We start from the raw sequence: 226,718 nt of genomic DNA, 5'->3' as shown, positions 1-226,718 counted from the left end.
GAGAGTGCCCAGAATAGTGGGGACCAACAGCACCGGCCCCTGTGTGGCGCAGGGCTGCTCCCCCAGGCCACGGTCATGCCCAGCTGTCTGCTGGGGATGGGGGCTGCTGCACAGAAGCTGTCCAGAGAAGGGGTCTTGCTGCCAGCACTGGAAGCGCAAGGAACCCCACAGAGACGAACAGGTGGGGGTGGGGCCACCTCCTTCACATCACCAGCTGGCCAGGGTGGAATGGACACCCACCTTGCTCTACAGACAGGGAGGCAAGACTCCCTGTTGCTCAGCTGCCATTTGGTTCACAAACCTGTCCTGTTCTCCTCTGAGTTCTAATGGGAGACCTGCATCCTTCAGACACCGTGGAAAACAGAATGGAAACGCCAGGTCCTCATAGCCTCCGCCCCCACATGAGGACGCCAGCGTCTCCACATTTTGTAGAGCTGGCCTCTTGCCAGTTCCTGGTCACACATGCCAAGAGTTTCACTCTCCCCAGTGCTGCTTCAGGGAAAGAAATATTATGATACGGATGCAACCTCCACCAGGTGGGGGAAGCAGACCTCAGTATGCAGTCTGGTCGCTGAGGAAAGGATGTCCTTACACGAGGACTTTGGAGAGATCAGTGTGAAGCATGAGGGAGGTGGGGTCCCCATTGCTTTGGCTCAGGTGCCCTCACTTATTTTCCTGAGGTCCTGAGAGCTGCACTGTCCTTTCTGATCACAGTGCGAAGTTCTTTCAGAACATCCCAGCTTGTTAAATATTCATTCCTGGTCAGCCTTCATGGACCATAGCAGTCTATCTGAAGCGTTTAAAATAGGTCATTGGGCTAATCTCTAGAGTCTCTTTGTGGGGAATAGAATTTGCTCAGCTGAGTTGTAAACAAATCAATGCATCAATCAGACCCATCATGCTGATGCTCATAGGCCCTTCTGTTCGTATGAAGAACTGCAGACCCCTAGTACCGGTTTTTCCTCTGATATTTCTTTTGGGTCGGTTTCCCAGAAGTGGACCTGAGACAAGGACTCATGGAAATTCATCCTTGGCCTAGCGTGATACAAGCAGCCTGGTTGTGACTCATGTGACAATCCCAGCCCAGCCAGTGGACTGGCTGCCCTTTCACAACTCACCTGTTACCTCAACACCACTCACTGAATGTCATTGCCTCAATCAGGAATTTTATGGAGGCATCCGGATAGCTCAGCAGGTTAGAGCGCGGTGCTCTTAACAACAAGGTTGCCAGTTCAATCCCCACATGGCCCACTGTGAGCTGCGTTCTCCACAACTAAATTGAAACAAACAACTACTTGACTTGGAGCTGATGGGTCCTGGAAAAACACACTTAAATAAATATAAGTTAAAAAAAAGAATTTCATGAAAAGCTGCAAACTCTTGGCTGGTCTTGCTAGTCTTTATCAAAGGTGATGTCTCCCTTTCCCCAAACCAAGTCATACACCAGTCATACACTCAGTTCATGACCTAACAGGGACCATGTTTTCCCCATGGGTGAAGATTCTGCTCAGTGTCCAGGCAAATTCCACAACCTGACTGGGATGTGAAACTGTAAAATGGCCCGCAGATTAAATCCAGGCAGAGTCCTCTGGCACCAGGCACCTGGACTGGGCTCCACCTATTTGGGGTCACTGACCCACTTGTAGGAGGTCCCCTCCTGGACCAAGGAGAATTCTGGGCCGGCTTGCCAGAAGCATTTCCACTTTTGACCTTGGCTAATGTAGGCCAAGTGGAACCAAGCAGCATCAACACACAGCTGATCTCATTGGCAAACTTCTGTTGTGTGGGGGAAGAAAACCTTTCCCTCTACCCTCTTAAGTTTTTTTCCTGGAGGCTTGCAAATTAAACTGATGAAAGACATTTTTAACAGCAGGCATTATCAATTTTTAATTTTGTTAATTAAATGTATTAATTTTTAATTTTATGTGCTCAGGACATTACAGAAAGAAGCGAACACCAAAAGTAATGGTGAGTTTGGAGAGCTTGTATACATAGTAATAAAGAGAAGGGAGAGTGACAATGGACACGTGCGGGAGAGCAAATTAATTTTACGAAAGATAAACGGGCTCTCAGGAGAATAGACAGGAGAGATAACAGTTTGTGACAAAGTCTGTCTGGGAGTAGTGCCTACTTCTCTTTTCTGAGAAGAGAAAATCAGAGTTGATATCAGGAAAAGATTCGTGACATTTTCCTTCTGAGAGGCTCTGCCTTTAGGGACATAAGGGGTTTCAGGAACTCAAATGCCTTCAGTTCAAAACTATTCTTATGCCAAAGTGACATATTTTGGGGAGGCATATCCTGGTCCTTTTCAGTTGTTCCCCCCACGCCAACCCCCAGATTTTGCTAACCATCCAATTTTTTCTTCAACGTCAGGCATTTTTGGCGTGAATGATATCCCTGTGTGATAGCCCCAGTGTCCTAGAGTTGGGGCAGTTGGGTGGGAAATGACATCCCATCTTATTCACCAATAAGAGTTTCACAGAAATTATAGAAGCTCCAGAAATGAGTTCCTGGGATTGGCATGTAAACAGCCCCCTCTAGAGGCCACCACCAGCTTAGACAGGGCTGTGGTAATTTAAGGACCCTGGGGGAAAACTCACACTGTCAAAGACTGCAAGGCTGCAAAGGACTCAGGGCAGGTGTTTGATCAGCAAGCAGCTTAACATGTCAATGAGGTGAGGAAAAAAGGCTTGGCAACCTTCCCTTGTCACACCTGGCGCCAGGGTGAGCTCAGCTTTCTGTAGTCACAGCTAATCTTTGTGTTTTGGAAAAAACATCAGACCTGAAGGTAAAAAAATGCAATATTATTATTATGCCAATTGAACTTAACTGAGGTATAGTTTAGTTACAGGGATCTTCACTTATCCTAAGTGTAGTTTGATGTGTAATTTAGGCAGGAACATATGTCACCTATACCCGCATCAAGATCTAGAACATTCCTGCATCCCAGAAAGTTGCCTCCATTCCCCAGACAACCACTGTCCTGATTTCTGTCACCACAGAAGTTATGCTGCTCCGGAAATTCATTTAGCTGGGGCCACACAGGGGATTTCCTCAGCATCTGCTAAAGAACTGATGTTGCAAACGGAAGACAAAGTGAGGTTAAAAAGTTCATGTTGAGAGAAATTTTAAACATTTTCCCCCCTTGAAACATAAACACCTTTATTGATAGATGCATTGCTGTCTTCCCTGGCTGGACATGCAAGTGTGAGATGTTTAAACAATAAATAAAGATCATGTAAGTTATACCTTGAAAGTAATTTGATTACCTTGACCACCCACGGACCCTAACAATGGTGGTGTGAGATAGCATGATGGTCACCAGCTTTGTGTTTCATCCTGGCTTTGACTTGAAAAGACAATCTTGGTCATGAGGAAGACGTTCTCTGATCCAAATGATCTGCTCAACCTTTTCCAAGGCTCTGGCACTTCAAAGAGAGGACAATGGTAGTCCCCTTCTCTAACCACAGCTGATTTTTAAAAAGTGCATACTTACTTACAAATTAAAAATCATTTCAAATTTAGGAAAGCTTTCAGTTTAAAATATAATCAAGAATAGGGCATATTAAAATTGAACATTTTTTCCTCACATTTCAGAATATTTCCTTACATATTGCTAAGAAGAATACATCCCAAAGATTTTTTTTTTTAATTTTTTTATTCATCTCTGTAGCAATAAGGCACATACAACATGATGCAACATTGGGGTCAAACATCATGTTTTAATTACTGCAAAGATTTGCATTTTTGTACCAAGTTGACATGGCTAAAGCTTTCTGAATTCTCTCTCTCTGTTTTTTTAAACAAAAACTCTACAAGTAGGTGAACTACTAATAATCTGACTCATATTTTTGCAAACATCATTTGTGAAAACCTTTTTATTGTGAAATGTAATGCATTTTCAAAAGAGTGCACGCCAGGCAAATGGATAATTTAACAAGTTATTATAAAGCCAACACATAGCACTGCTAGGACCTAAGAAGTCCCCTCCCACCCACCCTCTTGCAACCTTAAAACCCATCTGGACTCAGTCCTTTCTTTCCCCAGTGTAGCCTGTCGCTTAAATTTTATGGTTATGACTTTCTCACCTTGTTTATAGTTTGAAAACATGAGCATGCAGTCTAAATAAATTGATTCTTGCCTCTTAAAAAATGTATATAAGTGAAATGATTCTGCATGTATTCTTTTGTGTCTAGTTTATTTCAATTATTCCATGTAGCTGAATGTATTCATTTTTATAACTGTGTATATCACATTGTATGAATATACCATCGGGTTGACTAGAGTTGTTTTCAGTTTTGGGCTATTACCAAAAAAATGGTGCTGTGAATGTGTCTGGCTATATATGTGTATTTATTTCATTAGGGTATAGTAGTGGAATTTGCAAGCTGTAGTTTTTGTATATGTTCAGACTCACTTAAAAATGTTAAACTCTTTCTCAAAGTTGTTGCATGAATTTACACCCCCACCCACCATGAGGTAGCTCCCGTCGCCTTGTGTCTTTGCTTACTCGCCTGAATTTTAGTTCCCAATATGTGGGGTCTGTATTGCTATCGCATTGTGGTTGTGATTTAATTTCCATTTCCCTATTTACTAATAAGGCTGGACAACTTTTCAAAATTCATTTAGCCAAGTATAGGCCAGTTTTCAACTTGGCTGCCTGACTTTCAATGATTTCTAGGAATTCTTTATAAATTCTTTATATAAGCCTTGTATCAGTTGCATGTATTACAAACATCTCCTTTGTGACTTGCCTTTTCACTCTCTTAATGGATGGTGTCTTTGAACAGTTCTTTATTTTAATATAACCCAATGTATAATTCTCTTCCTTTATTGTTATGTGACCTACGAGGTATGACAATTAAGTTCGCAAACTTTGTTGCAACAATGTTGCTAACCGTTTTTCATATCAGAGGGATAATTCATTATGAATTTGTACCAGCTGGACAAACAGTTAACCAAGTTTACTATTTGGAAGCACTGAAAATGCTCCGTGCATAAATTAGATGACCTGAACTTTTCACCAACAATTCATGGCTCTTGCATCACGACAATGCACAAGCTCACACCGCACTGTCTGTGAGGGAGTTTTTAGCCAGTAAACAAATAACTGTATTGGAAAACCCTCCTTACTCACTTGATCTGGCCCCAATGACTTCTTTCTTTACCCAAAGATAAAGGAAATATATTTTGTTTAAAAGAATTTATTAAGGAAGGGGAACAGGACTTTATTGGGGAACAGTGTGTACTTCCAGGACTTTTTTCCAAGTCAAGTTATTGTCCTTTCAATCTTTGTTGTGGAGGACGCAGCTCAGCTCCAGGTCCAGTTGCTGTTGCTAGTTGCAGGAGGCGCAGCCCACCATCCCTTGCGGGAGTTGAACCAGCAACCTTGTGGTTGAGAGCCCACTGGCCCATGTGGCAGCCTTCGGAGTTAGGAGCATGGAGCTCCAACCACCTGAGCCACTGGGCCGGCCCCAGAGAAAGGAAATATTGAAAGGAACACATTTTGATGACATTCAGGGCATCAAGGGTAATACGACGACAGCTCTGATGGCCATTCCAGAAAAAGAGTTCCAAAACTGCTTTGAAGGGTGGACTAGGCGCTGGCGTCGGTGCATAGCTTCCCAAGGGGAGTATTTCGAAGGTGACCATAGTGATATTCAGCAATGAGGTATGTAGCGCTTTTTCTAGGATGACTTTACAAACTTAATTGTCAGACCTTGTATTTCAGAAATCCTTACCACAAAGTTATAAAAGTATTACCCTACATCACTTTCTACAATGCTATTGTTTCATCTTTTTAAAAAAGTTTTTATTGAGGGATATTGGGGAACACACACCTGAAGAACAAGTGTGTTTCTCCCGGGCCCATCAACTCCACGTCGTTGTCCTTCAATCTAGTTGCAGGGGGTGCAGCTCCCTGGCCCATGTGGGAATTGAACCGGCGACCCTGTTGTTCAGAGCTCGTGCTCTAACCAACTGAGCCATCTGGCCGTCCGTTTTATCTTTTGTATTTAGGTCTGCAGTCCTCCCCACATTGGTTTGTGTATGGTGTCAGGCAGGGGTGACCTTTCATAGTTTTTCTATAGTGATATCTGGTTGTCCCAGAATCATTTATTGACCAGATTGTCTGCTCTCCACTGCTCTGCACTACTTCCTCTATTGTAAATCAACCCTCTAGATGTGAATATAGTCCATCTTGGCTCCTGATCTATCTATTTGTCTGTCCTTTAGCCCCTTTCTAAATGACTATAGCTGTTTGAGAAGTCCTGATAGTTACATTATATGGCAAAGGGGCTTTGCATATGGGATGAAGTTAAGGATACTGAGATGGGGGAATTATCCTGGATTCCCCAGGGGGCCCAGTGTCATCACAAGGGTCCTTGTAAGAGGGAGGCAGGAGGGTCAGTCAGAGAAAAAGATGTGACCATGGAAGCAGAAGTCAAACCAAGGAAAGCAACCACCTCTAGAAGGTGGAAAAATCAGGAAATGGTTCTCCCTGGAGCCTCCAGAAGGCACCAGCCCTGCCCACACCTGGGTTTTAGCCCAATGAGACCCATTTCAGACTCCTGACCTCCAAAACAGTGCAATAATACATCTATGCTGTTTTTTTTGTTTTGTTTTGTTTTAGATTTTATTGGGGAAGGGGAACAGGACTTTATTGGGGAACAGTGTGTACTTCCAGGACTTTTTTTCCAAGTCAAGTTGTTGTCCTTTCAGTCCTGGTTGTGGAGGTCGCAGCTCAGCTCCAGGTCCAGTTGCCATTGCTAGTTGCAGGGGGCGAAGCCCACCATCCCTTGCGGGAGTCGAACCGGCAACCTTGTGGTTGAGAGGACGCATTCCAACCAACTGAGCCATCTGGGAGCTCAGCGGCAGCTCAGCTCAAGGTGCCATGTTCAATTTTAGTTGCAGGGGGCAGAGCCCACCATCCCTTGCGGGAGTCAATGTCGTGCGGGGGGCCTGCGGGGTCTCTGCTCCCGCTCCCCACATAAGAACGCAGGACATGGTGAGGCCAAAAAGGAACACCCATGGAGCCATAGGTATGGAAGTCATACCACTATACTCTCGCTGGCGGCTGTGTTGGAGAAACAGGAAACAGGAGCCACACAATTCTCAACCCTCACTGCGCCGCTTGCAGGCTCAGCCACCATCTTCTTGCTAGCCCCCATTTGCTGTTAGCACAGCCACAGCAGTTATATTAGTGGCCAATGGCTCACTGGTTACACCTGACGGCCAACTAGCCACAACTGATGACCATCCCATCACAGTTGATGGCCATTTACTACCTGAGCCAGCAGCTTTCCATGTGAGGCCGAGAGCCTGGAAACTGCACTCCTGTGGTAGTTCAGCTCAAGGTGCCGTATTCAATCTTAGTTGCAGGGGGTGGAGGCCACCATCCCTTGTGGGACTCGAGGAGTTGAACCGGCAACCTTGTGGTTGAGAGCCCACTGGCCCATGTGGGAATCGAACCAGCAGCCTTTGGAGTTAGGAGCATGGAGTTCTAACCCCCTGAGCCACCGGGCCAGACCACATCTATGCTGCTTTAAGCCTCTACATTTGTGAAAATTTGTTGCAACAGCTTTAGGAAACTAATACACACCTCCAGAAATTTGTCTCCTGTCCCTTCCCAGTCAGCCCCTCCCTGCCTGCTCTTAGAGTGAAGTGTCTAAATCTGTAGGTGGTTTTGCTCTGTGCTCATAGATAACTGAAACTACTCACCAGGCAACTGTTTATATACGTAATCATACAGCCTCAGAGCTTATTATAAGGGAGGTGAACACTAAGTCACTTTCTTGTCTGTTGTTAGCAACAGGTGTTCAAAGGTGGCCACCAGGGCCAATTGCATCAATTACATGCCTTTAGCCATGAGTAACAGAAAACCTGACTCTACTTGCTTAACTCCATAAAGATGTTTATTAGCTCAGAGAACAAACAGCCCCAAGCCATGTGTGGGGGCGGAGCCCCAGAGAGTAGTTTCCAGGCTCTCGGCCTCACATAGACAGGTGCTGGCTCAGGTAGTAAATGGCCAACTGTGATTGCATGGCCATCAGCTGTGGCTAGTTGGCCGTCAGCTGTAACCAGTGAGCCATTGGCCACTAATATAACTGCTGTGGCTACGCTGGGAGAGAAGGAAGAGAAAGAGAAGAAGGATGGGGCTAGCAAGGAGATGGCGGCTGGGCTGGCAAGCGTGGATGGCGGTTTGCGGACAGTGTGTATCCAGCCTCCAGTGAGAGTATAGTGCCGCCAGAGAGAATAAAGTGGTATGACTCCCCTACCTATGGCTCCGTGGGTGTTCCTTTTTGGCCTCACCATATCCTGCGTTCTTGTATGGGGAGCGGGAGCAGAGACCCTGCAGGCCACCCTGCATGACACCATGGCAGCCTCTAGGCTCAGGACGATCAAGACAATCAATGTCATTCCAGACCCAGATCCCTTCCCTTTCCCTTCTCTGCCATTCAGGGGATCATTCTGCAGAAACCTTTCCTGGACTCCCCCATCATGCAGACTTGTCCTCTCACCTCATTGGCCAGGATTGGTCACATGCCCGGTCTGAACCCAGCAGCTGGCCCATCATTGATGCCGCGAGAGCTGCATCTTAGATCTTATTTTCCAACTAGTAGTTATTTTAGATACTGTTGATATGACTATTATGGTCTGGACTTAAATTTTATGTTGACAGATAAAACAAATGAGAAATTACACAAGTTATAACCAGGATCTTCAGAAACTTAATGTGGTTCACCAGATGATGAAAGAAAATGGTAAAATAATTTACCCTGCAAACCTTTTCTGTATAGGGCCACAGAGTAAGTTTTTTGGTTTTGACGGCTATATCGTCTCTGAAGCAACTACTCAGATTTGCCTCGGAAGCTGGAAAGCAGCGTAGACAACATGCAAATGATTGGGCATAGCGGCATGTCAATAAAACTTTCTTTAAATCGACAGGTGGTGGGCCGGGTCAGGCATAGTTACCGAGGACACCTGTTAAGGAGTAGTGTTAGAGATGAACTGGAAACAACACTATGAACTCACAATCTCTAAAACTTACCATTTCTATCTAACCACTGAAGTAGCCTTTAATCAGTTTTCCACCAAAAATTTATGTGCAATATTATGTCCAATATCCAAAATGTAGTCATCAGTACGCTCCCCCACCCCAAGGAATGAGGGCTCTTTGGAGACTAGCTGGTTTTGTGTTTCAGGGCAAAGAAGGTACAAGGGATGGAATCTCTCATCAGCAGGCAAGGGTGCTTCTCCACGTCCCGGGGGTTGTAGGAATAAGCAGAAGCCCAGCTAAAGGTATTCTTCATCAATAATGATTACAGGGAATTAAAATGACCGGAGTCTGAATGCCATGAATCCATTATCCTCAAAAGGCAAGAATCGGGATGTTCATTCTCTCTCTTTTTTATTTAATTGGGGGATATTGGGGGAACAGTGTGTTTTTCCAGGACCCATCAGATCCAAGTCAAGTTTGTTTTTTTTTTTTTTCTCAATCTAGTTGTGGAGGGTGCAGCTCATTGGCCCAGGTGGGAATCGAACCGGCGAACTGGGTGTTATGAGCACTGCGCTCTAACCAACTGAGCCAACCGGCCACCCCAGGATGTTCATTCTTTATTGAGTCACTAGTATTATATCCACACATGATTTTATTCAGATGAACCATTTTTCAGCATCAGCCACATAAAAAGGCTGATATCGTTTTACCAAGTGATACGTATTCAAGTGATCCCAACTATATGAAAAGACTCTACTCTTCGTAAAACACGAAGCAAAACAAAACAAAACACACACACACACACACACACACACACACACACAAGAGACAAAGAATACACTGAAGTGTTAACACTAGTTGTTTATGGATAGCAGGATGACACACAATATTAATTTGCTTTCCTGTGTTTCTCTGGCATTTCCAAGTTCCTGCCTTTATTTTTCATGCACCTATTGTGTGACCGGCTGGAAAGAGTTGAACCAGGATCCCTAGGGCTGTGTCCTGGACCTGGCCCCAAGCCCTGCCCTGTATACCTGTTGAGTCTTGGATGAAAAGAGCATCCCGCCCCATTCAGCCACAACTTCCCAGGGCCTCAGTTTGACCCCTCTGTACAGTGGGGTCTCCTCCACTGGGCAGGCAGACCACCAGGGCTGGGGGCTAAGGGCTGGGGTCCAGGGTCTCAGGTGTGGGGTTTGGACTCTGGGGTCCAAGGCCCAGGACTCAAGGTCTGGGGTGGGATCTGAATTTGGGATTTGGGAATCTGGGTCAGAGATTGGGCTGTGGGGTCCAGGGAACTGGGTTCAGTGTTTGGGGTTGGGGTCTAATGTGTGAAGTCTGGAGTCTGGTGTCTGGAGTTTGGAATCTGGAGCCGGGGCTCTGAGGCCTGAGGTCTGGAATGTAGGATCTGATGTCTGGGTTATGGAGGCTGGGGTGCAGACTGAGACCTGAGGTTTGGGGCCCCTGGGTCTGAGGATCTAGGATCTGGGTCTGGTGATCCGGGATCTAAGGTCCAGTGTCTGGAGCCTAGGTCTGAAGTACCGGGTCTGGGATCTGGGATCTGATGTCTGGGGCCTGCGTTTGAGGATTTAGGATCTGGGGCCAAGGTCTGAGGTCCCGGACCTGGGGTCCAGGATTCGGGATCCGAGGTTTGGAGTCTCTAAAGTCCGTGGTCTGAAGTAGGAGATCTAGCATGTTGGGTCCCAGGTCTGAAGTCTGAGGTCTGTGATCTGGGGCCCGGGGTCTATGGTCTGCCCCGCGCCCTTTCCCTCCTTCCTTTTTGCATCCTCCCTCCCTCTCTCCTCTCCTGCCCCGCAGCCCCTAGTTCCGTCCTCCCCGTTTCCCTCCCCTGTCCCCGCTCCTCGTCCTCCGGGATCCCCTCCCGTTTCTCCGCATGCCCGTCCTCTCACCCCTCCCTCCTCCCTCGTCCCTCCCCTTCCCTCCCTGTCAGCCCCGCCCGCTCCGACAGCCCCGCCCGCCCCGCGGCGCCGCACCGACAAGATGGCGGCGGGTGGGAGCGGCGGCCGCGCATCGTGCCCGCCGGCGGTCGGTGCGGGCGCGGGGGGCGGCCCGGGTCCCAGTGCCAACGCCGCCCCCGCCCCCAGCAATGCGGCTGCGGCCGCCGGCCCGGTCCCCGCCACCCCCGGGACGTCCTCTCCGGGCTCAGGGCCCGGCGCACAGGCCGCACCGGGAGGGGAGCGGGCGGCCGAGGAGCCGGGGGCGGCGGCGCTGCTGCGCGAGCCCGTGTACAACTGGCAGGCCACCAAGCCCACGGTGCAGGAGCGCTTCGCCTTCCTCTTCAACAACGAGGTGCTGTGCGACGTGCACTTCCTGGTGGGCAAGGGGCTCGGCGCGCAGCGCATCCCGGCGCACAGGTGGGCCGCGCCCGCTCCCGGGCCCCCGGGCTCCGGGACCCCATCCCCCGGACCCGCCATCCCTAGACCCTCTTCCCTGGGACCCCGCCATCCTGGTACCCGCCATCCCCGTTATCTGCAGCCCTCGGACCCTCCAGTACCCCAGGGCGCCCCCTTCCCCAGGCCCCATTATCCCCGTGCCCTGTGGTTCTGCTGGAGCTCCATCCGTCCCGCAGCCCCCAGATACTAGACATTCCCCAGCCCCTGGACCCCCGCCCGTCCACCGCCATCGGACACTCTCCACCCTGCCACTCTTGCCAGAATCTCCAGGCCCTGCGAACCCCACCAGTTTTCTCCACCCTGGGCCTTGCCATGCTGCCCCAGTGACCTCCTCCACTAAGTAACCCATGCTGTCCAGGCGTGCATGACCCCCACATCCCCACCAGACTCCTGCCTCACAAACCCAGGACTCCCCAGACTCCCAAACCACATAGCCCCCAGCCCCCTGACTCCCCAGCCCCCTGAACCCGCAGCCCACTGACCCTCCTCCAGCCTTCTCACCCTCCTGCCCCTCCCCCAGTCCTTGACACTCCCCAGTCCCTTCACCCCCTAACCCTCAGGCGTCCCCTCCGGGAAAGGGGGCACTGTTGCTCCAGGCCCCATCCCTCTGCCAGTTTCTAGGGTGCAGCCCCAGACTCCTGGGCTGGGTGAGCTGTTGTCAGACACCGGCCTGCCCACTCCCTGACCCTGCTCCCGGTTGCATCCCAGGGACGTTGGTGGGGAAGGCTCGCTGGGGGCTCCACCCTGGAAGGGGGGGGGTCTTGGCTCTGCTTGGAGTGTCCCCCAACCTGCTGTGAGGGTCGTCCCACCTCTCTGGCATGTGGCCTTTAACCTGTGTGGTTGACAGTCTTTGTGTCTTTTTCTTGGTTATTTATGTACAATTGAGTCTGGCTTCCTGTCCTCAGAAGGTTCCAGGCTTGTGGTTGGGTTCCCAGGACCTCCCCTGACTCGTCCCTCCCTGGTGTGTGTGCAGCCCTGTCCCGTCACCCATGGGGGCCACCTTCCTAAGCTTGGAGTAGGGGCTGGTCTGTTTGCCACCTAGTAGTCCCTCCTGAGCCACCGGCCTCCCTCACCTCTCCCATTCTTAAACGGTGCTCAGTCCAGTCTGGGCTCTCCTGCCCACCCGACCCCTGACTGGAACCCTCACTGGGCAGGTGGATATGGCTGGAAACCCCACCCAGTGAGGGAACGTCAGGTTTTCTACTTGAGGGGAGCAAGGGAGTTGGTGGGGGCCTCCCTGGATGCCGGCTGACCTTGAGATACATACTCGATCATGCTTCAAGGTCCATTGGCTGGTGGCAAAGTGGGGATAAGAAAGGTAGATATGAACACCCCCGGAGAGAAGCAGAAGAGGGGCCTGGCTCTGGTGAGAGGTGGAGGTTACGTGAGGAAGGATGGGTGTGACATTTAGTGAGAATTTCTGAGTGCAGGAGGGAGACAGGGCCCGGGGTAATGGCAGGGCTGACCTGCTCCAGACGGACACCTCTGAGCAAGTGGCGCTGAGCAAAGCAGGGGAAGGGGAGGGGAGCACAGGAATGTGAGGCCTGGAGAGCAGAGGGGTGGGCAAGCGGGAGCCACAGCAAGGCCAGAGCAGAGGGGGCACAGTGACCTCTTCTGCTTTGAAGGCTGGAATGAGACACCATGGGAGATGATGGGCTTAGTGGGGGCAGCAGAACTGGGAAGCAGAGGGTTCAGCTTCTCTGGGGATGGTACTTCTCTGTGATGTGAGGAGGTAGCTTGGCAGGTGAGGGTAAATGGGACCAAGCGGAAGTTCCTGGACTCCTGGCTTGAGCATCCCAGGGGAGGACAGGCATGGAAGTACATGTTGTATGGGGAGGGGCTGAGACACCCCAGAGAGATGACTGGAAACAGTATGACCAGAGGGATGGGTGACGGGTCTGCAGCACGTGGGGGTCCGTACTGATGGGAGTGTGTGGTGTAGCCTGGGGGCAGCGTGTGGACAAAAGGGTGCTTAGGAATGGCAGCCAGGAGCCACCCCGAAATGGGGTATGGGGTGCAGGCTCTTCATGCCTGCACCCCAACGTTCACCATCAGACTGGCCCACCTCTGGACCTGTTACTTTCTTGTGCTTGTAACTTCATAAGTCCCATGTCTCCTGATGGCGCTCTGTCTGGTTCCCTTGGCACACCTCGCAGGTCCCTGCACCCATCAGTTGTCTCCCTGTGTGCTTAATGTCCAGAGGGTGTCTGGGGCCAGGCCAATGGCACTTTTCTTGTCCCATTCCCCTGGTGTTGATTCCCTACTCTGGATCCCCTAATAGAAGGTTCAAATTCTTTTTATTTTTAGCCTTTGGGTTATTATTTCATATGAATTGTGAAAAATTTACCTGCAATGGTAATTTATATTATATTATATTATATTATATTATATTATATTATATTATATTATATTATATTTATTATATTATGTTATATTGTATTGTATTGTATTGTATTAGACCCGACCTTATAGTAAAATAAGACCGGATCTTATATTAATTTTTGCTCCAAAAGATGCATTAGAGCTGATTGTCTGGTGAGGTCTTATTTTCGGGGAAACATGGTATGTGTGACACCCCTGGCTGGACCTTGTTCCCACCCCCTTCTGGGGGGCTGGATTTGAGGACTCCATGTAAAGAGTAGGATGGAAAGTAGCCCCCTTCTCAGCCAGGTGGTCAAGGTCAATCTCAGGGTGATGTGTGTATGTCGGGGACCTCTGACGGGAAGGTATCTCACCTGGTGTCCTCTTCCCCAAAATCTATAACCCTGGTGTGTAGTGGGTTGAATGGTGTCCCCCCAAAGATACTAGACTGGTGCACAAGTAATTGCAGTTTTTGCAGTTATTTTTAACCTTTTAAACCGCAATTACTTGTGCACCAACCTATATGTTTCCATCCTAATCCCCAGAACCTGTGATTGGCACTTTATTTGGGAAAAGGGACTTTGCAGCTGTGATTAAGTTAAGGGTCTCAAGATGAGATCATTCTGGATTATCCAGGTAGGCCCTAAACCCAATGACAACTGTCCTCATGAGAGACACACAGAGGAGAGACAGAGAAGATGGCCATGTGATGACGGAGGCAGAGATGGGGTGATGTGGTCCCCAGCTCAGGGATGCTGGAGCCCCCAGCAGCTGGAAGACACGGGAAAGACCCTCAAGTGAGAGCGTGGCCCTGCAACACCTTGCGTTTGGTTGTCTGGCCTCCTGCATGTAAGAAGATAGATTTCCGTTGTTTCAAGTCACCTGGTTTGCCAACACTTTGGATAGCAGCCCCAGGAGACCAGTTTGTCCTGTTAATCACGAGAAAATCCCCAACAAACACGGACCGGAGACCTGCTGGACCCTGGCCAGTGCTCTTAAGACTGCCCAGGACAGGACAATCAGAGAAAGGTGGAGAAGCTGTCGCAGCCCAAGATGCCTAAGGGACGATGAGATGCCACGTGGGGTCCTGGATGGGGCCCTGGGGCAGAAAGGACATTTGGGCCAGAATGGTTACATGAGAACAACGCCTGAGGTTGATTGAAAAGCAGAGTGAGATTGAGGCTTGTGCTGATTTCAAGGTGTGGTCTGGAGCCACAGCTCCCAGGGCCAGGCTTGGGGTGCTCACTGCTGGGGCTCAGAGTGACCCGTGAACTTGGTGCAGGGTGAAGTGGGGCATGGGACCCCAGAACACAGGTTGGCACTTTTGACAGTGAAAGGGGCTGTCCCTGGCTAAGCTCCCATCCCAGTTCCTGCTCTGCTTAGCTTTGCAGTCCCCACTTTTCTTTTTTCTTCACACCTTTTCCTTCTAACTTCTAACGCTCGATGTTGATATTATGTTGTCATTGGCTTTGCCTGTCTCATTCTGTCCTGCACACCAAATGCCCAGGAGAATGCCCGGTATACAGCGGGTGTTCAGTAAATACACGTCGGCCAGCATGCTGGGATCTAACGTGTGTCTTCTTTCTCAGGTTCGCTCTGAGCAAACAGCGAATGTCTTTGTGGCATTTTCATGGGTGTACAAATCGGGTGGCCCCATACAATTAACATCTCAGATGACTGTCTTCACTGTCTCATGGAAAATGTCGCCAGGCTGAGAGTCTAGAATGTGGAGTAGTCTGTGTTTGGGGTCTCTTCTGTGGCATTGACCTGTTTGTGTGTTTTTAGGCCGGTGACATCTTTTTATTATGACGGTGGCTCTGTGGTGTGTTTTGAGAATTGCTGAGGAAGTTGCTCCCAATTTTATTCTGCTTCAAGACTTTTTCAGCTGGTCTAACACATTGAGTCTTCCAGAATCACCCATCCGTCTGCGCCTCCACCCAACAGCCATTGAAACATGGTGCGAACAGAAAAACATCTCTTTCCCTGTGGAATTTACATTCTAGCACAGCAGCACCAAGCATATGTAAAGAGCCACATAATAAATATTTTCTTTGTTCCAAATGCTTAATTCTGTCTTGCAGTGCAAAAAACAGTGACATAAATGAACAAGTATGGCTGTGTTCTAATAAAACTTTATTTACAAAAGCAAGTGGTGGACTCGATTGGGTCCCAGGGCTGAGTTTGCTACTCTGCTCCCTCTAGTGGTTCCTTATGATCTTTAGCATCAATTTGTTCCGCGTTAACGGAATTTAGTGGGGAATTGGTCTTCCCAAAGGTGCCTGGTTGAGGAGAAATGGCAATTTAGAATATATCTGGGAACATGAGATCTCTATCCACTTATGTATTCAGGGCATTTTTCAGCATCCTTACAAAAGCTTTGTAGTTTTCTTCATTGTGTAGCTCTTGCACGTTTATTGCTGAGTTTTTGCTCAGGTTTTTTTTGTTTTTCTCTGCTGCATTTTTCTAGCTGGGAAGCTATAGATTTGGGGGCATATTTATTTTTATGTTATTTGAACGATTTCTTTCTGAACAGTTAGTATTCATAATTGTTCATCTCATCTGTTTGGCCCCATGCAGTAGACTTTTCTGTGAAGATGGGAATGTTCTAGATCTATGCTGTCCACTACTAGTCACATGTGGCTACAGAGCACTTAATAAGTAGCCGTCACAACCGAGGACTTGAACCTTTTATTTACTTGAATTTTAATTTAGACTTAAATAGCCGTGTGTGGCCAGTAGCAACCATCTTGGACAGTGCAAGCTTGGAATTTTTTTTTTTTTTTAAGGAGGGCACAGCTCACAGTGGCCCATGTGGGGATTGAACCGGCAACCTTGGTGTTGAGAGCTTGTGCTCTAACCAACTGAGCCATCCAGCCACCGCTTCGGCAGCTCAGCAGCAGTTCGTTTTCTTCAATCTAGTTGTGGAGGGCGCAGCTCCCTGGCCCATGTGGGAATCGAACCAGCAACCCTGTTGTTCAGAGCTTGCGCTCTAACCATCTGGTCGACCCAACAGCATAAGTCTTACATGTGACATGGTGAGAAACTGTCCCCCAGACTCCTGTGGAGCCTCAGCCCTCGTAGATGAGTTGAACTGCTCCCCTTTCTCTTATTTCCCAGAGGAATGTGGATGCAGTGGTGTTATTTCTACCGAAAAGTAGGTCAGAACCCCCTGTGGGGCCACCCGGGGCTGGGCTTCTCTTTGGCGGAAGATTTTAACGTTTGAGTTCATTTTCTTGCCTTGTTATGTATTTGTTTAGATTTTCTGTTTCTTCATCAGTTGCTTTGGGCAGCTTGTGTCGTTCTAAGAATAGTCTGTTTCATCTAATTGTCTTAATTTGTCGGCATGAAGTTGTCTTATGACTTTTTATCTTCTTTAGAGTCTGCAGTGAAGTTCCCTCTTTACTGATTTTGCTAACTGCTGTCTTTTCTCTCTTTTCTTGGTTGGTCTGGCTGAAGTTTTAGCCACTGATTTTTTTCCCCCCCAAAGAGTAGCTATTTTGGTTTCATTGGTTTTCTGTTTCCCCATTCCTAATTTCCTTAATTCCTGCTCCTACTTTTATTATTTCCGTCTTTCTTTGGGTTTGATTTCCCATTCATTTTCTAGACTCTCGAGGTAGAAGCTAACCTTGTTGACTTTGGGTCTTTATTTAATAAGTACGAGGTATTTACCCCTGAGCACTGTTGGCTGCCTCCCTCACATTTGGATGTGTCTTATCTTCATTTTCTAATGTCCCTGTGTTCCTTCTGTGACCCTTGGGTTACTTGGAAGTGTGTCATTCCATTTCCAAATGTTTGCTGATTTCTTTTCACATTTTGATCATTGGTATCATGCTGCTGTGCACACGCGTGTTCACGTTTTGTGTGGACGTGTGTTTCTGTGGGGCAGACACCTAGGCGTGCAATTGCTGGGTCAGATGGCCGCTCATGGCTGACTGTCTGCGGTACCACCAGCCTTCCGTGGTGGCTCCCACAGCCACAAACGAGGGTTCTGGTTTCTCCATGTCCTCATCAGCTCTTGTTATTGTCCTTATTTTTAATTCTAGCTATCCTAGTGGGTGAGGTGGTGCCTCGCTGTGGTTTTGATTTGCATTTATTGTTATGTTTTTGGAGAAGGAGGGTAGAAGACACATGACGGGGAGGCCCTCAGTGTGGGGCTGGGGCCTGTGGTTGGCCGGAGGCAGGAACAAGCAAGGAGCCGAGGGAGCAGACTTTCTGGCCAGAACATGAAGGCCCTGAGGGGCCAGGTGGGCAGGGCCTGCATGGAAGAGCTTCGGGGACAGGACATAACCGCCTTGAAGCCCGCGGTCTTTCCAGGACCTGGGATCTGTCCTCACATCTGCCGCCAAGGGCGTGTGAGGCCCCTGACAGTCCAGTGTAGGGCGTCTCTGCACAAACACAGGCCAGGCCCAGATGAGTGGGCAAACCACAGGGATTGGTGCTCTCAGCCCTGGGGCCAGGAGCCCATGCCCAAGGGGTCACAGGGCCGCGCTCCCTCCCAAGGACCCCAGGGGAGGGGCCTTCCTGCCCATTCCCGCCTCTAGGGACTCCAGCAAGCCTGGGCTTGTGGCCTCACCATCCCAGTCTCTGTGTCCATCGTCACGTGGCCTCTCCCTGTGTGTCTGTGCCCACATTCCCCTCATAAGGTCGCTAGTCATTGGATCAGGGCCACCCCACTCCAGTGTGACCGCATCCTAACTACGCCTACAAAGACCCGATTTCCAGATGAGGCTCCCTTCTGACTTTCCGTACGTGTACATTTTAGGGCACACTTCATCCCACTACACTTGGTTTCCCATGTGGCCCTGAGAGTGGGGCCAAGTCGTAGGCCAGGCTGTAGACCAGAAAAAGGCCTGGAAGGGCCAGGGGACAAGTGTCTCATGATGGGGGAGGACGTGGGGACTGGGGAGAGACAGGGCTTCTCCCTGGGGAAAGTGAGGGGAGGCCCAGCCTGGGGTTTGCTGGGAGCTGTGGGAAGGGCGCCCGAGGCACTGGGCAGAGGCCGGGAGGTGCGGGGTGGGGCTGGCTCTGTGCCACCTGCCGGTGTCTGCTGACTCTGGAGGTTCCCAAGTAGGTGGCTGCTCAGAGCTGCGTTTGTCACAGTGGTGATCCCAGGAGGGGTTTGGTACAGGGGCCTCGCAGACCCGGGGACGGATGCTGTACAGCAGACGGCTGCGGAGCTGTGGCCCCTGAGTCCTCTGCCTCCCTGGGGGCCTGGAGGGCCGCATGGACCGCAGAGTTGGTGGCCCCATCCTGAGTGCAGACGCCATGGAGTCCCCCTACAATCCTACCGGCCCCCATGGGCAGGGCCAACAGGAGGGTTCACAGCTGGCTGGAGGGAAGGCTGGGGGCTCCTCACCCACTGGGCCTTCCTGCCCCTCAAGTTGAAGAAAACATGGGCAGGTGGCCCCGAGTGGGTGAGTCATTCCTGGCAGAACCCACAGGTCTCCTCACGGCCACTGCCTCCTAATGTTCCCCTGTGCTCATGCCGTTCCCTTACCTTCAACACCCTTCCCCGCAGACTCGGCCTGCCTCAGACTTCCCTGTCAGACCTCCCCTGCCCCTTGCTCCCCTCACAGCCCTGCATTCTCCTTCCTACCCCACTGTCAGGCTGTCTGTGCTCTTGACCTCTGTCTGCTCCCCTCCAAGAAGGTGGGGGCCCCAGTGCCCCAAGCCTGAGCACAGGGCAGGTGTTGTAGAGCCAGCATGTGAGTGAATGAGTGAGTGAGTGAGTGAGTGAGTGAGTGGGTGGATGGATGGATGAACGGAGATGCTCTGGGCACGGTGTGGGAGGGGGGCAGCTGGCAGAGAAGCTGCTGCTGCAGTGCCTCCCAGGCTTTCCGGTGGGGGAATTTCCATTGGGGACACTCACTTTACACATATTCCTCCCCCTCCCCACAGCCCCATGCTCGGGTGAGGGGACAGGCAGGGCCACGCAGAAGGTAACCAGGTTTTCTCTTCTGCCAGGTTTGTGTTGGCTGTGGGCAGCGCTGTCTTCGACGCCATGTTCAATGGGGGCATGGCCACCACGTCCACCGAGATCGAGCTGCCCGATGTGGAGCCAGCCGCCTTCCTGGCACTGCTCAAGTAAGACCTTCTGGGGCCTCACCACCGAGGGGCGGGATGGACGCCGGATGGTTACACATCGGAAAACAGATGGGACTTGGAGAAAATAGTGACCCTGGTGACATTGCCTCCAGAGCCCTGGCTCCCTGGAAGTTTCTAGAACTTGCTTCCACAGTGTGTGGGGGGGTGTCTCTGGGAGCCCCCACCCAATTTTAATTTTTGTGGTTTTAATAGAGATGTACTTCATATACCATGCAATTTAGTCAGTTAAAGTGTACAATTTAATAGTTATTAGTATATTCATAGATATGTTCAACCACTGCCTCTATCTAATTCCAGAAGCTTCCATCACCCCAGAAAGGAGACTCCGTCCCCATCAGCAGTCACTCCCATCCCCCTCCCCAGCTTCGGACTACCACTAACCCCTTTGTGTGTCTGTGGATGTGCCTGTTTTGGATATTTCACGTAAATGGAATCACACGCCATGTGGACTTTTATGTCCGGCTTGTCTCACTAAGCGTCATTTTCAAGGTCATTCACGTTGTATGTCGTGTGTATGTGAACCCTTCATTTTGATCCTTTGTAGTCGATAGAGTTAAAGAAGTAGCATAAAGGAAGGATTTTATATGCCGCCTTTATTTTTTCCCTTTAAGTTTCAGAATTTTTTCTCAAGTACAATGAACGCCTGGGGATGGGGGTTGTCACACAGTTGTAGGAAATGGAGCCAACTTGGATGAGAGGGGAGGAGAGGCAAAGCTTGGGTGGCGACCGCAGGCAGTGGCTTCAGGTACAGGCCGAGGTCCTGGCTGCCCAGCGGGGTGAGCTCTCGAGAATGTCCGTACCATCTCCTTGCCCAGCTGGCTCCCAGGAACGCTGGGTGTAAATTGTCATAGGTAACTTTAAAGATTATCCCAAACAGTGAAAACATCTTTCTTTAAAAACTTTTATTTATTTAAGTGTGTTTTTCCAGGACCCATCAGCTCCAAGTCAAGGAGTTGTTTCAGTCTAGTTGTGGAGGGCGCAGCTCACAGTGGCCCATGTGGGGATCGAACCGGCAACCTTGCTGTTAAGAGCACCGTGCTCTAACCAACTGAGCTAACCGGCCACCCCGAAAACATCTTTTTCAATGCAGTTTATTTTTTTCCTCCCGGTGATCAAAATGGCACAGGCTCTCACACACACAAAGTTGATACGGAGAAGCATAAAGAACAAAGTGGGCTAACCCTGTGCCCCCCTCTCAGACAGCCAGGACACCACCTTGCTGGCCCCTCCTGGCTCATGTTCCGTGTGTGTAATGTGTCACAGCCGCCCTTCCACCCCCCTGTGTCCTTACCCCCTTTTCTCTCTGGTGTCCACAGTGCGTTGTTGGGTATAATTTTGTTCTAGTTGGTTCCGTCTGTGGATGCCCCGTAACCCTTGACTCTCTGTTGAGTCCTGTGGCTGTCCCCAGTGTCCTCCAGGTCACAACAGCACTCTGAGGAACAAGCTCCTTTATCCGTCTCTATGCACCTTCTCAAATGGTTCCCTCTGCCCAGGCCCAGATGGTGGGTGGATGCTTCTCTGCTGGGCAGCTGGTGGGCTCTGTCTCCACTATGGCCATTGTGACTACAGAAGCAGTCAGGATAGTTCGTAAACTATGGGTGGAGCTGTGTGCCAATAAAACTTTATTTACAAAAACAGGTGACGAAGACCAGCCAGGTGGCTCAGGCGGTTAGAGCTCCGTGCTCCTAACTCCGAAGGTTGCTGGTTCGATTCCCACATGGGCCAGTGGGCTCTCAACCACAAGGTTGCCGGTTCAACTCCTCGAGTCCCACAAGGGATGGTGGGCTCCGCCCCCTGCAACTAAGATTGAACACGGCACCTTGAGCTGAGCTGCCTCCCGGATGGCTCAGTTGGTTGGAGCGAGGGGAGCATGGGCTGTCAACCACAAGGTTGCCAGTTCGATTCCGCCAGTCCCGCAAGGGATGGTGGGCAGCGCCCCCTGCAACTAAAATTGAACATGGCACCTTGAGCTGAGCTGCTGCTGAGCTCCCTGGTGGCTCAGTTGGTTGGATGCGTCCTCTCAACCACAAGGTTGCCGGTTCGACTCCCGCAAGGGATGGTGGGCTGTGCCCCCTGCAACTAGAAAATGGCAACTGGACCTGGAGCTGAGCTGCACCCTCCACAACTAAGACTGAAAGAACAACAACTTGACTTGGAAAAAAAGGCCTGGAAGTACACACTGTTCCCCAATAAAGTCCTGTTGCCATTCCCCAATAAAAAATCTTTAAAAAAAAAAACAGGTGACGAAATCACAAGTAGATGTCACTTCACACTAGAATGGCAATTATAATTTTTTTTTTAAAAAGAAAAATGACAAGAGTTGGCAAAGACATAGAGAAATTGGGACCTTTGTGCATGGCTGGGGGGATGTGAAATGGGGTGGCCGCTGTGGGAAATGGGATGGCGGTTCCTGAAGTATTTAAACACAGTCACCATATGACCCAGCAGTCCTTCTGCTGTGTGTACACACGAAGCACTGAGAGCAGGGACTCGAACAGATACCTGCAAACCCGTGTCCACAGCGGCACGACTCACAGTGGCCAAAAGGCAGACAGAGACAGATGCATGATCAACAAGGGTGGGCCGGCCACACACTGGAATATTACTCGACCTTGGAAATAAAGGACATTCTGATACGCTACAGCGTGGACGGACCCAGAGGACATGATGCTCAGTGACATCAGCCAGACACAGGAGGATAAATTCTGTGTGATTCCCCTTATGTGAGGTCCCCAGAGGAGTCAGATTCATAGAGACAGGAAGTAGGTGGTGGTGAGGGGCTGGGGGAGCGGAGGGGAGTGAGTGTTTAATGGGGACAGGGTGTCAGTTTGGGGAGATGGAAAGTTCTGGAGATGGATGGTGGGGATGGCTGCATGACAGTGTGAATGTGCTTAATGCCACTGAGCTGTGCACTTAAAACTGGCTAAGATGGTAAAGTTCATGTTATGTGTATTTTACCATAATTTAAAAAAATAAAATGATATCAATTTAAAAAATCAAAAACAGGTGGCAAGCTGCAGTTTGCCAAACCTTGCCTTAGGTTAGACTTTGTCTCTGCCTTTTGATAAATACGCTGATGTGCCCTCCTGAGAAGGTTGACACTGTCACCCTTCATGTGTGACACCGGTCCCTTTGCATGTAATCGGGCCTGTCCCCATTACAGGGTCCCCCCTTGCGCTGCTGACATTAGGATGGGTCACGGTGGGGTGTCCAGCAGGGTTCAAGTGTCTCTCTGGCCTTAGGGACTCCAGCTACTGGGCTGTATTTGGGCTCCTGGCGCACGCTGGGGCCTGGACTCAGGACTGGATGCCCCCTTCCTGGCCTGTTCGGTTCTGCACCCCCATCCGCCATGCAAAAGGTCTCTGATATCTCCATGGCCTCACCATTTTTTTTTATGACCCCCAACTTCTGACCCACATTTAGAATCCAGCGATGGCAGTGGTCAGTGTCCATGAGTGTTCCGTGATTCAGGCTGGCACTTCCAGTCCCGTGATTTGCCCAAATCTCATTGAGCTTTGCCGTCAGGCCTGCTGTGCAGGTCCAGAGGTGTAGAAATGTCCCGTCTCCCCAGCAAACCCATGATGGCCTTCAGCCTTCGTGCCTGGGAAAGGAGAAGGCCTATGCAGTAGATGTGTTTCCCGTGTTGGAAAGTGGGTGGTTTAGCCTCATGGGTTTTCACTGGTAATGGCCTTTGCTGGGTCCTGTCTGCAGGTCAGAGGACAACAGGCATTGGTTTTGGAAGGTTCCTCAGGCTGGCCCATGGGGTGGGGGCTGGTGTGAGTTCCTACTGGGGGTCTGATGGTCCCAGTAGAGCCGCAGCAGGCTGGGTGGCCCTTGCCTCATGGCCGCTGGCCTCCCCACCGCCCCCTCCAGGTTCCTCTACTCGGATGAGGTTCAGATCGGGCCCGAGACGGTCATGACCACGCTGTACACCGCCAAGAAGTACGCGGTGCCCGCGCTCGAGGCCCACTGTGTGGAGTTCCTGAAGAAGAACCTGCGTGCGGACAATGCGTTCATGCTGCTGACACAGGTGTGGGGACGGCAAGGATGTGGGGGACTGGGTGCGGGAGTGGCACATGGTGGGGGTGGGGGACACCGGGTGGAGGCTCCAGTGGGCAGGGCAGGTAAAGGCAGGGCTGGGCAGACAAGTGAAGACGCAGGTGTGCAGGCGCTAGTGAGCGAGGGAGGCGGGAGCAGGTGCATGGGGGGAATTTCTTGAGTTTTTGACTCCCCTTAAACTTTGTGCCGGGGAGAGTGCTCCCCATCCCTGTGCCCGCCCCGCCATGGTAGCCCCCCTGAGTTTTCTGGGTGAGTTTCTAGGCCTCCTTGGCACCTAGTCGCTGGCTCAGGTGTGGGGAGAAAGGTTTGTCTTTGTTTCTTTGAGAGGGTCCCTTTCAGGCTCTATGTGGTCAGCCGGGTTGTGGTGGGGCTGGTGGGGCTGTGATGACTGGGAGGCTGGGAAGATACCTGGGCACAAATAGGCATGGGGGGGGGGCGCCCTCTCCTGGATGGGTCACAGCTACCCCCAGACGGGTTGGATTTGCAAACCCTTTGCTGGGATGGCACCTGGGCCTCAGGCCCTGACCCGCCAGTTACTGAATTGCTCTGAAGGGCCAGAGCTGCCCCCAGCCATCTGCTGAGAGCTGTGGTCATGTGGGGTGTCCTAGCCAGGCCCTGGGCACAGTGGAGGCCAAGGGGTTATGGGTCTCGCCTACCTCCAGCTACTGGGCAGAATGAATGAGAATCTTCTCCCCTCCCTGGCTCCCGCTTCGTGTGTGGGTTCCCAATGTAGCAATCTCAGGACACAGGTTTCCGTGTCCCACTGGTCATTTATGGTCCTCTCCCCAGGGGCTCCTGCCTGAGCCGAGGGTGTGGTGCTCCTCCCTGGGGGTTGGCCCTGTCTGCTGTCCCCGCCTCCAGCCCTGACCCGTGAGGTGGCCCGGCTTTAGAGGTGCCTGCTGGAGCCTGTCCTTCATTCACCAGACCCCAGCCCTGTCTCTGAACTTGGGGAAAATCTCACTGGCCCCTGGGGCTGACACTTTGCAGGCTCTGAGACTTGAAATTTGTGACAAGTTTTGAACCAGGGGATGCGTGTTGGGTCCTGTCTCGGGGCTTGATGATGACGCACTGTCCCTTGCAGGCCCGGCTTTTTGATGAACCACAGCTTGCCAGCCTGTGCCTGGAGAACATTGACAAAAACACGGCCGACGCCATCACCGCAGAGGGCTTCACAGATATCGACCTGGGTAAGGCTGGTGGGGTGCCTGGGGGGGGGGGTCACCTCGTGTCGTGGGACCCCGCCATCCTCAAGCAGGGTGGGCACCCTCCTCCTGCACAGGCAGTGATCTGTGTTTTCGGCCTTGCTGGCCACAGGGCTTCTGCCAGGTACACCCCACTGTGCAGCCGTTGGTGACAGGACGGTGGACGGGTGTGGCCACGAGCTGGTGAACCTCATTCGCCAGCACAGGCAGAGACCGTGCATGGGGTGCCGACAGCCCCTGGCTGAGACCACAGTGTCCACGTTGACGCAGCTTCCCTGTCCTCTGCAGACACACTGGTGGCCGTCCTAGAGCGGGACACGCTGGGCATCCGCGAGGTGCGCCTGTTCAATGCCGTTGTCCGCTGGTCCGAGGCTGAGTGTCAGCGGCAGCAGCTGCAGGTGACGCCCGAGAACAAGCGGAAGGTCCTGGGCAAGGCGCTGGCCCTCATCCGCTTCCCGCTGATGACCATCGAGGAGTTTGCTGCAGGTAACGGTCGGGGGGGCCGCAGGGCCTCTCTGGAGGAGTGTGATGCCCGGGGACCCTGTGTGTGACTCAGTCACGTGTCCCACTGGGTCTGGCGCTGGCCATGTGTTGGCCTGAGAGCCCCTGCCAGGAACACAAGTATGCTCCTCTCTACTGATGACACTCGCCATATTGACAGGAAGCTCGGACTGTGCACAAAGGTATAAAGATGGAACTACCCACAGATGTCATCTGTGCGTCCCGCATCTCGTTTCCTCCGTGTGTCCCATGTCCACATGCATGTGTATGATTGTACTCGCCACTGAGGGTCCCTGTCCTGGGCTCACATCCTGGGGGTTGGCTCCGGCTTCAGTGCCCTTGACGAGCCTGTGAAGGGGTGTGAAGGGGCTGGCATTGTGGGGACCCTGCTGCAGGGCCTGGGGTCCAGGCTGTGCCTCCTGCCCCATGTGGACGCCCAAGTCCTGGGGCCATTTGGGCAGCAGTGGCCGACTTGGAACCCTTTCCCCTGGGGCTGCGCTGCCTCCTCGGCCCGGGAGTCAGATAGGCCCGGAAGGTTCTGGGTAGGGCTCTGGGCACACCCGCTGTCCTGTCTGTCCTGGGTTCATGCTGTCCTGCTCTTGCCTGGGCTCAGGGTCACCATATTTAACAACAATAGCAAACAAATAATTGAGCATAAATGTCTCCCGCGCACCAGCTGGGACAGACTTACCCTGCAGATGTCCTGTTGATCTGCAAGTCAGATTGGACCAGCTCTCCTGCGTTTCTCTGACAGCCCAGTGTTACATCAGTGCTGAGGGGACGCCTCAGAGAATGTCTGCGTCCTAGGAGTCATGGGGCTGCCTCACTCTGTGTGGGGACTTCCTGGGCACTGTGGGGTTTGAGCGGCATCAATGCCCCCCCATGCCAGGAACATGCCAGTTGTGACAACCAGAGATGTCCCCAGACATGGCCCAGGGTCCCCTGGGGGGCCAGGATCCCCTGGGGGAGACCCCTCGGTACAGCATTGGACTGTCCTGTGCTAAGACATCTGCAGGAGCCTTGTTGGGCCCTCCCTCTCCAGCCTGGCTTTCACCCCCAGAATGGTTCTCCTCAAGGTTCCCCAGCCCACCTGGCTACCCAGCCCCCACAGAGCCTCAGGGCCCTGTGACACAGCTCATCCGGCCCACCTTCTGGAAGCACCAGTCCCTCACACTCCTCCCCCCAGCTGGAAAGCTCCCAGAAGGACAGTGTGTATGTCCTTCTGGGCCTGTCCCTGTGTGGTGGGTCCCGTGGGGCTTTGGTCCTTGGTCACTCTGCTTCGGGGGATTCCCTGACTTATGTTTCATTTCAAAGTACAGTAGAAGTTTGACACCACCACCACCCCGAAACCCCCACCCTGCTCTGTGCATCACTGTTGAGGTCTGATGTATTTTTTTTTCTCCATTTTCTATGCAGAGATTAAAAACGACAATGGTCAACATTCTGCATTCAATTTTGTATCTTCCTTATTCACTGAATCCTTACCCGCCTCTTGTCCCGTTGTGAGGGCCTTTGTTGATGTGTCGCGCTGGGGCGGCCATGAGTGACGCTGTGGCCCTCTGCGGAAATGGGTTTGCAGTTGGGGAATGAGTCGTTCTTGTGAAGTGTGAGGCCTGTGTCCTGTGTTCTGTCCCCTGGGGGTTTGTGTAAGCATCCTAGGCTCCCGCTTCTGCCCGTGGCCAGCAGCCCCCAGCCCCGCCGGTCCTCTCGTGTGGCCTTCATTATTGCTGTCACATCTCTTCATGTGGGTCCCCTTCACTGACTGTCTTGGCCTGTTCCCCCTTGCTAAGTCAGTGCTGCCTGGCCAAGAGCTCCCTGGCCACTTCTAGCTGGGAGTCATCCCATGGCTGCTGATGGCCACATGCTCTGTCAAGTAGGGGTAGACCTGAGGGGTGGTCCCCAGGGCAGCCCAGGAGACCTTGGGCACAATGGGGTATTTTACCCAATGAGTCAGTGAATCAGCGTCAGCCCCACGCCTGTGTGGGACTCCTCTCCGATGGTCGGGTAGAAGGGCTGCCTGGATCCCTCGCGTTTTGCAGAAAATCCGTTTTCATCTCAGAGATGCTGCAAACTCCAGATGCCCGTGCATTCTGGCGTCTTCTGTGCCGGGCGTTCATCCCTGCCTCCCCCCCCCTCAGCTCAGGCCAGACCCTGCCCGGGCCGACCCACCCATCCTATGCCCGCAGGGCCCGCGCAGTCGGGCATCCTCGTGGACCGGGAGGTGGTCAGCCTCTTCCTGCACTTCACCGTGAACCCAAAGCCTCGAGTGGACTTCATCGACCGGCCGCGCTGCTGCCTCCGCGGCAAGGAGTGCAGCATCAACCGCTTTCAGCAGGTGGAGAGTCGCTGGGGCTACAGCGGCACGAGTGACCGCATCAGGTGGGCACTGGGACAGGCCGGGCGCCAGAGAGGGTGGTGCTGGGGGAGGGGAGCGCTGGGTTATCGGGAGTGAGGCATAGGCCTGGAAGGGGGCTTCCTGCTGCCAGCCCCACCCTGGGGGTTCTCCAGACCCCAGCACAGGGAAGGGTAGAAGCCCGTGGGGCTTCCTCGCCCATGTTCTCTCGGCGGGTTGCGGTCTTCCGGAGTTCAGCACCTTGCTCCTGTCCATAAGGTTCTCGGTCAACAAACGCATCTTCGTGGTTGGCTTCGGGCTGTACGGCTCCATCCACGGGCCCACGGATTACCAAGTGAACATCCAGGTGCACTCCTACCCTCGTCCTGCCCCCGCCCCACCCTCAGACTCAGTCCGTTCCCACCCGAGCCCCTCCATCCTGTGTCCTGCCTCCCCATTCTGCCCCGCCCCCCTAGTTTCCCCCTCAGATTGCCCCCTCCTCTTCTAGGATCTGCTCCGTGTCACACCCCGTAGTGGAGAGAATGTTCTGGAGTCCATGGGGAGTATGCCTCTCACCCCATGGGCCTCCTTTGTGGGTCACAGGCTGGACGGTGCACTGCCAGCTCTGGGGTGGGGCTCAGCCGAGTCAGGCCTCTGTAGTGCCCCGCGGGTGGCGGCAGGGCGCCCGGAGGCCTCAGGTGAGCGAGCCTGGCTCCTGCCTCACAGATCATCCACACAGACAGCAACACAGTCCTAGGCCAGAACGACACGGGCTTCAGCTGCGACGGCTCCGCCAGCACCTTCCGGGTCATGTTCAAGGAGCCGGTGGAAGTGTTGCCTAACGTCAACTACACGGCCTGCGCCACACTCAAGGTGTGCCTGGTCCCAACCCCGACCCTGAAGTAAACTCTGATCCCTAAACCATACCCAGAACCCCAACTCTATTCGATGAATCCTACCCAGGACCCCGACCCTGACATCTGACCCCGACTGATTGCTGAACCTCAACTCTATTCAGTGAAACCTATGCAGGCCCCTGACTCTGATCCCTGAACCTAGGGTTTCCAGGTGGGAATTCCCGCCCATTCTCAGGAAATTTTTTTCGTTTTCCCATTCCCAAATCCCGAGAAAAGTTGGTCAGGAAATCGGGAAAATCGACTCCTTGAACCCAGTAATACCCACAATGGGAAATGTACTACACACAATGTATCTCTTAGACATTTTTCCTATTTATCGCTAGGGTTTCCGGGTGGGAATTCCCGCCCTTTCTCGGGAATTTTTTTTTGCTTTTCCATTCCTGAATCCCGAGAAAAGTTGGCTGGGAAATTGGGAGAATTGGCTCTGTGAACCCAGGTGGTTGGTAGTATCAGCCGTCACTTTGTGGAGACAATTCATCGTGGAGAACAGAAAACAGTTTATAGCTTGGGATTTGGGAACGGGAAAGCGAACGAAACTCCTGAGAACAGGCGGGAATTCCCACCTGAAAACCCTACCTGAACCCACCCAGGACCCGACCCTGACTCTGATCCCTGATCCCTCTCCAGGACCCAGACTTGAACCCCAACCCACATTCCCTCACTCACCGGCAATGGTGTGGGGCAGGGAGGGGATGGCCATCTGCTGTGGGTGTGGAGGGTCTGCCACCTGCGGTTCCCCACAGCAGACGCCTTTGGCTGGGGTTCTGCTGCCCTCCACCCAGTTGGGGTCCCGGTCCCGGGGTGTCCTGATCACATTGTGGCCCCAACCCCACAGGGCCCAGACTCCCACTACGGCACCAAAGGCCTGCGTAAGGTGACCCATGAGTCGCCCACGACGGGGGCCAAGACGTGCTTCACCTTCTGCTACGCAGCAGGGAACAACAATGGGACGTCTGTGGAGGACGGCCAGATCCCAGAAGTGATCTTCTACACTTAGGTGCGCCGGCCCCAGCGTGGCTGTGAGGACAGCGGCCCAGACACCTGAGACAAGTAGGCTGCCCCAGGTCTCACGCCAGCCCACCGGGCCCCAGGCAGTGTCCACTCCCACCACGTTTCCAGGCATCTGCACCAGGGCGAGCATGGGTGCCTGTTCAGAGGAGCTGGGAAGTGGCTGGGCAGGTGGGGCTGTGTGACAGTCCCTCAGGACTGGGGGCAGGGCTGGCCTGACCCTGCCTGAGCTGAGGCCTCAGCCAGGTCCCTGGGCCACCTGACCAGCTGCCTGATGGTGGGTCATGTGGGCCATTGTCTCGTTTGTGTAACTGCACATGGCAGTGCATCTCGGCTTTCCATTTCTCCGGCAGGAGCGGGTGTGGGAGACACCCCTAGTGTGTTGGTTGGGGTCTTGTGTTCCTTTCATTCTGGTCTGTTCACTGGGGACGCACAGGCCACCCTGACTCTGGCCACAGGATGCAGGCCTGAGCCCTGCGCAGTAGGACTGATGGGGGGCTTGCACCCCCTCGAGGTCCTGCAGGCTGGCTCCCGCCAGGCCCCACTCAGCCTCTCTGGACAGGACCCTCCTGGCCCACAGCTAAGGGCATAGGCCTCAGCCCGTCTGCCTGCGAGGGGTGACGCTGTGGGCCAGCCATGGTGGCCACATCCCCGCTGGCCCATGGGGTCTGGAGGGCACTACCCACCTGTACATACTGTACCCCACCCGTCCCAGAGGTGCTGGAGGGTGCAGCCCCTCCCCTGACCCCCTGGTCCTTCCCATGTGTTTCTGCCCCAGTGATTCCTTTTGGAACCTGTGTCGTCCCCGAAGCCATGTGTGGCCTCACACCACACCCCAAAATGTTTTTTTTTTTAATAAAGGAAAACATACCTAACCTGACTTGGGTGCTTCTTCCCGTCAGAGCCGGCAGGACCCTGGCAGCTCTGGGACCTGGGCCTGTCCTCTCCACAGCTGTTTCCAGCACTGTATGAGGGGAGACTGGCACCCCTGCCTCCATCTGGAATTGCTGTCTCCCAACCCAGGCTCCCACCTGGAGGCATCCACAGTGCACTGGGGACTCTAGGGAGGCTGGGGACCCGCCGTGCCCCTGCAGTGCAGCAGAGGGGGACCTGGGTGGGTGGGCAGCATGGCCACGGCCACCCGCAGAGGAGGCCACACTGTGGGGTTGTGCCCAGACAGGTTGTGCCCCTTGGAGCCTGCTAGCACTTTCTGGAGTGTCAGCACGGACCCCATGCAATGAGCTGTGTAGGGACCTTGTAGGCTCCGCCCTCTGGAGTTGGGGCTGCACCTGGTCTGTATAGGCACCCAGAAGAGCTCAGCTGGGTCCCCAGGCCGCACCTGTGCAGGGGTGGGTAACCTGACCTGGGCCCCTGCTGGTCACTGCTAGTTGTCATGACAATGTCCAGCATCCTGTTAAAAATTACAAAGCATGCTGAGAAATAGAACTACAAAGCAAGGGAAAAAACAGAAAACAGAAACACCCACACATAGGTCAGAAATTGGGAGTTTATATGTTCAAGGCAGTGGAGGAAATGAAGAACAGAATCGATGCATTAATGGAGAATTTCAAGAGTTGGAATGTATCTGTTTGACCTTCTACCACTGAAAAACACAGTATCTGTGATGAGGTGCTCACAGCAGACAGGATTAGTGAACCAGGAAACAGCAGTGAAAAATACCCAAGGTCAAGCACAAGTAAGAAGAATGGACAACAGAGCAAAGCACAGGAGATGGGGACATGAAGGTCCCAGCACCTGTCAGTGGGTCCCAGAAGAGGGTGGGAGAGTGGGGCCCAGGCTGTACATGAAAAGGTGGCTAAGAATGTTCCAGAATTAAACCATCAATCCACGTGTTTACAAATCCCAGTGACCCAAAGTGGGATTATAAACAAACAACAACAAAAGACAAATTCAAACTGCTAAAACCCAAAGGAAAAAAATCTTAAAAGCAGCCAGGAGAAAGTATAGTCATCTCCCTTATCTGTGGGGGACAGGTCCCAAGATCCCCTGTGGATGTCTGTACCAAACCCCATATATAGTGTGTTTTTTTCCTACACATACAAACCTATGATGAAGTTTAATCATAAATTAGGCACAGTACGAGATTAAGACAGAACAATTGTAACAATTGTAAGTGATGTGACTGTGGCTCTATTAAGTAAGGGTGACGTGAACACAAGTAGTGCGACAGACGCTGCTCCTGAGTAACTAACGGGTGAGGTGCGTCACAGCGCGGAGACGTGGGACAAAGGGGTGATGCATGTCCAAGGCAGGCGGAGCACGACAGCGAGATTTCATCACGATACTCAAAAAGGTGTGCAAATTCAAATTTATGGATTATTTCTGGAATTTTCCATTTAGTATTTTTGGACCACAGGTAACTGAAACCGTGGATAAGGGGGGACTACTGTACTACCAGACTAGAATCCTATGCCCTTCAAAAATGAAAGTAAAGACAAAAGATGGATAGAGTCAAAAGAAAAGGAACAGCAAGATGGTAGACAAACTCAACTGTATCGGTAATCACATTAACTATAAGATTTAAACACTCCCCTTAAAGGATAAAGATTGTCAGACTGGATACGAAAACAAAACAAAACTATTTGCTAATGACAAGTCTCACTTTAGTTATAAAGATGATGAAAGTTACATTGTACAAACACTAAGCAAAAGCAAGTCCACGTGCCTGTATCAGAAGTAGCAGACTTTAAGACAGTAAGTAGTTAGTAAAAGTTAAGGACATTTCACAATGATAAAAGGGGCAATTCGCCAGGAGGACATAATACCGCAGCCCTCAATATTTATGCACCATAACACAGGTTCAAAATATTTCAATCAAGAGATCACAGAACAAAAAATGAGCACTTGGCGAGTCTGTAATCAGAGTTGGAGTTAATACCCGTCTCTAAGTGACTGAACAAGCAGACAAAAATCAGGACGTGTCTTTACCATTTGCACACGAACAACAGATCTGACCTAATCGACAAACACACAGGACAGTACACCCAACAATGGCACAACACGTTACTTTCAAGTGCACATCAAACAATGGTCCAAACAGGTTATGTTCTGTATCATAATGCAATTCTAAACAAATATAATTTCTGACTACAGTGGGACCAAACTGGAAATCAACCACAGGAAAACAACAACGAAAACCCCTAAATGTCTGGTAATCAAGAGACACTTTTACATAAACAGAGTAAAAAAGAAACTGTATGGAAATTAGGAAATACTTGGAACTGAGTGATACTGCAATTATAATTCACCAAAATTTGAGGATCCTGCTAAAGCAGAATTGGGGGAAAATTTACACTTTATGTATAGATTGGAAAAGCAGAAAGGTTTAAAACTTTAACTAAGACCAGTGCCAGGAATGCAAAGGGAACACCAGCAAAGGTCCTACAGATATCGAAGAGATGGTAAGGGGCTGGATTTCCGGTTAGCAGTAGACTGTCACGGTCGACCATGACTTCAGCTGGTGAAAAATAAACGCTAGAAAAAGAACACATTCACTGCAGAAATAGGAAAACAGTGTGGAAGTTCCTCAAAAAATTTAACCTAGAACTACCACACGACTCAGCAATTGCACAGCTGGGTGTATCTCTAAGGAAATGGAATCAGTAACTCAAATATTCAGTAACTCCCATGTTCAATGCCGCACGATTAACAGCAGCTGGGACACAGAAACCACCTCAGTGTCCTAGATGGAGGAGAGGACACTAACGGTGATACACACATTTTACATAGACACATACAGTCATACATGTGTATGTATAAACAGAATGATTCAGCCTTAAAAGAGGAGGTCCGGCCATTTGCGACACCCTGGATGACCCTGGATGACCCTGTGCTGAGTGGGGTAAGAATGATCTCACTTACAGGAGGATTTAAAACTGAAGTTGAGCTCATAGAACCAGAGCCGAGAGTGGTGATCGCAGGGCAGTGGTGGGGAAATGGGGGGTTTTGGCCAAAGGGTACACGCTTGGTTCTCAGTCCTGGGGATCTCACGTACAGCATGGTGTCCCTGAAAGGCGCTAAGAGAGTAGATCTTCATTCTCACCACACATACACAAAGGTAACTAACAGAGTGGGGCACTGGAGGTGTCAGTTACCCCATGGTGGCGACCATTTCACAACGTATATGGATATTAGCTCATCACCTTGTATATCCTAAATGTAAAAATCACATATAATTGTAAATACTTCAAAGGGATGGGGTGCTAAGAAATCCAGAGGGACTGAAGTCCAGGGAGAAGAGAGCCCCTCCCGGGGAGCAGAGGCTGCGGAGCGTCCCCCCAGCAGCATCTGAGCTGGGCGCGCTGGGGGCAGGGCATTCTCTAGGGAGAAGCTGCTGAAAGGCTGGTGCCGTGTGGGCCAGTAGAATGGGCCAGGACCTGGAGGAGCTTGGAAAGATCGGCAGATTCTCCCCATGGGACTCTGCTTGGTGCTTGGGTGGTAAGGTGGGGGTGGGGGTGAAAGGTGGACTGAAATCTCCTGCAGCCTTTCCACTCATAGAAAATCATAGAAATCAAAGTCCTGCTAGAACGTGGCGCTGGCGAAAAAAATAAGACAGGTCAAGACACAAACTTCAAGACATCCGAACAAGGGGTGAATGACGCTAACCCAAGTGGGAAGCCAGCCCAGCCCTGAGAGCCCAGCCCACTCGGCCAAGCTGCCTGGTAAAGGAAGGGGTGTGTGGGGAGAAATGCACCTGGCTTATCCTTTCACAGTGTTCAGAATAAAATAAAAATGACGAAGACATTGAGGAGGAAGACATTACCCATAAACGAGAGGGAAAACAGCCCACAGAGGCAGACCTGCAGTGGACCTGGATGTTGAAATCAGAGGTCAAGGATAGTAACGTCGCTTATGAATCTGTGAGAGAACAGAGGAAAATGGGGTGGGGCAATGGCAGATTTCAACTGAGAAATAGGAACTCCACAAAGAGAAACAGAAACCGTAGAACTGAAAAAATCTGAACATATTTTACTGAATAGCTTACGGGCAGACAAAACACACAATAGGAAAAGTACAGATGTGCCTTGACTGATTATGATGGGACTGTGTCCCCATAAACACACTGTAAGCTGAAAATACCGTAAGTGGAAAATACATTTGATACACTAACCTACTGCGTATCACAGCGGAGCCTGCAGCCCGGCCCCCGGTTAGCGTGCCAGGACATCACATTAGCCCGCAGTTGGGCAAAACGATCTCACTGTCACTGCCCAGCATCGCGAGAGTATCGTAGGGCAAATCGCTGGCGCGGGAAAAGGTCAAAACTCAAAGTATGGTTTCTACTCAATGCATATCGCTTTCGCACCATCGTGAAGTCGAACCATCATGAAGTTGGGGACTGTCTGTATATCCAGTCATTTTGATTTAAAAAAAAATAGAAAAGGGGGAAAATAGAAAAAAACAGCACAGAGTATCAGAGATCTGTGGAATCATATAAGATTGTTCTACATATTAGGTAACCGGGGTTCTGGGGAAAAAAGACAGAAAATGGGCAAAAGAACTACTGGAAGAGGTAACAGCAGGAATTTTCCAAAATTGATGAAAGATACCAACCCACAGATCTAAGAAGCTCAGTGAATGTCCAGTAGGACAATACAAAGATAACAAATACATCGTCAAATAACTTCAAAAAAAAAGATAAAGAACGTTCTTAAAAGCAGCCAGAAAAAAGGGAACATTACTTTAAAGGGAATACTGCCAACAACTCAGCTTTCATCAGAAACAACAGAATGATGTCTTTTAAATGACAAAACTCCCAGAAAAACCCAAACCCAAACCACCTGCCAGCTGAGAATTCCACTCCCAGTGAAAACACATTTCATTAATGCAGGTGGAATAAAGCCATTTCAGGCAACCAAAAGCTGAATAGTCAGAGGTCCTCTGGACGCATGTTTGCATTTTAACCAGCTGACTGCCGGTTGGACCTGCAGGAAGGTCTGCCGAGCCACTGTCACCTTGCTTTGGAGTGTCAGCTTCGAAAAGTCTGGCGACAAATTCTCTTCCCTCTGTACATTGTTTTGTCTACTCTGGTGGCCACGAGGATTGTCATCTGTAAAAATAGAATCCTTTTACTAGGCTGTGTCTTTTCGTGATGGCTTTAATTCCCCCGGTGTCTCTTCAACACAGATGCAGGCTCTTTTCTTTGCCTGGAAGGTTTCTTTGAACAAGGTTTAAACATTAGGTGTGGATTTCTTCTTCAAGAACTCGGCCAGTCCCGCCTCTCCGCCGCCTGCCGACGCCCTGCGTGGTCAGCCCGTCTTCCGCCTCCTGTGCTGGGTCAGGGCCTATCCTCAGACCTTGCACTGTAGTCTTCATTTCTAAAATCGCTTGTTTACTCACATTTCCTTCTTGAATTCAAGCTGCTGTTTTCGGTTGTCTCTTGCCCATTTCTGTTCTTAGTTTTTGAATGTCTAATCCAAGATGGTTTTCACACCTTCAAGTGCTGTTGGGGCCAAGTCTTGCTGTCTTGCTGAGCTTGGCGGGTTTCCTGTCCCCAGGTAGAGAAGTCTGGATTTGCCCTGGTGTCTTCCTCTACTGACAAGGACACCAATCCCATCACAGGGTCCCACCCTATGACCTCATGGAACCCTGTCACCTCCCAAAGACCCCCCCTCCTCCCACCCTCACCCCCGCCCTGGGGTTAGGGAGACCACATTCAGTCCACTGAGGGGATGGGACTTCCCGTCTGCTCCTCTCCCAGCTACCTCCAGCCACCTCCCAGTTGGTGCTGTTTGGTGCACTCAGGACACAGCATCCTGACGCAGCTGGTGCCTGGTGCCTCCCAGGGGGCGAGAGGACGAGCCATTAGCACTCCAAAGGCAGTGTCGTCAGCAGGTGACCCGCTGCGGTTCAGCTGCGCTTCAGTTCCCGTGTTTGTGACCTCTCCCCTTCTCATCATCAGGTTGATGGTGGTTTTTCCTACTAACACCCCAATAACATGACCAAGCCCAGCTCTCACACTCTTAAGTAGCTCTGTTACTTTGTTTCTGAGCTTCCATTTCTCTCTGGCTACCACTCCCTCCCCCATTTATCACCACCTCCTAGCCTGTCCCTTGCCAGGGACGTGGGCATCTGAGCTGCTGCCCTGCTCAGCCAAGCCTCTGGGAAAAACTGAGACACCACACTTAGAACTGATTTCATTTTCTTTTATTTTTTTAAAAAAGCCCCTAAGTTCTATGGCTTCCAAGAAGCATCAGAGAAACGGAAGTGCCATTTCTGTACACTTTATAAAGCAAGACCTAGACGCACACGCTGCCGCCGGCACTCCAGCTGCTCCGCGGGCAGCACGGTGGCCTCCAGGGGACCCCGAGGACCACCCCACCCCCGACCCCAGGGACTGCAGCTGCGGGCTGGGATGGGGCTTTAAGGCGCTTGTCTCCCACCGCTCCGCAGCACTGAGTGCGGGCATGAGAAGCCCCCGCCGAGTGCCCATGCGGATGGCTGCCCCCGGGCTCCAGGAGCAGGTGTGGCAGAATACCTGTGGGCCACACCATCCCCCAAGCTTTGGTGCAGCATTTTGTTTGGGGCACTGCCCCCAGCCCAACCTTCCCCTTTGGTTTGGGGAGGCCCAGGGCGGGCACACCCTCGCAGCAACGCCCCACAGTGCCCTCGAGAAAACGGCCTTTGGATCGAGGGAGACAAGCTGGACTTTATGACACTGACGGCGCGGGGGGCCAGGGCCTCCAGGTCACACTACTCACTTCAGCAGACACGGCGGGAGGGGCGCAGGGCAGGTGGCCGCTGTTTTTCTTTTCCTTGTTTTAAATAGTTAATGCTCTTGGAGGGGAGGACTAGACACAGGTGTAGAAATTTCGGCCAAAGTCTTATGTGAAGGGGGTGACCCACGTGGGGGCGGGCGGCCCGGTAGCTCGGAGCCCGGTCTGAGTCTTGCCCGTGGGCAGCTGGCGCACCAGCTCCCCCAAGGGCTGCAGCGGGAGGCGCAGAGCGCCACCGCCAGGGTCACTTGTGTCTCTGCAGCGATTTCCTCTTTCTCCTCTTGAAGAAACAACAGCACCTGGGAGGCGAGAGGGGTGTAGAGCATGAAAAGGGAGCCAGATGGGTCCAAGGCATTCCAGCCCCCGGTTGTTACCCTAGCCTTACTTGGTGTCGTCGGCCACCTCCACTTCTGCGGGAGCTGTGATGGGGGCATTGGAGTGACCAGCGGTGGGGTCATCTGCATTCAGCTCCCCGTTGGTGGAGTTCAGCGCCTGGGTGGGTGGGTGGGGGGCGGAGGCAATAGGGGAGTCACGTGGGCAGTGATCACCACGCCCCACCCCACCCCGCCCGCCCCGGGTTGTTGGGGTCCTTGGCCCCGCCCTCACCTGGTTTTTGCTGTACAACTGGGCTTTGTCCCGAGGCTGAGTTTGCGAGGGCAGGTCGGCGTGGACGGTGCCAATGGGCGTGGGCTGCAGGGCGGCAGGCCGCGACGCTGAGGTAGGGAGCCACTCCACCCCCACAAACCAAGGTCCCACCTGAATCCGCACCAAGGCTCCCAGTACCTGGGTTCCCCGCCACGTCCTGGGCCCCGCCCTCGCCCCCAGGACCCGCCCCCACGTACCAGGGGCTTCCCGGCCCAGTCGTACTCGTAATCGAACACGAAGCCGCTGCGGTCGAAGAGGTCAGTGAAGAGCTTACGCAGGTAGTCGTAATCGGGCTTCTCGAAGAAGTCCAGGCGCCGCACATAGCGCAGGTACGTGGCCATCTCCTCTGCAGAGAGCCGGCAGGGCGGGCGTGTGGACATGGGGGGCGGCCATGGGACACCCGGAGCGGGGGCAAGGAGGCAGCCCTCCCTCACCTGGGAAGCTCTCGCAGAGCACCTCGATAGGTGTGGCCCGCTTGGTATCCCCGATCTTCTGGTAGCGCTCCTTGAGCGTATCCGCCTGCGGGGACAGCCGTTAGCTGGCGTCGCTGCTCACCAGCCCACCCACCCACGCCGCAAGCCCCGGCCCACCTTGAGCCCCTGCCAGGGCAGGCTGCCACGCAGGAAATACATGAACATGTGGCCCAGCGCCTCCAGGTCATCGCGGCGGCTCTGCTCTGCGGGGGGGGGGGGGGGGGAACAGCAGGTCAGCGCGGCCCGCGCGCCCCCACGCCCGGCCCGCGCGCCGCTCACCCTTGCCCAGGTGTGTGTTGATGCTCATGTAGCGCGCCGTGCCCGTCAGGCTCTTGTGCTCGCGGTATGGGATGTGCTTCTTGGTCTCGGGGTCGATGTACTCCTTGGCCAGGCCGAAGTCGATGATGTGGATGGCGTGCTGCCGCTTGCTGCCTGGGCGCCCCACCAAGAAGTTCTCGGGTTTCACGTCGCGGTAGATGAGGCTCTTGGTGTGCACGTACTCCATGCGCGTGATCTGGGGGCGGGCCGCAGTGTGGCCACCTGCTCAGGCCCCGCCCAGCCCCCACTGCCCACCGCCAGCCTGGCCACGGGCCCCGCCCCCCGCCCAGGCTGCCCCTCCCCGGGGTCCCGGGCCGCACCAGCTGGATGGCGATCATGAGCACCGTCTTGAGCGTGAACGTGCGGTCGCACAGGTCGAACAGGTCCTCCAGGCTGGGCCCCAGCAGCTCCAGCACCATGGCGTTGTACTTCCCGCATGGGCCAAAATAGTAGACCTGCGGGACGCCCTCTGGGGGCCGAGCACACACACATACGTACAGAGTACGGAGGCCTGCAGCCGGCACCCACTGCCCTACCGCCCCACTGGGCCCTGCTGGGTACCTGCGGTGCTGAGCTGCTTGTAGAAGCGGTACTCCAGGTGCAGCTGCGGCGCCCGAGACTTGATGGGCTCCTGAAGGCCAAGGCGGACCAAGTGGCGAGTTACCTGGGGTGTGGTTCACCCCTCATCCTGCCCCACACCCCACCAGGATGGGCCTCACATGGGGACAGTCTCTGCTGTTGCGGGGAAGGGCTCATACTCACCAATTTGATAGCTACGTATTCATTTGTATAGAGATTCTTTCCTGTGGAGGAGAAGGGAGTCAGGCCGTTAGGGCCACCCGCCCCCCACTCACCCCCACCTCAACAGGCAGGACACCCTGAGTGACCCACTGACTCCAAGGGGCACCTCCTGTTTCCCAGCAGCTCCCACTGAGCTTGGCCGTCCTCCCAGACCCTAGAAGTGAGAAGGGTGCCCACATGGTGCCTGCACTAGCTGTAGGGTCCCCATCTGCCCTGCACCCGCACCTCCCGAGCTCTGACTCGCCTCCCTCTCAGCGCTCTAAGACCCCAGCCCCAGCTCACCCAGGCACCCCCCATTCCCACCTCTGCCCACTCATGGGGGCCATCCCCAAATCCTCACCTGTATAACCCACTTCAGTTCTCCCATCTACAACAGTGAAAATGGAACAAAGGCCCCGCGACCAACAGCCCTTCTCAGAACCTGCTGCAGCAAACGGGAGCTAGCCCGACCCCTAAGCAGCTAGGCCCTAGTAGTGTGCTCAATGCCTCCTAGTGGGACCAGCAGACAGGAGGTGGCAACTAGTGTGGACCAGCCCATGGCCCCCCTCCCATTCTCATCCAGCAGGTCCCTTGCACCGATGGACGCCCCCCAGCCTCCCTTCCCCACCCCCTCCCATGGTAATCCCAGCACCTTCCTCCCCATCCCCACAATGACTATGAAGTAAGAACCCCTGGCCAGAAGCCTGGGGGGTTTGTCATGGCATGCAAAGGGCTCCCCCAGGTATCCTGTATCTTCCTCCTGGAAGCCCACCCTGGTCGGGCAGAGGGTTTGTGCAGCCTTTCGGCTCCCATGCTGGACCCCATGGCAAAGTCAGGTACGACCCTGCCTGCCCATGGCCTGTCCAGGGCCACCTTGCCCGGGCAGCAGGGCCTGGCAGGCCTCCCAGGTGAGAAAGAGCCCACCCACCAGGTCTTCTAGGTGCCCACAGAGAAAACCAAGTGCCCAACCTCACGGAGCTGCACAAACACTAGTTCCAAAACCTGATGAAGTCCAGTTTTTTACCTGTTATTCCCTAATGCTGGCAGAGTCCCACATGGTCCAGCCACCACTGCTGGGTCACCTGCCACACAAACAAGGAGCCGCCCCAGCCCCTCGTGTGCATTTGCGAGTTCCTGTGCACAGTGCCATGTACACTCGCACTACCGTCCCTGGTCCAGCGGCCTCTCCCAGCGCTGTCCTGTCCTAACTTTGTTATGGGACCGCCTTTGCCAGGTCCTGACCATCACAAACACAAGCCCACATCGTGTGCCCGCACCTCTAGGCCGCAGCTGGACAGCCTGGTCCAGCCCCACTCATATGGCAGCAGACACCACTATGTCTGACCCTACAGGCTGAGGCCAGGGTCCCCCACTGCACATCTGCCCCACTGGCCCCAGTCACTGCCTCACCCCAGTGCACGCCCAGGTGCCCAGATCACTAGGGCACCCAGAGGTCGGGGTGTCTTCTGCTGCGCCGTGGCAATTCTTGGGCCCCGGTTTCCACAGCGGTTGAGTCAGCTTGTCAATTTCCCCTGCGCTCTGCGGTGTCCTGGCATCTGTAGCAGAACCGGAGGAGGCGACATCTCACATTGAACAGTCCCATCCAGCCCTGGGAATTAACTTCTCCCAGCCATGTGGCTCTCAGGGTTGAGGGCTTGTGCAGCCTTTGTTAGATTTATTCTGGAGGCATGCATGGGCTTTGGCATTCTTAGATTGGCACTGTTTTTACACCTTTATTATCCAATTGTTTGTTGCTTGAGTACAGAAATACAGCCAGTCTCAGTGCTGGTAGGACCAGCAGCCTTGCCAAACTCATTCTCCTCTGCTTACTTACTAAAATTATTCTGGCTTTTGCATGGGTATGATCGGGGACTGGTCAGTGGCGTTTCTTCTTTTCCAATCTCTTTGCCCTTTATTTCCATTTCTTGCCATTGTCCGTAAGGTGTGAGTGGAGGTGTCTAGTCATTATGATAACCCAAGGCTTTTCAGAGACACAGTTAATAGGGAAAGAAAGCCCCCTTCTAGTCCTGATTCCTGGGTTTTGATAAAAAATAGGTGTGCCTCTTGTGTTTTCACCCTACCATTTTATTATAGAAGTCTTAAGTACACAGAAAAACAGAAGAACCGTGCAGTGAACAGCCATATTCTTACTGCCTAGATTATACAGTGAAGAATTCGATACCTGTTCTATTGCACATCTATCACCCATGAATCTCTGACTTTAGATAAATGTCAAAGTTGCAGACATGAGTCCCTGACCCATAAATCTCCAGCATGCAGGCCAAGTTCAATGTGTACTTCTAGTTCTCGTTTGTCCCATGGGAGATGAAATGCACACGTCTGAAGTGTGCCACCTGAGGAGCTGTGGTCAGGGCGTGATCCTATGCAATCCCCACCCTTAGCAAAACCGGAGACCATATCCACTGCTCATGCCCCTTCCTGGTCCCCTGACCTGCATCGAGGTGGGATCATCTGGCATGTTCTCTCCCCCTGGCTCCTTTCACACAGCATGATGTGTTCAAGATTCTTGTATTGAGGTGTGTCCGTGGTTGCTGCTGACAGCTGAGTGGCACCCTACCCCAGCGTGGGGACATAGTTACCACGGGGAATGCCTGGGTGGTTTCTGTCTTCTGTCGCAGGCAGAGCTATAGGGGGTGTTGTCTACGGGCCTTCTGCAGGCAGGCTGGTTGCTTCTCCAGCAGGTTTGCTGGCTCCTCTGCAAATGTGGGGCATAACTCGGTGGGTGCCTTCTGTGTTCTCAGCCATTTGTCTCTCTGCTCAGATCTCGTGCCCACTTTTAAGTGGGGTCTGTCCTTTCATTACTGAGTTGTCATCCTTTCATGTATCCTGGACATCAGCACTCTGTCAAATGGTGCTCTGAAAACACTTCCTCCCGTCTCTGGCTTGCCCATTCCCACTCTTAACGATGTTTGCCACAAGCAGAGGTTTTAAATGTTGATGAAGTCTAACTCATCCCCTATGGCACTTGGTCATATTTTATTCTGTTACTTGTTGAGGAAACCTCATTTTTTGACTGCATGTTGAGTTCTGGGAGAGGCCAAGTCCTTGGGGTCCAGCCTGAGATTCAGATGAGTATGTGTATCAGCGTGTGTGTGCGTGTGCATGTGTGCCTCTTAGGCATCCGGAGTCTGCACGTACAGACTCCCGGGGCAGTGCAGGGCTCTGGGCTCCGAGAGTCTCATGACGCTCACATTAGCAGTTTCAGTCGTGCACGCAGAAGGCGAGTCCACAGGCTTGGCAGAGAACCACTCCTAAGGGGCTGTGAGCAGGAGGAAGATTCCAGGGGCCACAGAGATGGGACGACGCTGGAGCTGCAGCTGTGCAGAGCAGGGAGGCCTCCTTCCTGTTCTCCTCCGATGTTAGGCTGAGAACCCAGAAAGCCCACACGTGGGGAGAGAAGTGACCCCAGCCCTTGAATAATGTCTGCTCTCAGCCTGCCCCAATGAAACCAAAACCAGTCCTTGACGGAGTCAAGATAAGTCATCAGGACAAACCTCAATCCAGACTTAAAAGTCTGTGACATGTGGCACCACAATGTCCAACATACAATAAAACATTGCTAGACACATGAACAAGGAGGAGAATAGGACTGTAACAAGGAAAAATAAAGTCAAAGGCACCACAGATGTTGGCATTTCTAACAGCTACAAGTATGTTCAAAGATTTCAACACAAAGGGCAAAATGGATGAATAGATGGGAAATCTCAAGAAATAGGGGAGTCAGGGCTGCCGGGTAGCTCAGGTGATTAGAGCAGGAGCTCTGAACGACAGGGTTGCTGGTTCAATTCCCGCTTGGGATGGTGGGCTGCGCCCTCTGCAACTAAAGATTGAAAATGGCAACTGGACTTGGAGCTGAGCTGCGCCCTCCACAACTAGATTGAAGGAGAACGACGGAGCTGATGGGCCCTGGAGAAGCACACTGTTCCCCAATATTTCCCAATAACATAAAAATAAAATAAAACACTGGGTATGAAATGAAAAATTCACTGGATAACTCCAACAATAGATTGGACACTGCAGAAAAAAAGGTGAACTTACAACAGGATAATAAAAACTGTCCAGACAGAAGCAAAAAGAAAAAGGCTGAAGTAAATGGAAAAGAGCTTGAGCAAATCTGTGGGACAGCAATAAACATACATAACATCCGTGTGATTGGAGTCTGAGAATAAGAAGACAGTAAACTGAGGCAGAAAAAACATTTGAAAAAATGGCTGAGGTTTTTCCAAATTTAATAAGAAAGTGTAACATACAGATCCAAGAAGCTCAAAGAACCCCAAGTAGGATAAATACAAAGAAAACCACACCTAAACAATGGAGAATGAAAATCTGAAACCAAAGAAAATCTTCGAAACAACCAGAGAAAAAGACTCATTACATACAGGGGAACAATGTTCAACATTAGTCATCAAGGAAATGCAGTTAAAACCCACAGTGAGACACCATTTCACGCCCACTAACACGGTCAACCTGGAAAAGCCTGACAACCCCAGGTTGGTGAACATGTGGGATGCCCAGAACACTCAGACGCTGCCCAAAGGGGTTTAAAGCGTACAGCTGTCTGGAAATCAGGCTGGTGGTCCTACCAAGACTAACCTCCCCCGTGACCCAGCACTTTAACGAAAACACTTGTACATAAGACTGGGGAAAAATATGCGCAGGGCAGCTTTATTCACAATAGCCAACACCTGGGCAGAGCCAAATGTCCTTGTGCAGAAGAGATGAACAAACCAGGGCGCAGTCACACATGACAACATGGAGACTCTCAAAAACAGAACAAAAGAAGCCATGTGGAAAGAAACTCGTATCTTGATTTTGTTAAGCCAAAAGCTGCTACCCAGCACGACCCCTCCACACACCCTCTCCTCTGTGCAGACCTGTACTGTTTAGGCTGGTGCTCCCGACGCCCCAGGACAGCACCCATGATACCATCTGAGTCCCCAAAGCTGTACAGGCCGCCCCCAGGCTGCAGGTCAGGACCGGGCCTGGGGGCATGTGCATGTGTCTGCAGGCCTATGTGTGCCTGCGTGTGTGCTCACACACATGGATACCCTAACAGGGCAGCAGGGTGGCTCCATCCAAGGGAAGCTGAAGAGTTGGCTGCCATGCTGCTCGGGGCCCGGCTGTGGGGACCGGGCAGGGAAGGTGCCAGTTTGTCCCATGCCCACTGAATCTCAGTGACTGATGTGACGGCTCCGCCCACCAGCAGAAAGAGTTGGGCCCCCAACCCGACAGTTCGTGGATTCAGAAACCCCAAACCTGGAGTTGCCCAGAGCTCCCAAAAGCTAAGTGCTGAGCAAGTAGCTGAGCTTGCAAGTGCTCCTGGACCCACCAGCTTAGAACTGGCAGTTTCTGTGTCAGCCCTCCTGTGTGTGGTCCTGGACGCCCCCCAACATGGCTGCTCCTCAGACACACAGGAGTGAGGTTGGGGGTCCACCCCTCGTGCACAACCTCCTCCTCAGGGAGCAGCAATTCACACACTTACCTGTGTCCCAGGCCTGATAATCGGGGGCCGCAATCCCCTCGGCGGCCTTCCCCCTCCCCCACCCCCCAAATGCAAATGAGTGGGGCTCACCTAGCCGCAGCTCCCCGAAGTTGCCACAGCCTATCTTCTTCCCGACCCGGAAGTTGGGGCCCACCATCAGGACCCCCGAGCTGGTCCCTGTGCTCCGGACGCTGTGGCTGGTCCGGCCACCGGTCTTGGACATTCTCCGGCCCTCCTCTGACTCCCCTTTCCCTCCTTTCTTGTCAAAATCCATAAGTTTGTGGTACCCTGGCCTCTCCACGGTGACTCCGCTGCCGTGCAAATCCCGGGTCTGTGGAGACCTGAGCTTGCGGGCGGCTCTTCGGGGCTAGTACACCATGGCGCCCGGCAGACTCCTGGCTAGTGAGACGCGGGCGCTTGTGAGGGCCAGGCCTCAGCTCTCATCTCGGTGGCCTCGGGGTCTCGCACAGGGAAAGGACACATTCTGCTGACAGGTCCCGTTGCCTCAAATCTCGTGGCTCCCAGCTGGGGGGGAAACAAAAGCACAGGTTAGAAGGCCGAGACCCACTCAACCACCTGGCCGCCCATGACATAGCCCAGAGAAGCGAGGATAGCCCGGTAGGGTGGCATTAAGTGACAGGGCTGGTGTGGCAGGATGGTATTCTAGAAAGATCTCTGAAGATGTAAGTGCGACCTGGCTTTCCATGGGACAGAGGCCGCGGTGAATTCCCATGTCAAAGTGGTGAGATGCCCCCCCACAACACAGCTCAAGGACGGTTATGCCGGAAGGGTGATGGCCAGTCAAATGACAGAGGCCCCAGAACCAGGTGGGGAGCCCCAACCTGGGTGCAGAGAAGAGTGGGAGCCACCTATCCCACGGCCCTTTCCCCTAAGCCAGAGGGGTCACTCCTCTGAAGAGGGAAGAGAACAGATGGCCGAGTGGGGAGACAGGCCCCCACTGACCGAGGGCCTAGCCAGCTGCAGACGGACTTGTAATGACTCAGACATGGTGACACCTGGAGGCCTTGGGGGGAGAACTCGGGGGGATTCAACCCCTGACCCAGGGTTCCCCCCACCCTGAGGCAAGGCAGGGCCCTGGGGATGACAAGAGGACACATGACTAGGGGTCTCTGAGAACCAGGCCAAAGACAGAGCCTGCTGTCGGACAAACCCGTGGCTCTGCTTCTGGGAACCGGCTCCGAGCCTGTCAGATGAGGTGGAGACCCCACTGAGGGAGACCCTGGCCACTTGCTCATGGAGAGTGAAACCACACGATGGCAGGGACCCAGGGGTGTGCACACGCCCTCCTGTGCTTGCACACCCACATGTATGCACACCCCTACATATGCACATACCTCCACGCTCACATGCGCACACACCCACACGTGTCCTCACCCTCCCACGCCCACACGCACACATGTTCTCACCCTCCCATGCCCGGCAGTCCTCTCCAGAGGGGCCGTGTGTATAAACCAGGCACCAAGAGAGGTCTAACATCCAAGTGACGCTGGAGCCGAGGCACAGCCAATGTGGAGGGGCTGTGGCCCCATGTAGCATAGAGGGTCCATGTACGTCGGCACCACCTGGCCCGAGCAGGCGGCAAGGAGATGGCAGCCAGCTGGGAAACTGGAGATTCTGGCGCACTTGCTGCGCCCCACCCCACCCCCTGGGCCCTCAGCCCACATGTCCCCAGCACGATCCCAGTGACCCCAACTGTAGTACGTGCACCCGGGCCCCCTGCAGGCCCCTTACACAGGGCAGGTGTGTGGACACCTGTGGTTCACTGCCTGCAGGGGACAGCGGGCACTGGGAAGCATATAAGAAAGCTGACCCCCTCCCCAAGGACACCAGCCCCTGCTCACCCCACAAATAAGAGCAGCCACCCTGGCCCAGCGGGAGGCACAGACCCGCCAACACTCTGGAAGGCGCTGCCCACCACCCACGCCACACGGGGGGCGCGTGCTGGGCTCTCTCCCGATGCTGAGCCAGACGGGACCTGCAGGGGCATAGCAAGAGCAGATCACGCACTGGCCTTGACCTTCGGAAAGAGGGCCCCAGGCAGGGCTAAGACCATAGCCGAATGCCCACCCAGACCAGGAGGCCAGCAGGGGCGCAGCCCAGCACACCTGGGTGAAAGCTCCCCGAGGCCTCTGAGGCCCAGGCCCAGGAGCTAAAAGTAATTATCATGGGGGAGGGAGCCTCCCATCCCTCACTTGGCTTCCACCCCACCAACAACACCTCCAATTCCATCCCTGGAGCCTCCCTGATGCAGGGTAGGCCCTCCAGGGCCATGGGCTCTGCATGGACCCTCATGGCCAAGTTTCATTCCGCACTGACATGGCTCCCAGGGGTTGGCGCCTGGAACCTGCCATCCTGCCCAGGTTCACACTTAGTGGGTCTCACAGAGTCTGCTTCCACGTCAGGGCCGTGCTCCTCTGCCAGCACCCCTCTCAGGTGAGTTACCTGCCCTGTTCTTTTCGGGGTCCTCCATCTTGTCAGGGCTGGGGGCCCGCTCCCCTGGTGGAGGCCCGAGGTACCCCTCTGACCATCTCCACTCAGTGATGTCACAGTCCCTGGTGACATCACCAGCACCACCCAGGCCCATAGCCTGCCAAGTCTGGGGCAGGTGGCCTCCCTCCCTGGGCGTGGCCCCTCGCAAGCCACCTGGCTCCACAGCGGATGGTGACCCCATTGCAGGTGCCGCCTTGGAAGTACCCGGACTCAGGTGATCCCAGCTACAGCCCCTTCTAGGCAACTATGGATACGTGTCTTTCCATCCCCCCCCCCCGAAGTGGGAGCCCACCTCTGCCTGGGAATCGGTGACACACGGAGGTAGGGCCTCCTCCCCAGGATTCTTCCGGGCCCAGAAACAAGGCGTCCCCAGGAGCCCCCATGTGCCACGTCCTGGCATCTGCACGCTGCTCCCCCAGAGGGACCTGGACCCTGGGGCCACAGCTGTGAAGTCCAAGGGCACTTGCAAGGTCATGTCATGGCAGAGAAGTGGTGCCCCAGGATGACTGCACAAGAGTCTGCCTGCTCAGCACCCGGTAGAGGTCAGTGACAAAACGGATTAAGCAGAAATGATCATAATACACCGAGTTACAGATGAGGGAGAGGAAGTAGCACCCCCCCACCCCCCGGAGGTGGGGGGAACCTCCACCAGCGGGCAGCACGGAGCCAAATGTGCCAAGGTGGTGGCCCGAAGTCACTTGTCAGTGATCTGGGGTGCGGGTACCAGCCAGCACCGCCCCAGAAGGCGTGCCCAGAGTTCTGACTGGGACCAGCCGGGAGGAAGGAGGCTGGTCTGTGAGATGGGACAGTTGTCACGTGCCTGTCACAGAAGGAGCCAAAGGGTGGACTAGATGCGCTGAGGCTCTTGGGAGAGGGCTGGAGATTCATAGGTGACAGTCACAGGTGGCAGGTTACTCTCACAGTTCAGGAAAAGCAAGCGTGGCCACAGTTTGCAGTGAGCCCATGAGGACAGAGGGTACTCAGGTACTTTCCTTGCAAGCTTTCAAGAGATTTGAAACGTTTTCAAAATTAAGACAAAAAGACAAGGTTGCTGCTACAAGTTCCACAGCCTCAGACCACAGCACCCAAACGCCAAGCGACAGTCTGGGTAGTAAAAGCGCATCTTTTAAATACTAAGGACAGAGGAGTGGCCCTGGTGTGTGGCAGTGTTGCCTGCAGGCGCAGCGGTGACCTGGCCACAGAGAAGCTGCTGCAATGTTACACTGAGTCCATGGGAGAGGCCTCAGCTTGTGGAACAAATGCTGGTAACTTGGCGCGGCCCACGGGAGTCACTGTACTCTTTCCACATTTGGGCAAATTCGAAAATCGCTCCCTGGAGAGCTGAAAGGAAAATGAGGGAGCCTGGGGGGGGGGGGGGCAGGGAACCCAGGCTCCTGCCCTGGGAGACAGGGCTCGATGACAGGTTCTGGTGTCACCGCCTGGGTGACTGGTATGCATAGTCCTGGAAAGAGCACATCTGGAACCTTCCATCACCTCAGAGCACATTCCTGACAGTGCCAGCCTCTCCCCACAGCCTCCACAGACACCCCTTAAACCCTCCTTCTCAGCTTCACACTGAGCTAACTGCCCGTCGAGGGGCAGGGTGTCCCACAGCACATGCCGGCCCCTGCGGGCCCCTCTCCCTGGCCTGCCAGGCCCGTCCCGGCCGGCCTGCTGTCCGATGCAGCTGCACTTCCAGCCCTGCAGCTGTCTGGGTGTGGGCTAAGACGTGTCCCCGACAAGACACATCCGAACCCCTGGCGTCTGAGCGTGTGACCTTATTTACAAGTCAGGGTGGGCCCTCATCTGTGACAATGGAGGCAGACAGGAGAGATGCGGCCACAAGCCAAGGAACTCCGGCAGCCACAGGAAGCTGGAGGAGCCATGGCAAGAAGCGCGGCCCTCAACACCTTGATCTCGGACTTCTTCCTCCAGACCTGGGAGAGAAGGGGGCAGAAAGGGATTCCCAGTGGGGATGCCTGACCAGCACCCCGGCCAGGAGACGAGGGTCAACATCAGCCGTGAGGACCCATGGGACAGCAGGGACCCTGCCGTCACGGACGAGCAGGGCACGTTTCTCAGTGCAGTCATGGAGAAACACCTAAAACCCCAAAGTGGGGATGTCCTGCAGGAGACGATGGTTCAGAGCATCCACACAGGAGAGGTACGGATCCCGTCTCAACAGGAGGCACAAAGGGGACGTAACGACAGAGTGCCACGTGGAATTCTGATGGGGACCTGGGACAGAGAGAAGCCGTCAGGGGAAACTGAGGAAATCCGAGTAAATATGGACTTTGGTTATTAATGGTATCTCAGTCCTGGCTCGTCAGTTGTGACAAAGGTACTGCACTGAAGAAAGTGTGAACAGGGAGATGGGGTGGGGGACACGGGGTCTGCACCATCGCAGTAATTCTGTGCATCTAAAACAAAGTTTATTTAAAAAATCCCAGGGGTGGCCGGTTAGCTCAGTTGCTTAGAGCGTGGTGATAATAACACCAAGGTTGCTGATTCGATCCCCGCACGGGCCACTGTGAGCTGCGCCCCCTTTAAAACAAAACAAAACAAACACCTAAACCTCCATCGCCTAGTGGCCTCCCTACCCACTACAGTGGCATGCCCCTCCCTCAGGCATACGCACATGGTGCCCACTCAGGCTCCTTACTCAAACGTCACAAGACTGCCCTTCCAGCCCCTCACACCCCCCCAGCCCTGCACCCCGCTGCCGTGAAGCAGCATGTATGTGGTCACGGGACGCCTGCCCCAAACTTGAGCTCAAGGACACAGAGGCTTTTGGTACAGGTACCAGGCAGCAACTCAGAGACTGGTGAACACCTGATGTGAAGCAGACCAACAAATCCAAGAGAAAGCGGGCAAATCCGCAGGCGATGCAGCCAGCCTCCCGGAGGCACATCACTGCAACACGACAAGCAGATGAAAGCAGCACAGATGCTCAGACTTCTCTGCCCGTTGGGGCTACAGCAGGAGTAACATTCAGTATGGGTGAGAGCGTGAGGAAGGGGGACTTGGGTTTAAAGGGAAATACTGTCGGTCAGGTAAATGCGGCTCTCCATCCAGGCCACACCACCCAGAGAAATGGTGCAGGACTCGCGACAGCTATGTGGGTGCTGCCCTCTCAGCTTGTGCACAGAAAGGAAGTGGCAGATGGTGCAGCCCCACAAATCCATCCCCACAGGTGGGTGGGCCCCGGAAGTGATCTCTGGGGCTGGGGTTCGGCGCAGGCCCCTCCCTCCACCTTTCCCCCACCCGAATCCCCTTTCCTCCCTCCTAGTGAGCACCTGCAAACCTCACATGCAAACAATGCTTTTGCATTTCCTAAACTCAGAGCTGGGGAAAAGGCAGATGAGGAAGGCGCTCTTGGCAGCCGCCCGCCCCCCCCACTCAGAGCTGTCAGGGCCAGGTGGGTGTGAGCAGATGGGAGGCTCAGGGTGTGCAGGGTTGGAGATCTCACGGCCGGAAGTTCCGCTGGGACCTATGTGGGAGGAAATGAAAGGGCCCCCAAGGCACCTGAAAACCAGCCAGAATGCACAGAACGAGACAATGCCTAGCTCCCCGGTTTTACTGGGGTGGACCCTACGTCACCTCCAGGGGCCAGGCCTGCCCAGGGGACCTGACCATCTGCAGGAGGAGGAGGGGGGCAGGGCAGGCCAGCTTCCACCCTTCAGTCCAGACTCGTCCCCCAGAACTGGGCACACTGGACCGAGGACCAGGCCAGGAAGGCTGCCCACTGAGTCGACCCGTGACACTGGGGCAGCCGCCTTACTGGGAGGCCCAGCCCATGCTTAGCACGCAGGCCTGAGGGCCCCCCTCCCAGATACCCAACCCCTTTTCCCAGAGAAGAATTCTCACCCAGAGTTCTGGAAACATGGCTTCAGGACTGGACTGGGACCTGGTTGGAGGCCGACAGGCAGGAGGGGCACAGCCTGGGACGGAGGCGGCCCAGGGCCACTCCCCGGAACACGCAGGACCACTGTGTGCCATGTCCCACTTATAAACACACTCGTGTTTTCAGGTGTCTGGAAGGATCTCCAGTATGAATGCTACCCACCTCTTGGGTGTTGAGTGGTTTTTCAAAAGCATTCATTACACTTTGCTGTAATTTTCATTTTCTTCAATGTGCATGCTTTACTTTTTGCTACTTAAAAATAAGAACAGGATGTGGGTTTTGTGGTCTCGTTCACCGGGGGCACCAGGTCCTGTGGGCCTTGGTCCTGTCGGTCAAAGACACCGGATACACTTCTCAGGAGAGCGGTCAAGGGCACTGGGCCCCAAAACTCACCATGACCAAAGGCAGGCATGAGTCTGTGAAAGTCTTGAAGTGCAAGATCCAGCCCAGGGCCACCTCAGTGGCTGTGCACCAGCACTGGCTTTCTGGAAAGTGCAGGGTGGCGGGCAGGCAGGCTGCCAGAATCCTGTCTAGGTTCCCAGACTCTGAGGAGGCAGAGATGCCACCATAAAGGGTCAGAGCCCAGCCCAGGACAGGAGAACTGACCCTTGCCCACAGCGGTGGGATGTAAAATCGGGCAGCCACCATGAGAAACAGTCAGCCGTTCCTCAAAAAGTTCAACACGGAGACGCCAACGGCCCAGCAAACCAGCTGCTCAGTGCACACCCACGAGAATGGAAGACAGACCTCCACACAGCACTGCACGGTACTCACACAGCCCAACTCATGGCGGCCAAAAGGTGGACAAACCCAAAGGTCCCACAGCTGATGACAGATAAACACAGTGTGGCCCAGCCACACACAGAAGTGTCACCCGGCCGTGAAAAGGAGGGAGGCGCTGACACTCGCCACAGTGTGGATGGACCTTGAATACACGGTGCTCATGAGAGAAGCTGGACACACAGTGTGTGATTCCACTTATGGGAAATGTCCAGAACAGGCGCGTCCACAGACAGGAAGTGGGTTAGTGATGGTCATGGGTTGGAGGAGGCATGGGGGTGACTGCTAAGGGGGATGGGGTATCTTTTGGGGTGATGGTATATTCTGGAACTAGACAGAGGTGCTGGTTGCTAAACATTGTGAATATAGTAAAAAATCACTGAGGTGTCCATTTCAATGAATTTTATGGTCTGTGAATTACATGTCAACTACAAAGGGAGCATGTGGCGTGCCAATAAAGCTGGTGCCAAGGCGCTGAGAGCACGCGGCTCTAGAGGCTGGAGGCCTTGAGAGCAGGGCTCACCCCTGTGCAGATCGAAGTGCAACCAGCTCGCAGGACAGCTGCCAGAGCCACACCTCCTGCCCTTGGGCCCGTGTTGAACCAGCTTCTGTCACAGAGGAATCGAGGTGTGTGCCCACAGAGGAAGTAACAGACACAGAAACTGGCGAGATAGTGGGGGGGAAGAGGAGGGGCTGACTCTTGGCTGCCTGAGAAGATGACACTAGCCTGCCAGCCTCAGCCCTTTCAGAGGCCCTGGGAGAGACCCAAGCAGACGCAGAGGCCCCCCACAACCACCCAGGACAGGCCAGCCCCCAGGACCTGGGACACTGAGTTCACATAGCACCTTCAAGGTTCCTGAACCTGATGGCTCCCACACACCTGTGCACAAATGGGGTTCATGCATCAGGAGGCTCAGGGAGCCAGTCCCCCAGGGCCACACTAGAGGCTCAGGTAGCACTTAAAGACCTGAAGACCCCAGAGCTGCCCAGCCCTCTCTCTGGCTCATCCTGATGAGGAGGCAGCACCCCTCTTTGGTCTCTGAGATCAGCCCTAGGGTAGAACAGCCCCGTGCCCAGAAGGCTGCATCAAAATCACTGCAAACCCAGATTCCTGGCCTGCCAAGATGCTGCTGCCGGGGACTGGGCAGGGCCTGGGCACCTATGCCCAGTGAACACCAGCAGCTGGGCTGGGAGCCACCACTCAGTCGTGAAGGTTCCATTTTCCACCTGGCCGACCAGCCGCCTGCCCCAAACCAAACTCCCCGAGCCTGGCACAGCCAGGGTGCCCATGCCAGCCCAGGCACAAAAACGCAGGTGCCCCGTTAATACTGAAGCCCAGATAAGCAACTTTTAGAGTAAGTGTACCCCATGCAGTATTCGGGACATACTTATACCAAGCAATTTTGGGTTGTTTGTCTGAAACTAAATTTAGCTGGGCGCCTGCATTTTTATCTGCTCGTCTGGCCGCACCTACATGAAGCTGCCCTCCCCTGGGCACCCTTGAGCTGCCTATGCGGGCACGCACGACCCAGAGCAGCTGGCAGACCTCCCAGGACTCGCTGGTCCCAAAGGCGCTGTTTTCTACTCAAAAATGTGTATTTCTTAAAACTAAGCATTTCCAATGAAAATGTAGGGTCCAAATGAACCCTGAGCGTAAAATGCATACCCAAAGAAGAAATAATAAGCTGTCTCTCACCCATCACATGTCTAAATGATATTCTGGACATACCGAGTTGAACAACGTATATTAGAATGATTTTCATCTGTTTTTTTGTTTTTTTAACTAGGCTACTGGCATACTGTCCCTCCAAAGCACTCGTCACTGCCCATTTGTGACTACTGTGACTGTATCACACAGGGAAGCCGAGGCCCGGTGCTGAGAGGCGCCTTGCATCCCATCAATGTCCCGGGAGGCCTGAAGGCTGGAGGCCCCTGGCCACCCTGCACCCTGCACCCAGCTCCCTGCCCTGCCTGCTTAGCCCTGGGTTTTCTTGGCCCAGAAAGGATGGATATGCCAAGACAGGGACCGACTCCACAACCACAATGATGAGGGGCCCCACTGCTCCTGAGGTGGCCTGGGATCCAAGAGGGGCGGCAAAGTTAACCATGGGACAAGGTATGACTGGGTGTCTCTGGGAGAGAGGCCACTGTCCCTAAGGTCAGCCTCTCAGGGACCTTGCTCAGACCCACCAGTAAACCTGCACGGACACAAGGGGCTCTACAGCTGTCTGGGACACCTCTCAGCTGACTTGCTTCCCAAATTACTGGCTGGCGTGCTGGCTCCCCCAAAACTGGAAGGAGCACATAGGAAGGCTTTTAGTTTAAAAAAAAACAAAAAAAACTTACCTGCTTCCTCTTGCAACCCAGAGATAATTACTATGTAATTAGAAGAGTCAGATGGAACCAGAACCGGCAATTCAAAGAAGTCAGTCTGCACAGGGTTTTGTCGTCACCGTGAAGGGACGCCCAGAGCCAGGTAATGAAATGCCCGTCCCATCCACTTCAGAGAAATGAAAGGAATCAGAAGCAGACAAGAAGACGCTTTACAAGGGCAGACTGACAATGGTGCATGGAAAAACCAAACCCATGCGTGACCACCACTGCAGAGCCCCAGGGGTTTCCCCCATCCTGGGGTGGAGGGTCCAACCAGCTCCTTCCAGATCTCCCTCCAGCTGCCGAGAGCAGCAGACACAACTGGCCCCCAAAACTGGCATCTAACCCACCCCCAGTGCCTCTAGCAGCCCTCCCATTCGGTTCCTTGAAGGCAGGGCAACAAACACCTGCAGTCCTGGAGACTTCTGGGGGTGCTGCACCAGCCCTGCCCACCGCCCTCCCCTCGCTCTGCAGAACCCAGAGTGGTTCCTTTCTCAGGGCACAATTTAGTACGAAAAACAGAAACCAACTACTGGCAACAACGGCAAACTTCCCCCTTTCAAACCTGTGGGCCTGCTCACAATCTGTTCTTCTCACAAAGACTCCATTCCCCAGTGGCGGCCACCCCTTCCCTAATCAGAGGAGTGCTCCCCATGCGCGGCAGGCGGTTTGCCCCCAGATCGGAGCCTTTGTGCTTCCCCACTCACCTCACACCCATGAGCTACCGGAGGCCCTGGGGGGGCTGGCAAACGCCAACTGAGCCTGTCTGTGTCCCCAGGGACAGGGATGGAGGACCCAGGAAGCTGGAGCCCCACCCCCAGAGTTCCAGACACTGGCCAGGCCTGGGTTCCCCTGTGAAAGGCACTGGGGAGAAAATGCCAGACTCCACCTACAATCACAGAATCCTCCAGGGCCATTTCCTGCAAACAACGCGGGAATAGCCCAGCTGCCCAGAGCCTGCCCAGGATGACAGCTTGGACATCACCGTGAGGCTTTCTCTTAGGTCCCCAGCCCGTAACGTGAAAGCTTCCCTAGGAAGAAAGTTGGAGCAGAAGGGGCAGGGAAAGCGCCGTTCCAGGCAGGGCAGGGATCAGCGGTGGGATGAGTGTGGCCACCAAGGAGGCACAGACCTCTCACCACCCCCTCCCTGATCTGAAGTGTTTCCGGAAAACAAAGCCAGTGGTGAGGGCGGAAGGGGGAGGGCGCAGCAAGGCTGAGCCTGAGCAGCACCCCGCAACAGGTCACCCCGGTCGAGACCGTTCTTTGCTGCACAACCGTTCCCCACCCCAAGGCTCCAGCTCTTGCCACAAGACCTTCAGGACAGCGGGGTGGGGGGAAATGTGTGCATCCAAGGGAGAGAGCTGGAGTGGTCACAGGGAGTGGGCAGTGATGGGGGCAGGTGAGGTGGGGCTAAGTGGGCAGTGAGAGAGCAGGGTCTGGAGTGCGGGATCAGTGGGAGCAGCTGGGCCTGGTGTGAGGAGACAGTGGGGGGAAACGGGGTCTGGACTGTGGGGATAAGCGGGAGGCAGAAGTGGCAAGGCCTGAGTTTGGGGGTCACTGAAGGGGCAAGGTCTGGAGTGAAGGGAGTAAGGGGTGAGGGGCTGGGGCTAGAGTATGGGAGTCAGTGGGCTGTAGGAGCAGAGGGGTTGGAGTGTGGGAGTCACGGGGCTGTTGGGGCAACGGGATCGGAGTGTGGAGTCAGTGGAGGTGGGGGTTAGCAGTAGGGTTCGGAGTGCGGGGTTCTGCGGGTTGTACGGGCAAAGGAAGCTGGGGTAAGGGGGTCCAGAGTGCGGGTTGTAAGGGTAGTGGGGTCGAAGGTGCGGGGGTCGGCGGGGTGCTGAGGTACTGTAGGGGCGGCGGGGTACCGGAGTCCGCGGAGGTGGGGCCGCAGGGCCGGGCGCGTGGCCGCGGCAGCCGGCGAGGGCGCGCGCGTCGTTACCTCTCGGCCTCCGCCGTGGCCGTGGCCGTGGCCCCGCGGCCGGCCGGCCGGCCTGGCTCCCTCAGCAGCGCGGCGCGGTCCCCCACTGCGGGTCCCGCTCTCGCTCCGGCTCCGGCGCCCGCTCGAGCCTCCGCTGCCGCGCCGCCGGCCTCCGCATGTTGGGCGCGGGCCGTCCCCGCCGCGCGGGCGCCCGGCTTGCCCGTCTCGTAGCGTCGCCGAGGCCCGCGCTTACGCCGCCAGCGTCGTGGGGAGGACCCGGCGCTCACTGCGCAGCCGCCGCCTCCTCCGCCGCCGCAGGGCGCGCGCCGACGTCACAGCGCGGGGGGAGGGGCCCGGCGGCGCGCCCGCTGCTTTGCGGCAGCGGGTGGCGCCGCGCTACGACCGCTGTGCTTTGCGGCCGCCTTGGGGTAGTCAGGCTGCTGCCCGCGGAGCCAGCGAAAGCACACGGGTGCCGGGACGCGCGGGCGCGCGGAGGGAGACGGGCCGCGTCCACCCTTCGGGGGGACGGTGCTCTCGCCACCCGCTCGGGCCCGCCCCGCCGTTGCCATGGCGACGCGTGACCGGCCGCACTTCTCTTTCGTCACGGTCTCGCCACCTGACGTCACAGCCGGGCGGCGCCGCGGGGTGTGGTCGGCGCCGAGATGGGTCGACTTTGAGGGCTGGTGGCTGGGGACTGGTCGGGTGGGGCCGGGATGTGAAAACAGTCTAGGGTGATGGGCAATCGGTGTGGATGGTCTTCGCAGTGTCCTAATAAGTGGTGACGTCAGTGAGGAATAACGGAGGGATCAGCACCGGGCTGCCTCCGCCGTGGGTCACCCAAGGCAGCTGGCTTGGCTGGGGTGCTGCTGGGCCGCCCGGCGGAGCACAGGCCCTGTACGCAGCTGGCACTCGATAACATCCACCGCCACCGCCTACGGCCTAGACCGAGAGGAGGCGTGGGGAGGGGTGACTGACCAAGGCCCCGCGGTGAGGCCCTGCTCCACCCTCGACAGGACCTGGAGAAACGGTGCCTGCCCTCCCGCATGCCCGGCGTGCCTCTTGGGGGTATTTTAACGTTAGAGGATACTCATCCATTCAAGTATTAAGTACCTGCCAGCGGCTCTCAGAACAGAATGTGAGCTGTATTCTTGGCGTCACTTTCCAGGGAGTCCTCAGTCCTGGGGAGGAAGAGGAGACAGGACATTAAATAAGTAGATACAGTGGTTTCAGAAGGTGTCAAGGCAGCGCGGAGCCGTGACCGAGAGCCACACCCTACAGGCTAAAGCTAGGTGTGACCAGATGAGAAGAAGATTCCATGGTCTCTGATTACTTACTGTCCTGCTGACCAGTAACCAGATGGGGAAGACAATTAAACTGGAATGGGACCGTGGAATGACAATGGTTTGGGGCAAAGCCAGGCCCTTGCAGAGGCAGGCATTAGGGCTTATTCTGCCCCAGTCCTTCTCCTTCAGTCCCACTTGCAATGTTGCAGTCTCCAGGAAACCCCAGCCATGTCCCGTACTGTCCTTTCTCGTTGCTTCTTGATCCTCTCCAACCTGAGCCTTACCATAAAGGAGTGTGTTTGTTTAAAATCAAGCTCCTCTGCCAGCCACGCCAGGTCAGGACCAGGTCTGCTTTGCTCACTGCTTTGCCTGTACATACACTAGGCACTCAGTCTGTGTAGCAAATGAATGAATGAAAGAACAAATGAACTCCATGGTCCTCCCAGATTCTGGATAACTTAGGGTTTCATTTCCTCATATTTCCAAGCCCTATCTCTCCTCTTCTTTCCCTTTCTTGACATTCAGGAACATCTGCTTTTAAGCAATTCAGCTCCCAGGGGGGCAAAGGGTCTATCCTCCAGTGGTATTTGAGCCCTAAGCCCCAGCTCCATCCTTGCCCCTGTAAAAGGCAGGGAGGCTTGTGCAGCTGAAAGAACACAGGAAGTGAGGCCAAGGCAGGGGTTGTGCCCGTCAGAAGCTGTGTAACTCTGAGTAGATCATTGAGCCTCTCTGGTCCTCCACAACTTCATCTGTATGTTAGGACTAACGATAGCCCCCTCATGGCGGGAATCTATGAGTTAATGAATAAAGAACTGTCAGCATAGGACCTTCTGCCTCAAACGAACATATTTCTTTCTAATCACTTGGGATCTTTGAAAAAGCAAACCGCCTTTCCAGCTTTCTCATTTTTAACCTGCATCAAATGTTCTCCACATGTTCCTGCATCCTTTGGCTTTGATCATGGGGACACCATTTGGGAAAGCTGGAGTGGGAAACCCCCTTTGGGGCTCTTGTTAAAATAATAAGAACACTGTAAAGAGGATGAGCTGGTCTCCCCGCCACCCCCCAGAAAGTCAATATCCTGGCCTCCCAATAAATCCTAAACAGCTGTGGATTTCGGGGAGGAGATGGCAGGAAGCATCCCTTCTGCCTCTTTACCCTTACAAGAGGCAGATCCATCAGTCTCCCCCTGCTTGGACAGACCCCAGGAGAGGCCCAGGGCTGTGTCCTTGTGTCCAGCACCGGCCCAGGCACAAGCAGGTGTCCTGGTTCCGTTTTGTCCAATTGAATGGAATGAGTGTTCCCTGCCGTCAGGCCCCTCCCCACACGGGTCAGGGACTCATTTGGACATGCACATTCCTATTTTGCAGCTATAGATGGAAACAGGTTTAAGAGGCAAAGGGATTTGCCCATCGTACCTTGGCTTCAAACCTGCAATGTTGCTGCCTTCCACAGGTGGGTACTGCTGGCTCCAACTATTCTGAGGGGCAGCCTGGGACCCCCCCCACACACACAGCCCAATCCCAGTGGCTGTAGTTTAAGAGGGTGTTCCACCCAAGGCACGGCCTGATGCCATATGCTCACGACTGATTGGGACAAGTCAAAGTTCTCTCTCTCCACTGTGAGCAATGGAGGGGAAACGGAGGCCAGAAGACACATGAGAGAGGTGGTGAGGGGCAGCCATGAAGAAACTGAGGCCTGGAGGATGCAGAAGCTCCTGGGGTGAACTGTCCACCTTATGGGTCTCCCCATCCTCTGAGAACAGCCCCCAGCACTCCGGTCTGTACCATGTGACCACCCAGCCATCTCTGATTGGCCCAGAGTGAGCCAATCAGGTCCTCGTCTGAGATTGCTGAGCAGGAGGAAGCATCCTACCTGACTTGTTACCAGATAGTGACCTTCTGCCATGTGTGGCTTCTCAGGCATCTACTTTCCCCATTGTTGTGATACAGTGTAGGGGACCCCAGTTTGCCCAGGTCTCCTGGGACTGTCAGTGCTAAAACCCAAAACTCCCAGCAAACCAGGATGACTCAGTACCTGAGCGTGGCATACAGTGTCCTGCCTGTCACCAGGAGTTACAAGGAGCTCCTTCACCCCACTCCCAGAGGACCAAGGTTTGGAAAAGGTAGAGGGTTGAATAACATCCCCCCAAACTCATGTCCACCCAGAACCTCAGAATGGGAAATAGGGTCTCTGCAGATGTAATTAGTTAAGATAAAGTCATACTAGATTAGGGTAGGCCCTGAATCCAATGACTGGTGTCCTTATAAGAAGAGAGACATGCATATAACTATGCAAGGGTGTTTATTAAAAGGACATAAAACTATAGAAAAAGAGAGAGACTCAGAGACAGAGGTAGAGAGAGAAGATGTCCATAAAACGAGAGGGAGAGATTGGGGTAATGCAGCCACAAGCCCAAGGACACTGGAGCCCCCAGAGGCTGGAAGAAGCAGGAAGGAGGGAGTGGGGAACTGAGACGCCTTGACCTCAGATTTCTGAGCTCCAGATGTGCAAGGATAAATTGTTTTGAGCCACCCAGTTTGTAGTGCTTTGTTATGGTGGTCCCAGGAAAATCATACAGGTGTGGACCCGGATTTGGTCAATGTTATGGGTTGCATTGCGTCCCCCAAAAACATACGTTGAAATACTTACCCCCGGTACTTGTGAATGGGACCTTATTTGGAAATAGAGTCCTTGCAGATGTAATTAAGTTAAAATGAGGTCACACCAGAGGGGGGGTGGCTCTAACGCAATGACTGGTGTCCTTATATGAAAAGGGAAATCTGAACACAAGTGCTCAGGGACAGGCCACGTGACGACACAAAGATTGAAGTGATTCATCTACAATCCAGGAATGACGAGGCCCACTGGAGCCACCAGAAGCTGGGAGACAGGCCTGGAACATTCTTGTTCACGGCCTCAGAAGGACCCAGCCCTGCCAACACCTTGATCTCAGACTTCCGGACTCCAGCACTGAGAGGAAATAAATCTCTGCTGTTTTAATACTCCCTGTTTGTGGTCATTTGTTACAGCAGCCCCAGGAGACTAGAACAGCATCAAACAGTCCTGTTTGGGGTTTGGAAACTGGAGCGTGGGATGGAAAGAGCCAGCTCACAGCTGCTACACCCGATGAGGCTGTGGGTCCCGCCTGCTCACCACACAGACGCTCGAGACGTTCCACCTCGCATCTCTTGGTTCACACAGCCAACTTCACTTCTGCCAGCGTCCGATTCAGGGTCCACAGACATCTAAGTTCCCATAAGTAAATTCACTCTGAAAAATGAATTCCTGGTTCCCTTGAAGTGCCGAAATTGGTTTCTAGTGCTTGAGGTGAGGTGCCTGGCTGACATGATGGGTAAACAGAAGCCATGAGGTAGTGAGACATATTCTGGGTCGTGGGGGAAGGAATTGGTGGGTGGTGGCTAGAGTCATAGGAGCAGAGATAAAGACTGACTGGGTGACAAGACGACCCATCTGTGAGTTTCCCAGGGCAGCTGTAACAAAGTACCACAGGCTGAGACAGAAATGAAGACTCTCACAGTCCTGGAGGCCAGAAGCCCAAGATCAGCATGTGCTCCCTCTGAAGGTGCTGGGGGACGGTCTGTTCCAGGCCTTTCTCCGCGCTTCTGGTGGCTCCTTGGCTTGTGGCAGCATCACTCCAGTCTTCCCATGGCGTCTCTGTGTGCAGTCAGTGTCCACATGTCCCCTTTTATACGGACACCAGCCACAGTGCATGACCCATCCTGTTAGTGTCATCTCAACAAATCCCACATGCAATGACCCTGTCTCCAAAGATGTGACATTCTGAGGGACTGTGGTTAGGGACTTCAACATACAGACTTTTTGTTATAATTCGACTTAAAACACAAATACATATACCCATGTAGACACGCAAACACGTGAATGCACCTCACACACACAGCCACACACATGCACACATATATGAACATGCACAGATGTACACATACCAGCTCCCACCTGAGGGCAGAGTCAATGCCCCCCAGCCTGGCTGTGTGGGAATTGGAGGATAAATGCCCCCCCTAGATCCCCTGCCTGTGGACGGAAGACAAGGTCTCAGTACCTCCCAAAGGGTCCAGAGGGACTGGGCCCAAACTGCCCACGGCTGCGACCTGCTCACTTATGCCTCCCAGATAAACTTCTTGCCCTCAATCTCTGTCTTGGGGCCAAAATATCATGTTGCAACCGAGTGAGTGCAGCAGCCAGTGGGGGATCTAGCTGTTGCCCTCTGTAAGCCAGACATTAAAGAGATTTGTAAAATGAAAATAATGCCACACATCCTTTTTTAAAACGAGGGCTTTTTAAAAAATGTTAAAATACAATGAATTTATTTTTAAAGGACATTAAGAAACGTTTTTAAATTTTCTGTCTTCAACCCTAATATAATACATATCTTTATTTAGCTGGGAGAGGCAGGGAGGACCCTCCCCTAGAGCTCTCACCTTGTGACACCTGGACCGAGGACACCAGTCTCCAGTCCTTGTCGTTAATGCTGCCTGGTCTGCGGGCCTCTTGTTACGTGGCCCGGGCTCTAATTCACACCCCACTGTGTGCGCCATGGATGTTCCTTCTGCCCCTGGCCCTGGGGAGGCTATGGGTCTGGGCTGATGGAGGCAGAGCATTGAAAACTGAGTGACCATCAGGACTGATGCTTTTCTATGTAACTAGTACATGATCCTTCAATCAGATTTATATATATATATATATATATATATATATATATATATATATATATATATATATATATATAATTGTATATATATAATTATTTATATATATATATATATATATATATATATACACACACACACACACACACACACACACACACACACACACACATATCAATTTTTCCAATTCAGTTACTGCTGTTGACTTCCTCTAAGAACAGCTTTGCCAGGTCAAATCTTGCAGCTAAAGCAGAGGTCTCACCTGGAGTGATCCTGCCCCTTAGACACCGGGTGATGTCTGGGCATCTGTGGTTGTCATGACTAGGATGATCCTGGCAGCAGTGGGTGGGGCCAGGGATGCTGCTCAACACCCCACAGTGCCCAGGGCGGATCCCCACAGTGACCCAGCCCATGTCTGCAGTGCCGAGATGGGGACTCGTGCTAAAGGAAGGTTTGCAAGAAGCTGGCAACTAGCAATTCACTTCTAGTAGCAGGACCACCAGCCTCCTGTCACTAGGGGTGACCTGTTCCTGCACCAGGCCATGGTCAGCGCCTCCCTCTGGATCCTGCTGAGAAGTCCTCTCAGCCTATGCCTCCCCCAGGCATCCCCAAGTGCCCTCCTCTCTTACCTGAGGCCCCCTTGGACTTTGCACCCACTGCACCATCAACGTGGCTCTCGGCCCATCCCAGGGACACTGTCCGCCGTGGCCAAGTCCCTTCGTGAGACCTCAGCAGGGCCTGGTCAGCAGATGCTTCAATCCTTCTGCTTTCCTCTTGCTCTGAAGCCCATGGTGCCCCTGCAGGGGCCGAGTGGTGGCCCCAGAGACATGTCCACATCCTGGAGCTTGCGTATGGGACCTTATTTGGAAACAGGGTCTTTGCAGATGTGATTAAGAATCTCAAGATAGGGCCGGCCCGGTGGCTCAGGTGGTTAGAGCTCCATGCTCCTAACTCCGAAGGCTGCTGGTTCGATTCCCACATGGGCCAGTGGGCTCTCAACCACAAGGTTGCCAGTTCAATTCCTCGAGTCCCGCAAGGGATGGTGGGCAGCGCCCCCTGCAATTAAAATTGAACACGGAACCTTGAGCTGAGCTGCCGCTGAGCTCCCGGATGGCTCAGTTGGTTGGAGCACATCCTCTCAACTACAAGGTTTCCAGTTGGACTCCCGCAAGGGATGGTGGGCTGTGCCCCCCGCAACTAGAAATGGCAACTGGACCTGGAGCTGAGCTGCGCCCTCCACAACTAAGATTGAAAGGACAACTTGACTTGGAAAAAAGGCCTGGAAGTACACACTGTTCCCCAATTAAGTCCTGTTCCCCTTCCCCAATAAAATCTTTAAAAAAAAAAAAAAAAAGAATCTCAAGATATCTTGGATTAGTGTGGCCCCAAATCCAATGATGGTGCCCTTGTAAGAGACAGAATAGGAGGCAGAGAAGGCTGTGTGAAGATGGTGGCAGAGACGAGGGATGTGGCCACAAGTCCAATGACACTGGAGCCCCCAGAAGCTTGGAGATGCAGGAAGGACCCTCCCCTGAAGCCTCTGGAGGGTGTGGGGCCCTGCAACACCTTGGGTTTGGACTTCTGGATTCCAGAATGTGAGGATAAATCCCTCCAGTTTAAGTCTCCCAGTCTGTGGTCCTCTGTCACAGCTGCCCCAGCCAACAGCCCCCTTCTCAACTCCATCCTCGTTCTTCTCCCTCGTCCTGTGTCCTTACATGCCACTTTTGAGCTGATGACCCACAGATTGGTTTTTCCAGGCCTAGGTGTCAGCTATGTCCTTGGCCCCCCACTTTGCCAGTTCCTTCCTTTCCTGCTGTCCCATCACCAAGCCCAGCTCGGGACGCCTGCTATCCGTCCTCGAGGCATATCCATCCTGTGTCCCTACAGCTCACTGCTCTTGATCTCCGTCTCTCCACTTCTCTGATATTTGCTGTTACTCCTATGTTCTCCCAACCTTTGGTGGCACTGGCATCCTCGGTGGCCTTGGCTTGTAGACACATCACCCCAGTCTCTGCCCCCACCTTCACATGGGGCTTCCCTGTGTGTCTGTGCCCAATGTCCCCTTCATATAAGGACACCAGTCATGTTGGATTAGGGCCACCCCACTCACCCTAATTACATCTACAAAAACCCCATTTCCTAAATAAGGTCCCGTTCTGAGACCAGGGTGGGGGCGGCGGTCAGGACTTCTACATGTGAATCTGGAGGGTACAGTGCCTGGTTTCTCTCTGCAGGTCTGGTTTCCTTCCCATGGTGGCAAAATGTCCTGTGGAGTAACAGATTGCCACCTCCCTCCTGTGTCTGTGTGTGGGGTCCAACCTCTGCCACCGACTTTCCCCGGGAGCCCTGGGGTGTGTGGTTCTCCAGCTGGGCCGTTCTCTGTAAGACAGTCATCGCTAGTCCAGCTATGCTCACCGTTACTTTTCATTTATGGCAAGCAAACTGTTTTTTCATTTTCTGCTAATTTCCTTTTTCAAATGAAAATTGTTTAATGTGAAGAAAAGTTGATTTAAAAGAAAAACCTGAAGGAAACTGCACTGCTGTGGTGTGTGGACGTGGCATGAGGACAGGGCCACCCAGGGTGCACAGACAGGGGCCGCGCCCGTGGGACTGGGGTGGCCCATCAGTGAAACCTGCCACCCCAATGACAGGACCCAGGTTCAGGTGCACAAGTTGGTCCTGGTCTTATTCTGCTGGAGGCCATATGCACTGGGGGTACTTCATGGGGGGAAGGCCCAAGTGGGGAAACACCCACACACACACACACACATACATGCCACAAACAGCCCCTGGGAGGCTTGGTCTGCTGAATAAAGGATGTGTTTACTTCCAGAATATTTTCACGTAACAAAAACCACTACAACGTAACAAAGGTGCCAAGTACAGCAAGGCAGAGGGGGTGCTGTGGGCAAGTCCAGGCGTTCGTCCTGCACCTGGTTAACTGGCTCTGTCACCATTGGTATCAGTCATGACAAGATCCAGCCCAAGGTTAGTGCAGCACGGGCCTCTGGCAATCACAGGAGGCTGGCTTGGGGGCGTTACGGGGGACCAGGAGACTCCAGGCTTGCGTTTTCCATCCAGGAGGCCTTGTCCTTTGGAGACCCAGGCCCGGGTGCTTCCTCAGGGACCATGGCCACCTTTGGACACCACGTGGCATTCAGCACAAGAAACCAAAGCAAGCGTGGGTGTGAAAGCATGTTCCGGCCATGCCGGGCTTCTGAAAAGGCTGGCAGCCCAGCAGGGTGCCAGGGTCGGGTCACTCTCCTGCCCCGGGAGCGGGTAGCCAGGAGCCGAGGGGCAGTGTTCCTGGAAGCCTGGCCATGAGGGCTGATAGGCCACCAGGACATCTTTCTTGGACCATATAAGCGCAAAGGTGCTGTAGAGATGCCCACGTGACATCTGGTGTCCCCATCTCAAAAGGAGCTAGAAGAATCGGGGTAAGACAAGTGACAGGGTTTGGATTCCTCAGTAAGGCACAGAGACTTGTCATGTCTTGTTTCCTCCCAAAGGCCATTCTGAGAAACATGGTCTCCTGTTTCCACATCCAGAAGAGGGCCGTGTGGATCACAGCCCGAGCAGCCCAGCACTCAGGCCTTGGGGTGGCAGTGACCACAGGCCCACATGCACTCTGCTGAGATACTTGTTTTCTTGTTTGCACAATGTGGGGAAGAGGCCAAACACCCCACCAAAGGATTCTGTCCCAGGTTTCAGAGTCCTGGCCAGGTTCCCGGCATGGGCGTAACCAGCCAGGTGCAAGTTTGAACACCCGTTACGAGGGGAGAGTAACCGTGGGCAGGAAGGTTGGAGGTGAGCTGGCTAATGACCCTGCACATGGCTGAGGACCCAGTGCGGAGTGACTGGAGCAGACGGACAAGGAGAAGCTGAGATCATGACACTGAGGCAGTGAGTTGGCCTCTGGCCGTCCCCATGGACTCATCCATGAGCCCCTGGCTGCAGGTGGGGGGACTTAAGAGGACCAAAATATTGAGGACTCGACCATACATCAAGTTCCTGCGCTGCCAGCAGGGGACGGGAACTTGGTGCTGAGAAGGGCCCCCTCTTCCTGGGCACTGGGAGGGGCAGGATGGGGTGAACGTGAGAAGCTCTTCTCAGCATCATCAGCCCTGGGAGGGAGGGCTGCCGGCCTGTTTCTGACTTCCAGGGGAGACCAGGAGTCAGCCCTCTGATACCCCGAGGGGAGAGAATGTGGCTGTTGCAGTGGACGTCATGGTGACCAAACATTTTTAGGAGTAAGAGGGGTATCCTTCTACCAGACGGCAGGGGCTGGCCTGCTTCTGGGCATTGCTTGCAAGGAGCTCCACTTTTGGACGTGAGATGAGCATGGGCATGGGTTCCCCAAGAGTCGCAGAGGTCTGGGGTCATAGCTGGGGGAGCTCCTGGTGGCCACTAACATGGGCTGCCTCCTGGCTGGGGTGAGGGGCCTACCCGCCACCTGGGAGGGACAGGGGACAGATGCTTAGAGCCTCAGTGGACCCAGCGGGGCTGCAGGAGTGGATGGGGAGGAGGAGGTGGGCCGGTAGGGGTAGGCAGGTGGCAGGGCCGGTCAGCTCCCTCTAAGGCCACTGGCTGCCACTGGCCGGGTAGCTGGGTACAGTGGGGTACTCGGGCAGGCTGTTCCCTGAGAAGTTGTTGAATTGGGCCTCCCGAGATGGAGGGTTCTTCCAAGTGCCTGTGCTCCACTCTGTCTGTGCCTTCTGGAAGCTTCCACCAGTTCCCCGGTAGATCCTGTGTACCTGCAGGGCCGAGGGAGAGAGCAGAGAACAGACATCAGTGCATCTGTGAGTGACAGAGAGGCCACTCATGGTTAAGGTGAATTACAAAAGCCACAGAATGGTCGTTGTGGAAACATTAGAAAACACAGAAGCCAAGATGGTGGCCTTACAAAGCTGCACCCCGGGCCGCAGGCCCTGGTGGCTCTCAGTGCCGACCTCCGCTGCCCTAAGCAGCCCACTAGTGCGTGTCCTGGAAAGGGGCTCACACTGCCGCAGGTTAGGGTTCTGCTTCTCCCTGCAGACAGCCCCCACCAACACCTACCACCTCACAGGCAGCTCTGGGCACTCTCGAGCAGTGCCTGGCATGGAGACACCCGCCGGGAACTTATATGACGATGACTAAAACGGCCTCCCAGCAGGGGACCATCAGGCCCTGGCCCCTGCATGTGGCACACAGCCATCCTTGAGTGCTAGCGATGGTCTCCGCAGCAGAGCGCCCTGGGGATGGACCACCCACTCCCTCCCCATCATCCAGAAGGGCTGTGCCTCTGGGAACACTGGGCTATACTATTTCTAGAAATCCTGGCAAATTCAATACTGACAAAATGGCACTTTGTTTTAGCTCAAAGCTCTTGATTACTAGTGAAATTGAACAGTTGCGTTTTCCGAAGGAATGTCTTTCTTCTTCTGTACAACTATAATCCCAACAAATCTCCAAACCTGAGGTGGCCCTGTGGACCCTGACAGAGGGGTCATCTGTCCCTTTGTTTTGGGGGCACTCACTCCATTGTGAGCCCACAAAACCCCTCTCTCCTATGCCTGTGGGTGTTCAAGGCTTGTAGTTCTCGTTCTATGACGTTCGCCACTGAGTGGAAGCTGCTGGTGGACGCACAGTCAGCTCGCCCGTGGACTTTGCCCTGGAATTTCACGGACACTGACCATGGGATCTCCAAGTATGTTCATGGTTTCTGTTGATCTTTCCCTTCAGACTGTCCACACAGCTGAAAGGATGTTGGGGTGCAGATATGGGGGAGCCAAGCATTCCTTTGTCCTCACTGACTGCCAAGTACACTGACTGAATCCAGCCTCAACGCAGGCTGGAACAGCTAGAACCACATGGCAAGGAGGCTGGGAGGGACCCCAAACCCAGCTCTAAAAATCCTGGCCACCCTGCAGCCCAGTGCAGCTGGCTGCCCTGAGCAGCGCACTTGCATGTACAGCCAAGATGGCCCTCTCTCGGCGGGTGGGAGGGGCGTGTGCGCTGCCAGCCTCGTCGTCTCCCTTGGCCTTCACGTGGCTCTGGGATAGCCCACACATGGCCGATGCCTCTGGGACTACGGGGCAGATGTTTCTCGCTGGAAGTCCCCACACATCTGGAGTGGTGCCATACAGGGGAGCTTTCTGTGACGGTGCAGACAGTCGATGTAAAGCCACCAGCCCCCACGGCCACTGAGCACTTAATATTTCGTTTAATTTTACTTAATTTAACTGCAAATGGCAAGATGTGGCCAATGATGCCCAAATCAGGCGGCGTGGGCGACACTTTTGGACGTGTGTGTGCTGAGGGCTCTGGTAGACAGCAACCCCCAAGGCAGGCGCAATTATTGGCGGCCCACACTGAGCCATGTCCCCAAGGCCTTCCTCTTTGGAAGGCTGCCGTGCATGGGACAGGCAGGGTCTTGCCCGGAGCAGTCGAGGGTCTAGACTGTGAGAGGGTCTTCCTTGCTAATGGTGATCACGTCATTTCCCAGACACTCAGTCTCTTGTTCCTGAAACGGGGATAAGGCGAGTCCCCAGGGCCAGGAGGGTCAAGTGACAGGACACATGGGAAGAAGCTGGATGTCTTGGGACCCAGAGGACTTACCTTCATGATCACAATGGCCATCATGGCGGATGACATGGTGAACATGATGGCCGGAAGCAGCATGACCACGGCGGCCCCGACACTCTCCTTGAAGAACCCAATCGCTGCCAGCCAACCACTGCAAGGGGCAAGAGAGAGTGTGGGTGCCAGTACATCTGCCAGACAAGGGACCACTATCCTTCACATGTAAAGAGCTCCCAAAAACCAATGAGAAAAAGATAAACGACCCAGAGATGTGGACAATTCGTACAAGGACTTCCAAAGTAACAATAAACTCACAAAATGATGCTCAAACCCACCAACGAAGACATGTAAGTGACAACAAGGATCGTGCCCGCCAACGTCGTGTGTGAGGGAAGGGACACACGAACACACTCTCTTAGTACTGGTGTACACCCTTTTTGGAGCGAAATGGCAAAATCTATACAAAGCCTTAAATGTCCCGCCTCCTACCCCAACGATTCTACGTCTAAAACTTGTTTGGAATCACGAAAAGCTGGGTGTGCCCTCCCTGTGCCCTGACTGGGAATGACGCTGGGAAGTCATGCTACAGCCACATAACACAATACTAAGGAGAGATTAAAAAATAAGAGGGAGGACAGGAAGTTGAAGCTCAGTCAGCACAGCAGGGTCCTAGGAAACCGGTGCATCATCGGCCTGCGCAAGGAAGCATATCCGTCCACTCATCCATGATTGCTTCTTGGAGGCGGAGGCAGGAAACATGGTATTTTTGAGAATTATTTTTTCTTAATAAGTAATAAAACCACATGGCTCAAGAGTCAGGAAACTTAATATTCAATAAACAATCTCTCTCCTGCCGACCCCCTCCCTGGCCCAAAGAGAACCAATGTGATATGTCTGTTATGGAGCCTTCCATAGAGAGCTTAGAAAAACGTGTGTGTGCACCCAGGGACATGTGAACAAAGTACCCATCCCCGCTCTGTGAAACAAGGGGAAATTCTATGCACACTGCTTTGCACTGAGGGGTGTGAGCAAAGACGGGCAGCGGAGAGCTCGGGTGGGCACTGAGTGGAATGGACAGACAGCTGGGGCTTGGCCAGGTGGGGCGGTGCCCTCAGACTCCTGGGAGGGGAGGAGGAGCTGGCTCTCCTGGGGGATCGTCACTTTGGGGACAAGTGATCTCCCACCAGAACTGGGGCCCCAGAACAAGGGACAGCTAGTCTCTGGGGAGGGTGTATGTACCACAGTGGGAACGTAGAACAGGGAGCCCCTCAGCACCAGTCTCCCAGACCTGCCCAGGCGTGAGCTAGCAGCCACCTCTTCCCAGAGAACAAGCTCATTTACAACCCAGGATGACGTCACTCAGAGCAGCGGTTAATAAACTGGCCTTGATCAGTGACAAATGGGTGAGTGAGCCTGCTGCACCCCAACTGTATCTAGAAAGGCCAAGGTGTGCAGTGCGGGGAGCAGGGAGAATGGATAGAGGCCTGGTGGCGGAGGGCAGGGCTAGGGTGGGGACAATGGGGTGCCAGGTGCTCCCCCAGAGCCACTCAGCCAGGAGCTCGAGCAGCTAGAAGCAGGGGGAGGGGGACAGAACTTGCAAAAGGACAGCAGAGGGACACAGCCTGAAAAATCTATGGGCAAGTTAAAGTAGTTACCATGTCACCCAGCAATGCCACCACTGCTGTGTACACCCAAAAAAAATGAATATACACACTCACATAGAAATGTGTAGAAATTTCACAGCAGCACTAACAGCAGCAAAAAAGTACAAACGACCCAAGTGTCCATCAGCGGGCGATGGACAAGCACAGTGTGTTCCGTCAACACACGGGAGTGTCACTCGGTCATGAAAAGGAGACGCTGACACTCACCACACGTGGATGGACCTTCAACACACGGTGCTCATGAGAGAAGCCAGACACACAAGGACTCACAGTGTGTGATTCCACTTATGGGAAATGTCCAGAACAGGCGTGTCCACAGACAGGACGTGGATTCGTGGTTGTCAGGGGTTGGGGAGGGGGATGGGTAGATGACTGCTGATGGGGATAAGGTTTCCTTTTGTGGTGATGGAATGTTCTAGAACTAGACAGAGGTACTGGTTGCACAACCTGTGGGGGTACTAAAAATACTGAATTGTACACTTCAAGGGTGAATTTCTGGTCTGTGGAGCGTATCTCAATAAAGCTATTACTGGAAAAACCCCAACATGGGACACCCCACAGGACGGTTGAGCCCACAGATCAGGGAGAGCTGGAGAGACACCAACCCACTGAAACAGGCACTGCTCGCCTGGGTCTGATGTGAACACACTGCTAAAATGACATTAAATTAATGCCACACAGAATCCTGAGCAGAAAAAGGTATTCGTGGAAACGCAGAAGTGCAAATAGAGCCTGTCGTCCAGCTGTCAGGCTGAGGGGTGAGACAAGCACTTGGTCCCGTCTCTATACCCTCCGTAAACCTCAAAATCCCCAAGGTTAAAAGGTGACTTCAAAAGGAACAAGAAATGTGAGACAGCATGAGCACTTCTGAGCACCTGAGAGTATGAAGGGCCAACTGTGGGTGTCGTAGGGGTGAGATCACATCACAGTTACATACACATATCATATGGTCACATGTTCTAAGCGTCCTTTTTCTTTATAGATTCACAGGGCAGTGTTTGCTGAGGAGACCAGACATCTGGTGTGCAGGGAGTGACAGGTCCCCAGGTCACAGGATGGCTGGAGCGGGTGACCGTGACAGGGGCGCTCCTGAGAGCATCTCCTCTGCTTGGAGACGAGCCTGACGGTCTCCACAGCAAACTGTTCCTACTGGTCCTTGCTCCTGCCCCACAGGCAGCCCCACAGGAGCCTGTGGTCTGCCTGCCCCCTGGTGGTGAGCTGTGGGACTGCCAGTCACGTTGGGCCAGGAGGGCAAGACCCAGGAAGGGGGCAAGTGCAGGCTAGCAGAGCTGTGGCTGGTTGGGGGTCTCCACATTGAGCCCCGAGGAGGCCAAGGGGCTGAGCACAGTGTCCTCAATGCCCCTGTGCAGAGCCCAGAGGTCTGAGTGCAGGAACAATCAAAGACACCGGAGCCAGGAGGGGCTGCTGGCCACACACTCGAGGGAGTGACAGGGCCTTGGACACCAGTCTTGCACCGCGTCCGTAGCCTCGTCTGTGGGTGGGAGTCAACACGTGGAGGTGCCCAGGCCCCACCTGCACAAGCAGCATCCGTGTCTTATCTCTCGCTTCCTCCTCCTAATCGCACAGAAAAGGGAAACACCAACAGGCCCTTCCCTGAGGTCCCCTGCTGCTTAGCACCCGTCCCCTGCCTTGTTCAGCCCCCAAGGAAGTTGTTCCCATCTGCCCAGTGTGGAAACCAAGGCGGTGGAGGCACCAGGCAGAAAAGAGCTTGAACAGAGGCCTGAGGCCAAGACCTCGGAAAGGCTGGCTTGCAAGGCTGGCCCTCGTGATGTCTGGAAGTGCACTTGGGGGGCTCCTACCACCCTCACTGACAGGGGGGCTCCCTGGCCCTAAACGGTGTGTGCAAACACGTGGTTCACACTGACCACCCACTCTTCCTGGAGTCTGGGATCTCGCACATGCCAGGCCCCTGGTGAGAACCGTGGGCGCTGCCTGGGTCCCTGGGAGCCCCCTGCGGACCGTACCTCACACACACCGTCATGTCTCGTTTTGGGGGAATTAACCAAATTCTGTGGTTATCCACCAGGAGAGCTTGCGTGGTCTCTGGGCCTCACCCCACGTGCCTTTTCCCTCAGCTCATCTTGCTCTGTCCTAATTCTGTAGAAACTCCAGCCGTGAGGACAACCACTGCTGAGTCCTGGGGTCCTCCTCGTGAATATAAGCACCCGGGGGTGGTCTTAGGGACCCTGAGACAATACCTAACCAATCCTCCAGACCCAGGTCTGGGAGGTCATCAGCCAAGAAGAAACCCAGTACTCAGGGTCTAGGCAGAGCTCATGTGCTCAGCATGGGGGAGGGAGCAGTGTCAGGAAGACTCAGGCAGACGCATTCTGGAAATGAACTTGGGTGAAAAGCAGATGATTTCGAGAGTCCATGCAGAGAAGGGCAGAAGACGTAGCAGGAAAAGAACCATAAGGGAGGAGCTGAGGGGAGAGGCTGAAGAGGCCATGGAAACCCACACAGCCTCAAGGAACAAAAGAGTGTGTGTGGCTTCCCACTGCTGAGGACAGACCATGGTGGCGCTGCCAGTGGCCAAAGGAAAGAGTGACAGGGAGGAAACCCACGGAAATCACGGCAAGAGGGTGCCTCAAACCAAGACCCAGAAAACACCACAAGTGGAGCGAGAGGACCAGAGGACATGATACAAGGGAAGGTCCCTGAATCGGGGGCTCTGACTGCACAGACAGAATGACTCCCAATGTCCTAAGAAAACGCAACAAAGCACGCTGGGACAATCCTGAGCTGCACGCACACGAAGATCCAGCCAGATGTTCCTGCCCAACGCTGGATGCCAGACACCACCTGTGGTTGCTAAGCAACAGTCCTGATGGTGCCCCCGTCCCAGTCCTCGGGCCTGCGAACGTGTCACCTCACGTGGCTGAGGGACTTTGCACGTGGATTAAGTCAGGGCCCCCGAGATGGGGACGACCCTGGATTCCAGGGGGCCCAGTGTCATCACCGGGTCCTCATAAGAGGGACGCAGGAGGCTCAGAGTCAGAGACATGGAAGAGGCTGCACTGCTGGCTGTGATGATGGAGGAGGGGCCACGAGCCAGGGACGCGGTGCCTCTAGAAGCTGGAACAGGCCGGAAACGGTTCTCCCGGGGCCTCTGGAAGGACCGGCTCTGCCCGCACCTGGGTTTAGCCCCGAGAGGCCTGTGTGGACTCCAGACCCAAAAATTGGAGAGGAGAAATGTGTTTCACTTTAAGTCACTGAATTTGGAGTGCTTTGTTACCGCAGCCATGGAAACCTCATGATACCCCACCAAGCAAACAGGACACCAGCTCTCTCTTAATGGTGCTGGCTCACACCTCCCGGGCTCCTGTGACCAGTGTGGCCACGGACCACACATTCACCAGCAGAGTGCCACACACGCCCAGGCATGTCCTCAAAGTGTTTACGGGAGCAGGAAGCCAACTTCTGCTCTCCTTCAGTCGTCAGGAGCTGGGGTCTGTGTTACAGCGCTCAGCCCACACCGACCAACACACATAACTACTCACGTGTATAGTCAATGCGTCACCAACTTACCAGGCGCCCCATCCCGAGAAGCCGATGGCCTGGATGACGGTCAGGACAAACTGGGCTCCGAAGATGAAGAAAAACGTCATGAAATTAAAGGAGCTGTCGGCCCTGGAGAAGGAAACGCCTGTTAACGCTGGCCCTGGCCACTCAGGCATCATGACCCAGAGGAAGACCTGAGGCAGGGGCAGCAGGACAGGGAAATCCCCTTCCTCAGGTGTGTCCACGCGCACAAATTACTGCATGCACTCACACAGAATCTGACCACGTGGTCAGATTCTCAGGGGCCTAAACACGGTCCCTCTGAGAAGATGCTGCACCCCAAGGAAGTCCAGAGGGTCCTCACCCAGGCTGTTTCCAGTTCGATGAAAGAGGAGGGGGCAGGGAAGCATTTGGTCATGCGGGACTGCTCCCTGGCGGTCCCCGTGGCCTGCTGTGTACAGTGCTCCTGTGCGAGGCTGCTCCAGGCAGCCTGCCCTCCAGTGATGGCCCCTTTTAGCTTCAGCAAATATGAGTGGGTGTCAGGTTCTTGTCCCCTCAGGGACCCTTTCTGACTCATGAGAGTCTGGGGTTTAGGGACCATTTGAGGCAAATGGTGCAGCCTGAGTAGTAGGGGCTGGCGGGGGGCAAATGTCCACAGCAGCAGGATTCACGAAGGCCAAAGATAGGAACAGCCGCCATCCACACACGGGAGTGTCACTCAGCCGTGAAAAGGAGGGAGGTGTGACACTCCCCACAACGTGGATGGACCTTGAACACATGGGGCTCATGAGAGAAGCCAGACACACACGGCCACACAGTGTGTGATTCCACTTACATGAAATGTTCGAAAGAGGCACATCCACAGACAGGAAGTGGGTTCATGGTTGATGGGGGCTGGGGGAGACTGCTGATGGGGATGGGGCTTCTTTTGGGATGGTGAAAATGTTTTGGAATTATAGGTGACGGTTGTATAACAGTCTAGAAACAATGAATTGTGAGGTTGATGAATTGTGTGGAATGGAAAGTATAACTCAATAGTTATTAAAAGACACAACACAATAGGCAGCAGTGGGCCAGTCTGCAGACCCTGACACAAGCTGTCATCCAAACTGGAGAGGAGAGTGGGATGCTTTCTAACATCTGGGCCAGGGTAACAGGGGCAGACCAGGCACAGGTCCTGGGTGTGGGGATCGGCACACAGCCGAGCTCTGCATCTGGGCAGTGTCCGGCTTATCAGTTTGAGTACACTTTCCACCATCAGACTCGCCCTGACGCCCCACAAGGCACTGACCATGCCTCCACTTACCGGAAGGCCTTATAGGCAGGCCGGAACCAGCACACGTAGCCGCAGGGGGAGAAGAGCAACAGCCACACCAGGGCCAGGCCGAAGTTGGATCCTGAGCCACCGCCGATCCACCAGGCCAGGCAGGCGACGAGGTTGACCCCCAGGGTGGCACAGTAGACTGTGGATGGGAGGCAAGGAGGCTAAGCCGGGTCGGCAGGGCACGGGCACTGGGACACCTCTGCCTCACTGCGCAGGCGCCATGGGCCAGAGGGCTCAGGTGACACAGGTTCCCACAGAGCCAGCCCACCTACTCCGCCCCCCACACCATGCCACCTCCAGGACCAATTTTATCAGGGAGAAGATTTGTAGATTACAGAAGCCTCAAGCTCCCACAGACCAAGGACTGGGAGCTTTGTGGCCAGGGCTGGCCCGGGCCTGGGTCTCTGCGGGGGTGCAGAGAGGCCCCCCCACCCCTGGCCCACAGCACCCCGCCACTCACACAGCCACAGTCGGTAAATCCTCTTCACTAGGACCTGGTGCTCAATGGGGATCTCATCTGAGAAGTTCTGATAGAAACAGGGCTTCAGCGGGATGAAGCTGGGCAGCGGCGGGAAGTTGTTCTCCTTCTCTGCAAGGATAGAGCACAGGGGCTAAGCCAGCTGGGGCCCCTCAGCAAGGGCTCTAGAGACGCACGACCTGTCCCGGGACATGTTGCCTCATGTGGCCGAGGGACTTTGCAGGTGGGATTAAGTCAGGGCCCCCGAGATGGGGATGACCCTGGATTCCAGGGGGCCCAGTGTCATCACCGGGTCCTCATAAGAGGGACGCAGGAGGCTCAGAGTCAGAGACATGGAAGAGGCTGCACTGCTGGCTGTGATGATGGAGGAGGGGCCACGAGCCAGGGACGCGGTGCCTCTAGAAGCTGGAACAGACCGGAAACGGTTCTCCCGGGGCCTCTGGAAGGACCAACCCTGCCCGCACCTGGGTTTAGCCCCGAGAGGCCCGTGTGGGACTCCTGACTCCAGGACTCTATGATGATAATTTCTCTTTAAGTCACTACATTTGTCATGATTTCTTGGAACCATCACAGGAAACACACAGATTCAGTGGCACAGCCCAGATGCTGTTAACACCTATGTCTTCAGGGAGGGTTCTGGCACTTAGAATGTGTGAGTTTCCTGGGGCTGCTGTAACAAATGGTTTAAAACAACAGAGATTTATTCTTTCACAATCTGGAGGCCAGAGGCCTGAGATCAAGATGTCACAGGCCCCGCTCCCTCCCAAGTCCGTAGGGGAGGGTCCTTCCTGCCTCTTCCGGCTTCTGGGGGCTCTAAGAGTCCCTGGGGTGGTGACGTCACCCCCGTGTCTGCCTCCATGGTCACGTGGCCTCTCCCTGTGTATCTGTCCAAATTTCCAAATTTCCCTCTTCCTAGAAGGACACCTGCCACTGGATTAAAAACACCCTATTCCAGAGTGACCGCATTTTAATACACCTATAAAGACCCTATTTGCAAATGAGGTCCCATTCCCAGTTACCGGGGCTCGGGACTTGAACATGTCTTTCTGGGACCACAATTTGACCAACAGCAGTGTGACATCAGTGCTGCCCTGTCACCTTTCAGGTACCTTCATGCACCCGTGCTGCTGCAGGGCAGCTTCCTGAGCACCTGCCAGGGTGACAACGGACAACACAGATGGAGGGAGCCCTGTCCTCAGACTGCTGTCCCAGCCAGAGAAGGGAGAGCACCGACAAGCACCATGACAAACGGTGTACTGAAACATGCCAAGTGCTGTAAAGAACCACTGGAGCAGCTGGGGGCCACCAGGGATGATGCTGGGGCTTGGTTAGCTGTGACTTCAGAGAGCACGGTCAGCGCGGGCCTCACTCAAAGGGTGGCATTTGAACGAAAACTTGAAGAGGTGAAGACGGGAGTGCAGCGGATTCTGGGGGAGGTGCTGCCAGCGCAAAGACCCTAGGGTGAGTGCCTGCCCATCTAGGAGCAAGGAGCTCAGGGGCTGAAGGACAGAGCAGGTGGGTCAGCGACACCTTGCTGACCACTGAGCAGCCTCAGGCATTACCGAGTGACAAGGGGGAGGGAGAGTCCTGAGCTTGCTGGCTGGATGTCTCGGTGATGAGACCATGAGAGGTGGGGCTTCTGGCCTCCTGCCCTCCCAGTGAGCAGGCCTTCAGGGGGTCTCCTAGCATGGACACAGCCTGCTACACTCTGCTCTGCTCACACCCCCCCCCACTATGGTCTGTCCAAGCCATGAAAATGGCCCCCACCCAGCCCCCATCCTCCAGTCCTGCGGGCCCCCTGGCCATCAGCATTCCTCTCCTGGCCTGACTGAGGTCTGACCCCCACGTTTCTCACCACCCACAGAGAGTCCAGCCGTCAGTCCGCAAGCACTGGCAGAGCCAGGAAGGAGGCAGAAAACCACCTGCCAAATTGCCAATTGCAAATTACTGCGTGGCTCCTCGAAAGCTTGTATTCTTCTCTAAACATTCTGCGCAGACTTGGGGCCTGGGGGCCTAGGTTCAAATCCCAGCTCTGCCACCAGCGGGATGACCAAGGGCCGCCTCACTGCACTGGCATGCCCTCTCCCATTTCCAAGCAGGACGAGGCAGGCCACTCTGGGTGCTCGCTGCAGCTTCCGAGGGAATGAAGGTGCCGTCTCACATGCAGGCATGAAGCCAGGTGCTCGGCACCTGGCGTGCGCTCGCTCACGGTGCCCACAACAGAGCACAGGCAGAGTGCCGGCTGGGCCTCACACCTGCTGTGACAACTCATGGGCAGTGCAGTGCCTCCCTGTTGTCCACTTGGTGCTGGAGGGCGACCCCAACACCCTTCATGGGAAGAGGAACATGAGGTGTGTGCCAAGAGGGGCTGCAGGGGCTACACCCACCCGGGGACACTGCCCAGAGGGACACAGACACAGGAACCCACTGCAGGGCCCTGGGCAAGACTCACCTGACATTTCCGCTGTGACAACCCGGTGGGGCTGAAGCCTGCAGCCACCTGGAGGGGAAACAGCCACAGTCAGGGAGTGCCCATGGCTGCAGAGTGACCCTGAGCCCAGCTGCAGGCCCAGTTGGCTACTGCAGGTGGAATCCTAACTGCCAGATTGTCCACAGGGGTGTCTGGGCTCTCACCTGAAAGCCTACCCCAAATGGGTGACCGCAGCTGTTACCTCACCTAAGAGCCCCCTGGGCAGCTTCTGCAATGGCCGAAGGAGAAGGGTCAGACTGCAGCACCCTGCCGCCCACAACCCAGCCTGAAGCCAGGCTGCTTCTAAAATCCTGGTGACCACCCCACTGCCCTCCCGCCTCCTCGTCCTCCCCAACCTTTATCCACAGATGGCTGAGCACCCGCCTTCCGAGTCACCAAGCCTAGGTTCACGTTCACTGCTGTGTCACCTTAGACAAATCACACCACCTCTCTGGTCTGTAGTTTTCACCCTGTGAGCCTTAGAGAGCCAAGGACCCCACTGCAACCCAAGTGAAACTCCTGGAGACGCACCTGACACTCAGCAGCCCTACTTAGGAGTCACGTGAGCTTGTGTCACAGAACAGCCCCACATTCCAAGCCACCACCAATGTGTACAACTAAGCAGAATGGTTGGATCCAAAAGGGCTCTGCTGCTAGACAGTGCCACCCTCAGAAAGGGGCCCAACCGGCCTATACGACACAGCTGGGCCTAAACCATCCCAGCACCTGGCACTGGAGCGGGCAGAGAGCTGTGCCTGGGGCCAGGCACTGGGGACAAGTTTCTCACCTACAGTCAAGGTGAGACAGTTCCAGTGACATGGAGTTCCCAGGTCCCCAACCCCCAGATCCCTGGCTGTCCCTCCCTGCAGACATGGTGGCCTCATACACCCCCTGTATCTGTCCACTGCCCCGCCTGCCCTGTCTCCACAAGCTGGGGACATCCCCCAGCCTGGGGTTCAAGGGTAGTTTTGGGGCGGGGATGTCCCAGGCCCCTGCAGTGCCCACATGGTCAGACAGAGCATGTCTGCTGGATGAACAAATGGCCCACTCCAAGTCCCGTACAAACACACTGGTTTTAGTGCTAACTGCTCTATGACTGACACCCGCTGGTTCCCTTTGGGGAGGACCCTTTGGCCACCTGGAAAGGACAGGAAATGGGACAGTCCCAAAGGAGCTGTTCAGTCAGCTGAGTCGACACACCCTGGCTGGCCACACCCTTGCAGACCCAGGACACAGACAGCGTTCTGCCCACGCTCAGCTCAGAAGTCCCCCTCCCCCTGTGTACACCCAGGCCCTCGGCGGAAATGTCCCCACAACTGTCAACAGACACTGACCTGGTTTTGGGTTGTGTTTATTTTCACAGGTCAAACCTGAGACAAAGGGGACACAATCCTAGCGGACCCACGGGCTCAGGGTGGAGGTGGCCAGAGAAGCAAGGCCCAAATGCGCATCAATGAGGCTCAGCTGGACCCCCATTATGCTCCAGCCCAGGGAAAAGCTCAGTTTAGCAGAAACGTGGCCCCATGTGCTGGCAGAAACGGCGGGGTGAGGCTCCAGGCCTGGGAGGCATTGAGTGTCCCTGAAACCCACAGACAGGATTGCAGCCCCTGGACGACAATAAGGGAGCCAGGGCCCACGTGGATCCAAGAGGAGGCTGAGGCTGGCAGAGCAGAGGACGGTTTGGAGCTGGTGGGCATAAGCCTATGTGTCGGGGTCCAGACGACGGCACTGGCCCTCCAGCACGCCGTGGAACACCCGGAAGCGGTGGTTGAGGTCGGACCGGGTGTGGAGGCGAAAACGGGTGCCCAGGCCACCGTCGGGGGAGGGCGCCCCATAGAAGACACGCTGCATGCGGGAGTGCACTAGGGCCATGGCACACATGGCACAGGGCTCACGGGTGACGTAGAGGTCATAACCGGTGCACACGTAGGGGAGGCCATCTTCACCATCTTCATCCGCTTCCGTGTCCATGTCCCCATCCAGCTTGTGCACAGGGCCCATCCGGACGCCCAGGGGGGTGGTGGCCGGGGCGAAGGAGCAGGCGGGGTGGGGCCTGAGGTCGTAGGTGCCGCGGCCCTGGCCTTGAGCTACGAGGTCGATGCACACCATGGTGGCATGCAGCAGGGGGCTGGCCGTGCCGCTGCAGTCATGGCCTGTGGCCAGCACGCAGCCCGAGGCCGGGTCCACCACCACAGCCCCCACGGCCCTCAGGCCCCTGGCAGCTGCCTGCTGCGCTGCCCACACAGCCCGCTCCATGTGGCCCTGCATCACAGCCCGCTCTTGAGCTGAGAAGAGCTGCCCGGCTAGGGCACGGGTCACATGCTTGTCCTCGTGAAAGGACGTGGGCCAGTGGGTGCGTGCCTCCTCGAACTGGCCCCTGGTCAGGGGCGGCCGGGCGGGCACAAGCACCAGGAAGGGCTGCCCCAGTCCGTGGGGGTCCACGGCTGGCTGCGGGAGGAGCTCGGCCAGCGATCGCATGCCTGGGGCCCGTCCTGCTAGGCACAGCAGCATCTCCAGCACGTGTGGGTGGCTGGCATCGCGGCTTGGCCGCACCCTCTTGAGGTGAGGCTGGGCGGTCAGCGGGTGGACAGCCGACACCTCCTTGAGGAGGCGCGAGGTCTGGCGCTTGTCAAGGATGGGCGCGGCGTAGGCCAGCACCAGCTCCACACCCCCAGACTGCTGCTCAGACAGGACCGGGAGGGCTTGCCACGGCAGGGGCTCTGGCTCCGAGCTGCCAACCTTCTCATCCCTATGGTGCTCCACGCCGCTGGGAGGGTCCGTCCTAGGCATGGCTCCGACTGTGGGAGACAGATCGGAGCAGAGCGTCATCTGTCAGCCGCAGGACACCCAGGGAGCTGAGGAGTCCATCCCAGGAGCGTTCCGAATCTGAGGGCTCATCTGAGAGCTCCAGCCCAAGCACCGTGCATCACCGGTCATGCTCTCACTCACATCCTACCAACTCTTGGTTTGCACAGAATTTAAACCACCATTGATTCCCCGCCCCACCTGCCCTCTTTCTTTGAGATATACCATAAGTGAAAATGCGCACTGGATCTCTGAGACTTAAAATGAAAGAACACAAACTGTCTCAAAAATTTTGCTTATACTGACTGCGTGTTAAAGTGATAACACGGCATTTTTTAGGTTAACTAAACACATTAAAATGAACTTCACCTATTTCTCTGTACTTTCTAAAAATGTGGCTTCTAAAAGACTTAACATTAAGTATGTGCCTCATGGGGCAGCCGGTTGGCGCAGTTGGTTAGGGCACAGTGCTCATAACACCCAGGACGCCGGGTTGACTCCCACGTGGACCAGTGAGCTGCTCCCTCCACAAATAGATTGAAGACAACGACTTGACTTGGAGCTGATGGGTCCTGGAAAAACACATTGTTCCCCAATAAATTAAAAAAAAAAAAAAAAAAGGATGTGCCTTATATTACATTTCTATTGGTCAAGACTGCCGTCGATAATGTTAGAGATAAACTACAGAAAATCTCAATAGGATTTCCGAGGATCTCAGGTGCCACTACCCACCCAGAACACACTGCCCCACCGGCGACTTGGAGTGGTCAGAACAGCTGAAATCACTGTGGGCTTTTACTGCTTGTGATATGGCCTCCACTCACTCCTCAGGTCCACGGGCCCTCGTTTATTTATCAGCCAAGACCTTCAGAGAGAATGTGAGGTCCTCGCCCACCATGATGTGTCCTGAGCTCACAATGCAAGTTTGGCAAACATACTGAACCCGGCGCCAGAGGCAGCCAGGAGAAGTGGAACGCGTAGAGGGAGCTCCTAGTGTGCCCATGATGCCTGTGATGGGCAGGGCACACAGGAGTCCATGGTGCCGACTGAACCTGCTCCCGGCACACACCATGCCCAGGATCCCACAGCCTGCATGGCCTGCCCCAGGCCACAAAAGCTCCCACTGTCTGCAAGGCGAAAGACAGACACAGTCTCATTTGTCCCTCCAAGAGTGCAACCTCTGTCTGATCAAAACAAAACAAGCCACAGATAAAGGAGGCTGCCTTTGGGACACTGCTAGCTGGGCCGCCAACTCCTAGAGAGGATGGATAAAAATCACAAGACAGTCACCATCTGACCCAGCAATTCCACTCCACTCCTCAGTATATGCCTAGAAAACTGAAACCCCACATCCACATAGAAACCTGCACACAAGTGTTCACAGCAGTAGGATTTTCAACAGCCCAAAGGTGGGACCAACCCAAGTGTCCATCAGCAAGTGATGGACACAAACAATGAGATCCATCCACAAGGGAATATTCTTCAATCTTAAAAAGGAGTAAAGTGCTGATACAACATGGATGAACCCTGAAAACATGACACTCAGTGAGAGAAGCCAGACACAAAAGACCCAGTGTGTGATTCCATTTATATGAAATGTCCAGAACAAGCAAATCCAGAGAGACAGAAAATAGGTTAGTGGTTGCCAGGGGCTGGGGGAAGGGGATGTGTGACTCCTAATGAGGACAGGTTTCTTTTTCGGGTGATGGAATGTTCTGGAGTTAGATAATGATAACTGTTCCATAACCTTATAACTATACTAAAAAACACTAAAATGTATGCTTTAAACGAGTGGACTACATGGTATATGAACTGTATCTCAGTAAAGATGCTATGAAAGAAAAATGGAGAGAGGAAAGGACATCTGGCAGTCGCTAGATCAGCAGACCCTAAACCAGGCCCAGCGCCTTGGATGACAGCTGCCATTACTGCAAGACCATGTGTCCTAACGCTCCACAAATGGGCTCCCCTTCTCCTCCCAACAACAGGGGAGGGAGATCCTAGGACTGTCCCCTTTCTATTGGACAAGAGGCTCCCTGAGGTGACAAGGGCATGTGGCTGGTGCTCATCGGCACCTGGACTCTGCCTTCTGAGCCCATCTGCAAGGTGGGTGTCCTGAGTCCACAGATGAGAAATAACCAGGTTCCACAGAGGGTGACCCGCCCAAGCCCCCGACCCCAACGCCCCCAAAGGAAGACCCAGTCCACCTGCGAACAGAATCTGTGCATAAACATTTTACTTAAATGCATCTGGGGAGCTGAAGCGTGGCTGGAGGCAGCTGCTGACGCCAGGTTCCTCTTTTTGTCCTCAAAGGACCAAAGCAACCTCCAGCTCCCGGTGACCTGACTGCCCCCATGACCCTTCCCCTGAGCTCTCCGCGAGTCCCGCCCAGCTCAGTCCCTTCCCTTGGTACGTCCATTTCCCTCTGCCCGTCCAGTCTCCAGGGGGCAGCCACAGCTTCCGTAGAAAACCCGTCACATTTATAGTTGTGGTGCATCTGCCCTGAGTGCCAACTGTCCAGAGTCAGAGAGGCTCAACTGCATCAGCAGCCCCTGGACGAACCCCTAACTACAAGTCCTCTCAGCAAGCTTAGGACCACCCACCACCCATAGCACCCCACCAGAAAACACGTGTGTGCTGGAACTCCTGGGGATACTGGGTGGCAGCACCCAGAGGGCAGTGGGCCTGGGGTCACAGCAGGAATGGACTCTGGCTCTGGGAGGAACAAAGGAAATGGTGCTTATTCAGTGAGGTGAATCAGGCTCTGCAGGCAACCACGTAAACCTCAGGAAGGAGACCTTATCTTCTCCCTGGATTAGGAAGGCCAGAGCCTGGACCCAGCTGTGTCTTGGCCCCACCCTGGCCGTTTCCTGACTGGTGAGACCTCAGGCATCTGTCCTAACCCCCCACTTCACCCTCTGTGAAATGGGAATCCATCACCATCAGACAGGGCTGTCCTCAGCAGAAAGTGAGAAAATCCATGAAAGGCCTAGGAGCGAGGCCCTGTACTGTCCTGGGCAGTAAACAACCTGACAGCTCCTCAGGGGCCCAGGGCAGCAGATTCCAGGAGGGCTCCTCGGAGGTGGTGACCCATAGCTGGGCCTGGAAGGTGGGCAAAGCAAGGTAGGGAGGCCTGAGCAGAAGGAACAGCCAGTGCTGGAGTCTCAGATGTGCCGAGTTTCTAATGCAGTTTCCAGGACTCAGACCCACTGAAAGGAGAGGGGGCTGCAATCTGCATCTCTAACAAGCTCCCCTATGGCCTGCAGTCGACATATAACATATGAGACATCCCATTAAATTCAAATTCCAAGTGAACGGATTTTTTACTGTGTGTCCCACGCAATCTTTGGGACACATTAATACTAAAAAATTACTCGTTGTCTGCATAGAATTAGAATTTAACAGGGCGTCCTGCATGTTTACTTGCTGAACCCGGCACCGTACAAGTGGGCCTTCTGTGCATAAAAGTTCGAGAACCTCGGGCTTGTGGGGTGTGACAGAGGCTCCTTATCCTGGAGCTGGATAAGAAAAGGCCTTGAAAACTCCCACATCCCACAAGTATCAGGAATGATCATCAATGTTTAGGACGTATAGAAACATTGGGGACCTTCCGCGCGCGGGAAGCTAATAAACAGGCACCCCGCGAGGCAGGGAGCTGGCCCAATGACTAGACTGCAGGGCGCGCCGGAAGCAGCTGGACACACAGAATCTCCAAGCCGAGCCTTTGGGACGCAAGCGTAGCAGGGCTCTGGAGCGGGAAACGGGGTCTTGAGGCCCGGACGTTACGCGCGCACGCGCACACGCGACTCTCCCCCGGCCCACCCGAGGCGTGCGCGAGCCTGGCCCGGCTGCCCCCTCGCCCCTTGCGCGCGGCCGGTGCCCCCCAAAGCCGAGATCCCCGTCGCCGACCCCGGCCGCCATCCGAGGGAGCCTGGGCCACAAGAGCCCGAGACCACGGGGCCGCGCGCTTACCTGAGGAGACGGGCACGAGCCCTGCGCTTCACAGTCTTAGCAACCGGCCCGCCCCGCCTTACCCTGGCGCTGCGGTGCACGACGGGAGCGTAGTTACAGGGGCGGGGTCTGCACGGGGAGGAGGCGAGGCCGGGACTACAATCCCCACAAGGCCAAGGCCACAGCCGCCTCGCTCCGCATCTCTCCACTTGGGTGCTCCGGGAGCACGGGTTGAGCGCTGAGTTAAGGTTCGACACCCAACAGGAGGGGCAGGGAAAGTCGACTTTTTGGGAAATCAACAGAATGGGGAGACTGAGGCAGAGAGGCACACGACACCCGCTGCAGTCAGTCACCGAGGCCAGTTTGTTGTTGCCACATAGTTTCGGAGGGGCTGTCCCCACCGTATGGGGTCAGCTTCCAATTCTGGTCTGGGGCCCTGGCTGACTCCTGGCTTCAGTTTTCCCATCTGTACAGTAGGCAAAAGGAACCTCTTGACGCTCCTGGGCAAAACATGCTAATATTACGGGGAGATCCAGTTATTCATTGTTTAAACAGGTTTAACCTAGTGGTTCTCAATCAGGGGCAATTTGTCCGCACAAAGCCAAAGGGGCACAAGCCGATGTCTGGGGACGTTTGTGGCTGTTGCGACTGGGGGAGTGGGTGGTGCACCTGGCATCAAATGGCATCAAAACCTGGTGGCCAAGGAATGCTGCTCAGCACCCAACAATGCACAGGACGTGCCCCAGACAGAACCAGCCCCAAATGTCCACAGGGTTGGAAATCCCTGGTTTAACCCCATTGCTAAGTAAGGAGAAAAATTCAGGTCTAAAAGGACCTCTGTTCGCTGATTATTAAAAAAGAAAAAAAAATTGATGATGGTCTTTGGCATACCTGTTGTGTCTGCTCGCTCGTGGGCCGTGAAAGAATTCACGAGTCATAGAAATATAGAAGATGTATTAAAGTACAAGGAAGGTCGGTTGGGTAGAGTCTGCTGGAAACTACTGCATCTTTGTTTGGTCTCAAGTTTTATGTTTTCCTGTAGTTGGGGGTGGGAGAAGTTGCAGTAAAACTGGTTATGGCAACCTTTGCATAGGTTATGTAGATTTCAGTTGGAGCCAGGACCGGATCCCATACAGATGGCAAAACTTCTCCCAAGTCACAGGGCCAGCACTGGGCCTAAGTAAATAGAAACATTGAAACTGCATAGTAAATGTATATGAAGCAGAATCATTAAGAGGCAAAGAAAAGAAATCTTTCAAGAAGTTCCAAGCTAAATTACACTTATTAATTTGAATTATACCGGAGATCCAAATCTCAAAAATAGAAGATTTAGTGCCACCATTACAATCCCCTGTCTTAACAATGTCACTAAAAACGATGCCTAGATTTTCTGCATATAAAAAATGAATCCCCCCAAAAAAAAAAAAAAAAAAAATGAATCCCTTCAATGCAATTTTCAGCCTGTTTTTAATTTCTCAAAATGCAAAAAAGACATGGGTAAGGATATAAAATGGTGCAGCTGCCATTGAAAACAGTTTGATGGGTCTTCAAAAATACATATAGAATTACCCTGTGACCTAGCAAGTCCATTCTTAGGTATATATTCAAGAAAATTGAAAGCGAGCACTAAGGCAGATATTTGTACACCTATGTTCATAGCATTATCCACAACAGTCAAAGGGTGGAAGCAGCTCAAATATCCATGAACAAATGAGTGGATATACCCAATGTGGTCCATCCATACACTGAAATACTATACAGCATTGATCCCTGATCAGGAAGCAGTGAAGGAACCACCTGAGCTTATGTTTCCAGGACACAGATTGGGGTGGGAATGGAAGTGGATTAGCATCCCCTAAAGTGGAAGCCCTGCTATAGGTCAGTGCCCTGTAGTAGCATTTGCATTCTGCCCCCTCAGCACCCAACTCCCCTTCTGGATCTGGCACCCCAGTTTTTTTGTGGGAGATTGTCCTTTCCCCACACTCAAGTCTATCACTGCAGTTCCAAGACCCCACTGCTGACTCAGCCCCCATCAATCAGAGCATTTCCCTACCCCTAGCTACAGTGATTAGTTCAGGAATAGTCATGTGACTCAAGTGGGACCAATGAGAGTCATCCCTGGGACTTTGAAATATAAGCAGAGTTGATCTCTTGCTTTAGGGTGTAAGCCTGGAGCTGCCAAAAATTATTTTAGCCATCCCAAAGTGAAGCTTGTATGAGAATGAAGCCAAAACAGAAGAGAGCAGATCCCAGAGAGAGAGATTGGTTCATGCCTTGACAATATTGTTTAAGCACCTGGATCCAGACATGACTGACTCAGGAGGCCTTTCAGCTTTCCTGTGTTTTTTGGCTTTGTTTTTTTGCTTTTCTTTTTTTGACTTAAGCTAATTTGAGTCATGATTTCAGTCCTTTATACACCAAGAGCTCTGACTGATAGGATCCCTTTTGTTTTCACTCCAACACCGTTCACAAGTGTGACCTTCAAAATTCATGGCAACAGGCTCATGACCAGCGCTAAAAGGTTGGAAAAAACGTGGAATTAGTTCCCCAGTTGTAAGCTTAATGGCAGTGGAAAGCGCCCTGGCATCAGTTAGAAACCTGGGTCAACTGCTGACCGGCTGTGTGGCCATAAGCTCATCCACATCTGCAAGACCATCGAGAAATGAGTCCGAGGAGGGGCCACGTTGTGCAGCCTGTGTTTATCCGGCTCATCATCCTGTTGACATTCTGAGGTTGCTACATGCAGTTGTATGGGCCCCAGGTGTTTCCCGCTTTTGCGGCAATCCTCAGACCAAGCTCTTCCTGGAAATGGGGTGAGTTGGGGCAGGACTTCCTTCAACTGCCCAGGAAGGCCGATCAAAGCCCACTGGACCCTGATAAGGAGGGGAGAGTACCATCTCCTGTTTCCCAGAGGTTTACTGCCCCCAACAGATCTCTTGATAAATTAATTCCTTCCTACCTACCCAAACTCTTAGAAGGCTCCATGACCCCATCACACACACACACACACACACACACACACAAATGATCAGCTGCCAACGATTGGTCACTGCCTCTGGTCAGAAAACAGTTTCTGAAAAGCAAGCTCAAGTGTTCCCAAATTCTAAAACTCGACCTCTTTTCTCACAGCCCTTTAACCCTTAGTCTGCACACAATAATAACCCACTTGGTTCTCTGCTTTCCCAAGTCCCAGAAGCTGACACTAATGAAATGATAATGTAATATAATAATAACCATTATTACTAATTAATAAGGGTTAATATTTATTGAGTGCTTATTTGAAACCAGACACTGTTCTGGTTCTACACATCTTATATTATCTCATTTAATCCTTACTACAACTCTCTAGGACAGTACAAGTGCTGAAGAGTTGAAATGACCTCTTCATGTGTTACAGGGCTGGAAATGCACCCCAAGAGGCACACAGTTCCAACTGATTCTCCCCGGAGCCCTGACCACATGGAACTGGAGTGTTAGGGGGAACCCCCATTTCAAATATTCCTGTTCTCTGGCCGGCCCAGTGGCTCAGGTGGTTGGAGCGCCGTGCTCCTAATGCCGAGGTCACTGGTTCGATTCCTACATGGGCCAGTGAGCTGCGCTCTCTATAGCTAAGATTGTGAACAACATCTCTCGCTGGAGTTCGGCTGCCGTGAAAAGCCGGAGATTGGTGTGGGCTGCCTTTGGCTAGCGTGGGCTATCGAGGGCTACCGTGTGCTGCCATGAGCAGCCGGTGGCCTGCAGCCAGCGTGAGTGGCCAGCAGGCAGCCAGCAAGAGCTGCCATAAGCTGCTGTGAGCGGCCAACCAACGACTGGCGACCGATTGCCTCAGTCGGGGGAGCGCAAGGCTCATAATACCAGCATGAGCCAGGGAGCTGTGACACAACTAGACTGAGAACTAGCAGCTTGAACCAGAATGGGGGGTGGGGGGAGGCAGAAGAAGGGGGGAAAAATGTTCCTGTTCTCTCCTGGACCACTCCTTTATTTTATTGTCTTCCCAATACTTATTATCTGGTGACATGTCATTTATCTAGAACGTCAGTTCAACGAGGGCTGGAAATGTTGTTCACTGCGGATCCCTACTGCCTAGCTCAGAGTGAGCACTCAAAGCACGTGAACAGACAATGTGTTGTTTTAGCAAGACAAGTGGAACTGCCCTCACATCCTCGCCCCACCCCTTCTTCACGACTATCCAAATATGAAGCGGTCGCTGTCGCCACCTACCGATCAAAGGCGGCATGGCCAAAACCGTGGCTTCAGGCAGGATAAGTGGGGACGGTTATTTGAGTGCTTCCCAAAACCGCCACAGCCACCGCCATTCCAGCGCCTGGCTCCAGGGATGCTGCTCAAAGACCTCCCCCACATACATACACAATTCCCAGGAGGCCCCCACAACAAAGAATCATCCACCCAAATGTCAATAGTGCCAAGGCTGAGAAATCCTGCCCTGGAGCCAGGGGAATATACTGATCATAGTGGGGGACCTTGGGCAACGGTCTTGTTGGATCAGATGGTGACTCTGTGTTTAACCTTTTGAGGAGCTGCCACGCCATTTTCCACGTTTTCCATGGCAGCTGCCCTGTTTTACATTCCCACTTACCACGTGCGAGGTTTCTGGTGTCTCCACACCTTCCCCAATGCTTGTTATTGTCTATCTTTTTGAGTATGGCTGTCCTAGCAGGTGTGAAGTGCCCATCTCACTGTGGTTCAGGTTCACATTTCCCTGATGGCTCAGATGTTGAGGACACCATCATTATTTCATGCTTACTACGTGCCAAGTAAGATAAAATAGAGATCAGATCATTTCCAATGGAGTAACTTCTCTATAGAGAGCTGAACACAGGTGTTGCCATCATGGTAAATGGAGTGGTCAGGGAAGGCATCTCTGCAGAGAGGACACTTTCCCTGAGCCCTGAATGATGAGACGTTTTCTGTGGGAAGAGTATTCCAGGCAGAGGGAACAGCCCACATAAAGATCCTGAGTCAGGCCCTGGCTACGCCTGTTCAAACTGGGAATACTACAGGGTGAAGTTTGGTGAGCACAGGGGCGCGTGAAAGAGATGAAGCCAAAGAGCTCAGCCACTTGGCAAACCATTTGGCAGTTTCAACTAATGGTCATTATATTTTTTCCCCCCCTTCTTCTGCCTCCCCCCCACACACACTCTGGTTCAAGCTGTTGTTTCTCAGTCTAGTTGTGTAGGACACAGCTACCCGGCCCCTGCTGGTATTATGAGCCTTGCGCTCCCCCCGGCTGAGGCAGTCGGTGGCCAGTCGTCAGTCAGCCGCTCACAGCAGCTCTTGGCAGCTCATGCCTGCTGCCGGCCACTCATGCTGGCCACCGGCCGCTCATGGCGGCACACAGTAGCCCGTAGCAGCACTCGACAGCCAGCGGTAGCCCACGGCGACTCATGCCAGCCCAGCTTCAGGGAGAGCTGTTGGTCACAATCTTAGTTGTAGAGGGTGCAGCTCACTGGCCCATGTGGGAATTGAACTGGTGACCTCAGTGTTAGGAGCACAGTGTTCCAATCACCTGAGCCACTGGCCCGGCCCAGTCATTGTATTCTATGATGCAGGAAATCAACTCCTCAAAGGATATTATGGATTGGATTGTGTCCCCCAAAAGTCATACATTGAAACCCTAACCTCTAGGACCTCAGGATGTGACTGTATTGGGAGATGGGGCCTTTAAAGAGGTGATTAAGGTGATATTAGGTCATTGAGGCAGGTCCTAATACAATATGACAGTGTCCTTATAGGAAGAGATTAGAACACAGACTTGTACAGAAGGAAGACCATATGAAGACACAGGGAAAAGGCTGTGTCTACACGCCAAAGAGAGAGGACTCAGGAGAAATGAGCCCTGCTGACACCTTGATCTTGGATTCCAGCCTCCAGAACTGGGAGAAAACTAATGACTATTGTTTAAGCCACCTCATCTGTCCTACTGTGTTATGGCAGTTTCAGCAAAATAATACAGCGCCCAATAAAATGAGTGTTTATGTCCAGTAAAAGAATTGCATGAATGTTCACAGCAACTTTGTTCATAATAGCCTCAAACTGAAAACGACCCAAGTATTCATCTGCAGGAGAATGTGTCAAGAAAAGTGGTATGGTTATACAATGGACTACTATGCAGCAATGAAAAAGGTGAATGACCGCTACACACAACCCCAGGGCTGAATCACACAGGCTCAATGTAGAGTGGAAGTAGCTAACACAAAAGAGAATGCTCTGCATAACTTTATTTACAGAAATTACGAAACTTGGCAAAATGAATCAACTGTAATAGAAGTCAACTAGTGGTGACCTCTGGGAAGACCAGGAGGGAGCCTCCAGGGCAGGGGTGTGGGGATTGGAAGTGGGTGGCAGTGCACAGGCTGATATATATATATTTTTTTGTTCAGAGCAAAACTGAACAGAAAGTACAGAGATTTCCTATATACCCCTTGCCCCAACATATGCACAGCCTCCCCCACTATTAATGACCCCCACCACAGTGGGACATTTGTTACAAGGATGAACCTACACTGACACGTCATCATCGTCCAATGTCCACAGTGGACATTAAGGTTCACTGTTGGTGTTGTACATTCTATGGGTTTGGACAAATATGTAATGACATGTGTCCACCATTAGTGTCATACAGAATATTTTCACTGCCCTAAGTATCCCCTGTGCTCCACCCATTCATCCCTCCTCCCTAACCCCCTTGTCTTTTTATCGTATCCAATGTTTTACCTATATGTGTGCAGTTTAATTAAGCTGTACAGTTAGAATCTGTGCACAGTACAGTCTGTAAGTTATAGCTTCATTTTTAAAAACAATATTGCTGGCTGTGTCTGTGAGGGGGTTTCTGATTAGCACTTGAATCAGTGGACTCAGTAAGCAGATGGCCCTCCCCAAACTGGGTGGCTATCACCCAGTCCTTGTGGACCTGAATAGAAGAAAAGACAAAGGAAGGGATAATGTGTCCCTTTGGCCTGACCAATCAAGCTGGGCCGTTCACTGTCTCCTACCCTTGCACTGGGCTCACACCTCCCACTCTTCTGGGTCTGCAGCTGGCAGATGGTAGGTCATGGCACTTCTCAGCTACCAGAGTCACGTGAGTCAATACCTCATATTAAATCTGTATCTATGAAATGTGATAAAAAAATATAGTGAATGTTTACCACGTATAATGTGCTCCATGTATAATGCGCACCCACGTTTTTGGCCCACACTTTCAGGGGGAAAAGACTTTCGTTTCAATTTTTTTTTTTTAAAGATTTTATTGGGGAAGGGGAACAGGACTTTATTGGGGGACAGTGTGTACTTCCAGGCCTTTTTTCCAAGTCAAGTTGTTGTCCTTTCAATCTTAGTTGTGGAGGGTGCCGTTCAGCTTCAAGTTGTTGTCTTTTCAGTCTTAGTTGTGGAGGGCGCAGCTCAGCTCCAGGTCCAGTTGCCATTTTCTAGTTGCAGGGGGCGCAGCCCACCATCCCTTGCGGGAGTCCAACCGGCAACCTTGTGGATGAGAGGACGCGCTTCAACCAACTGAGCCATCCGGGAGCTCAGCGGCAGCTCAGCTCAAGGTGCCGTGTTCAATCTTAGTTGCAGGGGGCACTGCCCACCATCCCTTGTGGGAGTCGAGGAATTGAACTGGCAACCTTGTGGTTGAGAGCCCACTGGCCCATGTGGGAATCGAACCGGCAGCCTTCGGAGTTAGGAGCATGGAGCTCTAACCGCCTGAGCCACCGGGCCGGCCCTCGTTTCAATTTTTTTAGTTAAAATTTTTATTTGTTTACATTTAGATACTTGTTTTTTGTATTATAAAGGAATTTTAGCATTTATTTTTCAACATATTACGGAAAAAGAAATTTTATGTAACAAATAATTACAAAACACAAAAACAGATACAAGGTACAAGAAATTTTATGTACCAGTAACAAATTTACAATATTATGCATCATAGAAGGCCAAGAACTCTTCATTGTTACAAATTCGTTGTAAGTTCAACAAAACAGATGATCCTATTCCAGGGTATTATTTTGCATACGGATATCGTTATTGATTTCTAGAGTTACACTTATAACTCAAAGCATAAATAAAAGAATTAAAACATTTATATAAGTACAGAATTAGTACTACCCATATATAATGTGAATCCTTATTTTTCCCTCACAAATTTGGGCAAAAAAAGTACACGCTATACATGGCAAAATACGGTAAATTAAAAAAAAATGTATTACAGTAAAAGACCCATTGCCATTAACCCCCCTCAAAATACTCCCCTTTCTGCAAACACACTTATCCCATCATTCTTGCCACTTTCTGAAGCAGTTCTGGGAGTCCTCTTTTATGAGTGTCTTTAGTTGCGCTGTCATGGCTGCCTTGATGTCCTGAATGAATTCAAAAAGTTTACCTTTGATGGTCATTTTGACTTTGGGGAAGAGCTGGAAGCCAGCCGGTGCCAGATCCAATAAATAAGGTGGATGAGGACACACTGTGATGTTTTTATTTGGCAGAAATTGCCATATACTAGAAGGAATGCGTGACACGGAGCCTCTCCGTTGTGATAAAAAAAGATGGTGAATGTTGCTGCCAAGTGCCATCCAAGGGAAAGACAGAGATCTTCAATATAGCAGTGGAGCTTCGAACCTCAGTAACAGTGTGTGACAAGTTTCAACTTGTTTGGTGCAGTTAGGTGTGAGCTACGGTTGAGAGGTGTGTTTTAAAGTGTGCCGTAAATCATCCAGCGTCATGAAGTTCCATGTCACACATCGCTTCTGGTATATATATTTTTTTCTTTAAAGTAACCTTTTTAAAAATTTTATTGGGTAACAGTGTGTATTTTCCAGGCCCCATCAGCTCCAAGTCAAGTTGTCCTTCAATCTAGTTGTGGAGGGCTCATCCCACCATCCCAGGCAAGAATCGAACCAGCAGCCTTAGTTGTTAAGAGCACTGCACTCTAACCAACTAAGCCATCCAGCCGCCCACTGGTGGCTCAGCTCAAGTTGTTGTCTTCAATCTAGTTGTGGAGGGCGCAGCTCACTGGTCCATGTGGGAATCGAACTGGCAACCTTGTTAAGAGCACCCGCTCTAACCATCAGAGCTAACCGGCCGCCCCAAGAAAGGTAAACATTTTCAATCCATTCAGGACATTGAGGCAGCCATGACAGCACATCTAATGACACTTACAAAACAGGACTTCCAGAACTGCTTCAGAAAGTGGCAAGAATGACGGGATAAGTGTGTTTGAAGTGAGAGGGAGTATTTTGAGGGGGATTAATGGCAATATGTCTTTTACTATAATAATTTTTCTTTTATTTAAACATTCACTGTATTGTTTGATCACACCTCATGTGTATCTCTATTTCTATTCTTATATGTCCTATGGGTTCTGTTTCTCTGGAGAACGCTGTCTAACACAAGCTTCCAGGGTGCCCCGTTCTTTGTTTTAAAATCTGATTCTTGGGGAGTACAGGTGGGGCAGTGGGTGCTGGGTCTGGTGATGTAGACCAAAGCCCAGGGGCTGGGTTCGGGGAAGGGGCTTCCTCAGGAAAGCCCCTGTGCCTCCTGGCATTGGCTCACTCCTGTCCAACCTCCCCTCTCTACCCCCCAACCCCCACCCAATCAGTTGGGCTACTGGTGCTATTTTAGGATCCCACCACTTCCTTCCTGGCCTGTGTCAGGAGCCCACTTCCTGACTGGGTCTCACTCTCTCCCCTCGTGGTGGCGCAAAGACAACTCACAAGTTCGGGTGTTTCTCCACCAGCCCCAGGGTCCCAGACTCTGAACTTGGGCTTCCCTGTCCTTTCTTCAAACCATAACTGGTCACATACTGTGTTTCTCTGAAAATAACACCGAGTCTTATATTAATTTTCACTCCAAAAGACACATTAGGGCTTATGTTCAGGGAATGTCATCCTGAAAAATCATGCTAGGGCCTATTTTCCGGTTAGGTCTTATTTTCGGGGAAACAGTAATTTGCAGATCCCAATTCGAAATGAAAATACAGGGCCCCTTGTTAAAAAATTATTAGGAATTTCAAAACAGCAGCCACAGGGCAGTAATCATGGGTGGAGCCCTTCTGAGCTAGGGGACCTGGGTGACTGCACAGGTCTCAACCCATGAAGCTGGCACTGCTCCAAACACCTGGGGCTCTCCCTTGGCCCCATGGTTTCATAAACTCTTATTTATTTTGATATGGTGAAATAATGCATAACATAAACTTTACCATTATAACCATTTTTAAGTGCACAGCTCAGTGGCATTGAGCACATTCACACTTCTGTGCAGCTGTCCCCACCATCCATCTCCAGAATTTTCCATCTCCCCAAACTGACACTCTGTCCCCATTAAACCCTTACTCCCTCCCCCGACCCCCAGCCCCTGGCCCCCACCATCTACTTCCTCTCTCTATCTGACTCCTCTGGGGACCTCCTGTGAGTGGGATCACACAGTGTTTGCCCTTCTGTGTCTGGTTTATTTCACTGAGCATCATGTCCTCCAGGTTTGTCCAGTTGTAGCAGGTGTCAGAATGTTTGTCCTTTTTAAGGATGAGTACTATTCCAGTGTGTGGATGAACCAGATCTTGTTTATCCATTCATCCAGCCATGGATACACCATTTGGTTATTGTGAATCATGCTGCTGTGAACATTCATGTAGTGGTCTCTGTTTGAGTCCCTGCTTTCATTTTTTTGGGTACCAACCAAGGTGCATTTTTAACAGCCAGTCTTTACTTGGCCATCTAGCTTTATTTCAGTCTTTTCCTGATCCTAGCAGTGCAACACATCCTTTGCCAAGCAAAACCAAAACAAACTCAGAAGACGTCAAAGCATGAAGAAGAGAGAAAAAATCACCCATTCCCTCATCTCCCCCTACCCCCACATCACCCTCTGTTCTCATTGTGGCATGTTTTTCTTAGAGGGGGGCCTATGGCTGCTTTGTTTCCTGTACACAGCTGGGTGGACCTTCTCATTAGAAGGTTTGCTTCCAGGCATCTTCCCGAAGGTCTCTGCCTGAGAGTGTTAAATGCCTCATGTGCCGTTTCCATTCTGGCCACAGCCAGAACCAACCTTCGTGTCCAGCAAGTGGGGACTGAGTACACCAGCAGTTGGCCACCCCTGGGGGTTGTGTTAGAGCATCGCAGATAGGCCAAGGCAGAAGTGACCATCTGCATGCTGTTTATGGAAAGCTATGAAAGTTTTTTAAAAAGTTTAAAGCTGGGAGGTACACACAAATGCTGGGTTTCTCAGCACTGAGTAGGAGGGGAAGAGGCCTTTTATGCTCAGACTTTTAGATCCTTTGAATTTGTTTTTTTCTTTTTTACTTGTTTTTTGTTTGTTTGTTTATTTCTAGACCCATTGAGTTTTGAATGGTGTGTGAGGGCACTGCCTCTCCTTGCCATTGCAGTACCCTCCGGTCACCCACACATCTCTGCCATTCATCAGGTCCATAATTCTGCTACCGTGTTTTCCCCAAAATAAGACCTAACCAGAAAATAAGCCCTAGCATGATTTTTCAGGATGACATCCCTTGAACATAAACTGTAACACATTTTTTGGAGCAAAATTAATATAAGACCCAGTCTTATTTTTGGGGAAACATGATAGCTGGCTCTGAACCCATACGTCTGGAAAGACCTGGATATACAGCAGCAGCCTGTCCCCAAGAGCTTGAAGGATGTGAGCCCTGGGAAGGCTTTGTCCCACTCAGGCCCACCCTTCCTGAGGGTCGTGGAGCTGGTGGAGTGGGAATCAGATGAGGTGGGCTCCCCTTCACCAGCAGCTCAGACTTCCGGGGCAGCTACCTGGATGAGGAGGATGGAGGGTGCCTCGGCCACTTCAGTTCTCAGGGTGCAGCTCCACTCTGCAGGCCCAGGTAGGACCCAATCTCAAGACCTGCCTCCTGTTGTTTCAGCTGCAGCTCAGATCTTTCCAGAAGGGAGGAGAGGGATCCAACCTGTAGGCTGTCGACTCCCTATGTGTGACACCCACTATCGAAATGATTGTGTATTCAGTTTAATTATCCTTTATTTCTATGTTGAAAGAAAACTTAACAAAGAGAAAAAACAACAGCAATAACATATCTATGGAGCAAGTAACTCATACACATAACACTCTGCTTTTCGTACAGAACTAGCTGATGTACAAGTATCGCCCTGTAAATACTCCCTTTGCATTCTGTGTCACACGTGTGTGTGGTGGTTCCTTTTCCAGAAACCTTTTCTTACCTGGCAGTTGTTTTGTTTTTTGGGTTGTTTTTAACTGAGGAAGAACACACTCGTCTGTCAGAGGGAACACCGCAGATGCCCTTTGCCGGTTTCCGGAGCTCTGGGTGGGGCCTATCCTCTCCCTCCCACCGCCACGTCCACCAGGCTCAGGGGCTGGAGAGGCGGCTTGTTCTTGCTCAAGGTCAGGAGTCACAAATGAAATTTTTTTTTTTCAATTAAGGGAAAAAACAGCAGTACCTTTGTACCTGCCAGGAGCGGCTGCATCACCACCTGTTCTCTCCTTTGCTGCTAATAAACAATATGACTTTCTCTACTACTCGAGAACTATTTTTATGTAATTAATGTACGCTTTCTTGTTTATAAATGCCTGATTTAAAAAGAAAAAAAAAAAGAACCCGTGAGGAACATTTAAATAACGACAGGATCCGCTCCTGCACTTGCACAACCTTACCTCACTCGCCTCACCCTAGTCCAGGCCCTGGAATGAGTAAAAGAACTAATGAATGAAGAGCAGACTGCGTCTGAAAACCAACGCTAGAACCCAGAGCCGGGACCACGCCCACCCCGCGAGGAACCGCCCACAACAGTCTGGCCCCGCCCGACTGTATCAGCCACACCCACCACAGCCCCGCCTCTTCCGATCCGCGAGCCAGCCCCGCTCCCAATCCCGGACCACCCGCCAACCACAACTCAGCCGGGCCAGCCCACGCTCAACCCGCCCCCAAGCCATGCCCCGCCCCTAAGCCCGGCCCTGCCTCATCAGCAATCCAACTCCGCCCCCAGAATCCTGGTCCGGGCCCCCAGTCACTAGCGGTGCGGGAGCCAGGACCCCGGCCCCTTCGGCTTCCGCGCGCGCCTGACGTCACTTCCGGGGCGGTGGCGGGAGAGAGGCTCACTTCCGCTAGCGGGGGAGCGCCAGCTGCGGCGCAGGAGGCCGGGTTGCGGCTCGGGGGCCCTGACGGACGCACGGGCGGGCGGCCGGAAGCCATGGAGCGCGGCCCCGCGGCCGGGGTGCGCAAGCTGAGGCGGTGAGTGCCGGACAGGAGCGGGCACGGCGGCGCGGGTTGACCTGAGTGCCTCCGTCGCCGTTTAGGGAGCCGGGCCGGGCCGTGAGGCCGGGGCAGCCAGGTCGAACGCCCCCGAAATCCCGTACTCCCGGGGCGTTCATGTTCCGGGCCGGTGGGCTCCCCCAGACCAGGGGCAGGAACCGCGCGAGCCAGCATCTCCGACTCTAGCAGTGCCCTGTGTCCCCTCCATTTAGCCTTCCGACGAGGGGTGGGTGACAACCCACCCGGGACGCTACCTGCTCCTTCCGGGAGTGCGCCGTCCGAGCCGCGGACTCTGCCCCTACCCCTGAATCGGCCCCCCAGCCCAATACTCGGCCCTGCCCCAGCAGCCCGAATCCGAGCACTGCATTCTGAACGTTTCCCAGCCGCCTCTGCCCATTCGCAGGCTGTCCGGCCCAGGACTCCTCCAGGGCTCCCGGTTTGAAGTCCAATTTCTGCAGCAGGGCTCACGGGCGTGACCCGATCGCGGCTCCCTCTGCGAGTCCTCTGTATGCTTCTTCCTCCCGGTGTCCTCTCTAACCGGTACCCGCAGTTCCTGGAACGGGCTGTCACTTCTGGGGTTTTGCCCATGCTCTCCCTTCTGCTCTGTCCCTTGTCACCTGGCCATTTTCTCTGCACCTTTCAGACTGCACCTTTTTCCAGGCAGCTTTCTCACCCTGACTGGCTGGGTGAGGTGCCCTCACGGTCCTTCGTATTTAGGTCGTCCTACAGTATTGCAATTGCTTGTTTCCTCGTTAGTCCTCAGAACACCCGCCAGTCCGCACAGGGCCTGGCAGCAGGGTGCCCAGTATGTGCTTGTGGGCAGAATTGCTGGGGCTCTGGGTGTGTATCCAGTGAGAGAGGCACGTGGATGTGCACTGCCCAGTTTGAGGCCTGGCTCTTGGGGCACACACAGTGACACCCATAAATAACATGCGGGAGGTCACAGGTGCTGGTGTCCCGAGAAGAGACTTTCCGCCTTCTCTGTCAAACCTGGCAGACTCTGTAGCCTTTCCTTTTCTTCTTTGACCCTTGTTTTTTGCCCATTCGTTAAGCCGGTGTTTATTGAGCAAAGCCAGATACCGTGTTTACGGAATAAGACAGGGTCTTATATTAATTTTTGCTCCAAAAGACGCATTAGAGCTGATTGTTCAGCTAGGTCTTATTTTCGGGAAACACGGTAACGGCCCTGCCATCATGGAGTTTCTCTTTAGTTGGAACCTGGAACCATGAGAGCATGGTGGGCCTGGGGGTGGGGGGACCTGACCTGGCTTGGAAAGGCTCTCTGAGGGCATTGGAGATGAGATCTGAACGGTGAACAGGACAAGGGCAAGGCCTGTCTAGTGAAATTGGGGAGGGGTCCCCAGGAGGGGAACTATCTGGGTTCTGGCTCTGAGGCAGGAGTGGGCAGTGTGGCTTGTTTCGGGAGAGTGAGGGGGCGTGGGGTACCAGATGAGTGAAGCTGGGGAGGCTGCCCCAGCCAACTGCCAACCTGGCAGGCTGTGACAAGGGATTTGATCTCTATCCTGAAAATAGTGGGAGGCCACTGGGACACCCCAAAAGGGAGGTGGCGTGATCAGATTTGTGTTGTGAAAAGATCCTTCAGCTGCTGGCGGGGAAATGGCCTGGAGCGAGGTGATAGTGGCCGAGTGGGGACCAGCAAGGAAGGAGACTGCAGAAGCAGTGCAGGTGAAAGGTGACAGGCGCGGACCAGGTGGCAGTTAAAGGAGAGAGAGGAAGAGGCAGCAGTCTCTGCTGATGGGTGGGTCTGAGGTGGGGGGAGGAGTCAAGGACAACATCAGGATTTCTGGCTTGGTCATGGGGCTTGGCCACCTCGGTGTGCCCTTCGTCCTCTAGGTGGCTGGGGGCCTCCTACCCTGCGCGCTGTCTCTCAGCCAGGCCTTCCTGTCAAAACCAGCCTTCATTGTGTCCCCAAACACCAGACCCTCCAGTACCCCCGTGCACCAGCGGAGTGTCACCTGTTGGGGCTGGACCCCTTTGAGAATATGTAGGTTGACATTTGGGGATAATTCTCTCCTGTGAACTGTGGGGTGTTGAACACCATCCGTGGTCTCCACCCTCTCGATGCCAGGAGCTCCCTTCCCCAATCCTCACAACCGAAAATACCTCCAGTTGTTGGCAAGTGTCCCCGGGGGACAAACTCATTGTATCTGAGAACCAGTGTTCTCCCCTCTGTAAAATACTTGCACATAAAGTATGTGTCCTGCTTGGGAGTTCGGGGACTCCTGGAAGCCATCCATGTCTGTCCCTCCCAACCTTGGCTTTGGCAGCTTTCACATTCCCCCCATGTGCCCCTAATCCAGGTGACTGTGGGATGTGGCTCTCTCCAGCCCTCGGTCACAGGTCACAGTTCCAGTCACGAGTCCAGAGGGAGCAGATATATTTCTGGGCCTCAGACTGCTCTGACCTGTTCTGAAGCTGAATGTTCCTGGCCCAGTGGTTTTCAGACGCTGTGGCCCCAAAACTCAACGTACCAAGGTGCTTTACTGCTAGAATCGAGTGGTGTGTGTCTCCCCCTTGGTCCAGTCTGTAGGGAACGTGTAGTAAGTGGGCAGGTTTTCTCAAACCTCAGTTCTCTTAGTTTCTTCGTTGGCAGCTCTGTATACGACTGTAGTTGCTTTAGCACTTTAGCTGTAGTCTATGTCATACAGCGTTTCACGATGCTCTGAAGGAAGAACGTTTGAGCTCCTACTCTGAGCCATGCCCCACCCACCCCTTACTCTCATCTTGTTTACTCCCTCCCCCTTGAGGTGAGTGGTATCTGCATGGATGGATGAGGAAACTGAGGCCCCAGCAGGGTAAGCGACTTGCCCAAGGTCTCAGACCCCTAAGTTGGCAGAGCTGGAGGATCGCCTGTGACACCTCCCCCTCCAAGCAGCCTGGCCCCCAGCACAGGGGAGAGCCATTGTCTAGCCCATAGGCCTCTAAGCCTGAGATGTATCCTGCTTTTGTTCCCAGAGCCTTTGTTTGTTTTCCTCTGCCTGGGCTCCTCTGTCTCTGGACATCACAGCCCTGTCATGGTTCTGGCCCCTGGGAGCGTGCCCTTGGTTCCCTCCAGTCAGCAGTCTGTCCTTACCTCGGTTGTTCTATGTTACTTGGGGTTGTAGGATGGATCCTTGAAGGACAGCACAGAGATGGGCTGGCAGGAGAGTTTGGGCCCACCCTGTGGACACCGGCATGGGGGAGTGATAGTGTTTCCCTGAGCCCGGAGCAGGGGCCATGTGGGGGAGAGTGGGTGGGCCAGGGGTCTGTTCTACCAGCACAGCTGGCAGGCCATGCTCAGGGTGATGAATGGATTTAAGTGACTGCATGCTGAGGAAGGGCGATAGCAGGCAGGGCCAGGTCAGCTTTGGGTCCCACAGAGGTCACTTGGGAGGTGCTTGGTCCCCTCAGAGGGCAGGCTGGGTTTGCAGGTCCATGGGGGTGGAGGGTGGAGCAGTCTGAGCAGGAAAGGGTGCAGGGGGCCATGGGGAAGGCCAAGAGGCTCAGTACAGGCAAGACTGGGTCCCGGGCTCCGGTGGTGTTTGGGGACCCACATCTTGCTGTTCTCTGCAGGGCTTTTCGGTGCGCCACATGGAGACGTGCGGTGGCAAGGCTCCCAAGGGCTCGGCTTGGACCACGATGGGGCTGGGCAGCAGCCTCCTAACGGGGCTCTCATCTGGGGTGGTGGCTGGGGGTCGCCCTCCCCCCCGCCCGTGTCTTGGAGCACCCCTCCCCCTCCCTTGCCGAGCGACGCCCACCCTGGTGCCCAGTGCCCGCCATGAACGGCCTGTCAGTGACCGAGCTCTGCTGTCTATTCTGCTGCCCACCCTGTCCCGGCCGCATTGCCGCCAAGCTCGCCTTCTTGCCGCCAGAGCCCACCTACTCGCTGGTGCCCGAGCCCGAGGCGGGGCCTGGCGGGGCTGGGGCTGCCCCCTCAGGGACCCTGCGGGCCTCTGTGGGCACCCCCGGGCGCTGGAAGCTCCACCTGATGGAGCGCGCTGACTTCCAGTACAGCCAGCGCGAGCTGGACACCGTGGAGGTCTTCCTGACCAAGAGCAGCCGGGGCAACCGCATTGCCTGTATGTACGTACGCTGCGTGCCAGGAGCCAGGTGAGCCTCTCAGATGTGACCCGGACCCACCCTGGTGGGGGGGAGGGCCCTGGGAGTGCCAGAGCTGGGTGAAGACCACCGGGTGGTGCCGGTGTCTGGGGAGGCTTCTTGACAAGGGGTGGCAGACCAGAACCACCAAGGGCTGGCCTCGCTCTGCCCACAGCTGCTGCCCAGCTGCTCTGGGCCCTTTCATGTGCAGCTGTAAGGGGCCCTCTCAGCATCCCATATTGAAGACGAGGACCCCAACACTCAGGGAAGTGGCTTTGAGGGGCTGTGTCACACCACCTGCTCGACAAGGAGCCACCTGCTTCAGGGTCTCTCCGGTGTTCAGTGCCCAGTGAGGTCTTCACACCTGAGGCCAGCCAGTGGCTCAGGCCTAGTCTGGCTCCCTGTTAACAGGCGCCTCAGGACCTGCAAGCAGAGTTCTTCCCTGAGCCTAGGGGTGGGGCAGAGGCGCGGCCTTCCAAGTGCTTCTGTCTCCAGGTCTAAGTCCAAAGGGCAAGCTCTGACTTTTCCTCTGGGCTGGCCTGGGCTGGGGGTGGGGTGGTGCTGGAGGCAGAAGACCAGGAATCCACCAGCCTGGTGCCTGCTGTTAGCATGTCCTGTGCAGGTCCTGTTAGCGGTAGCCTGGCAGAGCCACCATGGGATGCAAAGGCTGAAATCAGTGTCATGGTCATTTCTTGCAGGAGAGGGGGAGACCTGCACCACTGTGATCACGGGTTGGCTTTATTTGCTTGTGAGGCAGGTGCCAGCTGTCAGAAAGAGAGGAGACAAACAGCCCTGCCAGCCTAGAAGCCACTGTCTCATTCCCCAGGAAGGCTCTGAGTAGTGGGCCTGTGTGCCTGCCATCCTCAGGCTGCCGGAGCCTCTCCAAAGGGAATGCCTCGGAGGAGAGGGTTCCACCCTGTGCTGAGAATGTGACCCATGGTCCCAACGGCCCCCTTCATAGAGGGGAAGCCTGAGGCTCCGCGGGCGTTTCCCTGCCCGAGATCACACAGGCTGAAGGAGCTAGGCCACTTGGCTGCACAGGCCGCCTGCCAGTCCTGTACTGGGTGGGGCGTGAGTAGCCCCTCCCTACCTTGCCCCTGACCTGTGCCTCCTGCCCCCAGGTACACAGTCCTCTTCTCCCACGGCAACGCCGTGGACCTGGGCCAGATGAGCAGCTTCTACATTGGCCTGGGCTCACGGATCAACTGCAACATCTTCTCCTACGACTACTCGGGCTACGGCGTCAGCTCGGGCAGGCCCTCTGAGAAGAACCTCTACGCTGACATTGACGCCGCCTGGCAGGCCCTGCGCACCCGGTGAGCTGTGTGCCAGGGGAACAGTCAGCTGAGAGCGTCCCCTCCAAGGGGACCAGAGCCCCTGAAACTGGGTGGGTTGGAAGGTGCCCACCAAAAACTCGGGCTGGCCTACCTATGGAGGGACGAAGTGCCCACTAGATCCCAGTGGGTGGCCCTGCGGGAGAGGGAGCCGTCAGCAGCCACACTAGGCCAGAAGGTGAGGCCTGACCCATGTTCCCTCAGCAGGGAGACTGTGGTGGGCAGTCTCCAAACCTCCTGGGGCTGTGGCAGGCATAGGATGGGGCTATCTTCAGGGGAATGGACACTTTTCTGGGAAGCAGCAGTGGGCAGAGGACCTGGGCCTAGGAGGGGGCTGTAAGGCTTGTATGAATGGACTTTGGGAGCCCCAAAGCCGAGGAAGCACTTGGGGTGCAGGGCAGGACTGAGTTGCTATATGTGGTTCTGGGGGTGGGCTCATGAGGCACTTGTGGCTGTGGAACTTGGCCTCATCCTGGGGGGACTGGGCGAGGGTGGAGTTCCTCTGGGTCTAGAGGATTCTGGAGGGTTGTGTTGGGCAGCTTGGTGCCCAGCACAGCTCTGGTGGCTGATGGGAGGTCAGCAAGCAGAGGACACACCCACACCTCCCTGGACTCACACCGTTCTGGTCATCCACATCCGGGGAAGGTGACTCCCACCCTAATGCTCACTACCGAAGCACATTTGCTCGGTCTCTGAACCAGCGTTTGCAGTGTGCGGCCCTGCACGCGCACTGCTCTAGAAGTGACCCCAGCCCTCCTGGAGGTAGTGCCCTGCCTGCTGTCTGTTGGGGGCTGCGCCACCTCAGCCCTGCCTAGCTGATCTGCCTGACCCATTCCTTCAGAGACCAAAGTCAGCCTGCCCTGGGGAGATGGGGCCCTGGTTGCCACAGTGATGCACTAGGCAGTCCCTGCAGCAGGTCCTGGGAATGGGGTCCCCTGGCACCACCCTGGCACCAGGGACCCATCTGGGTAGTGTGGTGTAGGTATGTGCTTGCCATCGGCTGCCTCAACCCTTCCTGCCATCCCTGTTGGCCGGTGTCACTGGCAGAATCATACCCCACTGTGGGATGAGAGCTCTGGGTTCTGTCCATCATCCATCTGTCCTGCTGCTAGCATTGACTTCCAGAGACCTGATCCCTCAGCCCCAGCAACTGAGAGGCAGCAGGAGGATGGGATGCTTGGGCCCAAGTACCCGGGGCTTGGGAGGCCTGGAGAAGAGCTGCTCGCTCCATCTGGCACCTGTCGCGTTTATCCAGGTGGAGATTTCCAGGGGCTGCCTGCAGTCCCTGCCTGGAGCTGGGTGACAGGGCTGAGCTGGTGCTTAGCACAGAGGTGGCCGTGGCAGCCTGGGAGCAGTGGTCAGGGTGGTAGGCACAAGGCCAGGTGGCATCCCTGAGGCCTGGGGGCAGGCAGGGGTTAACCTGGAGTGCTGTCAGGCCAGGGACAGGTGGGGATGCCCGTGGATGGACAGGGAGTTGGAGTCTGGCTCCCCAGGTAAGATGCACATCTGCCTTGGCCCCATCCACCAGGAAGAGGGGTGGCCTTTTGGGATCGAGGTATGCTGGAGGAGAGCCTTGGAGGCCTTCTGCATGGGGAGGTGGTGAGTGGGTCGCTGTGCTGGTGAGAACAGGCATGGTGGAGCTGGCTCAGGATGCTAGGGGAGGTGGCAGGGCGGGTGAAGGGGCTGGAGCCTGGAGGTGGGTGTTGGTACTGAGGAGGGAGGCCTAGGACCTGGCTACTGTGTAGGGAAGGTGAATAGAAAAGGATGTGGTGCCCAGCCACCTCCCCGCAGCAGCCACCACTCTCTCACCTGTTGTACTAAGCACCAACTGGGCATGGGGGATACAGCTGCCTTTGATTCCCCACAACGAGGGGGGTAGGTGAGAGGCTCAGGGACGAATACAGGCCCCCTGTCACTGCGACCAAGAAGGAATATCTAATCTGGAACAGCAGGGACAGGAAAACCCCAAGCAGATTTTGGGTGTGGCCCTGGTCAAGTATGTGTAGGGTTGGGGGCAAGTGGGGCGACCAGGAGGAGCAGGAGAGGCGCCTAGGCTATCCTGCAGGCAGGAGCCACTGTGGGGCCCTCATTAGGTGCACTCCTTACGCATGACCGGGTAGATCGTGTTGGAGAAACTAAGGGTAGAGCCGGGTGAGCTGGGGCTGTGGCCTGGCCAGCTGTCCTCACACCTGCCAGTCCTTGGCTGCCTACTACGTGAACCTGCGTTGGGGGAGGGCAAGGGAGGATCCCTCGACAGGCCCTATTTCCTGGAGGCTCTGTGCAGAGAACCAGGGAGGAGGGCAGGCGGTGGGAGGGGCATGTGCATGCTGTGGCTGCGGCTGACCCTGCCCCGCCGCCAGGTACGGCATCAGCCCGGACAGCATCGTCCTGTACGGGCAGAGCATCGGCACGGTGCCCACCGTGGACCTGGCCTCGCGCTACGAGTGTGCCGCCGTGGTGCTGCACTCCCCGCTCACCTCTGGCATGCGTGTCGCCTTCCCCGACACCAAGAAGACCTACTGCTTTGACGCGTTCCCCAAGTGAGCGCCGGGCGGGCCCGGGGGGGCGGGGCCTCGGCGGGGGAGGGCGCGGAGGCCTGACGCACCCCGCCCCGCAGCATCGAGAAGGTGTCCAAGATCACGTCGCCGGTGCTCATCATCCACGGCACGGAGGATGAAGTGATCGACTTCTCGCACGGGCTGGCACTCTACGAGCGCTGTCCCAAGGCCGTGGAGCCGCTGTGGGTAGAGGGGGCCGGGCACAACGACATTGAGCTCTACAGCCAGTACCTGGAGCGCCTGCGCCGCTTCATCTCCCAGGAGCTGCCCAGCCAGCGCGCCTAGCCTAGCGGACAAGCTGCACCCGGAGCCGCGCCTGGAGGGACCTGAGCAATAAGGCGGCTCCTGGAGTCGCCCCGGGCCGCGCAGGCCCAACTGCTGCATGTGAACCACCCCAGGCCCCCAGGCGGGCCAGGGGACGGGAACTGCCCTGGCTCAGGGGCTGTGGACAATGTACAAGCAAGCGACAGAGCCACGCTCTCCTTTCCTTTTGGAAGCAAAACAAAACAAAAAAACGGTGAAAACAAATTAAAGATTTAAAGTTTTAGGGTTCCTCTTGCTTCTCTTGCATTCGTTGTCCGTGTGTTTGTTCCCCTGGGCTCAGTGAGTTACAGAGGATAGATACTGGGCTTGCCTCCAAACCTCCAGGAAAGTTCAGCACAAATGCAGATATCATCTAACTCTCCCTGCAGAAGAGGGGGTGGGGTTCAGGAGTGCTCCTTGAGACTAGTTGCCTGGGTGGCGATGGGGGTAGGGGGCTGGATGGGCAGCATTCCAACCCAGGACCCCCCCTGCCTAGCTTGGGCACGCCTCCAGGGAAGGTGGGCTCCCTGTCTTGTAAACAACCCCGGGGGATGGCTGCAGTGGGTTTGTGCTCTGCCTGCTCTGGGGCTGCAGGAGGCACCCTTCCGCTCCCATGATCGATAAGGGCGCTGCGCAATCGCTCCCGTGGTAGAAAAGGACACTGCAATCGTAGGCCTGCCCTTACTGTCCCGCCTGCTCTCGCCCGCCTTGCACAGAATGCTAAGACAGTCCACCGGGATCCTGAGCGCCTGGACCAGGCCTCTTCTTTCGCAAATGGGGAGGCTGAGGTCCGGGCTGAGGGCAATGGCAGGTCCGAAGGGCCTGTGGGCTCTCCCCAGGAAAAGGAGCCACCGTGGGACTCGGCTCCCGCAACACGCCGCGGGATCTCGTGTTCGTCCGGGTTGCCCTTGAGGGCCCGGGTCTCTGAACACCAACTGAGGCCCGGCTCACCACCAGGCCTAGAGTGCCCCCTGTGACCTCCAGGGACAGAGCCCTAGAGCGGGGAACACCTCGGATACGGTTGGCCTGTCGTCCACCGGGGTCGGGTGGCGGCTCAACCTGTGTCGCGGGGTCGGACGGTGGCCGGGCCCAGACCCGGAGCGGCTTGCTTCCCAGGTCCGAGGCCTCTGGCGGGGGTGCCTGGGCCCCTTTAAGGAGGGGCGGTGCTTCAGTCGGGGCGGGGACGCCGCCGAGGGGGCGCGGCCTTCGGGAGATCGCGTCACCTGCGAAGCTGGGGCGGAAGTGGTGGCGGCGGACCGTGGAGGAGACTGCGGCGTCGCCGGTAAGTGGCGGCGGCTCGGGCTGCGTCCTGCCGGTCCCTGCCCTTCCCGCCGCTTCCGACGGTTCCCCTCCGTCCCCAAGCGCCTCGACGTCCCCATATGCAGAATGAGCTGCCGCGGGGTAGGGCCGCACACAGTCCAGCAATCTCCGCCGGTTTCAGTGTTGACACCACGCAGGATCAGGTGGCGGTGGGTCGCTCCCCGTCAATCCGGCCGGATTAGGCCGCCGAGTACTTTGCTCCCCAGTTTCTTGTTACTCACAATTGGGAATTGCCAGTCCGATGCTCAGGGACCTTAGAACGGACCGCCAGGCGCTTAAAGAGTGGTACTGTTCTTACTGACGGGAGGTAACTCAACGGGAGGTCACGCTAGAGACGCTCCTCCTACCGACCCCTCCCACTGCCGTTCATCCAGACTTGGCCGAGTATTCTGGCCTCTTTGGGGTAACCCAGCCCTTGAGCCTATGGAGTCCCGTCCGGCCCATCTGTCACACAGGAAAGTCCCCTGGCCTGGGAGTGGGCGGGGAAGGTGCTGGTGCCTTCGTCCCTCCCGAGTCCCACGGGCCACTCTTGCTGATAATCTAGGGTCATTTTTATACTACACGATGTTTAGACGCAAAACTGAATGTGAAATGTGTACTCACTAGAGCAGAGAACATTTGTGGTTCTAGCTTTCGGTTACCCTTCTCACCACAGGACTTTTGCACAGACTGGCCTTTGTGTCTGACATGCCCTCACTACATCCTGGTCTTGTGCAGAGCTCCTCAGCATTGCTAACGTTTTTTAACAGGTCTGACTTCCTCTCATTCTCTTGCTGCAGTATTTCTTCCCTGAAACACCACTCCCCAACCCCCACTGACCCCTCAGCCCTGTACTCTGACCACTGGTGATGTACTTGTCACAGCATGTTTTCACCTCATCAGAATGTAAGTTTACTGAGAGCCAGGGCCCTGCAAAACAGCAAGTTTAAAGCAACTGCTTACAACTGAACAAAAATGTTTTCAGGTACACAGTAAAAAATTCAGACTATGAAAGGGTGTCTGGTGAAAACTCAGTGTCCTTCCCACTTCTGACCTCCAAGACCCTGATCCCTCTCCCCTGGGGCAGAGATAAACCAGTTTCTCGTGTATCAACAATCTTCATGTATACCTAATGTGTTTGTACAGGATGTCGCTCACTGTGCATGTGATCCCTCTTGGAGGTGCTTGCTAAGTTCCAACAGATTGGATTCATTCGTGTTAATGGTTGTACCATATTTTATTAGTACTATAATTTATCTGTACTGTTGACTGTTGTTTGACATTTAGGTTATTTCATCTTTTGTAACAAGGAATGTTGACTATCCTTGTACAAATGTCTCTAGCCAAGTAGGGATACTTCTGTTGGCTGAATTCCTTAGTGCAGAAGTGCTGGGTCAAAAGGCTTTCCACGGATCTCTGACTGGGTACATGATCTCTTGACAGGTAGTACCACATTGCCCCCTGCCCAACAAAGGAAGGGGCTGGTGTCCCCCATTGGCTTGATCTTGCAGAGATGGTAGGCATAAAATAGTTTTATTGTAGCTTTGTGTTTCCTAGAAGTATAATGGTTTTGTCAGATTTACTTTTTTATGTCGGTCATTTCTACCACTAATACAATCATTTTGAAACTGGAAAGATCTATATTTATTATAAATATGCATATATTTAAAAGCTGTTTGTATTTCATATTCTTTGCCCATTTTTCTATTGGATTGTTGGTGTTATTTTCTAGGTGCACTTTGCATGTTATGGAAATTAGCCCATTGTCTGTTAACTCTTTTTTCCGATCTGTCATTTGTCTTTGACTCAATTGTGTTCTTTTTCTCTTTCAAATTTTACTTTTGCCAGGCATTTAAAGTTATTAGTTTTTTCATGTGTGGCTTCTGCATTGTCATGCTGAGAAATATTTTCTCTGCTTCAAGATTATATTTGATATTTTCTTCTGGAAATATAGTGGTTTTTAAAATATATATATTTACATTTTTGGTGTAATTCTAGAAAGCACTTCTGGGAAGGACTAAGGTAGGAACCCAAACTCCTTTTTTCCAAATTGTTTGCCCCAACTCCATTTCCTGGCAGTCGTCTTTCCGCACTGGAGTGCTGTCTTTGTCGCATGACTACCTGGCCTGCATCATCCGTTAGCCTGAGCCCCACTGTCTTCATCACTGAGGTCCAGAGACCATCTCCCCTCCTCCATGTTCCTTTTCCTTGTCAACCTCAGGCAGACTTATCCACTTCTCTTACCCTGGACTTTTTTTACAGAAAGTGGGCTTGCTTAGATTTATAGAGTAACTCGAGAGAAAACTGCTATCTTATGATGAAGAGTTGATGCCTTGCACATATTCCACACAATGCCAGTTCCACAAGACACTCTGTGATAGGAAGGGTTCTGAAAACTTAAGGGAGTGCATCCTACCCCAAATATTCACAGTGCATGGTGTTGACCTTGGTGAAACAGTGGCTTTTCTCAAGTTGATATGAACAGCGCCCTTTTTTCAGTAGCACTTACACCCCTGCTTTTACCTCTGCCAGCCCATTGCACATAAGGAATAAACTGAGGCAGGACCTTGTGGACCACAGCTCCTTGGGCTGACCTGGCCTGTGGGCTCTGCCTGTCTGCAGGGACTCGTCTCTCCACATGGAGTGCCTGTGAGGGTCTTGCCCCGGTCCTCTTCTGTGGACTTGGGGAACCACACACACACAGAGACAGTGCTGGGGAAGCCAGTGGTACATTCCAGGATGCACCCCCCCTTCCCTTCCATTTGGTATGGTCCATGGGCCAGGCTACCTGGGAGAAGGGCCAACTTTCAGTTCTCCATTTTGTGAGTTTTCCTGGACACGTGTATTCATACCCAGCAGCAGCGTTCTCTTGCTGCCCAATAGGCGCCTGAGCATGTCCCCCCAACCCGGCAGGGCAGCACACAGCAACCCAGAACCTTCAGTCCTGTCTGACATACTTCAGATGAGGCCTCCAGTGGGTGCCACCCTTCAGGGGCCCAAGCACCCTGATCTAAGGTGTGGGTGCCCCCACAAGGCAGCACTTGTCTGCTTCACAGTCGGGGTGCAGGGCTGACCTGTTGGCTGTGGGATCCATCAGAGAGCGGTACTGGCCCCCCTTACATTTCAGAGCTCCTGCCATGTTCCAGGTCGATCTTCATGACAACCCTGGACCCCTGGGGTCACTGTCCCCACCCCCCCCCCCAGGCCCCTAGTTAACAGGTGAGACAGCTCAGGCCAAGCTGCCCCCAGAGAGCAAGCCCTGGGACCCCGTGTTTGTCCATAGCATGTGCAAGTGGCACTCGGAGGGGAAGGGGCCTGGCTGAGGTCACTGCTGAGAGCAGCTAAAGTGGGTGTTGTCTGAAGCCCAGCGTACTTAGCAGAGCACCCCCCCCACACCTGTGTCAGCGGAGGGCATCCTGAAGAGGGCTTTCCTCCTCCAGCAGGTGGGCACCAGAGGAGCATGGATGGGCCTGTCAGAGGTGGCCTGAGACCAAGTCCATGGGTATCCCTGAGATCTGGGCAGTTGAAACCCCCTTCATGCCGCTGTGAGCCACTGCTTTCAGGGTCCCAGGCCAGCCGAGGAGTGAGGATGAGCAGGAGCTTGGGGGCAGGGGTGTCCCCACATGAAAGGAAGTTGGATCCTGCCCTCTCCTGTCTCCTGGAGAAGAAATGGGGACCCTGGCTCTGTCCCCAGCAGCTCTGAGCAGGGGGCTGTCACATTTTGTGCGGTGTGCCAGCAGTGGCCTTGCTGTCTTCCAAGTAGAGGACAGCCACATGCCCACCTTTGGGCTAGGCTGGCCTGGAGCCAGCTGTGCCCGGGCATGTCCATTTTCTTACCCTGCACTCTTGGCTGCTCCTGTGTGTGAGGGACCCCCAGACCCTGGTCGTCTCACACACGTTAGAAATAAACATGGGTGCCTTACGGAAGAGTGCATTAACTTCTAAAATACTCCATCACCAAAGTTGGACATCCTGCTGGAGCAAGGGGCGGCGGCGGCTTTGTATTTGCTCCAGAGCAGTGAGCAGGACCAACTGAGAGGTCAAGGTTGCGCCTGTCAGTGCCCGATGCCAGGCAGGTGGCAGAATCAGGTGCGTGCTGCACAGCGTGCCCCTTAGGAGCTGGTCCACCACCTCCTAAACCCCAACTCCCCTCTTGCTCCTCCTGAGCAGGTCCCTGCAGGTCCTTCCAGAGGTAACCACTATTGGACAGGCTGCAGATAGAAGCGAAAACACAGAAATCACAACATGAACAGGGCACATATCTCCTCTGGAGCTGGAGCTGACCTCCCACCTGACCGCATGTCTTGGTTCTCCCACAGCATGTTCTCCGTAACTCAGTAACTGACATTGAGGTTCCTTCTTTCTTTTTTCCCATTACAAACAATGCAACTACACATGCTTCCTTCCTTATGAATATTTTTTGGGTACCTTTTTTGGAGTGGAATTGCTGTGTCAAAGGGCACAACATTTAGTTTTGTTAAGCTACGTGCAGGGCAGTGAGATCATGCGTGGGGCCTCTGATGTGAGCTAATGTTGATGCGTTCATTATTATTAAATGACACCCACGTTTGTTTTAAAATGTTCATCTTGGAATCATTTGGCGTTTACAGAAAAGTTGCAAAGACAGTACAGTGAGTTCCAGTTTACCCTTCACTCAGTGCCCCTCGTTAACATTGTGTCAAAGCCAAGAAATTAACTTGTGTGCGTTGCCACTAACTACATGCTAGGCTGTACTCCAGTCTCATCAGGTTTTCCACTGATGCCCTTTCCTGTCCCAGGATCCAACCCAGGCCCCCTTGTGGCGTTTAGTCATCACTTAGTCTCTTACAATCTAATACAATCTAATGGTACTTCTTCAGTCCTGGTTTTCATGACCTTGATAGTTTGGGGGACATTTTGTGAAATGTCCCCTAATTTGGCCTGTTTGCTCATGATCAGACCAAGGTTGTAGGTTTTGGGGAAGAGCATACCGAGGTGAGGTGCTCTTCTGGCCACATCCCATCAGGGCTCCCTGACATGCACACATCACCCTGAGGTTGACATCACCCTGAGGTTGACCTTGACCACCTGGCTGAGGTGGGGTCTACAGAGTGTCCCTATGGCAGGTTATTGTCCTCTCCTTTCCCTGTCTTGTTCTTTGGAAGCGAGTCGCTGAGCCCAGCCCACATTAAAGGGTAGTTAGAAAATAATTTTTCATCCAGAAAAATATAAAAAAGGATACATGACCCATAATTGCATTGTCTAGATACCTGTTGACATTTAAAGGAAATAAAAGTAAAAACTACACATAGGTAGAAAAAAATTTTGACTTGAACAGAAAGTACTACTAAAACTATTAAATACTAAAGGCTTCACTTAAAAATAAGGTAGGGCCATTCCAGCCTGTCTACACACACACACACACACACACACACACACACACACAACCTTGGAGCCTTAATTCTGACCTGACCTATCATACACCTTCCCTGCGGGCCAGTGGGTCCCATGGTGCACCCCACTTTATGTAACCTGCCTTTCACCTGCACTCCAGGAAACTGCATGCCTTCTACTTCCACAACTGGCTACATCTGCCCCTCAGCTCAGCTCCGTGGGCCCAGCGGCCAGGTGACAGGCCCCTCTTGAGCTCCTTGGTGCTGTCAGTGAAGGGTAGAGATGGGCCCCCATTTACAGGTGAGGGAACTGAGGACTGGAGAAAGAAAGGACAGACACCGGGTGTGTCCAGCCTGGACCAAGCTCAGGCCGCCTCCATTTGTGTTTTTCCCACTCACTGCCTCTTAGTGCTGCATAGGCTGGCCGCTCCTCAGCCCTCTCCCAGCCTGTGAAATAGGAGTGACAACTCCTGAAGGATCATAGAACAGTGACTAGGCACAAGACCACACTGAGCATGAGGTCAGAGAGGTCATTGGGTTCTGAGGGTTATGTCTATGGTCACCCAGGTGTTCCTGGGGCGTGGGTGTGAAGAAAAACCCCAGGAGAGGAGTGTGGGTCCCCAAATGAAGGCTTCTGCATGCGGAAGGACCAGCGTGGCCTGTAGACAAAGGCCATAGGCCCAAGACCCTGATTATTGCTGGGAGTGGTGCACACCTGAGGCCCCAAGAGAATGTTTTGTCTTGGCCCACTCAGCCTGCCAGGCACAACCAGGACGGCAGCCTGGACCCCTGCTTTGCCACGACTCATCCCCTTCTGCCTGTGGGAAGAGGGCACCTCCTCAGTCATTGCCCGTTATCCCTGACATGCTGGCTGGGGGTTCTCACACTTCAGGCCCCAAGTGGGAGCTGCCCCCACTTCCTCCACCTGTCAGGTCTGTGCCCGCCCTTCTGTGCCACTGTCTGACTCACAGATGCTTTGCCCTAGACCACGAGCTCCTGGAGGGCAGCCACTGAGCGGCTCGCTCTAGTCCTAAACATGGATGGAAGGAATGGGTTCCCGCCTCTTTCTCATCCTGCTGTTTGCCTATGTGCCTGGGAGGAGAGCCCTTGAGGTAGGTACCTCCTGACACTTCTGGACTTAGAGGGGTTGGGCTGTGGGGATCGGGCAACACCTGTGGGTGCGGGATCCAAGGCCCCTGAGGACTCAAATGGGGTGGGTGGGGGCCTGCCCAGGTGATCTACCGCCTAGATCTTCAAAGGCACAGGGGAACTCAGGCCAGTAGGAATGCTGGCTGCCCGTGCCATTGAGTGGCACCTGGATAGTGGCTGTCCAGATTGCGCTCAGCTGTCAAAGGGAGCCTGAAGTCAGTACTCCCTTCTCCTCCTTCCGTGGAGGCTGCCAGAGGGGACTGGCACAAGCTGGCACCACCAAGGAAAGTAGGACCTAGGGGACCAAGGGGGCTGAGGGGACAGTGACCAACCTGGGGGCAAAGGGGCCAAGCCTGCTCCGGTCAATTAGCAGGGGTTGCAGGTGGAGTAAGGATAGGGATGGGGCCGGGAACAGGGTCACAGCCCCTGTCCACACCCAGCTCAGAGCCAGTGACCAAGCAAGCAAGCATTAGAGACTGGGACCCGGGCTGGGAGGCCTTCAGGCCCAAGCAGGTCTGCCCTCTGGAGGTCACTGGGGTCACTGCACGGCCCCTACCGACGGCCTAGGAAGGGGCTAGGGCGTGACTACAAGGGAGAGGGCCGTGCTGTCGTCCCCTTCCGCACACCCACTACTTTGGGCCTGAGGGTTTGGCGGACCCCGGCTATCTGCGTCTACCGTGTCCTTGCCGCTATTAAACAACTTGGCCTGCACGTCCTCGGGGGGGCTTGGAGAGACCCCACTTACATGGTCCGAACCCCCAAGATCCCTGCCCAGCGCCGGGGAGTGATGCCCCCGACTCACGTATTCCAACAAGGCCAGGACGCTCTGCCTCGCAAGGGAGTCCCTAGCCCAGCCTTCTGAGAGCCTGATGGGTTCCTTTTTCCGACCCCCCCCCTACCCTGGCCCTCCCCGAGCGGACACCGATCCTCCCCAACCTTAGGTGCGCACGAGTGACTCCCGAAAGGGACGCAAAAAGAGGAACGAACGTAGGTTCTCTCGACCCGGCGGGGCGAGGCGCCTCATCCCTCCCGGTGCCTCGGCCGGGTAGGCCCCACGGGGCTCCCGGAGCGGCGAGGAGCACGCCCCACAGAAGAGGGTGAGGGGACGCAGAAGCACACGGTCCCGCAGGAACCTAGGCCGGGGAGGAGGAGAGGGGGAAGGGTCGCGCACGTGGCCGGGGGGCGGGGCTGACCGCATCCGCACCCCCCGGCCACGTGGGGTGCGGAACCCTTCCCCATCGCAAACGGGGGCGCGCGGGGGTCCGAGACGAAGCTCCCAGGGAAGGGGCGGGCTCCCGCCGGCCGCGCGCCCCGGCGTGGGGTGGGCGCGCCCGTGAGGGGCGGGACGCGCGCAGATAAGGGGTGCGGCGGCAGGGGGTGGGGCCGTCACCGCCCGGAGAGGGCGGAGCGTGCCGGGAGGAGGCGGGGTGCGTGCCGAGGAGGGAGAGCCGTTTCAGGGAGAGGGCGGAGCTTCACGGCACACAGAGGGGTTCTCAGAGAAGGGGACTGGGAGACGTGCCGCAGGAGCAGGGGTCTCGCTGGGAGGGGCGGGTTCCCGGCGCCCCGCGTGGGGAAGGCGCGCTCAGGGCAGGAGGGGACGCGCCGGGGGCGGCTCCTCCCACCCGGGCCCCGCCCCCGGCTACCGCGACCGGGTTGCGGCGAGGTGGAGGGCGCGCCGGGCGGGGGGCGTGGCCGCGGCGCCCCGAGGGGGCGTCCTCCGGGCGGGGCGCGCCGTGGCCGCCCCCGCGGGCTCCGGTGCGTCAGGGCGCGTCAGGCGGGGCGGGGCGGGTCGAGCGCGGGCGGCGGCGGCGCGCGCCGGCCTCCTCCTCCTCCTCCTCCGCCTCCCGCACTCAAGCAGCCGCCGCCGGCCGGACGGGCACTGCTCCCGCCGCCTCCGCTCCGTCAGCTCTGTCTGCGCCGCGCGCCCTTGCCCGGTATGTCGGCGGCTGTGGCGTGCGTGGATTACTTCGCCGCCAACGTGCTCATGGCCATCTCCTCGGGCGCCGTGGTGCACCGCGGGCGGCCGGGCCCCGAGGGCGCGGGCCCTGCCGCCGGCCTGGAAATGCGCGCGCCGCGCCGAGAGGCCTCCCCGCCTGGGCCATCGGGGCCGCCTCCGCCACCTCCTGGGGTCGCCCCCGGCTCCGCCGCCGCCGCACCCCACCTGCTGGCTGCCAGTATCCTGGCCGACCTGCGCGGCGGGCCCGCCGCTGCCCCGGGGGACGCCTCACCCGCCTCCTCCTCATCGGCCGCTTCGTCCCCGTCCTCTGGCCGCGCCTCCGGCGCCGCGCCCGCGGCCTCCAAGAGCCACCGCTGTCCCTTCCCGGGCTGCGCCAAAGCGTACTACAAGTCCTCGCACCTCAAATCGCACCTGCGAACGCACACAGGTGAGTCCGGCCGTGCTCCGGGCCCGCGCGTGGGCGGCCTCTCGTGTCCCCACCCCCGCAGGGACCCCGAAACTGCGTGGCGCGTGGGGAGGGGGGCGCGCCGGAGCCACCGCCGCTGCGCCGGCCGCGGGGGGGTGAGGTCTCGGTGGGTGGGGCGCGCGCAGGGGGCGTGGCGGCCACGCGGTCGGGCGGCGCGCCGAGGGCGGGCGCGGCGGCAGTGGCTGGGGCTGGGGCTTGGGCTCGCGGTTCCGCGGGGTCCGCGGGTGGGATCCGGGCTCCCCGGCAGCCCCTGCTCCCCGTGGCCTCATTCTCTTTTACTTTCTGTTGCGTTCGGATCTGGGTGGTGGGCACCGTGATTGGATCATCCAGCTCTGAGGTTCTCGTTCTTTCTTTTGCTTTGCCTCAGTTTCCTTTTCTGTAGAGAGAGGAGGAGCCGCGTCGCCGCCTCGGGTAGTCTCGTGGATTCACCCCAGAGGGCGGCGGAGAGCTTGGCGCAGGGCCAGCGTGGGGGGTGTCCGACACGTTTCCTCTGTGTTTTAATAAGGCGGAGGGCGGGGCTGGGAGTTCGGATTGGGGCCTGAGTCTGGGGAAGAGGGATTTGAGAGGGAGTCAGGTACTCACCATGTTTGCAGCGTGTTGGTTGCCTTCACTTGCTGCGGGAGCCCTGAAGGTGCGCCGGGTTGAGGGGGAGGGTTCTGTGACAGTCACCTCTCACAACCCAGCTGTGGGTGGGGTGGGGCAGCTAGGGGAACCGGGAGGCAGGAGGGCGCGGGTCACCCTTTCACTCTGTCACCCCTACGCTTGTTTCCCTGTGGGTCTTATAGGTTTCCATCCTTCACCCTGAAAATGGTCTGGGGCACAGGAGACCGCACTTTGGCGGCCAGCCTGGGTTTGAGTGTTGGAAGTGTTGATCCCTTCCGCGGGTGGGCATCTGGGAGCAGGCTGTGAGGGTGCCCTTGGATTTGGTGCTTTGTCTCTGCCACTTTTTGGTGTGTGACCTACTTGCTCCAGGTCTGTATTCTCATCTGTATAAAAGGTGCACAAACGGCTGCTTTTCTCTGAGGGTCACTGGGTGTCACATTGGGCAACAGGAGCTAGGTGGACATGCTCCTACTGTGGGAACACGTGGAGAGGGTGCAAGAAAGCAAGTTGGCCTCAGTGCTGTGGCAGACACCTCAAATGCGGCAGCTCTCCTCCCCTCTCTACACTCTTCCTACTTCTCGCTCAGTCACTGACCCTGGGGCCTGGCGGTTTCGCCCACCTGTGTGCACTGCCACCACAGGACTTCGGGTAGGGTTTACATTTTTTTCCAAGGAGCCACCATCCTTCTCTGTGTGGTCACTGAATATGATCTCCTCTTAAAGGTAGTGGGGTCCTCGTGTCTGTGGCAGAGACATTTGGGAGTCCATGAAGACGGCCTGGTGCCCCTGTGGAGGGCAGAGGGGAGGCTCCTCCCCGGGCGGTGGGTTGTGTGGCTCATTTGGGGTGAGTGTGCCCATCTGAACAGCATGGAGGGTAGGAGTTGGAGATTCTCGACAGAGGGGACAGAGAGACCCCGTTTCATTCCTCTGCCCCTCCGCCAGTCCAACCTCTGGCCTGAGATGTCTGTTCTCTGCATGGTGTGGCTCCTGAGAGCCTTTGGGAGGACCCCCCGTGCCCTGGCTTGGTTTTCTTCAGACCCTGTTAGACTTCCCTGGTGGAGTGAAGCCAGGCTTCCTCCCACCAAGGGACACTTCTTTCGGGTGTCCTAGGATCCTTCAGAGCCTTGGTAGCCCCCCCACCCCGGGCAGTTGTGGTCACAGCCTCCCCCAAGGCTGTGGACTCCTTGTTGGGGCCAGTACATCAGTATTGCCATCCCATTTTTAATGAGAACTAAGGCCCAGGAGGCCAAGTCAGTGTGTCCAGGGGAAAGTGCAGATTGTGGGAGGGCAGGGTGCCATCCCTGCTGCGTCCTGCACCCGTGGGAGCTGTGACTCTGGATATCCTGTCTTTATAACACTGCTGCAGAGACCTGGTGGGCACAGCTCCCGGACCCACTGGCAGGTACCTATGATAACCACAGCTGCTTCCCAAGGGTTTTGGACACGTGTGTGCTTAATGATTGCTTGTGCAATGTCTCCCCGACCCCCAGGTCCACCAAGGCCTGCCTGGGGTCTGTGTAAAGGCCTTTTGCTTTTTCTGACCCCCAGGGGACGGGACAGCTGCTGTTAAGCTCTTTTTGGGGGTGGGAAAGTCATGCTTGCCCTGGGTGTCCCAAGGGTAGGGGCAGATCTGACAAGAAGCATAATTAGATGCTAGCTGAGGGCCCTTGGGAGGCAGTCCTGTCCCCACCTCCACCCTCCACCCCCCACCCCCGCTTGAGGACTATTCTCTCTGCAAAGGCAATGCCAATCCTGACCTAGGCTTGTTTGACAGATGTGTAGACTGAGGCACTGGAGTCAAGCATGGTGCCCTATCATCCCTGCTCCTTGGGTGCAGTGGGGTGGGGAGGCTGGAAGGGGCCATGGGATCCTTTAACAGGACCACTCAGCTGCACAGGGAGCAGGGAGGGCTGTCCTGTGATCCCCCTTGCCCTGCTTGCAGCCCCTGGCCCAGCGAAGATCTCTCCTGCATGAGGTGGGCAAGGACTTTGGAAGCTGAAAGAAATGTTGATGCCGTTGCCGTGGATACAAGGGAGCGCAGGGAGATGGGGCGGGGGCGGGAGGAGAGGCTGGCTGTCGACTTGCTCTCCCAGCCTCACTCATCTCTAGATGGCTCCCCCGCCTGCGCCCCCAGTGCCCAGCTCGCACTCAGCCATGTGCGCCTTGAGGGGCCTCAGTTCTCCAGACCCCCACCTGCTCGATGCCAGGGGCTCCCTTCTGTTTTGACAGCATAGCTGTCCCCTGACATTGCCCAGTGTCCCCTAGAGGGCTGGAGGATCACCCTTACTTGAGACCCTGTGTTTTACTCTAAAACCTTGTCTACTTAAGTCCGAGAAATACTAGTTGAGCACCTACTGTGTGCTCAACTGTGGGGATGGCCCAACTCTGTCCCCTGGGACCCTGGAACCTTGCGGGCAGGGGGTTGATGGAGGAAAAGGCTTCCTGGAAGAGGCCTCTTAGTAGAGATCTGAAGCCCAGGGGTCCGGTGAGGCGGGGAGGGGTGTGTCCCTGGAGAGGGAACAGCACCTTGGCTGCAGGGGGTGTGGCCCTGGGGCATGGATTTTAAGGTGAGGTGGGGAGGGGGCAGAGGCGATGAAGGGTTCCATTTAATCCCAAGGGCACGGTAGGGAGCAGGCTGGGAGACAGGCCAGGCTTTGCAGAGGCAAAGCGGTTTATGGAGAAGAGATTAGGGGTTGGAGAGAGGTGGGAGGCAGAAGCCTCAGAACGTGGGATGGAGGAGGCTAGAGTGACCCCCAGTTTTCTGATCCAGCAGCCCAAGGGGCAGGGTGGTGGTGATAGTCTGATGAAGAGGCCCCCAGAAGGAGAGGCAGATGGGAAAACAGGTCTGGAGGGGAAGTAGCTACCCACCCCAATCAGAGTTGAGAACTCTCTTAGTGTCAGGTGGGGCTCAAGAGACAGGTGTGGAGGGGATCAGGGGGACATTGCCATGCTCAAGGTGTGCCAGGTTGCTCAGGGACTGCTTCCCCACCTAGCTGCCTCTTCCTGTGGGTAGGATAGGGAGAGCAGCTGGAACTGGCTGCAAGTGCCTGTGCCCTACCTGGGGGGAAGGGCCCCCCAACATTGTAGGGGCTGATAACCACCCGCCACCCAGGCTCCCTGATAAAGGTAGCCCAGATGGCCCGGCAGTGGGCAAATGATACGGGGTGAGGAGCCAGCCTCCCAGGAAGGGAGGGGGCTGGGTGGGCCATCCTCGCTCAGTGCTGTTTCCAAAACATCAAGTCTCTGGAACACGTGTGTCTGGGGGCCTGTGGGAGCTGTGCCCCCTCACCCCAGGCCCTAAGAGTCCCACCCCCACCCCTCCTTCATGGCAAAGATGTTAGTCTGGGTGGGAAGTGAGCTGGGGCAGCCTGGGTCCTCCAGGAGGGAGGACGGAAGAGGGAGCGGCTGCAGATGGCTATCCTTTTAAATAAATGGGGGTAATCATAGCTCCTACCTGTGTGTGTTGGGGGGGGCATGCATAAAGAAGATAGCTGCTGCTGAGCCAGAAACCTGAGCTTCAGTCTCTGGGCCTGTAGACTCTTTCCAGAGATGTGTCAAGCATCCAAGGCATGCCAGGTGGGTGCCCTCAGCTTCACAGTCAGGTGGGGGGGAGGGCAGTGGCACACTCAGGAGATGCTGAGCACTGGGGTGCAAACCCCAGGATGGGGGCCAGTGGAGGGTGGGGACACCAGCAGTGTAAGGAGACCACTCTGAGGAGTGATACTAAACAGAGAAGGGACAGAGGTGACCAGGGAGAGGTTCCAGGCAGCAGGTATGTGAGTGGCTGGTGGGGCTGAAGAGAAGCCTGGGGGTGGGTGGGAGAACGAGCGGTCAAGGTTAAGACTCCAGCTTTGACTCTGAGCCAGGGGCAGCTCTGGGAGGGTGTGGAGCAGAGCGAAGACTGGGCAGCCCAGGCACCAGCTGATGGACAACTACTGGACCAGTTCAAGTATGAGCTGGGGACTGGAGCCAGAGTAGGGTCTGGAGATATTTTAAAGGGGGACGTTGACTAGATTTGCTGCCAGGTACCATGTGGGGAGGTGAGGGATTGAGATGGCCCTGGGGAGATGCCTGCCTAAATTTTTGGTGGCAACAGCAGAGTGGTTGAAAGGGGAAGCCTACAGGAAGAGTGGGGGAACAGGGAGGGTGGTGGGTGGTAAGCCTTGGGTTTTTGGGGAGCAGATCCCAGCGGGTATTTAAAATCACAGAGCAGATGACCCTCCCACACTCTGGCCTTTGTAAAGCTATCAGGGTGGCCAACAACAGGGGACCCCCCCCCCTTGCCCTGCCCTCCAGACCTAACCATCTATATGCTTCCTGTTGTGTCTTCAAAACTCTTTTGAGTTCTTTACCACCTGCTCAGGGACCATCTCCTTTGGGAAGCCCCCTGAACCCTGGCGCCCCACCCCCCAAGTCTGCAGCCCTAGCCTTCTTCAGCTCTCCTGGGATGGTCCCTTACCTGTGCCCCTCCCCCACCCAAGCAGTCCACCGGGTAGGTGGGCATTTGTGCAAGGGCGTGCTGCCTGCCATACTTCCCTCCCTACTGCTAGAGATAACCTCAGAAGGTCATGGTGAAGCTTAGCTGTCAGACCCACGGCCCTTGGCCCCTGCTCCAGCCCAGGGAGGTGGGGCACTCTTCCCTGTGAAGGCCAAGCAGGCTAGGCCTGGCCTGGCACACGGTACAGGCTCGCCTCTACGAGGTCTCCTGGCCTCCATTTTTTGACCGTGCGTGGTGCCATGCCCGTTGTCCCGAGTTAGCCCCGGCCCAGCCCAAGTCACAGGGTCAAGTCCACCGCGGCCCCGCCCACCGCGCCGCCCACCGCGTGCACCCCAGCGCCGGTTCCAGCCTAGTCGGCTGGCCTGGAGCAGCCGGATGGTTGCATCTGGGGCCCGGGCATGCCCTGAGCCCCCAAATATTACCCCCCTCCTGGCCAGTCAGTGGACTGTGAGAGGGTGGCAGGTCCTGGCATCTTGTAGGCACTTGCCCAACGTTGTGGGGGCTGAAGTCTGCGCACATGGGTACCCACCACCCACATGCGCTCCCCTAGCCACAGTGTGGGGAGGGGCTGATAGGCGTTCCTGACGGCAAGTTGACCCCAGCCCCAACGGGAGCAGGACCACGTGAGCAGGGCGGGCTGAGGCTGCGGATGTGTGTGTGTGTGTGTGTGTGTGTGTGTGTGTGTGTGTTCCCCCCCCCCCGCTAGCTACGTGCGGCAGCTGTGTTCCCGGCTGCGTGTGTCCTGCCCCAGCGGACGCAGGCGCCGCTCTTGTAACCTGCTCGTTTCAAAGTGTAACTGCGGGGCGGAGGGGGAGGGGCGGGAAATAGCCCCGCCACCCTAAATAGGGAAGTAAGCCAACTGCGGGGCACACTAACAGCGGGATGCCCCCCTCCCTTCTGCTCTCCTTCTTGCGCCTGCAAGATGGCGACACGATTGCATGCCCCCTTGGGGGGAGGGGGCGTTGCTGTCCTAGGTCCCGGGTCTGGTCGAAAGCCATAATCATACTCCCTTCCCCCAGACTGCGGCCTTCAGGAGCTGTCAGATCCCAAGTGGTCGCTGTCGGGGTGGGGTTGGAGTCCCTTCTGGAGTTGTTTCGAACCCCCTGATTATGGAGAGGACATCCTTGTGGTGACCACTCCCCCAACTGCTGCTGACCCTGCCTTCTGGATTGTTCGGGGGAGGCATGGGGCGTGAAGGGTGCAGCCTCAGGGATTGAGGGCTGCCTGTGGTCTTGGGGACAGTTGCTCTCCGCACAGCAGCATAGTTGTGGCCTGTAACCCCCTGGGGAAGGTGGCACCAGTGTGCTCCTTCCCGGACACTTGGGCTCACAGCCTCCTGGGCCTGTCCGCCCCCAGCTATGAGCATGACTGACAGGTGCCCCACAAGAAACCTGGGGGGTTGTTGGGTTTTGACCTCTGACTGGCAAGGAGGGTGGGAGAGAGCAGGTTTTCACTCAGCTCTTCCCTGGGCTTGGGTGAGGGCTGAGTCCCTCTGGAGTCTACTGGCGCCTACATCTTCCCCCCTTCCCCCCAGGCGTTCTCCCTAGGGCAATTCTTCAGCTTTCAGAGCAGAAATGTCACCGGGTCACCCTGAGAATCCAGGCCCTGTTCCCCCCATGGCTGCGGGTCTGTCCCATGGCCACTCCCACTGGCTCTTGGTCACCTCTGCACCTCCCACTATGGGTCCTTTTTTGGGGGTCTTATCTGACCGCTTATTGAGGGCCCCCGTCTGTCTGTCTCGTCCACTACCTGCCCCCGTACCGGTGGGCGTGTTCCTTGAAACAGGGCCTGTCCCTGTCACTAAAGTGTTCCGGAGTGGGCCTCCCAGTGTGTAACCCATGAGGAGACACACTGACCCCGGTGTGGGCCCCTACCCCCTCCGTCCGTCTCCCTTTCTACGGGGCTCCATCCAGTGCCACGAGGGGCATTGCACACGCGCGTGGGTGACCCAGCACGCGTGTCCACATTCTATCCACGCACTTCAAAACCCCTGGGCAACCTGAGGAACAACGCCCGGGGATTCTACGGTCCCAGGTACCTGGGGCGGGGTCCGCCAACGCACAAGCTCCGGATGCCTGGCCCCTTTGGCCTGGGCATGGCGAGGGTCTCGGGTGGACCAAATCTAACGGTGGAGCCCTTGGCGCTTGTAAGAACCTGGGGGTCGGGCGGCACACCGCACGGTTCTGGGCAGAGACCCCATACAGGGTGGGGAGTAGTAGGGATGGGGGTGCAGGGATGGCGGAAGCTCGCGGGACAGGATGGGCGAGGCCGGTCTGGGCAATGGGAGGGGTCTGCAAAGGAAGTTGCAGGGTGGCGGCCTTGAGCGGGAGGGGGGGCGAGGGCGGGGCAGTTCCTTCTATTCTGCGGGGGCGGGGCGAGTCCAGTGGCAGAAGCCTCTGCGCCCCGCCCCTTCCCGGAGGTGTTGCGTTTTTCCCACGCCGGATTGGGCCAGTGGGGCCATGCTATACCTGATTCTGCGGGGCTGCAGGTGGCTCGGGCGGTCTTTCACATGTCTCTCTGCTTATAGAGGGGCCACAGGGGTCAGCAGGGAGGGCTGGAGCACGAGAAACTGCCCAGATTGTGCCCTCCACTTTGCGCCCCAGGTGGTCATTTCCAAAAGGAAAGGGTTTAACGGGTCTCAGATAGGCCCCGAATACCCTAAAGGAGGAGTGGAAAGGAGTATTTTGAGGGTGGGGACGGCATGGTCCATGGTCCATTTGCAGGAGGAGAAGCCCCTCCAAAAACCCAGCGTGCACATCTGTGTGGCGAATACTCTAGGAGACCCTCGTCACTGGGGTAGTGCCTTCCAGGTGGGCGTGTATGGGGTGGCCGCTTGGTAGAACCCAGCCTTTGTTGATTATACTTTAACCAACAAAAAGTGCTCACTGTTATGTAATTAATACAAGTTCCTAGGAAATCAAGGGCGATATTCATTAGGGATTCCTGAAATGAGCAGGGGTTTGTTTATTTTTGTGCATGTACATGTTTTAAGTTCACATGCAGAATCCAGTCTCTAGAACGAGGGTTGTGTGTGTGTGAGACAAGTGCTTGGGATGCATTGGGATCTAATGGGACACCCCCTCTCCTTGTCCCCCAACCTCCGCCCCACTGACCACTGCTGTCTCTCCTCTGCCTCCTCCATCCAGGTGAGCGCCCCTTTGCCTGCGACTGGCCAGGCTGCGACAAGAAGTTTGCACGCTCCGACGAGTTGGCCCGCCACCACCGGACGCACACGGGGGAGAAGCGCTTTCCCTGCCCGCTCTGCTCCAAGCGCTTCACCCGCAGCGACCACCTGACCAAGCACGCACGCCGCCACCCTGGCTTCCGCCCGGAACTGCTGCGGCGCCCTGGCACTCGCAGCACCTCGCCCAGCGACTCACTGCCCTGCAGCCTGGCTGGCAGCCCAGCGCCCAGCCCTGCGCCCAGCCCGGCCCCCACTGGCCTGTAGGGCCCAGTCCAGCCCCGCTCGTAGCACCAGCAACAGGCCTGCTGCTGTCCAGGCCCCAGGGCAGGCACAGACTAACGCCCCTTCCAGCATTCCTCTGAGGGCACTAAGATGCCCCTGCCCCCTCAAGAAAGCAAGGAGGGGGTCTGAGACTGGACTGGGGTCACCTGGAGTTGGCCCTTGGGAGGGGTGGCTGGGGCCCGTGTCTGTAAATAGCCATGATTGGTAACTCTTCCCATCTGTTAAACTGGGACTCCAGGTGGGTCGCCTGCAGGTGTTCTCCCCCATTTGCCACTTCCTTGCTTTGGGGGTGTGTGTGGGCCTTGGTAGGGGCAGCCCGGGAAAGGCACCCCCTCCCCAGTGCTTGAACTCGGCCTCCAGGCCTCTCTCTCTAGGTTGGGATGAAGTGTACAAAGAGCCATAGAGGAACCAGGGGTGCCTGAGGGCCCACTGTCCCCATTCCCACCTGCCCTGGCCCCTTACCCCACCGAAAGCCATTGGAGATGTTCAGGGAAACGGGGTGTGGCCCAGCCGCCCCCATTCGGGTACTCGATCTCAGGTGTCCGTGGGTTCTGCCCCACTGCCCGCCCACGGAGGGACTCCTAGGCCCCACAGCCGTGGGGGCAGGAGGGGAGTGGGAGGGTGTCCGTAAGGTCTGGGTTTTTGCTTCTGAGATGGGGGAGGGAGGGAGAGGAACTAGGGTTCTTCCAAAGAGCGTTTGACTCACTTTGGGGGAGGGGTGCGATATTGGGATGGAATGAATGCTGGCTTATTTATTTTCCTGTCTCTGCTGGCTGGGGGACCGCGCTGCCCACTTGGGTGGGTGTGTGAGTGAGAAAGATGGTGCAGGGAGGCTGGCGCCAGACCTACTGCAGGGCTAGGGTCCCTGACTTCTGTCTTTCCGCGGCATCACGTGACAATCATTCCCTTCCCTTAGGGACCAGACAGCCACTGGGCGAAATACACCTCTCTGCAGCCTGCACCGGGAGGTGTGAGCCCTGGCTCCATCCTGCCCCTGGCTCTGCATGCCCCCCTGGGCGGTCCGGACCAGCGATTGACGTCCTGCACACGCAGACCAGAGGCAGGAGGACTGGCCTCGACCTCTGGGGAATAGCTCGTTTTTTTTGGACCGGGTAGAATATTTTTTCAGGCGCCAATCCCTTTCTTGATACGGGCCTGTGGTGGTCCGTTGTCCTCGGGGTGTGGGTCCACATGATCCGAATTTAGGGTAGGGAGTGAGTGCGAATTTAGGGTGGGGAGTGAATGCCATGCCCTCTCCTGGTGGAGTCCGTTGGATTTCATTTTGGACAGAAACTCAGGACCCCTGCCCTGAAGTGGGAGGGGACCCAGGCTCCGTGCCCTGAGACCCTAAAGGGCCTATTCCACCACCATTGGCTGCAGGTTTGTGGCATCCCCGTGTATTCCAGAGCCTCCCGATTGGGGGCTGGGTGGCTCGGGGGGTGGTGTAGTGGACTCAGACCCCAACCCAGCCTGGCAGGATCCAGGGACAGGTGCCTGGGGTCCTGGGGAGGGGTGGGAAACCCTTTTGGAGCTGGGCTGGGGAGGGTCCTTGGGTCCCATCCCTGAGCCGGTTTTTGCAGGCCGGGTCCATCTGCCGTCAATCTTTCCTCTCAGAGGTGGTGAGGTGCCTTGTCTGTGGGGGCAGAAGGGGGCGGGCCCGTTCATCTGTGTCAGTGTGGACATCTTGGTCGTCACAGGCCTGGCGGGTGCCTGTCGGTAGGAGGTGGTGTGCTGGGCCCAGGGCTCAGGCGGCTGAGAACCCTGTCTGGCTCCTCTCCAGGGGCCTGGAGAGACCCAAACCCTTATGTCCCAAGGGGCCGGTGGTTAATTGGGACCTGGTTCCAGCCACTTACCTGTCACCTTTTAAGGGTAGGGCCCCTAAGGACTTGTGCTTTGGGGAGGTGTCCTCCCCCCAGCCTTGCCTGGCCTCATCCTTGTATTTAATTAAACAAGCCCTTTTTTAACCCCCATTCAGTGCCCGTATGGTTTTTCCCATCGCCGGCCCCCAGCGGGTGGGTCCTCTGAGCCCTTCTGCCCTGCTTACCAATGTGGCTCCAAGGCCACCAACCTGGGAAAACAGGCAGTGAGCTAGTGAATGCACGGACCTGGTGGGGTTCTTGGCAAGTTCACAGTGGCTGGGACCCAAAATACAGCCCCCTGCAGCAGCGCCCGTTGCCGCCCTGTGTCACCTACGCCTCACGCAGCTGCGCCCCCGCTCACCTTCCCGCTCCGTTACCCGGCAACCGAGGCCGAGGTGCAGTGACTTGACGCCCGGGGGCGTCCGCATCCTGCCCCTTTCCGGCCTGGGGGGGGGGTGCTGGGGGATCCCGCGCCCCTGAGGCCGCGGGCGCGACAGGGCTTCTCCCCGAAGGGACCCCCCCCGACGGCCCCCGCCCCGCCATCAGTACCCCAATAGGCTCCTCTGCCCAGTAATACGGCCGTTCCTGTATTGTACGCTTCCTCTGTGCCAGCTCCCAATTGGGATGAGGGCTGGTGTGGGGGAGGGGCCCCTTGGGTAGCGGGATTAGCATCCTCATGAGCATTGAGAAGCTGGTGCGAATTTTGAACCCCTTCATAGGAAAAATGAACCCGATTCCAGCGATCTCCATAGCCCCAAAGTAGGTGGGGATGAGGTAGGGGGAAGGCAGATCCACCCGGGGCGCTTCTCTGCTTCCCGCCCCCGGGAAGGCGGCGGCCCTGCCATCTGGGGGCCGTCCCTGGTATTGCACCGCCGGCTCCAGCCCAACCCTCCCCAAAGTCCTGCACTGTGGCCGCCAAGGTCGCCCCCAACCTGAGCACCGGTCCTCACCTTTATTCGAGGACGGCCTTCCTCTTGCACCTCCCTCGCTCCTGCTTCACCCATGTTGTTTTTCTATTGCATTCTGCCCTGCAAGCTTGTAGACATCGCTCCCTGGACCCATGTGGCGTCTGTCCCTTTGTGGCAGTTCCTGGAATGCGGGGTCCAAGTGCGCTGCCTCTCCCCTCAGTTTCTCTTGGGCACTCTCCATGTGCCCTGGGAATAGCTCAAAGATGTCCCTTCCTGTCTCCTGGATGCTCCGTTGGGATGCGGCCTCCGAGACCCCTGACTTTCCCATCATCTTGCTGTGCTCCTTGCATACTCAGGCCCCCCTGTGTGCCTACCACACCTCCTGGTCCATCGCCAGTCCTACCTTGCCTTCAACTCCAGACCCAGATGTTCCCAGCCCACCCACAGGCTTCCCTTCCCCATCGCCACCTCAGTCACTGGCTGCTCCATCTTTCCAAGTGGGCGGGCCAGAATCCTTGGGGTGACTCTTGACCTTGACTCTTTGTTTCACCACCCACATCCAGTCTATCTGGAAATCTCGCCGAAGCCGTACCTTTAAAACATATCCAGAATCCTCCCACTTCTCCTCGTTCCTCTGCCTCCACCCAGGTCCAGCCCCCATCATCGTCCACCTGGACCAGTTTAGTCCCCTCTGCTCTGGTCCTGGGCTCCCACCCTCACTCCCACAGTGTGTCCTCCCCGCAGCTGCCACCAGAGGGTGCATATGAGCGCCTGAGTCAGGTCCTGCCCTTGCCCTTCCCCAGTTTGTACTACCCGCAGCAGCCACCCGAGGGCGCGTGTGAGCACCCGAGTGAGGCCCCGCCCATCTGCCCACAGTCCTCCAAGGCTCCCACCTCCTCGGGTTTTTACGTGACATCTCAGGTTATAAACATGGGCAACAAACACATTTACATCATTTAAAAGAAAATTTAATGTACTTTTTGTCTTTTAATATTTTTTGCATTCTTATATTTTTTGCTTTTTAATGTATTTTTTCACATTTACATCATTAAAAAAACTTACAGACATAAACCTGCTATTCAAACAAATATACCTACACGCATGCTCATAGCAGCACAATTCACAATAGACAAAAATGGAAACAACCCAAACGTCAGGCATCTAATGAATGCATGAACAAAATACAGCTGAGTGTAGCACCTATGGCAGGGCCTGGCATAGAGCAGGCATTCAGTACCGTTTCCCAGAAGATAAAACCTAACCGGAAAAAAAAGCCCTAGCATGATTTTTCAGGATGACATCCCCTCAACATAAGCCCTAACGCGTCTTTTGGAGCAAACCTTAATATAATAATATAAGACCTGGTCTTATTTTCGGGGAAACAAGGTAGGTATTTGGTGGACAAAAGAGTGAATGAGAACAGGACTCCTCCTGTGGACCTGGGGATTAGACTGTTGACACGAATCCAGGTGGGAGAAATTAAGCAGTTATTGAAAGCCAACTGTATACCAGGGCAGAGGCGAGTTTTTGAGTCAATGGGTAACTCAGATGTTGGGGTTGCCGGGTACGGGTACAGGACTCGTCTCGTCCAGGAGAGGGCGCTTTAAGAGCAACATGCTAATGATGCAAATGAGCCACGACTGGGCCTTGTGGAGTCTTTTTTGTTGTCAGGCGCGCTGTGGACAGCCCAGGTGCCGCAGCGTTTGGCGGTTCAAGATGGCGCTGCCGCCCTCGCGGAGGACCTGGAAGTGGCGCCGGCGAGGCTCCCGGATGCCTCAGGTAGGACAGTCTGCACCCTCCACCATTCTTCTCGCGGTTGCCTGTCCCGGCCCATGGGCTCGCGATCCGCTTCGGTCCCTCGAGAGCATGCGTTTCTGATCAGGCGCGCTGCGGACAGCCGCTCCCGGGGTTCTTTGCGAAGGCGTCCGGGGGGCCTCCGGGGACCTCTGAGCAAGATGGCGGCGGCGGGGTCCGTGAGGCGCGGGCGGCGGCGACCGAGGCGCCAGTGAGGGGCCCGGGGGCCCGGGCAGCTCCGGGCCTGGGCCTCGCTGCGGGACGGACCATGCTACGTTCCACTGGTTTCTTCCGGGCCATCGACTGCCCCTATTGGTCTGGGGCGCCCGGGGGTCCTTGCCGGCGGCCCTACTGCCACTTCCGGCACCGCGGGGCCCGGGGCCCGGGCGCACCCGGTGGCGGCGGAGCGGCACTCCCCGCAGCAGGTAATGCCCGCCCGCTTGCCTTCCCCGGGCTCGGCTCCTGGCCCGGGCCTCGACTCCACCACCGGGGCTTCGCCGGCCCCCCGTTCCCGGCCCAGCCCCCCCTCCCCACATGCTCGCGGGCAACGTCCCCCAGCCGGGGACGGGACCACCCACCTCGGGGCCCGGTGCAAGTCTCAGAACCTCCGTTTCCACGAGTGTAAAATGTAAACAAAAGAACATGCCCTCCTAGAGCTGTTGCGAGGGTGGAGTGAGATAACGCAAGCCAACCGCGGGTGACACTGGTTGGCAGGCCCACGACTCTTTCTGCCCTTATTCGCGCCCGAGCTCCTGGGGAGGTGAAACCATTCGCGCTGCCTCCCCGGACCCCAAGTCCTTGCGGCAGCTCTTGTTCATTTCCGCGCTATTTTCCCGTCTGCGCTTTACTTAGGAGTCCCTACTGTGTGTCAAGCTGAATGTCGGACGTGACCGCACAGGGTGTAAGTTAAACCCACTTGACAGGGATGGGAGAGACATAGGCTTCCAAGGAATGCCCTGCTTTGGGTTGAGCAGAGAACGTTAATGGATCGCACATCACATCATCGTGGTGATTGTCAGTGTCACAGCAGAGTTTGGTGAGAGCTGCGAGGGATCGGGCAGGGCTTCTTGTAGGAGGTGTGAGATTTGAGCTGAGACAGTGAGAACGGGGCAAGGGGGGCATGACAAGGAAAGGCTTGGAGGGAGGATTAAGTGTGGCGTCATTCCTTCCCAGGGAAGTTCAGGCTCCCACTGGTGACCTCCGTCTTTCAGAACCGGCTCTCCCTTTCCATCAGACCCAGATCTCATTCTGTCTCAGTTTCAAATATTCTCTTTTTCTCCATAAAACAACGATTCTCATCTTAGAACCTTCACACCTAAAAAGAGGAGCACCCTTGCTAGAATTAGATAATGGGCCTATTTTCCCATTTCGGCGGGGGGGGGGGGGGGGGGACAACAAGGTAGAATGTTCTCAGGTTTACCTTACAAATTTACTTAGACCTTGGGCACCTGCAGCTGGTGGGAATCAAGCAGTCTGTCTGGGTCCACACCTGTGCAGGGTGGGGCATTCAGAGCTGCTAGCATAGATGGTAACTTACCCCCAGCTTTGGCGGAGGCTGGGAAGTTAGCAGAGAACAGTGCATATGGGAGGTGGTGACACCCAGCTCATGGGGTTTGTTTTTATCCTGTTAAAAGCTCTGTGTCTTGACTCCATTTATTTACTTACTGGCTTTGTATGCAGTGTTCTGCAGAGCTTCGCTTCCGGGTTTTTCACTACTGGGACAAACAGGGCAGGACCACTTTCTTTACCACTGACATTCTGACTTGCCTCCCCGTCTGTTCCCAACTCTGTAGCATTGATTTCTCCCCTCAAGTCTTCCATGCCAAGTCAGTCTTCTGATTTCTTTCTACATCACAAATGGCCAGTTCATTTCCCAAAGGATCATCTTTGGGAGCTCATTTGGTGATGCAGTGCTGTCTGCCCTACTTTCCCAGGGGGAAAAAAAATGCAACTGACTACCCCTTACCCTGCTACTTCTGCAATTTCCTTTTGTAGGTGAGAATGAGCAGACCTCTTTCCATCTGTGGGGCATGGCAGGAAGGCCTCTGATCGAGGCTTGTGATAGAAGATCTGCTAGAACGCCACCTCCCCCTGCAATGGGGCAGTCAAATCGCAGCTCAGCCTCTTTCTTGCTGTGGGTCCTCTCTGACCCTCTGTTTCCTCCTCTGTGGCATGCTCATGTAACCGCTCTCTGAGGATGCCAGGGGAGAGTATGTGTCTAGACCTCCCCCTTCCTTTCAGCTCCCCCTGCTCCAGATTTTTTAAAGCCCAGTTTCCTGTCTGGCTTGAAGAGGCTATAACAATCCAGGTTTCAGCCAATCCACTTGTGACCAGATGTGCATGGCCCAGACAGAGGCTCTGGCAGGGGTGGTCTGGGCCACGTTTTGTTTTCAAGCAGCTGACAGGGTTGCCAAGGTCCTGGGTGGGAGCCGCCTGCAGATGGAATGCCAGGGTCCCTGTGTGGCCCAGCACCTCTGGCCTTGGGCCAGTGGCCGCCTGAGCCTTTCAGCAGTCGGAGGCCCATGAGGGGGCTGGGCAAGGATCCTGTTCCTTCTAGCCCTTCAGATCCAGCCCGGCACGCCCCCTCCTCCCCCCTCCCCCCTGCCCCGTGTGCCTCCACACTTGGGTGTGGTAGAGCCCGGCTATGGGAGCACTTGGTCTGGTAAAACTCTGTGTTTCCTTCTAATGGTAGGGATGATTGTCCCCACCTTACAAATGAGGAAATAGGCCCAGAAATGGGAAGCCACTAGCCTGTGTGTGGATGGCTGGTAAGTGGGGGACATGGGGTTGAATCCAGGCGGCCAGGCCTTGCCCTGCTCATCAATTGCGGGTCCTCCACACATGGGGCACTCTTTGTGTGTTGGGCTCAGCGCTCTGCCCTGGGGCTGGCAGGTAGCAGTGAGACCTGGGAAAGTCAGAATCACAGAACCAGAGCTCTGAAACCTGAGGACAGACCTGAGGGAAGGCCTGGCTCACAATGGAAGACAGGGGGCCCCAGCTGGGTAACTGTGTCAGTGGCAGCAGCAGCTCCCTGGGAAGCCCTCTCCCCCAGGCTTCAGATTAGTCTCCCAGTGGTCTGGCATCCTTAGAACATTCCCTGCTTCCCCAAGGAAGGGAGGATGGAGTCAGAGAAACTAGTGCCTCCCAGCAGAAGGTCAGTATTTTATTTCTCCATAAGCTGACTTGGAACAGAAGTGTGCAGCTGCTGAAACAGGCAGGCCCCTGGCCTCACTGCCCCTCAGCCGCTTCCCTGGGGCTGGTGTTGGTGGATTTCATGTGGGCGACTTCTCACCGCTCTGTGAGAGTCTCCAGAGACAGGACAAAATGTGCTTTCCTGGAAAGTGAACTGCTGTGGTCGGCTCCCCCCTTCCAAGGAAAGAGCTGATGCTGAGAGCAGTATTGCCTTTATGTCTGGAGGCCTGGCCAGGGTGAGAGGACTGCAGAGTGTTGCCAGCTGGCGGTCACTGTGGCCTTGGGCTGGGCAGTGGCACCTCCCACCTTGTGTAGGGTGAGAGCTGGTCATGGGCTGTTTCTTTTCTTGTTGAGGCCACTTTTTAAGCATCACTTCCCTGCCCCTCCCAGGAAACTGTGTGACCAGGTGTGGCTCTAGGGAGCAGGGGTCACCAGTCTCAGGGGATTGAAGCTTGGGACCTCCCGGAGGAGGAGCCTTCACTCCTGCAGGCACCTGGTGGGTGGTTGGTTCTATTGCTTTGTTCTGGGTTTTTCTGTAAAGGTGGGATTAGCTTACAGGTGCTGGGGCTTGTCAAAGCAGTCGTTTCTTTGTCAGTGTGGGCAGCGCTGAGTTTACCTCTCATACAAGCTATCACTGGTGGAAAAACCTGGGTTTCTGTTTGTGGTTCAGCCCTGCACAAACCTCCTCCATTCAAAGCACTGTTTTTCCGGACTGAGACTAATGTCCATTTTTAAAGCATTGGAGAATCTGGAAAGTCAAAAGGAACGTGTTTTGTACATGGCCTGAGTCCCACATATGCCATCTTGCTTTGCTTCCTCCCAGCCTTAAAAACAGAAAGCTTCGTGTGTTTTCACCAAAGTTGTGATCCTGCCACGCTGATTAAGTTGGATTCTGTTTTCCGTGAGGAAAGGCCATCGCTAGTCTGGTTCCCACCCCTGGCAGCTCCTCCAGACGGCCTGGGAGCTTTAAAACCTGCCTTCTCGCCCAGATCCAGGCTTGGGTATTTTAGGATTCTTTGCTTACTGTCGATCAGTAGAGCGATGGGTCTCACTCTGGGCCCAGGCTTCAATGGGCAGCCTTAGCCTTGGTGCAGGCTCGTTGGAAATGGGAGGTGAGTGGGTGGGATGCACGGAAGGGCCTGGGGAGGTGGCTGCTCGGAGGGATGTGGACGTGTCATGCAGAGTGTGCACGTTAGCTGTGCAGCAGCTTCTCACCTGGACGAGTCGGCCCCCCCCCCCCAGGGGACACTGGGCCATGTCTGTGCATGTCACAACTGGGGGTACTCCTGGTATTGAGTGAGTGGGGAGTCAGGGAGGCTGCTCGACACCCCACAGTGCCTGGGACGGCCCCTTCCGCTAACACAGATTTATCCCATCCCAATATCAATGGTGCCGACATGATCAGCGCCCCAGTGCTGACCTGTTGTGTATTTTGGAATGGGATAGGCAGGCTGGTTGAGGCCCACAGGGAAGAGACAGACCGTGAAAAGCATTGCTTCCCCCAGCTCCTTAGGCCCAGAGGCCAGAGACACAGGAACCCAAGCACCGATATGGGCCAGCTGCGAGGGATCAGGGTACCCTGTGAGGGGGCTTGGATGTGGCACCCCAAGTCCTTGCAGGGCTCCAGAGAAGAGGTGGGGTGCCCAGCAGGCTTTCAGCTCCTGTGATGGAGTGGAGCCCCAAGTGAAGGCCTTTTGGCTTTTCTTTCTGTTGTGCCAAGAGCCTGGCTTGGGAGGAGATGGCCCAGCCTCCAGCTCGTCAGTATTAATCAGCTTCAGTTATCTCTTCTGCAAAATTGGCCTCAACAAACAGTGCTGCCCCCTCCATCTGAGACGCTGTGTTGCAGAAATGCTGCTTCTTGCTTTGCTGTCCTCCACCCCCCCACCCCCCACGCCATCGGAATCTCCTTTACAAAATAATTTCCAGCAGATGGTTTGTAAGCTGAGTGGTGGGTATCCAGGAGTTGGGTTTGTTATTTTTTGAGCTGTCCGCTTGTGGCAGGTGGACTGGCTGGTGTGATCTGATTCATAACAGAGAAGAATAGAGAAGGAAGTGGAAAGTGTGGAAAGAGCACAGGTTAGGGCCGGTCAGGGCACACTCGGCCCGACTTACCGTGGAGGCGTGTCCTGGCCACCGTCCTCCTTGATGGCTGGGTCCTCAGGCGTCCTGTGGTGGTCAGCCTGTGCCGTTTGAGGAAGCAGGCGTGTGTGCTGGCACTTTGGGGGCACTGGGTTTTCTGGAGACAGCTGGGTGGCAGGCAGGATTGAAGGCCAAGGGGCGTTGCAGGGTGAGCACCCTCCTGCCTGCTGCTTTAGTTTGCGGAGGGAGCGGGACAAGAAGCCAGAGGGGCCCGAATCTGGGTTCTTTGGCAGGGAACTGGCCATTCCACAAGCGTTGGTACAACCCGGCCTCCATGTCATCTATAAAATCAGGAGCCGACCCTGGGTCCCTCCAAGGGCCCTGCTGGGTGTATTTATTCAGTACCTAACTGTGGACCAGGCAGGGGGGCCCTGGAAACAAAGGACGGGTGTCTAACATTAGAGACACGGGCCGGGGTCCATGAGAGGGCAGTTGGCTTATAGTTAGTCAAGTGTGTGTCCTCCAGCAGGCGTTACTGAGCTGGGCTTTGAAGGATGAGTAGGAGTTTTACCTGGTGGCTAGAAGCAGGTTGGGAGGCCAGCAGCAATTCCAGGATCCTGGGCAGGGAAAGCAGCGAAAGGCCTGGAATGTTGTGCTCTGGTTTGGAGGGGCAGAGGAGGGGGAAGGAGAGTCTGCCCCTAACATTACTGCCATTCCCAGCGGGACTGGCAGGTGTCCCCATTGTCACACTGACTTATTACTTGTCCTTCTCTAGCACAGGCCCCAAGAGTGCTGCCGCGGTCCAGCTAGTCCGCCCCAAAGACGGGGAGATGGGGGGACTCAGAGCCAGTTAACTTTCTCATGTGGCTGCTGAGAGCTGTCTGTCCTGCAGGGACTCTCTTCTGATCACCACAGAGGCCTGTGTCCGCGGAGTGGATGTGCTCCAGGCATTGAGGGGCCCGTGGCACTCGGTCGGTATTTCATTCATTTATTCATTCACTCATTCACCCCACAGACCTTTGCAGACATTTGCACTAGCCAGCTGAGGTACAGAGAGGAGCCTGGGGTCAGCGTGTTGAGCTGCTAGACGGGAGGGGGAGGAGTAGGCAGGGCCGGGAAGGTGATGGGTGTCACGAGGGCTGTGGACCGCATTCACTCCAGGCACATTCTGGTGGCGCTTGGCCCTGTGTGTCCTAGAAGTGAGATCCATCCCTGCCCAGTTGACGGTCACACATCACAGTCACTTGTCCGGAGAGACCACTGTCCCCTCCTCTGGCAGTGGCCCAGAGGGCCCTCACAGAGCAGGGGTGTGTTTCTGGAGCCAGCCGTCCATCACTCTCCCTGGCACCTGCCTGAGGAGTCAGATAATAAAAGCCACTGTGCTCACGTGTGACCCCAGTGTGTGGACTCTTTCTTAGGGGATGCAACCGGCTCCCCCTCACCTTGGCCCCACGTCCCAGGAACGCTGTGAGAGCAGCAGCCTTCCGTCCCCTTTGGCCGGGACCGCACCCCCACCTGACTTCACTTGGAACGTCAGCAGGTGCTCCGAGTTGCTAGGCCTCTGGGCTGGGGGTGTCTCGGGGGAACCTGCACGGTGGAGGAAGTGATCTTAGAAACACCCACTGGAAACCCATGTGTTTGGGGAGTTGGCAATGCACCAGGGCCATAAAGAGTGGGAGCACTGTTTTGAAGATTTCTTCAGTGGGCCCAGGGAAGCGATTCATGTTGTCACGGGCTGTGAGGATGGAGAGGTGCCAAGGACAGGCCTTCAGCCCAGCCCTGGGGCTCTGTCTCTGCGCGTTATACCATCCTGTGTGTTACTGTGGATTTTGAAGCATAGCCTGTCATTACAATCCTGGCTGCTTGGCTCCAGAGAGCAGGGTGGTCCCACAGTCTGTGTGACGACCTGCACCAGGGTGGCTCTGGGGACGTGGAGGGAACAGGCTTGATGGTGGCCCCAGGTCTGGCCGGGGGTCCTCTTGTCCTTCCCCTGGAGCTGGCTGCGTGGTGCCACCTGAGCTGAGGCCCTGTCCTTGTGCTGCTTCTGGGGTGGCAGCTATAGAGGTGAGGGAAAGCCCTGGGGCTATGAGGGGAGGCTTTCAGGGGTCTGAGCCTCGAACCAGTGTCCCGGGCTCTCCAGTGACGTCACCCACCCTACAGGCAGGGGTGGACCCTGCTCCTGTAGGCTCAGCCCAGCCTCAGCGGTGGCTTATCTCAGATGGCCTTCATGTACACCTGGGAGTACGTTCCTGGGGTCTGCCCTGTTCCCTCCGGGGCGTCAGGTGCCCTGGGCAGTGTGGGGCTCTCGGTCAGATGAGTGAGTGGCCAGGTGCCTTCACCCCTGGGCTTCAGGCTTCTGGCCTGTCTGGTGGGGCACCCCGATGTCCAGAACTGGGGTGGAGGGAGGCTGCCAGGAGCAGAGAAGCTGGGCCAGGGTGGAAGGTGTAGCAGCCGGCCCCTTTGAGGACCTGAGGGGCTACTGTGCCCTCCATTGGGGATAGCCTTCGGGGGCACTGTCTGCTAGATCCCACTTCTCAGAAAAGTCCAAAGTGTGGGGTGCTCTTAACTCTGAGCCCCCGGCCTGCCACTCTGCATTCCTGCTGAGCTGGGCTGGCTGGCCAGTGACCCAAGCCTGTTACACCACTTTGGGCTTAGGGAATGTCCTCGGTCTCCTGGCTCCACCTTAAGGGCTCTGCCACCCAGGGTGGGTCTAGTCTCTCTGCCATGACTAGCCCTTGTGTCCCCGCTTATCTCCTATTTGGCAGGGACTGTGTCTCCTCCTTGGTGTTCTGCCACCCCACTGAGGATGGGGGGTCAGCAGGCTGTGACCGCCATCTGGCTTGGTGAAGGAATCCCTGCTGACGTCTTATCAGCCAAGAAGCTGGGGCGGGACCCCTGTGCAGTCCTGGGCTTATCTTCAGACCTTGGGCAGACTGAGGAGAGGAGGGGTGGGTGATGAAGGCCTTCAGAAGCCAGAGACAGTTAGGTCGCATCCTCTCTGAGTGGCGTCGTCATGCTCCATGTCTTGTCATTGATTCCACGTGCAGCAGTTAGGGAAGGGTGCGGGCGTTTTCTGGAGTGGAGGGTGTGTGGGAGCAGATGCTAGGCCTGGAGGGGTTGGCGGTGGCTGCCAGGACCTGTTGAAGGCCTCCCGCCTGTCTTGTTTGTGATTCGGCCTGGTGGGGGTTGGGGCTCTGTAGCACCAGTCCATACCAGTTTCCCACCCAGGGTCCCCCAGCCCAGGAAGCTGGGAGAAGCAGCCCTGGTCTCCATTGTGCTGGACGTCTGTCCCAGATGCTGATGATCAGAGTCCCTGGGGCAAGGTCCCTGGGGGAGCCACCTGTGTCCCTGCAGCCAGGCCAGGTCCTGGTGGGTGTGTGGTGCTGGGTGCACAGCACTGGCACGGATGGCCAGGGGAAGGTGTTCTGTGGGGGCTGTCTTACCCTCCACCCTGGCGAGGGACCTCCCCAAGGGACATCCCTCAAGTGACCGCCAGATAGCCCTGGAGCTGGGTAGCAGCCGGGCCCTCACTTGCCCTGGAGTGGGGTACAGGGACCAGGCCCAGGGGTCTGACTTCTCCTAAGAGTGTAAGTCTCACAGCCGGGCCTTTTGAGGGCTTTGCTAGTCATTCCCAGATCACCGCCTTTTCCAAAAAAACAGCTTAATTAATCTTGTTTACCACAGGCATGCTTACTTGGTGCGAACCCCCAAAGGAAGCACGTTTACTTTCACCCAAATTAATCCCCAGTAATTGGAGGACACCTTCCAAGGTGCTGATGGCCCTCCCAACCTCAAGGGTCACCCATATCTCGAGGGTCACCCGTCAGTTGCCTTCTGACACCTCCACCAGTAGGCGGGCAAGGCCCCCAGGACACCAGGCAGCTTGCAGACATTTTCTTGGCAGCTTCTCCAGCTCCGATGATCCCTGACCGCAGGGGACCTGGCCCTCTGAGGCAGGGGGCTAGACGGCAGGAACCAGTACCTTCTATGCTTGTGTCCCCCCTATCCCCCCATCAGGTAACCTTGGGGGGCTGGGTGCCATCTGCTTCAGGGACCGAGCTCTGGGCCTGTTCGCTCACCTCTGAGCTCTGGGCCTGTTCGCTCACCTCTAAGCCTCAGGCTGCAGCAGAGCCCCCTGCAGCTGTAAGCGCAAAACTCTCAAACCTGTCTGGAGATCCTTGGGCTGGTGAGGGAGCCTCAGGTACCAGTGAGGAAACCGAGGCCCCAGAGGGGCAGGATCAGGACCTTGACTCAGGCCTGCTTGGGGTGGTTTCCTTTGTTTTGGGGAAGGCAGCTTCCACCTGGGTGCTCTGGTCAGGAGCCATGCCCCTTCAGAGTGAGCAGCTCAGACCCCCAGTGTACAAATTAGTTCCTGGGCTGCCGGGAGGCTGGTGGTGGTACAGCTGGCATGATGGCCCTGAGGAAACAAACATGCCAGTACAAGATCCCAGTGACAAGGCCAGAGCTCAGGCTCTGGTCCCCCAGGCAGCCTCGGGCCTTTGCAGGGCACAGTGCTGCCTCTTCCAAAGCACAAGCTCCTTGAGGAAACCCCTTCCTTTCAAATCCGAAATCCCTAGAACTCTGCACTCTGACCTCCTGACCTTGAAAAGGGGTGAGGTCTCTGGGTTGATTTGCATGTGGCCTGTGGCCCTTTTTGGGCTGTGCCTGGGTCCTGACCCCCCATCCATTGATCCTGATCAGCTCCACCTACCTGCCCTTGGGGCGGGCCTTCACACTAGGTGGGCCTTTGCTCCCATCCCCCGCTGGGAGGGCTGGGAGGGGCGTGAGAAACCTTGGCCCCCACCACGGAGGTGCAGGAGTAGGGTAGACTGGAGGCCCCCCCCACCCACCAGTGGACATGCACAGTAGGTGACCCCGGCTCATGGCTGATGGCCTGGGCTCCACTCTGCTGGCAGCCAGGACTTCCAGGGCATGAGGAGAGGGCATTGGCTCCTAGCTGTTCACACACTGGGTGCCAGGCTGGGGATGGGTCTGCCATTGGTGCCCTGTGACCCATCCTGGGTCAGGGTGGCCTGGGAGGGCAGTCTTGATCCTGTTGGGGTCTCTAGCCTTCCCTCAGGACTCACATCACCTTGTCCCTCACCAGGGCAGAGGGGCTGTGAGTCCTGACCCCAGGTCCGCGAGCCCCACATCCGTAGCTCTGACATGGGGGGCATGAAGTGACTGCTCCCAGTGTGAACACCCCAACTAGGACAGCCCCTGACACCTGTCCTGCTGCTGGCACTGGGTTCTGTGGTATTTTACCTCCCGTCTCCCATGCTCAGTCCTGGCATGTCTTTCGTGGTCTGAAGCGTAGATACATGCTTCTCTTCTCCTTTCCAGATAGAATTTCAAAAACACGAACGACACGCCTACAATGACCCTGTCTCTCCCTGGCCACCCCCCACACCCCCGGCGGCCCAGGCCCAGCCACTGCCCTCTGCAAAGCTGTCACCTGCAGGCTTCTCCCTAAACGAGTTCCCTGGGACTGCTGTATTTGCACCAGGTCACCACACACTGGAGGCCCCATTCCACACTAGGCGTCATGGCTTAAGTCCAGGTGTAAGCAAGGCTGGCTCCTGGGCGAGTCGCTGTCATTCTCTACCTGCAGGGACCAACTAACTCTATTGGCCTTTTCTTCAGAGATCCTGCAGGATTGTGTCTGATAGAATTTCTAGTGATGAGAATTCTTTAAATTCTGGAGTATTTATGGTAGATTGGTATATGTGAATATGGAATGTTACTCGTTTCTCAGAGTGTCACTATTTGCTCACGTTTTATTGAGAATGTCTGCACTTCATAAGTGAGTCTCCTTGACATTCTTGCTGAGCCCGGTGCCATGGGCTGTGCTGACCTCTAGAACATGCCCTAGAACCAGGAGTAGGGTAGACTGCAGGGGACAGACAATCACACGAATTATCTCTCCCCCTACCACGGGGGCAGAGCTGGGGCCCTACAGATGGATGCAGGCATTTATGACTATTTCTGACTATTGGACGTTTTTTGAACATACACTACCTTTTCGTTTTTTTCACACCCACGGGATCATACCATAGATTGCCTTCTGCCTCTTGTTTTCCATTAAAAGTGTGTGGGTATCTTTCTACTCAGTGCTACTTAGCGGTGGACACTTAAGGGGTGTCTGTTTTCTCACTGGTACAGGCACAGCCTGGCGGACTTGCCTGAGGGCGGCGTGTGGGACAGCCCTGCACACATCAGACCCTGCTGGGTGGGCTGTCTGCTCCCCTCCCAGCCCCAGCCCTGAACTCGGGGAGCTCCACACACACTCCCGTCCCACCCCATCAAGTGTCTCTGTGCCTGAGTGTCAAGCCCCCCGCACCGTGCCATCCTCCCAGCCCCCCAAACCCCAGCTGTAGGAAGCGTGCTGTGGCTTCAATGTGGGCTTGTGTAGTGGGGATCCCACTGCCTTCTCACCCCACTCATGGTCCTGTCTGTCCTCTCTATCCTTCCAGTCTTTGTCCCAGGGGCCAACGCCAGTCGCTGGAGCTTGTGGCCATCTCTCGAGGCCAGGGTTCTGCACATCCTCGCCTCTGTGGGCTGCAGACTGTGAAGGGGGTGCTCTGGAATCCTTGCTATGTGTGCAGGGCCTGGGTGGGGGTGTGCTGGAGGCCTGGCCCCCGCTAGGTTCTGGAAGGCCAGTTCTCTGGGTGAAGGCAGTGGTTGCCTCTTCACAGGCCTGCTCACCACTGTTTCCTCCTCCTTCCTATTCTAGGGCTTGGTTATGACCCGTACAACCCGGAGCTGCCCAAGGCCCCCGTGCAGAGGGAGAATGGCGCCCTGGGCAGAGGGGAGGAGCCCCGCTCGGACATCCTGGAGCTGGAGCTGGTCAACCAGGCCATTGAGGCCGTGCGCTCTGAGGTAGAGATGGAGCAGCGGCGCTACCAGGAGCTCCTGGAGACAGCGCGTGAGCACATCTCGGCGGAGGTCCCGGCCTTGGCACCCCACGGCCCCACTGCCAGCCTGGATGAGGACACCTTCCCTCTGTCCTTTGATTACAACCCTGGTGGTGGCGACCTATTAAGCCCCGATGCCAGCTACCAGCCCACACCACTGGCTGCCCCAGCCGAGCCAGGCAGTAAGTACTCACTGGCCTCTCTGGATCAGGCCCAGGGTCACGGGGGAGGGGGCAGCGGAGCCCTGGAGTACGTCCCCAAGGCCGTGAGCCAGCCCCGGCGGTATAGCTGCCCGGTTTCCAGCGGCAAGTACGTTGTGGACGACTCCAAGCCATCCACGGACCTGGAGTATGACCCACTATCCAACTTCTCCGCCCGGCTGCTCAGCAGGGCCAGTTCCAAGGACGACCGGCCCCCCAAGCGGTCGCGGGGCTCCTGCGGCAACAGCGAGCCCTATACGCCCGCACTCAAGAAGCCCTGCGACCCCTTTGGTGGCTGTGATGCCAGGTTCTCTGATTCAGATGACGATGCTGCCCCAGCTCCAGGGGCCAGGCCTACCACTGCCAGCCCCCCCAGGGCTCGGGCAGGCACCGAGAGCAAGGGCTCTGGGAAGCTGGATTCCAGGGAGGGCCAGGAGGCCGAGGAGGGCAGCCTGCGGGAGACCAAGGAAATGGCTGTGCAGTACGATGTGGGGGACCTCGGGCAGCCTCCCAGGGGCCCCGCTGGCGTGTCCCTTGCCAAGTCTGACGCGCCAGCTAGGGCCTCGCAAGAGCACAGCGGCCCCAAGGAAGGAAAGCCCAAGAAGAAGAAAAGTGGGGTGCTGCTGGCCTCTGGCCCCAAGGGCAGTGTCCGGAAGGCAGACAGAGGTAAAGACACACAGCATGGGAGACCGCGTGTGGACAAGAGGGGCTCACAGGCCAGCAGCCCCCGGCGCAGGGCAGAGCTTCCCCAGGGGACCAAGAAAAAGCCATCTCTGGCCACCTTGGTGGCCAGCTCAGGGAAAGGCCGGCCTAACCGGCTGGGGCCAAGCCCCACACATGGGGACACCCCCCAGCTGCCGAACAGGACGGGCAGGAAGACCCCACCAGGGAAGCTGGCAGAGCGAAAGACCCGCTCACTAGACGAGGGCGTCTCCCAGGCCACCCGTAAGCTGCAGGCGAGGGCCCTAAGCCACGCAGAGCTCTTCGGGGACGAGAGTGAGGACGAGGACGCAGGGTCCAGGACACCCGGGCTGCAGCCCTCGGCACCCCCCAACTTCAGCTCCAGCTCAGCCTCTGACGACTCTGACTCCAGCCTGGGCCTGTTGGCCACGCGGGGACCCCACAAGCGCCTCAGGGCCTCCCCGCCTCCCTCAGCCTTGGCTGGCCAGGCTGCTCAGGCCTCCTCCTCCTCCTCCTCCTCCTCCTCCTCCTCCTCCTCCTCCCCCTCCTCCCCCTCCTCCGTGGGGGCGGGCACCGATGTGGACTACTCAGCCCTGGAGAGAGAGGTTGACTTTGACTCAGACCCCATGGAGGAGTGCCTGCGCATTTTCAACGAGTCCACCTGCGTCAAGACAGAGGACAGGGGCCGGCTGGCCCGGCAGGTGAGGATCGGTGCTTGGGCTGGGCATGGGTGGGCGGGCGGGCTGCCGGAGCTCTGGCCCAGTTTCCCTGTGACGAGTCTCAGTGCTGACATGGAGATGGCCTCTTAAGTCGTCCAAAATTCAGGAACCCTTGGTGGCCGACTGCTGCCCTCCTGCACCCTGTCCAGAAAGAGGATGTTGGCTTAAGGCCCACCTGCCGGGTTTCTGGGCCACCTGGGGTTCCGGCCCACCTGGCGGGGCTTCTGTGGTAGCGTCCAAGAGCGGCAGGCAGTGGGGTATTGGGCAGCCACCCAACCCCTCTTCCCACTCCCCCAGCCCTTCTCCCCTTTCTTCCAGCCCCTCAGCCCCTCTCCCCTCAGCCCGTATCCTATTTCCTCTGTACCCCAACCCCTCTCTCCTTTTTCATCCCGTTCCCTCTCCCCCCACCCTACCCCACTCCCCCAGCCCTTCTCCCCTCTCTCTTCTCCTTCCATTACCCTTTACTCCCCTCTACCCATCTCCCCCTTCCCTGGCCCCTCCTCTCCCCTCTCTCTCCTACTCATTCCAGCTCATCTCCCCTCCCTCCCAAACCTGTGCCAGCCCTTCGGGGTCTTGATTCCAGTGTCCCCATATCGGCCACCAGAGGGAGCCTGGTTTCAACAGCAGGCTGTCCCCACGCCAGAACCTCAGAAACCTGCAGCTTCTGCGAGGGGAGGGGGGTTCACAGGGTCCGTGATCCTTTAGCATCTCCCAGTTCATGGCCCTTCGAGGTGTTGCCCTGTGATTTTTCTCCCCTTCATTCCTACATTTTTGAGCCCTTCCCTGGGCAGGGTGGGTAGGCAGGTGGGCAGGCAAGGGAGGGGAACAGGAGGCAGGTGGTCCAGGAAGGGCTGGGGCACGGCTGCTGAACTTGCCTTGAGCAAGGCCTGGGAGGTGCGCTCAGGACCCTGGCTGGCCTAGGGGTCCTGGGCTGGGGTGTACTGAGTCTGTTTCCTCCCGTGAGGCTGGGCTGGGAGTACCTCCTGGGGTGGAGGTGAAGACACCCATCTAGTGGCCTCTCAAGCTACTCTTCCCACCTCTTCCCTCTTGGCCTGGGAGTCACGCTGTGTCGGTGTGGGTGGTGTGGCCAGAAGAGGGAGCCTTGCTGAGGGACGCACGTGTTTTCCAGCCCCCCAAGGAAGAGAAGGCCGAGGACAGGGAGCAGTCAGGCCTAACCACTCTGTTCCCCGGGCAAAAGAGGAGAGTCTCTCATCTGTCCAAGCATGGCAAGGGGGTAAGTGCCTACACTGCGATCAGAGACCCCCGTCTGCGCAACCAGAGCTGTGGGTTCCTTCGGCAGACGCGGGTCCAGCACTCCCTGTGTTCTGGCAGAGAAGTGCCTGGGGACCACATCCACTCCAGTCCCAGTTGTGCTCCGTGCTGGGGGGAGTGGGGCCCAGAGCAGGGAGAGTGAGATGCAGGTGAGCCCTCCCACAGGGTCACACTGCCCAGTCCCTGTCTCGCTCCAAGCTGTGCTGTGTGATCTTAGGCAAGTAGCCAGACCTCTCTGAGCCTTGGCTTCCTCCCCTGTGGCCCCAAGACAGATTGTCAACTAGCACAGAGAGGGCTGGGTGGAGGGTAAGCCCCAAGCTGTGTAACCAGAAGCTACCGTTGATTCAGTCCCAAAGGAGAGTTGGAATTCTGGAAGGCAGTCCAGAGAAGATTAGATCAAGTGGGATTGGATCAGCATGCCAATCTAATTGGGGGCAGGGATTCCCACCCGCCCTGTGCCTATATCAGGGCTGAGGGCATGGCCTGGGCTCTCAGAAGCTAGAGGCTGGGAGAGTGACGACATGAGTTTGAGCTGGTTCCCGCCGGGGCATTTGGAAGCTCCTAAGGCCGAGCTGGGGGCGTCCTGCCCAGCCCCAACCCCAGAGCCCCTGCTGCCCAGCCCATGGCCCTACTACCAGCCTGCTTCCCCTGGCGGCCTGCTCTGGGTGCCTCTGACATACAGCTTGGCCCCGGAATCTCTCCTCACCCAGCTGGAGCCTGTGAGGAAAGGCCCGGCACCCCCCGCCCGACCCCCCACCGCCCAAGAGGTGTGCTACTGGCGGGCTCAGCAGGCACAGAGGGAGTCGGCCAACTGGCTCCAGGCGGCCCCACGGTCAGCCGAGAAGCCATCCTCTGTCCACATCTCAGCCCCCGGTGAGAAGAGGAGGATAGCCCACGTCCCCAACCCCCGCCTGGCTGCAGGTGAGTCCTAATGCGGGTCCACGGTGGCAGGCTCCTACTACGGTGGCGGTGGTGGCCTTGGGCGGGGCCTGGTTGGGTCTCTGTGTGCTTGTCTATAAAATGGTATCGTCTCCCCGACTGCTAGCAGGAGGCTAGAGCAAGCCTGGCGCAGTGCCCAGCGGCCCTGGGCCTCTCTGGGCTTTGGTGTTGGCAGGAGGGGGCTGGCTGTGGAGAGTCTGAGGGGTGTGTGTCTGCCAGACCCAAGCTCCTTCTGCACTGGCCTTCCGCCTCCCTCTAAGGCCCTGACCCAGAGGTCTCCCTGTGGCCCTCCCCCTCTGTCCCTGCCTGGTCTTTGTGTCCCTGCCTCCCCCAGGTACCTGGCAGGGGTTGGTCTGAGTGTGGGCGCTGGGCATCAGACAGCAGTGCTGGGGACGGGGAGCCACCCGGGGGGTGCTGTGCAGGGCTGAGGCCAGGTCCTGCCCCGGAGTAGCCCAGGCTCAGGCCCTGATTGAATTGAAGCTGATCTGGGGGAGGGGTTGCAGCTGTACTGGCTGCTTGTCCTGCTCTGAGGAGCACTTTTTCTCCACTGGGCCTTATCAGAAAGTTTGGCTGCACATTCAGTGGGTGTGTCTCTATGTGGTGGTGCCTGGAGCTGAGGAAATACGCCAGGTAGGCTGCTGGAGCCACCTGGAGACCTCTTCAGATGCAGACTCTGCCTCCGCAGCACAAGGCTCGGCCCCACTCTGGGATGTTTTTGCTGCTGGTTCAGAGATCCTCTTTCGTATCCAGCTGGGGGAAGGGGGAGGGGCGGGCCCCATGTGGTGGTCCTGCAAATACAGACGTCCAACCCTCCCCTGATTTTCCTTCCCTGGCATCTCCAGACTCTGATCCGTCCCTCCCTGCCTCCCTCCCTCCTTCCCTCCCTCCTTCCCTCCCTCCCTCCCTCCCTCCCTCCCTCCCCCCCCCCCCGTCCCTCCCTCCCTCCCTCCCCAGTGCCTGAGTTAGAAGTTGACAGTGACCGGCATGGTTGTGGGTTTGTAGCAGTGGTTTAGCCCAGGAAAGGGAGATGGCCCTGAACTGTGTGTACTGGAGACGGGTCTCGTCTCATAAGCCTGCCCCACTGCACTGGCCATCTGCAGTTGCCGCTGCACCACCCGAATTCCTAGCTGCTGCCCAGCTCTTTGGAGCCCAGCCGGCTGTCCTGCAGTTTCTGGGTTCCATCCGGTGCTGCACACTTGAAATGCAGGGAAGTCTGTGTCAGCGTGAGCCTGAAAGCTATCCTTTCACCACTGAAAAGTGCACATCCTCCCTGGTCGGCATCTTCCTTCCTGCGTGGCATGTAACGCCAACACTGGTATAGGACTCCTAGGGGCCATGGACCTGGGCCCTCCCTCCGCTCTGTGCCTTGGTCTCCTCGTCTGCTCCTGTCCCTTCAGCAGGGCCAAGCCCAGGCTCAGAGCTGGTCAGACCTGCTGCACACACACTTGGGGGTGTACCTTCCCCAGCCTCCCTACCCCTACCCCCACCTTGAGCCCTCGTCCCTGGGAGGAGACTGTCTCACTTGTGACGTCATCAAAGGGAGAGGCAGAACACAGAGGCTGGCCGGTCACAATGAGCGGCCTGTCCCAGAACCTCTGGTCCTCAGCCCAGGAGCCAGGGCCTTTCCTCCCTCAGACGTCAATGCCTCGGAGTTGGGGCCAGAATATGTGGCAGAGGCTCCCCATACCCCCCGACACTCGCTGGACCACCCCACCGGCCTCCACAGCCTCATTTTTGTGTCCCTGCTCTCGATGGACTTGCCCCAAAGCACATAGAGCCTAATGTCCTTCCACAGCCTGCGCCCCCGCCCCCGCCCCTTCCCCCTGTGCTCTGAGATGCACCTCCTGCTGACTCTGAATGGCCGTGGCCACCTGGTGCTCTGCAGCTCGGTGATGGGCGCGCTGTCCTCCTGCGCTCACGGTCCCTGTCCCCCGCCAGCCCCCACAGGTGCCAAGAGGACCCTCCCGGCTAGCAACAGCCAGCTTCCCAATGGTTTTGAGCCAGGTAGCCAGCCCTTGAAGACACGCACGCTGTCGGGTATGGCATCTAAGACCACCAGCACCGTCACCCCCAAACGTGTGGCGCACAGCCCATCTTTACAGGTAACTGCTTTGCCCTCGCGATACCTGGCAGCGCAGGCTTGCTTTCCCCTCTTCCCGCCCCTCTGTTGTTGCTTTAATTCACAGCCTTTCACTTTTTAGAGCAATTTTAATCTACAGAAATACTGAGCGGAGACAGAGGACAGTTGCCATGTGCCTTCCCTCTGCCCTGCTTCCCCTGGTCAACACTGCTGTGGTCCTGCCAGCCCAGGGCCACCCCCGTAGTCATGGAGGCCCAGTTTCCAGCAGGCTCCACCCTGTGTGGGGGACATGCCGGGGGTTCCAAGAAGTACGTCAGAGACCAGGCAGGGGCTGCCACCCTCCACTGTTTCTGTGTCCCCTCCAGAGTCTAAAGAAGCCCATTATCCCAAAAGAGTTTGGCGGCAAAGTCCCCACTGTCATCCGCCAACGATATCTCAACCTGTTTATCGAGGAGTGTCTCAAGTTCTGCTCCTCCAACCAGGAAGCCATAGAGAAGGTGTGTGACCTTGGGAGATGGCAGCTGGCTGGGGGGTGCAGCCCGGTCCCTGACGGAGGGGCTAGGACCGCCCATCGGGGTGTCCAGGACTGCAGGGCTGAGTGGAGTGTCCCCCCAGGCGCTGAATGAGGAGAAGGCAGCGTATGACCGCAGCCCGAGCAAGAACATCTATCTGAACGTGGCCGTGAACACCCTCAAGAAGCTGCGGGGCCTGGCGCCCAGCGCTGTGCCAGGTCTCAGCAGTAAGTCAGTGGGCAGGGGTGGCCTAGGTGTTGCGTCTAGAAGATTCAGGCCCACCCTGCCAGCAGAGGGTGGCTACGAGCCTCCTGGTGAGATTCTGAGACAAGAGGCTGCTGTCAGGCTCTGTCTTAGCGGCCGTTGGCCCGAGCCTTCAGAACAGCCTCTTCTCACTCGTAAGCACCCTCCTCCTCCTCCTCCTCCTCCTCCTCCTGCTCCTCCTCCTCCTCCTCCTCCTCCCTCCTCCATCGAGGGCCGCCTGCCACTAATGGGGCAGCCTCTTCAAAGCGTGAGGCTTGCCTGCTTGCTCTGTGCATTAACCTGGGAAGGCATTCACGGTGCCTCTCCAGGGCGCATTAAGCCATCAGCCATCAGCGGACGCTTCCCCGTTCTGCTCTTGGCCCGCCCCCCTCCCTTCCTGAGAGAGACGGCCATTAGATCTGGTGTTAAATTCTTTCCCTTCTACAAGGGCAAAAACCCCCACCCAGGGAGAGATGGAGGGGAGACTGAGGTGCTTCCAGGCAGCCCAAGGCCTGCTGGTCCTGGGTTAAGGTGGTGGCGGGGTGACTGCCCCAGGGTCACACAAGGTCAGGCCCTGTCCTGGGAACGGCACTGAGGAGGTGGGGGAGCACTTGGGAGGGACGAGGGAGTCTGAGCCTACTTTATCCTTCCCCTCATCCCCTTCCAGAAACCGGTGCCCGGAGGGTTGTGTCCCATGAGGTGGTGCTGGGGGGCAAGTTGGCCGCCAAGACCAGCTTCTCAATCACCCGCTCGGGCAGCCCCCGGGTTGAGGATCTGAAAGGTGAGCCTGGCTCTGGAGAGCAGCCCGGCGGCCTGGGACACAGCAGGACTGGGTGCCCCCCCCCCCAGCCTCATCAGGGGGTGACTGCTTCTACCGCTCGTCTGTCCACAGGAGCCGCCCTGTATGGCCGCCTCAAGGGGTACTTGCTCACCGAGGAGCAGCTCAAGGAGAACGGCTACCCGTTCCTGCACCCCGAGCGACCGGGCGGTGCTGTCATCTTCACCACCGAGGACAAGCCCCCCAAGGACTGTGAGTCACCCCTGCCGCCTGTGCTCCACAGAGGGTGCAGGGGGTGGGTGTGGATGGAGGGCATGGCTCCTCACCCTCCTGTCCCCTGTCCCCACCCCACAGCCTCTTGTAGGGTCTGCTGCCGCTGTGGTACCGAGTACCTCGTGTCCCCCTCGGGCCGCTGTGTGCGGGATGAGGAGTGTTATTATCACTGGGGGCGACTCCGCCGAAACCGAGGTGAGACCCCAGCGGGCCCCCTCCCCTCTGCTCCCCCACCCCTTTTAAATTTTCTTTCCCTTTGTTGTACGTTGTGACAAAAGTAACATAAAGACCTTCCTGTCACACGTTCAGATGCAGACAAAAGAAAGGCCTCCCACAGCCCGGTGCCCCCGCCCGCCCGCCCTTCCTCTGTGCATAAGTGCTTGTAGAAATGCATGGGCATTCGGGAACAAAGGGTTTGTCCTGTCCTGCAGCTGCTGGTTTCACTTAGTGGCTCACATGGCCCAATTCCCACCCTCATGAACTCATGGGTCTCCCGGAGTGCCCGTTGCTGCCTGCAGAACCACCTCTGTGGGGCACGTGGAGGGTTCCCTGGGTACAGCATTCCCACAGGCAGGCCCCCGTGGGACCCATACCTGCACATGTCCTCACTGCCAACTTGGGGAAGGGCTTGTGCAGGGTCGGGGGGCTGCACCTGTCCCAAATCTTCACTCCTCTGTAGGGCCCAGTGCTCCCCCCACAGAAAGGGGGCTGGAATCCGTGGCCTCCCTGGGGCCACCCTTCAACCCAGGGCTGGGGTCCACTCTGCTTGGAAACCCTTGCCAGCCCAGGCAAATTGGGTGTCAGCAACTGCCTGCAGGAGGCGTGGGGACAGCCACTGACCACTGTTTCCCTTTCAGTGGCTGGTGGCTGGGAGACTCAGTACATGTGCTGCTCAGCTGCCATCGGCTCTGTGGGCTGCCAGGTCGCCAAGGTATGTCCCCTATGCCCTGATCTATGGATGCTTCCTCATCCTGGGAAGCCCCTTCCCTTTCCTATCTGGCGCTGGTCCCCCTGAGCTGTCTGCTTCCTGTCCTTTGGTTTATCGGCCTTGGGAAGGGGAGTTTGGTCCATGAAAACCCCCAGCACAGGCCTGGCCCCGTGAGCCCGGCCTCATTGGCTTTTCCTGAGGCCTCCTCCTTGCCTTGCCCTCCAAACCTGCCACCTTCACCTTCCTTCTCCTCACCCTTAGCAACACGTGCAGGACGGACGCAAGGAAAACCTGGAAGGGTTCGTGAAGACCTTTGATAAAGAGCTTCCAGAAGATGCTCACCCCGGAATCTACGCCCTTGACTGTGAAATGGTGAGTCAGCAGGCGGCAACCATGGGAACTTGCTGAGAACTCGTGGCCTCTGCAGGTTGCAAGGGTCTTCTGCTCCATGGGGCTATCCTGGCTCCCCTTTCTGAGGCTTTGGGGCAGTGCAGGTTTTAGTATAAAGAGCGGACGAAGAGCCGTGAACAGCAGCCAGGTCTTCGCCTTTGTGTGGGACGTGCTGTCTATAGCTCTGAGCCTTGCCATCATCTGGTCACAACGGGCTTTTGTCCTGTCATCAAGCAGATACTGTCGCCTGACCCCCAGTACACACCACACACTCTTGATAGAGCTGGCTTTACTCAGGCTCCCCTGCACTGGGCGGCTCTGCGGGCCCCGTGAGTGCAGCGCGGGCTTTGGGGAAGGGCGCCCTGTTCACAACCCCCACTCTGACCCCCAGAGATGCTGGCCCCGGGCCAGAGACCTTCAGGGCAACGTCTGCCGTAGGTTCAGGGTCCAGGGGCAGCCTGGTCATGAGCACGAGGCTGGGGTGTCTGATGTGTGGGGCCACGTCGGGGCCATGTCTGAGTTACGTCCTCTCGCTCGCAGTCCTACACCACATACGGCCTGGAGCTGACGCGCGTCACCGTGGTAGACAGCGATATGCAGGTGGTTTACGACACCTTTGTCAAGCCGGACAATGAGGTGGTGGACTACAACACGCGGTATGGCCGGCCCCCAGGACCCCAGGTCCCGGGTCGGGGCTCCCGGGGCCTTTCCAGGCCCCTGAGGTCCCTGCCGTCCTTCCCCAGGTTTTCGGGGGTGACTGAGGCTGACCTCGCCGACACGAGCATCTCGCTCCGGGACGTCCAGGCTGTCCTGCTGAGCTTGTTCAGCGCCGACACCATCCTCATCGGACACAGCCTGGAGAGCGACCTTCTGGCCTTGAAGGTAACCTGGCCCTCCTCGGTCCTCAGAGGCCCGGCGGGGCTGTGGAGACAGCGAGCGGGCAGGAGCCCCGGGCTCCTTTGCAGCCCAGCTGTCCTGAGGCCCCAGTGTGCTGGCTGTTCCCACAGGTCATCCACAGCACTGTCGTGGACACATCTGTGCTCTTCCCGCACCGCCTGGGCCTCCCCTACAAGCGCTCCCTGCGGAATCTCATGGCTGACTACCTCAGACAGATCATCCAGGACAACGGTGGGTGGTGGGCCGGGCTGGGCCAGCCCAGAGACCGGGCTGGCCCACCCTGACTCTCTGCCCACTCCACAGTGGACGGCCATAGCTCCAGTGAGGACGCCAGCGCCTGCATGCACCTGGTGATCTGGAAGGTCCGAGAAGACGCCAAGACCAAGCGGTGACTGCCGCCTACCCGCCTCCTGCCTCCCGCTGTCCCGGCCCGTCCTCTAGTCCCAGGCCTCTTCCAAAACAGTGCAATAAATCTCAGAGCTAACCCTGTCCACGTGGCCAAGACACAGAGGCCTCGAGCATGGCAGGAGCCCACGGCACCAGAGACAGCACCCTTGAGGCCCCTCGTGCCCCCCTGCCTCTCTGCCCTAGACCTCTGTCTTCTGGAAACTGCTGCTGACTCGACGACAGGCCGAGGCCGGGACCACCCGCCTGGCACACAAGCTGGGCCCTGCTGTGTCCCAGGCACTGAAACTACCTGCTCCTCGCTGCTCACCTGCCAGGGTGTCAGGTGGGCCAGGTGGGCTGTTGCAAGCTTGTTTAGACAGGGGTTAGCTTTCTTTTTTTGTATTGTTATTTTTATTACTTTTAATTTAAACCTGATGACTTGTGCAGTTATCTTCCCCGACCCAGAGGAGCAAGACCCTGGTGCTGCCTTCCCTCCTGGGGGATGGGGGCAAGGGGGCGGGAGCGGTCACCCAGCGCCTTGACAGCTACCAGGACCCAAGAGTCCAGCCCAGCCTAGGCCTGGGTGGGTGGGAACTGGCCTCCTCCAGCCCACCCACACACGACCTCTGGGAACCGAGCCAGCCCCTCCCCCAGCCCACAGGGCCTCAGCCTTTGGACACTTCCCACTAGAGCTCCAGCCTCTCCTGGGGGCTGTCTGTCAAGGCCCACAGCCCCGCCCCCCCAGTACCCTGACCCCCTTTCCTCTACCCCCAGGCAGGGACAATAAATGTTTGTATGGATTTTACCTTGGTCTGGTGGTGGTCTTGGAGCCTGGTGTGGCTGCACACCCTCTGTGGAGGTCACTGTCCCCGTGACCACGACCTGCCCCAATGGGGGAACAGGAACAAAACCTTGCTCACCTGCAGGAAAGCCAGCGCAGCACCCAGGCCACCCCCCTGCCCAGTGTTCCCAAGCAGATCCAGAGCTCTGGGCAGTCTGGATTGGGGCCTGTCACTCTTCCTGCCTCTTGGGATGCTGTGATTGTGGAGCCAGCAGCGAAATCCTGTGAGTGGGCTTGCTCGTCTGACAATCTACCACGGAAAGGGCCGGGCAGACCCAGCCCACTGTATCATCTGGTGCTCCCCGAAAATGTGTGTGTGCCCAGTGCCCTGAACCCAGCCCATTCGTGCATTGTTCTGGTCGTGGGGGTAGGAAGGCAAGGACTTTTCAGGTCACAACTTTCAACTTATTCAAAGTGAAACCAGAAAAAGCCTCACCGGGCCGGTGATGCTGGGGGCCTTAGGACTGGATGCCAGAGCACAAAGGTGCTGGGAGGAGGGCTGCCTGGAGGAGGCCGCTGTCACCCTCCTGGGGTTTTGCTAAGGGCCAACAGGGCAGGATCCCAGACTGAGGACATGGCAGCCCCTTCCCGAGGGGCTTCCTGGGCTAGGGCTGCATCGGTTTCCTCTCTGGGTCCTGGGGGCCCTGAGGGCTTGTTCTAATCAGGTCCCACCACTGTCATATCCCTCTGTGGCTCTTGGAACCAGTTGACTTTCTCCTGCCTCTTCGGTAAACAAGAGTTGTTTTCTAAATATGTGCCTGTGGCTTCACAGAAACCCTGAGTCTGTGTTGTGTTTGCACTCCCTCCTCCGGGCACAATGAGGGAGGGAAGGCTGTGGGCAGCTGGGGGAGGAGCTCCCCAGCTCAGAAGGTTATGGGTGTTTTCAGCTTGCCAAACCTGCTGCCTCTTGGAGACCAAAACCCATTTCTTGCCACTTGGGAAGCTCCTGTCCCCTCTGTTACTACCCCAGGGAGAAAATTGGGTCCCCTGACCCACTCCGCACAACTGTACCCAGCAAGGTCTCTTCTAAAGGCTATTAGGACAGTTTGCTCAAGCCCCACCCCTAGGGTCTTTTCATTAACCGTTGAGTAGGATAAACATGTGTTGAGTGAATGAATGAAAGGAGAGGTTTATCGGTACCTCCAGTGGCTAAGCAGAATGCACAGACCTTCCAAAGAAATTTGAGTAGGAAGTTGCTGCTCTGACGGGGGCGGTGGGATCCTGTGTGCAATCATCACCCCACCCACTCATTCATTTAACATCTGCTCCTAGGTGATGCTGCGCCTCAGAAATCCCAGCCCCAGAGAAGTCAGGGCAGAGTCAGACACAGGCACTCCCACCTGCGGGGTCAGGGCTGGGCCATAGGGAGGCATCCCAATCCTTATTTCTGGGCTTCAGGGGCTCCCTAAAAGTGCAAATACGAAAAACACAGCTGAATCATCTCCCCTCTGTCCCGTTTGCCCCTCCCCTGAGCCCTCACTATCAGGGGGACCCTAACTTTAATAGCCCCTTCTACACACACTCCCACCCTGGCTCTAGCTCCCCAATCTCTGGTCGGAGGGTGTCCCAGCCTCACCGCTGTCTCCCATCCCCATTACCTCCTTCAAGAAGGCCCCTCCCTCCCTCCAAGAACCCCGGCTGCCGGCAGGGTGGGCATACACTGGGACAGAGAACTGTGGGCTTCCTCTTGGCGTTAGGAAGGGCTCGGTGGCTTTAACGGCCTCTCCCAGGCCAGCGCCCAGCACTGCAGCAGCGCATAGCAGGTGTGAAAACCCAGGCACACAGCTCAGACTCAAGACCAGGTAGGTACCTGCGGTTACCTACCTGTGCTTCCCTCCTCCGCCCTTGGCCCCACATGGGCCCAGCCCGACCTCAGCTGGCGCCAATCCACCCCCTCCTGGGCAGAGCTATACAAGGTCCCGCCCCTAATGACAGAACCCTTAATACCCTGGCGATATTAAGACGCCCTCATCCCGCTCCGCTGTGCGAGGCCCGGTCCACTGGCCCACCGCAGCCCCAGACTGCCCCCACCCTAACACCTCTGCACCCCATCTTGGCTCGCGCCTACGCGGTCACCATCCCAGAGACACTCCCAGGCCCTGCTCTGCCCTGGCCCCGCCCCTACCGTGGCCCCGCCTTCTGGCATGGTCCCACCAACAGCCCCGCCCCCGACCTGCCCTAGCCCCGCCTTCATCTCCCACCCCCTCAACCTCGGCCCCGCCCTTCGGCTCCTCGCCGCCCCGCGACCACACCCGCACCGCCCGTTTCAGGCCGGTTGGCACCGAGCTGACAACTACATCACGTCCGCCACCCTGGACGCCTGTGGACTTCCCCAGGCAGCTCGGCGCCTCCCGTCCCCCCCCTCACAGGTGAGCGGCGGGGTGCCGCTGCTGTGCGTTCCCGGGCTCCCGGGCACCCTCTCTTAGGGAGAGAGGACTGGAGGTCGCTGAGGCAGCGGAGGGGACTCCCCTAGAGGTTCGCGCGGGGCGGGATCCGGAGGGATGTGGACTCGGATCTCCCGGTCCAGGGAGGCTCCGGGGTGCTGGACCACAAACACTGCGCCCTGCGGCTGCGGGAATGCTGGGGCTTCCGGGGGCTAATGGGGAGCTCTAATGAGCTGAGTGGGAGTGAGGAGGGGGCAAGCACTAGGGGCATCTTGCTGCCGCAGATACACTTTGGGTGCATTCTGGCCATTCCAGCACCTCTCCAATCCCACCTGCCCTGCGCCGGGTCTCTGGACTCTGGGTTCCATTGGCTAAGCCTCACTCACCCAGATCCTCACTTCTCCTCATTTGATGAATGGGCACGGGTCCTGCTCAGGCTCCCAGGTGCATCAGAGCTGGCCCTGAGCCAGGTCCTCCCCTATGGGCACTGGGGGCACCCATGACTCAGATGCCAGCTGTCCCTGCCCTGGGAGGTTCCCAGTTCAGCAGGCGATCCAGACAGGGAAAGAAACAGAGGAGAGAGGGTGATGAGACCCGGGATGGGGGACACCCCAGACAGAGGGGGAGCCCAGAGGAGGCACTTGAACAAGCCGGGACCATCTGAGATGTATAAGCTGAAACCAGAAGGGTGAGGAAGCAGTGACCAGGCATGTGGGAAGGGTGCTCTGTGTGAAGGGAATAGCCCCCGCGAGGGCTTGGAGAGGACAGAGTTGATGAGTGCTGTGGAGTGGAGGGATCACTTTGGGAGCTGCTGAGGGCCCCTGGTGAGACTCAAATTCCTGGCAATTGAAGGAGTGACCATGAACTAGCCAGTGGGAAGGTTCCAGGCTTTGTCGAAGGTCTGGTGTCTGCCGCCATCATGGTTAACTGCCCGGAGACCATCTGAGACCTCTCAGAACAACTTGGCCCTCTTATACATGCTTAGAGATATAATGTATTACCCTGGGGCCCCATGTAGGCAGTGAACCAACACTGATTGAGCCCCTTACTGAGGTGGGCATTATGTACCATCCAGGGATTGGGACAGGAGAGGGCAGCAGGGCTACTAGGAGGAGGTGGGTATGGCCATCTCAGGAGAGGAGATGGTGGCCTGGACCAAGGGCAGCCCTGGGGGTGGGCAGCAACGGAAGTAGAATCCTTCACCCTGGGGGACTGGCTGTAATGGGAGGTGAGGCAACCTCAGCATGCTAGCTGGGGGGACTAGTGGACGTGGAGCTATTGCAGGATTGGGGATCAGCCAGGGCCCCAGATACCCAGACAAGGATGCACAGCCAGTGGCTGGAACTTCAGAGCCCGGGGAGGAGCCATCCAATGTACGTGGGAGGTGACATTTTGGAGCGGGCAGAGTAATGGACAAAGTCTGGCAAGACCTGGGCTGCTGGTGTGACCTTGGGTTCCTCTCCCCAACAGCTCCACTAGCATGGGCAGTCTGACCTACCGTGAGGACCTTGAGGAGGAGAAGAACTCAGGTGCATGTTCTGGGGCCAAGTGTGAGGTGCCGCGTCCACGGAGGAAGCCGATGGCATTGAAGAATGTGGTGGCTGAAATGTGGCGACTGGGAGACAGGCCCAGCATGGGGCTCTTGTTGGGTTACAGATAGTCCCAAACCCCATGACTGAATGCTAGACTTAGGAATCAGGGGCTGCACACCTGAAATACCTGTGCTGGGCATGCAGCCTAAGACACCTAGGAGCCTGGCACTAGGCCTCAGTTTACCTACCCTCTGTAGAAGGAGTGCGCATGAATGGGTCTCCCAGGGCCTGTCCTCTGAGCCTAGGAACTGGCTCCGGGTGGCATTTGTTTACCAGCTTCCACACTCCTGGCCATGAGCTGGGCATCCCTAGCGCCTGGGTCCCCTTGGGGCCCATTAACCCTCCTCTGGGGGATCATTAGGCAATGTTTGTCCATGCCCCATGTGACATCCCGCTCTCCCTGGCTTCAGCATTTACCTGGGAGGTAAAGGCCAACAACCGGGCCTACAACAACCAGTTCAAGGAGAAGTCCTTCCTGTGTTGGCAGAGGAAGAAGTACAAGGTGCGTAAACCCAGGCCCACTGCCCTCCCCTTTCTCCTCTCACCCAGCCTCCCCCCTCCCCAATTTTAATCATGAACTTAAGTGCTGGAGTTCGTCTCATTAGCCCCACTTCAGTCGAGTTAAAATAAGTTAATACGAAACCTTAAAAGCACAATATGTTCATCAGGTTCTGCCTAAACTCCCCTTTCATGTGCTTCACTTTGGAAAATACTGGGGTCACGGCCCTGCTCCATGAGCCTTTGCACCCAGTAGGGGATCAATTAATGTTGGCTCAAGGCTTTGCACTCCGCAGGCACCCAGTAAATGCTGGCCTGAGGGCCTCGCATTCAGCGGGTGCTCGGGATAGCTGGCTTAAGTTCTTAGATCTGGTAGATAGTTAATGCTGGCTCAAGGTTTTGCATTCAGTGGGTGCTCGATTATTGCTGGTTGTGGCCAGAAGGCATGGTAAGGACAGGTGGGGTGGGGCAGGCAGTAGGAACCCTACCTGGCAGCACCCCCATATTGGCTCTCATTCCAGGGCAACATCATCCACACGGCCAAATACAACTTCTTCTCCTTCCTGCCCTTGAACCTGTACGAGCAGTTTCACCACGTGTCCAACCTCTACTTCCTTCTTATCATCATCCTCCAGGTGGGGTGGGGTGGTGGCAGTCCCAGGGGTCAGTGTCTGTGCACACACCATTCCTTCGCCTGCTCAAGTCACCTCCTCCAGGCAGCCCTCCCTGACCACCCACATCACATGGCTCTGCAGACACACGACGGCTGTTTTAGTGTGTTTGTCTATGTGGTTGGGGGTAAGTGTCCAGCTCCTCACACACTGGGTGTGACCTCATGGCTGCATTTGCACTGCCCAGCCCAGGTCCTGGCACATATGAGGTGCTCAATATATGTTAAATGAGGAAGGTGCTTAGTTGGCTCCCCAGGTCTGAGGAGGGTGCAGCCCCTCCCCAGAATGGACAGCCTCAGCCACACGACTCCCTCTGCTTTTATCCATCCATCTAATAAACACTGAGCACCTATTGCGTGCAAGTCCTGTGATGGACACCGGGGACCCGGCAGTGGACCACTGTCATTAAACCACATGGTGGGTACCAGTGATGGGGATGGCCCCCACCCCAGACTGGTCTGGGGCTCACTTGGTGCTAAAGTCTGAAGGGTGACTGTAAGGAACAGGTTTATAGGGAGGGAACAGTACAGCCAAGGTTCTGAGGAAGGAACAAGCTTAGAGTCGGTAGGGCTTCCTGGAGGAGGTGACGCAGGAACTGGGCATAGAAGGAAAATGAGTTTGCTAGGGAGAAGTTCTAGGCAGGGAGAAGAACTAGAGGGGCGGTTGTCCCAAGGTTTGTGGGGAAGGTGGCTGGCCCCGGGCCCAGGTGGTTGGCAGGTGGGGCACAGGATGCCAAGTTGAGGGGCAGGGTGAGAAGGCATTGGGAGATGGTTGAGGGGCATCCAGAATGACCTACCCTCCATGTCAGGGTATCCCTGATATCTCCACGCTGCCTTGGTTCACTCTCTTCACCCCATTTATCTGCCTCCTTGTCATCCGGGGCACCCGAGACCTGGTGGACGACATCGTAAGTGGGGTCAGGGAGCATCTGGGGAGGGGATGGGGGGCAGGGCAGAGTCCTTCTCTGCTACCACAAGGGACAGGTGCCCCATGGCTCTTTGGTCCTGTCATCTTGGTGGCTACACTGAGTGACAGGTGGAGCCTGCCTTCCTTCTGCTGTTGATAGGAGTTGTCCCAGCAGCCCCACCCCACCCCAGGGATCCATGGACAGAGGTGGGCTCACTAGTGAGGCCACCTGTGTAATCTGGAACTGTGCTCTGCACCTGGGCCCACACCAGGGCAGTGTGGGTGTGGGGAGGGAGCATGGCTGGGGACGGAGCACCCCTCAGATCCACCTATTGATTCAGGGGCGACACAGGAGCGACAACACTGTCAACAACAGGCCCTGCCAGATGCTGGTGGGGAAGAGGTGAGGCTTCCCCGTGTGTGTAGGAGGTCCATCCCGAGGAAGGGAACTCCAGCACAGTCCAGGAGGTGGAGGGGTGAGGTCATGTCGGGGAGGGGTGAGGTCATGTCGGGGAAGGGTGCCCAGCAGAATGCCTGGAACCTTTCATGCCCTCCCCCGGATATCCTGGTTGATTTTGACGGGGACCCAACCAGCATTTATTAGATGCCTGCTGTCTACCAGGCCTGGAGTGGGCCCTATGATGGGCTGAGGACCAGATTGTTAACCCTCGCAGGTCTGAGAATTCAGCTGAAGGGAGAGGCAGGGAAGGTCTGAAGGGCCTTGGATACAGAACAGGGAGGAGGGGTTGGTGTGAGGGAAGGCTGGATTTCCTGTGTGGGCTGAGTCCCCCTGCCACATGTGGGCACTCAGGGAACCAAAGCACCACAGAGCCATTTGCAGCCCCTGCCCAACCGTGTTCTTCCAGTTTGGGGGTGACATGGGGGCTGGGAGCTCCAGAGCTGGGCCTGATTGGGGCTTCCTCTCACGCCTGCCACCCCCACACCCCAGATTCTTGTGCAAAACATGGAAGAAACTGCGTGTGGGGGACCTCGTCTGTCTGCACAAAGACAACATCATCCCGGTGAGCTGCTGTCAGCCTGGCCAGAACTCCCTGCTCCTGGGGGAGGTCTGCCTTCTTGCTTGTTTTCCTCCTGCCTCCCGGCCATGCTGTTCCTTTCCTCCCACCACTCCTCCCCACCGCAGGCTGACATGCTCTTGCTGGCCAGCACGGAGCCCAACAGCTTGTGCTACGTGGAGACAGCTGACATCGATGGGTGAGGCGTGGGTCATCACTAGGGGTTTGGGAGCCTGGGCACCAGCGAGGCCTTCCCCAACAGCCACCAAATGTGGCTCCTCAAGCCCTCTTGCATATTTAGGTCATTTGTCCTGGGAGCATTTATGGGGCACCTGCAGGCTGGCAAGGGCAATAACATTGACCCAGATGAAGGGAGCCACCTTCTTTGCACCAGTATTTCTGGAGGCCCTATTGTGTGCCAGGTGCAGCCACCCTAAAAGCAAGAAAGTTCGGGCCTCAGCCCTTTTTCAAACACCCTATGTGTCCTTGGGCAAGGCCCTCTCCCTCTCTTGGTATCAGCCTCTTGATTGGCAGCTGGTGCACAGTAGGGGCTTGGCAAAAATGTTTGAGTGACTCTGGAAGGGGGCTAGGGATGCCTTGCTTGGGTGCCGTCTGTCCCCACCTCTCACCTCACTCCCTTTCTCATCACCAGGGAGACAAACTTGAAGTTCAGGCAGGCCCTGATGGTCACCCATCACAAACTGACCAATTTAAGGAAGGTGGCTTCCTTCCAAGGTGAGAGGTGGCAGTCTATCAACCTCATCTGGGCCTCCATCTGTCCCTCTGTGCAGCGGGTGTGAAAGATCCCCACCTCACTGGGTTTTGGGGATGACAATGGAATATGCTGGGGGTGTTGGGTGTCAGGATAACTTTTAACAGGCTGGCTTATCCCAGGCCTGTTTCATGTCCTCTGAATCCATGTAACAGTTGGGGTGCTTTCTGTTACTGTTGCAAAACATGCTGCACTGTTTTATCTGGCATTGCATTTTATTTTTAAAATGTCGTCACATTAAAGCAGATGTTTTTGGTTGTTTAATCAAAAAGGCAGTCTGTGTGCACAGGTTCAGGAAAATGATCCACCCCTGCAATTTCTTATTTTCCACCTGGAAAGTGAGACATTTCACACCTGTGGGTACAGTTACTGTTTCCTGTGGCTGAGCAAGGGAATACATTACTATTTTTCCCCTGTCTTATTGCAAAGGCAAGTTACACTCTAATTGGTGCTGGAGCAGAATCTTTCTCTTAAACCACAGCCCCTTCACTCTGACATCCAAGCACTGATTGTATGTGTGTTCATGATATCTGGGGAAAGACCTCCCTTACTCACAGGGCCAGACACTATGTGCCAGGTGCTGGGCTGGGCCCTGGGGTTCCCAGCATGACTGGGATGAGGCTGGCACCTCCTCTCACAGAGCTCACCACCAGCAGGAAAAAATGTCTAGTGACATCTCAGGATTGCAACCATGAAGAAAGGGGCTTGGTATGGGGGCACTAATATGGGTAAAGAATCAGGAGGGCTTCCCTGAAGAGGTGTGAGTCCTGCCACGGGGGGGAACAGCATGCACAAAGGCCCTGAGGCTAGACAGAGCCAGCTTTGGAGAATCCAGGAGGAAGCTATATGGTGGCAGAGAAGGGTGGTGCCAGCAAGGTAAGTTTAGGGAAGTGTGGGACCCATGAGGGTGGCCAGAGCCAGAGGGTGACAGAATGTTCCCCACACTCTGCCCCACCCTGCATTGGAGAGAAGTGTCCCAAGCCCAGCCATGCCATGGGCTCCCTGACTGCTCGGTCACCCACAGGCAAGGTGGTGTGTGAGGAACCCAACAGCCGGATGCACCACTTTGTGGGGTGCCTGGAGTGGGAGGGCAAGAAATACCCCCTGGATATTGGCAACATCCTCCTACGTGGCTGCAAGATCCGAAACACGAACACCTGCTATGGAATGGTCATCTATGCCGGTACAGCCACTTGGGGCCTCCGCAGCATGAGCTGTCCTGGGTGGGGGAGGGCGGCAGTGAGAATGCTGAAGTCGTTGGCAGCAAGTCACAAGGCCAGGCCTGGTTGCTGCATGTCTGCTGCCATGAGATGTGGGGCTCCTGGCATGGCTTCTATGAACCTGAGTTCTAAAACTATGGACATGGACATGTTGAGCCAGCACCTTTGTTTGGCTGGAAAACGTGGGGTGCTTATATGTAGATGGAAGGATGGGCAGCTGGGAAGGTGGATGGATGGGTGGAGGAGTGGGGTGACAGAGGGATTGAGGTTGGGGTGGATGAATGAATGGATGGGTGGATGGATGGATGGATGGATGGATGAGTGGATGGATGGGTGGGTGGGTGGGTGGATGGAAGAGGGATGAATGGATTCATGGATGGATGGATGGATTAGTAGATGGATGGATGAGTGGATGGTGGGTGGATGGAAGACGGATGGATGGATGGATGGATGGATGGATGGATACAAACCCTGCAGGTTTTGACACAAAGATCATGAGGAACTGTGGCAAGATCCATCAGAAGAGAACCAAGATAGCCCGCCTGATTAACAGGCTGGTGGTCCTGGTAAGCTGCCCAGAGCCCCTGCCCTGGGGTGGGGGGACATGCCGGAGGGGGGAGGCAAAGGGCCCCTCTTCACAGATAGAAGCTCCAGCTGTCATTTTCCAGGACTCAGTTTCCCTCGTCTGCAAAATGTGCAACCTGATCCTCCAGACAAGTCTGTGGGTCAGAGAATCTTTTCTTACAATCATGATTTAAAAAAAAAAAAAGTCTTTGTAAAATAAATTTTGATCCTGACATGTTTCCAAAACCACAGGAGATAATAAAATGCTCACTTACCTTCCACGGACATTTAATAATTCTTAACTTTTTGCCTAACTTTAACTTTTTAAAAGTGTACGGTAATAATTTTAAAAGTAGCAGCCATAAAACCCAGCAAAACCACTGCAAATTGCAATTCCCCTGGGGCTGCCAGCCACCTCCCCCCACCAGTCCTCCTTCTCTGTCCTAATGGTAGAGCTGGGGGGGGGGGGCTTTCCAACTCTGTGTTTGTCCTTTCATATTGAGTGTGTCCCCGCTGGCAAGTCTCTGGGGTGTGTTGGTGCTGCCCGGAGCCCCCACACACACCCCACCATCTCCTGTCCGCTGTGCAGATCTTCATGACCCTGGTGCTGATCTCTATCGCCTTGACCTTGGGCTTCTGGTACAAGGTCACGGAATTCAAGGCCAAGCACCACTACGTGTCCAAGATGCACATGTACAGTGTGGCCACCGAGTCCTTCTTCATCTTCTGGGGCTTTGTCATCCTGCTCAGTGTCATGGTGCCCATGGCCATGTTTATCATGTGAGTCACCCCACCCCCCCCTCAGCCGGGACAAGTAGAAGCTCAGGGCAGCAGGCCACATGTGAGCATTGTGCATTTGCAGAGCTGAGTTCATCTACCTGGGGAACAGCATCTTCATCAGCTGGGATGTGCAGATGTACTACGAGCCCCATGACATGCCTGCCAAGGCCCGCACCACGAGCCTCAGTGACCAGCTGGGCCAGGTGGAGTATATCTTCTCAGACAAGACGGGCACACTCACAGAGAACATCATGACCTTCAAGAAATGCTGCATCGATGGCATCATCTACGGTGGGGACCAGCCCCGGCATGTCCCTTCCCCACGGGGCCACCCAGCAAGGACTGGCTTTGGGGTACAGGAGGACCCCTGGGGGGCTGAGACCTCATGGAGACCTGAGTGGGCCTCAGGGATATGTGACATGCCCTGCGCTCAGCCCCACTCCCACTGAGTCGCAAAACCACAGCCAAAGGCATCGGCTGGTTTAGGTGTCAGCAGGCTTTTCCTGTCAAGGGCCAGCGAGTCAGTAGGTCCCCCCGACCACACTATCTCTGGAGACTCGGCCCTTGTCCTGGGAAAGCAGCCACTGCATGTGGACGCTGAGCTTCAAATTTCATAGCATTGTCACATGTCACGAGACAATATTCTTTCAATGTCCCTCCAGCCAATTAGAAATGAAAGCCCTTCTTAGATCGCAGGCCACACGAAAGCTGGCAGTAGCGCAGGGTGTAGTTTGCTGACCCCTAGTCTAGTTTATAACTAAGGGACGTTTAGAGTGAGAGCTCACAGAGGACCCAGCTGGGTGATAACTGGGTGTAGTGGGCAGTCACCAGTATGACAAACGGAAATGCTACCTGACCCTCAACCAGGGTCTGAGATGTGGGTGATAGGGAGTGGTGGTATCTGTGGCGAGCGACAGCAATCCCTGGCTGGGTTCTCTCATGTTTCTAGAAGCGCTTGGGGCCTACGTTTCTATGTGAAATCACCTAATTTTTCAAAGTAGGCGGCCAAGTCTGAGTTTCAAAAAACACCACAAACAGATCAAACAAGATTCCTTCCATGGGGCCAAGTCCCACTCAAAGCTGCTTTTCTGAGGCCCCCGGGAGACGTGGCCCGTCGTTCTCTCCTTTGTGCAGAAGGCAAAGCTGGCGGGGTCCTTGGTTGTCCAGGTGTCAGGTCCAGGCCTGGCTTGTCTGCATGCAGCAGTTCTAGGAAGCCTGACATTGCAGGGAGGGGACTGCAGGACCCGGAGTGGTCCTGGGGAGTCAAGGCCTGAAGCAGGGTCTTTCCCCAGGCCCAGATGAGGAGGAGGCCCTACGTGAGGTGAGTGCTGGCCGCCCTGCAGCACTGGATGGTGGGGGCCCAGGCAGCGACCCACCCAGAATCGGCCTGCCCACCGCCCCTGCCCCGCAGGAGAACCCCTACCTGTGGAACAGGTTTGCCGATGGGAAACTGCTTTTCCACAATGCGAGGCTCCTGAGCACCGTGCTTGACAAAAAAGATCGGATGGTGCAGGAGTTCTGGCGCCTGCTGGCCATCTGCCACACCGTGATGGTGCAACAGAAAGACAGTGAGCGCCTGTGGGCCACCCCACGCCATTCCCCTCCTGCAAGAGTGCTCAGGCGGCTCCTGAGGTGGTCCAGCCCAACCCCCAGGGCTCCTGTCATCTGGCTTAGAGGGTGCTCAGGCTCTGGTCCCAAGCCCCATCTCTACTGGACCTAGAGGGCGTCCAGGCCTAGGGCTCAAGTTCTGTTACTGAGCTGGGAGGGGAAGGTCCTTTAGACTGGGACCCAAGTGTCTACCTTCTTTTATTGGGCTTAGAGGTTGTGCTGGCCCAAGAGACCATTGTCTTGTCAATACCCAGTAAGCGCCCACTGTGTCCATTTTCTCCCCTGGGCTATAGAGATGGAAACGGGACCTGCCACAGATGGGTAGTGGGTCCTAAAAGATGGCAGGCTCTCAGTGAATGAGCCCCTACACCCCACACCTTGGGGTCCCCTCTCCCACCAGACCAGCTGGTATACGAGGCAGCTTCCCCTGATGAGGAGGCACTGGTCACAGCGGCCAGGAATTTCGGCTACGTGTTCCTGGCACGCACCCAGGACAGCATCACGGTGATGGAGCTGGGGGAGAAGCGAGTGTACCAGGTCCTGGCCATGATGGATTTCAACAGCATCCGAAAGCGGATGTCTGTGCTGGGTGAGCACCGTGGCCCCAGGATGGAGGTGGGCGGGGAGGAGAGTGCACAGGTGGGCAGCCAGGCCTCTCCCTCCACAGTCCGCAACCCCGAGGGCTCCATCTACCTCTACACAAAAGGCGCTGACACCGTCATCTTTGATCGCTTGTCCAAGAAGGGCTTGACAAAATGTACCACAGAGCAGGCCTTGGCCGTGAGTTCCTGTGGGAAGGGAGGAAGGGTAGAGGTAGACAGAGAGGGAGGCAGAGGAGGACAGTGTACAGCGAAATGGCTCCAGGTACCCAGCGTGGCCATGTACATTTGGCCAGGCTGTGTACTGCACAAAGAACTTCCCCTAGTCCCCTCCACACACCGGCAAGGAGGTGCTGAACTCCAAGCTACATCTGCCCAGAGGGGGTGTCTTTTTCTAAGTCACACAAGGACACTCTGTGGTTGGGCTTTGGCCCTGGATTTCACCTACCTATCCCAGCTATGTCTGGGTTGCAGGACACGTTCACCCTCCCTGCCCCAAATCTTTCATCTTCGTGGGTGTAGCCCAAACTCCTCAGCCAAGCTTTTGAAGCTGTGTCTTTCTGTTTCCTGCTGACCTCTCTAGACTGGTCTCTGCTTCCCCTCTGGGGGGTGGGGGTCCCTAGGACCCCAGTTTCTGGCTTGCAGTTTCCTCCATGCTCAGATGATGCCCCAGGACCTTTGCACATATTGTTCCCTCTGCTTGGATGCCTTCTTCATTTGTCACTCAGGATCTTTTGGTCCTCAAGGCTCTGCCATGAGGACCCCACCTCCAGGAAGACTTTCCTGCCTGACCCTAACATGGGGCTGACATGTCATGCCAGCCTCCCCCTCTCTGACCCAACCCCGATCCTGTGGGGCTTCCCCAAGGGCTTTGCTGGGCCCCCAGCATCACCTAGCATATGGGCCAGTGATGATGTCTGTGCAAAGAATGCCCTGTGCCCCTCACTTGGAACCTCTCAGAGGGCCCTGCTCTGCCAGGAGGGGCTGTGGGGGACAGGCAGCTGGTCTCTGACTAAGAACTGGGGAAGGGCAGTCAGAACAATGACCCAGAGCCCAGCAAGATGGCTTGGCTTGACCACCCCGTGGAACGGATGGGTTAACTGAGGCACAAGAGGGGCAAAGACCTGTCTGGAGCTCCTGATGGCCAGGGAACCTCCAGTTAAGAAGGAAAGCAAGACCTGGGCCATCCACTGGGGTAGAAAGCCTGGTGGGAGGGAGTAAGAGGGAAGTAAGGAGCCATGATGGGTACCTTCCTTGTGGCTATGCAGCCCCCAAGGTGTCCCTGGGGAGAGTGAGCTCTGGGTCTTCCTGGGGGGCTGGAGACAGGGTCCTTCAGGATTCTTCCTGTTCCCTCCCCATCCCCAGAGCCCTTGAAAAGTGAGGCAGAGTGTGGGGTACAGCCATTCCTAAGCCCAGGGGTCAGAGGGAGGGGTCCAGCGCTGTGGGATCCCTGACTGGGGAGGGGTCTGGCAGGGCTGCGCTGAGAGGGTCTTCGGGGACAGTTAGAAATTTCCACACAGCATAGGGATGGTGTTCCTGGGGGGGGGGGGGTCACAGCAGAGCAAAGTTCTGAAGGCAGAATAGAACTGGGCCTCTGGTGGGGGTGTGAGACAGAACAGGTGGGGAGCAGGGCAGCATATGATCCCACTTTCTCTGGTGAGGACAGACCATGGGTGGGGGGCAAGGTTTGGGAAGCCCAGGCAGAGGGCAAGGGGCTGGGAGGAGTGCAAGGGGAGTCAGGTAGTGACAGAATGCCCGGCCGGCTCCCAGTCCTTTGCGCAGCAGACGCTGCGCACGCTGTGCCTGGCCTACAAAAGGGTGGATGAGGACTTTTACGAAGAATGGCACCATCGGCTCCAGGAGGCTGGCATCCTGCTTCAGAACCGGGCCCGCGCCCTGCACCAAGTGTACGAGGAGATGGAGCAGAACCTCCAGGTGGGCATGCGTGATGGGTGGGCACCAGGACCCCGGCCCCAGCCCTGCATGCCCCTGCCAGGGGAGCCAAGTCCCTGCTCAGTCTGCTCCCTGCCCCCACCCCCCAGCTGCTGGGAGCCACAGCCATCGAGGACAAGCTCCAGGACGGGGTCCTTGAAACCATCCAGTGTCTCAAGCAAGGAAACATCAAAGTGTGGGTACTCACAGGGGACAAGCAAGGTGGGTCCGGGGCAGCGCCCCCAGCAGGGAAGAAGGGAGACTGCTGGGAGAGAGCTCATATGTGCCTGGGCACTACCGTTAGCATGTCCCACTGGTCTGGCTTCAGCACTGCCTCCACCCCCTCCACTTTGTCCCTGGGAAGGGAGAAATGGGAACAATTAGAGTTGCGGGCACCTCCATCAGGCTGTGGCACTGTACCAAGCATTTGTAGAGTGTTTGGCCCTCACAGCGGCCCCATGAGTTGGGGCCCTTTTTACCCTGTGTGATAGATGGGTCCAGCTGGGCTCAGAGCCTCAGGGCACCTGATGGAGGTTGCCCAGCCACATAGGGGTAAAGCTAGCACGGAACCTCAGTTCCTATGGCCCTGGAGCCCTGATGCTCCCCACCCCACTGCAGGGTCTCCAGGTCCCCACTGGGTGTGGGTGCCAGCAGGGCCACATTAGCACTTCTGTGGGCACGACGCACAAACAAAATATTTAAAATGACATTTTACAATTGTGTTAGTATAAAGACAAATGACCAGACTGGATTATATTCACTTTTTTTTCCCTTCTGATTTAAAAGAAATTAAGTCATTTTTGTGGGTTCCTGAAAATGCCAGTAGGCCCTAGGCACAGTATGTCTAATGGCCCCTTGGCCCTGGCCCCAGACCCACCTCAGTCTGGCAGCCCCTTTCCAGCCAGCCGGCATGCAGGCCCCTTTGCTCAGAGCTACAGCCAAAGTCTCAGGGCTGGCTCTCATTGGCCGGCCTGGGTCACATGTCTTCCTCGGAACCAATCACCATAGCCACTGCATGCTGCTGTGATTGGCCTATGGCGAGGTGGGTGTGACATCCAGGTAGGGAGCTGCTGAGGTGCTGAGCGGGGCTGGTTTGCAGAGACAGCAGTGAACATCGGCTTTGCTTGCCAGCTGCTCTCTGAGGACATGTTCATTCTGGAGGAGAAAGAGATAATGTAAGGAGGGGGTGTGGAAGTGGATGAGCTGGTGGGGGCAGGGTGGGGAGGCACCCATGGCTCAGATGTGGCCCCCGGGGTCTGCAGAATGTCCTCAGCCTCCAGCTGCTTGGACTCCCAGAGGGAGGCATAGCTGGGGAGGGGATGGAAGGAAGCTGTGCCTGGGATGGCTAAACCCCAGCTTGGTCCCCACAGTCAAGTTCTGGAGGCCTACTGGGAGAACAACAACCTGCTGAGTGGCAAGGGCTCTCTGAAGAACTGGTTCCTGCCACAGGTCAAGGTGGCCATGGTCATCAGTGGGGAGTTTCTGGTCAGTGTCAGCTCTGGGCTGACCTCAGGCGGGCCCCGGCACTTGGGATGGGCTGGGAGGAGCAGCATGCGGGGGGTGGGGGTGGACTGTTGGAAAAGCCAGGGAATGCCGCCCTGAGAGACGGTTTTCAGAGGGGTGCAGTCAAGTCCAGCCTCGGGTTGGGACAGAAGCCCGGAGGGGTAATCAGTTGGGGGAGCTGACAGAGGGGTGCAGGAAGAGTGACACGCCGCCTTACCCCCACCCTGCTCACTGGCCAGGATCAGCTCCTGCTGCCCCTGGGCAATGAGCCCAGGACGCTGGTGAGAAGTGTGAACACGGACATGGAGTCCTGGCAGGAGCGGGAGGAGCAGAGGACAAGCTTCCTACAGGCCAGGCGTATCTCTCTTATGTGGCGGATCCTCGGGACCCAGCTGAAGAGCACAGGGCTGGGGCCGCAGAGCAAGGACTCCGACATGCACGAGAGCCCCGAAGCGTGGCGGGAGCAGGCCTTCATGGCACTGGCCTTGCAGTGCCATGCAGTCATCTGCTGCCGGTTCACGCCCCAGCAGAAAGCCTTGATTGTGGCACTGGTCAAGCAATACCAGAATGTGGTGACCCTGGCCATCGGCGATGGCGCCAACGATGTCAACATGATCAAGAGTAGGTGGCAGGCAGCAGGCCCGGGGAGGTGTGCGGTGCACTGGGGCTGGCCCAGGCTGACACACGGGCCGTGTGTCCCCGCAGCTGCGGACATCGGCGTGGGGCTGGCGGGAAAGGAAGGGATGCAGGCCGTACTGAGCAGTGACTACGTGCTGGCCCAGTTCTGCTTCCTGAGGCGGCTGCTGCTGGTGCACGGGCGCTGGTCCTACATGCGCATCTGCAAGTTCCTGCGCTACTTTGTGTACAAGACGCTGGCCAGCATGATGGTCCAGATCTGGTATGCCTTCTACAGTGGTTTCACTGCCCAGGTGAGCTGCAGTGACAGCCCTTCAGGTTGCCTGAGGGTGCTGTGTCCTTTCCCTGGCCTCCAGGAGGGCAGCAGTCACGCTGACACTGGGGTCCTCGTGGGACAGGCTTTGTCTGAGGTCACAGGGCAACGTAGCCTTTTCTGTGGCTGCCTTCATAGAGATATAGAATCCAGATACGGGGAGAGTGTGGTTCCTGCCCAGCATTGCCCGACATTTTCGTGGCTAGTTGGCAAATTTGAGTTTTGAAACCCAAGGCAGAGCTCCAAAGGCACATCCTTCTAGGGGTGAGAAGAAGAGCGTGATCCTGAGAAGATAGGACTGTGGGGGCTGGGTCCCTGATGTCACAACTCTTGACAGTATCATGGTGAACACTAGATGTGCCCCTTGCAGCCCTAGAAAAGTCATAGGGGGGTGACGTTTTTATTTTTTATTTCCAGATATTTTATTCCTTTAGATGCTGCTATACATGGAATTGTTTTGTTAATTCCCTTTGGGGGTGTTCACTGCTGGTGTGTAGAAACACAGCTGCTTTTGTGTGTGTGAGAATGTCAATCTGTGCCCTTCAAGTTTGTTGAATTTATTTATTGGCTCTAGGAGCTTTCCTGTGAATCCTTTGGGATTTTCTGCATGTCACCTGCAAACAGAGATGGTCTTCCTTCTCCTCTCCAATTTGGATGCCTTTTACTTCCTTTCCTTACTGATTGCACTGGCTAGCACCTCCAGTGCCGTGTGGAGCAGCAGTGGGGAAGGCGGGACTCTTGTCTTGTTCCCAATCTTGGTGGGACAGCATTTAGTCTTTCTACGTTTGTTAACTGGAATTCTTCTGTGAGCAGAACCATCCCTTCTCCCCCTATTTATTTGTGCCATTATTCCTTTGATCAGTAATGGTATGGACTCCTGGATATTTATTTTATTGTATATTTCATTGCTCTAGTTCCCCTGATTTGTCCTTTGGACCTGTGCCTGCTCTCCCCTGAGCACACCTTCACTTCCAGGTGCTACAAGAAGTTCCAGGCTCATTTTATTCTTTCCCTTCCCCAACCCTGGAATCGGCTGTTCCCATAGGAGCTCTTTTCATTAGAGAACGGTCGTTAGACACCAAGAGCTAAGTGCTTGGCATGCTCATTGCCCCTGCGGTGCTTTTTCCCTCTCAGTAGACAAAGCTAGATGTGCACATCCTAGCCCATGGGCAGACGCGCTGCCTCTGTCCCTATTTGTATTTCCATATCTGTGTCTATCCATCTGTCTATCTTGTATGTATTAAAAGCTGTGAGTTCACACTGCTCCCTCTGATCCCAGTCCCGAAGGACGAGGCTCAGCTTAGCCCTTTCCAGGTATTCATTTGCGACTCTTGTCTTCAACAATGAGAAACTAGATTCTTGTAAGATTCTGGATCATCATGTATTTTTGCCCAATCCCAGAATGTACATAAAATGGTTTTTGGAACTGAAACCCATATCCTTTTAACCGGACTGGACTCATGCATCAGGAAGAGAGTTGGGCTACTTGTCCATAGGGTCTCTTCCAACTCTTTTACCCATCAGTGACTCCCTAAATCTAAAATGACAAAAAAACACATTCTCTAGCCATTTTCCCTCCTGTAGCTCTGTATTGAAGCCATCCAATTAAAACAAAGACTCAAAGATGCTGTTTTAAAAGAATAGGACCATGCTTCTTCTCTCTGCCTTTTATCTTCCAGCCTTTATCAAATCTCACTTAACCCAACCCTGGTCTTAGCCTCAACCTTGATTATAAATGTGACTTTCTGAGACTACTCCACAGGTGCTAAGGCAGCTTGGGTGGGTCTCCTCAGGTAAAGACGCATTTCCATTTCTGACAATTTGGCATCTGCGGGCTGACCACTAACTGCAGTGTCCCTTCTTTCTCCCTTCCCCAGCCTCTGTATGAAGGCTGGTTCCTGGCATTGTACAATGTGCTGTACACCACCCTTCCAGTTCTCTATATCGGGCTCTTTGAGCAGGTGAGCCAGTGCAGGAGTACCCTTCTTGTTCCCTGGAGATGCTCTTGTCTTGGCCCCACCTTGGCCCCCCGGGGACCTGAGGTGGAGTGGGGGTGGGGCTGGGAGACCATTAGGCCTTGGAGTTCAGTTCAGCACCTCACTCCCTGCCCGTTACCATGTGACTGCTCCCATTAGAGCCCAGCCTGATGGCGGTGTCAGTGGGTGGAGCCCTCTTGCCCAGCTACCCACACCCTTTTGTGGGATCCCCAAATCCCAGTCCCACTATCTGCCCCTTTGTACAATGGGGGGAGGGGATCAGAAGAGATGGTTCTCCTTTTTACCCAACCCCCATCACCCAGAGGCCCTGGCTAAGTGGGCTGGACTAGGGCCATCCCATAGAGGTGCCCCACGCCTTCGCTGTCCAGACAGGAGCCACCCTCCAAGGGTGTCTAATGATGAGCACTTGAGGTGTGGCTGATGTGGCCTGAGGAATGAGATTTTATATTTCATGTTTTAAAAAGTTTTTAAATTGTGGTAAAACACCAATAACAAAATTCACCATCTCCACCATTCTCACGTGCATCACTCAGGCACACCAAGAGCAGCCCAGTACGTGCTCATGACTGTGCAACCAACTCCCAGAACTCACCCCTCCCCCAGGACGTGAGTGCCGAGCAGAGCCTGGAGTTGCCTGAGCTGTATGTCGCCGGCCAGAAGGACCAGCTCTTCAACTATTGGGTCTTCCTCCAAGCCATCGCCCACGGCACGGCCACCTCGCTGATCAACTTCTTCATGACCCTGTGGATCAGCTACGACACGGCCGGGCCGCTCAGCTTCAGTGACTATCAGTCTTTCTCTGTGGTGGTGGCCCTCTCGTGCCTGCTGTCCATCACCATAGAGGTAGGCAGGGCTGCTGCCTGCCCCATCCCTGGGCGGGGCCTGCGACACAGGCCACAGGGGTCTCACCACATGGTGACTCTGCCTGGGAGGCCTTAGCAGGTGCCCTTCATGGACCCCAGGGGCTTGGCCCCAGCCTGCCCCGCCCGCCCCTGGCTTACCCCTCCCTCCCCATTCAGGTCATCCTCATCATCAAGTATTGGACGGCCCTGCTCGTGCTGGCCATTTTCTTCAGCTTTTTCTTCTACGCGGTCGTAACCTGGGCCAGTCAGAGCTTCCAGCTCTTCATAATCTCGCCCAACACCTTCCCGTTTCTGTGTGAGCCCCCAGCGGGGGACAGGGCAGCCACCCCTGGAGATGGGGGGCACCTGTAGCTTCATGGAGTTTGTACAAAGGCATCCTGGGGGTGAAAACTGGACAAGAGGGTGGGGTGTCAGGAGGAGGGGGTACCGAGCAGGCCCTGGGTAGCTCCACCTCAGGCTGGGCCGTGACCCTATCCTGTCACCAGATGCTGACCACAACGTGATGTCCCGCCCCTCCATCCTGCTGGTGGTCCTGTTGAATGTGTCACTGAACACTCTGCCTGTACTGGCCTTGCGTGTCATTTACCAAGCCCTCAAGAAGCCATACCCCAAGGTGAGGGAGGCTGGGGTCCCCACTGCACATTCCCAGGATCCCAGCCTGTGCTGGGAACAAGGACTCCAAGGAGACACGAGGCTGGGGGAAGGGGGCAGAGACCCAGATGCACACCTAGTGTCATCAGGCCAAATAAAGGCTCCAGGACCCCAGGGGGAAACCGTCCTTCCTAGGATGGAGGAGGCTAGCCTGTTCCAGTGCTGACATCGTCAGATTTTCATCATAAATTCTCTAGGACTTGGGGGTTGAGATGACAGAAATGACCTAGAAATGGTTTAGGCAAAGGGGCAGCTTAGAAATACCCCAAGTATCCATGGACAAATGAATGGAGAAATGCAGTGTGGTCCATCCACACAATGGAATGTTATCCAGCCTTAAAAGGAAGGACACTGACACTTGGTACAACGTGGATAAGCCTGGAGGACATGATGCTCAGCGACACAAACCAGACACAGAAGGACAAACACTGTGTGATCCCACTCACAGGAGGTCCCAGAGGAGTCAGATTCACAGAGACAGAGAGTAGACGGTGGGGCCAAGGGTTGGGGGAGGGGAGGGGAGTGAGTGTTTAATGGGGACAGAATGTCAGTTTGGGGAGATGGAACGTTCTGGAGATGATGGTGGGGATGGCAGCACAATGTGAGTGTGCTTAATGCCACTGAGCTGTGCGCTTAGAAATGGTTACAATGGTCCGTTTTAAGTCATGTCTATTTTACCACAATGAAAAAAGGTGACAGGGACTTACTGGCTCAGGTGACCAAAACCTAGAAGGACTGGTAGCAGCTGGGAGGGACTGCAGAATTGGCTGGAATAGTGGGCCAAGTTATGGCCACAAACCTGTCACATTCTGCCACACAGGCTGGACACATGGCTGCCACATGGTTAACCGCTCCTGGCTTTGCCACCTGAGGGCACTTAAGGCACCTGGTGGCTGGTCCAGAGTCAAGTCCCAGTGAAGGACTGTGCTTGGCTCATCCAAAGTCAGGTCCCAGGGAGGACTCTGGTTGAGTCAACTGGGTAGAGAAGAGCCTGGCCAATAAATGGTGGCCAAGGGCTCTGAATGGCCCCAACTGGGAGCAGGTGACCTGAGAGCAATCAACAGTGTGGGAGCCTGATAACCCTTGCTCACCCCTTTGCTCTGCAGGAGGAGGAGAAAGAGGAGACCCCGACAGAGGGGATCATCACGGTGGAGCCTCTGCCTTACATACAGCGTGCGTCACATGCCCGGCGCTCCAGCTATGCCTTCTCCCACCGGGAGGGCTATGCGCACCTCATCACACAGGGCACAATTCTTCGGGGGTCACCAGGGGTCAACGGAGACATGCTGTCTGATCACATGAGCCTACCCGATGAAGAGTTGGACCCGAGCAGCAAGGAGACACCCTGGTACCACAGGAAGATGTCATTCCTGGGGAAGAAGAGGCACCAGCACCGGGGGAAGATGTCCGAGGACATGCGGCTTGCCTCCGTGGTTAGCTCCTCGACTGCGGAGAGGCAACATGTGGCTGCCTCCACAAACTGGCGATCCAGGTCTTTCCATGAGAAGTTGCCGATGAAGCAGGAGGGGCTCTATTCTCCTCCCGATAGTCTGCCCACAACCAAGGAGAGGCCACCGTCACCCAGAGAAAGCCAGCTGCCACTTTCTGAGAGCCAGCCACTGCCTTCAGGCCAGTCGTCTTCAGAATGCCAGCCAGCGTCCTTGGAGGAGAAGATGACCTTTTGGAAGATGTCGCTGCTGTCCGGGAAAAGATGGTCATATATCGGGCAAAAGGAGCCCCAGCCCCAACAGGAGGGGAAGGCACCACTTCCCAACAAGACCCACACTCCTGTGGTGGAAACTCTGCCACCAAGTAGGGAAGACTCATCCACAAGCCAGCAGTCAATGGAGGTGGAGCCCTCACACGACGAGAGGCAGCCGTCACCCGTGGAGCGGCTGCCAGTGCCTGGCAGGAGCCAAGTTCCACCTATTCTGATGGGACAGCCACCCCTGCCTCGTAAGCAACAGTGACTGCCCAGGCTCAGTAAATGCCAACCAGCAAGCACAAGGCATCCCCCGAGGACAAGGGCTCCACGTCCTTTTCCTTTACTAATAAACTGGGGTCCATTTGACCCCAGAGCTCCTTGAGGCTCACTCCTTTTTTTTTTTTTTTTTTTTTGAATCTCACTCTTTTCCAATGCTTCTTTCCCTGATGCATCCTGGAAGAGTCTCAAGGAGCACTGTCTTCTAGTGGCGGGGGTGGGGTGGGGGGGGATTTACAGGGAAAGCTTGTATTATTTGTTTGTTTATTTTTCCTTCTTCACCCTGGAGTACCTAATGTGCATAAAACTTTATTGCTCTCAAAAGGGAGAAAGGTGTTGAGCAGATTCTGCTTACCACCCCTGGCTCCCCAGCTGCTGCCTGTTGGCCCTTCCCAGGGCACTTGATAAAGTCCAATTCCGGTACTACCACAGCCTCTTTCCCCACCAGGCTGCCCTAGTTTCTTCCCCTCAAATAAACCACCTTTCACTTCAGGCTCCAGAAAGCAATGGGCAGTGACGCCTCAGACACAGGTTCCCACAAGACGTTTGTCGTGAAGCTTGGTTGGCTCAAAGGCCCAGGCTTTTCTGATTCTTAACTGTTCCTGTAGAAGGTATTGCCCTGAGGGGGTGGGGGCTCAGGGAAGGCCTTGGCCCGAAGAGGGCAGGGTGCAGAGTGGAGAGAGGCAGGCTGGGTGAGGCGGACTCCCTCCTCCCTCGTCCCTTCCCTCTCTGCCCATCTTCATGGTAGGTGAGCTCCATTCCTCGTCCTCCTGCACACACACACACACACACACACACACACACACACACACACACACCGGTCAGCCAACAGACATACTCATGTGAGTGACTAGAAAATAATTTATTGGAGAAAAACAAAACAAATCCAGCACAGCAATGGTTAACAATGATGATGATTTTTTTTTTTTTTAACTTTTAAGCCCATCATCTGAGGGTGGGGCAAAGAGGGCTTCTGTTCCCTCTGGTATTGGAGGGGGGTGGGTCTGCTGGGGCCACAAGGAGGAACCCAGAATTCTGATGGGCTGGTGTGGTTTAAATGCTTTGGGCAGAGAAACTGCACTGGCCACAGTCCCAGCTAGTGCAGGGTTGGCTGGCAGGGGCCCTGCGGCATACCCACCCCCACACTCATTTTGGTCGAGTTGAGCCTGCAGCCCAAGCCCAGCCCTCCAAACTGGGACCTCTGATCTTCAGGGTGTGAGGCGACCCCTTTCTAAGTGCCTGTCTTGGACAGTGGGCTCTCCCTTGGTGGGAGTGTGGGGCCTCATGGCAGAAATAGTCACAGGCAGTCCCAGACCCTCTTTCATGATTTTTGGGGGGCTCCTCTGTTGTCCAGGGTCCCAACATAGGCTGGGAGGAGGGCTCCACAGAAATGCATCCCCCCACCTCCCAGGCCAGACAGAAAAGTGAATTCAGGCCCAGCCTAGGGCCAAGGAGGCTAGGGGTGTCTGGGTGAACTCGGCTGGTGCCTGTCCTGGGGGGTGTCTCAGGAGGGTTCTTTGGATCTTGGGAAGTTGGGGTATACCCCAGCGCCCCACTGCCTGGGGCAACAAGCCTTGAATTGACTGATTGTCTCTCTCCTCTGAACAAGACACTTAGGAATTCATGCTAATGTGAAACCAACCAGTCCAAGATGGCAGTGGCAACCCCCTGTGCCCAAGAACCAGGAAAAGGAGGACCTGTGGGCATAGGCGGGTAGCATGTGGGTGCTTGGAGGTGGCAACCCGGTCTTGGTGCTTAGACCATACTGTCTGCCTTCTCTTTCCTTCCTCCCCACCTCCCACCAGCTGGACACAGACCCTCAGAAAGGGGGAAATTAACAGAGCAGCGCAAAGGGGCCCGAACAGCACCATCGGGCACAAAACACAACAATGCACATGGAACCCAGGGCTCCGGCCCCATGCCCGTCCCCACCCCCCATCCCTCCACTTAGTACATTATCATCAAGAAAGATTACATTAGTCATGCATCAAATCAAATTCCATTGCGTCTTTTTTTCCATTTTTCTTCCTTTTTTTTCTTAAATTACATTTGAACACAGAACACATAGAATAATAAATACTCTTATAAGACACGACTCCAAAACAGAACACGCCAGAGAACACAAAGGTGTCCTTCTCTCTCTCTCTCTCTCTCTCTCTCTCTCTTCCTCTCTTTCCTAAAGGACCCGTTTAAATAAGAAATCTGTAAACGCCTGGTCCTTTACTCTCAGTCTCTCTCTTTCCCGCTCCCTCCGACTTTTGCCTCTGACCTTTCGCCTCTGACCATCACCCAGCTTTCCCTGCCCCAACATTCAATATGTCTCCCACAGAACTCGTCAAAGAAATGACATACCATCGTCTGCAAAATTATAATTTAACGGTATAAAGCTTCAAGTCACGTATTCCAAAAACTAGCTAAGGATTTTTTTAATCACATAAACTATACATTAACTATTTTGAGGTATTTCAGAGAAAATTGTCAAAGGCTCAAAGGAGCTGTGCTGGAGGTGTCACTCCCTGCGTGGAAAATGGTCTTTGGTTTGTGACGACCAGCTGGGTGTTGGGGACAGGCGGGGGTTCAAGGGGGTTCAGGTTGGGTTGTGAGCCTGCTGGAGGGGCCTGGCCAAGTGGGGAAGTGGGTATGGGAGCTGGTATATATGTACGTGTGTGCACGTGTGTGATATGAAGGTGTTAGAAAGGGACCCAGGAATGGGGGGGACGCTTCTGTGACCTGTATCAATGGGGCTTGACCCCATCTGACCACAATTCACCATCACTATAATGTTCTACAACCAGAAGGATCTCAAGACAATTCCTAAATTTCCAGCAAGGGATAGAACAGGAGGGTCCTGGCCTCTGACCCTTGGACCTTGAATGCCGGAAGAGCAAGTGACTTGCCCAGAAGAGGTGTCCGAGAAGCCCTGTCCCCTGCAAGCAGGTGCTCTGGCCAGTGGGGCATAGGTGTTAGCGGGGTGTGTGTGGGGGGGGTGGTAGAAGGAAGGGACTATGTCCACCTGTGTCTGGGAGGAGGCGTTGGTTGCTGAGCGGGAATGGGGACTCTTAGGATAATGCCCCAACACCCACGGTTGTAGAAGCATCACTCAGATCCAGTTGCTTACAAAGCCTGGACAATAGCGAGTCGATAAGGACAAGAGAACATTTCACACACATCTTTGGTTCAAGAAAAAGGCACTCATCGACCTCACTATTCTCTCTCTCTCTCTCTCTCTCTCTCTCTCTCTCTCTCTCTCTCTCTGGTGTGTGTGGGGGCGGTGGCACCTGGAGGGCAGGTTCCAGGGCAGGGTCTTGCACACACTGTCGGAGGCGAGGGAATTCTAGCATCCAGCACAAGTCCTTGGGGGAAAATCTTTGGTATCAGACGTGATTTTTCCAATCACAGACATGAACATTTGAGTGAGGTAGCCTTTACCTGGGTGGGGGGGGCATTTTACTAGAAATGTCTCTTGCATTCTCAAGGGTTGGGGGTGGCCACCTCCCTGGGAGGCAGGGGAGGGGACTGGGTTGTGGGGGGAGAGGTTCCTTCTAGCCTCCAGATCTTGAACCCCGAGGAGGCAGGTTCTTGGGATCCAGCTGCCAGCCAGTCTTGGGGGTCACCTGGACCAGACGAGCAGGGGAGGTGGATGGGGTGCTCATCTTCATTTCTGACCCTTCTTTCCCCCTTATCAATTTTTTCTTTTTTCTTTTTTTCTATTTTTTGGCAAAAAACAGAGCAAGCAGATTCCACCTTCTTCTCTGAGGAGAGAGACGTAGCAAGCACAGGTTCACCCCGTCACCCCTTCTGGCCCAGCAAAGCATGCCCCAGTGCTGGGGATTGGTGGGTGACTTCCAGAGAGTTCCAAGCAGATAGCAACGCCATGCCCCCAGCATGCAGGGACTCTGGGGGCTCTGATGCTCTCTCTGGGTCCGTGGAATTCTCTGTGGAATCTGGATGTCTTCTTCTGTTTCCTATGGTCTGTCTCTCCCTGTGTGTCATTCATCAAGGTGCCTAAAGCTAAAGTGAACTGACTGAGGGATGGGGGGGGGGGGAGGCGTCTGGAATTTACCCGCATGTTTGAGCGTGCAGTCCCCTCCAGTCAGATAGGGAGGGAGAGGGTGCTCGCTTGTGGGTGCTGGGCGTTCGCTGCTGCGGGGGGAGGGGGGCCCTCCCCAGACGTTAAGGCAGGCAATTCTTGGCACAAGGAAACCTGGCCGCTGGGAGGGGCAGCTGGCTTCTTGGCTGTGGGGTCAGTTCTGCCAGCGGATGGGGTGGGTCTTGGTGTGAGTGGGGGCACCATGGGGATCCGGCTCCACGTGGCGACTTTGGAAGGGGTTGAGTTCTCAGGGAAGGGTCCACGGGAGGACGGGAGGACGAGTGGGGAGGAATCCTCCTCCTGCCTCCCTCTACGGGGGCGAGGGGCTGGCAAAGGAGGAATTCTTCTTAATTTTTTTTTTTAAATACCCGGTTTATATTTCTAGTATGTGCTTCTTGACCCGCTTTCGGGAGGACATGGTGAGCCCTGGTTTTCCGGAGGCCCCTGCGCGTCCTGAATTCAGAAGGAGCTGGGGAGCCCCTTTCTGTCACCCCCTACCCTCTGGGGGAGGGTGGAGGGCTTCCTTTGGCCTGGAGGGAAGGCGTGGAGAGAGGACAAGGGCCCTTTTTGTGCACTTGGGCTGGGGGGGGGGGTGCTGCGTCCTCTCCCTGGGTGTGGGGGACCCGGACAGCACCTCCTCCAGGCGCCCCCTGGGGCGGGTCTCCGGGCCTGGAGTGTGGGGTGGGAGACGTGGGAGGGCAGCGCCCAGGCGGTGGAGGCAGGAAGGGCGCGGGGACCGGACGCCTCAGGCCTTGGAGAAGGGGGCGGTGCCGGCGGGGCCCCCGGGGGCTGCGCCAGGCTCCTCCGCCCAGCGGTTCATGCAGCGGCGCCGCGCGTTCATGAAGAAATTGCTGACGGTGTTGAGCTCCAGGCCGAGCTGCTGCGAGATGGTGACCTGCATTTCCTTGGACGGCCGCTTGTTCTCCTTGAAGATGGCGATCAGCGTACGCCGCTGCAGGTCGGTGAACACCAGGCGCTGCTTCTTGGGCTGCAGCGCGCGCTCCTTCTGCTGCTCCTGCTCCTTCCGCTTGCAAGCTGCGGGCGAGTGGCGGCGCACGCACGGGCAGGCGACCGGGAGACAGCGCCACCGCGTGGCCGGGCGAGAGCAGCATGGGAAAGACGGACACAGCCCAGTGCAGAGACAGAGACACCAGGAAAGCAGAAATACGGGAAATGCACAGAGATGGAGAGACAGGGCCGAAAAACACAGGGAAACACAGAAATGTGAATAGGACGGGCGACATGGAAGAGACCAGGGGCAGTAAAAAGGTAGTAGAGACAGCAAGAAATGGAAGGAGAGAGGGCCGACAGTCGTGGGAGAGAGCATAGAGGCACAGGGAAGGTAGATGGAGGAGTGGGGGTGGGGAAACGGGACAAAGAAGGGGACACAGCGTGAGCACACTTCCACAGGCATGGACCACCACCCTCCAATCCCCATTCTGCAGCCTAGGCCCCCCACCCCCCGCGCATATCCCCAAACCTCCACCCCAAAGAGTACAACAGTTGGTGTTGGTGGCTCCCCCTTCCCTTCTGCAGCCCACATCCGGGCAATGTTGGGGGAAATGACACAGAAGGTCTCCATGTGAGTTATTTGGCTCAGTGTAGATGGGTGAAAGAGGCAGTTCATTAATAGGTCCTTGGGGGCATCACAAATCGCAGGAATCTCCCCCTAGAGTGATGGGGCAACCAAGTTCTCAGAAGGGTAGTGACAGTCCATGCTTCCTTCCTTGGGCTGTCCTCTGAGGCCTGACCTCCTTAGGGACCCTGTATTAGGCTGACATTGGCTTCAACAGCCTGATTCCAATATCTGAACCCCACACCCAGGCCTGCCTCTCCCACTGCAGACTGCGACCCAGACTTGGCCCCCATCAAGTGCCCAAGGGGCCCTGTGGAGCTGGGAGGATCTAAGGAGAATGCGGGGGTGCAAGACCACCCCTCCCTCTCGCAGGACCACCTGGCACAGAGCAGGGAGAAGCTGCAGGAAGCTGCCCCATGGCCAGCAGATGCGTGCAAAGGGGAAACAGCAGCAGCTTGGGTATTGGAGCAGAGCTGGCCCCTACGCTCCTGCTCTCCCCTGCTCCAGTTCCAAAGTAGACTCCCTTCCCCAATGCAGTGGGGACCAGCGGGTAAAAAAGATGGGCTTCATCAGACAGGGGCTGGGGGAGGCTTGTGACATCAGCACAAACTCTATCAGAGTCTCAATTTCTCTGTCACATACCAGTCCGGGATTGTGGGTGCTGGAGAGCCTGCCCTGTCCTGCCTCCCCATCTACTGCATGCCCCCAGCTATTTCCCCAGAAGTGACCAGGAGTGCAGGCTATACTCGCAGATCCCCACTGCCAGCCTCAGTGGCCTGCTGGGACCACACACGAAGCTGGCTTATTTTGGTTCTGGAACAGTCTGAACCAGATGGCATGCCAGATCAATGTCCACACATGTCCACAAAAATAGATGAATGTTCCCTGTGCTGTGGCTCACTTCTCAGGGACAACAGGTTCTCCCATCCCATGTGACCCGACTCACCACTTCACTCTCTATCGCCCTCTCACTTGGAACACACAACACTTCTTATTGGCTGTTTCAGGTTTTATGATTAAGTAAGAGTGATGGCTGGAGGTTACTGGACATTTTAGAAAAGCCTCTAATGAAAGAGAGAGAGAAAGAGAGAGAGAGAGAGAGAATAAACAAGAAAAGTGGTAGGAGGCGAGGGGCATGATGATCTCAGAAGAAACAGACAAATCGGGCAAGCTATAATTAATATTCTCAGAGGGGTACAAGAAAAATACTGTGTCCATGAAACAGGAACAGGATGCTGTTCAATAAAAAGGACAATGAAAGGGTCAGAAAATGCGTTGGAATTTAAATATATAATATAATAGCGGGAATAGAATCAATGTAAGGATTGGAACATAAAGTTAAGCAAATATTCCTGGAAACAGAATAAAGCAGATGCAGAGATGGAAAATAAGAGGAAGATGATAATAAAGTTAGAGGATAACTTGAGCAGGTTTTGTCAAGAGGCAATCAATCCAAAACTAGAGAAGGAAATTGTCAAATAAATAATGAAAAAATAATGCAGGATTGAATGGCATGAAAGTCCAGTTTAAAGGAGCCCAAAGTGCTCAGCTCAAGGAATGAAGAAGACACTCCCTAAGGCTTATCCTTGTGAAATTTTAGAGACCCAGAAAAAAGAGAAGATTGTTAAAACTCCCAGAGAGGAAAGCCATATGATGGACTAAGAATCAGGGTGGCTTTGGGCTTCTCAAAAACTAGGAGACAGTGGAGCAATGCCTTTAAAATTCTGAGGGACAATTATGTTCAGCTAGAATTGTATGCCCAGCCAAACTTCAAGCATGAAGGTGGAATAAAGCTATAGACACATTGAAGGTCTCCAAAAGTTGACGTCTGTGCGCCCTTTGTGAGAAAGCTACTGTAGGAGCTGTTCCATCAAAATGAGGGGGCAAATCAAAAAAGGAAGGTGTGGAATTCAGGATATGTGTGGTTCAATCTAGGAGAAAGGGAAAAGAGGTTCACCCAAATGAGGAGGGGAGAAGCTGGGAGACAGCAGCACAAAGGCACCAGGGGCAAGGAGGGCAGCTCCACCCAGATCAGAGCAGAAGCGCCAAGGAAAGTCTGAAGGGGAGATAACCTAAATGTGTGGGAAATCCTACTGAGCTCATTTCGCATTTTGTTGGGAAGTGTGGGAAGAATTTGTGATTGGAAACTACTAAGTCCTGGAAAAACAAACAGTTGTACATGAAAGGAAATTCAATCCCAGTACTCTATGTAGCTCAGCAATGGATGATATTCACAGAAATCATAATGTAAATAGTGAAAATTGACTTAGGCAAGAGTGTATTTTTAACTATATTGAAAAGTTGACAGAGAGAGAGAGGGTGTGGTATGGATATGGAAAAACGGTGAGGCAAACCTAGGGGATGAACAGGGCAAGCAGCCTTTGTATACAAAATGGGAGAGCAAGAACATATGTTCATATTTTATCTGCATGAAAAAACATTGGAAGGAAATGCACGCAATTGCCTTGACCTCCCATACTCTTGGAACCTGGGTCATGGGAGGGGGCCAGGTCCCCATTCTTTCAAAGGGAAGGCTGGGTCTTAGGCAGTGAGACCAGGGGGGAGAATCAAAACTCAGCCCCAGGCCTTTAAATTCCAATGGAGCCCTTCTTTCCTACCTGTTGTAATCTTCAACTCATGCATTTATTCGCTCATTCATTCACTTAACAATTTACTCACAGATTCATCCTACATTTACTGTAGGGACAGAGATACAATTGCCCCTCAGAAAACTCACAAGAACTTTACATGTGTCCTATTTTTAATCCTGCAGTAATTCCATAAGCAGGAATATTTCTTCTTAGGTGAATATTTCTACTCAGTGAAGGTGAGCCACTTGCCCAGAGTTGTTCAGCAATCTTGGGCACGGAATTACAGGACAGGAATCAGGGTTGACTGGCCCAGATGGGGAGGGAAGTAAGATGCAGGTCGCCTCTTTCCTTCCTGTCTCCCCCTTCTCCAATCAAGTGCCCAATGGGCACGCCTGAGGCAGGGGCTGGGGGAGGGGCCGGGTGAAGCAGAGTCGAGAAAAACTTCACGTTTTGTCGATCACAGCAAAAAGGGGCTCTGTTTGCCCCCCTCCTTCCTGGCATTCAATCTAATTACAGCTCGTCACAGCCTGAATCGATCCAGGCTCCAGTTGGAGCTGTTTACCACGAGCAGCTTTTGTCATCCTTTCCATCCCCCACAGCCCCTCAGAGTCTTGCCTGGAGGCTGCTGCTGCTGAGGTGTGTCGGGGGAGGCAGCCCAAAGGCTCCCCATCAGCATCCCACCTGGCGCACAGGATCACCCCCACCAGCTCCAAGGCCACTGCAGTCTCTGTGCCGCCCAGGGCAGCCCAGGAGGAGGAGAGGCTGTGGGCATGAACCCCTTTTACCCAAGTGAAAACTGAGGCTGGGAGAGAAGGACTGACCAGAGAGCAGGGCAGGCAGTGGAAGCTGGCATGAGAAGCCCTGGACTTACCAAGGCACCAACCACCAGTCTCAGACTGCGCAGCCACTGCTATGGCCACCTCTTCCATGATGATCTCCACTGGGGAATGCCACCTGCATCACCTCTTCCACCATCACCTCCTCCACGACCTGCATCCCTCCTGTTTCTATCACCTCCTCCACCACCAGTATCAGTACCTCATTCCCTCCCCCACCTCCCTCACTTCCACCTCCCCCACCTGCATCAATTCTACCACCAGCACCTCCTCCACCATCAGTTTCCCTTCCACCCCATCAGCACCAGCACCTTTCCCTCCGTCACATACACCATCACCACCACCTGTGCCACCATCACCTCTATCAACAGCACCACCTCCATTACCCTTGCTTCCGTCACTACATCGACATCACTTCCATTCTCATTACCTCCTCCACTTCCATTTTATCACCTCATCTCTCTCACCTTTCTTACCTCCACCATCCTCCTCCTGTGTTTTCTTCACTTCCATCACTATCCCCTGCACCAGCACCTCCAGCACCATCTCCTCCATTATTCTCATCTACATCACCTGCCCCCTCAGAGGGCCCATCTTGCATGTATGTGCCCAGCACAGGAGGATGAGGCCCCTCACCAGGAGTGGCCCAAAGACCCTCACCACCAAGCACAGTTGCCATGACAGCAGGAGGAGGAGCCAGCCAGGTTGGCTAGTGGGGTTGTTTTTTGGGGGCAGAGTTGGGGCATTAGACACGCTCTGGGACCCTGGGTGAGTCAGTCCCTTGCAGAGCCTCAGTCCCCTCATTTGCAAAACTGGGACCCTCTGCCCCCTTCAGACATGTTTGTAGTGCACAGCAGCTACTCCAAGCCCTGCTCGCCTCACGCAGCCCCTGCCCCGCTCCCTGCGTCCCGGCCAGTCACCTCGTTGTCATCATCTCCTACCTCTGGCCCTCACTCTGCTCACCCTTCTGCTGTCACACCGATCTCATCCTGGACATGGTCCACCCTCAGGGCCTTTGCGTTGCCTGTCACTTCCGCCTGCATTGCTTCTCCCCTTGTTTCTCCATTGCTCCCTCCCTCCTTCCAGCCTTTGCTCCTTCTAACCCCCAATTTAATACTGCAACTCTCCCTCCCCCCTCACCAATTTTTCTTTTACTTTTTTTTTTCTGTAGCACTTAAAATGATTCACGCACCCTGTCCAGGGACTGGTCGAGTAAGGGTTTGGGTCCCAACTTTCTCTCCCGTCCACCCTCCTTGACGCCAGGGACTGAAAACTTGATACTCAGAACCAATTTGAGACGCTCATCTCGGTGGGTGCCGGTGCCGGTGCCGCACCCCATCCGGTCTTCCCCACTGCTCCCAGTCTTTTTGGAGTCCAGACATGAGCAGGGTCTGGGGCTGGCTTCTGGGGGCGGGCAGAGGTTCTGGGAGATCAAAGGCGACCCAGAAGAGATGGAGACCCCATTCCCAGACCAGCCCCCTCACGGGGCGCCCAGAAAGCATGCTAACGGGGGCCTTTCGGTAGCGTGTGGCCCGCGGTTCCCGCCGCGACCGGCAGAGAGCAGCGCTCTCAAAGCAGCCCAGGCAGGAGGGGCGGGGCCTGCTCATCCATATTCCAGGTGGGGGCAAAGGGAGGTGAATGGGGGGGCCCTCAAGTTCCAGATGGAAGCCCTTTCCTTTCAGACCCCCAGGGCCTTGCCCCCCGCCCCCCCCGCCCCCCCCCCCCGCATCTGTCTCCTCCTGCTTCCTGCCTTCCTGGAAAGTTTCTGGGCTCAGCAGACCACCCCCACCCACCGGGACCCCTTCAGGGGCCCTAGAGGGGGTCTGATCCCACCCCTCGGGGATTACTGCACAGTGTTGGCCATCTGAGACAGTTTCCTCAACTAGAAAATGGTCTTAATCATTGTCTCTGTCTTGTCCGGCTGTGGAAAAGCGTTTAGCCAGAAAAGTGCTGAACCTGATAGAGAGGCTGGAGTGAGGCCCGGAGCTCCCTTCTTGGGGTCCCTGGAAAGAGCTCAGCTCTGGGCCCCACATGCTGAGAGGACATGAAGTTTCTCCCCTTCTAAGGACAGGTCTCAAGCCTCAGCACCTCTCCTGGGGTCTTCCTGGAGTGGGGAGGGATGGAGAAACTGAGGAAGGCAGCAGGGAGTTGGGTTGCCCCAGCCAGAGAACTCCTATATATCCCTCAAGGCCCTGCAGCAGTGGTCTTTAACCCAGGAAGCCCTTCCCCTCACCCCAGCAGAGCCCCAGCTCCCTCCTCTGGGACCCCCAGCCCTGACCCTGTGGGACCAGGCCTGGGCTTGAAACCCCTTTGTTGTCCAGCATGGAGTGGGTCCACAGGAGATAGCGGGCTGGATATGTTTGTGCAGTGACTGGTGCCCCTGGTGACCCACCCCCATATGAGGGTGGGGCAATGAGGGGACTCAGCCCAGACTCAAAGACCCTGCCCAGGGAGACCCAGCCAGCCACTGCCCTGGAGGGCCAGTGGGAGCCCTGGGAGCACCCTCAGCAAGGAGCACCCTCTCCCATCAGTGAGGAAGTAGTCTGGACCTGCTGATGGGCATGCGGGAGGGAGCCCCAGATTTAGTCACTCCTCAGGGAGTCAGATAGAATCAGGTATGCACTGGAGGTCTATCATCTTCTGATAGACCCCGTCTCCTCCCCTCTCCTCCTTCTCCCTCCTCCCCACTGCTTCCTGCTCCTCCTCCCTTCCCCTTTTCCCCGCCCCCCTCCGCTCCTCTCTTTCCCCCTCTCTGCCTCCCCCTCCCCAGTCCTGTCCTTTCCTCCTCTCCTGCTCCTCCTTCTTATCCCTGGTCTTGAGCAGGTTGACTGTGCAGGTGTCCATCTGTCTGTTCCGCCCTCGCCTGGTGGAGCTGCAAGGGGGCCTGGCCAGGTGGAGGGTGGTGTGTGGGCGAGTGTTGTGTGCCATGCGCTTCGGCACAGTGGGAGGTGTCCACACACAACCAAACCACATGCATGTGAATGTGTTACAGACACAACCTGTGATGGTAAGAAGGGCCATCCAGGGAGAGGCGGGCAGTGGCGTGGGCACCTGGAGTGGCAGCGGAGGGCAGAGGCCTGAAATAGCTGGTGGGGGAAGACCCAGGGGCCAGCAGAGCTCAGCATGCCACTCACTTCTAGCTGGCCTTGGGGACACACAGTGTGGCTGTAACACGGGAGGATGTAGTGTGAAGAACAGGGGGTGTGATGTGACATGACTGAGTGTGACAGTGGCTGTGGGTGGTGTCCCAGCAGAAGCCCGCTGAGTGCATGGGATGCAGGCTGTGTCCATCTAAACCCCCCAGGATGGTTCCTGTCTGCTTACCCACGGCTGGCTGCCCACCCACCCCCTCACCATTCCTAGGCAGCAGGGACACCAGGCCTGGGCTCCATGGGCCGAGAGGCCTTGAACACACACTCTGTGGACATTGGTTTCCTGGTTTATCAAGTTGATGCTGTGCCCCATGATCCTGACGTCCTTATCTGTAAGTGGGGGTGACCGTCCCACCGTGCAGGGGTCATGAGATCTGTGCAGCAAACACTGAATGATTGGGACCCTGCAACACATCCCTCCCTTCCTTTCTTCTTTCCTCATACATTTACCAAGCACCTACTATATGCACTGTGCACGAGGCACTGCTGGGGACAGCTGTGAGCAAGACAGATGCAGTCCCTGCTTTAAGGAGCCACAAACTGACGTGAAAGCCACGTTGCTCTAATAATCACAGAGATAAATAGAAACGACTGACTTGGTTCCAGAACACGGCTGCTGATGCTTCTCTCAGAGCAGTGGAGGCCTTCTGGGTGGGGTATTTGCAGGGAAGACATGAGCAGGGCTGGGCTCCAGAGGCCTCCTTGTGAGGACAGACCTGGGCATGGAGGGGAGACCTGGAGACGGAGCCTGGGCGTCAGTGACAGTGGGGAAGAGGGAATAGTGAAGCCCAGGGGAAGCGAGGGGGCTTGGGCCAAAGTGGCACCAGGAAGATGAGCACCCCCCCCCCATGAAGGCTGGGTTTGACATGGAAGGACAACAGTGGGAGGGTGGCCCCAGAATTTGTACATGGGGGCACCTGCATGATTGTCCTCATCCCTCAGACAGTGTCATACTCTGTGCAGCATCTAAAGCAGCAACCAAATCTCTTGTCTGTCTCCCCCCCACACCCTAGTGTCTATCCACCTGAGGACTGGATGGGGGTGTGGAAGCGAGAGCTGGAGCTGGCTGTCCCTCCCCTCTGACCACCTACTGCGCTCAGCTCCAGCTTCACCGAGCAGACAATTCAATACGGAGCCAGGTCTCCGGCTGGGATGATGACTGGTTTCCTTGGCGACATGTCCCACCCCTGGCTACCAGCTGGCCAGCCCCAGATGTGGCGAACATTGATGCCCCCACCCTGGTGGCTTGTCCCCACTGGGCTGAGCTGACCTGAGCATCCCCCACTGGCATCCCCAGGCCAGAAAAGGTGGGTGACTTGCTCAACGTGACACAGAGATTACTCTGAGGGGCTCCTAGAGCACTACCTGTGTCCCTCCTCTTTATCCACACCCTGTACCCTTGAGGGAGCCGGGGGCGAGTCAGTGCTGAGCCAGACTCCTGACCGCAAGTGAGGACTTTCAGCAGCCCCTCATTGCCCCCACTCCTCCGTCCGACGCCTCTCCACTCTCTGCCCCTTCTCCCCATCCCCAACCTACCTGGACCTCACCTCCCCTCCTGGCCTCTGCACACACCTTGGCCCCAGCCTAGCCTTCAGGAGAGCCCTCCCCTTCTCTCCCCCTGATGGGATTTTAATGGCTGCATTTTCAAATTAGTTCTGAGCCTTTCAAAGACTTATCAGGGAAATGAGCATTTCCACTGGCCTCTGGGCTGCCCCTCCCAGGGGCTCCATCTGGAGGTTGCACTGCTGAGGGTGGGGGCACAGTGTGTCCGCCCAAGGGCAGCACTCATGCTTGGACCTTCAGCCACGGAGACTCCCCCTATTCAGGCACCCTCACACAGCGGCAAGCCACATCGGCACACACACACACACACACACACACACACACACACACACACACACAGTGCTCTTATCTTTAAAAAAAATGTTGAGAAGTCACAGCAGCTGGCAGTTTGAAATGGATTTGAAAAAGATGACAGGAAAGGAACCAGTGATAAGAAAAAGAGCAGAGGCCAACTCTGCTGAAAAATGTGTGTTTGTGGGGGTGGTGGGGGGAACACAGCATTTCAATGATTGGGAAATAAATCCACAGATAAACTCACATGCCAAATGGTCCGCCCCAGACGTATTCACCGTGGCCAGGGCGACCACAAACCATTGCTGGGCTGGGAGGTGGCTGAAAAAGGAGGAAATGGCCAAAGAGAAGAATACTACACAGCCAGAAAAAATGACCCTGAGGAGCCCTCTTTCCTTTTGTGGAATGTTCCGGTGTCTGGAAGGGGACAAAATCGGATGCTCTCCATTGTGGTGGGTTCCCCCCCACACACGGACCTTTTTTTAAAGTAAACTAAAAGGATGTGCCTTTGCAGCAGCTGGATTCAGTGTAATCTTTCTCTAGAAGGAGAAATAGAAACTGGTTTGCAGAAAGGAGAGCAAGGGAGGAAGCCCTCTTGCCTCATTTAAATCTGGAGCCTGATGAATGCGTCCGTTTAAAAAATACTACAACATATTTAAATAAGAGGGACAGAGGGAGGTGGAGGGAGAGAGCAGAGGCTTTGCCGTTGCTCTTGCTGCGCAAGGGGGCCTTTCCTGCGCCGTCTGGACTGGGGAATCTTCTCCATTTGGAGGAACCGAAGTGCGGGGTAAACGACTTGGCCAAATCACCGGTCTGCGCCGCCGCCCCACAATCCTTCCAAACTTCTCCGAGCGCCGGCCTCCAGACTCGCTCCCGGCGCCTCTCCTCCCTCCCTTCCCCCCCGCCCGTCCCCCGCCCCACCCCCCTGCAGTCCGCCTCAAGGGGTCCGCGTCCCCAAGTCTGAGCCCCCGGCGCTGCGCCCCTAACGCTCGCTCGGAGCCCAGAGCCCACCGCACCAAGCGCGGAGGGAGACTGCCCCAAAGAGGCTCCCACGGGGAAGGCTGTGGTTTTCCCTAGGGCGGGATGCCGGCGCCTGTCGTGGGCTTCGCTCTCCTGTCGAGCGCGTGCGCATAACCCTGAGGCCCCAGGCCGAGGGTGTGCAAGGCAAGGGTCCCTGTCTCCTTAAGATCGGCGGCATGAGCCCAGGTCCCGCCAGGCTGCGGAGGGTCCAGGTCCCGCCAGGCACGCTCGATTCTTTCGGGTTTAGGCGGATGTGGAGAGGCCCCCTGGCTGGACTCCGCGGCTGGCTTCCCTAGCACTAAGGGGTAGCGTTCGCCTGGTGAGGAAACTGAGGCACGGACATCCTCCCCAACGCACGGTGCGGATGCGCAAGAGCGCTTGGACACGCGTGGAACCAGGTCCCCTATGCACGCACTCCCGTCACTGTGGGTGGATGCGACCCCCTCCCAAGCCTGCACCGCTAGGAAGTAGGGTCAGACAACATCTGCCTGGACGCAGGGGAGAGGTGGTCCCCCGAGCCCACTGGGGGGCGTATCGGTGATTCCCAGCAATCTGCGCAGGTCTCCGGGAGACAGAAGGGGATCTTCCTGATGTGCCCGCGCCCCGTGCGGCCTCGAATATGCCAGACCCGGCCGGAGGGCAGAAAGGGGTCCTGTGCCGGAGTCTGCGCGCACTCGTCCCAGTGTGAATATGGGCGTCCTGTGCGCATCTACGCTTGTGTCCCCTGCACCTCTCCAGCAGCCTGAGCCAGTCGGACCCCTCTCGTCCCTGTTTCCATTCGCTGTGCATCTGTGGCTTTGTGGGTGTGACTTCATAGGTCTGAGGGGCCCCCCACCTCCCCCACATCTGCCCACATGGCAAGAATCCAGCGACAGAAGGGTCCCATTTCCTAGCGCCATCCACAACTACTAGGCAGAGGGGAAACTGAGGCTGCAAGGTGTCCTGGGGCTGGCCAAGGTCACGTGGGTCTCCCAGCCCAGCCTCTCCCCTCCCCCACTAGCGCTGCCTTCCTTATTGATCAAGGGCCATGTTTAATTAAAAACTTGATTCAAACAGCCTGAGCTCCCCTGATTAAGCCCGGATGGCAGCTACATTCAAAGAAACAGGCAGGTCGCAGGGGCCCAGCCTCAACCCATACAGCCGGTCTGGGCTTCCCATCTCCCAGCCTCTCTTCCGGGTTCTACCACTGCCCTCCCATATCCACATGGGACAGAAAGTTAGGGCAAGGAAGGCTGCCACAAGGCCTTCCTCCACATCTTAATGGCTCTGGGAGCCCTGTGCCCAGACGCTAAACAGAGGGGGGATGGAGCACCAAAGTGACATAAAAAGCCCCCTCTGGGGAAGAGGATACCTGGGGTGAGAGCAGAGGCTGGAGACCAGCGAGGAGGAGGTGGTGGCAGGCGGTGGGTCATTCAGACTAGAGTGGTGATGGTTGATAGGGAAGAAGCACAGGAGTGGAAGAGAGACTAAAAATGAGAATGGCTCGGTCTTTGTTAGTTCTAGGAATTTATGCCTTCAGAATAAAGGAGCCAAAAGCCAGCTTCAGCCTCTTGCCTTGCAAGCGGCTCCCCCAGACTCATCTGTGTGCCTCTCTGTGAAGTGGGGGTGACCCTCCGTGTCTCTCAGGCAGGAAGGGATTATCATTGGCCTAGCACCCACCCAGAGGGCTGGCTTTGAAGAGAGGGCACTTCGCCAGGAAAAGCAGGGTGTGGGGGCAATCCTGGTGGCTTGGAGTTGGACAGGAGGAAGTTGGGACTTGGTCCCTACAACTCTCTTCACAGGTCTCTGGTGTACCACTTGAGTACTAATCCTGCCACCCTCAGAGGAGCCTGGAGAACAGGCACAGGCACTCACCTGTGGTTACCCAAGCCACCGTAACTTTAAAAGCCACCCTCCTGTATCCACTGAGCTGCCCCCTCCCAGCCTTTGTCCCCACTGGCCACCTGCTGCACGTCCCCATCTTTGCCGATGGCAGGCGCTCAAGCACATCAAGCCAGGTTTGTAGCTCCACCAGATTCAGGGGCTGGAGGAGCTGCAACCTCACTTGCTTCTGGGAGCTCGGTCTGTCCCCCTGTAGGAACAGTCCCCGCTTCACACTGGGTGTGTGGCTTTGGCAAGTGCCTTCCTTCCTCTCAGCCTTGGCTGGCTTGCTGGTCAGTAAAGTACGCACAATAACCCCACTCGGCTTAAAGGTCATCCCATATGATTCCATCGCTCATTCCTGGGCTAGCTGGGGGAGGTGGGGCTTCCACATCCCAGCTGGCCCCTCTCCTCTCCCTCCCCATCAGCATGAAGTGGGTGGAACCAGAATCACTGAACCTGGGCAGGTCCTGGGGCAGCCTCAACCCAGGTCTGTAGTCTGGAAGAAGGAGTCTGGTTTTGAAGGGACCTAGAGTCACGTGCACAGCCCCATATGGCTCTGGCACACACAGCCCTAGAGACCCAGTGTCCCCCTACTCCATGCATCCCTATGGGGGCCTACAGTGTTCCCTCCAGTCCCCAGAACCCTTCTAGCATCCCCTGCCCACTCTTTGTGGATCCCATTGAGCCCAAGCTGCTGCTAGTGACCAGGACCCCCCTGAAGATGATAAGTGGGTGTGAGGGGGTGATTAAGCAACATGGCCTTAAGGTGTGGGGCCTGTGAAGGTGTCTTGAGGGTCTCCGTGGGGGGAGGGGAAAAGGCTCGATTAGAGTAACCTCAGCAAGCGTCTGGTAGCTGGCATCTGATTCTGTCCATTTCTCAGATGAGGAGACTGAGGCTCAGACCCTCTCCCAGGCAGTGTGGGAGCCCAGGTGAGTTCCCGTGGCTAAGCTCTCCTGGAATGTCTTTTCTGGGGGACGGGTCTATAAGAGGCGTGGCCTTTTGCAGTTGAAAGTTAGGTTTTTACCATCCCCTCCAGACCCCCAACCCCTGGCCACTGTTCTGCGCACCTACCACCAATCCTAATATCCACAATCACTGCGACTGCTCCCATCAGCAACTGCCAGAAATGGCTCTCTGCTTGCCTCAATTTCCCCTACCCTGGCCTCCCTCTTCCCTCAGGGATTCTGGCCTCTCGAAGGAGGAGAGGGCCCCTCTTTCAATTGCCTCCTTCTGATATTTTATTTTATACATATTTTTTTCTGATCGGTTACACAAAATATTTTTTCTCCGGAGTTGCAATTTAAACAATATTTGAAGCCGGCCGAAGCTATCGACCCAGGGACGGTGATGAATTAGAGACGGTAATTCGAATTCATCGACCGCCCCGCCCCCCGCCCAGGAGCCCGCCGACCCTCCCCCAGCCCCTCTCCCATAATTACTGTTTGAGACAGAGCGGGGAGGCCTTCGAAGAGGAGGCGGCTAGGAAACTGTCAGACTTCGGGTACCATGGGGTGGGGTGAGGTCCCCGTGGGATAGGACCGGCCTTGAACGGACTAGCGGGTCCCAGAATCTACAAATGTCAGACTCAGAACCTGGCTCCCCAATGCACACATTTTATAGATGAGTAAACTGAGGCACACAGAAAAGGCAGTCGTGGGGGGGCAACAGGGTGAGGGACCCTGAGGTATACCTGGTCAGATTTCGCGGGTACCTCATAGAAACAAAGAAACCACCCCTTCCCCCCTGGGTCCCAGATCTCGGAAGGAGAGAGGAGTGGGGAGCTAAGAGGGTGGGTGGGGGGAGAGACCCAGGACCAGTGGACCCCACACAGAGGGGCTGCAGCCCCCCCAACTCTCACCTCCCATTTCTAGGTCTCTCTTTGTCTTTCACTCTCTCGTTTTGTCTTTCTCTGTTTCTGCTTTGGTCTATCCAGTTCTGCCTCTTCATTTTCGTCCTGTTTTTTGTCACTTTCTGTCTCTCCGACCTATCTCTGTCTCTTTCTCTCTCCCTCCGTGTGTCTCCCTCCCTTCTCGTCCCTTTCTCCTGGCCACAGCGCCAGGACAGACACCCCGCCTCGACACCTCCGCGGCGGACAGGCGCGCTGGCCAGACTGGAGGGCTAACCTGGCGATTCCCGAGGGCGAGGAGGCTGTGGGCAGGCGGTCGGCTCTCGCTGGGCCCGGGCTGCGGTCAGGGGAGGAGAAAGGGCGGTGAGCCTTCCCTGCCGGGTTTGAAATGTGCGGAAGGGGAGCGGGAGGGGCACCTGAGGCGCTTGGGACTGTGGCTCGCGGAGTGGCGCAGTTAAGAGGGGGATGCGCCCTACCGCCTCCCCCCAACCCGCGCGATTTGCCGCCACTTAACCGCTTTTCATTTGCGCAGCGACCGGAACTAAAGGCCTTTGGGCTCGTGCCTAATTACCCCGAGGCCCTCGGCCACTTCTCACATCCCAGTCCGAGCCCTGAGCTGTGGACGCGCTCCGATTGCTCCGGAGGTGCGGCAGGAGCCCAGGAGCCGCACACGGACCGGGCGGGTTGGTGGGGTCACGACATGGGCCTAGGTGGGAGGAGCGCAGGACATGTCCCGCCAGCCCAGTTCATTATCCCTGGTACCCCAGGACTGCCAGGCCCCGCGCTCACCCTTCCCACTTTCCCCTGACAGGGCTACGATTGTTAATCATTTTCCAAAATGGGAAGCCGAAGCTCAGAGAGGCGAGGCTGCTCCTGGGCCCGCAGAAGCCGGGGCTGCCCGGCTGGGACCCTGACTGGCCTCTGTTCCCCATCTGTAATTATACTGGCAGCCTGAGGGAATCCCAGACTTGGATGGCAGGACACCTGCCAAGGCTGGCACTACCTCCTGCAGTGTCACCCCCCCCCCACAGACAGGACTTCTCACCTGCGCGTTGTCTTTTTGAAGCCCTGGCCTAGCTTTTGGGTGGCTCCAAAATGTGCAATTGAGATACCACCAATAGGCCATGTTAGTTGCATAATGTGACAGTGAGAAAATGGCAAGTGGCATGTGTTCTTTGGGGTATACCCATGTTGGATTCAATGTCTCCGAAATATATGTGCTGGGAAAGAGTGGAAGTTGGCCAGTATGGCTGTATGTCGAACGCCCTGCGTTACCCGTTTGATGAGTACCACTTAGTGTCTAATGCATTCAGGCTATGCCTTTGGCCAGGGAGTAGGGGCTGTGCTCTCTGCTACCTGATGTCACCTACACTGTACACGGCTGTGTGTTGATATGATTGAGTGTCCCTTTGAGCACACCTGGTCATTGCATATATCATGGGGAGCAGGGCAGAGTCGGTCCCGCCCTTACATAAAACTGTCCAGGTTCCTGGTGCCATTTCTAACATGTCACAATGGCCTCCCTGCATACTTGGTCACCTGCCACATATGAAGGAGAATTTATTTCCCTATTCCCCCAAAGTGGAGAATCTAAGAAGCCTATAAGTGGCTCAGCTAGTCACCTCACTCCGTAGAGGGGGAAACTGAGGCTCGTGTGTGGTGCAGGCTCCCTGGCTTGTCCACTATGCCTGGGAGGAATGAACACAAGACTCCTCTTCTGCCCCACCGGTGCCTTCCTCTTCCCAGCCCTCTGCCCAGGAGGGGGCACAGCCATGGCCCTCCCGGCCTTGCTGCTCCACTGTGCCCAGTGTGAGCCCCAGCCCTCTCCATCTAGCCCCATCGCCCCTGTATGCAGAGAAGCAATCGATCCAGCGCCCGCGGCAGCTATTGTCCCCGCGGCTGGGGTGGCTGCAGCCTCCTCCCCAGTGCGGCCAGGGAAAGAACCCCCTCCCAAGCCAGGCCCACTGCAGTGACAGTGGGGGACTCTCCTGAAACCCTACATGCACCCAGGAGAAGGGCCTGGCCAGGCCGCCTCTCTGGTGGCAGGTGTGGACCCAGCTGTTGTCAGCTGGGAGGGAGGTGGGAGTCGGGTCCCCAGGGTGGTAGGAACTGAGTGTCAGTGTGAGTGAGACAGAGACACAGAAGCAGAGAGAGACACAAAAAGAGAGACTGACATAGAGAAGGAGAAAGGATGAGGAGGAACAGGACAAAAACGGAGAGCATGCAAAAAAAAGATACCAGGTTGTTTCGACAGAGAAATGAGAGAAACACAAAAAAGAAAAGAAAGACGGGCAGCGGGGCGCGCACCCGGGCCAAAAGCAAACGCGCCGGCGGGCGGTAGGCCAGGGTATGAAGGCCTCGGGACAGTGCGGACGAGGGTCCCCCGGGCCGCTCCTCCCCCGCCCGCTCTCGGGTGACCTTTGCCAACGGCCGGAGAGGGGGAGGGGGCTATCGATCGCGGAGGCCGAGCTACAAAGATGCGCGCGCTAGGGCCGGGGGTGCTGAGCACCGGCCTGGCCCTGGCTGCCACCGCGCCGGTGCTCGGTGCGCGATCCCGGCTCTCTGCCCCGAGGCTGGAGGCACTGCAAGGGGCTGTTCGGGAAGAGGGGAGTGGCACCCCGGAGCTGACAGCTGCGGCGCGTTTGGGGCACAGCACCCTCATCCCCCCCACACCCACACACACGACACAATGAGCAACCCTGCAGACTGCTTCTTCGGGGATTCTCGGTTCCCAGAGGGGCTGGGTGGGAGGCTATAGGGGGAAAGGCGGCACAACCCCTTTCTCCCTTTTGGCGACGGTACAGGCGGGCAGGGTCGCAGACCACGCTCTAACCTCCGGCAAGGGAGACCCGAGCCGGAGGGAGGGCCGCACGGCCGCGGCATGGTGCTGGGGAGCCCCGGGCCGGCGCCCCGGGGTTGGCGGTGCGCTCCGCGCTCCTACCTGCGAGGCGCAGCGCCGACATGCGCTGGAACTCGGGCTCCTGCAGCCACTTCCACATCCTGCGGAAGGTCTCGCGGCCCGACTTGAGCTTGCTCCACGGCTTGGGGTTGCGCAGCAGGTCGGAGAGCGTGCCCTGCGAACGGCACAGGATGCGCTGCGCGAAAATGGCCTGCGGGATGCTGTAGCGCTTCAGCTCCGCCGTGATGCGCTGTGCCACCTCCTTGGTGTTGATCTCCTCCGCCGCCGCGCCAGCCCCGGGGCCGCCCCCGCCGCCCCCGCCCGCGTGCGGCCCGTGCGCCCCGGCAGCCGCCAGCCCGCCCAGCGGTGCCAGCAACCCGGCGGAGCCTCCGCCGCCTGCGCCGCCGCCCCCGCCTCCGCCTCCGCCGCCTCCGGGCAGCCCGCGGGCCAGTGCGTCCTCGGCGCGCCCCAGTAGCGCTGCGTGCGGCTCGAAGGCGGCGGGTGGCAGCAGCTTGTCCCCGGCAAGGTGTCCTGGAGCGCCGTAGGCGGCCAGCGGCGGCGGCGGCGGGGGCTGCGGGGCTCCGTGTAGCGCGGGCGGCAGCGCGTTGGGCAGCGGCGACAGCGGCGACCCCATTGCGGGCAGCTCCTTGCCGTAGGGCCCGTAGAGGTGGCCCACCGAGGCGAGCGCGGCGCGTTCGTCGCGCATGAGAGTGAAGCTGCCGCTCACGCTGGCGGCCAGGCGCTGCGGCGGGGGCGGCGGGGGCGGCGCGGGTGCCGGGTGCTGATGCGCGTGCGGGTGGCCGCTGTGCGCCCCGGCCGCCGCCGCGTGCGGGTGGAACTTGTCGGCTACGGCCGCGAGCGGCGGTAGGTGCTGCAGGGGAGTGAGCGTCGTGTAGGTGCCGCCCAGGCCGGGCGCCTCGCAGGCCATGCCCATGGTCGGGTGCAGCGGGCCCGCCAGCTCCCCACGGAAGTCCGCGCCGCTGCCGGCGCTGCCGGCGCCGCCCGCGCCCCCGCCGCCGTCCAGCAGGCTCGCCATGCCCGCCACCAAGCCCGGACGCCCGGGCGCCACCAGGCCGCGGTGCTGAGCTGCCGCCGAGCGCGCGTGGCCCGGGCTCAGCAGCTCGCCCGCCTGCGCGTGGGCCACGCCGTGCAGGCCCCCCAGGCTCTCCAGGCTCAGCTCCATGCTCGGCCGCCCGCCCGCCGTGCGCGCTCAAGGCCAATGCATGGCCCCCGCCCGCTCCCCGGCCGGCTGCGAGCGCGGCCACCAGGATGTGGCGGGGAAGCCGCGGCCGGCGGCCCGGCCCGGGTCTGACGTCAGCGCCCCCGCCCACCCGCTCCCCTCGCCGCCGCCTCCCGCCGCCTAGCTCTCTGCCCGCCCCGGCCCCCTCGAGCGCCAAGCCGGTCGGAGGGGGCCGGAGTCGGGGCACCTGGGGTCTCCCGCCTCAGCGACAGCTCCGGCCGCCTGGGGATAACGGGAAGGGGTCCAAGGACAGACTCTGGCGAGGTGGGGCTGGGGGCTTCCTCTCTGTGCCTGTGATTCCGTGTCTCTCCGCAGGAAGGGTACTTTCCTACCTGTCGCCCCCAAGTCCATCTCCAGGGGTTGTGGCTGCTTAGCTGCCTGCCATCCACGTGTCCCCCTCTACTCCCAGCGCACAGACCCCAGGCAGTGGATCCCTCTGCAAACTCAGCTTCTTTTACCCGCAGGCGCAGAGGCACAGCCCCTCACAGGACCTCTCTGGGGGGAGTGGTGCAGAAAGAGGGGTCCTCAGGGCTTGTTTGCCAGGGTGCTTGGGTCTGTTCCTGAGTCTGGGCACCTGGGCCTTAGTTTCCCCAGCTGTACAATGGAGCACCTGGTTTAATGGGTGCTCCCAATTCCAGGTCCTCCTTCTTTCTTCCAGTCCCAGGGTGGGAGTGCTTTGGAGCTGACCCCTAAAGAGCCCCTGTCCCACTCCAGCACTGCCGGACAGACGATGTGGCTCCTCTCTGCTTCCTATGAGGCTCCTGTTTCAACCCCCCTTCCCCAGGGTTTCTGGGTGGGGGGAGCAAAAGCCCTTCTTCTCACTACCTGGAGACAGGTGAGTCCCAGGGGCCCCTGGAAACTGGGATAAATGGGGGACCACCCACACTCAGAGAGACCCCCATGTGGTCCCTCCAGTGGGGCCAGATGCAGGTCAGGGCAGCGGTCCAGAGCAGCCAGGTCAGACCCCAAAGGGTGCCCCTATATTAAGGGCAGGGAGAGAACCCCAAAATCAACCCACCCCTTCCTCCTTCCCCATGACATCTGCCCCAGGGGAACCTTTGCCCGTCCCCCAGAAGAGGAAAGAAGGTTAAAGCTATTAAGGCCTCTGCTGCAGTCCTCACGCAAACCATTTGACCACCCCTCCCTGCACCTTTAACGCAATTCCCCCCAACTAGTAGATGCAGCTACACCTTGGGGACTTGACTGTTTGAAATGCAAGTCTGTGCAGGGTCCTTTCTGTGTCTCAGTTTCCCCTCCCTGCCTGCCCCAGCTGACAGCAGAGCGCTTCTATGCTGAGCTGGAGAGGGTGGGCCGTCCCTGTGCACCAGGGAGTTGGGGGCCTGCATGAGCTGGACCCAGCCTGGGGGATCAGACAGCAGAATGGCCTGCTCCACATTCTGGGGTGGGACAGGGCTAAAGGAGACTCGGCATTTAGTAACGGCCTATTTCCCCAGACACATACTCTCCTGACCCAGCCGGGTGGGGGAGTCACTATATCTGTTTCAGGACCAAGGTAGAGAGTGGCAGGGGGAGGGCTCCCCCTTCGCTCTCCTGTTCTGTCAAGTGTAACACTGCCACCGGGTCCATGAGTATTTCAAGTTCATGGTTTATATACAATTTCCGGTTTTAAGTAATTACACCCATCTTCCATGTAGGAAAATAGAGGTGGGAAAGAGGGGCGGGTATGGACAATGAAATATCCCCCTCCCCATGCAGATTCCAAGTCTGGGGGAGGTGTTCTGTCTGTGCAGAACCCTAGCCTGGGTCCCCCAATTCCACCCTTCAACAATCACAGATAATTAAAAATAATCATGGGATTTAAAAATCAATCAGCTTCATAAAATGATCGTGTCCCAGGGCCAGAAAGCATGGATCAGGCGGGAGCTGGGGGGGGGGGGTTCTCTGTATGTGAAAAAACAAAGGTGGAAGGACGCACCCCCAAATGTCAACCGAGGGGTGCTCCTTGGGGGATTCATGGTCATGCAGCCTTTTGCTTCCTTCTTTCTATACTTCCTCCAGCTCAATGATCATTTTTATCTTTATAACAAGCACGTGTGGTTTTTCTGTTCTGATGGGGAAAGCATCCATTTTGAAAGAAAAGAGGTGGACTAGTGGCTTTGAGAAGAAGGACCTCCCCTCCCCTCTGCTGCCTCAGGACCCCCTAAGCTCCCCAGCTTTAGACGCGAGTCTGGACCCCAGGAACCAGCCCCAGGCAGGTGCAGGGAGGCCCCCACCCTCTGAAGCTGTCCCTGACTTGGACTCGCTCTGGGAGAGGGTTTCTGCCGCCCGCACAGGCTGGGCTCCCACTGCGAGATTGAGCAAAAATTTCCCAACCTCCAGAGGGGGAAGAAGGTGGCCTCGTGGAACCCCAGAACCAACTTCCTCCACCAGCCGCTTTTTAGTAATTAGTAAAATAGGCTTGAGCCTGCCACGGGCGGGCTGGTGGCTCGAGCCTGATCGATTTGGGGTCATTAGGCAAATTGCCGGCCGCGGAGAGGTGGGCTGGATGAGGGCAGGGAGCCCCCCATTCTCGCCCCTGCTGGGACCTTGGCCAAGTCGGGGAAGTTCTCCCGCTTCAGCATTCCCTCCAGGAAAACTGGAGTTGAACCCCTGGATCCCGGGTGTGCGCTGCACCGTGCTTCCGTGGGCGCTGGGCTGCTCCCTCGCCAACATCCACCCTCTCTGTGTCCAGCCGCCGCCTCGGAGAACCAAGAAGCTGTAGGCTCGGGTCCTGCTAACCCGGAGGCTCCGAGTGTCCTGCGAGCGGCGGGAAGACCGGCTGGGGCTCGGGTTTCCTCTGCGCCCAGGGAGCCCGACCGCCTCCTCCGCTTCAGTCTCCATAACCCGCACACGGCGCTGCCAAGCTGTAATCTTTCATCAGTACCCTCCACCTCTCCTCTTCTCGGACAGGCCGCCTTCCCTGTTGTTCTGGCTCCCGCATCGCAGCTGGAAATATTTTTTTTGGGGGGGGAATATACCTACGGTCTTTCTCCCCACGGCCCCTCCATAGTTCTCGGCTGATTCTATGATTCGATTTGTCTACCACAGAAATGAAAGTCACTGGCCCCTGCGCACCCCTTCTTTTATTATAACGAGGTTTGATAAATAGTGACGATTATTGTTCCCCCCAGTTCCGCCAGAGCCCGAGGCCAGGCCTCAGCTCTAGCCCTTGAAACCTGCAGACGCCCCAAATCCTGGCCGGTGCGCATGCGGCGGAGCCGCGTCCTTGCGCCCAACTCCTGCGCCTTCGTTGCGGCGGGGTCAGAGGACTTTATTTAGATTTGGAGCCGAAGAGTGTTAGGATTTCCCCGCCAGGCGGGGGTCCCGGAGAAGCTGCGCACAGGGTGCTCCAAGGTTCGACTCTTAGGACGTTGGGCGCGAGGATATTATTCCCAACCCTGAACCTGAGGCGCTGCGACGTTGGGGTTTCGCCTTCGGTGGGTCGGACGTCCTGGGCTTCCTGCCCGCGGTTGGGGGGCGCTAGGTGCCGCGGGCCCGCGGGTTGGATGCTCCCGCGGGCGTGTTGGCGACAGCTGCTCCAGATCGATCCCGCACCCGCCGGAGCTTCGTAGCCCTCGCCGTGGCGCGCGGCTCCATCGAATCCTCATCACTTCTGGGCCGCGCCGCCCGCCGCGCTCTCGGCAAACACAGCGTTTGTTTGTGCGGGGACACCGGGTCAGGGTGTGTGTGTCGGGGGCCTCGCGTCATGCTCCCCTCCCCCAGCAGCTGGGCCTCCGCGGGTTCGGAGTTCGAGGGACACAGAGAGCGGAGGGAATTCCTCCTCTCCCCCAAGTACTCGGGGTGCGTGGACGTGGTCAGGTCTGGCAGGCGCGGGGACCTGGACTGCGGGGCTTCGGCCCGCACTGCTCTTTCCGTTCCTCAGTTTCCCCACCTGAAAAGAAACACACAAGGGCTGCGGGGGGATCCCAGGGCGCCCGAGGTCTGCCTGCTCTCCTCCTGCCCCCTCCGGCTGCTTTCGCCTCTTCTGCGCCCTGCGGGTCCAGCGCGGTCTGGAGCTGGGCTGGAGGCTCGAGCCTCGGACGTAGAGGTGAAAACCGCGAGGCTAAATTGGAGGCGCAATCAGAAGGGGCTTGGGGACACGAATGCACACCCTTCCTTCAGGCCCTCACCCCTCCTCTTTGTGCTTTCAGGAGATTCCCCTCCCCCTAAGTAGTGAGGAAACCAGGAGGCTGTCCCAAAGTTTGCAGTCAGGGAAACTGAGGCCTAGCGAGGCTGGGCGCGGGCTGCCGCCTCCTAGAGGATGGGGGCGGAGGACAGGGTGCGCTGGGCAGCTCGAGGACGCCCCCTTACCCAACTCTGCTGACCCTGCGGGTCAGGGCACTGCAGGCCGCGGACTTCCCGGGCTCAACGAAACCCGCGTCTGGCGCCGCGCTGCAGAGGGCCCCAGGCGCCACTCCCGCCACGCAGCTTCCATGCCCGGCACCAGAATGAGACCCCAGCCCCTCGCAGCCCGAGCGCCCTCTGACCCTTCCCGGAAAGGAGGCTCTGACAATCAAAAACGTAAATATGTATCTATTTAATTCACAACGCTCTCTCCCTTTGAGAGAGGCTGCCGCGGACCCTGGAAGCTAGGGGTCGGTTTGGGGAGGCCCCAGGTTGCGGAGCTGGCGAAGCTGCATGGGGGTGCCCTCCGGGCCCCTCAAGCAGCCGCCTTGGCGGTGGTCCTGGCCACTGGCTTCGCAGAACCCGAACACACCGGCTTCTATACTCGGAGTGTCCGGCCCTGGGCCTGGGAGCCCAGGACGCGACGGCAGAAGCAGGGAGGACAGGCTTGGGCAAGCGCCCACCTTCCAGACACCGAGACCGAGGCCTCAGCCATGGAGGGAGGATCCTGCGGCTCAGAGCGTCGGACGCTCCCGCCACAGTGGGGAGCTTTGGTGGCATCTGGCAGGGAGCCTCGCCCAGGCCTGGCGCCCCATGAACGCCTCTTTTATCTGAACACACCCGCACCCTTTTCCTCTTGGCCAGAGTGGGGTGGGAGGAGGCAAAGGAGCCACCGCCTTCATGCCATGAGGCTGAATGCCCTCCTCCCCCGCCGCCCTGCAGGTGTGTCTCCTCTGCGGTACCCCTAGAGGGTGAGGGGGCCTAAGAGACCTCTCTGAGGGGCTCTGAGGATTTGAGGCTGGGGCAAGGGGTGCATGAATCTACAAGTGGAGGACAGAGGAAGGAAGCTGGGCTATTCACGTGATTTAACAAACTTCTCTGTGCCGCCCCCACCTTACAGCTGAGGCCTTAGCCCCTGCCTTCCACATGGAGTTCCTAAGCCTGAGGAGGTGGAGACACAGTCACTCACGCCCCTGGGGTCAGGACTAGGGCAGGGAGACCAGACTTCCTGGAGGAGAGGATCTTGAGGCTGGGTTTTGTAGAACATGTAGGAGTTCAGGTCAGGTAGGTGAGTCAAGGGATAAAAAGACCCGGTATAATTTGAGGAGGAAGAGAGCAGGGGCAGGTGGCTGGCATTAACTTACCTCGGCACCTTGAAGGCCTTCATTAAGGGTATGTTTGTCTAATGAGTCAATGAGCTAAAGCTGAGAATGGACAGGAGGGGTGAGTCTTGAGTGCCAGGCTAAGAGGAGGTTGTGCTTTCTCTTGTTGGTTGGGAGGCCAGCAGGACAGGGTCCCAGGTGGCCTTCAGAACAACTCCCTTTAGCCTCAGTTTGCACAAAGGTGGTCATCAGAGAAGCTGAGTATAGAACGGTGGAACCCCTCCCCCCAGTGCTGCAGGGGTGGGGGGGAGGGAGAGCTGTTTGTTCCTGAGCCCAGCAGGTGAGTCACTGTATGCAGAAAGGAAAGGGCTTTTTCCTTCCTTCAATTATCAGCTGCCTCCTTCCTCCCTTCCTAGGGTGTCAAGGTGAGAAGGAGGGTAAAGGTCCTGGTTCCCTGGGGATGAGGTGCTCCCAGCAAAACCCTGTTCTATCTGCTCCTGCCCAGCAGCTGAGCTGAGACTGTGAGGGAACAACTCTAATTATCCTCATTTTTCAGATGAGGAAACTGAATCAGAGAGCTTCCGGGATTTGCCTGAGACCCCGCCCCCCAAGCAGGTGAGCTGACCCCTCAGCCTGCAATACTGAGTGGCCTCGAGCCGAGTCCCAACATGCGTCCAGTTTGTGTGTTGTGTGGAAACATTGGTGTGTCCAGCCTGCGATTGAGTTGGTTTTGGTGGCAATACTGAAGTCCTTGATGAATTTGTGGGGCATGGGCGTCCTCCCAGCCTAGCCATCTGGACAACCTCAGGAAACCCAGGACACCCCAGACTCTGGCATTTGTGGGGGCAGTGGCAAGGAGACCACGAGGAACAGTCCAGCCTCCACTTGAGGGGTTCCCCTATTCCAGGGCCTGTGACTGGCAGCCAGGCGGTGGGGTAAATGTGTGGAGTGTCTGTGGTGCCCGCCTCCCTGGGCTCAGCCCTGGCCAGTTAATCATTAAAGGAACTTGGACGGGAAGGGTCAACTGAGCTCCTGAGAAAAAGGCTGCTGCTGTCCCCACCCCAAACTCTTGAACTTGATCCCTTGGGGAGACCCCAGGGTGGGGATGAGGGGTGGGGAGAACAAAGCCTGTTGCAAACACCCCACACTGGGTGGGGTCTGTAGGGGCTGAGAGTGGCCTCAGTTTGTCCTGCTGGGGAGGAAATGGGGGGGTCTTGATGCTCCCCTCCCCTCCAGTGTAACAGCTGTAATGTGGGTTAGCCCACCTAAGGAGCACTGACGCCCCTCGGAACAGTCCCTGTGTAATTGCCTTGTAATAAATGCCTACACTTTGGCTGCGTGGGAACCGCTGGAGTTCCCTTTTAAAAAACCAAGCACAACATAACACTTCTGTTATCACTGGACTCCTGATAATCAGGAGAGGAGAAGACAGGCCCCCACTGGCAGCGGATTGGGGGGAAGACCTTCAGACCCCTCCTCGCCCCTCCTGCCCTCCACTGTGGGGGGAGGGGACCCAGGTGGAGTGAGAAACAGGCAGACTCCTTCCTGGCAGGCCCCCTGGTGGGCTGCCAGGCCTGGGGGCCAGGTCTCCTGGGATCACAGTCCCAGCAGGAGTGGGGAGTGGTTAGGAAGGACTGGGGGTCATCTGGGGACCCCTTGCTTGTTTTCCAGGGGAGGAAACCAAAGAGGAACCAAGGGCCCTTCCAGAGCAGGCACCTCTCAGCTGTCGGGGGCATGGAAGCCCTCAGGTCCCAGAAGCAGAATAAAAGATGAGGTACGTTGTGTGTGTGCCAGGCCTGGCTCAGTGCTGGGATGCCTGATTCATTCGTCCATGTCACTGGGGGTGGGGGTGGTGGTGACTGAGCCTGCACTGGCTACTTGGTGGGGCAGCTGACCCACTCACAGGGCTGACATCCTCTTGGGGTGCTTCATTGCTGAAAATCAAGGGGACCATCCCTGAGTGCTGCCATGGTACCACTGGCCTCTCCCCACAAGACCAAAGGCAGGTTCTGGACTCAGACTCTTGCACCTGCTTATCCACCTCCCTGACCCCTTTGGAGTCTCAGTTTGCTAGTCTGTGAAATGGACATAACACACACACACACACACACACACACACACACACACACACACTGCAAAGGTAGACCCTCAGAAAGTGCTGGTGACCAGTGCAGCCACTAAGCCTTATGCTAGCCCCAGACTGCACAAGCCAGTGGGTGGCGGGTGAGCAGAAGGACCCTGAGCCAGGGCTGAGACAGAGGACAGGAGCCCAGGATTGACCCTCACATCCATCCTGGGGGAGCTGGGAGGAGGGAGCAGAGGAGGGTGAGGGGTGGGCGGAGGCAGCTGGAGGCTCCCCCCCCCACTCTTCCCCCAGCCCTGGCAGGTCCTCATCAGTGCCTGCAGGGACTCTCTGAGCTGAACAATGCAGACCGCACTTCACAGGAGGTTCTGGGAAGAGGCAGAATGGGTTGTGGTGTGTGTGGGGGGATTTAGGTGGCTTTGGGTTAGTCAGGCTTCATTTCAAGGGTTTGTTCCAGAGTTCCCGGTTTGCCTCTGCATATCAACCCCTGATTTTCTGTTCCCTGGACCTTCCCAGGGCTGAGGCTTTTTCTGGTTGCTTTCAGTGTGGCAGAAATGACGGAGCTGGGTTGGGGGCCTGGATTCAGCATCCTAAAGCATCATCAGAGTGTTGGCCCTAGTTCACCTCCCCACCCCATATCCCAGCAGGTGGGCAAGGCCAGGGAGGTCACTCATTTTATGGGTGAACAAACTGAGACTCCAGTACCCTGGCTATGTTGACAATTACAGACCTGAGGTGTGGACTCAGGCCCCAGCTCATGGACTCTGGGAAATGCACCGAATATGTTGTGCCTCATTTTCCCCACCTGCAAAATGGGGATCATGTCAAATTACTGTGGGTTGATGCAAGTTACGGTAGTGTTTAGACCTGACCTGACACATGGTAGGTGCCACTGTTCTAATGTGTGCTGGCTGCATGCACACTTAGGCCTGTGTTCAGGACCCAGGGCTGAGCAAAACTGCCAAGAGGCAGCTCAGGAAGAAGGATGGCTTGGATGGGGGATGCAGAGTCTGAGGACAGCACCCCAAGAGGGCCCTGCTGGGACCCTGGTCGTCCTGTAAGAACTCTGCTCCTAGTACAGTGGGCTGGCTGCCTATTGCTTTTTGTAGCTTTCCCCAGCTTGGGAGTCCCTGGGAGGTGCAAAGGGTTTGGCATGTCCCGGTGTCCCCATCACCCAGCTCAGGCCTCGGGCCCACAGCAGGGACAAGTGCCTGAGAGAGCTGTTCAATTGTACCTGAAGCATTGGGTCGGGGCCTGTCCAGTTAACGATGACAGCTAGACATGTAGTGCGAGAAAGTGCACCTTGCCTCTGTGCCCCTCATCTTCCCTTTGGGGGCTTTGGGAGGGGTGGGGCCAAGCCAGGCCCTTGTCTGGTGGCTGGAGGTGGGGCATGCCCAGTAGGCCTGATGTGTGGACTTCACATCTCAGCACTTTCTGTGCTGCCCACAGATAATGTGCAGAGGGAGGCACACTGGTAGCAGTGCCGGGGGTTGAAAATTCCAAGTCTGGGTTAAAAATCAGGGAGGAGTTTGCTGTTGTGTGGTTGTCCTGTGGTTGGTTCAACCTGCTCAGAGTTTGCTTTGCCAATTAGTCTGTGTGTGTCTGTGTATGTGTCTGTGTGTGTGTGTGTGTGTGTGTGTGTTAGTTTAAGTGAATGGTGTGTCTAGCCCAATCTCTCAAACCTGATCACCTGAAATGGAGCCCAGCTTCTAATCCAGATTCTCAAATCCCTTTCTTAGCTGATGTTCTTGTTATGTAAGATCCTATCCTAGCAGAGATTCTCCTGCTGGCCTTGAAACAGTGAGCTGCCATGTTGTTAGGGGTTCCTGAAGGGGCTTCATTGTTGGGAAATAGCCGGCATGCTCTGGTTTCTGAGGGCGGATCCTGGCTGACAGGCACAAAGAAACACAGGATGTAAGTCCTACAGCCACAAGGACGTTGAATTTTATCAGAAACCACAAGAGCTTGGAAAAGGACCTTGAACTCTAGAAAAGAACTCAGCCTGGCTGACAGCTTGACTGCAGCCTTGTGAGATCTGAGCAAAGAACCCAGTGTTGTGTGTGGTTTGAAGCTGGCAAATTTGTGATAATTTGTTATTCACAACTAATTAGCTAACTAATACATGGGCTGATGTGCTCCTGCTTTCTGCATTTCCATCTGCCAGTGGCTCAGTAAAGGCCTCCTGCTCCTTAATCAATTGCACACATGGTCATCATCGTCAACATTTGCATTTATTGAGCACCTACTACACTATGCATTTGATCTGGGTCATCTTGGTTTGTCCCTTCTCCAGTCACAGGAAACCATGCTTAGTTTCCAGATGGGGAAACTGAGGCCTGGCAGTTTAAGTGAGCTCTCCCAGAGTACACAGGAGTAAGTGGGGGCTTGAAGATGTCTGGCCCCAGTTTACCCCTTTGCCTGCTACTGGAGGCTTGTCCCATGTCTTCATCTCACCAAGCAACTGGCTTTTCCCTGGTGCAGTAGCTGTCAGAATGAGGGCCTATCCCCCAGTTGTGGGGGGTCGGCTGGCAGGGTTTCCATGAGCTTTCCAGGCAGTCCTGCTGCACGCTTACCTTTGAAAACCACGGAGAGAGTGGATTCTGCTATTTGGTGTCTCTGGGCCTTTGCACAGGCTGCTCCCTGTGGAGGAGGGCCACTCTCCTTGCTGTTCCTATTTGAAGAGGCCACTCCTTCTAGTTTTCCAGGTCTCAGCTGGTGTCAATACCTCAGGGATGACCCCAGCCCCCAGACACATCAGCCCTTCCCTGTGTTACTGTCTCACACTTCCGTGTCTCTTTACAGGGGTCTTATGATTCGTAGCAATATATTTTTTCCTGGAATTTTTTTCCTTAGTATCCTTTTCTCTGACCAGACTGTGAACTTCAAAGAGGCAGGAGCCTGGCGCACAGTAAGCCCATAGTAACTGGCTGATGTACAAGTGGATGAGTGAATCAATGAATGGATGGATGGATGGATGAATGGAGGCCCGGACCTTCCTGATTCCCCTCCAGGGGAGGGTGGAGGTGGACTGCCATGAGAGAAAGGAAGGCAAATTTTAAACAACTTGAAGATAGATCTCAACTTGCAGCTGCCAGAAACACTAGCTCCCCTGGCAGAATGCATCAACCCACCATGGGGCAGGCGAGTGTCTGGCTTTGTGCAGGCAGAGGTAGGGGGCTCAAGGTCTGGAGGGGGCTGCACCAACCCACTGGGCTGCAATCAAAACACCCCACCCCACGCCCAGCCATGTCTCTGCAGACAAGCACAGTCTGCTAGTGGGGGGGCTGCAGTGTGTGTGTGTGTGTGTGTGTGTGTGTGTGTGTGTGTGCACAATGTGCAGCCTCTGCGGCAACCAGGATAGAAAAGCCCTCTCAACACACAAAAGCTGGAAAGATGCATTAAGCCCATTATCAATATTTTGCCTGGAAAAAATACAAAAAGCATTTTCTTCTCTGAAAAATTAATAACCTGGAAGGAGGGGTGAGGCTGGGTTTGATGTCTCATGAGTGGAGTAGGGGGAGACTTCACTCTGCCCCCAGTGGGTGCCTGAGTCCCTCTGAGCAGCTGCCCCCACCCACCTCTGACCCACCCCACCTGCTCCTTGTCCTGGCCAAGCCCCAAGCAGACCTCCAGCTGCAAGCCCTGCCCATCCAGTCCACCTCCATCCTCCCCAGCTGAGCCCCTCCCAACTCTCCCCAAATAGGCCATGTCCTCCTATCTCCCTGCCTGTGCTTCTGCTGTTCTTTTGTCCCTCTGCTCTCCCTAGGAAACTCCTACTCTACCTGCAAAGCCCAGTTCCAATGGACCCTCCTTTATACAACCTCCCCTCCTTTCCCAGATAGACCCCTTGCTGCCCCTCCCCAACCCCAACCAGAGCAGCCTCACTCCCTGCAGGGACTCCTCAGCCCTGGGTCTCTCTCTGGCTCACCCAGTATCCCTTTCTCCCCTACAGCTTCCTGAGATCTAGACCAGAGCCAGTCCTTCCAGGACCTCAGCATTGCCCTGCAGGGTGGGTCAGTATTTACACAATGAATGGGGCTCACACCCACCTCTCCTTAGGCCTGGAGAGAAGATTCTGGATTCTGGATGGGGAGGAGGGGCAAAACTACATTCTTCTCAGGACTCAGTTTCCCTTTTTATAAAATGAGGGGTTTTGATCAGATTTTAAAATTTGGAATCATTTATTTACTCACTCACCTCCCCAACCCTTACCAAGCCCCTTCTGTATGAAGAGTTTGCAAAGTTCTAGATGCCAAGAAAAAACACTGGCTGGCGCCCAGGAACTCATAGTTTACAAACAGCATTGATGTCTGCCACTCCCCCCATCTTCCCCTTCCCAGAGGGTAAGGCATTAATTCTCATTTTATTGAGGGCACTGAGGCCCCACCAGGAGGCAACTGGGGGCATCTGTCGTGGGGTCCTAGGCTCTGGATGCCCTGACCAATTGGGAACCCCTGACTAGCTGCGACCCCTCTCCAGTTCCAGAGGAGCAGGGATCTGTCCTTGGTGCTGACGCCTGAAATGGAGGTCTCCGCTTTGTGCAGGGGGCTTCCCTCCCAGCCCAGCCATCTGAGTCTTCTCCCCGCCCCGGAGGTCGGACCCTATATCCCTTCTCCCCAGGCAGGCTGGATGAGCCCAGTCCAGTCACTTTGGGTCTGTCTGCCTTCCAGTTTGCCATCATTGCATCCTGAGGGGGCTCCCTCCAGCACTACATGCTGTGTCGTCCCCCCTTTTCCTTCATCTCCTGTGCCCCCACCCATCCTGCCCAACCCTTCAGGTTGGCCCCATGGGGCTGGGAATACCAGAGCCCAGCTCTGCCTCTCCCTGTGTGGAATGAACAGATGAGAATCTCGACATCTGAACACTGCGGTGTGACCCCACAGGGGCCGTCTTTGTAAGTACCCCAGCTTCGCCCCCAAGCACGAGGTCATCAGGGCTGCAGGCATGCAGAGACTGGGCTCAAGTGGTCCGAGAGGATTTCCTGGGGGAGGTGACCCCAGCAGAACCCGACAGGTGGGAGGTGTGGATGATTCTCTTTCCACCACCACCCCCAACCCTTGAGTTGAGCTTGAAAGGCTGAGGAGGGTGGGCAGCACCTCATCCGCCTGGAGGGCAGAGAGCCGAGCTCGTTAGGGAGGGTATCAGACGCGCAGCATCGGTGGGGGCGGGGGAGGCACAGGCGAGAGGGAATATTTTATCGAGGCGGCTGCGATGTCTCTTCCAAGGCCAGCGGCCCCTCAGATATCGAGCATCACTGTCGATGCTGTAAGTGGAGGGAAAAAATCGCTTAATGGGTAGCTTGAGCCTCACTCAGGTGGGTGGGTGCCGGGCGGGCGAGAAAAGAAGGTGGCGCTGGACCCTTAAAGGGGCTTCTGTCCCCTTCCCCTCCAAACTCTGCCCATCTTGGGGGATAGGGGAGGGGGGCTCCAGACGGCTGCTAATAACCTTTCCTGATGATCCCCTTTCATAAATGATCCCATCTGCTGAGTTCCTGCTGCATGCGGCTGCAAACTCTCCATGTATTTTCATCTTCCATGCAGTTGCCCAAAGGACCTTTATCGTGCCTGCTAAGTGCCAGCCCTAGAACTGGGAGGAAGTGGGGTTCAGACCCTAAAGCATGACCCAGACTAAGGGGGCTGAAAGGAGGGCTGAGGGCTTCCCTGAGAAGAGGACATTTGCCCTGATAGCTGTAAATGGAGCAGGAATTAAGTGAGAAGTGGGAGCAGCATTTCAGGCAGTGGGAACAGCATGTGCAAAGGCTCAGCATTCGGAGTAGTGTGGGGTTATGAGAGGCTAGATCATCACTTTGAGAAAAAGGGGTGCCAGGGAAGGGGCTGAGGTGGGTGGGACATGGTTGGATTATTATTTTGATGAAAACAAGCACTGTTTTTAGAAAAAGCTGGTGATGTTATTTTCACTATATAAAAGGGAAACTGAGTTATGTAGATGTGAGCTGCCACGACCTCCTTCCTGCTCCGAGCTAGTGAGCTGGGAGGACTGGAGGCCACAGGCAGGGGCCATGGGGGATAGACCCCAGGTTCCAGGGGTAGAGAGGGCATCAGATAGAGTCATCTGTAGAGGAGACTGGGAGGCCAGTGTTCCCGTGTCACAGCCAACTTCAGAAAAGCTGAAATACAAATAGTGATCTCTACTCTTTGTTATATTTTCTATCTGTTTTTTTGAGCAAGGAATATGTGCATGGTGGACAAATTAAAAAACAACAACAACCATACAGGGAACCGTAAATCTCCATCTCTGTCTCACTGGCCCCGGTCTGTACAACAGCCTCTGTCCTCAGGCCTCCTTTTATGTGTGAATAATGTGAGTACCACATACAGATGTACGCTCATTTCTTTTTTTTTAAACAACAGACTGCTTTTTAGCATAGTTTTAGATTTACAGAAAAATTGAGCTGAGTATAGGGCTTCCTATATATACCCCCCACAACATACACACATAGCTTCCTCTATTATAAGATTAATTTGTTACAATTAATGAACTAATATTAATACATTGTTAAGTGTTATGGGTTGAATTGTGCCCCCCCCCAAGATGTTGAAGTCCTAATCCTCAGTATCGGTGAATGGGACCTTATTTGGAAATAGGGTCTTTGCAGGTGTTTAAGTTAAGATGAGGCCATTAGGGTGGCCCTAATCCAATATGACTGATGTCCTTATAAGAAGGTGATATTAGGACACAGATATGCACACAGGGAGGAGAAGGCCATGGGATAACAGAGGAAGAGATGGGGTGATGTGTCTATAAGCCAAGGGACGCCAAAGATGGCTGGAGCCACCAGAAGCTGGGAGAGCATGGGACACATGCTCCCTCAGCCTCAGAAGGAGCCAGCCCCGCTGACTCCTTGATCTCAGACTTGCGGCCTCCAGAACTGGGAGAAAATACATTTCTGTGTTTCAGCCACTCAGTTTGAGGTCCTTTGTTACAGCAGTGCTAGGAAACTCATACATTAACTCAAGTCCATCACTTACTTTAAGCTTCACTCTTTGTGTTGCATGTTCTGTGGGTTTTAATTGCATGAAATCATGCATCCACCATCACAGCGTTGTCAGAGCAGTGTCACTGCCCTAAAACCTCTCTGCTCCCTGTGCACCTCATTGCACACCCAGCGTCCATGGATCCTTTTCCTGTCTCCACAGTTGTGCCTTTTCCAGAATGTCCCGTAGTTGGAATCATACAGTGTGTAACCTTTCAGACTGGCTTCTTCCACTCAGTAATACGCATTTAAGATTCCTCCATGTCTTTTCAAGTCTTGATTCTTTTCAGCACTGAATAATATTCCATTGTCTGGTTGGACCACAGGAAGGACCAGGAAGGTTTGGGCAGTTATGGATAAAGCTGCTGGAAACACGTGTGTGTAGGTTTTTGTGTGGATATAGTTGCTAACTCCTTTGGGACAGCTAGCTTTTAGCTGGATATGTCTTAGGAATATTCAGTGCCACTACCTGGTATCACTGTGCAGCCCTGTGGTTGGTAACTTATTTAACCAGCATCCTATCGTTGGCTATTCATGTTGTTTCCAGATTTTTGCTGGAAGAGTTAATGCTTCTGGGAACATGCTTATGTAAATGTGCAAATATTGCCACATTTCTGTGTGCATACTCGTGGGACAAATTTCCAGCAGTGGAAACACAGGGGCCAGGGGAATTCGTTTACCACTTATTAAGCACCTATTATCTGCTGAGTATGGTTTTAAGGGGCACCAGTGGGGAAGGTGACAGATGAAAGTTTTTATCCTCACCAAGCACTCATTTTAAATTTGGCTTTACATTTTGTTAGACATTGGCACATTGCCTTCTGGGAAGATCCACTCAAATTGACCCAGTCACCAAAAGTGTATAATTTGTGTATGTGTGTGTGTGTGTGTGTGTGTGTGTGTGTGTGTGTGTGAGTGTGATGAGGCTGTGAGGGACTTCTGGTATCCCCTCTCCTCCTGGGCTGATGAAGACGACAGAGGTGGGGGGCATCTGGCCCTCATCCCTGGAGGGGCAGGAGTAGGCGATAAGCAAACACGTCAATCACTCCATCAGTCGAATTGGGTTAATAAAGCTGCCAGATGGAGAGATGGCTTCGGAAATCCATGTACCCAGCCATATCCAACCGGGGCAGCATTCCAGGACAGCTGACACCCATCAGGGCTGGTGCCTGGTCGGGGTGGGGGGCACATCCCGGGATGGGGGTACCTGTTGTCTCAGCCTCAGCTTCTCTAGCTATCCAAGGGGTTCCCACACTGGCAATGTCACCTTGTGCCATCACAGCCCAGTAGTCTCATGGCTCACCTATGATCATCATACTCTAATCTAGTCATCCTGTCCTGGGCACTGGGCTCTGAGCAATGCTCAGGACGCAGGCCCCTGCCCTCAGAGGGCACCCAAGGGAGGCCAACATTTATGAAATGAATGCATAAGTACAATTGAATGTGTTTTCCCAAGTGGGGCACCTGGGCCTGGCCAGTCTGGGATGGCTTCCGAGAAGGTGACACTTGAAGGGAGACCTGCCACGAGCATCATCAGCAGGAGAGAGGGACACCCTTGTCTCTGGGCAGGAACAGCAGGAGGCCAGGCAGGGACAAGCAGCCACAGAAAGTTGGGAGTGGAGCTTGGGCAAGAGTGGAAGGCTGGAAGGGCAGAGATACAGGCACACTTGTGCTCACACACACACTCGCACACACCCTCACGTGCGGGCACAAATACAGGCACATGCTCACGCACACAGTCATATGTGGCCAGTACACACTCACACACTTCACATGCTTATCCATGTGAACAAACACACATGTACACATGTGCACAAATACACACCCATGCATGTAATCACACACACTCATGCACAAATACCCTTGCACACACCCTCACATGCTCATGCACATGCATGAACACATATATGCACACACACAAATATGCAATGCATGCACCCACAACACATACACACCCACTCACACCTTCACACACATGCACATGCACAGCCACATGCACACGCACACACACGCTAAAAATGCACACGGTCACCTGACCAGCCTCGGCCTCCCTCCCTCTCCTCACCCCCTCACATAATGCACTCACACACATTCACACCCATGTCACACATGTGTACACACAAAGGGACAGCCACTCACATGCTCACACCCATGCACACACACTCACACACTCAGGGCTGCCATGCAACCATTCATACATCACAAACCCAAGCAGCCATTTTCAAAACAGCTCATCCTTTGATAAAATCCAGCTTTTTCATCTTGCACACGAATTGGCCCACCTCTGCCTCCCTCCTCCTCCCCACTCAATAACCAGGTTAAAATAAAAATTGAATTCCAGCATCTGCTTTCAAAAATAACCCTCCTCCCATCCACTGGTCAATGCCGCTTTTCTCAGCTGTTAAGAATTGGAAATGCAAAAGCCACGGAGGGAGACTGGGGACTCCCCAGGTGCGGCATTCTGTGAAAAATAAAATAAATGACAACATTTTTTTTGGGGGGGTGACATGAAGACTGCAACTCTGTACAACATGTCTGTGCGTGGCACAGAGGCCAGCGATCTCTGGACAAAATGACCACAGCTGATTTAAGGTGGGGGAGCTGTGTCTGACAGTTTTTCCTTTTCTATTTCCTTTAAAGTGGTGAGAGAACTGCACTGTTTTCCTCCTCTGTAAAGCCATGTTGATTTGGGGGGGGGGGAGATTGAGATCATTTAAATAAATCTCTTAGCACACATATTAAAACTATCATGTACACAAAATTTTTGCATCAAATGACTCCATCTTGTTTTCACACCTAAAGATGGAAGAAATATTTTTGGCCCCACAGAGGGAATCCTACTGTTTTATTATAAACAGCCTCTTTACTTTTGAAATAAGTTTTTCTTTGACAAAACTCAGTTTTAATAAACCCAAATAGTTGTTGGGGCCTTTGAGATTTTGTTTTTACTAAGCTGGAAGGTTTAGGACATGGCACCATCCCCCCTTCGAAATAACCAGTGTCTTTTTTGAAATCTGTCACCTTGGGTCGGGGCCTGCCACTCTGTGGACTTCTGTGGGAGAGGGTGCTGTTTAGGCATGAAGACACCACAGTATCCCCAAGCCCTTTAATGTCAACCTGACATTTTAATTTAAGTCATTGTCCCTTGTAGGATTGTGGGCCATAGGCAGTGGGACCCTGTGAACACTGGGTAAATGTTTTGGCTTTCTTTGATGGGGGTGGTTAGTGGTGGGCCTGATGTGGCAGAGAGAATCGGAAGCCTCTGAGCCACACCTTTTGGGTACCAGGCCCACCTCCACCCTATAAATCCTTTGACTTGGACAAGTCACTGAGCCCTTCAGAGTATTGGTTTTTCCCAGTTAGGGAATGGGACCAGCTAGCCCAGGAAGGTGGCCAGGTAGAACTCCTAGATGCAGCCCCATGCGAGCTGGGGAGCGAGAGAGCAGGGGAACAGGGTCCTCGCCGCCTCCTCACCCCCCACCCCAGCCATTCAGTCGCCCCCACCGCAGGAAGCCGTGCGTACCCGAGATAAGAAACGGGTCAATAAACTTTTTTCCAAGACCTGCCGGTTGCTCCATCCTCCTGAGCCCCCTTTCCACCCACAGCCCCCTCCCTGCGCAGGGAAAGGTCAGATGGGAGGCGGCATCGACCAGAGCCCGGAGCCAGGCCCCCGGCCACGCCGCGGCCGCGCTGACCAACTGACCACGCCGCCCAGAAGTCCGGCTCGCCGCCGGCCAATGGGGGCGCTCCGAGCTGCGGTTGCCGGGCAACGCGGGCCGGGGAGGAGGGGCGGGGCCGGCACGGTGATGGAGCGGAGATTGCCGCGATCAATCCGGCGCCCGCGCGCATGCGCAGCCCGCGGCCGGTTGGGATGCTGCAGCAGGCGCCCAGTGGCCATCGATCGCCGCGGCCAGAGGAGCTTAATAAGCTGGGAAAAGGGCTTAAGGGAGGGGCTCGGGTGCCCTCACCACCCGCCACCTCCTCCCATCCCGCTCCCTTCAATCATATAATATAACAACAATAATAATAATACTAACAACAACAACAGCTCACATTCACACAGTGCTTCCTGCCTGCTGGACCATTGCCCTTAAAATCTCCCAACATCCTAGCCAGGGGAGTCAGTGAGTGTCTGGATTCATCCCAGAGGTGGGCGCAGGGGCCAAAAGCCCCAAGTTAGAATCCTATCCCCACCACCCACTAGCTGAGTGGCCTTGGGCATGTGGGCTAGTCTCTCTGAGCCTCAGAATCCTCACCTGTAACGTGGGGTAATGATGGTACCTTTTAGACAGGCAGAACTCTGTGAGTGGTTTCTCGGTGGGCCTCAACCATGTTTTGTTCTTAGTTGGGGACGCTGAGGTCCCAGAGGGGAAGTCACCAGCTCAGGGATGGCATCTGTTACAGGAGGTTCCCACTCTTTCTGCTCCCCAGTTCGTGGACCATTTCCAGTGAGCCAGACAAGGCGCTAAGAGCTTTGCATGTATTTTGTGCATCGGTTCTTCAAAGTCCGGTGCATTGTGTGACTTACCCCATTTCACAGATGATGAAGCGGGAAAATGAGGCCCTTCTCCTCCCCCACCCTCTTCTCTGTCTTCTCACTCTTCCTCCTACTTTCCCCTCCTGCCTCCATCTCCACTTTCTGCTTTCCATTCCTCTGCATTGTTGATTTCAAATCCAATGGGTTTTTCATAGCACTCCCCCCTGCACTTTCCTCCATTTCTCTTCCTTCTTCCAAGATTGGTGGTATATGAGTTTCCTGGGCTGCTGTAACAAAATATCACACACCAGGAGGGTTAAACAACAGATTTATCCTCGCACAGTTCTGGGGACTAGAGCCTGAGATCAAAGTGTGGGCAGGGCCACAGCTCTCCCACTAGAGGCTCAGAGGCTTGAGAGAGGGTTCTTCATGCCTATCCCAGCCTCGGTGGTTGTTGGCAGTCCTTGCATTCCTTGGCTTGTGGCTGCATCACTCCAATCTCTGCCTCCTTGTCCCATGCCCTTCTTCTCTCTGTGTCTCTGTGTGTCTCCTCTTTTTATAAGGATACTCGTCATTGGATTTAGGGGTCACCCTGATTTAGTACAACCTCGTGTTAACTAATGACATCTGCAAAGGCAGTATTTACAAATATGTCCACTTTCTGAGGTTCCAGGTTGACATGACTTTTGGAGGGGAACATTTGACTCATTACAAGGTGGACATAGATAGAAGGAGGAAGATATGAGGATGGTCTTCTCCAGGGTCCCAGGAATTGCTGGGTATAACTGGCTCTGGGCTAGGACCCAGGAACATCTTGACAGAGGCCTGGGGCTTCATCAAAGTGGCCACATGTGACCCCATGTGGTTTGTGTCTTTCATTTTATCCCATGTGAATCCTTCTACATCATTACAATTTTCCCTCCTCCATCACATTTAATAGCCACCCAACATTCCTCCCACAGAAGAGACATCCACTATTTATCAATCCTCCCTGCCACTTGGACAGCAAGACTAATCCCAGCACACTTTGTTCTGGCAAATGGCAAAATAGCAAGGGTGAGTGTAACAGGCTGGAATCCATCGGGGATGAGGATGTGGATAACAGAGACCACACCCCTGCGTGTCTGCACTGGATAAAAAGCATTTGAAGTTTGTTACCCAGTGGGGAGCCAGTGTCACCAAAGCATAGATGCCCAGTGATGGGGAGGGTCTGCTTCATTCCTGTTGTACAATTTTCCTTTTAATTGGGGTGAAACCCAAATAACATAAAATTCACCATTTTAAAGTGTACAATTTAGCACATTCCCAGTGTGTGCGATCATTACTATTATCTAGTTCCTAAACATTAAAAAAATTTTTTTAACTTTTATTTTTATTTACTTAAGTGTGTTTTTCCAGGACTCCATCAGCTCCAACTCAAGTAGTTGTTTCAATCTAGTTGTGGAGGGCGCAGCTCAGAGTGGCCCGTGTGGGGATCGAACCAGCAACCTTGTTAAGAGCACTGCGCTCTAACCAACTGAGCTAAATGGGCGCTCCAATATTATTATCTTCCCCAAAATAAGCAACGTCCCCATCAGCATCACCCCCACCGCCTCCTCAGCCCCCAACAACCATGAACCCACGTCCTGTCTGTGGATGTGTCTGTTCTGGACATTTCCCATAAGTGGAATCACACACTGTATGGCCTTGTGTGTCTGGCTTCTCTCATGAGCGCCGTGTGTTCAAGGTCCATCCATGTTGTAGTAGGTATCAAGGTTTCACGCCTTTTTAAAATAATGTATTTTTTTGCATTGTAGTAAAATATACAGAACATAGTATTCACCATCTTAACCGTTTTTAAGTACACAGCTCAGTGGCATTAAGCACATTCACACTTTCCCCACTGTCCCTCTCGAGGACTTTCCATCTCTCCAAACTGACACTCTGTCCCCATTAAGCACTAACTCCCCAGCCCTCACCCAGCCCCTCGCCCCACCATCTACTCTCTGTCTCTATGAATCTGACTCCTCTGGGGACCTCCTGTGAGTGGGATCACACAGTGTTTGTCCTTCTGTGACTGGCTTACTTCACTGAGTATAATGTCCTCAGGGTCCATCCACGTTGTGGCGAGTGTCAGTGACCCCCTCCTTTTCATGGCCAATTGGCTGGGCCACGCTGTGTGTGTCCATTCATCTGCCCATGGACACTTGGTTTGTGTCCACAACTTGGCCGTTGTGAATCGTGTTGCTGTGAGTGTGGGTATACCTCAGTGACTTTGACCTCACCCACTTCTGTGAAGCATATCTGGAGCAGTGAACAGACCCCAGTGGGGTCAAGCACCCCCCATCCCAGCCCATGTAGGACTCAAGACCCCAGTTGAAGGGAAGATGTCAGGAGGGATCCTGGGCAGAGTCCCAGGTGTGGGGCATGGCCCCCGTAGTCTGAAACCTAATTGTGTGATCTTGGGCAAGTCACTTCCCCTGATTTGGGCCTCAGTTTCCTCATCTGAAATTGCAGACAGTGAGATCCTTCACTTCTCACAAGCACAGTACCCCGTGATGCAGAGCAAGTCCCCAGTAAGCTATTCTTGTGGTTGCTGCTATTACTATGACTTAGAAATGACTTTTTAGTGTTATCATGGCTGCTGGAATCTCAGACCTACACCCCCTCCAGGCTCTCTCTTCCTCAGGCGTCCCCAGCCCTCCAGCCACATACAAATGCTGTAGTTATTTCTGAATTATCCCGGGCCCCCAAAGAAATGCATTTTCTTTAATTATTAATCACTGAGGTGTGAGAGATACATGGGAATGAAATCAGCTCCCTGACCTTTGGGGAGAAGGATGTGGGGGTAGAGAGGGGCGTCCCCCCACCCTGCTTGCAGGGCTCAGGTGTGGGTCATGGGGTGGGGGGGGTGTGAGGGGAGGAGTCCCCCCAGAGGAGTCCAGAAAGGAGAGTCTGGTGAAAAGAGTTGAGGGAGGGAGCCACTGGTCTCACTCCCTTTTCTCTCCTTTTTCCCTCTTCAGAATGGGGTTGGGGAACCATGCTAGGTATGTGGGTGTGGGGGGCTGGGCTCAAAGGCAAGAGGGAGCTGAGGGAAGCAAGACCCCCAGCTGCGCCTCAGTTTCCCTGGCTCTTGAGGGGAGGTTCTGGCTCTGTGTCCCCAGGACCCCCTCCCGGTCTGCTTCACAGGCCTCATCCTCTACCTCAAACTCCTTGTCTAACCGCCAAACGCACGGCCGGCCCCTACATGCCCAAGCCCATACAGCCCCCCGTCCTGGGCTGCGGGCACAGACCGACACATGCCAAGCAGACCGCAGGGCTGGAGGTGTCGGGGAGATGCGCCCAGGTGGGCCCGGGGCAGGGGGCTTAGAGGGTGCGGAGGGGTTTAGCAGGCATGTTGGGTGAGACAGAACTCCAGGCAGGAGGATAGCACATGCTGGGGCAGACTGGCAGGCTGGCAGGAGTGTGGCTAGAGACGCAGTGGGACAGGTCACAGGCTTTGTGGGCCATCAGGCCCAGGTGCCTGGATTGGTATTGGGAACTATGGGGGGCTTAGAGCAGGGGAGGGGCAAATTCAGATTTGGACTTGAAGGGTCTCTGGGGAGCTAGAGTAGGGTTGGCCAGGGAGGGACTTCTGAAGGAGGAGAACAGGAAGTGGTGGCCCATGGGCCCTGAGGGGGTGGGGGGGAAGATGGGGGCAGACATAAGAGGCATAGCTTTGGGGGGAAAGATGCTAATCTACTCATGTCACCCCTATTACCTCCGGGATTCAATAGCAAAGCTGCACCAAGCATTGCAGACCTAATTCTTCCCCTCTCACCCTCCTTTCAAAGACAGGTCGCAGCCACTTGTCCTTCTTCCCTGAATGCCCACGTGGCACCAGCCTCCAAACCTTTGCACATGCTGTTCTCTGAGTTTGAAACCCCTTCCACCAGCTGAGAAGAAAAAGGAGTCACCAAGAGATGGAAAGAAATGCAGAATTGAGAGACACTAAGGAAGCCAGGTGTTGTTACAACACCCACTTTACAGAGAAGACAACTGAAGCCCAGAGAGGTTCAAAAACACACTCGGGGTCACACAGCTCCGGTACTGGAAGAGCCTGGTTTTCTGTCTTAATTCCATTGTCTCCCAGACAGCTGGGGAGGGATTTTAAAGTCTGCAGGCACACCAAAGGGAAGTTGTCCCCAGTCCCCAGGACTGGAGCCTGGGTGGGTGGGCTCAGGCGCACAGCCACTGTGGTCCTGCGTCCTGGTCATGCATGGGCTTCTGCTGGGGGGAGCTGCCTGCCCTTGTTCCCAGCCCGCTGCTGTGGTGTCGATCAGCAGAGAGCGATCGATGGTGTATTGAGCACTTTTCAAGCTTCGGTGATTTTCGTGGATTCAGTGTAAACCACAGCCTGGGCCCCACTCCCATCGACCTCGGTGGAGGCACCCCTCTCCGCCATCCAAGCTGACAGCCTTGCTGCGGCTCTGCACCCCAGCAGCCTGCCTGGAGCTGCCCCCTCTCCTTCAGCAATGTGGAGAAAAGGACTGGGACATGGGCACAGACAGGTCAGGGAAGGTGGGAGGTGCAGAGTGGGCAGAGCAGGGCAACCAGAGGCTGTTGGAGTTCTGGAAGGTGGCGGCCAGCTCCAGGTGTTAGGGGGTCCCTCGGAAATGAGGCCAGGCTGGTGGAAGACACTCCCCTCAAAATCCCTCTTTGCTGGAAGTCCTATCCTTCATCCCCCAGGCCTGGGCCTGCTCACAGCTCCAAGTCCAGTTGTTATTTCTGTTTCTTGTAGCACTCTTCTGTAAGTCTCCCCTTCATCCAGGACCCTGTGTACCATTCTCTGTAGAGAACACTGGACACTCCTGAGCCAGCTCCAGATTTCCTTCCACAGCACCTGTGCAGGTAAAATAAATACTGGGAAGGGAATTCCAGAAAGCTTAGAGGCTGTACAGGTAACCTGTGCAAAATAATCCCACTTAAGCCTGTTTGTTCATCTACCCAGATGCCCATTCACCCACTCACTCATCAACTTGCCCATCCATATATCCCTTCAGCCACCTACCCATTGATTCACTCACCAACCTATGTTCCATCTGCCTTTTCACCAAGACACTTGTGCATTTAACTATCCACGCATTTACCCACAGTCATTGAGCTGTACATTCACCAACGTACCCAATGACTCATCCACCCATTCATTCAACCACTCATCCAGTCATTGATTTACCCATTCATGTTCCTATCCATCCATCCATCCTCCATCCATTTATTCATCCATCTATCCACCCACTTTTACCCCCATTTGTCTATCCACTCTCCCACACATTACACACCGATTAATTTATCTACCTATCCATTCACCCATCTAGGCATCTATCCATATATCCATCCATTTACCAAACCATGCATTCACCAAGTCATCCATCCATCCATGCATCCATTTATTAATACTTTTTGCAATCCACCCAGTCAACAAGACACATGTTCACCAAGATATCCAATGACTCGTCCATCCATCCATCCATCCATCCATCCATCCATCCATCCACCCACCTACTCATGTATTCACCAACTCATCCATCCATCCATGCATCCATTTATCCCATTTATCTATCCTTTTAGTCATCTACTCATCCTTTCTCTCATCCATTCACCTTTCCACCCATCCACATATTCATGTACCAACCTATCCACCCATCCATTTACACACCCATTCATTCATCAACACTTCCAGTCATCTACCCATTCAAACACCTTTCTACCCATCTACTCATTCATTCCCCTTCCATCTACTGTCCATCCACCCACCCACCCATCTGTTTATCAATTCACCCATCCATTCATGTTCACACTAAGTATTTTCTGTGGTCACTTCCAGGCCATCCTGATGATACATTCTGGGAATAAGGTGAATCTGACCTGCTGCCTGCTCCATGAGTTCCCAAACTGAGGACATTTCACCCTCATATGTGCAACCAGGTTAAACTCAGACAAGGGCTAACATGAGGGACCACCTCATCTAAACAAGGTGCCATTTTACAGATGAGCAAACAGAAGCCCACACAGGGAGGGTGATGCCAGGAAAGCCCAGAGCCAAAGACAGCTGCCACTAATGTGGTGGCCATGACAAGACTTCCATGGGCCAAGTGACAAGAATTTACTATGGCTGGAGCTCTCTTTATGACTCTTCTCCCCACACCTCCTCCCTGGCTGCCCTCTTTTCTGTCTCCGCCTGCTCCATCACTCAGCAAATCTTTATTGAGCACATGTGCCCAGCCTTAGAAACACAGCAGGGAGAAAGCAGGCAGGGTCCCACACGGAGCTTATGTTCTAGCGGAGAAGACAGAAGAAAAAAAAATTAGCAAAGGAGCAAAGAAATAGAATAATTTGCTGCAAGGTCGATTCCAAAACTCTCTGCTCCTGGGTGAACCAGCAGGTGGGGGCAGGTGCAGCTGCCTCCTCTTTTCCCAGGGATGGGGACTCTGAGGACAGGGGTCCACAGGCCCCAGACCTGGGAGGTAGCTGAGGGGGCAGGGTTGGGGGAAGAGATTGGGGAAGGCCACCGTGTCATAGGGAAAGAAGGAGACAGTGGCTCCGAAACCCCCTTCATAATTAATAAATGAAGAATATGGTTGTTAATCGATGGAGCTGTGAAGAGAATATTGATTTCAACCTCACGCTATTTTTTGTGTGTGTGTGTGCCGCTTAGATTTTTACACCTCATTTAGAACAAGGCTTCCCCAGGGAACTCTTAAAACCAAAAGATATTTGCAAGACTCCTGTGATGGGGGCGGCATCGGGGCTGCAAAAAGGGAGGGGGTACTGGGGAAACAGTGAGGGGGCAAGGCAAAGAAATAGTATTTATCATCAAAGTTGCCAAATCACTGTGTCTTTCCTTGAAGCACCCATTTGAATATTTGATTAAGGATCAATTATTGTGGGTATTGGAAAAGGTCATTGGGCAAATTCGCATAATGCCATGAAGAAAGTTTTGATGGTGGAAAAATAAATCCCATTATTATTTTTTATTACACAAATGCTGTGTGTCTGTGCTGCCAAATTGTAGTAAAATGGAATCCATCACTACCACAACAAAAAATACTCATCTCATCCTTTTAGAGAAAACACTTGTGAGATTTCCGACATGCTGATGTGTATATGCGTGTAAAATCATTGTACATACATATTAAAGAAGTTTACAAAAAATGGCCTCATACCTTGTCTACAGCCTGCACTGAAAAGTGAGCATTTTTTTCGGATTCAGAAAGGCATACATCGTCAGAGTCAGAAATAACTAGAAAACACTGGAAAGTATAATGGAGAAAATTTACTCATTGGTAATTTCCTTTCTTAGAACAGGAATCAGCAGTTCTCTCCCCTAAAACAATTGAACTTCTTATTTTTGAATAATTTTGGACGTGCAGTCAAGTTGCAAAGATTAGACAGAGTCCCCTCGTTCCGTGCCGGTTTCCCCTCACTGGGCGTTTGTTACAACTGAGAAATGATGGCTGGTCCGACACTGTCACATGGTGTAGACTTGACCTGTGTGTCCCCAGGCTTTTCATGTCCTTTTCTGGTTCCAACATCCTATGAAGGGACTTGGACCTCTCTTATTTTGACCCATGATAATTCCGGCTCTTTTCATACAGATCTTAGGGATACGAATATACCCATTTTACAAATAGGGAGCTGAAATGCTGTTTGTGGTATTGTGAACATTTTGAAGCTAGTAGCTATCCATCTTTTTGACAATTTTTTATAGCTGTATTGTTCGCCGATATAACTGAGTTTATTTATTTTCTTTTTTGATTAAAGTAAAATTCAAATACCATAAACTTAAACATTTTAAAATATACAATTCAATGTTTTTTTTAGCATATTTACAGAGTCGTGCAACCACCTCCACTATCAAATGCCAGAACAGACACCTGTTCCCCATCAGCAGTCACCCCCACCCCCTCCCCAGCCCCCAACAACCGCTAACCCATGTCCTGTCTGTGGACGCGCCTGTTCTGGACATTTCCCGTAAGTGGAATCACACATTGTGTGGCCTGTGTGTCTGGCTTCTCATGAGCACCGTGTGTTCAAGGTCCATCCACATTGTGGCGAGTGTCAGCGCCTCCCTCCTTTTCACGGCCGAGTGACACTCCTGTGTGTGGATGGGCCACATCTGTTTGTCCATCATCCATTGATGGACATTTGCGCTGTTTCCACTTTTTGGCCATTGTAAGTCTTGCTGCTATGAACACAAGTGTATACTTATTTGTTTGAACACCTGTTTTCAATTCTTTGGGATATATACCTAGGAACGGAACTGACAAATCATACGATCATTCTATGGTTTACTTTTTGAATATCCAACTTTATTTAAGCAGCCACCTATCATTTAAGGCTTTGTAAGGTTGTTTTGTTAAGAGCAATCCTTGTTCTAAACCTCTGATGGTTTTGTAAGTGGTCAGTTGAAAAGAA

The 226,718-nt window shown here is 55.5% G+C and overlaps 9 protein-coding genes across 23 annotated transcripts; 5 read left to right on the top strand and 4 right to left on the bottom strand.

The window, feature by feature from the left end:
* The first annotated feature begins 10,962 nt into the window (after positions 1-10,962).
* On the top strand, positions 10,963-30,769 carry BTBD2 (BTB domain containing 2). Its single transcript, XM_019743981.2, has 9 exons — positions 10,963-11,370; positions 19,735-19,854; positions 23,749-23,905; positions 25,016-25,121; positions 25,425-25,622; positions 27,824-28,016; positions 28,249-28,336; positions 28,696-28,842; positions 29,722-30,769. The coding sequence occupies exons 1-9, from the start codon at positions 10,997-10,999 to the stop codon at positions 29,881-29,883; spliced, it is 1,545 nt and encodes a 514-aa protein (XP_019599540.2). The 5' UTR covers positions 10,963-10,996; the 3' UTR covers positions 29,884-30,769.
* A 6,277-nt stretch (positions 30,770-37,046) lies between these two features.
* CSNK1G2 (casein kinase 1 gamma 2) lies at positions 37,047-57,135 on the bottom strand. Of its 5 annotated transcripts, none has more exons than XM_074337490.1 (12): positions 56,857-57,130; positions 45,440-45,874; positions 39,829-39,869; positions 39,628-39,697; positions 39,387-39,535; positions 39,028-39,262; positions 38,866-38,951; positions 38,710-38,794; positions 38,473-38,621; positions 38,237-38,320; positions 38,016-38,122; positions 37,047-37,929 (listed from the first exon to the last, which is right to left on the bottom strand). In XM_074337490.1, the coding sequence occupies exons 2-12, from the start codon at positions 45,621-45,623 to the stop codon at positions 37,875-37,877; spliced, it is 1,245 nt and encodes a 414-aa protein (XP_074193591.1). In that variant the 5' UTR covers positions 45,624-45,874; positions 56,857-57,130; the 3' UTR covers positions 37,047-37,874. The 5 variants fall into 5 exon arrangements, 4 of the variants coding, with proteins under 4 accessions (XP_074193591.1, XP_074193589.1, XP_074193588.1 ...); XM_074337488.1 differs by lacking the exon at positions 56,857-57,130 and adding exons at positions 47,212-47,345; positions 48,153-49,183 and having other exon boundaries at positions 38,016-38,320; XR_012497986.1 differs by having other exon boundaries at positions 37,888-37,929; positions 38,498-38,621; positions 56,857-57,135.
* Positions 57,136-65,608: 8,473 nt separating this feature from the next.
* SCAMP4 (secretory carrier membrane protein 4) lies at positions 65,609-85,685 on the bottom strand. The gene is made up of 7 exons (XM_019743983.2): positions 85,603-85,685; positions 78,808-78,855; positions 76,338-76,466; positions 75,860-76,016; positions 74,581-74,682; positions 69,404-69,521; positions 65,609-67,560 (listed from the first exon to the last, which is right to left on the bottom strand). The coding sequence occupies exons 2-7, from the start codon at positions 78,812-78,814 to the stop codon at positions 67,381-67,383; spliced, it is 693 nt and encodes a 230-aa protein (XP_019599542.1). The 5' UTR covers positions 78,815-78,855; positions 85,603-85,685; the 3' UTR covers positions 65,609-67,380.
* ADAT3 (adenosine deaminase tRNA specific 3) lies at positions 80,161-85,701 on the bottom strand. Of its 2 annotated transcripts, none has more exons than XM_019743971.2 (2): positions 85,603-85,701; positions 80,161-81,623 (listed from the first exon to the last, which is right to left on the bottom strand). In XM_019743971.2, exon 2 carries the CDS (start codon positions 81,613-81,615, stop codon positions 80,527-80,529), a length of 1,089 nt encoding a protein of 362 aa, XP_019599530.2. In that variant the 5' UTR covers positions 81,616-81,623; positions 85,603-85,701; the 3' UTR covers positions 80,161-80,526. The 2 variants fall into 2 exon arrangements, with proteins under 2 accessions (XP_019599530.2, XP_019599531.2); XM_019743972.2 differs by lacking the exon at positions 85,603-85,701 and adding an exon at positions 82,046-82,186 and having other exon boundaries at positions 80,386-81,623.
* A 12,958-nt stretch (positions 85,702-98,659) lies between these two features.
* On the top strand, positions 98,660-107,381 carry ABHD17A (abhydrolase domain containing 17A, depalmitoylase). The gene is made up of 5 exons (XM_019743980.2): positions 98,660-98,818; positions 102,413-102,949; positions 104,059-104,253; positions 106,632-106,811; positions 106,889-107,381. Exons 2-5 carry the CDS (start codon positions 102,618-102,620, stop codon positions 107,112-107,114), a joined length of 933 nt encoding a protein of 310 aa, XP_019599539.1. The 5' UTR covers positions 98,660-98,818; positions 102,413-102,617; the 3' UTR covers positions 107,115-107,381.
* An 815-nt stretch (positions 107,382-108,196) lies between these two features.
* Positions 108,197-127,911, top strand: KLF16 (KLF transcription factor 16). Of its 2 annotated transcripts, XM_074337485.1 has the most exons (4): positions 108,205-108,414; positions 114,789-114,915; positions 115,894-117,336; positions 125,622-127,911. In XM_074337485.1, exons 3-4 carry the CDS (start codon positions 116,889-116,891, stop codon positions 125,921-125,923), a joined length of 750 nt encoding a protein of 249 aa, XP_074193586.1. In that variant the 5' UTR covers positions 108,205-108,414; positions 114,789-114,915; positions 115,894-116,888; the 3' UTR covers positions 125,924-127,911. The 2 variants fall into 2 exon arrangements, 1 of the variants encoding a protein (XP_074193586.1); XR_012497985.1 differs by lacking the exon at positions 115,894-117,336 and having other exon boundaries at positions 108,197-108,414; positions 125,622-125,760.
* Positions 127,912-130,638: 2,727 nt separating this feature from the next.
* REXO1 (RNA exonuclease 1 homolog) lies at positions 130,639-153,791 on the top strand. Its single transcript, XM_074337484.1, has 16 exons — positions 130,639-130,927; positions 142,507-144,269; positions 145,417-145,521; positions 146,270-146,480; positions 148,437-148,600; positions 148,944-149,075; positions 149,194-149,317; positions 150,001-150,114; positions 150,226-150,363; positions 150,466-150,579; positions 151,242-151,315; positions 151,574-151,684; positions 152,243-152,358; positions 152,446-152,584; positions 152,710-152,830; positions 152,903-153,791. The coding sequence occupies exons 1-16, from the start codon at positions 130,771-130,773 to the stop codon at positions 152,989-152,991; spliced, it is 3,672 nt and encodes a 1,223-aa protein (XP_074193585.1). The 5' UTR covers positions 130,639-130,770; the 3' UTR covers positions 152,992-153,791.
* A 2,278-nt stretch (positions 153,792-156,069) lies between these two features.
* On the top strand, positions 156,070-176,806 carry ATP8B3 (ATPase phospholipid transporting 8B3). 8 transcript variants are annotated; one of them, XM_074337478.1, is made up of 28 exons: positions 156,732-156,899; positions 157,682-157,740; positions 158,214-158,305; positions 158,823-158,936; positions 159,781-159,879; positions 160,220-160,281; positions 160,828-160,900; positions 161,023-161,093; positions 161,547-161,629; positions 162,691-162,849; positions 163,364-163,452; positions 164,040-164,230; positions 164,313-164,521; positions 165,523-165,551; positions 165,642-165,798; positions 166,239-166,427; positions 166,506-166,618; positions 168,208-168,372; positions 168,480-168,591; positions 169,469-169,544; positions 169,740-169,854; positions 170,112-170,493; positions 170,578-170,801; positions 172,699-172,782; positions 173,422-173,661; positions 173,838-173,976; positions 174,167-174,294; positions 175,439-176,806. In XM_074337478.1, the coding sequence occupies exons 1-28, from the start codon at positions 156,799-156,801 to the stop codon at positions 176,300-176,302; spliced, it is 4,419 nt and encodes a 1,472-aa protein (XP_074193579.1). In that variant the 5' UTR covers positions 156,732-156,798; the 3' UTR covers positions 176,303-176,806. The 8 variants fall into 8 exon arrangements, with proteins under 8 accessions (XP_074193581.1, XP_074193582.1, XP_074193577.1 ...); XM_074337480.1 differs by lacking the exon at positions 156,732-156,899 and adding an exon at positions 156,070-156,196 and having other exon boundaries at positions 165,523-165,798; XM_074337481.1 differs by lacking the exon at positions 156,732-156,899 and adding an exon at positions 156,168-156,302 and having other exon boundaries at positions 165,523-165,798.
* Positions 169,178-199,285, bottom strand: ONECUT3 (one cut homeobox 3). 2 transcript variants are annotated; one of them, XM_074337483.1, is made up of 2 exons: positions 198,084-199,285; positions 169,178-169,524 (listed from the first exon to the last, which is right to left on the bottom strand). In XM_074337483.1, exons 1-2 carry the CDS (start codon positions 199,222-199,224, stop codon positions 169,520-169,522), a joined length of 1,146 nt encoding a protein of 381 aa, XP_074193584.1. In that variant the 5' UTR covers positions 199,225-199,285; the 3' UTR covers positions 169,178-169,519. The 2 variants fall into 2 exon arrangements, with proteins under 2 accessions (XP_074193584.1, XP_019599557.2); XM_019743998.2 differs by lacking the exon at positions 169,178-169,524 and adding an exon at positions 177,069-181,438.
* Between the last annotated feature and the right edge of the window lie 27,433 nt (positions 199,286-226,718).

This window comes from Rhinolophus sinicus, linkage group LG07 (genome assembly GCF_036562045.2).
Source record: "Rhinolophus sinicus isolate RSC01 linkage group LG07, ASM3656204v1, whole genome shotgun sequence".
NCBI lineage: Eukaryota > Metazoa > Chordata > Mammalia > Chiroptera > Rhinolophidae > Rhinolophus > Rhinolophus sinicus.
Note: the sequence above shows the minus strand (reverse complement) of the source record. Positions and strands in the feature narration are given on the sequence as shown.

Bases quoted from the DNA above. Each gene is read 5' to 3' on its own strand.
- BTBD2 (XM_019743981.2), top strand. From the start codon at position 10,997: ATGGCGGCGGGTGGGAGCGGCGGCCGCGCATCGTGCCCGCCGGCGGTC. The intron at 23,906-25,015 runs GTGTGGGGACGG...TGTCCCTTGCAG, and splicing joins CGTTCATGCTGCTGACACAG to GCCCGGCTTTTTGATGAACC. The intron at 28,017-28,248 runs GTGGGCACTGGG...CCTGTCCATAAG, and splicing joins GGCACGAGTGACCGCATCAG to GTTCTCGGTCAACAAACGCA.
- CSNK1G2 (XM_074337487.1), bottom strand. From the start codon at position 45,623: ATGGATTTTGACAAGAAAGGAGGGAAAGGGGAGTCAGAGGAGGGCCGG. The intron at 39,263-39,386 runs GTGCGGCCCGGG...GCCCGCCCCCAG, and splicing joins TCATGATCGCCATCCAGCTG to ATCACGCGCATGGAGTACGT. The intron at 38,795-38,865 runs GTGGGCCGGGGC...CTGTCCCCGCAG, and splicing joins TGCCCTGGCAGGGGCTCAAG to GCGGATACGCTCAAGGAGCG.
- SCAMP4 (XM_019743983.2), bottom strand. The intron at 76,017-76,337 runs GTGAGTGGCGGG...TCCCATCCACAG, and splicing joins GATTTACCGACTGTGGCTGT to TCTACTGTGCCACCCTGGGG. The intron at 69,522-74,580 runs GTAAGTTGGTGA...TGCCCCTTGCAG, and splicing joins TTCTCGGGATGGGGCGCCTG to TGGTTGGCTGGCAGCGATTG.
- ADAT3 (XM_019743971.2), bottom strand. From the start codon at position 81,615: ATGCCTAGGACGGACCCTCCCAGCGGCGTGGAGCACCATAGGGATGAG.
- ABHD17A (XM_019743980.2), top strand. From the start codon at position 102,618: ATGAACGGCCTGTCAGTGACCGAGCTCTGCTGTCTATTCTGCTGCCCA. The intron at 102,950-104,058 runs GTGAGCCTCTCA...TCCTGCCCCCAG, and splicing joins CGCTGCGTGCCAGGAGCCAG to GTACACAGTCCTCTTCTCCC. The intron at 104,254-106,631 runs GTGAGCTGTGTG...CCCCGCCGCCAG, and splicing joins TGGCAGGCCCTGCGCACCCG to GTACGGCATCAGCCCGGACA.
- KLF16 (XM_074337485.1), top strand. From the start codon at position 116,889: ATGTCGGCGGCTGTGGCGTGCGTGGATTACTTCGCCGCCAACGTGCTC. The intron at 117,337-125,621 runs GTGAGTCCGGCC...TCCTCCATCCAG, and splicing joins GCACCTGCGAACGCACACAG to GTGAGCGCCCCTTTGCCTGC.
- REXO1 (XM_074337484.1), top strand. From the start codon at position 130,771: ATGCTACGTTCCACTGGTTTCTTCCGGGCCATCGACTGCCCCTATTGG. The intron at 130,928-142,506 runs GTAATGCCCGCC...TTCCTATTCTAG, and splicing joins AGCGGCACTCCCCGCAGCAG to GGCTTGGTTATGACCCGTAC. The intron at 144,270-145,416 runs GTGAGGATCGGT...CGTGTTTTCCAG, and splicing joins GGGGCCGGCTGGCCCGGCAG to CCCCCCAAGGAAGAGAAGGC.
- ATP8B3 (XM_019743946.2), top strand. From the start codon at position 156,799: ATGAGACCCGGGATGGGGGACACCCCAGACAGAGGGGGAGCCCAGAGG. The intron at 166,619-168,207 runs GTGAGTTCCTGT...GCCGGCTCCCAG, and splicing joins CCACAGAGCAGGCCTTGGCC to TCCTTTGCGCAGCAGACGCT. The intron at 169,855-170,111 runs GTCAGTGTCAGC...CTCACTGGCCAG, and splicing joins TCATCAGTGGGGAGTTTCTG to GATCAGCTCCTGCTGCCCCT.
- ONECUT3 (XM_019743998.2), bottom strand. From the start codon at position 199,224: ATGGAGCTGAGCCTGGAGAGCCTGGGGGGCCTGCACGGCGTGGCCCAC. The intron at 181,439-198,083 runs GTAGGAGCGCGG...ACTCGCCCGCAG, and splicing joins GTCGGCGCTGCGCCTCGCAG to CTTGCAAGCGGAAGGAGCAG.